Source organism: Mastigoproctus giganteus, chromosome 12, assembly GCF_048544385.1.
Source record: "Mastigoproctus giganteus isolate SK-2022 chromosome 12, ASM4854438v1, whole genome shotgun sequence".
NCBI classification, from domain to species: domain Eukaryota; kingdom Metazoa; phylum Arthropoda; class Arachnida; order Uropygi; family Thelyphonidae; genus Mastigoproctus; species Mastigoproctus giganteus.
Window position 1 is genome coordinate 130390694 of NC_143586.1, and position 240989 is coordinate 130631682.

Below are 240989 nucleotides of genomic sequence, written 5' to 3' on the forward strand. Positions count from 1 at the left end.
CTGGTGAATTTGCTTGCTTTTCTGGACGAAAACCCCCCAATTTCTGGAGGGGGAGACCTTGCTATCTACGCCTGAGATCGACTAACTCAGCCACGAAGTGAAAAAAAGCCCATAAAAGTTCTTTGCGTCATCGACAGGATTCGAACCCGGGCCATTTCCACCTGGTGTGGGGAGGATGGTGACGATACCACTGTGCTGCACGCGCAGGAAGTATGTGTGTGGCATTCAAATTATTATATTAGAGCCAACCGAAATTTCTTACATATACCCGTTTATATATTATGTCTGTAAATTGCTTGTGTTCTGTGGTCGATTTGCCTGTTTTTCTGATCGAAAAATCTCAGTTTCCGGGGATAAAAACCTTGCTATCTACGCCTGAGACCGACTAACTCAGCCACGGAGTGAAAAAAGCCCATTAAAGTTCCTCGCGTCATCGATGGGATTCGAACCCGGACCTTTTCCATCTGGTGTGGGGACGATACCACTGTGCTACTCGCGTACGTGTGTGTGGCATGTTGTATGTGTATAGTATTGTGTTGATTTCTGTTGTTTCTATGGCTTCTTGGCTGCAAGAGCACTAGTGGAACCCATCGTTCCCCGCCACCACCACCACTCGGAGGTGAGCTAGGCTGCCCATCATTTTCTGGCTGTCTCCGCCAGGGTCGCCTGAGTTTCCTGAATGGAGTCCAAACAAAAAAAAAAAAAAAAAAAGGGTGAGCAAGGGTGACAGTGACAGAATGGCGGTCAAAGCGGGGAGAAAAATGGAAAGACGAGGAAAAAAGGCGTCCTCCAGATGAGGGAGGCAGGGATGGAAAGAAGGGTTGGACACTCCTGGGCCAGGAAGCCCATCCAAGTCCAGGGAAAGTAAAAGTTTGTAGGGCAGAGAACCCTGCAAAGAGGAGAACCATTTGGCATCCCACCCCCGAAGGTGTCAGCGGCACCTGATCCACTTTATGGTATACAGGTGCATGGTCATCCTACACCTTAGAGTGTCAGTAGAACCTGACCTATCCTGACCAAAGAAATCCCACATCCGAAGGTGTCGGCGAAAAAATCCTACTCTTGTGAGGTTTTGCAGGATAGGTTGTTCCTACTCAGGCATGGAAAGGAAGTATCACCCTGAACTCTAAGGGAGTGCTAGAAAGAAGAACCTTCCTCATGTGGGGTATGCAGATGAGGTCTCCCACACAGGAGTTAGCAATGTTGAGAATCCGACACTTAGGAGAGCGCAAATTAAATCTTACTCCAGCTGGGGTTGCAATCCCGCACTTCCGAGCAACGCCAGCAAAAATCCTACCCCAGGAGAGTTTGCAAGGGTGGAGGAGATCCCGCACAGTGTTGCGTCAGCATAGAAATCTTACCTCAAATGAGGCTTGCATACCGTGAGCAGTGTTTCCCAATGGCATAATAGTGGTTGTCGACACAAAAGTCAAGGTTAGTTGTCAAGTCTGCTCGTTGTCAAGGGTTGTTGCTTCGTATGAAGAGTTCCGTTGTGAAATGAGGTCTAGAGTCTTTAAACACCCAGAAATTGGTGATATGGGTTTTCCCCGAAATGAAATGTATCTCTTCTTTGTCTTGTTCGTCTAAGTTGAATGGCTGACTGTGCGAACTCTGAAAGAGCTGCGTAGTGATGTTCATCCTAAAGGAAAACATGTTCATGATGACGGAGGAGGTCTTGAATTTTTGTCATCATCTTGAGTCGGAATTCTTCATACAGTTGGCAGGTATACATAACGTAGTCCCACGTTTCCAATTCGGCCCAGTCGCAGTTTAGGTTTTGCTGAATGCCAAGTGCTATTAGTTTGTGATTGAAGGGGCCATGACCCGTGAGAAGGAAGGTCACTTGCAGTCCCAGTGAGAACCAGGGAGAAGGCTTTGGGCTAGTGAAAGCTACTGCAGGTAAATTTTTTTTAGTTACTGCCCCCTTAGTGTTAGTATCCTAGGAATCATGCCACATGGTCTGCACGTTTTCAGCAATGCGCTTTTGTTCACTCTTGGGGTCATTATTGATGTCTAAAATAGATGTGCAAAGTTTTCTTTCGTACAGAGAGTAATTCAGTGTTAGAATAAATTTTCGCGAAGTGGTATGGAAGTAGGTAGTTTGAATAAATTAAAACAGATTTATTTATCATTAGAAATTAAAAGATCATGGCATTTAATTTTTTTATAGACAGGTGTTACGGAAGTGGGTAGTTCGAATAAATTTAAAAAGATTAGACAAATTATTAGAAGGAAAGGAACATAGTGGCACAGTACCGGGTGGTTATAAAATAAGTTTCCCTATTCAGTAGACCCTAGTGTCAAAACGGTTAGAATTAGCGCTGTGAAAATCGGTGCGTATGTCATTTAGGGTATGGGGAAGCGATTTGTAGAAGAAAAACAATTAGTTCAAATTTCCGCTACCAGTGGAAAAACGGAGCTGCACATATGCAAAAGTTGTCAATTACTTCGAGACACGTTGCTTACGCAAATGGCATCCTGTTAGATAAAAGCAGAAAGGCCAACGCCACCGTCAATAGCCATTATGGCTCTTACAAAAAAGGAACGTGCCCTTTTAGTAAAACTGTTCTACCAGAATAATAATAACGCTAATGCAGCACTACCTGAATATCGGAAACTTAAAGGTTTGCGTAAAGGGCCTTTGACGTCAGTGGGGCTTCGAAAACTAATAAAGAAATTTGAAGCGATTGACTGGGGAGTTAGGTGTAATTCCAGGCAGGGGACCAGACGACAACGTATCGGAACGGATGTAGTGGTTGAAGTGGCGGTTGCAATGGTCAGAATGCGAAACACTATCAGTCACTAGTGCCAGAGGTGTGTCAAGAGACTTTCTTCCAAAGGAATCTTCCTTTGGCTACTGTACGTAAAGTGCCTCGAATAATTTTACGCTGGTTACCGTATAAGATTCACAGTAGTGCAAGAACTAGTCTTGTGATCAGCAACAACGAATAAACTTTGCTCTACGATTTCTGGGTCGTATAGAATTTGATGATACATGGGCTCGAGAGATCTTGTGGTCTAATGAGGCACATTTCATTCTTCATGGGGCTGTAAATGCACAAAACTGCCGAATATTCTCGTCCATCTGCTGTGCATGAAAGACCACTACAAAGTCCATACGTTACAGTATGGTGTGGATTCACAGCACAGTTTATCATCGGACCATTTTTCTTTGAAGAGTCTACACCTCATGGCCCCGTAAGGTGCACGTTAACTAGTGCACCTTACGGTACTAAGAGATCACATTATTCCAGCTCTGCAAGAAAGGCAATGGTAGACTGTAGTGTTCATGCAAGATGGTCCATCTTCCTACATTGGTCGACAAGTGAAGGACCTGCTCCGTTCAACATTCGGAAATGATCGCATCATTTATAGAGACTTTCCGAAGTTCTGTCCAGCCCGATCAGCAGATCTCAATCCCCGTGATTTCTGGTATGGGGATACCTGAAAGACAGAGTTTACCGTGGCGGCATACAGACGCTTATCGATTTGAAAGTAAGCATTAAACAGCATGTAGCCAACAACCCCAATCAGATGCTACACGAAACTGTCGCACGCAGTCCTCCGTTTTCAGAATATCATCTCAAGTGAAGACAAGCACATAGAACAGTATCAGTAGATTTCTAAGTTCTGTTATTAAAATCTAATCCTAAGTTAAGTATTCCATCTCATGTTTACAGTGCCAATTTCTTCCCTGGTGGCGCAAATTTGAACTAATTTTTTTTTCTTCTACAAATCGCTTCCCCATACCCTAAATGACTTCTTTTTTTTTTAGTTGTTGGCGCATCGGCTTCTGTGGCCATAATGCACCTCCCAAAGTTTTTGCATTTTACTCTGATCCAAGCCCAAGGCGGGATTTGAACCCACAACCTTCGGGTTGCCAGGCATGCACTTTACCCACCTGGCTAGCCCGGTCTGCCATAAATGACATACCCACCGATTTTCACAGCGCTATCTCTAACCGTTTTGACACTAGGATCGCCTGAATAGGGAACTTATTTCATAACCACCCAATATTTAGGGTAAGATGCCATCGGTGGTCTCCCACATCAGTGCCATCAGTACTCTTGTGAAGTATACAGAACTCTGTAAATGCCAGAAGTGTGTGTGTGTGTGTGTGTGTGTGTGTGTGTGTGTGTGTGTGTGTGTGTGTGTGTGTGTGTGTGTGTGTGTGTGTGTGTGTGTGTGTGTGTGTGTGTGTGTGTGGCATGTTGTATGTGCATAGTATTGTGTTGGGTTCTGTTGTTTCTCTGACTGCTTGGCCGCAAGAACCCAACCTAGTGAGACCCTATGTTGCCACCACCACTGGGAGGTGAGCCCGGCTACCCATTATTCTCTCGCTGGACTCTGCCAGGGTGGCCTGAGCTTCTTGGACGAAGTCCAAGTTAAAAAAAAAAAAAAAAAAGGAAAAAAAAAAAAAGAGAAAGAAAAAAAAGAGGGAAAAAGAGAGAGAAAAAAAAAAGAAAAAGGTGAGCAAGGAGGAAGATGGAAGGACAAAGAAAGAAGGAGTCCTCCAAGTGAGAAAGCCAGGGAAAGAATGAAGGGTTGGACACTCCTGGGGTCCACCAGAGCCCAGGGACAGTAAAAGTTTGCAAGGCCGGAGTAATTCCATAAGGTATAATAATACATTATTATTTATGATATCTGTGTTTAATATTTTCCTTATCAGCTATAAATTATAATAAGGTTTGCTTTTATTTTATAAATATGTTATTTATTGAAGATTATACATGTTTTGTATTTATTCTATAAATATTTAATTTTACTGAAGTTTATATGTTTTACTTTTATATGTATATGTAATAATTATATAGCAAACTGTAAATCACAAATGTAAGGCTTAATGTTGTTATTGTGATTAATAAAATTTTAAAAAAAGGAGGCTGCAAGTCACGGTAGGTCATGGAAGGTTTAGTTGTCCTGATTGTCATCTGTCTGTAATGGGTTTGTTTGACTGTTGGCTCGTCTAATTTCAGAGACTGATTTTGCAAACTCAATAAAGGTAAGGTAACAACGCTCATCCTGCAGTAAGAGGTGCTCATTATGCTGTGGGTTTTCCTGTACTTCAGTTATTAACCTGAGTCGGGGGTTTTCGTATACAGGATAAGTGTACATAATGTGGTCCCAACTTTCTTCATCTCCACATAGAAAGGAGAAATTAAGAGAAGGAAAGGAGTAATTAAGTTTTTTTTTTTTTTGCTGATGCTATATAATTTTGTTTCCTTGCATCATTTTTATACGCCAACAGTATTTTAACAACGCCTAAAAAATACTAACAACATCCACAAATATCATAATGACCTGTGAAGATAATAACGGCTGTTCAAAGCCGCTATTATGAAGGTGTGGCAGGAATGGACCGAAGAGGATCACACAACCACACAACTCGTAGGGGCAGGAAGACCAACGCTGGTTGACAGTCGAGAAGAACGGAGTGTAGGGGTTAGGATTTTATTTATTTTTTTTATTAATTATATTTATATATCCTTTTGGTTAGTTCCCCTTTTTAAATAACTCCACACTTGCGCATCTGACTATTACCTTCTCGGAAAATTTTAGGTTCAAGGGGAAAAGTTCTTTAGATGTATTTAATGCCCCTCGGATAGGCTGGTGCTCAGAACAACAAAAAATACACAAAAGTTGTATATAAAATTTAGTTTATTGTACATATTTACATGAATACATCAAAACCAAAATGATTAAACTCAAACACATGACAAAATAATCTAATCTCATCTACTTATATATATATCATAATCAAAATTCCCCTTTCAAGAACTGATAATGTTTCTTCCTCCTTACACCTGAGCTCAAATAACTTTCAAAAATCTGTTAACATTCTCTCTCCTTTACAAATCAATTTCTTACTCCAAAATTAGATTAAACTTCTATACTCTTAATTTCTGGAGAATTTGTTATCCCCCCCCCCTTTATAACAGATTATAATTTACAACCTTCTTCAATACAGGTAATCATGCCACTGCCAATTTCTACAAATAACAACTTGAACATTTGATGGCTACCGTCGTTTTTCTTATTACCTCTGATTCCTTTCCAAAATTCAATATTTATTCATTTACTTATTACAATGATTATTAACAGGTATCACTCACTTCTAATTCTCATTCAAAATATATTTAATTGTTGCCTATCGAACAATTATAAACAAGGCATCAATTACTTCGAATAAACAAAAGACTTCTATACACTTAATAACATGCTCTGGTTATTGTCCTTCAGCATATATCCTACAATAACCTACCCTTACAACTGGGTAATTCTTATACATATCTCCGTGTTCTGTTTAAAGGTTCTACCAATTCGGCTAGCGGGGTATCTACAGTCTTTTGTGTGAATGAAAATACTTAAGAAAACTAATCAATTACTTAGTTATCTTGAAGGGCTCTGCAGCATGTCCTTCATCTTTCTCGCGGTGAACAGCAGGTCTATTCCATCTGGAACGCATCTCACAAACCCTTGCAGAGTTCGACAGGAGTCATCGGACTTGCTTCCTGGGTCTCGGGTACCTTTGCTCCTTAAAAGCGATTCATTTCATCTGTTCAGCAGGTTTGTTCTCTCTTCTGTCCGGCTCCGGATTTTATCGGCTTCAGCACCATTATCTCCTGGGCATCAGACATCTTGTTTATTAACACAGGAGTTGATTCCTTCTCATCTATTGAGAGAGATCCTACAATGAACTAACTTCTACCGTATTCTGCCTTCTCAACTATTCTAATTGCCTTTTTGCTCTTTACTGACAATACGTCGGGCTTCCTTTATTGTCCAACAATTTTAATTTTTCTCTACGGCACTTTTCTCCATCCCTTTCACTCCTTCACTCAAAAAAAAACTCTGTCTGCTACTAACATTACTGACGGATTGACTAACTGACTGACTAATACATCTTAACTTATTCTCTCCACTTACTCGACTGCCTCTCTCACTAATTCTTCTATCTTAAAACTTACCTACCCTTTCTCGACTAACTACTCCATCTTAAACTGGTCAGCACTTGCTCAACTCTGACAGACTCTCTTTCCTAAAATCTCCACTTTTTGTCTCTCCCTAACTCATCCTAACCAACTCCGACATAAAACTCAACTCTGTCTCCCGCTAAACCATTTTCATTAACACCAACAAAAACTAAACTCTGTGCCGACTAAACCATTTTCACTCACACCGACAAAAATCTCAACTTTGTGTCTACTAAATCATTTTCACTCACACCGACAAAAAACTCAACTCTGTGTGTGTCTCCAACCCCTTCACTCACTTTTTGTTCATCCCCTCCCACATCTAACACCCGAGTCCGCCACGTCTATTCTCAGTGACTCCTTCCAATCCTATACTCATCCTCGGATTTTTCTCCTTTCATTTGTTAGAAGATCCCTACTCAACCTGCCCAGTAGTATGTGTTTCAATACACCCACTTTTACTATTCTGCAGGATCTGCTGCCATACGGTGTGCCCTTTGATGTTAGCCGATTATCCAAAAAACAATACTCCCCTCTCTCTAACGTGTTGTCCCTGTAGCGTTCTAAAACCATGAAACTCACATCCAGTGACCACAGCATCTATCTTTGTAAACTTATGTGCTGGTCAAGAACCCACTTCCTGTTTACGACCCCGCATAAACCTTAATTCGTCTGTTTGCGCCAGACCCCATGCTGCTTTACAGTAGTTTTCTTCGTTTATTCCCCGCTTAAAGCGGAAGTTGAAAGCACGGACCCTGCCTTTATTTCTTAGCATAATCTTATTAGTGAAATAGACGATATTACCATCTTATCCCACTAGTGGCAAGAATCTTTAAAAAAAACTAACTTCCAAAGTCTTTATAAAAAAAAAATTATTTTTGTAAGATTCCATATCTTACAGGAGGATGGCCGTCCATTACAACAGATCCTTACTCTCCCTAAAATAACTGCCGACGGCAACCAAGGTGCACATAGATACATTTCGTAACTATATGCATCTATATGTTATTATCTTCACATGTCATTATGATATTTGTGGATGTTGTTAGTGTTTTTTAGGCTTTGTTAAAATATTGTTGGCGTATCCAAATGATGCAAGGAAACAAAATTATATAGCATCAGCAAATAACAACAACAAAAAACTTAATTGCTCCTTTCCTTCTCTTAATTGCTCATTTCTATGTGGAGATGAAGAAAGTTGGGACCACAATATGTACACTTGTCCTGTATACGAAAACCGTATTCATGTGCCCACGTTGACCAGCCATCATCAATACCTCAGCGGGTGTAGGCACCGGAGCTTTAATGGGTTTTTTTCACTCCGTGGCTGAATTAGTCGGTCTCAGGCGTAGATAGCAAGGTTCCCCCCGCCATTAACTTATTCTCTTGCTATAATTCAGGCCCACTTTACAGTTTTTCTGTTATTAAAATGTTTTAGGTGGAGATGGGCACATGCCTAGGTACCACCCCGACACAGTATACACACACACACACACACACACACGCCTCCAGAAACTTTGGGGGGGGGGGTTCGTCCAGAAAAACAGGCAAATGGATCAGAGAATACACGAAATTTACAGACACAATTACGGGTTTATGTAATCAATTACAGGGAACCCTAATATAATAATTTAATAATTTATAGACATCGGAGCACCTTTTCTGGATATGGGACAACTGGAGAGGAGTCACTTGGTCTGATGAATCAAGATTCCAGCTCCAACCAAAATCAGGCCGGAATCCGGCCGAAATCAGGCCGGCGGCAGTGCTATCATGGTTTGGGGGATGCTTTCATAGACATCAGTGGGTTCCCTCATCCCTGTTGACCACCATCATCGCCCGATCCTACATCGGCATTGTTTAGGACCAAGTTTTGCCCTACACGGTGACTGTGTATCCAGACGGCACTGAACTCTTTAAACAAGGCAACGTTTTGCAGGAATGATTCGAGGATCATATACAAATATTTCGTGTGCTCCCCAGGCCGCTAAATTCCCCCGATATCAATCCCATCGAATATTTCTGGTACGCGATAGAACGCAGCATTCGCCAGCCTATGCCAGTGCCTCGCTCCATTGTCGAACTCAGGGGTGTCCTTCTTTTTAGAATCGAGGAAACCTTCTGTGTCTTGTGGAGTTGATTCCATGCCGGATGTAAGCAGTTATCATGGAGAAAGGGGGCCCAATATGCTTATTAGGTAAGTGGCCATAATGTTTTGGTTATGAGTGCATATAATGCTGTATATAACTGTATATATATTGCGTATAATATTGTAACATGTATATAATAATTTTAATTTTATTAATGACTTTCTTAAGCACTTTTCTTAGTCAGTGTACCTATCAACGTTGTATTTTCTCATTTCTTTATTGGATGCTGCAATTGAAAATATCCAGCTGCAATTGAAAATTATAGCTGGTTGTTTAAAAGCATCTAAAGAAATCAGCTTCAAAATAGTAGAATAAATTTGCTTTCAAAATCTTACGAAATAGTTTATATTAAAAGCCAATAATCTTCATCTTAGTTAGGTTTCTTGTTGCATAGAAAATATTTCCTTTTTCCACTCCATGTGTTCTTGCTTGTAAGGCCATCTATGACCTCATATGTTTATAAATGACGTCACAAATGTTTACGTCTATCGGTAAATTCTCACTAACGTGATTCTTTACAAAGACATCGGTGTCATCACTAGTTTCGTCGCACTACTGGTGGAAAATACCATTGCCTATAAGTATCAAGTTACTAGAAAGGTTATCTTTCTTCTTTGGATAACCTACTTCCGCAAAATGCCATAATTCTATTCTGTACTCGTGAGAAAAATCTCTTTATGCAGTAAACATAAGCGTAGTCTGCACTATAAACGATTGCAGAGGAAGATCCACCTGATATTTAAGAAAGTAAATTATCGAATTTCTAGGATCTCATTTTAACCATAATTTCTTTCTGATAAAGACCGTGTTTACACTAAACCATTAATTAAATTAATATGAACACCCGGAAAATTAATTAAATAATCAATCACGAAATCTGTGGATATGAAATAGGCAGGAAACTTCTACATGAGATAGAAAAAAGTGTTAGGCAAAGATATGCTGGAGGGTTATAGTGAAAAGTGCAGTTTCAAGAGAGAGAGAGAGGTGAACATCAAAAGTCGAGTGGAAGGCCAAGAAGCATAGCAACGGGGAGAAACGGGGAGAGGCACAATATGGCCTAAGTAGCCCTTGTGCCAGAAACCACCATCAAAACAACAAGGGGGTATAGACAATAAGCTGAAATTGAAATTCCAAACCGTAAGATAAGGTCTCAAATTAGTTATTCATAACTAATACTTGAAAATGAATTTACAAATATGAGAGAAACTTGCAATAACTTAGATACAAAAAGGCGACATATTTTTTTCCATATTTGAGATGGGCTTTTCCAAGTTCTGCGGTGAATTTTATGGAGCTGCGCAAGATCTGGATATGGTACTGTATGGAATGCTTGCTCCGATTTAACCTTATCAAACATCATTTTGTAAGGCAAGCAACATTCATTTACATTCATTTCTCTATTAACAAAATTTTGCCAGGACTCTCTTTTCTCTTTTTGTATTCTTCCAACGTACTCCCTCCTTATTATTTTCATTTTCATTCCACTTCCACTTCAATCAACAACATCACTCTCAAACATTGATGAGGCAGCTTGAGCCATACAAACATCAGTAAATGGTTTCGAATGTTTAGCCAAAGTCCAAGAACTACATAAAGCAACTTCAGTCACTTTTTCTTGCTGGGAAAGACATCGTTTCATAATTTGTGTTGAAGTAGAGAGAAGCTTGATAATAAACTTGCCACTTTATTTTTACGAAGGATACTTCCTACTGGGTATTTATTATGAAAACTTGTATGGTTCAAATCATAATGACGTTTCACATTACTACTTTTCATAATACCAACTGTTTTAACACAAAGGCCGCTGTAGCCTAGTGGTCAGGCGCGCGGGTACATAAGTACACGTGCCTTGAGTGACCGGGGTTCAAGCCCGTGACTACTGAATACGGTGCTGTTTCTTGTATTCTATCTATCTTGTGAACTCCTCTGACCGTTTGGTCGTCCCGGAGTATAAACAGAATATTTATAAAATATACACACTGGATTCGCTCCTTCTTTGTTTGGAAGAGTAAAACAATATTAACTCGGGGTAAAACCCCAGACTAGGGTACCCTCTCCAACATGGCAGCTGGCAAAACAGTGGGAAAGCAGTGATTGACAAGTTGTGACTCCGCCCACTGTCCTCGTAGGTTTATATGCCTAGGGTTCCCCTCCCGCTCCCCACTTGCTACTGTTTTTAGATCGCGAACTCATTTTCCGTATTCAAAAACAACAGGATGGGGTGGGGGATAACCACTATTCTCGATGACAGAACAATCAGAAAGAAAACGCCTCCACAATAATCATCCAATCACAGAACTTGAGCGCAAATCATAGTACTGAGTAGGAGGTGCCTTCACCTGTCAATCACTTTTTTCCTCGCCATGTTCGACGAAGTCCACTCCGGTCTGTTTTCTTTGTCCTTTCCTTTTATTTGTATCCATATTGGTTGATTTTAGGCTGCAAATATGTATAATAAATAAAAAGTAAATATATTTTATAAAATATTTTTGCTCTCTATCTGCTTTAAAAAATTCAGAGTACTGTAGTTACTGCTCTGTAAAAACAAAAATAGTCCACATGTACAATAATCAGCACAAACAGGGCCGCTGCGACTCTATGTGCCGCCAGGAAGCGAAATCAAATTTTCCGCCCCAAAATATTTGGATTTAAAAAATGAAATAAGCCTTAAATAATTATTGAAAAAGAAAAGAACTACAATATATCTCATATATAATGTAATGAAACAACAAACAAAAATAACAAAATCATTCTGAAATTCTGGAAACAAACTTTAAATTCTAAATCACAGTAATCGTACTCAAATTAATAAAATAAAAGGAAAATTATAATGTTAAAACAAATTTATATTTCCTTGCTTTAAAATGTGCGACTTTTTTATTTCATTTATGTTTTCCAAAAGATCATTTTCTATTGGAATTACAGTATTGCCAAATTAGAGAGTCGTTGTTCAGATATTGTCGATCGTAAATAATTTGATTAATTTTAATTTTGAAAAACTCCGTTCACGTGAGGCAACTGAAACTGGTAAAGTTAGAAAAATTCTTAATGCAACTGCTACATTTGGAAAAGTATCAGTAAAACTCCTTTTAAATATATATTGTAAACTTCAAATGGAGCAATATTGTCTTTAATATAAATTTGAAGCATTCTAAGTTCTTCAGATAATGTTAAACCATCAAATAACCCTAGGGGCTCACATCTGGTGAGTATGGGCTTGGCACACCCGGGGTCTTGAGCTGGATATCATTATTCTTCTCTTTCTTGGTGATTTCTTTCTACTTCTCTCTCTCTCTGTCTCTCTGAGAGAGAAGAAATTAATTTTGAAATTTCATTGCGGATCGTGAATAGCTTCATCCCTACTTTCATAATCTAAATCCCGTTTGGCATACTTGCATTATATGGGGAATATCAATGCGCCTGACGTCATTCTTGCAAAACTAGGTTTAGTGTATCGTGTCACTAAGAATAGTAAGATATCTTACTACTTATACATAGATTGAGAAAACAAACTTTACTCCCTCTTGGTGCTGTGTCATTCAAGCAAAATAAATCGTTTTTTAATAGATTTTCATTTTGAACTACATAAAGAATCAATCAAAGGCTTTTGATACTGTTGCACATGGAAGACAGCTGCACAAATTGGAGCAGTGTGGCATTGGAGGCAAATTGCTGCTATGGATAAGGAGATGGTTGAGTGGCAGAAGACAGAGAGTGGTAATCAATGGACACTGCTCAACGTGGACTAATGTTATTAGTGGAGTTCCTCAGGGTTCAGTGTTGGGTCCGTTGTTGTTTTCGGTGTTTATGAATGATATTGATGATGGGATATCAAGTTTAATGTCCAAGTTTGCAGATGATACAAAGGTTGGCAGGGTTGTTAAGGACACTACTGACGCTATGCGGCTGCAACAGGATCTGGAAAAGTTGAACAGATGGGCTGAGAGGTGGCAAATGAAGTTTAACATTGACAAATGTAAAGTACTACATATGGGAAACAGTAACCCCAGAGCAACGTATCAACTCTGCGGTACTACACTGACAGTGGTGGAGAATGAAAAGGACCTGGGGGTAATTGTGCAGGCAGATATGAAGTTCTCTGAGCAGTGCAGACGACCTGCAAGAGTGAGTGTCGTTGTTAGTACGGTTGACGTTTTAGTATGCTGCATTTCATTTAATATCCTAATGTATTCATTGTGTTTTATTTAATTCAGTTGTTGTGCAGAAATTGTCAGTAAGTTTTTCCCTAACTGGATATAAATTTTAATAGATTTTGTAAATTGTTAATATTAGTTTATTACCTTTGTAATATTGTTAGGCCTAACTCAGGAATCGCTGACTGCCTCGTTTAACCCTAGTTAGTTGTTGGCGCATCGGCTTCTGTGGCTATAATACACCTCCCAAGGTTTTTGCAGTACTCTGATCCAAGCCCGAGGAGGGATTTGAGCCGCGACCTTTGGGTTGCCAGGCAGGCACTTTACTCACCTAGCCCAGTCGGCTATTTAAATTAGGGCGCTGATACTGGATGTGAACGGCTGATTTTGGCAATTTCGGCAGAAATTATAATTGTGCCACTTGATATAAATAATATTGCAAGCACTGGTGTAACTTAATACCATTATAATGACCATATGGATGTCATCCCAGGGCAAATAGCACGTGACTTAACAGCACGTAAATCCTATTGGTGGTAACTGTTCTTGTGTAGCACTTCTTAAGTTGATTCACCTACTAACTTGCAGTGGGTATCATCTGCACTCATTTTCTGAGCTCCTTCTGTGAGACTGTCTCGCCACTCGCTCATCCGGAGTGAACTCGCCAATTCGTATCTGCTCAAAATGGAGGGTAAATCGAGGAAATCGGCTGTAAACACAACCCTGCCAGTGACCGACAACCCTAAAATAGCAGAGCAACACGAAGAACATGAGGGATCTCAAACTGAACCCCTCATTAAGAACAAAAAATCAATCGGTACCAAATTTGATCGAAAAACCAGGTCAAAATCTCAAAACAGAGGGACCATGGAACCCCCCCTCTCCCAAACCGAGTACACAGATATGAGACAACCTGACCTCCCCCTTGACCCCAGCATGCCTGAGGGGACAGTTATCCAACAATCGCTACAACTCAAAGTAGCACTGGAGAACGTGCTCAAAGAGCCAACTAACAGAATTGCAACACTTCTTAGGGCAGAAATCGTCACCCTATGGAATAAGCTAGAATCGCTGCTTATCCAGACTCACCTGGAAAGCGAAAAGGCAACTGCAAAATTGGAAGCCTACACTGACTGTGGAGTAAAACAAATGCGACAGCGCGACTCCACATATGCCCAGACGCTGAGGAAGTCACCACCGGACTTTATTCCCGAATCTCAGGAACTGAGCTACGAGACAAACAATTCAGGTACCAACCTACGGACTACACTGAAGAAAACGCTATCACCCAGACCTAACTTTGTGGTACTTAAACCCCTTACCAATGAAGGTCGTATGTCCAGTGAGGAGGTCAAGAAGACCATCATGGATTCCTTGACAGATGACTTAAAGAACACTAAAATCAAGTCAATTCGCAAAACGCGAAATACAGGAGTAATTATAGAAACAGCCACAAAAGAGGATGCTGAACTGATTGTTAAGAATCCTAAATTACCATCTCTGGGACTCCTGGCCGAGCCCCCTAGACAAAAGGGCCCTTGCATACTGGTACTAGATGTGGACAAGGATCTCCTTCCAGAGGAATTGCAAAGCGAAATTTTCCACAGAAACTTGAAACAGGAACTCCCAGATGAAGAACCAACTTCTCACATAATCCCTAAATTCCAAACAAAACCCAGAGCTGGGCACACCATTAACTGGGTCTTTGAGCTATCACCCAAGGCCTGGAAGATCCTCTCCCAACAAACAAGAATTTACATCAACTGGGGCAGCCACCGCTTTAGGGAGCATGTAGCCGTCCCCAAATGTTTCAGGTGCTGCCGTTTCGGCCACACCACGCACACGTGCAGGCAAAATCTTCCCACCTGTGGCCACTGTGCCGAAATGGGGCATGAATACGCTACATGTCCCAAAAAGTCTCAACCTCCCACATGTGCCAATTGCAAGGCCCTAAAAGTGCCTGCCAACCATTCGCTCCGTGACAGCAGTTGCCCAGTTTATCTCAAAGCCAGAAGTGCTCAACAATCAAGAATAGAATATGGGGAGTAACAGACCAAACCTAAATACCCACACTGTGAAAATAGCACAACATAACGCTCAGAGGGCCAAGGCTGTTGCTGCACAACTGGTCAAAAAGGCAGATGAAGAGAACTTAGATGTGCTGCTGCTTCAGGAGCCATACACTCATAACAAGGAGGTAAAAGGCTACCCCTTAAGATTTAAAGTGGTCCAGGTTGATGGTGACACACCCTGGGCCGCGATCGTCGTTCGCAATCCCGAACTGACTGTCACCAAAATCACTGATCTGTGTACTAGCTGGGCTGTGTGCGCCCATGTAATTTCACCACTGGGGCAATTCTACTTAGTTTCGATATACTGTCGACCGGGGGAAGATATTCTTCCTGCCACCCGATATCTACAGACCATCCAGCTACAAATGCCAAATGCTAAACTCATTATAGGGGCTGATGTTAACTGCAGGTCCCCAGCCTGGCACAGCCGAACTCAAAATCACAGAGGAAATAGAAATGGCCAACGTCTTGAGGACTACTTGTCTAACAGCAACCTGGTCATTCTAAACAAACCTAACTGCCTGCCAACTTTCTCCAGTACCCTGTGGGAAGCTACAATAGATATCACCTTAGCCTCAAGCTCCATTGCTCAGCACCTTGCTTCCTGGACAGTCCGTGAGGACTGGACCACCTCTGACCACAGGGTACTAACCTTCCAACTACACCGTTCACTAGTCACACAACCAACCAACCGAACTCAACAAAGAAGATATGCCCTGAATAAGGCTGACTGGAACCTTTTTCAGGAGGAATTGACCAGTGCAGCCAGCCGCTTCAATCCTAGCGGCCTCAGCCCAGACCAGCATCAATGTGCAATTACACAGCTCATCACTAATGCTGCAAACAAGGCTATCAAAAAGAAGAGATTCACACCTGGTGCTGTCCCCTGGTGGTCACCTGAACTCCAGGCTCTTAGACGCGAAGTCATTTACCGACGAAAACGCTATCAACGTGCAAGAAGAACATGGCCTCCAGAAGAAACAGAGGCTTTACTGCAGCAATATCGAGTGACCAGGAACCAGTATACCACAACAATAAAACAGCGCAAAAGGCGCTCATGGGAAGCCCTGGTAAGCACTGAAGGGAACGCCGATCCCTGGGGGATTGTGTACAAAGTGACCACTAACAAGCTTCCCAGAGGCGAGGTCGTATCAACCACAAAATTACCGAACGGACTGTATACCAGATCGTGGCAAGATACTATCAATAATATTTTAGACGCTACATTTCAGCAGCCTGCTGACCCACACACACCGGAACAGCTACAGCTCTGCATGGAAAATGAAACATATCACACAACTGCAATTGAAGAACCCTTCACCACAACCGAGCTCAACTTAGCTGCATCTAGAATCAGAAACAAGAAGGCTCCGGGCAGAGACATGCTCGATCCAGAAATCGTCCAGAAGGCCATTGAACTTATTCCCACTACAATACTCAACCTGTTAAACCACTGTCTCCACCAAGGATTCTTCCCCACACAATGGAGGACTGCAATCCTTAGACTTATATTGAAGAATGCAACCAAACCACATGATCTGCCACAATCTTACCGGCCCATTGCACTGCTGCCAGTCTTCAGCAAACTTCTCGAAAGGATGATCTCCATAGAATAGAAGCCCACTACAATGACGCTGGTCTCTCCTCACCTAAGCAGTACGGTTTCCGGAAAGGACGCTCCACGATTGATGCACTGGAAACAATCATTGAAGCTGCTACCAACTGCAACTCCAAATACTTTCTACTAATCTCCTTTGACTTTGCTGGTGCCTTCGATTCCCTCTGGTGGCCCAGCGTCCTGGGCAGACTCCGAAGAGCGCATGTCCCAGAAAACTTATATAGATGCATCAAGACCTATCTCCAGGACCGGCGAGTTGTCGTTTCTGCTCCCCACTGCAGTGTCTCCAGACCAGTCTTCAGGGGATGCCCTCAGGGATCTGTCCTGGGGCCTCTCCTCTGGAATCTGGTGCTGGATGATTTCCTGAACACCAAACTCAACAATGTACAAACCCAGGCCTATGCAGATGACCTGGTCATGCTCTTTTCTGCCAATAACAGAACCCAACTAGAAGCAACTGCCAACCAGGCCATCTCCACCCTTCAAGCTTGGGCAGAGCATAACAACCTAAAGATCTCCCCAGAGAAAACCAATTCGATCCTACTAAAAGGCACCCTTGATTTGAGAAGACCACCCCAAATCAAGGTCAATGGTGTTACAGTAAAACTAAAAACAGAGCTTAAATATCTAGGTTTGATCTTAGACAAAAACCTTTCCTTCACTCCTCATCTAGACCAACTCAGGATTAAGATCAGGAAGTATGCTGCCCAAGTCTCAAGAGTTGCCCGGAAGGACTGGGGCTTAAAGAAGAGAACGCTGTCACTCTTCTATAAGGCAGTTTTCATCCCGGTTATCACCTATGCTTCTAGAGTCTGGTACAAGAAGGCCAATACCGTAGTAAACAGATCGCGCCTAGGAACTATCCAGCGCTCTCTTCTCCTTCTGTCCTCGCGTGCTTGTCGCACTGTCAGCACCCATGCGCTACAGGTCCTCACTGGATCTCTTCCACTGGACCTGGAGATTGTTCGTCATGGGTTGCTCTACCAAATAGCCAAAGGAAGAGCAGTTACTTGTGCAGGTTTCACCACTGACCCAGCAAATAATAGAAACGCTGAAAAGATGAGACTTAATGAACATCTAACAGACACCTGGCAAGAAAGATGGCAGACATCAACTAAAGGCGCTGTCACCAAAAGATTCCTCCCTGATGTCAGGGCCTTCTACCCCCTCACACCTGTCTGGTTTTCACCAGGACTCTATGCTACCTACCTCCTCACTGGACATGGCTCCTTCCAGAAAAAACTACATGACTTCAGAATTTCAGACTCATCCCGCTGCCACTGTGGAGAGGATCAGACGTGGGAGCACCTTGCCCACAGCTGTGAAATCTACGAGGACTTCAGGAGGATCCTAATAACAAAACTACACTTCAACTACCAAAATCAAGAACACCTCACCCTACAGAATGAAGAAACTTACCGAGCTCTGACTCAATTTGCAATGGACTTATTTACCAGGCAGAAAGCACTACCACCACCTTAGTATCCGAATCAATAGGTCATAACAACCATGACTGCCAATTGTTGCTATTCATCATTGAGCCATGAATGCTAATGCCTTGGACCAACTTGCACAAGACTTGACCAGCAGTGCAATCAAAGACAGGGTCCACACATACACTGACAAATTCCTCATCATTGATTCCTGGACAAACTTTTCTCGACCAGACGTGACACATCTCATCAAGAAGAGGCCTAGCATCGATCCCTGGACTTGACCATTAATCTTGGACTCCCGGTTTTGACCACCCCCACTGTTCGTTCTGATGGACTACTGGACCAGCCTTCAGTCTGGATGCGACAAAGACTCACCAAATGGAGTCCCAATGACGGCACCTGAACTAGACCTTACTGAACATGACCCATCCACCATAGCAGCACTCACACTGCTGGATTTCCAGCAAGTTGTCGGCTGCAACTGACTGGCCGTGCTAGCTGTACCTACCCTGAACTTGCGGGGTATATCTCTCATTTTTTTTTTTTTTTTTTTTTTTTCCGGCTTTCTTCTGTTTCCTGTCATCCGTTCTTTACTCCCCCCCCCCCTATTTTTCTCTTACAGAATGATTTTTTTTTTTTTTTTTATTTATTATTATTATTTTTTATTTTTATTTATTTTTTTTTTTTTGTGGGGAGGTGGTTTTCGTCCACCCGCCACCCCACTCTTCTCTCTGGTGAGGCGTTGGGCATGCCACACTGTCATCAGGGGCCATCTTCTCTATTGGCCCCTTTCTTCTGTTTCCTACCCTCCAGTCTTTTTGCCTTCCTCCCTTACTTTTCTCTTGCACAACGTTTTTTTTTTTTTTTTAGTTTATATATATATATATATATTTGTGTGTGGGTGTGTGTGTATATATATTTTTATATACACACACACTCATGCCCCCACAGGTCTAAATCTAAAAACATCAAAATTACTGCCCGACCTATTTGGCCCTAGAACAAGTTATCAGCGAACAACCCTACGCTCTGTTAAAATTACAACCGTTGCTCAAGAAACAGCGATCATCTCATTCTTAAATCTGGTCCTAGCCACTGAAATCCCAGGAAAGTAGGTGGCAGGACCCGCCAGAGTACTCTAGCTACAGTGGTACACCCGGTCAGCCTCCCCGTGGCATGGTGTGGTAACGTCGGGTCCCACTAGGGGCTCGGCGGCTAATAGACCGGAGGAACAAAGGGCACAACACAATATACAGCACATGACCCCCACACACTTCAAATCTCTGGCCCCGATACAATGTACACCCGCGGAGATGGGAGAAATCCCAGGAGCCGTTAGACACTAACATACCTTATACCTTATACCTTATACCTGCAAGAGTAGCTCATGGTGTCTTGTCAATGATATACAGGAATTTTTCTAGCAGGGATAAGGAGGTGATTATTCCCTTGTATAAGGCAATGGTTAGGCCACATCTTGAGTACTGTATACAGGTCTGGAGGCCTCATTTCAAGAAGGATGTAGAGCTGCTGGAACGGGTACAGAGAAGGGCAACAAGATTAGTGAATGGAACAAAGGGTTGCTCTTACGAAGAAAGGCTTAAGTTTTGCAAATTACAGAGTCTGGAGACTAGGCACCGGCGAGGTGATCTGATAGAGGTGTATAAGGCTTTGAATGGTTTGAGCATGCTCAATGCCAATGGGATTCTTCATCTTGCTCAGAATAATCACCTCAGAGGGCATAAATTCAAATTGAGGAAGGACGGATGTCGGATAGATGTGCGGAAATTTTGCCTTTGGCCAGCGGGTGGTTGGTTGGTGGAACCGACTTCCATCACTTGTTGTTGAAGTTGATAGCCTAAACAAATTTAAAGCTCAACTGGACAGGTATTTCGAACGAACGGAGGGGTGAAATGGGAGTGGTGTGTGTTTTTTTTTTTTTTGGCTGATGCTGAATAAGCTTGCTTTCTTGCATCATATGCCTCTACTAATGCTAATGCTAATGCTAAAGAACGTTATGTTAGTTTACGCCACCAATTCGGGACGGATTCGAACGAAAAACGGTGTGCCCATAATCTGATATACAAAGTATTCAAAGTATTTTATTATTTTTTTTGCGGGCTCCAGGGGTTCCCCTAATCTTATATACAATAGATATTTCGAAAATCGGCTGAAATTTAGTTTATGGTGCACCTAGACTCGCCCACACGACAGTGATTGACGGGCACTAACTCCGCCCAGTGTCACGTGATCTCCTGAACATACAGAAACATCTGTCACGAGTGCCACGCGGTGAGTGTCACCCGTGTCATGTTTCCGTATGTTCAGGTTATGAACTCGCTGTAAGAAATGTCACGTGGTGTTAATATTTGATTAGCCGATTATTTGATTTTATGGATGCGTAATTAAAACAAAAAAAGAAAAGTTGCTTGGTTTTGGAAAAGGCTGAATAATACGTATATCGGGGGTGTGGAGGCTCCTGTCCCCACACCCCCAATATACGTATTATTCAGCTCGAAAAAAAAATCCCCCTATTTGCGTATTCGATTGCTAGTGACTTACTTTTTGGTTTCTTGGTTGAGACGGGTGTCTGTTGTATTGGGTGATTTTTTACTGTGAAATATTAGTTCGAAAATGTTGGGTTGTTTAGAAAATATAATTCGATTGATGAGGTGAGTGGTTTTCTGTCTTTTTATCTGTTGACCGGCATCGGCAATTTTCAACGTAAAATCGTGTAGTCATCAGTGATTATTCGATTGCTTGTGATTTACTTTTTGCTTTTCTTTGGTTAAGTGCAGGTATCTATTTATTCCTGCAAAATATTAGTGCGAAAGTGTTGGATCGTTTAGAAAACATAATTAGATTGATAAGGTGAGTGATTTTTGTCCTTTTAGCATTTCTGTTGACGGGAATCAGCAACTTTCAGCGTTATTGCTCGTGAAATCATCCGGTCATCCGGCGTTGCAGGTAGTGTTAATTTTTATTACAAATAATATGCCAATTACTTGTTTTTTTAATGTTTGGGCAGAAAAGCAGGGGATCGGGATCCCCTATCCCCCGTTTAGTAATGTACGGGCGAGAAGAATCAGGGGTGCGAATTTTTTTAAAAAAATGCCGTGTCGCCTTTTCTTTTTCTTCATTTCAGCTCCGATTTTGTGGGGGACAGCGGGGGTTATGGGGCGGCATCCCCCACCAAAAATTAAAACAAAAAAAACAGCATTTGTGGTCACTCGCATCAGCAATTCTTCTTGTTAATGCTCGCGAAACAGTGTAGTAATGTATGGGTGAGAAGAATCAGTGATTACATTGTAAGATGTAAAATCTTACAAATATATTATTTTATAGAAAAGTGAGATTAATTTAAAGTTAAACTTATAATAAAGCAATATGGAGGAGCGAAACCCTACAAGTCAAGAATGTTACTAAGATCACTCGCAAGTGATTAAATTAGACAACGTCTATACAATGGGAGCGGTAGGCTGAAAAGCTATTAGCAATCTAAGTACACTTCGACACCCAGCTCACACAGACAAACCAAACAATAGAAACGAGTAGCAACTGCTATTAGTAGAAAGTGTTAACTCTGGAAAACAATGGCACGGCGGACCATGTGCTGTCGGGACATTTCTTTAATCGGTGACATCTGGAGAAGAGACAGGTTGTAAATACGGAACAAATGCTGGGAATTAGATTTAAGATTGGCGTCTGGCTGGCAGTGATGGCAAGTTTTATAGATCGTGGGAAATTAGTCTGCTAAAGTATAACTATAAGCGGCTGACTTCAAAGGTACAGACAGCCTGAGAAATTTTAAAAACTTCTTAAAATAAGAAGTTAGATCGAGCAATAAACAGAAAGCTTGGGAAAAGATAACACGGGCAAATAAGAAGAGAGTGGAAGTTGATAAAATGAGAAAGATTGGTTAAGACTCAGACCAAGGGCGACCCTGGCACAAAGGGGTGGTACGTAGTTGAGATGAAAAAAAGCGAGTGAACAGGGAGAGAAGAGTCAGAACCCAAAGTTGAGATTCATGTGGGTGTTTATGGAAATGAGTTAGGGGGAGACAAAGTTGAAGTTTTTTTTTGTGTTAGAAAATGTGAGAAGAGTCAGAACCACGAGTTCAGTTATGTGGGTGTTTATGGAAATGAGTTAGGAGAGACACAGTTGAAGTTTTTTCGTGTTAGAAAATGTGAGAAGAACCCAAAGTTGAGATTCATGTGGGTTTATGGAAATGAGTTAGGAGGGAGACAAAGTTGAGATTTTTGTTTGTGCTAGGGAAAATGAAATAGTCAGCAGACACAGCAGTCGAGATTTTCGTCGATATAAGTAAAAATGAGTTAGTAACATGGACAGTTGAGGGTTCTGTTGTGGTAGGAAATATGTGTCAGTTAACAGTGGAGTGTTTGGTCGTGGTGGGAAAAGAGCAGGGTAGCGCCCTGGGAAGTTTTCTTCTTGAAAGAGTTCTTAATAGGTGGAGCGGAAAAACGAGGGTAGCACCCTATGAGGTTTTCCTTGTGATAAGTTTTAATAAAGTGGAGTGGAGAAGGAGTTAGTGTGAGATGCCCTATGAGTTTTTTCTTGTGATAAGTTTTAATAAGGTGGAGAGAAAGGGAGCGAAATCCGCAGAATCAGTAGCTCGAGAGAAAGGAGCGAAAATGCGGAATTAGTAGCTCGATGAGAAGGAAGGAAGCAGCGAATGGAAAAGATAGAAGTAGCCCGAATAAGGTGGAGAAAGAACGCCAGTCCCATGCAGCCAAGAGTTCCTAAAAATTATCTGTAACAAATTCAGGTGTAGCTGATGAAGGAGATCCCCAGAAGGTACCCTGAGAGCCTAAAATGGAAGGTTGGAACCTCCCCGAGGAAAGGAAAGAAAAAAGATAGCAGTAGGTGAGATATTAATAAGTACTGTAAGTTAACAAGGACTGTTAGTGAAACAGTATAGTGATTAATTAAAAAAAAGGGGGTAGCACTAGAAGTAAAATGATAGATAAATTATCTCTGAAATAAATTATATATATACTAACAGAGATATTATGTTAAAAAAAAAAAAAAAAAGGTTATTGTAAAATGCAAGAGAAACGAAGGATGAGTAATAGATTAAATTGTTGTTCAAATGATTATAATATGTTAGAAGGGTAGTAAGGTTTATATAAGAAACTTTGAATATGTTTTAAGGATAGATAATTGAATTATGAGAATCTTTGAATGTTTTAAGATAGATAATTGTGTTTGTATTGAAGAAGAATTGTTGGTTCATCTGAAAGACTAATAACAAATAGAGGCTTTAGGAAAGTTAAGATTGGTCTTCAGTGTATTGTAACAGAAGGGTGAGAACACAGAGTATAATGATGAAAGTAGCATACTGATTGTTAATATAAGTGTTAGCTAGTTAGTTACGGCAAGAAGAATGAATCAAGTGTTTTTATATAATGATCAACTCAGATTAGCTAGTGAAGGGAAATAGGAATAAGATTAATATATGCAAGGCATTCTTGACTTAACTTTGTATGCATATTACATGTTTTTTTATTCAATTGTATATTATGTTGTATATATATATATATATATATATATATATATATATATATATATATGTAAATAAACTTTGTTCTTTATTAATTTGTGAGTTTGTTATTCCTGAACACTCAGCCTTTCCGAAGGGAATTATACATAATTGAGAAGTTCCCTTGAATCTGGAATTCTCCTGTGAAGCAAAGTCAGATGTGTACGTGGGGGTGTAAGAAATAGAGGTCTATATAGTTATAAGGGAACAACAGAACAAATAAGAAATTTTTAATAAAGCATTATTATTATACATATTCAAAATAAAATTTAAAGAAGAGTCGTCCTCGTGTCACTTGACTTTCACCGGGCGAGGAGAGGGGGAACGCAGTGAGTGGGCGGAGTCACAACCCGTCAATCATTGCTTTTCTCCTCCTCTCCTCGCCGCCATTTTGAAAGGGGTACCCGTTTCTGAATCTCTACCTTTTTTTTTTTTTATTATTAAAATAATTTATAGAAACCACAACCCTTCCCTTCACTGGCTCTCAGATACAAAAAGGATTGTCCAGGAGGTGTTTCCCCAGGCCCCAAAGAGATTGGATTAAAACAAAACAAATACAGTAATAAAAATGAAAATAAAAAAAAAAACAGTAATTTTTTCTAGATCAAAATAACGGCTGCTAACTTCAACAGCGCCCCCACCCCGATTCCCTCCCAAAGGAAAATCCTTGGTGCACGCATTTGCCCGCAACTGAGAGAAATAAAATTTGCCACCATTCAGCGAAAGTGCTTCGTTCACATATTGGGTGAGATGCTTTACGGGATAGCTTTATTGCTGCAGCCACACACAGCGCTCTGGAACTATAGTAATAACGCGACTGCATTTTTACAGAGAGAAGCGACTTTGCGTCATTCTGAAATCTCGGCCATCAGCTGGCTAAGAGGTAGCGTCACTATCTTTAGCCAATGATGAAGAAAATCTCAATGATAAGTAGCGATTTAAGCAAAATACCGTGTCTAGGAAAAGCATTTTTTGAAGGGGACGTTATGAAGGTTATTTGTATATTATATCGTGTGTTCAGGTTAATAGTAGAAAGCTAACGGACCGTTGCTCTTAAGGTTTTGTAATAACCAGGTAAGTGAACACTGTAAAATTTAGTTGGGGGGGGGAAATTATTGTTTTCATTTGTCAAAAACACAAATATATGTGTGTGTGTGTGTATATATATATATATATATATATATATATATACACACAGCTGATCGTTATGTCATTTTTGTTCATATTACGAATTACAGCAAGTTAATATTATTTACACCATCAGCTGTAACTTAATGGGAAGACCTTTTAAAGCGATTGACGTAGTGGAAAGGAACTTTTTGGAGAGAGAGTTGGGTTTTATTGTTACAATGGCTACTTGACTAAATTGTAATTTTTTACTGTTATTTGCATGAAATATGATAAACAAAAATGAAAAAAAAAAAAAAGCTGAGAGAGAAACGAACAACGTAATTTCCATCCTCACTTCCCAGGAGAAGAGGTTGTTCATTTGGTATTTCATCCTTACGTAAATCTTTATTGTGTATTAGTAATAGTGGGTTAGTAAGACATGATGATTCTTGATACCATCATGTCTTACTAATCCACTGTTACTTGATACCACTGCATGCAAAATAGTTAACCTCACTCTGCTAGCATGCCATTTTATCAGATGGCATGCTAGCAGAGCAAAGTTAACTATTTAATTTTTCAGAGGAAAAGATAGATGTCACTTCTTTCAATTTTTCTGTAATTTTTTTAAATTAAAAACAATTGTAATCCTCCTATTACCCTGCCAATATTCTCTGATTATACTTATTATCAGTTTTTGTTTCAAATACTATGAATTAAAAGGCATTAAATTTTTGTTTGGTGTTAAACAGACTATGTGAGCAAAAGTGTCTGCCTGTCTTCCAAGCAACCCCCCCATCCCCATGTGGTATCTGTGAGATTCCAGCAGCAGGTGTCAAATTTTGCTGTAATGCTTTGATTTCACCAGCTAAATGCGAGATTTCACCAGCTAAATGCGAACAGCTGTAAAAATAAAGGCATTCACGCTGTCTGCTAGCCCATAGCTTGCTAGACACCGCACATGTGTTCCAGTTTCAATTTAGAGTGTCAGTGACCTGAAATTCTAAAAAAAATGATAAAAACTTTATTATTATTATTGGTTTTTCTCGTTTATTTTCATTCTCATGTAGCTCATGGTGTCTTGTCAATGATATACAGGAATTTTTCTAGCAGGGATAAGGAGGTGATTATCCCCTTGTATAAGGAAATGGTCAGGCCACACCTTGAGTACTGTATATAGGTCTAGAGGCCTCATTTTAAGAAGGATGTAGAGCTGTTGGTATGAGTACAGGAAGGGCAACAAGATTTAGAGTGTCAGGATTTAGTGAATGGAACAAAGGGTTGCTCTTACAAAGAAAGGCTTAAGTTTTGCAAATTACAGTGTCTGGAGACTAGGCACCTGCGAGGTGATTTGATTGAGATGTATAAAGCCTTGAATGGTTTGAGCAAGCTCAATGCTGATGGGATTCTTCCTCTTGCTCAGAATAATCGCCTGACAGGGCATAAATTCAAATTGAGGACAGTTGTAGGTAGATGTGCAGAAGTTTGCCTTTAGCCAGCAGGTGGTTGATTGCTGGAACGAACTTCCATCTGTCATTGTAGAAGTTGATAGCTTAAATAGATTCAAGGCAGAACTAGACAAACACTTGGAGCGAGTGGATGGGTGAAATGAGAAGTGGGGTTTTTTTGAATGATGCTATATAAGCTTGCTTTCTTTCATCATGTGCATTTGCAATCTCAAACCAAGGGAATCTCTCCTGAGTCCAGTGATTCCCTCATAATTAATCTTAATGGTTTGATGCACCCTAATGCTGCCATCATCAAAATTACTTACTCACTCACTTCTAGTCTCAAAAGTTTTTCTATTAAATAATCTTCTGAAATTTCACTGGTGCTAATTTCATGTTTTCCAGTTGTAGTCGCACAGTTTCTCCTTGCCATGAATGGTCTAATTTCGGCAAATATCAATGTAAAGTACCTGTTTAGTTCATTCACAATATCAGCAGGGTTCTTTAAGTTGGCACACATTTATTGGGCACCATGTCTCCTACCAAGCCATTTTTTCAGGTGCCCATTGAAAAAGGGTGTAACAAATACCAAAGGTCATAATACAAGACTAAGGAAGGTGCACTAACAGTATAAACTTGTAAGGTACGTTCAAGTTATGCATATTTAAAAGCATGTTGAAGTTTGTAAGTGATAGTTTTTACCTCCTGGCTGGATACTAGCATCTAGGTGGTTCATGACTCTCATCAACCGGTGCAATACCACCACTTTGCTTATTGGAGGCTTGAAGTGGTGGAACCCATGTTTAGTTTCTAGAGCTAAGTTCCGTTCACCCCTTCCCTGTCTCTTCCATCATGCAGTATTATTGATGACTTTTGAGGTTATAATGAACATCGTGGCGAGATCCAATATTCCTTACATTTCGAGGGTACAGCTCGAAAACGGTGTTTGCAGGCCGGCTACTAGTTAGTACACCGGCCCGAACCTATTGGTAACTCTCTAGGAGGCTTCCGGATCAGCTAGTGTATAATCTTGCTACCTCTACTCTGCCAGATAGTGACTGGAGGAAGTCCGAGTAGTGTGTATTCGCGGAGCATTGTCGAGGCCACGTTATGTCAAGGATCTGGGTATATTCTTACCATGTGTACGCCATATCCAAAAATTTCATTACTTCATACAGCATGTCCCACCCACTTTTTCTTACTATTGAATACACCATGAATTGTCAAACTAATAGAGCAAGCTTATCTGCAAAAAGATCTAAACCTCCCAAGCACTTCCTAATTCATTTCACAAATATACGTGATCTCAATTCTAATCTTAACGATGTCCATTTCCACTTGCAGTCTGCCAAACCCCATGTACTTTTTCTGACAGAATCTCAGTTATCGGTTCATTCAACTACTGCTCATCTCAGATGCCCAAATTATTCGCTGTGTGATACCTTTCACCTCAAAGGTGGTACTTGTATTCTGATATTCCCTGTCAGAAACTTGGCAATTTGGAATCTTCTCTCTTTGATCTTCTCTGGCTTAAAATCTCTCTACCTCATTGTGTCAAATTCATCTCTTGTCTCTACCGTTCTCCAAACTCCGCTAATCACTTGGAGCTCTTTGACTTCCTCTCTTTGCAACTTGACTTTCTCCAGTCTAACTTTCGTAACAGCAAGGTAATTTTCCTTGGTGATTTTAATGTTCACAACTCCAGCTGGCTTCCGTTTTCTAGTCACACCGACCCAGCTGGTCAAGATGCTGAAGCTTTTGCAATTATTAATGACCTTGCACAGATTGTTCATTTACCTACAAGAATACCGGACAATCCTAATCATACAGCCAACACGCTTGATCTTTTTCTCACAAACAACCCTTCTAAGTACACTGTCGAAGTGAGAGGTCCTTTAGGCACTTCAGATCACAACTTGGTGATTGTCTCTTCTCAAATGAAGCCTTTATCTCATGGCTATTCCCAACCTCGTGTTGTTTGGCATTACAAGAATGCAAAATGGGATGACCTGCGAGATTTTTTTTCTTCTTTTCCTTGGTCGGATTACTGTTTCAAAACTTCTGATGTCAACGTTTGTTCAGATCGTGTCGGTGAAATTATTTTTGTACAAATGGAATCCTTTATTCCGCACTCCACTGTAAAATCTTGTCGTTTATCTAAACCTTGGTTTTCGAATAAATGTGCTAAGGCTGTTCAAGAGAATAACGTTGCATATCGTAATTGGCTTATTTCCAAATCTTCAGATTCATTTGCTGCCTACACCAAAGCTCGCAACAATTGTAAAGCAGTTATTAATCAGTCCAAACTAGAGTTTGAACAGGCTAAGAGTAGAAAACTTGCTTCTTGCCCTAATGGTAGATGAGCATTCTGGTCCCTTGCCAAAGCTATTGACCAAACTTTTGCACATCTCTACTGCCACCTCTGTCCAAACCAGATAGTTCTGTTGTCACTTCAGCCAAGGATAAAGCTGACCTGCTAGCATCCCATTTTTCTTCAAACTCATGTATTAATGATCTTGGTGAAACACCTCCCACCATTCCCAACACATTCCATTCAATGCCTCCTGTGGTCTTCCGTCAAAAGGATGTCAGAAGGATTTTGATGAATCTTGATGCTAAGAAAGCTCCAGATCCCGATGGTATTTCTTCACTTGTTCTCCAAACCTGTGCTCCTGAACTTACTCCTGTTCTTTGCCACCTTTTTTCACTTTCCTATTCCAAAGGTGTTTTTCCTTCTGCTTGGAAATTTGTTCATATCCAGCCAGTTCCTAAAAAGGGTGACAAATCCCTCCCATCCAATTATCTCTCATTGCAATTACTTCTACTCTTTCTAAAGTAATGGAGAAATCAATTAACCGCCAACTCTTTAACTACCTAGAAACCTTCAGTCTTATCAACGATCACCAGTATGGATTCCGTCAGTGTCGATCCACTGGTGATGTTCTGGCTTACGTTACCCATTTATGGACTAACTCAATGGAAAGGTTCAGTGAAACACAAGTAGTTACTCTTGACATCTCAAAGGCTTTCGATCGTGTTTGGCATAAAGGTCTTCTAAACAAGCTTCCATCTTATGGTTAGCCAACTGTTTTTAGTAATTGGTTATCCAGTTTTCTCTCTGATCTCTCACTGATGGTGATGGTAGATGGCTCTCTGTCTTCTAACTTCTCCACTAATGCCGGTGTCCACAAGGTTCAGTTCTTTCCCCAACTATTTTCCTCTTATATATTAATGACCTTCTTCCATTGACTGGAAATCCTATCCATAGTTTTGCCGATGATAGCACATTGCATTCCACTTTCCATTTTGGGAGACCTTGCATTGTTCAATCAGCTTCAACTTCTTGAAAATCTTCTACCAATTACTTAAATGCCGATCTTCAGGTAATTCTCCAGTGGGGCAAAGACAACTTGGTTGATTTCAACCCTTCTAAAACTCAGTCTTGTCTTATATCTCGCAAAAAGGATTCTTCTGCTCCTATGCTTATCTTTAGTGACACTCCGATTTCTAGGCAAAATGATATATCTCTTTTGGGGATTACCCTGAATTCTAATCTCTCTTGGCACAAGCACATTACAAATATTGCTTCTTCTGCATCTAAAAAACTTGGTTTTCATTTTCGCTGTCGGCGTTACTTTTCTTCCAAATAGCTGCTCACTCTGTATAAATCGCAAATCTGCCCTGCCATGGAATATTCCCACATCTGGGGGTGGTGCCCCCCAAACCTCTCTCAGGCTTCTTGATTCCATTCAGAAGAGGGCAGTTAGGTTAATTAATGATTCATCTCTAACAGTCTCTCCACTCGCTGTCTCATAGACATACTGTTTCTGCTGCATGCCTCTTCTACAGATACTTCCGTGGGCACTGTTCTTCTGAATTGACTTCTATAATTCCCGCTGTCTTTTTCAAAACAGTCCGAACACGTGCCGCCACTAGCCAACATCCATTTACTGTCCAACTTCAAACTACAGAACCAACTTTTCATCTTCCTCGTTTATTCATTCAACTGCCATCTTCTGGAACAACCTTCCTTCATATATATTTCCTGAAAATTACAGTCTACAGAAGTTCAAGTTCAACAAATATCTTCTTTCGTCTTCTCAACCTCCAACCCAAGCACGGTACTAAGTACTATAGGTTCTAATACCTCTCGTGTTTGGGGTTTACATTAAAAAAAAAAAAAAAAAAAAAATATCATGTGAAATGCACTATACAACTAGTGAGGAAAGGGAGGGTACATGAAGATTGCAGAGTAGGCAGAGGTAGTCTTATCCCCCACCTATCTTGAGATAAGAAGTCACCTCTTCAATTTACAAGACCTCTCTTTGTGCTTGTGTGCATATGATGGATAATATTGCTTGCCATTCTATTACTAGAAAGCTTGTACCAACATTATAACAATGCTTGAAACATGGGTTTTCCTCCCATAGTGTAATTTTCCTGTGTACTTGGACATCTGTATTGTGGTTTATATTTGAAGTTCTCTACACTAACTGTGCTCTGCTACTAAATGGATCGACAAAATAAGATTCAATAGACTTATAATTTCAATGCCATATGGGAAGAAACATTGTTTTTCCAAATCAAAGTTAAATGCTTTTGTTTATTGTGTAATAGTACTGTTGCGGTATCAAAAACAGTCGCATTACTTCCAGACTAATTGCAGCTCCTTTAATACTATCTAAGTTTGATAAGTTAAAACAAAATAATAAAGAAACTGAAATCAAAACTCCCTGCTGAGCAATAGATTTTCAGTGTATCCATGGTAAAATCTAAAAATGTCCCTGTTGCTTCCCTTAAAATTTCCCAATTCTTCATAAAGAAGAAAAAGCCATTTCAAATGGTCAGTTGAAGGAAGTCTTCCTAACTGGAGCTGATAACCTTTTTGAAGAATCTTGTTAGAAGTGTGAGATTATGCCACCAATACAAGACTTGCAGTTATCTGATAACAGAGTTATGAGGATAGAATTAATTTCAAGTGACACCTAAAACTCAACTTTGGAAGAATGACTTAGAATCTGTGTGAATCTCTTATCTTCTATGCAGAAGCAGAAGTGTATTGCTAAAAAAAATAGTATTGGAACACTCGTCAATTAACTACAAATAGTTACCTATGCTTTTTTCATTTGCAAAAATAAATAAGTCAAAGATTAGAATATTTGTTCAGCATTTATTTATAACTATTAAATAAAAATTTCAAAAGTAAAAAACAAAGACAAAAAATTAAAGAAAAAACAAAACAACAAAAACTCCAAAATAATATAAAAAATACTATTTAGAAGAATCATAGAAATTCCCATACAGGATCAATTATGTATTCTTGTGTGACTGCCCTGTTTGTTGGTCAACAGCAGAATCAATGAGGCTGCAACCAAGTTCGGACATAAAAATTTGGATTCTATAATAATTCTAATGTGGACTGTTTAGTTTAAAAAACAACAAACATTTAGAAAAAAGTACTGGAACGTTGTTCTGGTGCATTCCGGCCCAAATACACCACTGTGCAGAAGTAGTAGTAGTAATCAAGGCATGTGATGCAAGAAAGCAAGCTTATGTAGCTTCAGCCCAAAAAAAAAAACATTTCACACATCCATTCATTCTAAACGTTTGTCCAGTTCTTCCTTGAATTTATTTAAGCTGCTGGCTAAAGGAAAATTTCTGCACATCTATTCTATAACTATCTTTCCTCAATTTGAATTTATGCCCCCTCAGGTTCAAGTGGGATGGCTGAGCAAAGATAAAGTTCCTGCACAGTTTTTAAGCTTGAATGAGAACATAAAAGATTTTGTAATGTCTAAAAATGGACTTCAATGAACTAAGTGATTTACCAGCCATTGCACTTGGCTTTCTGTAGTAGCACCACTGGCAAAGCAAATAGTTTAAATCTGGAGCCGCAGGTAAAACACAAACAAATGATAGGCTCTGTAAAATCATTCAAAGCATAACTATTCTTGTGGATGTCATATGGAGAAGTTGACATACATTTTCTAAATATGAAAAATATTATTATTAGCCATATGGTGCAAGGAAGCCTGAAGCTTATGCTGCACTAGCCTAAGGTTACCCTGAGAGAGAGAGAGAGAGAGAGAGAGAGAGAGGAAGAAGAAGAAGAATGATGATGATGATATCCAGCTCAGGACCCTGGATGTGCCAAGCCTATACTCACAAGATGTGAGCCCCTGGGATGTGAGAATGATTTTGACATATCACAATTTGTTGGCAACCTTCAAGCACTTCTAGGGAAGTTCAAAAAGCAATTTCTACAGTTCACCACCATTTAGCCAGTGGTAGCTTTTTATAAATCATTTTATTTTCTGAATTGAGGTTCCAGAAATTGGGAGACTGTTTCAAGCAGAGGCTGAAGAACCCAAACTGGAGATTATATATATATATATATATATATATTTTTTTTTTGGTTCCACTTACCTGTGTGAATCACTGTTTTCAACCATAAAGATTATATAAAATCCAAGCACAAATCTCAACTTGATTATTTCTGAGTAGGAACATTGTCATACATTTCTCCTCTTCTTCTTGGATTTCTCCATTGTATCAACAATTATCCTCGACCTAACTTTTATTTATTTTTTTATATTTTAATTTTGCTCCCTACTCTTTTCTGTCCCCCCCCCCAGTCTCCATATTTCAATTTCCACTTTTGCATAGCCACCCTCTCATTTTCTCTATCCATGTGCTTCTAGGCCTTCCTCTCCTTTTCCTTCTAGGTGGAGGCGTCTCTGTAGCCAGGTGGGAAGGAGCAGCAGTGTGTAGCCCACGCTTCTTGATTAGACTGGGGTTCGAGCCTGTCACCACCAAATATGGAGGATGCGGAAAGGTCAGGGAATGACCACCGCATATCCCGGAGCAATATGGGCTTAGTTGCTAATGCTCCTAAAAACCAAATAACGAATAAACAAACAAACCTTCTAGGTGGTGTCCATTCCATTGCTTTTTTAGGTAGTCTCTCTTCCCCCATTCTCATAATATGTCCATACCATTCTAATCTTTTTTGTTCAATTTTGTCAATGATAAATGATATTTATTTGTACATCCTTTGCTTTTTTAATGTCTTCATTCCTAACTCTTTCTAATTTAGATCTTCGGGCTGATCTTTTCCAAAAATCCATCTCGACAGCTAGCAATTTCTTTCTTTGCCTTTCCTTTATAGTCCAAATCTCAGGTCCATATAGTAAGATACTCTGAAATATTGCATTATATATTAATCATTTGATTTTTGGGAGAAGATTATTGCTCCATAATATTGGATTCAACATTCCCAAGACCTTTCTTCCCTCATTAATTCTTCTTGTAATCTCATCTTCAGATTAACCATCTGTCTATCTGCACAATAGCTCCTAGATATTTAAACTGCTTCACATTCTTTATGTGCTCCTTTTCACTCAATATGTCCCCTGTTGAATTCATAATTCTGTCCTATTGAAATTTATTGTCAAACCCCATTCTCTATATTGTTCCACTAACTTTCTGCACATATAGTCAGCATCCTCTGCATCCCATGCAATCAGTACCTGGTCATCTGCAAACAAAAGATATGAAAGGTAGATGTTTTGATCCACACATAATCCCATTGGCCTACATCTTTGGGACCAACCTCCATAGTCACTTCTAGGTACAACCTGAATAATTTGGGGGATAAACAACACCCCTGTAGCAAGCCTTTTGATGTTTGAATTTCCTTGTATTTCTAACCCAATTTTAATGTAGCAAGTGTTATTTTTGTATATTTTTCTAATTATGTCAATCTGGTTGTCGTATTGATATTTTTTCCATGGCACTCCACAGCATTTTTCTTGGTACACTGTCATAAACTTTTTCCGAGTCAATAAACACTAATCCTATATCCTGTCTAGTAGCTTGGCATTTTTCCAGAATCTGGTTGACTGTGAATAAATGGTCAATACAGGACCATTTATGCAAGCTGTAATCCTTATTTTGCCGAAATCCTTATTAAAACACAGATTCCTCTGTAATTTGATCACTTCTTAAACACAGAAGTGATGTATCCCAGTGTCATCTCTAATGATATTTCTTCTCCTTTACATATTTTGTTAGTCTTGTGAGCAGTGAGATGATTTTCCCTCCATATTTTAGTAGCTCCATGTTCATTCCTCCAGGCAGTGCCGGCCACAAGCATGTTCAACCGGTTCTGTCGAACAGGACCCCACACTCAAGTGGTCAAAACAATATTGTTGATTAATGTATTAAATATTTTTCTTATTTAAAATTTTTGTTCAGTATAATATAAAATTATTTAATTATGTCTTATTTACTGAAAAATTAAAAAAAAATCACTATTACAAAAACACCCCACATAAGTTTTGCACAGAAGCCTAGGGCCCCATAAGTAATTTTTGAACAGGGCCCCACAAATTTTGGGGCTGGCTCTGCTTCCGGGTGCCTTTCCATTTCCCCCTTTTTTTTAAATTCTATTTCTACTTGCTCAAAACTAATCCTTACTTCTCCTGTCTGAAAAGTTTCAACTTTGTTATCTCTAAATTCCTCTGTTTTCACTCAGTAGGTCTTCATAATATTTATACCATTCTTCTAATTTTATTACATCCAGATTAGCCTTTTGTTTATGTGACTGCTGCAAGCTCTTCAGCAGCTTCCACACTGTAGCAGATATCTCACATCCTATCTTGCTGTTTACTTCTGAACAGGTTCTATCCCATGCCTCATTTTTTGCTTCATCAAATATAGTCCTGCTTTATTTTTCTCACTATAGATGCTCCAATGTTCATCACTTGTAGAGCTAAGCAATCTAAGGTATGCATCTTTATTAGGTGCCTCCGTAGCCAGGTGGGCAGGAGCAGCAGTGTGTAGCACACGCTTCTTGATTAGACCAGGGTTCGAGCCCATGACCACCAAATACGGAGAATGCGGAAAGGTCAGGGAATGACCACCGCATATCCCCGGAGCAATATGGCCTTAGTTGCTAATGCTCCTAAAAAAAAAATCAAACAACAACAGCATCTTTATTTTCCTTTATTAATTCTTTTAACTCTGAATTCATCTGGGTACTTGATATCTTTTTATCCATTCTGCCCAATACTTCTCCTGTGATCTTCGGTACTGTTGTTTTTAAGAGCTCATAAATGTCATTTGTATTCTTTCCATAACTCTCATCAAATTATTGGTTTAGTCTCCTTCTGTAGAGATCCACAGTACTCTGCTCCTTTAGAGATTCAATATTAAACCTATTATCATCGATTTGTTAATTTTTGGATTCATAATTATTTCTTTCATTTCCTTTTTGGTAGATCCACGGAAATGGCAATGCAACCTTCATCAGAAAGTGATCAGACCCGCAGTTTGCTCCTCTTTGGACTCTGTCTTTAACCTGGATTGTACTTTTCTGTTTAAATAATACAAAGTCTATCATCGTTTTTTTTTTTTTTTTTTTTTTTCAATTTCCTTGTTTCTTGTATCCATGTATATTTATGTATCTCTTGGTGTTGGAAAAAAGTATTACCAAATCTTCAGTTTGAGCTGTTCACACAATTCAATTAATCTATCTCCATTGTCACTCATTTCATTTTCTTCAAATCTTCTTACGACTTTACTATCTTCAGCCTGTCCAACTCAAGTTTAGGTCTCCCATCAAAACGATTTCTCTACAACTGTATTTATTCCATTACTTCTCTCAGTTCTTTCCAAAACTCTTCTTTACACTCTGTAGGAGTGTCATTGGTAGGCACAAACTCCACCAATCATGGTTCCTCTTCCACAGTTAATTCCACAGTTAAAATTCATTCATTCAAAAGATCCCACTTTGTCATAAAATTTCTGATTCTTTTATTAGCATTAGTAGAGGCATACGATGCAAGAAAGCAAGCTTTTGCAGCATCAGCCAAAAAAAAAAAAAAAAAAAACTTCCACTTCACCCCTCCGTTCATTCAAAATACCTGTCCAGCTGATCCTTAAATTTATTTAGGCTATCAACTTCCACAAGGGATGGAAGTCTGTTCCACCAACCAACTACCTGCTGGCTAAAGGCAAATTTCCGCACATCTATCCTACATCTGTCTTTCCTCGATTTGAATTTATACCCTCTCAGGTGATTATTCTGAGCAAGAGGAAGAATCCCATCAGCATTGAGCATGCTCAAACCATTCAACGCTTTATACACCTCTATCAGATCACCTCGCTGGTGCCTAGTCTCCAGACACTGTAATTTGCAAAACTTAAGCCTTTCTTCGTAAGAGCAACCCTTTGTTCCATTCACTAATCTTGTTGCCCTTCTCTGTACTCGTTCCAGCAGCTCTACATCCTTCTTGAAATGAGGCCTCCAGACCTGTATACAGTACTCAAGGTGTGGCCTGACCATTGCCTTATACAAGGGAATAATCACCTCCTTATCCCTGCTAGAAAAAGTCCTGTATATCATTGACAAGACCCCATGAGCTACTCTTGCAGCCCGTCTGCACTGCTCAGAGAATATGTATGAGTATGGAAACTCCAACCTTGGCTCTCCTATGTCTGTCAACACCACTCCACAGATAAACTCGGATCATTTCCTCACCATTTCCTTTCTTCTTCGTTTCTGACAAAACAATCACATCCATTCCTAATTCATTTGATTCCGATAAGACTTTTTAAACCTTCTATGTTTCAGCATCCAATATTCAAAATCCATTTTCCTTTTCCAGTTCGTCTCTGAGTTTTCTGTCTGGCTTTGTCTTTGTTAGGTCTTTTAGAATTGCTAAGTTTTTACAATGAATGGGGAGCTAGCCCATTGCATCAACCCCCAACCTATGGGCCAGGGTACCTCTCTTAGTCCGTCTCCTCACTATAGATCTGCCTGGCTTGGTGACCCTACCGGTAGCAAGCTACCTGTAGGGCCACTTATAATAACTGAGAGGAAAGCGGAGGAGAAATTGTTGAAGATAAACATAAAAAAGTCACCCAGGGTGGATGGGATCTATCCAGTTATATTAAAGGAGGCAGCAAAGGAAGTAAGCAAACCCTTAGCCATAATTATGAGAGCTTCCTTGGACTCAGGGGAGGTACCCATGGACTGGAGATGTGCAAATGTGACCCCAATTCACAAAGGAGGATCAAAAGGCAACAAGTAATTATAGACCTATTAGTTTAACTTCTGTTCTAGGGAAATTAATGGAAGCACTGGTTAAAGAAACACTGCAGGTCATCTAGACAAGACACAGTATGGTTTTGTTAAGGGGAAGCCTTGTCTGACCAATCTGATTGAATACTATGAGGTGGTCATAAAATAACTGGATGCAGGGAATAACTTTGATATTATATATTTGGATCTTAGAAAGGCTTTTGATACTGTTGCACATGGAAGACTACTGCACAAATTGGAGCAGTGTGGCATTGGAGGCAAATTGCTGCTATGGATTAAGGGATGGTTGAGTGAGAGAAGACAGAGTGGTAATCAATGGACACTGCTCTTCGTGGACTAATGTTATTAGTTGAGTCCCTCAGGGTTCAGTGTTGGGTCCATTGTTGTTTTCTGTATTTATAAATGATATTGATAATGGTATATCAGGCTTAATGTCTAAGTCTGCAGACGATACGAAGGTTGGCAGGGTTGTTAAGGACACTAATGACAGAACGCTGCTGCAACAGGGTCTAGAAAAGTTGAGCAGATGGGCTGAGAGGTGGCAAATAAAGTTTAACAGTGACAAATGTGTAAAGTACTACAAATGGAAAGCAGTAACCCCAGAGTAACATATCAACTATGTGGTACTACACTGACATTGGTAGAGAATGAAAAGAACCTGGGGGTAATTGTGCAGGCAGAGATGAAGTTTCTGAGCAATGCAACCAGTATGCAAGAGTAGCTCATGGTGTCTTGTCAATGATATACAGGAATTTTTCTAGCAGGGATAAGGAGGTGATTATCCCCTTGTATAAGGCAATGGTCTGGCCACACCTTGAGTACTGTATACAGGTCTGGAGGCCTCATTTTAAGAAGTGTGTAGAGCTGTTGGAATGAGTACAGAGAAGGGCAACAAGATCAGTGAATGGAATGAAGGGTTGCTCTTACGAAGAAAGGCTTAAGTTTTGCAGATTACAGTGTCTGGAGACTAGGCATTTTTATTTTTTTAGGAGCATTAGCAACTAAGGCCATATTGCTCCGGGGATATGCGGTGGTCATTCCCTGACCTTTCTGCTTCCTCCATATTTGGTGGTCATGGGTTCGAACCCCGGTCTAATCAAGAAGCGTGTGCTACGCAATGCTGCTCCTGCCCACCTGGCTATGGAGGTGCCCAGACTAGGCACCTGCAAGGTGATCTGATCGAGGTGTATAAAGCCTTGAATGGTTTGAGCATGCTCAATGCTGATGGGATTCTCCCTCTTACTCAGAATAATCACCTGAGAGGGCATAAATTCAAATTGAGGAAAGATAGTTTTAGTATAGATGTGCGGAAGTTTGCCTTTAGCCAGCGGGTAGTTGATTGGTGGAACAAACTTTCATCTTTTGTTGTGGTAGTTGATAGACTAAATAAATTTAAGGCTGAGCTGGACAGGTATATGGAACGAACAGAGGGGTGAAATGGGAGCAGGATTTTTTTTTTTTTTTTTTTTGGCTGATTCTGAATAAGCTTGCTTTCTTGCGTCATATGCCTCTACTAATGCTACCGCTGATATAGCTCTATAGTTCATTGAAGAACACAAGCCCACATTGAAGCACACCGACAACAAGTTGGATATACCCTTACATTTCTAAGTTTGAAAACTGGCCATGACTTCAGTCACTTCTTTCCCTCATGATCCATCCCCTCTGCCAGATTTTTGTTTCACATTTTTTATGCATACATTTTTTTTTGTTCAAATATCACGCCAACTTTTCATGTGGGTAATAAGTTTACTTATAAAACTCCATATTTTTTTATGTACGGCAAATTGTATCGTTAACTGTTTTTTATATTATTTTGTCCATATCTTTGTTTGTCCAGAAAAAAGTAACCTTTTCTACCTTAATAAATACATGTGGACATGTGTTTTTGTAAAGGGTAGCTCCTAGAATGTCAGTTCAACTCCGTCTCATATCTCTGTGAAGAACTGTATCACTACAAATTCGCCAGATATGTGAGTGACGTAGGTTTGTGTGTGTTCTGTTGTTTGTGTCTGGCCGTTTGGCTAGTCAGAAGCATCAATCACCTGGAGAGATGATTCTGGGTACTCGTCCACACCAAAGCAAGGTGGGCCAGTCCCATAGTGCTCATACTGTCTCAACTTAAGTACCTAGGCGTGGTACTGGACAACAACCTCTCGTTCCAGCTGCACCTAAAGTACATAAGAAAAAAAATCAGGAGCTATTCTGCACTGGTAGCCAGAGTTACTAGGAAAGATTGGGGACTCAAAAAAAGAGCCCTGACGCTATATTACAGGACAACGTTTCTCCCAGCAATTACTTACGCCTCAGCAATTTGGTTCCCAAAAACTGCACTGGCAGTGAATAGAAGAATTCTGGACATGATCCAAAGGACCATACTCTTAACTACGATGCGTGCGTGTAGTACAGTGAGTACTCCAGCACTACAGGTACTCGCTGGAGCGCTTCCTTTGGACCTGGAGGTTGTTCGCACAGGTCTGCTATACTTGCTATCCAGGGGAGTGGCGGCTACACATCTGGACTACACAACTGACCCAACAAACAACCTAAAAACGGAAAAAACTAGATTACAGAACCACCTGCTAAAATTATGGCAGAGAAGATGGACGGAGACCACCAAGGGTGAGATAACCAGAAGATATCTGCCTGACCTCCAGAAAATCTACCCAAAACAGCCGACCTGGTACTTCCCAGGGTACCATTTGACATCTCTAATAACAGGACACGGACCCTACAATGAGAAGCTGCACGGATTCGGACTCACAGAGCACCCAAACTGTACGTGCGGGGAGACAGAAAGCTGGAATCACATAGTGTACGAGTGCCCACAATATGAAGACCTCAGAGGGGTACTTATAACAAAAATAAGATACCTACCAAAAGGATTGGAATCCCATTTCATAGATACTGAGGATGAATATAGAGCATTATCCCAGTTCGCACAAGACCTCTTCATCAGGAGAAGGACATTAATCACCATCTACAATGACTGACATCAAGTACTACTATTGAGACACCAGCCAGCACAATGTAAAGGCTGCAACTAAAGATGAGTGACACAAGCACAAGGACGGAGCTTGCCCCATGAGTAAAGAAACTTGAAACAATAGCTGCCAATAGCCATATGGCGATCTGAAGAGGGCACTCTAGCCCCCTTCACCTTTAAACCTACTTCCTTGGGGGGAGGGGGGACATTTTCGTCCTCCTCTCCTCTCCACCCTATATCTTCTACTCTGGTGGGACATGGGCATGTCCCACTGAAAACTGGGGCTACCTACTCTATTGGCCCCATATTTCTGTCTTTCTCCCCCCAGCCTTCTGCCTCCCCCCCTCTCTATCTATACGCTAGCGAAAGCCCTACCCAAAAACTTAACATATCTAAATTACCTTACGCCCATAACTTGGCCTAGCAAAACTAAGCGATTCTACCCCTACGTCGACGCGTTTCTGTCTTTCTTTTTTTATTTTTTTTATTTATTTATTTATTTTTATTTATTTTTTTTTTAAGGTCCTAGCCGCCGAAATCTCAGGAAATTAAGTGGCAGGACCTGCCAGAGTGAAACAGACTACTGGGTTCCTGGTCTGCCTCCACGGGGCGTAAGTGGGGCAACGTTGGGCCTCAATAGGGGCCCAGCGGCTAAATGACCAGATGAACAACGGTACAAGGCATCACACATATACAAAGTCCATACACTTTTAAATCTCTGGCTTTTCCAGTCAACTGGTTCACCCACAATGTAAACTACGCGGAGATGGGGGGAACCCCTTGTGCCGTTTGACCCTAAACACACTTACACTTACACTTACACTTACTGTCTCAACTGCCTCCCCAAAGGACTTGAACATTACTTCATTTACACGGAAGAGGAGTACCGAGCGCTTTCCCAGTACACACAGGACCTCTTCACAAGGAGAAGGGTGTTAATTGCCATACATCGAGACTGATAGTACAGTAACATAAATCGCATAAGACAGAGACAACTCCTGGAAAAAAAACTGTGGAAGAATAGAAAATGAATGGAAAAGAAAGGAATGAAGAAGGGAAAAAGAAGAAGAAAAGAGAATCAACGGGGGGGGAAAAAAAAAGGACAGGGACATGCCTCATGAGTGTCCCAATCTGAATCAAGTGGACAAGAATAGAGACAACAAACTGCAGCCTAGCTCCCAAAGCCTCACGGCAGCCTGAAGCGGGCACCCTAGCCCCCTTCACCTTTAAACCCTACTCCCCCAGGGAGACAATTCTCTCTTCGCCCCCTCCTCATTTCTACTCTGGTGGGGCATGGGCATGTTACACTGAAACTTGGAGCTGTCTTCCCTATTGGCTCCATACTTCTGTCTTTCTACCCCCCCCCCAGTCTTCAGCCCCACACACCTAAATTTAAATACAACCAAAATATCTTCACCCACGTTCTGGCCCAACTCAAGCGATGTCAACCCCACGATTGACGTTGGTATATGTATGCATGTTGTGTGTACATATGTGCATGTGTGTATATATGTGCTTGTATGCATGCATACATGCATGCAATATAAATACAATATAAATTTTTATTTTGTTTTATTTTATTATTATTATTATTTATTTTATTATTATTTTTTTATTTTATTTATTTACCTTTTTATTATTATTTTATTTATCTTTTTTATTATTATTTTATTTCTTTATTTATTTACTTTTTTAGGTCCTAGCCACTGAAATCTCAGGAAATTACTTTGGCAGGACCTGCCAGAGTAACTTAAGTCTACTGGGTTCCTGGTCTGCCTCCACGGGGCGAAGGTGGGGCAATGTTGGGCCTCAGCAGGGGTCCAGCTGCTAAATGACCAGATGAACAACGGTACATGGCACTACACATATACAATATCCATACACTTTTAAATCTCTGGCATTTCCAGTGAACTGGTACACCCACAATGAAAACTACACGGATATGGGAGAAACCCCTGGTGCCGTCTGACACTAAATACACCTTACACCTTACTGTCTCAACTGAAGGCTGACCCACCTGATGTTGCCAAAAGGTGGGCCAGATTCCTCTGGGAGTGCACTCTAGAAGAGAAAAAATAAATAAATAAAAAATAAAAAAATTAAAAAGTAATAAATAAAAAATTTTTAAGCAATAAATAAAAAAAATAATAAGAAAAGGAAGAATTTGTTCCTGTGGTGTTAAAAATAAATAAATAAAAAAGGGAAAAAATTTTAAAGTAATAAATAAAAAATAATAATAAAAAAATTTATAGATTTAAATAAAATAATCTTCTGACAACCTCCACTTCAGTAGTAATTGTTTCAGAATCTCAGCAAACTACCTGTCGTTGTCTTTTAAATACTTCCTTAGCAAATTCTTGCAATATCTGAAAATTTGCTTAGGTGGAGAGATTCTCTTCTACCCTAGGATGGAAATTAAAAACACAGACCTGCATTTGCAATCGTAAATCAACATAATATGGACAGTCATAAAGTACATGCTTCCAGTTTTCTACAGCTCCACACACACTCACATAAATCTGTATCGTGCAGTCCCAGTTGGAATAGTTTTTCATTGAGGGACCCATGTCCTGTATACAGGGTGATTCAAAAAGGAATTTTCAACTTCGTAAGTGTATAGAAATTTATTCAGGAGACAATTTATTGAACTGTCATATTGTAGCAAAAAAACATCAAGTTTTACTGATGTAGTGCCATAGTACCGAATTCCGTCAATGTCAGCACCAGTGGCATGCATTTCAAAAATGGATACTTTCACATTTCATGTTGGTGGTAGGGTTAACACCCACAACTGCAAGATTTGGGCCAGCAAAATCCAGTGTGCACATCGGAACATGTTCGTGACAGCCCAAAGGTGAATGTCTTTTGTGCCCTCAGCAAAGTAAAAGTTTACAGACCCTTCTTTTTCCAGGAGACAACCATCAACGGTACATATCGTGTATCTGGATATGCTGGAAAATTTTCTCATTCCACAGTTCAACGAAGATGACCACTTTCACTTTCGGCAAAACGGAGCACTTCCTCACTACCTGACAGAGGTAAGGGAATTCCTCAATAACCATTTCCCAGGTTGGTGGATCGATCGAGCAGAGCCTTTAGAATGGCCACCTCGTTCCCCAGATTTGAAGCCTCTAGACTTTTTTCTATGGGGTTTCATTAAAGACAGTGTTTGTTCCATCCTTACTTACCAAACTCAAAACTAAAATCACCGCTGCAGTTACAGAAGTTACACCGGATATGTTACGTTGCGTTTGGGAGGAAATTGAGTTCAGATGGGATGTCTGCCGTATCACCAATGACAGTCACATTGAACAAAAATGACTGTTCTAGGTAAAACTTGATGTTTTTTGCTAAAATATCACAGTTCAATAAATTATGTCTCCTTAATAAATTTCTATACACTTATGAAGCTGTAAAGTCCTTTTTGAATCACCCTACATATGAAGTTTCCATTCCCATAGAAAACCTGTTCTTCTTGACTTATTTAGTAAATATGTAAACTTGTGGTATAAAAATTCTTGTTATGACTCCCATTGAGGAACTGTCCCATCTGGTCTCCCATAGATTAATCAGTTCATTCCAAATTTTTTTTTTCTTCTTTATCTTTGGACTGGCCTCTAAATTGAGCTGTATATTTAGATATATAGTTGATATCTCCTTTTTAATTCTGTAGCATGATCCTCAGAAAATAACATAAATCTACTGGCATAGTTCCAGCTAATACTTTCAATGCCGCAGCTGATACTGTTCTACAAGCATGATTGACAACAACTGATATGTGGGTGACAGTGGGTGTTATAGCGGTCAGGAGTAGAAACTGAATCCCATGGGAGATTGAAACCCTCCCAAAGTGGAGGGGATAACCTGACCTTTTTTCTTTAGAATCACTGGTGGACTAGTGAATAAATTGCTTATTAAGAAAAAAAAAGGCAAAGAAAGCCCACACGAGAAGCACAGCAAACTTCGAAAAAGTTTAGTGGTGAAACTACATTGCAAACATTTTTTACAATGCCAGAACTTCCAATATGACTCTGTTCGTGATTCAATTAGTGATTCTAAAGAAAAAAGGTCAGGTTAACCCCCCCCCCCCCCTCAACTTCGGGAGGGTTTCAAGCTCCTGTGGGATTCAACTTCTACTCCAGACCGATAATACCCACAGTCTGTTTACAGAGCGAGCAACAATACAAATGCCATTACGGCAAAGTACTTTTACCGGTAAATTTCATCGAACTTTTGCATGCTTCTCATGTGGGTTTTCTTTACCTTAGCCATTTTAATTTGTGGTGATCTTCTGTGAGCTAGTTGAGTTTTAAAAATAATAATTTTTTTTTTTTTTTTTTTTTTTTTACTAGGATTTATTATTAATTTGTAGACCACTGGTAGAGACTGTTAAGGATGTAGTTAGCAGTTTGCTCTATGTCTGGCCTTGATCTACTGCGAACGATGAGAGTGAGGTAATCTGCAAAAGCTCTAGTTCTACAACAGTCAAAATCTCTTTCAAGCCATTCATTTAGTATCATGTTCCATAGTAACAGGCCCAATTCTGATTTCTGAGGGCACCCGCACATAACTTGTCTTTATAGACTATGATGTTGTGACTTCATTATTATGTATCTGTCCGAGAAATAGTTCCAGTATAATGAATATAATTGATAAGGGCAATCCAGTTTCCTTAGGTGGTCAAGGACTCCCTCCCACCAGGAGGAGTCAGAGACCCCTCAAAATTCACATGTAATGCTAATTCATACTTGGCACTAGACTCTGTATATGAGAGACAAAATCAGCAAGAGCATCCACACATGATCTACCTGCAGTGAACCCATATTGTTTATCAGAAATCTTATTTTTATCTACTGACATTTGTGTTGTCCATTAAACGCCCTAATATTTTTCCCAGATTAGCCAGAAGTGCTATTGGTCGGGCATGACTTTGTATGCTTGGCCAGTTTGTTGTGCTTCCTAACCAGTTTTATCAAGACTATTTTCCATTCTTTGGAGAATATACCATTGCACAAACACTTGTTATTTAATGTTAATAAAACCTACAGAATGAATTCAAAGAACTTTAATATAAAAATATTTTCAATTGTGTCTATTCCAGGATATTTATTAGTATTGATCTTCTCTAGAACTTGTTTCAATTTGCCTGTAGTAAAGGGTTCACATTGATTTTCAGTAGTATAATCAATGTTTACTTCCAGTATAATATTGCAAATCAGCTGTAGGAAATAACCTTTTTATTATCGCATCAACAGTATGCTAAGGTTTCTTCTGTCGTATTAACAACTGAGCCAAATAGCTCAGCGGTATGCAGTTTTTCTCTTGAAATTTTATATAATAGCCCCCAAGGATAAGTGTTACTTGTCGTTACAAATTGCTTCCACATGTCACGCTTCCTATTTAGAATTTCTTTGGTGTATCTATTTTTTCAAGTATATCTATTTTTAATCTATTAATCCAGTATTCATTACGAAGTAGATCTACCTCATTTTCCGGCCAATGACTGTGCCATTGATATTTCTTCCTGACGGAATGAACTAAATTTCTTAATACCGTTAACTCGTGGTTCCACCAAGCACAATTCCTTGGAGTGACAATCTTTTTATTCGTTGATTTATATGACACCTTTAACAGAGAAGTAGATATTTTATTGACCAGATTAGCAGTAGAAATTAAATATAGTCTAGTCCAGTTAAAGATTATATAATCTGTCCTTATAGACATTTCAAATGCATTCCAGTCAGTAGTATTTATAGAAAATCTAATAAACTTTACTGGCCTAGTCTGATCATAATTACAATATATATTGTCATTAATTTCATAAGTGATAACTCTGTAGTCATTGATCATCCAATCAGCATGAATCATTGTTTGTTGTGAAATCAACATTTACTTATTGTAACATCGATATTTGATTGTTCTGTAGTACTATAATAAGTTGTATAAATAATAGGTCTGTTGACTATAAATAAATTATAACAATCTATAAATTCTTCCAGCATTATCCCTCTACCCCAGGGGTTCACATATGGTGATTATGGGCTTGGCAACCCCAGGGTCCTGAGCTGGATATCATCATTCTTCTCCTGCTTTCTTGGTGATTCCCTTCTGCTTCTGACTCTCTCTCTCTCTCTAAAAGGGGAATCTGGTATTTTTTTTTTTTTTTTTTTTTGCTTCCTTGCTCCATGGGGCTAATATATGGTGCACCATATCCTGGGTTTAATCACCATGCACAAGCACACTGTGGGTGACGAGCAGGTATGAACCAAAGTAAGCAGGGGTCAAGGTGTGCACTCACACCGCATGGAGGAATGCCACCCCTCTGTGTTACCAGGCAATACTAGGTGGTAGATGACTCTCATCAACCGGTGCAATACCACCACTTTCTTATTGGAGGCTTGAAGTGGTGGAGCCCATGTTTAGTCTCAAGAGCTAAGTTCCGGTCAACCCTTCCCCACCTCTTCCATCATTCAGTATGACTGATGACTTTTGAGGTTATGATGACCATCATGGCGAGATCCAATATTCCTTACATTTTGGGGGTACAACTCTAAAACAGTATTCGCAGGCCGGCCACTAGTTAGTAAACCGGACCAAACCTATTTAACTCTTTAGGAGGCTTTCGGATCAGCTAGTGTATAATCTTGCTACCTCTACTCTGCCTGGAAGGAGTCCAAGTAGTTTGTATGCAGGGGGCATTGTCGAGGCCACATTATTAGCATTAGTAGAGGCATATGATGCAAGAAAGCAAGCTTATTCAGCATCAGCCAAAAAAAAAAAAAAAAAAAAAAACACACACACCACTCCCATTTCACCCCTCCGTTCGTTCGAAATACCTGTCCAGTTGAGCTTTAAATTTGTTTAGGCTATCAACTTCAACAACAAGTGATGGAAGTCGGTTCCACCAACCAACCACCCGCTGGCCAAAGGCAAATTTCCACATCTATCCGACATCCGTCCTTCCTCAATTTGAATTTATGCCCTCTGAGGTGATTATTCTGAGCAAGATGAAGAATCCCATTGGCATTGAGCATGCTCAAACCATTCAAAGCCTTATACATCTCTATCAGATCACCTCGCCGGTGCCTAGTCTCCAGACTCTGTAATTTGCAAAACTTAAGCCTTTCTTCGTAAGAGCAACCCTTTGTTCCATTCACTAATCTTGTTGCCCTTCTCTGTACCCGTTCCAGCAGCTCTACATCCTTCTTGAAATGAGGCCTCCAGACCTGTATACAGTACTCAAGATGTGGCCTAAACATTGCCTTATACAAGGGAATAATCACCTCCTTATCCCTGCTAGAAAAATTCCTGTATATCATTGACAAGACACCATGAGCTACTCTTGCAGCTCGTCTGCACTGCTCAGAGAACTTCATATCTGCCTGCACAATTACCCCCAGGTCCTTTTCATTCTCCACCACTGTCAGTGTAGTACTGCAGAGTTGATACGTTGCTCTGGGGTTACTGTTTCCCATATGTAGTACTTTACATTTGTCAATGTTAAACTTCATTTGCCATCTCTCAGCCCATCTGTTCAACCTTTCCAGATCCTGTTGCAGCAGCATAGCGTCAGTAGTGTCCTTAACAACCCTGCCAACCTTTGTATCATCTGCAAACTTGGACATTAAACTTGATATCCCATCATCAATATCATTCATAAACACCGAAAACAACAACGGACCCAACACTGAACCCTGAGGAACTCCACTAATAACATTAGTCCACGTTGGGCAGTGTCCATTGATTACCACTCTCTGTCTTCTGCCACTCAACCATCCCTTTATCCATAGCAGCAATTTGCCTCCAATGCCACACTGCTCCAATTTGTGCAGCAGTCTTCCATGTGCAACAATATCAAAAGCCTTTCTAAGATCCAAATATATAATATCAAAGATATTCCCTGCATCCAGTTCTTTTGTGACTACATCATAGTATCCAATCAAATTGGTCAGGCAAGACCTGCCCTTAACAAACCCATGCTGCGTCTGAGCTATAACTGAATTCTTGTCTAGATGATCCTGCAGTGCTTCTTTAACCAGTGCTAACATTAACCAGTGCTAATTTACGTGGAACAGAAGTTAAACTAACAGGTCTATAATTACTTATGTCAGCCTTTGATCCTCCTTTGTGAATTGGGGTTACATTTGCACATCTCCAGTCTAGGGGTACCTCCCCTGATTCCAAAGAAGCTCTCATAATTATGGCTAGGGGTTTGCTTACTTCCTTTGCTGCCTCCTTTAATATAACTGGATAGATCCCATCCACCCCAGGTGCCTTTTTTATGTTTATCCTCAACAATCTCTCCTCCACTTTCCTCTCAGTTATTACAAAATCATCCAGCTCACTGCCAATGTTTACTTTACCTACATCATTCTCCTTCCTGAATAACTCCTCATGCGTGAATGTAGATGCAAAATACTCGTTTACATTGTTAGCCACCTGAGCAGGATCCTCAACTGTTGAACCATCAATATCCAGTGGACCAATCTGATTCATCCCTTTCCTTCTTGAGTTTAAATATGTAAAGAACTCTTTTCTGTTTTTCTTTGCATCCTTTGCCAAGGATTTTTCGTAGTCTGCCTTTGCCTGCCTAATCTCCTTTGTGACTTGGTTACAGACCAACTTATATCTATCATAGGCTTCCATGTCACCCATTAATTTGTATGTATGTATCCCATGCATTTTTCTTCTCTGCCACATGTCTCATTAGTTCATCTGACAACCATTTAGGCCTAAACCTTGAACAATATTTCTTAGTTGGTATGTAAAGCCTGGTAGCCTCCAAGATTAGTTCCTTGAATGCTTCCCATTTTGAGTTTGTTGTTGGTAACATCATCAGTTGGTGCCACTGTATAGAATTTAAATACTGTCTCAGACCATCATCGTCGCCTTTACGAAAACAAAAACCCTTCCCTTTACCTCTGATGGTAGTTACCTCCTTGAGTAAATCCCACTTCAACACACTGTGATCACTGCCACCTAGTGGTTCATTTATCTGCAGATTCTTAATGCATGAAGAATCACTACTGATAATCAGATCAAGAGTATTGCTCCCTCTTGTTGCCTCACGAACATGCTGATGTAGAAAACAATCATCCAATAAATCCACAAAAGCCTTGCTAGTGTGCCAGTGACCAACCCACAAATTCCAGTCAATATCTGGGAAATTAAAATCCCCCATTATAAGACTCTTTGATTTACTGACCCACTCTATTTCCCTGTACAATATCTTATTATACTCATCAGAGTCATTAGGCCTATAGCACACTCCTACTCTCAATTTTGATTTCCCTATGCTTATGTCACACCAAACTGACTCGACACTCCCCTGTCCATCGATGTCGACTGGCTTCACTTCCTTGGATTTGTGTTTCTTAATTAATAGCATAACCCCTCCTCCCCTCCTGTCCTGTCTATCCTTTCTATACACATTGTACTCCCCAAATTCCAGTTCTGCATTACTTATATCTGTGTGACACCACGTCTCTGATATCCCAACAATATCTGCCTTTGATGTTTTGAGCAATACCTCAAATTCATCAAATTTATTTACCAAACTCCTAGCATTGGTGTACACGCAGGTATACATGCACCTGTTTCTATTCTTAGCTACCCTAACACAACCCATGTGTTTACTTGTACCGCAATGACTCCCAGCAGTCTCTGAAATATTCTGCATCTTGTTTTTCAGGCTTCTGCTCATTTCAATAGAAGCAGTGCAAGAATCACTTCCACCTCTGCCAGTGGCTACTGTTAATCTATTAGTCCTTGTATCCCCCCCAACTAGCAGTTTTCTGACCCACCTAACACTGCCTCGACAGCATCAGCAAAAATTCTTGCACCCTTTCTATTTAAGTGTATCCCATCCCTGTAGAAGCAATCTCTCCTGTTAACAAGTATAGTCCAGGCTGAAAAAAATTCTACCCCTTCAGCCTTGCACAATCCCTCCAGGGCCGAATTGATCGACAACGCTCTCATCATATACTTTCATCATATTATGTTAAGGATCTGGGTATATTCTTACCATGCGTACGCCATATCCAAAAATTTCATTGCTTCATACAGCATGTCCCCCCCCCCACTTTTACTTACTATTGAATACACCATGAATTGTCAAACTAATAAAGTAAGTTTATCTGCAAAAAGATCTAAATCTCCCAAACACTTCCTCGTTCATTCCACAAATATACGTGGTCTCAATTCTAATCTCAACGGTGTCCATTTCCACTTGCAGTCTGCCAAACCCCATGTACTTTTTCTGACAGAATCTCAGTTATCGGTTCATTCAACTACTGCTCATCTCAGTTGCCCAAATTATTCGCTGTATGATTCCTTTCGCCTCAAAGTACTTGTGCATATGTCCATTCCGATATTCCCTGTCAGAGACTTGGTAATTTGGAATCTCCTCTTTTTAATCTTCTCTGGCTTAAAATCTCTCTACCTCATTGTGTCAAATTCATCTGTTGTCTCTACCATTCTCCCAACTCCACTAATCACTAGGAGCTCTTTGACTTCCTCTCTTTGCAACCTGACTTTTTCCAGTGACTTTTTAACAGTGAGGTAATTTTCCTTGTTGATTTTAGCATTCACAACTCCATCTGGCTTCCATTTTCTAGTCATACCGGCCCAGCTGGTCGAGATGCTGAGGCTTTTGCAATTACTAATGAGCTTGCACAGATTGTTCATTTAGCTGCAAGGATACCGGACAAGCCTAACCATACAGCCAACCCGCTTGATCTTTTTGAAGTAAAATGCATGGAATACATATAAATTAACATGTGGCACAGAAGCCTATGAGAGATATAAGCTACTGACATTTGTGTTGTTCATAGGACCATTAAACGCCCTAATATTGTTCCCATTTTCTACCTACACCAAAGCTTGGTCTGTAACCAAGTTACAAAGGAGGTTAGGCAGGTGAAGGCAGATTACGAGAAATCTTTGGCAAAGGATGCAAAGGAAAACAGCAAAGAGTTCTTTACTTATGTAAACTCTAGAAGGAAGGGGAAGAATCAGATTGGTCCACTTGATATCGATGGTTCAACTGTTGATGATCCTGCTTAGGTGGCTAACAAACTAAATGAATATTTTGCATCGACATTCACACAGGAGTTATTCAGTGAGGGGAATGCCAGAGGTGTATTCAACTCTGGCAGTAAGCTAGATAATCTTGTAATAACTGAGTAAAGTGGAGGTATCTTGTAATCAATGAGAGTAAAGTTTTCTCACAAACAACCGTTCTAAGTACAAATGCTAGAAAAATTCCTATATATCATTGACAATACACCATGAGCTACTCTTGCAGCCCGTCTGCACTGCTTAGAAAACTTCATATCTGCCTGCACAACCACCCCCAGGTCCCTTTCATTCTCTACCACTGTCAGTGTAGTACCACAGAGTTGATACGTTGCTCTGGGGTTGCTGTTTCCCATATGTAGTACTTTACATTTGTCAATGTTAAACTTCATTTGCCACCTCGAAGCCCATCTGCTCAACCTTTCCAAATCCTGTTGCAGCAGCATAGTGTCAGTAGTGTCCTTGACAACCCTGCCAACCTTCGTATCGTCTGCAAACTTGGACATTAAGCCTGATATACCATCATCAATATCATTTATAAATACAGAAAACAATAAAGGCCCCAATACTGAACCCTGAGGGACTCCACTAATAACATTAGTCCACAATGAGCAGTGTCCATTGATTACCACTCTCTGTCTTCTCCCCCTCAACCACCCCTTTATCCATAGCAGCAACTTGCCTCCAATGCCACACTGCTCCAATTTGTGCAGCAGTCTTCCATGTGCAACAGTATCAAAAGCCTTTCTAAGATCCAAGTATATAATATCAAAGTTATTCCCTGCATCCAGTTCTTTTGTGACTGCATCATAGTATCCAATCAAATTGGTCAGGCAAGACTTCCCCTTAACAAAACCATGCTGTGTCCTAGCTATAACTGAAGTCTTGTCTAGATGATCCTGCAGTGCTTCTTTCACCAGTGCCTCCATTAATTTTCCGGGAACAGAAGTTAAACTCACAGGTCTATAATTACTTGTGTCAGCCTTTGATCCCCCTTTGTGAATTGGGGTCACATTTGCACATCTCCAGTCAATGGGTACCTCCCCTGAGTCCAAGGAAGCTCTCATAATTATGGCTAAGGGTTTGCTTACCTCCTTTGCTGCCTCCTTTAATATAACTGGATAGATCCCATCCACCCCAGGTGCCTTTCTTGTGTTTATCTTCAACAATTTCTCCTCCACTTTGCTCTCAGTTATTACAAGATTCTCTAGCTTACTGCTAGAGTTGAATACACCTCTGGCATTCCCCTCGCTGAATAACTCCTCATGTGTGAATGTCGATGCAAAATATTCATTTAGTTTGTTAGCTACCCGAGCAGGGTCATCAACAGTTGACCCATCGATCTCAAGTGGACCAATCTGATTCATCCCCTTCCTTCTAGAGTTTACATAAGTAAAGAACTCTTTGCTGTTTTTCTTCGCATCCCTTGCCAAGGATCTCTCGTAATCTGCCTTCGCCTGCCTAACCTCCTTTGTAACTTGGTTACAGATCAACTTGTATCTATCATAGGCGTCCGTGTCACGTGTTAATTTGTATGTATCCCATGCATTTTTCTTCTCTGCCATATGCCTCATTAGTTCATCTGACAACCATTTAGGCCTAAACCTTGAACAATATTTCTTAGTTGGTATGTAAAGCCTAGTAGCTTCCACGATAAGTTAGCATTAGCATTAGCATTAGTAGAGGCATATGATGCAAGAAAGCAAGCTTATTCAGCATCAGCCAAAAAAAAAAAAAAAAAACCCTCTCCCATTTCACCCCTCCGTTCGTTCGAAATACCTGTCCAGTTGAGCTTTAAATTTGTTTAGGCTATCAACTTCAACAACAAGTGATGGAAGTCGGTTCCACCAACCAACCACCCGCTGGCCAAAGGCAAATTTCCACATCTATCCGACATCCGTCCTTCCTCAATTTGAATTTATGCCCTCTGAGGTGATTATTCTGAGAAAGATGAAGAATCCCATTGGCATTGAGCATGCTCAAACCATTCAAAGCCTTATACACCTCTATCAGATCACCTCGCCGGTGCCTAGTCTCCAGACTCTGTAATTTGCAAAACTTAAGCCTTTCTTCGTAAGAGCAACCCTTTGTTCCATTTACTAATCTTGTTGCCCTTCTCTGTACCCGTTCCAGCAGCTCTACATCCTTCTTGAAATGAGGCCTCCAGACCTGTATACAGTACTCAAGATGTGGCCTAACCATTGCCTTATACAAGGGAATAATCACCTCCTTATCCCTGCTAGAAAAATTCCTGTATATCATTGACAAGACACCATGAGCTACTCTTGCAGCTCGTCTGCACTGCTCAGAGAACTTCATATCTGCCTGCACAATTACCCCCAGGTCCTTTTCGTTCTCCACCACTGTCAGTGTAGTACCGCAGAGTTGATACATTGCTCTGGGGTTACTGTTACCCATATGTAGTACTTTACATTTGTCAATGTTAAACTTCATTTGCCACCTCTCAGCCCATCTGTTCAACCTTTCCAGATCCTGTTGCAGCAGCATAGCGTCAGTAGTGTCCTTAACGACCCTGCCAACCTTTGTATCATCTGCAAACTTAGACATTAAACTTGATATCCCATCATCAATATCATTCATAAACACCGAAAACAACAATGGACCCAACACTGAACCTTGAGGAACTCCACTAATAACATTAGTCCACGTTGAGCAGTGTCCATTGATTACCACTCTCTGTCTTCTGCCACTCAACCATCCCCTTATCCATAGCAGCAATTTGCCTCCAATGCCACACTGCTCCAATTTGTGCAGCAGTCTTCCATGTGCAACAGTATCAAAAGCCTTACTAAGATCCAAATATATAATATCAAAGTTATTCCCTGCATCCAGTTCTTTTGTGACTACATCATAGTATCCAATCAAATTGGTCAGGCAAGACCTGCCCTTAACAAAACCATGCTGCGTCCCAGCTATAACTGAATTCTTGTCTAGATGATCCTGCAGTGCTTCTTTAACCAGTGCCTCCATTAATTTACCTGGAACAGAAGTTAAACTAACAGGTCTATAATTACTTGTGTCAGCCTTTGATCCTCCTTTGTGAATTGGGGTTACATTTGCACATCTCCAGTCTATGGGTACCTCCCCTGAGTCCAAAGAAGTTCTTATAATTATGGCTAGGGGTTTGCATACTTCCTTTGCTGCCTCCTTTAATATAACTGGATAGATCCCATCCACCCCAGGTGCCTTTTTTATGTTTATCCTCAACAATCTCTCCTCCACTTTCCTCTCGGTTATTACAAAATCATCCAGCTCACTGCCAATGTTTACTTTACCTACATCATACTCCTTCCTGAATAACTCCTCATGCGTGAATGTAGATGCAAAATACTCGTTTAGATTGTTAGCCACCTGAGCAGGATCCTCAACTGTTGAACCATCAATATCCAGTGGACCAATCTGATTCATCCCTTTCCTTCTCGAGTTCAAGTATGTAAAGAACTCCTTTCTGTTTTTCTTTGCATCCTTTGCCAAGGATTTTTCGTAGTCTGCCTTTGCCTGCCTAATCTCCTTTGTGACTTGGTTACAGACCAACTTATATCTATCATAGGCTTCCATGTCACCCATTAATTTGTATGTATCCCATGCATTTTTCTTCTCTGCCACATGTCTCATTAGTCCATCTGACAACCATTTAGGCCTAAACCTTGAACAATATTTCTTAGTTGGTATGTAAAGCCTGGTAGCCACCAAGATTAGTTCCTTGAATGCTTCCCATTTTGAGTTTGCTGTTGGTAACATCATCAGTTGGTCCCACTGTATAGAATTTAAATACTGTCTCAGACCATCATAGTCGCCTTTACGAAAACAAAAGCCCTTCCCTTTACCTCTGATGGTAGATACCTCCTTGAGTAAATCCCACTTCAACACACTGTGATCACTGCCACCTAGTGGTTCATTTATCTGCAGGTTCTTAATGCATGAAGAATCACTACTGATAATCAGATCAAGAGTATTGCTCCCTCTTGTTGCCTCACGAACATGCTGATGTAGAAAACAATCATCCAATAAATCCACAAAAGCCTTGCTAGTGTGCGAGTGACCAACCCACAAATTCCAGTCAATATCTGGGAAATTAAAATCCCCCATTATAAGACTCTCTGATTTACTGGCCCACTCTATTTCCCTGTACAATATATTATTATACTCATCAGAGTCATTAGGCCTATAGCACACTCCTACTCTCAATTTTGATTTCCCTATGCTTATGTCACACCAAACTGACTCGACACTGCCCTGTCCATCGATGTCAACTGGCTTCACTTCCTTTGACTTTATGTGTTTCTTAATTAATAGCATAACCCCTCCTCCCCTCCTGTCCTGTCTATCCTTTCTATATACATTGTATTCCCCAAATTCCAGTTCCGCATTACTTATATCTGTGTGACACCACGTCTCTGATATCCCAACAATATCTGCCTTTGATGTTTTGAGCAATAACTCAAATTCATCAAATTTATTTACCAAACTTCTAGCATTGGTGTACACGCAGGTATACATGCACCTGTTTCTATTCTTAGCTACCCTAACACAACCCATGTGTTTACTTGTAACGCAATGACTACCAGCAGTCTCTGAAATATCCTGCATCTTGTTTTTCAGACTTCTGCTCATTTGAATAGAAGCAGTGCAAGAATCACTTCCACCTCTGCCAGTGGCTACTGTTAATCTATTAGTCCTTGTATCCCCCCCAACTAGCAGTTTTCCGACCCACCTAACACTGCCTCGACAGCATCAGCAAAAATTCTTGCACCCTTTCTATTTAAGTGTATCCCATCCCTGTAGAAGCAATCTCTCCTGTTAACAAAGTTCAAAGTTCTTTGAATGCTTCCCATTTTGAATTTGCTGTTGGCAATATCATCAGTTGATCCCACTGTATAGAATTTAAATACTGTCTCAGTCCATTGTAGTCGCCTTTACGAAAGCAATACCCCTTCCCTTTACCCCTAATGGTAGTTACCTCTTTGAGTAACTCCCACTTCAGCACACTGTGATCACTGCCACCAAGTGGTTCATTTATCTGCAGATTCTTAATGCATGAAGAATCACTACTGATAATCAAATCAAGAGTATTACTCCCTCTAGTTGCCTCCCGAACATGCTGATGTAGAAAACAATCATCCAATAAATCCACAAAAGCCTTGCTACTGTGTGAGTGACCAGCCCCCAAATTCCAGTCAATATCTGGGAAATTAAAATCCCCCATTATAAGACTCTCTGATTTACTGGCCCACTCTATTTCTCCGAACAGTTTCTTATTATACTCATCAGAGTCATTAGGCCTATAGCACACTCCTACTCTCAATTTTGATCTCCCAATGCTTATGTCACACCAAACTGACTCGACACTGCACTGTCCAGCGATGTCGACTGGCTTCACTTCCTTGGATTTTGTGTGTTTTTTAACTAATAGCATAACCCCTCCTCCCTTCCTATCCTGTCTATCCTTTCTGTAGACATTGTACTCCCCAAATTCCAGTTCTGCATTTCTTATATCTTTGTGACACCACGTCTCTGAAATCCCCACAATATCTGCCTTTGATGTTTTGAGCAATACCTCAAATTCATCAAATTTATTTACTAAACTCCTAGCATTGGTGTACACACAAGTATACATGCACCTGTTCTTTTTCTTAGCTACCCTAACACAACCCATGTGTTTACTTGTACCCCAATGATTCCCAGCAGTCTCTGAAATATCCTGCATCTTATTTTCCAGGCTGCGGCTCATTTCAATAGAAGCAGTGCAAGAATCACTTTCACCTCTGCCAGTGGCTACTGTTAATCTATTAGTCCTTGTATCCCCCCAATCTAGCAGTTTTCCGACCCACCTAACATTGCCTCGATAGCATCAGCAAACATTCTTGCACCCTTTCTATTTAAGTGTATCCCATCCCTGTAGAAGCAGTCTCTCCTGTTAACAAGTACAGACCAAGCAGAAAAAAATTCTACCCCTTGAGCCCTGCACAATCTTTCCAGGGCCGAATTGATTGACAGGGCTCTCATCATATACTCCCTCCTATCGTGTCTGGGCAGAATTGCAGACACTTTCAATTTCAACCCTAATTCATGGCTTTTTTTCATCAGTGACCTGTACTTGTCAAGTAATTCCGCCGGTCTCCTACTCTTAATGTCATTAGTGCCAACGTGTACAACTATATCACCTTTTGTGCCCTTGAAAGATGATATCCGCTCTACAACGTCATCAACTTTTGCCCCTGGCAGACATACCCTGGTCCTATTCCACCTATCCTTTTTACAAAGCATGTTTCCCGTTTCCCTGACAAGAGTCACCAACAACTACTAGTTCCATTAGCGTCATTAGGCCAATATGAGCATCCTGACAAACATACACATATTGAAATTCATTCACACTTTTACACCTTGTAAACATACCATCAGATACATGGACAGATATTATTTTACACTAATTAGGAAAGTACAAAATTTAACTTTTATTAAAATACCAAAATGTTTAATTAAATTGAGTTGGAATTATGATTAAGGTAATACTGTATATATGATCCAAAATATTTTCTTAATTGATGGCATGATAGCTTATCACATAATTAATATATATATATATATATATATATATATATATATATATATATTAGTTAAACCATATTCCTATTGTACAGCTTAATATGGCCACCAGCACATACCTAAATGTATGATTTAAGATGCATCTTTTTCAATGTATCTGTAACTAACCTGTCTCGAAACTGAGAGGTTTTATATCAGTTATTACATCAATGTAATGTTTGTTTTTAACCTGCAGTCTTACCATTAATAAATAATAAAATGCATTTAAATGGATGTAAATACTTTGTTTTTGTTACTTTCCCCTTTTCCTAGACAGAAGTTGTATTACAAGATAATTTTGTCATCATTTTTAAGGTATTTGAAGTAAAATGATGCATGCAAAAACAGACAGGAAATCTCCAGAAATAAGTCCAGGTTGGATTTTGACAACAGATCAGATGGAAGTTTTAAGGAAAAAACCATATTTATATAATGCAACTGCTGGGTCTGTGTTAGAGCTCCTTTTTTTACAAAGGTAAAGTTAATCTTTTTTTCTTTTTTTAACATGATATTGACAAATAAGTTTGCTGAGAATTAAACAGGTTTGTATCTTTGATGGGTGGATTTTCTTTTGTAGTGATCAAAGTACAAATTTTAATAAAGTACTCTCCATTAAGAATTATGTACATATTTTAAGAAAGCACAATTTTTTCATGTAAACCCAGTGTTTAAAAAATGCATTAAACAAAAAGTGATAAATCACAACATAAAAACATCATAAAAATTTCAGTACACAGAATTTTTTATGTTGATGTTGTTGTTAGATGTGTATTCACTTTTGTGGACAAGTGAATACACATCTTTTGCTGATCGTTTGTTCAGGGAGTAGCTTATACCAGTATTCTACAACCCCACCCTCACTCCAGTATTGGGTGCCTCTGTAGCCAGGTGGGCAGGAGCAGCAGTGCGTAGCACACGCTTCTTGATTAGACTGGGGTTCGAGCCCATGACCACCAAATATGGAAAGGTCAAGGAATGACCACCGCATATCCCCGGAGCAATATGGCCTTAGTTGCTAATGCTCCTAAAAATCAAATAACAAACAACAAACATAACACTCCAATATTCTACAATCCCACCCCACTCCAGTATTCTACAACCCCCTCCTCCAAAAGGGAAGCAATTCTGCTTCCTTTTGGAGTCATCTCCCCTCCCATATAAGATGACTAATTTTAATATAAGCAACATCTTTTGTCTGTACAACATGTGTTCACAGGCTGATTTGCATGTTGTGCAAGTGGTTAAGCCCAGAATAACTTTTGGGGAGCCCTGTTATTCTACCTGAAGTCAGCTGACTGTAGCCCTGATTGATTTAACCTTTTTATGGCACACTGGCAACTTAGAGTGCAATGCAAAGTTCAAAATTAAATATGTTAAAAGTTATTGGTAACCTACAATTATGTTAGCAAGTTAAAATTATATGATGAGCATAATCGAGGGGTCATAATCAATCTTCGATTATAGGAAATCATTTAATTATTCAAATCTCTCAATTACTAATAGTTTCATTATGTCCATCATATATACAGGGTGATTCACTACCAGTGCGACAAACTTGCAGGAGGTGTAGAGGGCACAAAGACGAATCAGAATCACATAGCATTGCAGGGTCCGAAATGCCTTCGTCATGTGGTAGAGGACGTTGAACGGGAGGTTGCGTGAACAGCGATCCCCCTGGAAGTCAGCAATGCGTCCAATCAAATGATTGGACGCATTGCAGATGGTATGAACTCATTTGGTTTGTTGACAGTATCCTCCATACAGTGAATTGGGAAATACCCAATCGTTGGCCTATCGCTTGAGTACTCGTACTCGGATTGCCTTCTGCAAGACGTAGGACATTCTCCTCATTGTCTGGTGTCCTCCTCGTTCGCTCTCGATTCATGGTACCTCTTGTGAAACAACCAGTTTCACGTAACCTTCTGTGCACACATGCGAAAATCGTATGATGAGGAGCACGCCTATGTGGGAAATGTTCCTGGTACAAGCGCCAAGCGGCGTGCCCATTACAGTCCGCAGCTCCATACGTGAGGTGCATGTCGGCAAGTTCAACGTTTGAATACTCATCCATCCTACTGCCTCGGGAACGGTTCGCAAATGCTGACTTCCAGTGGGATCAGTGCTGAAGGCAAATTTGCACACATCTTAGCCATCCTCTCTCAATTTGAATTTATTCCCTCTCATGTGTAAAGTGTAAGCAAGAAGGATTTCATCAGATCTTATGGATGCCTAGTTTCCAGACACTGCAATTATTATACAGGTTTAAAACTTGTAAAATTGAGAATTTTCACACACGTTATTCTTTTGTATTAAATCTGACTGAATGTGTGAAGTTCAGTCAGATGGTGGAAACCACTAAAACATAAATGACGTTTAAAAAACATTGATAAAATTCTGGTTTTCAATGAAAACATGTTTCATGGTTAAAATTGTGTTACGGTGCTTGCATGTAGTCTTCAGCTCAGTGTCATTGTTGTTTTGGCTGCAATGTCATATTGAAAACAGTGAAAACAGTAGCGTGTGTAGTATTTCATCCCCTGATAGGTCCAGTAGAAAAATATTTAATCCTGTGACTCAGCAGTTAGGGACTAGTTGTTGATTGTTTTTCTATCTTCCTAATAATGACTTTAGTCTTGAATGTATTTTTTTTTTTTTTCTTTTGTAATCTATTTATATTGTTTATTTTCACTTTGTGAAAGCTGAGTTGCTATGAAAGGGGAGGTGATATCATTTACATTACTCCATTGTATTCCCCAAGAATGGTTTGTCATACAGAAATGTACTGTACTGTACTGTACTTGGCCAGATGCAATGAAATGTAGCCCTGTTTTGGGCTATTCAAAAGCTACTCAAAGTCCAATGCTCACCTATATGGGAATTCCCATGGCAAAAAAATCTGGTAGAGTTTGTGGCCATGAACATTAAATTGGATAACCCAAGAGCATTTGCATTCCAGGAAGGTGTAACAACATTATTCTATTACGAAAAAATGGCTAAAACGTTATTCTAATTGATATTGTACATAATGGCAGTAAAACTGATGCTGCAGCAGGAGGAAGGGGGCAAAAAGCCATCAATTGTCACACTTTATAATTCTACAAAAGGAGAGGGGGGGGGACTGATATAGTTGCATGCTGTGTATGATATCGATCGGAATATTATACACTGGTCCATGATAATTTTTTTATTCTCTAATGAATTTAGAATATATCAATTTACAAATGACACGCAGGTGGTAATATTAGCATTAGTAGAGGCATATGATGCAAGAAAGCAAGCTTATGCAGCATCAGCCAGGAAAAAAAAAAACAAAAAACTTCCACTTCACCCCTCCGTTCGTTCGAAATACCTGTCCAGCTGAGCCTTAAATTTATTTAGGCTATCAACTTCCACAACAAGGGATGGAAGTCTGTTCCACCAACCAACTAACCCCTGGCTAAAGACAAATTTCCAGACATCTATCCTACATCTGTCTTTCCTCAATTTGAATTTATGCCCTCTCAGGTGATTATTGTGAGCAAGACGCAGAATCCCATCAGCATTGAGCATGCTCAAACCATTCAAGGCTTTATACACCTCTATCAGGTCACCTCGCCGGTGCCTAGTCTCCAGACACTGTAATTTGCAAAACTTAAGCATTCCTTCGTAAGAGCAACCCTTTGTTCCATTCACTAACCTTGTTGCCCTTCTCTGTACTCGTTCCAGCAGCTCTACATCCTTCTTGAAATGAGGCCTACAGACCTGTATACAATACTCAAGGTGTGGCCTGACCATTGCCTTATACAAGGGAATAATCACCTCCTTATCCCTGCTAGAAAAATCCCTGTATATCATTGATAAGACACCATGAGCTACTCTAGCAGCCCGTTGGCACTGCTCAGAGAACTTCATATCTGCCTGCACAATTACCCCCAGGTCCTTTTCATTCTCTACCACTGTCAGTGTAGTACCACAGAGTTCATACGTTGCTCTGGGGTTGGTGTTTCCCATATGTATTATTTTTCATTTGCCAATGTTAAACTTCATTTGCCACCTCTCAGCCCATCTGCTCAACCTTTCCAGATCCTGTTTCAACAGCATAGCATCAGTAGTGTCCTTAACAACCCTGCCAACTTTTATATATCGTCTGCAAACTTGGACATTAAGCTTGATATGCCATCATCAATATTATTTATAAATACAGAAAACAATAATGGACCCAACACTGAACCCTGAGGGACTCCACTAATAACATTAGTCCACGATGAGCAGTGTCTATTGATTACCACTCTCTGTCTTCTCCCCCTCAAACACCCTTTCATCCACAGCAGCAGCAATTTGCCTCCAGTGCCACACTGGTCCAATTTGTGCAGCAGTCTTCCATGTGCAACAGTATCAAAAGCTTTTCTAAGATCCAAGTATATAATATCAAAGTTATTCCCTGCATCCAGTTCTTTTGTGACTGCATTATAGTATCCAATCAGATTGGTCAGGCAAGACTTCTCGTTAACAAAACCATGCTGTGTCCGAACTATAACTGAAGTCTTGTCCAGATGATCCTGCAGTGCTTCCTTAACCAGTGCCTCCATTAATTTTCCTGGAACAGAAGTCAAACTAACAGGTCTTTAATTACTTGTGTCAGCCTTTGATCCTCCTTTCTAAATTGGGGTGACATTTGCACATCTCCAGTCTATGGGTACCTCCCCTGAGTCCAAGGAAGCTCTCATAATTATGGCTAAGGGTGTACTTCCTTTGCTGCCTCCTTTTAATATAACTGGATAGATCCCATCCACCCCAGTTGCCTTTCTTGTGTTTATCTTCAACAATTTCTCCTCCACTTTACTCTCAGTTATTACAAGATTATCTAACTTACTGCCAGAGTTTACTTCACCTCTGGCATTCCCCTCACTGAATAAATCCTCATGTGTGAATGTCGATGCAAAATATTCATTTAGTTTGTTAGCTACCTGAGCAGGATCATTAACAGTTGAACCATCGATATCAAGTGGACCAATCTGATTTATCCCCTTCCTTCTAGAGTTACATAAGAAAAGAACTCTTTACTGTTTTTCTTTGCATCCTTTTGTCAGAGATTTCTCGTAATCTGCCTTGGCCTACCTAACCTCCTTTGTAACTTGGTTACAGATCAACTTATATCTATCATAGGCTTCTGTGTCACATATTAATTTATATGTATCCCAAGCATTTTTCTTCTCTGTCATATGTCTCATTAGTTCATCTGACATCCATTTAGGCCTAAATCTTGAACAATATTTCTTAGTTGGTACGTAAAGCCTAGTAGCTTCCAAGATAATTTCTTTGAATGCTTCCCATTTTAAATTTGCTGTTGGTAACATCATCGGTGGGCCCCACTGTATAGAATTTAAATACTGTCTCAGACCATCGTAGTCGCCTTTATAAAAGCGATAACCCTTCCCTTTACCCCTGATGGTAGTTACCTCTTTGAGTAGCAATATGGCCTTAGTTGCTAATGCTCTTAAAAACCAAATAACAAACCTCTTTGAGTAAATCCCACTTCAGCACACTGTGATCACTGCCTAGTGGTTCCTCTATCTACAGATTCTTAATGCATGAAGAATCACTACTGATAATCAAATCAAGAGTATTACTCCCTCTAGTTGCCTCCTGAACCTGCTGATGTAGAAAACAATCATCCAATAAATCCACAAAAGCCTTGCTAGTGTGTTAGTGACCAACCTACAATATCTGGGAAATTAAAATCCCCCATTATAAGGTTCTCTGATTTACTGGCCCACTATTTCCCTGTACAGTTTCTTATTATACTCATCAGAGTCATTAGGCCTATAACACACTCCTACTCTCAATTTTGATCTCCCAGTGCTTATGTCACACCAAAATGACTCGACACTGCACTGTCCAGTGATGTCAACTGGCTTCACTTCCTTGGATTTTGTTTCTTAAATAAAAGCATAACCCCTCCTACTCCCCCCTTCCTATCCTGTCTATCCTTCCTGTAGACATTGTACTCCCCAAATTCCAGTTCTGCATTCCTTACATCTGTGTGACACCACGTCTCTGATATCCCAACAATATCCTTTGATGCTTTGAGCAATACCTCAAATTCATCAAATTTATTTACCAAATTCCTAGCATCCAAGTATACATGCACCTATTTCTATTCTTAGCTACCCTAACACAACCCATGTGTTTACTTGTACCGCAATGACTCCCGGCAGTCTCTGAAATATCCTGCATCTTGTTTTCCAGGCTTCTGCTCATTCCCATAGAAGCAGTGCAAGAATTACTTTCACCTCTGCCAGTGGCTACTGTTAATCTATTAGTCCTTGTATTCCCCCAAGCTAGCAGTTTTCCGACCCACCTAACACTGCCTCGATAGCATCAGCAAATATTGTTGCACCCTTTCTATTTAAGTGTATCCCATCCCTGTAGAAGCAGTCCCTTCTGTTAACAAGTACAGACCAGGCTGAAAAAAATTCTACCCCTGGAGCCTTGCACAATCTTTCCAGGGACGAATCGATCGACAAGGCTCTTATCATATAGTCCCTCCTATCGTGTCTAGGCAGAATTGCAGACACTTTCAAATTCAACCCTAATTTACGACTTTTTTTCAACAGTGACCTGTACTTGTTAAGTAATTCTGCCGGTCTCCTACTCTTAATATCATTAGTGCCAGCGTATACAAATATATCACCTTTTTGTGCCCTTAAAAGATGATATCTGCTCTACAAAGTCATCAACCTTTTCCCCTGGCAGATATGTAAAGAAGGTGGTTCATAAGAAAAATAATAATGATTGGAATAAAAGAAAGACACCTGAAGCAATGTAGAGTAGATTGTCGAAACAACGGCACATTGAGATTGGATGTATACTTGCAGCACAGATGTCTTTCAGTGCCGAAAAAAGAAAACGGCAAGTCACGTGATTACTGTATTTAGCATTAGCAGAAGAGCAAGAAAGTAAGCTTGTGCAGCACCAGCCAAAACAAAAACCTCCCCTTTCACCCCTCCATTTGTTCCAAATGCCTGTCCAGCTTAGCCTTAAATTTATTTAGGCTATTTATTTAACATCCACAACAAAAGATGGAAGTCTGTTCCAGCAATCAACTACCTGCTGGCTAAAGGCAAATTTTCACACATCAATACTACAACTGTATTTCCTCAATTTGACTCTATGCCACCTCAGGTTCTTAATCTGAGCAACAGGTAGAATCCCATCAGCATTCTGCTTGCTTAACCCATTCAAGGCCTTATACAACTCAATCAGATAACCTTGCATGTGCCTATTCTCCAGTTGCTGCAATTTGCAGAACTTAAGCCTTTCTTGGTAAGAGCACCCCTTTGTTCCAGGCAACAGTCTTGTTGCCCTTCTTTGCAGTCATTCTAGCAACTCTACATCTTTTCTAAAATGAGGCCTCCAGACCTGTACACAGTACTCTAGGTGTGGACTGACCATTGCTTTGTATAATGGGATAATCACCTCCTGTCCCTGCTAGCAAAATTCCTATATATCATTGACAAGACTCCATGGCCTGCCCTGGCAGCCAGTCTGCACTGCTCAGTGAACTTCATATCTGACTGCACAATTACCCCCAGGTCTTTTCCACTTCCCTGAATGTATTATCACACAGTTGGTACATTTCTCTTGGGTTACTGCTACCCATATGCAGTACTTTGCATTTGTGAATGTTAAACTTCAGTTGCCACTTCTCAGCCCATTTGCCCAACTTATCTAGATCCAGTTGGAGTAGTAGCATTACTGTCTTTACTGTCATTAACAACCCTGCCAATCTTTGTATCATCTGCAAACTTGGACATTAAGCCTGATATACCTTAATCGATATCATTGATGAATACACAAAACAACAATGGACCTAGCACCAAACCATAGGGAACTCCACTAATAACGTTCGTCCACGAAGAGCAGTGTCCATTCATTACCACTCTCTGTCATCTCCAGCTTAACCATCCCTTTATCCATTGTAGCAACTTACCCTTAATGCCATACTGCTCCAATTTGTCCAGCAGTCTTCCACATGCAACAGTATCAAAAGCTTTCCTGAAATCCAAATATATGATATCAAAATTATTTTTTGCATCCAGTTCCTTTGTGACCACATCAGAGTATCTGATTAAATTGGTCAGATAAGATCTCCCTTTAACAAACCCATGCTGTGTCTTAACTATTACTGCAGTCTTGTCTAGATGATCCTGCAATGCTTCTTTAACCAGTGACTCCATTATTTTTCCCAGCACACAAGTTAAACTAACATGTCTATAGTTATTTGTCACCTTTTGAACCCTCTTTGTGAATTGGTGATACATTTGCACCCTTCCAGTCCATGGGGACCTCCCCTGAGTCCAAGAAAGCTCTCATAATTATGACTAAGAGTTTGCTTACTTCTTTTTCTGCCTCCTTTAATATAACTGGATAGATCTTGTCCACCCCAGATGACTTTCTTATGTTTAACTTCAACAATTTGTCCTTTGCTCTCAGTTATTACAAAATCACTTAGCTCCCTGTTAGAGAGTGATAAACATCTGGCATTTCCCTCTTTGAATAACTCCTCATGTGTGAATGTAGATGCAAAATACTCATTCAATCCATCACCTACCTGAGCATGATCATCAATAATCAACCCATCTACATTAAGTGGTCCAATCTGATTCATCCCATTCCTTCTAGACTTCACATACGTATAGAACTCTCTGCTGTTTTTCTTTGCATCCTTTCTTTGCCAAAGATTTCTCGTAATCTGCCTTTGCCTGCCTAACCTCCTTTGTGACTTGATTGCAGACTATTTTATATGTGCCATAGACTTCTGTGTCACCTGATAATTTATATGCATCCCATACGTTTTTCTTCTCTACCACGTGCCTCATTTTTTCATCTGACATCCATTTAGGCCTAAACCTTGAGAAGTACTTCTTAGTTGGAACAAAAAACCTAGTAGCCTCCAAGATTAAGTCCCTGAAGGCTTATCATCAGTTGATCCCACTGTATAGAATTTAAAAACTGTTTGAGACCCCTGTATTCACCTTTACGGAAGCAAAAGCCCTTCCCTTTATCCTTGATAGTAGTTGCATCTTTAATTAAATCCCTCATCAGTACATTGAGATCACTGTCACCCAGTGGTTCCTTTATCTGCAAATTCTTAATGCATGAATCATCACCGCTGATTATCAGATCAAGAGTATTACTCCCTCTGGTTGCTTCTTGAACATGTTGCTGTAGAAAACAGTCATCCAATAAATTCACAAAAGTCTTGCTAGTGTGTGAGTGACCAACCCCCATTATAAGACATTCTGATTTACTGGCCCACTATTTCTCATTATACTCATCAGATTCATTAGGCCTATAACACACACCTACTCTCATTTTACCTTTCCCAGTGCTTATGTCACACCAAATTGACTCAACATTGCATTGTCCATCAATGTTAATTGGATGCACTTGCTTAGATTTTTTGTTTCTTAACTAACAGAATAACCCCTCTTCCCTTCATATCCTGTCTTTCTGTACACATTGTACTCCCCAAATTCCAATTCTGCACTGCTTATGTCTGTGTGACACCACATCTCTGATATCCCAACAATATATGCCTTTGATGTCTTGACCAACACTTCAAACTCATCAAATTTATTAACTATACTCCTAGCATTGGTGTACATGCAAGTATACATGCACCTGTTTCTACTCTTAGTTATGCTAACACAGCCCATGTATTTACTTGTTCCACTATGACTCCCAGCAGTCCTGGAAATCTCCAGCACCTTGCTTTCCAGGCTGCTGCTGCTCATTCTAATAGAAGCAGTGCAAGAATCACTTTTGCCTCTGCCTGCAGCCACTGTTAACCTTTTAGTCTTTGTATCCCCTAAAGCTAGCAGTTTTCTGACCCACCTAACAATCTTTCCATAGCAAATATTCTTGCACCCTTTCTATTTAAGTGTACCCCATCCCTGTAGAAGCAGTCTCTCCTGTCAACAAGCACATACCACGCTGAAAAAAAAAATTCTACCCCATGAGTCTTGCACAATCTCTCCAAGGCCGAATTGATTGACAAGGCTCTCATCATATACTCCCTCCCATTGTGTCTGAGCAGAATTACAGACACTTTCACATTCAACCTGCGCCTCCGTAGCCAGGTGGGAAGGAGCAGCAGTGCATAGCACATGCTTCTTGATTAGACCGGGGTTCGAGCCTGTCACCACCAAATATGGAGGATGTGGAAAGGTCAGGGAATAACCACCGCATATCCCGGAGCAATATGGCCTTAGTTGCTAATGCTCCTTAAAAACCAAATAACTAACTAACTAACCACATTCAACCCTAACTTGCGACTTTTTTTCAACATTGACCTGTACTCATTGAGTAAATCTGCAGATCTCTTACTCCTAATGTCATTAGTTCCAGCATGTAGAACAATATCACCCTTTGTGCCCTTAAAAGATGATATCTGCTCTACAATGCATCAACTTTTACCCCTGCAGGCATAGCCTGGCCCTGTTCCACCTAACCTTCTTGAATAATTTGCAAAATTGCAAAATAATTTGATTATGTTCGCCATTTTGAAAGTGAATTCTGTACTGATATCACAGATTATACCACTGTTTTACATTTATTTTAAATTAAAAACCCCTCACTATGACTCCTAAATTTAATAAACCTCATACAGAGAACGAAAGAAGAACAACATTAAAGCTTAGTGACAAACTTGATATAATCCAAACTATTACATTAGGGTCACCAAGAAAGTTAATTCATATACTCCTGTGTACTTTGTTTGTAAATTGTGTGTGTTCTCTGGTTGATTTGCCTGTTTTGCTGGACAAAAAATCCCAGAAACTGGGGTAAAAATCCTTTCTATCTAAGCCTACTAACTCAGCCACAGAGTGAAAAATGCCTATAAAAGTTCCTTGCTTCATCACCGGGGTTTGAACCCGGGCCTTTTGCATCTGGTGTGTGGATACCACTGTGCTACTTGCATAGCCTAAACTTGATGTAATAAAAAAAATAGAACGGGGATAAGCAGAAGTGTATTAATGGCAGAATATAACATTGGATCGTCAACATGTTTATATTTTTTTATGTGCAGTTAAAAAAATTGCATTCTTAATCTCTCTATTTCTTATTTGGCCTCATTATTTCTGTATTAAATATATTAGAAATTAAACTTGCTAGATAATGAAAAAATTGAAATAATGGCACCTTGAATCCTTGAAGGTGCCGTTATTTTGAAAGTCTACTGTATTATAATTATTTTTTGTATTTTCAGCCATTCAGAATTTTCTTGTGATGTGAATGTCACAAGAACCTTGGAAAAAAGGGATATGAATGATTTCATGTTACTGTCTCATGTTTATAATATTTGTTACATATAAAGACAAAATTAATAACAATTTATAATTAAGTATGAATATTGTTCTCCACCGGAGGAACAGTAATAGTAATAATGAAATTGCAGGTACAAACAAGGTAGTAAGTAACCTTTAACAGAAACTACAGGTACAATTTTAAGGTAAACTAAATGAATAGAATAAATTAAATAAAATAAGGTAGAGTTTCAAGTCTGAGGGACTCTTCATCAGCTTGAATGTAAACGTTAGTATGAAACAAAGAATGGCCAGGCATGGTGATGTAAGGCAAAGAAAGCATGACATGAGTGCAAGCAACAATAGAGATAATCACTTGTTAGAACTAGGTGCTTGTAGTTGCAAATGCTGGGCATGCACATGAAGTGCATGCCAAAATTTATCACACTGCAGGATAACCACCTCCATGATTGGATGTATGTGCATGCATTTGTTGCAATTAAAAGTACTATGACAACTGGATATATGGAGTGATTCGAACAATACTCATTGATGGTTATTGTGCAAGTGGTCGATTTCGATATCGGGCCATGTTGAGAAGACCAGTTGGCAGATCCACTGGCTCTCTCAAGCTCTGAGATCTGGTCTAGGAGCCTCCTGGCGGATTCCCCAATGCAGCAACTACCACAGTCACAGCAGGCAATGTGATACACCAAGCCGCTGCATAGCAGGGAGGGTATAGGCCTTTTTACCCTCGAAAGAAGGGATTGCAGTTTTTTACTGGGAAGCTGTAAGCGTTTTATCCAGTGAGCCTGCAGAATCTTAGAGAGGTGTTGTGGGATGCCAGGATAATAAGGGGTAAAGGCGATCGAGATCATGTCATCATTGTGGAAAGTTCATGGGTTCGCAGATCGCATTTTTCCAGGGCACAGGCAGGGTAGCCACGGTTAGATAGATCTGTTTTTACTTTCGAAACTTCATATCTGTCGTCCATGGAGCTGAAATAGGTCCAGGCACAGGTGAATAGGGCATGCACGGTAGTGAGAAGCTGGTTGAGGGTGTGTGCCGATTTATAGGTTGGTGAATTGGCCAGTACACATTGGCTTATGACAGACTGAGGTTCTTAAATGTGGGCCCACACATCGCAGTAGAACATCCAGAAAGGAGAGGGCATTGTCCGACTCTAGTTTGATAGTGAACTGGACGAGGGACAACAGGGAGTTGAGATACCGCGAAAACTGGGTTTCTGAGCCCCGGGGGGATGACTACAAAGACATCATCAGAAGGCGATGGGAACCGGTAAGCTTAAGAATGCATGGCCCTCCAGTTCTTCCACAGCAATATTCTCCGTGATCGAGCTGACAGGGGTACCCATGGCCATGCCTTGAATCTGCCTAAAGAGGAAGTCACCAAACATAACTACACCGCCAGTCAAACATAAGCTGAGAGCAGTGCAAATGTCCTCTGCAGATAGTGAGGTCCTAACTAGTTGTCTAAAAGTTGTCTTGCACATGCGATGGCTTGTTGAACAGGAACTGATGTGAACAAAGAGAACATCAAAGGAAACCATAACTTGGTCTTCAGAGATGGTGAGGTTAGAAACAAGGCGCAAGAATTTCCCACTGTTTGAGACAGTACGGTTTGTGTTACCCACGAGGGGTGTTAGTAATCCAGAGACAAATTTGGATAGTTCATATGTTGGCAAATTGCAACAAGAGACAACTGGTTGTAAGGAGATGCCTGGTTTATATATTTTCAGCAGTCCATAAAACTGGAGAAGTTGACTTCCAGTTGTGTGCAAATTCCAATGTGTGGTTTTTGAAATCTTCTTAGATTTGAACCAGCTGTGGACCAAACTGTTGACGCTGGCCTCCCACCGCTCCAAGATCTTGATGGGGAAAGTCATGTACCAGTTCCTAAATGCCGATGTCATGTAGAAGGGATAGGACTTTATCCTGGTACTTGGATCGATCTAGAATTACAGCGCGATGTCCCTTGTCAGCCAGCAGAATGACAGTGGTGTCATCCCTCCTAAGCGAACTGAGAGTGGTAAGCTGGCAGTAATTGAGGTTAGAAGCAACTGAAGAACACGTTGCAAGATTGGTGTGGCCTTGCAGCAAATTTTGTTTGCAGTTTCTTCAGGTAGGTGGGTTAAAGATGCCTCTATTCCCGTGGCGAGTTGTGTGATGACTTCGAGGTAATACCACAAACTTCATTGCGAGGGTGAGAAGTTCCACTTGTTCCCTGAATAAGTGTTTGCTGCTTAGATTCAGAATGAAGCAAGAGTGATCGACCGCAGGGTCTGTGTGTGTGTGTGTGTGTGTGTGTGTGTGTGTGTGTGTGTGTGTGTGTGTGTGTGTGTGTGTGTGTGTGTGTGTGTGTGTGTGTGTGTGTGTGGGCATCTCAAAGTAAGCTGTTGAACTTATCTTGTTGGCGTGAACAATATAAGTTAGGCTTGCAGACCACCTGACAACAAAGTCTGGATGAGGCTAGAAAAGGTTGAAGAAGAAACCAAATCTTTAAGCTCAAGGGTGTGTATGGCCTTCTTGATGGAGGCTCTCTGGAGATCTTGCTGTAAGCAGCTAATCCAAATCTGCAGGGTCTTTAAGCCAAAGCTGAGGCAGGCACACTCCATATGGTTATGAGAGAAGGGTGACTTGTAGAGAAAACCTTTAGGAATAATGTTGTGAGACTTGCAAAGGTGGGCAAAGTGAAGGTGCTGTCTGTATCGGGCTATGGAGATGAAAGATTTCTGTAATTTCACAGTAATGTCACATGCATGGGAGCCATAAGCAGTGCAGTATGTAAAATAATTTAAAATTATTTTTTAGGTGATATGGTGATTATAAAACATTTTTAGTAAATAGTGGCTTAATTTGTTGCTTTAATATTATGCAATTAATGCCTCCCAAAAATTTGGCAGAGGGTGGGTTGAAAATTAAAGAAGATACTTGTTGACATCAGACTTGAATTTCTGTAGGTTAGTAATTTCAGGTAAGTAGGAAAGATAATTTCAGGAAATATGTGTGAAGAGAGGTTATTACAAAAAATGGAAGTTGAAGGAATAAATGAGGAACAGAGGCAGACTGCATCAAAAATTCTTACCAGGAAAAACTTGTAGCAGCCTCATACGAGTGTTTATGGTCATATTGTTTATGTTCAAAATCACACCGGCCTCCAGCCCACCAGGGTTTCTTCCAGTAAGTCTTGTGGCAGTCTGCGTCTGATGAGGAAGAAGAAAAGTTGGTTCTGTGAGTTTGAGGATGGCAGTAAAAGGATGCTGGCTGGTTGGAGTATGTGTTCGGACAAGTTTGAAGAGAAGCAGAATTATAGAAGCCAATTTAGATAAACTGGGCCCATGGAAGTATCTATAGAAAAGACAGCAGCAGAAACAGAACACCTATGAGACAGAGAATGGAGAGACTTTGTAAGAGATGGGAGCAGCAATGCGTAGCACACGCTTCTTGATTAGACCAGGGTTCGAGCCCGTCACGACCAAATACGGAGGATGCAGAAAGGTCAGGGAATGACCACTGCATATTCCCGGAGCAATATGGCCTTAGTTGCTAATGCTCCTAAAAAAAAAACCAAATAACAATGTAAGAGATGGGTCATTAATTAACTTAACTGCCCTCTTTAGTATGGAGTCTAGAAGCTTGAGAGAGAGATTATGGGGGATACTGCCCAAGATGTGTGAATAATATTCCATGGTAGGGCGGATTTGAGATTTGTACTGAGTGAGTAGCCATTTAGAAGGAAAGATGTCAAGAGCAAGAGAGAAAACTCAGTTTTCTAAAAGCAGAGAAAACAATATTTATGATGTGCTTGTGCCAAGAGAGATTAGAAGTCAGGATAATCCCTAATAGAGATATATGGTCTTGTCTAGAATCTAATGTTGTTGAAGATAAGTATAGGAGCAGAAGGATCCTTTTTTGTGAGATATAAGATAGGACTGAGTTTTACAAGGATTGAAATTAACTAAGTTATCTTTGCCCCGCTGGAGAACTGCATGGAGATCAGCATTTAAGGAGTAGAAGTTAAAGCTGTTTGTGCAGGGCAAGGTTTCTCGAACTGGAAAGTGAAATGCAATATGCAGATTTCTAGTCAATGGAAGAAGGCCAATGATATACAGAGGAAAAGGGGGGGAGAACTGAACCTTGGGGAACACTGGCATTAGTGGAGAGGTTAGAAGATAGAGCCATCTGCCATCACCCCTACTGGATACCCAATTACAAAAAGCATTTCAAATGTCAAGGGCAACTACTTGGTTTCACCAAACTTTACGATTAAATTTGTTAACAGATGTGTAACATAAGCCAGTATATCATCATTGGATCGATACTAACAGAATCCACATTGGAGGTCCTTGATTGGGCTGGAAGGTTTGTTTAGGAGTTGTAAGTTAATTTTTTTTTCTCCGTTACTTTAGTATTGGTATTGGCAAATGAAGCAAGAAAGCAAGCTTATAGAGCATCACACACAAAATAAAGTATTCGCTTCCACTACAAGAGATGGAAGTTTTTTCAACAACCACAAACCACCTACTGACTGAGGGGAACTTTCACAGAAATATACTACAACCATTGTTCCTTAACTTGAATTTATGTCCCCTCATGTGAGTAGTCTGAGCAAGAGGAAGAATCCCATCAGCATCGAGCTTGCTCAATCCATTCAAAGCTTAAACACCACAATATATTTTGTCACAGGTGCCTAGTCTCCAGATGGAGCAATTTACAAAACTGAAGCTCTTTCTTGGTAAGAGCACCCTTTTGTTTCCTTCACCAATTTCATTGCACTTTTGCACACACATTGCAGCAGAACTACATTTTTCCAAAAATGAGGCCTCCATACCTGTATACAGTACTCGAGATGTAACCTAACCTTGGCCTAACAAAGTTCCTGTATTTCACTAACAAAACACCATGAGCTATCCTGATAGCCTGTCTGCATTGCTTAGAGAACTTTATATTTGACTGCACAATTAACCCCACATCTTTTTCATTTTCCACTATGCTGAGTGTAGTATCACACAGTTGGTATGTTAATCTGCGATTGCTGCTACCCATATGAAGTAATCTTGCATTTGTCAATATTAAATCTAAAATGCTATTTCTCAGCCCATTTTAATTTTTTTAGATTTTATTGTTATTAACCACCCTGCCAACCTTTGTATCATATTCGAACTTAGACGTTGTCTCATATACTTTCATCAGTATCATTCATAAATAATGAAGACAACAATGGGCCCAGCACTGAACCCTGGGGATTCCAATAGTAAAATGGTCAATGAATAGCAGTGCCCACTGATAACTGCTCACAGTCTTCTCTCAACCAACCATCTCTCTATCCATAACAGCAACTTTCCCGTAATGCCACTTTGCTGCAGTTTGTTCAGAAGTCTTTTATGTGCAACTGTATCAAAAGCCTTCCTGAAATCCAAGTAAATGATATCGAAATTATATTCTGCATCCAGTCCTTTTGTTACTGCATCATAGTATCAAATCAGATTAATCAGACAAATCCGACCCTTAACATTCACACTGTGACTGCATTATGATTGCATTTCTGTCTTAGATGGTCCTGCATTTATTTCTTTAAACAGTTGGCTCCATTATTTTTCCTGGAACAGAGATTAAGCTAACAGGTCTGTAATTGCTTATGTCACTTTTTGATCCCCCTTATGAATTTGGGATACCTTTGCACATCTCCAGTCCATAGGGACCTTCCCTGAATCCAAGGATAGTCTCATAATTATGGCTAGTTTGTTTATTGCTGCCTCCCTTAATTATAATTAGATAGCTCCCATCCACCCCATATGCTTTTTCATGTTAAGCTGAGGTGGCAACAGAGCCTTCAGGTTTTAGAAGAGTTGGAAGTTAGAGATGGCCAAAAGCATATTCTTCAACTTTAGAAAGAGTAGAAGTAAGTGAAATGGGACAATAATGACCTGGAGCTTTCTTGACATCAAGATTGTGCAAAATGCTCCTGACATTGTTTTTTGATGGAAGATTTCATTAGCATTAGTAAAGGCACATGATGAAAGAAAGCAAGCTTATGTAGCATCAGCCAAAAAAAACCACCCTTCTCATTTCACCGATTCACCCATCCACTCGCTCCAAATGTTTGTCTAGTTCTGCCTTGAATCTATTTAAGCTATCAACTTCTACAATGACAGATGGAAGTTTGTTCCAGCAATCAACCACCTGCTAGCTAAAGGCAAACTTCCGCACATCTATTCTACAACTGTCTTTCCTCAATTTGAATTTATGTCCTCTCAGGTGATTATTCTGAGCAAGAGGAAGAATCTCATCAGCATTGAGCATGCTGAAACCATTCAAAGCTTTATACACCTCAATCAGATCACCTTGCAGGTGCCTAGTCTCCAGACACTGTAATTTGCAAAACTTAAGCCTTTCTTCGTAAGCACAACCCATCAACCCATTGTGCCATTCACTAATCTTGTTGCCCTTCTCTGTACACATTCCAGCAGCTCTACATTGTTCTTAAAATGAGTCTTCCAGACCTGTATTCAGTACTCAAGGTGTGGCCTAACCATTGCCTTATACAAGGGGATAATCACCTCCTTATTCCTACTAGAAAAATCCCTGTATATCATTGACAAGATACCATGATTTACTCTTGCAGACTGCCTGCACTGCTCAGAAAACTTCATATCTGCCTGCACAATTACCCCCAGGTCCTTTTCATTCTCTACCACTGTCAGTGTAGTACCACAGAGTTGATACGTTGCTCTGGGGTTGCTTTTTCCCATGTGTAGTACTTTACATTTGTCAATGCTAAACTTCAGTTGCCACCTCTCAGCCCATCTGCTCAACTTTTCTAGATCCTGTTGCAGCAGCAGCATAGTGTGATTAAAAAGCCTGCCGACCTTTGTATATATCTGAAAACTTGGACATTAAGCCTGATATGTCATCATCAATATCATTTATAAATACAGAAAACAACAATGGACCCAACACTGAACTCTGAGGGATTCCACTAATAACATTAGTCCACGAAAAGCAGTGTCCATTGATTACCAATCTCTGTCTTTTACACTCAACTATCCCTTTAACCATAGCAGCAATTTGCCTCCAATGCCACACTGCTCCAATTTGTGCAGCAGTCTTTCATGTGCAACAGTATCAAAAGCCTTTCTAAGATCCAAATATATGATATCAAAATTATTCTTTGCATCTAGTTTCTTTGTGACCATATCATAGTATCCAATCAAATTGGTCAGACAAGACTTCCCCTTAACAAACCCATGCTGTGTCCAAGCTATAACTGAATTCTTGTCTAGATGATCTTGCAATGCTTCTTTAACCAGTGCCTCCATTACTTTCCCTGGAACAGAAGTTAAACTAACAAATCTGTAATTACTTGTGTCACCCTTTGATCCTCCTTTGTGAATTGGTGTCACATTTGCACATCTCCAGTCTATGGGTACCTCCCCTGAGTCCAAGGAAGCCCTCATAATTATGGCTAAGTGTTTGCTTACTTCCTTTGCTGCCTCCTTTAATATACAGCAGGCCCCCGTTATAACGCGGTTTGCTTTGCACTGATTCGCTATAACGCTGTTCTTATATTATAACCCGTATCTGACTATAACGCTCTTTTACAGATTACATTTTTGACATATTAACGAAATCGTTTCATTTGATGGAGTCTATAGCTTGAAAATGAATAGCAAAACAGCAGTAAAACGTTTCCCACGCCGACTTGAAATTTTCCCATGCTCAGTGAAATTTTCCCATGCTCAGTGAAATTTTCTCGCACGCTAATTTAGTTTCAGTACAGTGACTTGTTACGAAGTTCCGAGATCAACATTTTAAAAAATGATCAAGTATATTGCTTGTAATATTTGCGTTATATGCATTTATCCGAAGTCTAGTCATCACTCAGTATAGCATTAGACATCGTGCATAATGGAAAGTTTACTTGAACATTGTATCATAATTAATTCAACCAACGCAGTTACATTTTTGAAGAGCTAATAATGACTGATAGGAATGAAAAAGCAACAACGTCTGGGTGCAGTACGAAGACTATAAATGTAAGAAAAAGACTGAATTTGAAAATTAAATTAGACGTTTTGAAGCGAATCGATTCCGGTCAACGACAAACGGATGTGTGCCATAATTTAGGACTTGCAACTTTAACTGTAAGAACAATTATAAAAAAATAAAGAATTAATTTTAGCAGAGGAAAAGATAGCTGTTCCACTGCAAGCAACTAGGACTAGGCCGGCTATTAGGATTGAAATGGAAAGACTTTAATTTTATTGAAGATAATATTCCAATGCAGAATTCAGTTAAGTTAAATATTAAAAAAAGAGAGAGAGAAAGAGATTAGCCAATATGATGATCTGAAGAAAACTCGCCTAAAAAAAAAAAAAAAAAAAAAAGTGTAACCATTTAAAACTGGTAAGGGCTGGTTGAATAGATTTAAAATCCAGGGAGAAGCCGCAAGTGCAGATCAAGGAGCCGAAACTTTCAAAAAAGAACTTGTTAAAATTATTGAAGAGGGGTATTATGTGTTATACTTCTCAACAAGTTTTTAACATAGCTGAAGCAGGACTTTTGTGGAAACGAATGCCTAAAAGAAGTTTCATATTGAAAGAAGAAAAAAACATGCCAGGTTTCAAAGCGGCGAAGGATCGGTTGACTTTATTGTTGGTTGTAACGCTGCAGGGGATTTAAAATTAATACCCCTTTTAGTTTATTTGGAAGAGGGCCAAAGTTCAACTCAAAATCCACACATTTTTCATGATTAAATTCATCAATTAAATTAAATTCATTATTTTAATTGGAATTTTAAATTTACTTTTGATACGCAAGTAGTTACCACATAATTATACGTATGCAATGCAGAATATTTTATATGTGCAAATATTTGAATATTAAATATTTTGACCGACATTTGTGCATCTTTTCATTAGGAAATATCCTATGGCACCGACCGCAGCTCATAAATACATATGTTACCTTATGGGAAAGCGGCGCTCGCTTAGCGCGGATTCACTTAGCGCTGTTTTTCCGGAAAGAATGATCAGCGTTGTCACCTGTAACTGGATAGATCCCATCGGCCCTAGGTGCCTTTCTTGTGTTTATCTTCAACAATTTCTCCTCCACTTTACTCTCAGTTATTACAAGATTATCTAGCTTACTGCCAGAGTTGAATACACCTCTGGCATTCCCCTCACTGAATAAATCCTCATGTGTGAATGTCAATGCAAAATATTCATTTAGTTTGTTAGCTACCTGAGCAGGATCATTAACAGTTGAACCATCGATATCAAGTGGACCAATTTGATTTATCCCCTCCTTTCTAGAGTTTACATAAGTAAAGAACTCTTTGCTGTTTTTCTTTGCATCTTTTGCAAAGGATTTCTCGTAATCTGCCTTGGCTTCCTAACTTCCTGTGTCACTTGTTTACAGACCAGCTTATATCTCTCTAGGCACCTCCGTAGCCAGGTGAGCAGGAGCAGCAGTGTGTAGCACATGCTGCTCCTGCTCACCTGGCTACGGAGGTGCCTTGATTAGACCGGGGTTCGAGCCCATGACCAACAAATACGGAGGATGTGGAAAGGTCAGGGAATGACCACCACATATCCCCGGAGCAATATGGCCTTAGTTGCTAATGCTCATAAAAACCAAATAAAACAACATAACAACAGCTTATATCTATCATAGGCTTTCGTGTCACCTGTTAATTTATGTATCCCATGCATTTTTCTTCTCTGCCACGTCTCATTAGTTCATCTGACATCCATTTAGGCCTAAACCTTGAACAATATTTCTTTGTTGGTATGAAAAGCCTAGTTTCTTCCAAGATTAATTCTTTGAATGTTTCCGATTTAGAATTTGCTGCTGGTAACATCCTCAGTTGGTCCCACTGTATAGAATTTAAATACTGTCTCAGACCACTGTAGTCACCTTTATGAAAGCAAAAACCTTTTCCTTTACCCCTGATAGTAGTTACCTCTTTGAGTAAATCCCACTTCAGCACACTGTGATCACTGCCACCTAATGGTTCCTTTACATGCAGATTCTTAATGCATGAAGAATCACTACTGATAATCAAATCAAGACCAGAGGAAGCATTGAATGGAGTGTAATGGGAATGGTAGGAGGCATTTTATGAAGATCATCAAGAGAAGAGTTAGAATAAAAGTAGAGTGCTAGCAGGTTGTCTTTATCTTTAGCTGAGATAGCAACAGAGCCATCCAGTTTTAAAAAAGGTTTGAGTAGAAATAAGCAAAAGTTGTAGCCAAGAGCATTGGTGAGACCATAATACTCATCCACAGTGTGGACAAGAAGCAAATTTTCTATTCTTAGAAAACTTGCTTCTTCTCACTCTCAGTGAGAAACACTGATATCAGAAGATTTAAAACAGTAATACAATCTATGAAAAGAAAAATAGAATTCTCATACATCATCCCCTTTTAAAATCCAGTTTGGACTGATTAATGACTGCTTTACAATTGTTCCGAGCTTTGGTGTAGGCAGAAAATGAACTTAGAGATTTGGACAACTGCAATATGCAACATTGTTATCTTGAAAAGCCTTAGGACATTTATTGGAAAACCAAGGTTTAGATAAAGGATGAGATTTTGAGACGGGGTATGCAATAGTAGTAGTGGTGGCAAATGGTTCAAGAAAGCAAACTTATAGCATCAGCCAAAGAGAAAACAAAAAAACAACCACACACTTCACCCATTGAAACCCGTCAAGAATTTGTAGTTCTTCCTTGAATCTGTTCAAATCATCCACTTTCACAACATCAGATGGAAGCCTGCCCCAAAAATCAACACCTGCTGGATAAATGTAGACTTCTGCGTATCTATCCTCCAACCATCCTTCCTCGACTTTAATTATGCCCAATCATGTTTGTAGTCTCAGCAAGAGGAAGAATGCCATTAACCCAAGGCCTTGAACACCTCAATCAGATCTCCACACAGGTGCCTAAGTTCTGCAAATTTCAGCATCTGGAGACACTGAAATTTGCAGAACTGATGCATTTCTAGGTAAGTGCACCCTTTTGATCCCTTCACCAATCCGGTTACCCTTCTCTGCACCCATCACAGCAGATCTACAACCTTCCTGAAGTGAGGCCTCCAGACCTGTGTATAGTACTCAAGAGGCAACCTACCCATGGCCTTGCATAGAGGGATAATTACCGCCTTATCCTTGCTTCAACTGCCATTTCATAGCCTAATTTGTTTGATAATTTTTTGCTGCAGTAGCTCACCATGATTGCAGTGATTATTCATGTATTAAGAAATTGCAGATAAAGGAACCACTGGGTGATAGTGATCACAATGTATTGATATGGGAATTACTTAAAGATGTAACTACTATCATGGCTAAAAAGGAAGGACTTTTGCTTTCGTAAAGGTGACTACAGGAATATCAGACAGTTTTTAAATTCTATACAGTGGGATCAACTGATGATGTTACCAATGTTAAATTCTAAATGGAAAGCCCTCAGGAACTTAATTTTAGAGGCTACTAGGCTTTTCATTCCAACTAAGAAATACTGTTCAAGGTTTAGGCCTAAATGGATGTTAGATGAATTAATGAGGCTAGTGGCAGAGAAGAAGAATGTATGGGATGCATATAAAGTATCAGGCGACACAGAAGCCTATGGCAGGTATAAACTAGTCTGTAATCAAGTCACAAAGGAGGTTAGACAGGCAAAGGCAGATTATGAGAAATCTTTGGCAAAGGATGCAAAGAAAAACAGGAAAGAGTTATTTACTTATGTAAATTCTAGAAGGAAAAGGAAGAATCAGTTTGGACCACTTAACATAGATGGGTTGACTATTGATGATCAGCTCTGGTAGCTGATAAAATGAATAAGTATTTTGCATCTACATTCACACATGAGGAGTTATTCAAGGAGGGGAATGCCAGAAGTTTATCAAGCTATAACAGGGAGCTAAGTGATTTTATAATAACTGAGAGCAAAGTGGAGGAGAAATTGTTGAAGTTAAACATAAGAAAGGCACCCGGAGCTGACGGAATCTATCCAGTTATTAGCATTAGCATTAGTAGAGGCATATGATGCAAGAAAGCAAGCTTATTCAGCATCAGCCAAAAAAAAAAACAACCACTACTCCCATTTCACCCCTCCGTTCGTTCGAAATACCTGTCCAGCTGAGCCTTAAATTTGTTTAGGCTATCAACTTCAACAACAAGCGATGGGAGTCTATTCCACAAACCAACTGCCCGCTGGCTAAAGGCAAATTTCCGCACATCTATCCGACATCCGTCCTTCCTCAATTTGAATTTATGCCCTCTCAGGTGATTATTCTGAGCAAGAGGAAGAATCCCATCGGCATTGAGCATGCTCAAGCCATTCAAAGCCTTATACACCTCTATCAGATCACCTCGCCGATGCCTAGTCTCCAGGCTCTGTAATTTGCAAAACTTAAGCCTTTCTTCGTAAGAGCAACCCTTTGTTCCATTCACTAATCTTGTTGCCCTTCTCTGTACTTTTCCAGCAGCTCTACATCCTTCTTGAAATGAGGCCTCCAGACCTGTATACAGTACTCAAGGTGTGGCCTGACCAATGCCTTATACAAGGGAATAATCACATCTCTGTCCCTGCTAGAAAAATTCCTGTATATCATTGACAAGACACCATGAGCTACTCTTGCAGCTCGTCTGCACTGCTCAGAGAACTTCATATCTGCCTGCACAATTACCCCCAGGTCCTTTTCATTCTCCACCACTGTCAGTGTAGTACTGCAGAGTTGATACGTTGCTCTGGGGTTACTGTTTCCCATATGTAGTACTTTACATTTGTCAATGTTAAACTTCATTTGCCATCTCTCAGCCCATCTGTTCAACCTTTCCAGATCCTGTTGCAGCAGCATAGCATCAGTAGTGTCCTTAACAACCCTGCCAACCTTTGTATCATCTGCAAACTTGGACATTAAACTTGATATCCCATCATCAATATCATTCATAAACACCGAAAACAACAACGGACCCAACACTGAACCCTGAGGAACTCCACTAATAACATTAGTCCACGTTGAGCAGTGTCCATTGATTACCACTCTCTGTCTTCTGCCACTCAACCATCCCTTTATCCATAGCAGCAATTTGCCTCCAATGCCACACTTCTCCAATTTGTGCAGCAGTCTTCCATGCGCAACAGTATCAAAAGCCTTTCTAAGATCCAAATATATAATATCAAAGTTATTCCCTGCATCCAGTTCTTTTGTGACTACATCATAGTATCCAATCAAATTGGTCAGACAAGACCTGCCCTTAACAAAACCATGCTGTGTCTGAGCTATAACTGAATTCTTGTCCAGATGATCCTGCGGTGCTTCTTTAACCAGTGCCTCCATTAATTTTCCTGGAACCGAAGTTAAACTAACAGGTCTATAATTACTTGTGTCAGCCTTTGATCCTCCTTTGTGAATTGGGATTACATTTGCACATCTCCAGTCCATGGGTACCTCCCCTGAGTCCAAAGAAGCTCTCATAATTATGGCTAGGGGTTTGCTTACTTCCTTTGCTGCCTCCTTTAATATAACTGGATAGATCCCATCCACCCCGGGTGCCTTTTTTATGTTTATCCTCAACAATTTCTCCTCCACTTTCCTCTCAGTTATTAGAAAATCATCTAGCTCACTGCCAATGTTTACTTCACCTACAACATTCCCCTTCCTGAATAACTCCTCATGTGTGAATGTAGATGCAAAATACTCGTTTAGATTGTTAGCCACCTGAGCTGGATCCTCAACTGTTGAACCATCAACATCCAGTGGACCAATCTGATTCATCCCTTTCCTTCTTGAGTTTAAATAGGTAAAGAACTCTTTTCTGTTTTTCTTTGCATCCTTTGCCAAGGATTTCTCATAATCTGCCTTTGCCTGCCTAATCTCCTTTGTGACTTGGTTACAGACCAACTTATATCTATCATAGGCTTCCATGTCACCCATTAATTTGTATGTATCCCATGCATTTTTCTTCTCTGCCATATGTCTCATTAGTTCATCTGACAACCATTTAGGCCTGAACCTTGAACAATATTTCTTGGTTGGTATGTAAAGCCTCGTAGCTTCCAAGATTAGTTCCTTGAATGCTTCCCATTTTGAATTTGCTGTTGGTAACATCATCAGTTGGTCCCACTGTATAGAATTTAAATACTGTCTCAGACCATCATAGTCGCCTTTACGAAAGCAAAAACCCTTCCCTTTACCTCTGATGGTAGTTACCTCCTTGAGTAAATCCCACTTCAGCACACTATGATCACTGCCACCCAGTGGTTCCTTTATCTGCAGATTCCTAATGCATGAAGAATCACTACTAATAATCAGATCAAGAGTATTACTCCCTCTAGTTGCCTCCCGAACATGCTGGTGTAGAAAACAATCATCCAATAAATCCACAAAAGCCTTGCTAGTGTGTGAGTGACCAACCCACAAATTCCAGTCAATATCTGGGAAATTAAAATCCCCCATTATAAGACTCTCTGATTTACTGGCCCATTCTATTTCCCTGTACAGTATCTTATTATACTCATATTAGGCCTATAGCACACTCCTACTCTCAATTTTGATTTACCTATGCTTATGTCACACCAAACTGACTCGACACTGCCCTGTCCATCAATGTCGACTGGCTTCACTTCCTTGGATTTTATGTGTTTTTTAACTAATAGCATAACCCCCTCCTCCCCTCCTGTCCTGTCTATCCTTTCTATACACATTGTACTCCCCAAATTCCAGTTCTGCATTCCTTATATCTGTGTGACACCACGTCTCTGATATCCCAACAATATCTGCCTTTGATGTTTTGAGCAATACCTCAAATTCATCAAATTTATTTACTGAACTCCTAGCATTGGTGTACACGCAAGTATACATTCACCTGTTTCTATTCTTAGCTACCCTAACACAACCCATGTGTTATATTAAAGGAGGCAGCAAAGGAAGTAAGCAAACCCTTAGCTAATAATTATGAGAGCTTCTTTGGACTCAGGGGAGGTACCCATAGACTGGAGACATGCAAATGTATCACCAATTCACAAAGTCGGGTTTAAAAGGTGGCACAAGTAACTATAGACCTGTTAGTTTAACTTGTGTTCCGGGAAAAATAATGGAAGCACTGGTTAAAAAAACATTGCAGGATCATCTAGACAAGACTGCAGTAATAGTTAAGACACAGCTTGGGTTTGTTAAAGGGAGGTCTTGTCTGACCAATTTGATTGGATACTATGATAGGGTCACAAAGGAACTGAATTCCAAAAATAATTTTGATATCATATACTTGGATTTCAGGAAAGATTTTGATACTGTTACACACGGAAGACTGCTGTACAAATTGGATATGGCATTAAGGGTAAGTTACTACAATGGATAAAGGGATGGTTGAGTGGGAGACAACAGCGAGTGGTAATCAATAGACCTCTTCGTGGTCATATGTTATTAGTGGAGTTCCCCAAGGGTTCAGTTTTGGGCCTATTGTTTTGTATATCAGTGATATTGACGAAGGTATATCAGGTTTAATGTCCAAGTTTGCAGATGATACAAAGGTTGGCAGGGTTGATGACAGTAATGTCAGTATGCTATTCCATCTGGATCTAGATAAGTTGGGAAAATGGGCTGAGAAGTGGCAACTGGAGTTTAACATTGTCAAATGCAAAGTACTGCATATGGGTAGCAATAACCGTAGAGAAACATACCAACTGGGTGGTACTACCCTCAGGGAAATGGAAAGTCAAAAAGACCTGGGGGTAATTGTGCAGTCAAATATGAAGTTTGCTAAGCAGTGCAGACGGGCTGTCAGGGCAGGTCATGGAGTCTTGTCAATGATATATAGGAATTTTGCTGGCAGGGACAGGGAGGTGGTTATCCCGTTATACAAGGCAATGGTCAGTCCACACCTAGAGTACTGTGTACAGGTTTGGAGGCCTCATTTTAGGAAGGATGTAGTGTTTCTAGAACAAGTACAAAGAAGGGCAACAGGATTTGTGAGGGGAACAAAAGATTTGTGAGGGGAACAAGAACTTGAGGGGGCATAGATTCAAACTGAGTAAAGACAGTTGTAGAATAGATGTGCAGACATTTGCCTTTAGCCAGCAGGTAGTTGATTGGTGGAACAGACTTCCATCTTTTTTGTGGAAGTTGATAGCCTAAATAAATTTAAGGCTGAGCTGGACAGGCATTTGGAACATCTGGAGTAGTGAAATGGGAGGTGTGTGTGGTAAACACAGAGATTGTGGTAATCTGTTAACCTTTCTTTCATCAAATAAATATTTAATTTGTATGTTCCTCTGACTGAAAACTCAAACTGCTTGAAAGAATCTTATTTTTAATCAGCTGAAGACATTTCTAGGAAACACAGTACTGTCAGCAGGATGAGTGTATGTAGTCAGGAGAGTATTTCAAATTGGATCTCAAACTATGGTTTAGTGACAGAATTTTATTTTTTTTTTTACAGTATTAATCAAGTTAATCGCCAAATTTCATGTATGAAGTAATCAAGCAACGTATAATTAATCTACATATGATCAAGCAACGTATAAGTATAGTGATGCTTTTTTTGTAAAAAAAATAGGTACCGGTACTCGTTCTTTGCTATCAGGAAAAATTGAAAATTCAAAGGATATGAAAAGTACTCTAAAAAATTTTTTTTTTCTGATATTGTTACTTTAGTAGTAATGTTTTTAGAATAAGAACAACAAATTAAGTATATTAACACAGTTTATTAAGCATAAATTTATTATTCAAGTATATAAAAAAAATAAGTAAAATGTAAAATGTTTACTTATGTTAAAAAATAATAACATAAGTAAAAACAATTTCATAATAAAGTTTTTGTAGAATATTCCAGATTTTTAAGTTCTCATCTGACACCCTATGCCAGGGGTGGGCAACCTTTTTTGAGTGAAGAGCCATTTTTGATCTAATTAAAAAAAAAGGAGGGAGAGAGAGAATCTGAAGAGCCGCACGAGAGTTTTTTAAGAAATGGAATAGTGGGAAGGTGTTTATTAAAAAATATGTATTTTTTGAAATATTATTTATTAATACTGAAAAAAACATAACAAACATCCAATTAGGTACAAATTAATGTGACTTGTGCTGATGAACTTCTTGAACGAGTCTCTCCACATCATGCGAGTATGTCGTAATTAAACATGCTCACATTGGTCACACGATGGTTTCTTGATTTATTTTTAATATAGTTCATGTTCAGAAATATTTGCTCGCAGAAATACGTCGGATCAAAAACTGAGAAGTCCAAACGCAAATATTTTTAAATTTATATATGGGTCTGGTAAGCTACTCTACGCATTGAACACAATTTGGTCTGCATTTTAAACTCATCTATTGCCATCCATTTGTGTAGAATTGCAAGGGCAGCCTTTTGCCTCTCTAAATCCTCAATTTCAGTTTTAAGGCATTTTAGTCTTGCACTCCACATGTCCTTGATTTTTAAGTCCTCTAACTCCATTTCAAATTGTGCTTCATGTGAGCTGTAAAGTTAAAGAACCGCAGTTACGTGTTAAAAGAGCTGCTTGCAGCTTGTGAGCCACAGGTTGTTGCCGACTTCTTTTCTTCCTCTTTGTGTGTCGGTTGCTGAATGACATTTCTGAAGCAGCCATGAATCGATATATTTTGCTGGATCGAAGCGGGTCAGCGGTGGGCCTACAATTTTAAGAAACAGTAGTGAAGAAACTGTTTTTGTTATCAACGAAGTGCTGGTTGGGCTGGTGATCAGATTCATTTGCGAAAAATCTCGTTCACATTCACTTGATGAAACTGGTATGTAACCTAATTGACAATTTTCTAAATTCACTTTCACCAAATGCCAACAATTCATGTTTAGAAGGATTAATACATTCGTTGTCCTCGTTTTCCATCTCTCATAATCAGTATTGTCACTAGTTCTTAAATTTGAATTTTTTCTTTTCTTTTGGATAGTTTTTTTTTTTTTTTTTTTTTTTGAAACTGTCCAAAATGTCAGTGTCCTTCGGATATTCAGGTACTGTGACCATGTGAACGGAGATAGGGAAAATTTACGGAAAATGTAGATAACGCACTTCCGCTAAACAACAGATGATTATTTGTCAGGGTAAAAGAAAATCACTTTTCTAATTCTCGAACGGGTTGCTTACAGTTGATTCACAGAGGTGTTCAACCTACGGCCCACAAGGAAAGTGAACTAAAACAGCATTTTAAATTTTGTTAGTTATCAAAAAAATTCTCATTAAATGTAAATGTTCAGTAAATGTAATTGTGTATTGTACTTAATAAAATTTTCGAATATTTTCAATTTTACTTTTACATGCAACAAGATATGGAAAATGTAACACACTAAAGAAATCTAACTGAATTTTTTTGAATATGGCCACTGTACGGGAAAAGGTTGAACACCACTGCAGTAGAAGGCGGGCCAGAGCCCATTGAGAATACACCTTGATCTGCTCACTCTTGACTAGCGGACTCCTCTGTATGTGGGACAGGTGGTCAGATAGGTTTTACCAGGTACCACTAAGTTGTAGAATGCATTAGTTCTCTTAATTCGTGCAGCAGGACTACTTGCCTAAATTGCCTGAAAGCCAGAAATGGGGGCACCTCCGTAGCCAAGTGGGAAGGAGCAGCAGTGCGTAGCTCACGCTTCTTGATTAGACCGGGATTCGAGCCCATCACCACCAAATACGGAGGATGCGGAAAGGTCAGGGAATGACCACCGCATATCCCGGAGCAATATGGCCTTAGTTGCTAATGCTCCTAAAAACCAAATAACAACAACAGCCAGAAATGCGAACAGTGCGTACCAAGTAGTAAATTCTCTCCTAATCTGTTCGCTATATGAAAATTTTCTTTGCTCAACAGAAAGTATTTTAAATGTAACTTCCAAGGGAAAGTCAAAATAATTCACTATAAAAGGACTTTGTTAGAAAGAGGGCCGACTGAGTAATTTAGAATTATAAAAATGGTTATACGACTGAGTAATTTAGAATTATAAAAATGGTTATACAGTTTTATATAGAAATATCTTAACAATAGACAGTGAAAAATGCAAATTTAGTTAAATAATTTTAAGCTTATTTGAATAGTAGGTAAACATGTGAAAAAAATTTCCAGAATATTACAAATTTCAAAGTATACTGCATCCAAATGTCACACGTCACTGTTAATAAAGGTGCCGGTACGCCGTACTGTTGCGTACCATCACAAAAAAAGCACTGAGTATAGTATTCAACTCTTTTTCATCTTTAACATAACTACATAATTTCATCTTCTACACAATTTAAAAGTTATATTCCTTGGTTTCTCGATGCTGATGCCTTCTGCTTCTATTCGATTGAACTCTGTATACTTTGGCAGTTTATTTCATAAATCCAGCAACATTGAAAAGTACCAGCTGCAGAGGAGACAGATTGTTTCAGCTGGCTTTGATGTGCACTCAATTAGTGCTTCTAAAAATAATTGCTTTCAATCTCAATATAGTGTAACATAAATTGACTAGATTTTCAATCCTGCATATTTTTACCCTTCACATAAAAATTTTAGATAATCATATTTTTGATTATTTTAGATATTGTAAATGAACAGGCACTACTTTTAACATTATTACATTATTTTCTTTATTTTAGGTTCTGGATTTGGCTTGCTCAGTTTATTCCATTACAAATAGCTCCATGTCTTTTAACGTGCTGTGGACTTGTTATCAATGTTGCTTGTAGTTTAACAGTGTTATGTTATAGTTCAGATGCAAGAACAGAGGTAAGGAAAAATGACTACCTAATTATATTCTTATAAAAAAATAACAGATGTATAAGAAATTGCTATTAAGCATAAAGCTACATACATAATAAAATTGTAAAATACAATCTGCAAATTTTAACATCAATAATCTTCAAGACTATGGTAAAAATAAAAGCACTAATCAGGTTACAGAACTAAATGCATCAAAGTATATAAAACATTAGATTATTCTTGACAAGATGGTTTTGCCTGATATCCGAGATAACTAAAAAATCAAATTGATACAGTGACCAAGGAACTGAATGCAAAAAAATAATTTTCATATCATATAATTGGATTTCAGGAAAGCCTTTAATACTGTTGCACATAAAAGACTGTACAAACTGGAGAAATGGGGCATTAGGGGCAAGTTACTGCTATGGATAAAGGGATGATTGAGTGGGAGAAGACAGAGTGGTTATCAATGGGCACTGCTCTTCGTGGACTAATGTTATTATTGGAGTTCCCAGGATTCAGTGCTCGGTCCATTGTTGGTTTTTATATTTATTAATGATATTGATAAAGGTGTATGACTAATGCTTAATGTATAAGTCTGCAGATGATACAAACGTTGGCAGGGTAGTTAAAGACAGTAAGCAGGGCAGGTTACTGCAACAAGATCTATAGAATTAGGCATATGGCAGAGAAGAAACATGCATGGGATACATACAAATTAACACATGACACAGAAGCCTATGATAGATACAAGTTGATCTGTAACCAAGTTACAAAGGAGGTTAGGCAGGCAAAGGCAGATTACAAGAAATCTTTGGCAAGGGATGCAAAGAAAAACAGCAAAGAGTTCTTTACTTATGTGAACTCTAGAAGGAAGGGGATGAATCAGATTGGCCCACTTGATATCGATGGGTCAACTGTTGATGATCCTGCTCAGATAGCTAACAAACTAAATGAATATTTTGCATCGACATTCACACATGAGGAGTTATTTAGCGAGGGGAAAGCCAGAGGTGTATTCAACTCTAGCAGTAAGATAGAGAATCTTTTACTTTCCAATTGAAATTTGGAAAGTAAAAATCCCACATGATAAGACATTTGTGTTTACTGACATTCAATACCAGACTGACTCAGTATTACACTGGCAACTTGTCTACTGGTTATATTTCTTTGGAGTCTGTATGCTCTGAACTAAAAATATCATTCTCCTTCTCCTCTTCTGTCATGTCTGTCTTTTCTGTACATATTATAATTATCATACACAAACTCTATACATGTCATGTCTAATTTGCCTGCTGCTGGGTTAACTAGCACTGCAAGTTAAAATTAAGAATTAGTTTTAAGAGCTGTAATGGTATAGATTAGCTTATTTTGTCTTTAGCTAACTATTTACAATTAAAACCTTCAGTCTGCAAATTACGGCAATTCAATCAGTCCTCCTTGCAGGTGCAAGGAGGACTGATTGAAGTGTTTAAGACTAAATGGATTGAGTAAACTAAATACCACGAGCGTCCTTACTCTTTCTTGGACTCGCATAAGAGGACATAACCTTAAATTGAAAATGGGTGGATGCAGTATAAATGCGCTAAAATCTGCTTTCAGCTAGAGAGTGGTCAGTTGTTATAACAAACTTTCATATGTGTTGTGGAGGTGCATAATTTGAACAAATTTTAAAAAGAATTAGACAAATCAGTAAAGGGGATGAAGAGAAGAGGTGAGTAGGAATTCTTTTTAGCTAATGTATAAGTTTGCTTCCTTGCATCATTTGCCACTATTAATGCTACAATACTTATAACTTATTATACATATTATTCTTATTGCAACTAATTTTTTTACTGGCACTTTATTAGTAAGACTTCCTATGTTGTAGAATATTATTTCACAGACCAGACGTATCTGGATAAATCATTAATCCTAGTTAGAAATATAGTTATGGCTGGAAATAAGACTGCTAAGAAGGGAAGAAATGATAAGACAGTGATGCCAAATGCTCTGTTTTGTAAAGAGGGCCAAATGATGCAAAGAAATGAACTTTATCTGCATCAGCCAAAAGTAAAGAAATAAATTAATAATACTAATTAAAATAAAACAGAATCTTCATACCATTCCCACGAGTTCTGTGTATTGTATCTTATATAGACTGCCACTGGAATGTTAATTCAGCTCTGCTAAGGCACTCTGCAAAAAGACCAGAAGTGATTGTAGTGCTCTGCTTGTTCAGTGTATGTTGTTTCTGGCCATTTTGCTACCAGGAAGCAGCAAATACCAGGAATGCTACTTCCTATACCCTTCCATTGCACAAGCAGGCAGCCACAATTAATATACTGTTCTAACAACTAGATAGGACAATAAGATTCAGCACCCATGAGAAGAGAGAAAAAAAGACCTATCTCTTTTGTGCCAATAAAAAATATATACATATTATATATAAAATAAATCCCTCCTCAAAAGGTCAGCCATTCACCTCTCACACACACAATTATTACTCACTCTAGGTTAATCAAAAATATAAGAAATATAGAAAAGCAGAAAATGGGACAAAAGCAATAAAATATGAATAGAAAGGATACAACCCACCAAGACAACAGTCTAATGACAGTAAAATCCTGTACCAGTTAATGTTAGCAGCGAGGACAGTCAGAAACATTTTTGGATAATAGATAACATTCTGATGTTAATACATAGGCCAGGATACAGTTGAACTGGAATAGAAGTACTGAATATCTTCGTCTGTCAAAGAAAGAAGCTAAGATGTAGTCAAATTAGAGGCAGTGATGCTGACAAATTTGTCTTCATCTATGAAAAATCTTCTTGTAAAGATTTAAAAAGCTGAAAAGATTGGCTAGCAGAATGAGAGTGCTCATTACCAGAATTTTAATTGAATTATGCTTGAGACGTTGAGGCAAGGTCCTGGTACAATGAACAAGAATATACAATATTGTGCTGCCAATTTTCTCCCTCCACGGGTGTAAGCATCAGTATTAGTAAGATTGAAACTGTAGAACTTCACAATGAGAGATCTGTGTCTGGTTAGAAATATATGATGAAGATGATGGGAGACAAACCACTTTTGGTTAGCTGTGCACATAGTAACATTACATTTATTACAATGTCTTGTGTTGATGTTGGTATAAAATGTCTTGTAATAGTTCCTTTTGAATTAGTGGACCATCTAGTTGCCAGCAGTCATGGAGTTCTTCCCATTTTTCCTTGATTTGCTTAGCCTTTTCAGTGGGGTCAATAGCGATGTCCAAATAAGTTAATGGAATTCCCTTTCTAATAGAATAGCAAAAGCTTTTAAAGATAAGGTGAAGGAAGTGTACCCCTATTATTGCTTATAGTGTTGAAGTAAAGACTGCCCAGCAAGTGCAGTGCACAGCCAGTAAAAAAGATCTCTGCACTATATTTAACTTGGACTGAAGAGTTAAGGCTGGCTTGCTAAACAAGATGAATGATTGCAGTATCATACAGAAGCCATAGATCATTATTTCTCAATCCCTAGTTGTGCTTAGACAAACAAAATAACAAAGCCACTAATTTCTTAACTTTTGAAGAAAGATTTTTATGTGTTGCATGAAATTGAGATGACTGTTTAAATAGACCCCTAGATATTTGTGCTTGGATACCAGGGTCAAAGACTTTCCCTGAAATTTTATGACTAGGGTTTTTTTTTTTTTTTTTTTTTTGTGGTGGATACAGTTAATTTATTGAGGGTGGTCTAAAAGCTTAGATAAGATGATATTGCCTTTAGTCTCAAGAGCTGCTCTGGAGTTACCATGGACAACAGTGGAAAGGTCTTCTGACATCTGGGAGTTGGATAGATCTCATGAAGAGAGAGAGAGAGAGCAAGAAAGAGAGCCAGTCATCTAGAACAAGGTTCCAAACCAGTGATCTGAAAATTGAACCCTGAGGACATCTTCAAAAGACAGATCTTGTGACATGTTGATTCCTCTACAGGAACTGAACAGCCTGAAAAATAGCTTTTAAAATGAAGGTAAAGTAGATTGGTAAGTCTAAGACAACTAATGACACTTCCCCAACCATGAACTGTCAAAGGCAACCTCAAAGTCAACGAATAGAAACAAGATGTATTTGAATATCAATTCATCAATGATCCTTCTCGTTTCAAATAAGGTCCCTTCACACCTTCTACCAGCCTTAAATCCAAACTGTAATTCTGAAGTTAAATTTGTTTCTGCCAAAAGAGGATTGATTTTATAAACCATCAAGCATTCAAGAATGTCTCTAACTCTGTATGACTTAGGATCATGATTTGGTTTACTTGGCTTAGAATAATTTTTTATAGGGCAGTTTCCACTGAATTAGAAAAATACCTTTGTCAAAACAATGGTAATCAATGGACACTGCTCATCGTGGACTAATGTTATTAGTGGAGTCCCTCAGGGCTCAGTGTTGGGTCCATTATTGTTTTCTGTATTTATAAATGATATTGATGATGGTATATCAAGCTTAATGTCCAAGTTTGCAGATGATACAAAGGTTGGCAGGGTTGTCAAGGACACTACTGACACTATGCTGCTGCAACAGGATCTGGAAAGGTTGAGCAGATGGGCTGAGAGGTGGCAAATGAAGTTTAACATTGACAAATGTAAAGTACTACACATGGGAAAAAGCAACCCCAGAGCAACGTATCAACTCTGTGGTACTACACTGACAGTGGTAGAGAATGAAAGCGACTTGGGGGTGATTGTGCAGGCAGATATGAAGTTCTCTGAGCAGTGCAGACGGGCTGCAAGAGTAGCTCATGGAGTATTGTCAATGATATACAGGAATTTTTCCAGCAGGGATAAGGAGGTGATTATTCCATTGTATAAGGCAATGGTCAGGCCACACCTAGAGTACTGTATACAGGTCTGGAGGCCTCATTTCAAGAAGGATGTAGAGCTGCTGGAACGAGTACAGAGAAGGGCAACAAGATTAGTGAATGGAACAAAGGGGTGCTCTTACGAAGAAAGGCTTAAGTTTTGCAAATTACAGTGTCTGGAGACTAGGCACCAGCGAGGTGATCTGATAGAGGTGTATAAAGCCTTGAATGGTTTAAGCATGCTCAATGCTGATGGGATTCTTCCTCTAGCTCAGAAAAATCACCTGAGAGGGCATAAATTCAAATTGAGGAAAGACAGATGTAGGATTGACGTGCGGAAATTTGCCTTTAGCCAGCGGGTGGTTGGTTGGTGGAACAGACTGCCATCCCTTGTGGTGGAGGTTGATAGCCTAAATAAGTTTAAGGCTCAGCTGGACAGGTATTTTGAACGAACAGAGGGGTGAAGTGGAAGTGGGGTTTTTTTTTTTTTTTGGCTGATGCTGCATAAGCTTGCTTTCTTGCATCAAATGCCTCTACTAATGCTAATGCTAAAAACACTTATTGAAAAAGAAAAGGTCATAAAGAGTGAAACACTTAATGAAGTTGCATTGAAGTTCAAGGTCTAGACCAGGCCATTTGTCTTTTTTCATGGCTGCAACAACAAAGATCAGTACTTTCATTCAGTTCAGTTCAGTAAAGGTTGAAAATGGATTAGAAGAAATAAAATCATCATATTTTCTAATTACAGGATGAAGAGGAGTCACAACTGACATCATATTGAGGAAAAATCCTATCTATGATCTTGATTAACTGTTTCCAATTGAACGAATCAACTTAGTTGATTGTAACTGTGAAAAATCTAATTGTGACTGATTTTATAAAAAAAAAAAAAAAAAAAGTCTTAGAATTGCTTGAGTAATTTAAATGTATTGTTACATATAGTTTGATGTATATTGTTTCATGAGTTTTTGTATTCCTGATGCAATCTTGAAAATTCTTAGAAAGAATAGTTATCATTACTATGTGCCTTTTGCACAAACTTTTTGCCTAAGAGCTATCAGTTCATTTGACCACCTAGACGAAATTTTCTTTTTATTTGTTGATTTTGATATGATATGCTTTCTATATTATTTGTTGTACATATAAAGCTAAAGCTTCAGGATTAAAATAATTAAAAGCCCATGTGTCATTGGAAGGAAGATCATTTACTGTAGATTCATCAGAATCTTTCCAGTGAGTGTTATGAAAGGAATATCATATCAAACCCTTAGTAGCGTAATAGTAGTTTTCATAGTTTCTTCAAAAATTACCTTTTTTTCCTTGTGAAAAATACTGAACTATATAAAATAACTTCAGTATACACAAAAAAATATGAAACTGTGAACCAAGTATACAGCTTTTATAGCACTCTCTAGACAGTGTAATTGATGCTAAGCAAAATCTCAACCATAATGCAAAAGCCCATGTGTACTATCTAAGTGTCCTCTATCAAACAGTTGTTCATTATTACTTTTACAGCACACATTTATTGATTGCAAATGAATGGACACAAAGTTGCATCAAAGCACAAAAATTGTGGTTTGTTTTGACAAGTTTGCATTCCAGCAGCAAATGTGTTAAGTTGTATGATGTTTAATTTAGATATTAGTACATACAGATCTGGAAGAATAGATCTAGGTGGGAATTGTGCATGTTCATATGATTTCCAGAGTTCAGCACAGTTTACATTTCAGATCATATGGCAAGTATCTTTTTTTTTTATCTCTTGCAATTTGCAAGAAGGTGGATCATTTCTTTTTGGACATTCAGTAAATGTAGCGAGTTGTATAGCCACAAGTTGGTACCTCTTGTTTACATGATTTTAATGTATCCAAATGTCAAACAGCAAAAACACTTCGTTACCACCACCATAAAAGACTTAATTTTGTGTAAAGAATACCCCAAAATACTCTGTCTAATGATGTAATTACAGAATATATTCATATATTCTGAAAGGCTTAATACTCAGTTAGATGAGTTTCTTGACTTAAATTTGGTTTGAAAATGAAATGTGATCTCCTTGCTTATATCATCACTTTAGAATTTGAAGTCTTAAATTTTTAAAATAAAAATTATCTAGAATCTCAGTCTTTACTAGTCTCATTTTCCACATCAATTAATAAAATTGTTGGATTTAATCCTTTAGGAGTTTTTTTCCATTATTCCTGCATCTATGACTTAGCTGAAGTGATGAAATTTATATCATCTTTAGAGTTGGTCTCCAAGATGATGCCCTTATTTTTGATCATCTCAGACCTTTTATTTTAACTTAACTCTTTTTTAAGTATATTTACAACCTTTTCTTTAACCTTGACTACAGTAAAGTCAGAAGAATCAGATGATTAAGTTCTTCTGGTTTCTTAATATTGGAGATTTCTGTAGAGTAAATAGTAACCCAGAAGGAAAGCAGCAGTAGATGCAGATATCCCTGAAGCTAATTGCATAGTAGATGGGATAGGCAAGTCCTTAACCACAGAGTTGTATGAGCAAGAAGCGGGAGTGGGAGGAGATGATTTAAGTTTCTTATTTTCTGTTAACAGTCTGTTAACTAATTATTCAAGTTTTCACCATAATTTCAGTATGTCCTTAATTAGCTGTCTTGGTTATCTTGCTGTTTTCATTAAATAGGTATCCATTTTCTTTTCATAGAAGAGTAATGGCTTCCTGCATTGGCAAATCTGTAAGTGTGATATTTCCCCTATTGGATAGCTTTGTCTGGTTTTAGTATTTGATGAAAAAGTAGGAAGACTAGACAAAGTTTCATTATTTTGTGAGTATTCTAAATTTAATCTTTTAATTCCTTTTGTTAGAAGTTTTTGTACTAGAAGTTAATAATGCACAATAAGTATTTCAGCATGTTGTTAGCTCTACACATTAAGTAGCCTCAATTTGCTATGAAGTTCTCTTAACCTATTATTTCCCAAGGAATGCCTTATATGGAGGAAATTCCTCTCCACCATATGTATTAGCCATATTTAAGTAGCTTTATATACCATCAAGAAAGACAACACCAAAATAAGAGCACAGAAAAAACAGAAGATTGCCAGTAATCCCAGTAGAAAATAAAAAAGGATAAGGACTTTAATAATTTATATAATACATAGATGGCCTAAAGCCAAATTGTTGTTTTTTTACCTAAGCAGTTTAGAGTGAGAAAAGAGGGCACATTAAAATTTGGTCACAGGGATTTAATATTAGTAGTGACAAATGATGTAAGAAAGCTGGTTACACAGCATCAACCAAAAAAAAAAAAAAAAAAAACACTTCCCAATTCACCTATCCACTTCCTCCAATAGTTGGTCTACTTCTTCATTGAATTTATTAAGCTATCAACTTCCAAAAATACAGATCACAGTTTGTTCCGGCATTCAACCACCTACTGGCTAAAGCCAAACTTCTATATATCTGTTCTGCAACCGTCCTTCCTCATTTTGATTTTGTGCCCCCTCATATGCATTTGAGCAAGAGGAAGAATTCCATCAGCATTAGCTTGCTCGACCAGTCAAAGTCTTGAACACCTCAATCAGATTACCTCACAGGTGCCTAATCTCCAGATACTGCACTTTGCAGAACTGTAGCCCTTTCTTGGTAAGAGCACCCTTTTTTCCACTCACCAATCTCATTTCCATTCTCTGCATGCATTCCAGCAGCTCTACATCCTTCCTAAAGTGAGGCCTCCAGACCTGTATGCAGTACTCAAGATGTGGCCATTGCCTTATACAATGGGATAATGACCTTCTTATCCATACTAGAAAAATTCCTGTATATCATTGACAAAACCCTATGAGCTGCTCAAAGAACTTCATATCTGACTGCACAATTACTTCCAGGTCTGTTTTATTCTCCACTACCCCGAATGTAGTACCACACAATTGGTAGGTTAGTCTGGGGTTAGTGCTACCCATATGCAGTACTTTGCATTTGTAATGTTAAACTTCAATTACCATTTCTGAGGCCGTCTGCCTAATTTTTCTAGATCCTGTTGCAGTAGTTCACTGTCATTAACCACCCTGCCAACCTTTGTATCATCATCTTCCAACTTGGACATTAAGCCTGATATGCCTTCATCAATATCGTTGATAAATACAGAAAACAACAGTGGGTCCAACACTGAACCCTGGGGGGCTCCAAAAATAACATGGTCAATGAAGAGCAGTGTCCACTGATAACCACTCACTGTCTTCTTGCACTCAACTATCCTTTTATCCATAGCAGCAACTTACCCTTAATGCCACACTGCTCTAATTTGTACAGCAGTCTTTTATGTGAAACAGTATCAAAAGCTTTCCTAAAATCCAAGTATATGATATCGAAATAATTTTTTTTTTTCATTTATTTCCTTTGTGACCACATCATAATAACCAATCAAATTGGCCAAACAAGATTTCCCCTTAACACACCCATGCTGTCTCTGAAGTATAATTGCAGCCTTGTCTAGATGATCCTGCATCTCGACAAGATGCAGGATAAGGATTGCTTCCTTAACCAATGGCTCCATTATTTTCCCTGGAGCAGAAGTTAAACTAACAGGTCTGTAATTACTCATGTCACCCTTTGATCCCCTTTGTGAACTGGGGACACATTTGCACATCTCTAGTTCGTGTGGACTTACCCCAAATCCAAGGATGTTCTCATAATTATGGCTAAAGGTTTTTTTACTTCCTCTGCTGCTTCCTTTAATATAACTGGATAGATCCCATCCACCCCCAGGTGCCTTTCTTATGTTTCAATTCAATTTCTCCTCCACTCTGCTCTCAATTATTACAAAATCATTTAGCTCCCTGTAACATTTGATAAAATTCTGGCATCCAGAATACAAATTACTCATTCAGTTTGTCAGCTACCTGAGCAGGATCATCAACATTGATAACCAGTGAACCACTCTGATCCATCCCCTTCCTTCTAGAGTTTACATAAGTAAATGTCTTTGCTGTTTTTCTTTGCATCCTTTGCCAAAGATTTCTCATCTGCCTTTGCATGCCTAATCTCCTTTGTAACTTGATTACAGAGTAGCTTATATCTGCCATAGGCGTCTGTGTCTCCTGATAATTTATATGCATCTCATACATTTTTCTTCTCTGCCACAAGTCTCATTATTCATCTGATATCCATTTAGGCTTATACCTTGAACAGTATTTCTTAGTTTGTATGAAAAACCTAGTAGCTTCCAAGATTAATTCCTTGAATGCTTCCCATTTAGAATTTGCTGTTAGTAACATTATCAGTTTGTCCCACTGTATAGAATTTAAAAATTGTCTGAGACCACTGTGCTCACCTTTTACATGATTGTCTGAGACCACTGTGCTCACCTTCCCTTTACCCCGATTGGAGTTAAATTTTTAAGGAAATCCCACATCAGTACTCTGTGATCACTGCCACCAATTGGTTCCTTTCTCTGTAGATTCTTAATCACTGCTGATAATCAGATCAAAGTATTACTCCCTCAGGTTGCCTCTCAAACATGCTTCTGTAGAAAACAATCAGCCAGTAGATCCACAAATCTTGCTAGTGTGCGAGTGACCAACTCAAAAGTTCCAGTCATTATCTATGAAGTTAAAATCTTCCATTATAATACGTCCTGATTTAATGGCCCACTCACTTTGCTTATTAGAGGCTTGAAGTGGTGAAACCCATGTTTAATCTCTAGAGCAAAGTTTCCGGCATCCCCCTCCCTCCATACTTCTCCCTCAATCCATGCACGGTACTAAGTACTATATGTTTTGATACCTTTCGTGTTTGGGGATTTCATAAAAAAAAATTAAAAATTTTTTCTCTTTACAGTTGTTCATTGTACTCCTACACCTCTACTCTCATTTTTGCTTTACCAGTTCTTATATCACACAAAACTGACTCAACATTTCATGGCCATCCATATCAACTAGATGCACTGCCTTAAATTTTATGTGCTTCTTAACTAAGAGCATAACCCCTCCCCTGCCCCTATCCTGTCTGTTCTTTCTGTAGGAAAATCACCAATATGGCCACTTTCCTGATCGGTCATGATACCTTCCACTCCAGAAAAATCATTTTATTATGTCTTAACTCGCCTTCCTTACCTGCAAAGTTGTGCTCAAATTGAAGAAACACTGCAGCAGATTCCACTGGTGACAAACTTTTCTGATTTTTTTTTTTCAGTATTTTTTTTTCTGCAAGATCTGGACGTTATTTGATTCAATGTCTTTTTGTCAGTGGTCAGGCCATGCCGCCATTGACAAGAAATTGAATAGTGTGATACACGAACATTTCTGGATCACTGAAACTATATCTTGCAACCCATACTGTGCATGGGAATCCCTTTCTGAGTAACTTTGGATACTGAACTCATTCCAACCATTGAAATAATTGCAACTGTCTCTGCTACCATTTGACATGCACCTTTCATTGCATATATTTAACAAGGTGAAGGTGCAACTCTCTGCATATACTTGAGGACTTTTCCAACTACACAGCAATGGATCCAACTGTTAAAATCTTGACAAATTTCTCTAATTTCAGCTAGTAAGTGGATATGGCAACTCTGGAATAAACCCAGATCTTTGCTAGCTGTTTTCACCATTCTATGACGTCAAAACATCTTTTGGAAGTTGAACCAACCTCCAAGAAAAATTTTTGCTACGTCACCCTCTATTCACAAAGATAGCCCGTACGCACTGCATCCGATTCTCAGGAGCTTTTGATTGGATTTGCATGTGAGATCATGCATTCTACTCCATTTTCTAGGAGCTATTGAACTGTGATAACTATTCTTCAGAAATCTGGAAATTTCCCAATAGTCTGATGACCACCAACATGTCTGATGAAGAGCTGGATTGGGTTGAAAATCAGCTTGCCGTCTCTACCCCAAAGACGAGGAACAACCAGGGCCACAAGAGGCCCAAGGAGAACCCGATGATAGATTTTGCTCTTTTTCTTGCTAGCTGGGGTTAGGTCCCAGCTAGCAAGAAAAAGAGCAAAAGGATTTCCAAGTGAATCAAAGCTGGAACAACCAACAAGAATACAAATAATTCGGGAGTACAAGTGCCAGCGCAAACACAGTGAGCAAAATTGACTTAACAGAGTCCCAGGAACAGCAGAATGCTCCAATTGAGAGCTCTCCAATCCCTCACCCAACCCCATTGGAGGGTCCTGGCCCTCTGCTGCAAACTAGAGTCCCTGATGGCAAATGCTAACCACATTACTACTGCATTGCACAAAGATATAATTCAGATCTCGTCCAGGATTGAGTATCTCCTTATTACCATAGATATGGAGAACGAGAAAGCCACAGCCAAGTTAGATGCCTACTTGGAAGAAAATGGAAATTAAATGGTACACCGCCCATATTCTTATGCTCAAGCACTGAAGAACTCCTCCAACCTATTGAAACCAGCATCCACCACTACAGATATAGCTCCAAGAAAGAAGTCCCTAATAAAACTACCAAACATAGTAACATAGAACCCACTGAACAGGAAAGCATAAAGACCACTGAGGAGATGAAGAACAAAGTAATAGCAAACCTGGCCACACACCTCAAGACTAGGATCAAGTCAATTAGAAATACAAAGAACAAAGTCTTCATTGAAACGGACACTAGACAAGAGGTGGACAACTAATGAGATATGTGGCAGAGAAGAAAAATGTATGGGATACATATAAATTAACAGGTGACACAGAAGCCTATGATACATATAAGCTGGTCTGTAACAAAGTCACAAAGGAGTGTAGGCAGGCAAAGGCAGATTACAAGAAATCAACAGATGCAAAGAAAAACAGCAAAGAGTTCTTTAATTATGTAAACTATAGAAGGAAACAGATGAATCAGATTTGGTCCACTTGATATCGATGGTTCAACTGTTGATGATCTTGCTCAGTTAGCTAACAAACTAAATGAGTATTTTGCATCTACATTCACACATGAGGAGTTATTCAGGGAGGGGAATGCCAGAGGTGTATTAAACTCTGGCAGTAAGCTAGATGATTTTGTAATAACTGAGAGCAAAGTGAAGGAGAAATTGTTGAAGATAAACATAAGGAAGGCACCTGGGTTGGATGGGATCTATCCAGTTATATTAAAGGAGGCAGCAAAGGAAGTAAGCAAACCCTTAGCCATAATTATGAGAGCATCCTTGGGCTCAGGGGAGGTACCCATGGACTGGAGATGTCCAAATGTGACCCCAATTCACAAAGGAGGAAAAAGGGGGACACAAATAATTATAGACATTTTAGTTTAACTTCTGTTCCAGGGAGGCACTGGTTAAAGAAGCACTGCAGGATCATCCAGACAAGACTTCAGCTATAGCTCGTACACAGCATGGGTTTGTTAAGGGGAATGTCTTGTCTGACCAATTTGATTGGATACTATGATATGGTCACAAAGGAACTAGATGCAAAGAATAATTTTTATATCATATATTTGGATCTTAGAAAGACTTTTGATACTGTTGCACACAAAAGACTGCTGAACAAATTGCAGCAGTGTGGCATTGGAGGCAAATTGCTACTATGGATAAAGGGATGGTTGAGTGGGAGAAGCTAGAGCAGTAATCAATGAACACTGCTCTTTGTGGGCTAATGTTATTAGTGGAGTCCCCCAGGGTAGAGTGTTGGGTCCATTGTTATTTTCTGTATTTACTGATGATGGTATATCAGGCTTAATGTCTAAGTTTTCAGACAATACAAAGGTTGGCAGGGTTGTTAATGACACAAATGACAGAACGCTACTGCAACAGGATCTAGAAAAGTTGAGCAGATGGGCTGAGAGGTGGCAATTGAAGTTTAACACTGACAAATGTAAAATGACATATGGGAAGCAGTAACCCCAGAGTAACATATCAACTGTGTGGTACAAAGTTGATGGTAGTAGAGAATGAAAAGGACCTGGGAATAATTGTGCACTCAGATATGAAGTTTTCTGAGCAGTGCAGATGGTCTGCAAGAATAGCTCATTGTGTCTTTTCAGTGATATACAGGAACTATTCTAGCAGGGATAAGGATGTGGTTATCCCCTTGTATAAGGCAATGGTCAGGCCTTATTTTAAGAAGGATGTAGAGCTGTGGAATGAATACAGAGAAGGGCAACAAGATTAGTGAATGGAACAAAGGGTTTCTGTTAAGAAGAAAGGCTTAAGTTTTGCAAATTACAGTGTCTGGAGACTAGGTACCTGTGAGGTGATCTGATTGAGGTGTATAGGGCCTTGAATGGTTTGAGCATGCTCAAACCATTCAAGGCCCTATACACCTCAATCTGATGAGATTCTTCCTCTTGCTCAAAATAATTGCCTGAGAGGGCATAAATCAAATTGAGGAAAGATAGTTGTAGGATAGATGTGTGGAAATTTGCCTTTAGCCAGCGGGTGGTTGATTGCTGGAACAAACTTCCAACTGTCATTGTAGAAGTTGATAGCTTAAATAGATTCAAGGTAGAACTAGACAAACATTTGGAGCGAGTGGATGGGTGAAATGAGAAGATATATATATATATATATATTTTTTTTTGGCTGATGCTGTATAAGCTTGCTTTATTGCATCATATGCCTATGCTAAAACAATAAATAACCCAGCCATCCCAATGCTTGGCCTGACTGCTGAACATCCGAAAAGGAAAGGCCCATCGATAATCATCTTCAACGCTGACAAGGAACTAACCCCTACTCAGCTAGCACAGGAGATTTATCACAGAAACATCCAGAAAGCCCACCTGGACACTGACCCAGAGGACCTAATCAGACCCAAGTATCACACCAAGTCCAAATCTGGAACAACAGTAAACTGGGTCGTGGAGCTTCCCCTCCCCCCCAGCCTGGCAAACCATCAACTAACAAGACCAGATTTATATCAACTGGGTTAGCCATCGCTTCCACAAACATGTGGTCTTTCCTAAAAGTTTAAAATTTTGAAAAATTTGGCCGTACAACACACACTTGCACTCAGCCTGATACAACCTGTGGGCACTGTGTCCAAAGAGGGCATGATTACAACACCTGCTCAAACAAGAACTCAGAACCCATCTGTGCAAATTGCAAGGGGAAAAAATGCCGGATAACCATTCAGATTCCATCAGCAACAACAAATATTCTATTTATCTAAAGGCGAAGCGTGTCCTCCAAACTAAAACCGATTATGGGTTCTCTCCATAAAAGGGATCCAACAGCTTAAATTCATGCAAATCAGTAAGCAGCGTGCCAGAGCAGTTGTTGATCAGGTTTGAGTTAAGGCCATAGAGGAAAACACCAACATCATCGTCGTCCAAGAGCCCTATATGCATGCAAAACAAGTATGGGCCTGTCCCCTCACCTATAAAATAATACAATCTGACGACACCCCTTGGGCAGCTGTACTCATAAAAAAAACCAGAGATCATAGCAACCAAACTCATCTCTGTACTACTTGAGCAGTATGTGTCCACCTCATTGGCCCTCTGAGATCCCTCTTTTGTGGTCTCCCTCTACTTCAGGCTGGGGAAGGACATCCTTCCAGCGGTAAATTACCTCAACATGCTTTATCTTCTTCCCAATGAAAGGATAATTATAGGTGCAGATGTAAACTGCCGCTGATTTGCCTGGTTTAGAAGCACAATTGATCATAGTAGTACCAGGAACAGCCAGTGCTTAGAGGAGTTTCTTACAAACTCCAGCTACACCATCCTCAACCAGCCAAACCAACTCTCCACTTTCTGTAATATGTATACATATTATAGAAATTTTGGAAGGTAAATGCTGATGTCATCCTGGCAAACCACCAGATGACTGGGCAGATATCCTGTTGGTGTGTTCAGGATTCCTGGACGACCTCAGACCACCGAGCCATTAGCTGAAGGTTATGGCTCGGTGGTCTGAGTAAAACTCCAATTAGGGAAATATATGACAAGCCAAAGTAGCAGAATCATGGTCGCAATCAGGACACAGATTGAGGACTTCTGGACCAGACTAGAAAGACTTGTATGGACCTACATATAACGAATGAAATTTTACAAACTAAATTATACTGTAAAGAGGTAAAAGAGCAGACAAACAATGAAATGCCTCAGCACCCCTGCTCTTAGAAGCACTGAAGACCCCTATCAATAAGGCCCAGGCTAAACCAACAAAAGGACACAAAGGCACCTAACCTCGTCTCAGACCTGTGGATGAAGGTACTCATTCCTCTAGTGAGAAAATCAAGAAGGTTGTAATTAAAAACGTGAAGAATGATATGAAAACACTAAAAATAAAAGGCATACGTAAAACAAGGATCCCAGGTATAATTATTGAGACAGCCAGTAAAGCTCACCTGGGCCATATAAAGGTAGAAATGCCAAGAAAAAAGGGTCCCTCTATAATAATATTTGATTAAAGAAAAATCTGACTAAACAAGACCTCACAGGTGAGGTAATTGAAAGAAATTTACAAGAGGCCTAGGAAAATCTGTCTTCTGAATTTGTTCCCAAATAACACACAAAATCAAGTTCTGTCCACTACTGTCTATTACCCAATTCCATACGGCAAATTGGGTAGTAGAACTATCTCCAAGAGTGTGGGACTGCTCAAGCAACAGGATAGAATCTATGTTGGATGGGGAAGTCACAGATTCAAAGAACATGTGCCTGTACCAAAGTGTTTCAGATGCCTAAAATTTGGCCACTTCACATACATGTAATCAAAAGCGAAGCACATGCAGTCAATGTGAAATGATAGGGCATGATTATAATAATTGCCACAACAAGAACCCTCAACCGAAGTGTGCCAACTGTAACTATATCAAAGCCAGGAAATATATGCAATCTAGAACAGATTATGATTAGACACCCTAATCTAGATGGGGGGGAGGCCATGCTTTAAAATTCTTGCAACTGAGTGCAAGTTGGCTTGAGTTGTGGCAGACCAGCTCAGGCTCATTTCTGAAGAGGAAAGCATAGATGTTATGCTACTCCAAGAGCCATATACTCACATGGGTAGGTGCAGCGATACCCTATAACCCTTGGAGTAGTTGAATCCTCTACAGTTACCTCATGGGTTACCATCACAGTGAGAAATTCAACCCTCACTTTAACTGACATAAGGCCCAGCTTTGTACTCCTTATGCATTATGCACTCAGATTACTAATACTTTATTATTATTATTATCAGCCATATGGTACAAGGAAGTCTGAGGCTTATGCTGCACCAGCCAAAAAAAAAAAAAAAAAAAAAATTCCCGAGTTACCCTGAGAGAGAGAGAGAGAGAAAGAAAGAAAGTAGAAAGGAATCACCAAGAAAAAGAAGAATGATGATCTCCAGCTAGGCTCCATACATGTTATTTCTATGTAATGCAGACCAGGTCCAGTACAGTCTACCACTAACCTTCTATCAGGTGGTAAAATAGTTTGGACACAGGCTATGTGGTACAGCCATATTGAGGATAGACAATGGCCAAATCTTGGAGGATTACACAGTTACCTCACCATTCTTTGTGCTGAATCAGCCTAACAATTTACCCACCATCATCAATGGCAGAAACCACTATTGATATTACATTGCCCAGACGTTAGGTTGCATACAAGTTTACCATGGCAGGTATGTGAGGCATGAACCACCTCTGACCACATGGCTGTCACCTTTTTCCTGGTGCATCAAGTGGATACTCCCCATCCACATAGACATAGATAGATAGGCCACAAAAAGCCAAATGGAATCTGTTTGCTGAGGCTTTAGAGGTAACCTATCGGGATGTGACACCAGATAGTCTTGAACCACTTAACCCCAAATCAACAGGTTGAAAATATCACAAAAGCCACCCTAAATGCATGTAATGCATCGATGAAAAAGAGAATACCTAAAAGGAACTACGTGCCTTAGTCACGCCAGGAATTGCAGGATCTGAGAAATAGGGTCCACAGGGCCTGAAAAACCTTTCACCGTGCCGTGCTTCCTGGCCACAGGCAGAGAAGCCCTTAGAAATGAATATACCAAGTTAAGAAGAAAGCTCTTTCATGAAAAAATTTGGTATCCACTGCACGAAATACAGATCCTTGGGGTGTGGTATATAGGATTGTGACCAGTAAACTACCCAGAGGGAAAATTATACATACTACCATTGTCCCTGATGGTAATCAAACACACTTGAGAAACATCTATAAATAATATTCTAGATACACTATTCCTAACTAATAACCAGCCTGTCTCAGAATCCCAGTAACAGATCCTAACAGAAAACACATCATACAGCACAGATCAGATAGAACCACCTTTCATACAGGAGGAATTGCAAATGGCTTTGTAGTAGTGCCTCAAAGACAATAAATGTCCAGGGCATAACCTTATAGAGGTGTGTGTGCACTGAGAAAGTTTGCCACACAGTTTCCTGATCACATACTTGCACTCGTGAACACATTTAAACATGGGACAATTGGGACAATTTCCAAATACCCGGAAGCTAGTGAGTCTAAAACATCTACTAAAGAGTCCTGAAAAACCTCCAATGGAACCAAGGCCATATAGACCTATTGCCCTCCTCCCAGTCATGAGAAAACTATTAGAAAGAGACTTGCTAGTAAGATTTGCTAATTATTACAATCATGAATCTGACAGGCGATTTGGATTTAAAGTGGGGTCTTGCACTTAAGATGGAATGACGTACCTAAGAAGTGCTGTACATTCTGCTCAGCATTTGACAAACTATGGTGACCAAGCATCATAGGGTTCCTATACCATGCTAATCACTCTCAAAACCTGTACATAATGACTAAATAATAGTCATTATGGTAAGGACTAGGTACTGAGAAATCTCCTGGTATTAATTAGAGGATGTCCACAGGGATCCATTCTTGGACCCTTCTTCTGGTCTATCATGCTTGACAAATTTCTATCAATGGACATAGGACTAGTAGACAGCATTTCCTGTGCAGATGATGTCATCCCAGTCTTAGTAGCAGGGCTTGCCTGAAAACACAGGCAAACTATACCCTAAATAAGCTTCAGTGTTGGGCTCATACCTACGAACTGTGTATTTCAAGTGAAAAGGCTAAGTCAATGTTTCCGCAAGGTTCCTTACAAAGATGCCCCAGCATAAAGATAAATGATACAATAGTTACTGAACTAAAATATTTGGGTGTCATCCTTGACACTAAACTAACTTTCTATCCGTACTTAGTGCATCTGGCAAAAAAAAAAAAAAAAAGGTCAGAAACTATGCCCACATGATAGCCAGAATAACCAGAACAGACTGGAGACTGATAAAGAGAACACTAGCATTGATTTACAAAGCAGTCTTCCTTTCAGTGATATGTTATAGTGCAAGTGTTTGGTACCTGCACCAAACACCTGCAAATTCTAAAAAACATTAATAAACTGGATTCAATCCAGCAAACCATTTTACTCCTTACCACCAAGGCATGTTGTACTGTAGGTACTCCTGTCTTACAAGTTCTGGCAGGCATCCTACCAGTGGATCTTAAAGTGATTAGGTGTGGTATGGTCTACCTTCATAAGAAAGGTACAATCACAACTATCCTTGATATCTTGATACCAAAGAGATATCAAGAAAGACAGAAAGCATATCAGGGCTTTGTAGTAGTTCCCCTGTGTAACAAAGAAATACCAAATAACTAGGTGATTTTTACCAGAGGCAAAAATTACTAGCCCAAAAGCTCCACCGTGGTTTTCCCCAGGTGTTTATGCGACATTCTTCCTTACAAGGCATGGATCCTTCAAGGATAAACTGGCCTCCCTGGGAATTACTGATGATCATATCTGTAACTGCAGCTAAAATGAAACATGGGAGCACGTTACATATATCACTGCCCAGACTATGAGGATCACAGGTGTCGTCTAATTTCTAAAATCCACGACCTGCAAAATGGTCAAAAGCATCTCTTTGTTACACAGGGGCACTACTACAAAGCCCTGACTGAATATGCATAGGTGGTGTTCACAACACGCTGATTGACTATTAATAGGACCCAAAGAGTCCAGGACTCTGCTGGGGACCCAATTAATACATTCCTGTCTAAACATACAGATTTGACCACCACATCTGACACTACCTGGTTTGACTGCAAATACCTAATGGTGTAGGACGCTGATGCTACTACAGCATGGGATTATCTCAGGGTAGCTCTCCTAGATGGTGCCTCAGTGCACCAACAATGCTGACACTCAGTGTGGTCTGGGATGAATTCAGGACAACTCAGCTGCTAGAGCAATCCTGGCTAAACACAGGATTTCACAACCCTAAAGGCGTGAATTTCTGACACCATTAGGTGTGGGATGCTGATGGTGTCACAGTGCAGGTTAACTGCCTGGACTCACAGGCATGAAACTGATGGCTGTTGCCTCAGAGGTGTGGACCCCAAGGGAAGTCAGATCTAGAGGAACCCTGTATAAATAAAGGACTAATCAAAGACATGTTTCAGGTCACTGTGTCTCCCACCTGACTGGTATGAATAGCAAGTGCCACTGACTATCTGGGAAAGGAGTAGTGGAGATCAGCTTCTTACATCAGCCTTGGGTGAATCTTATAATAGCCACCAGGATTATGCTGGCATGCATAATCCTGGTAGCATAATCCTGATTATGCTGCCTTGCATAACCCTATTTTTGTGTATACATCTACCACGATAGGGGTCCAGCAGTATATTTTGCAAACCATGGGCAGGAGCCACGGCCATGACCAGATGCATGACAACTCTCCTGTTGGCCATGCATCTAGTCTTTCAGGTTTTCACAGACATTCCCTCAGATATACCAAACAAGCTGTACTTGCTACCTGGGAGTCTAAAACGCTGATGGAACTGATATTTGGGTGACACTCAAGTCAAGTGAACCCAATTTCAGCGAAGTATGGATGGTCTGTGACAGTCAATTCCTCTGCTTTCACCTTCATGATGGTGGGACTGTTAGTAATCTTGGGTATAACCTCCATGCACAGGTACACTGTGGGTGACCACCCAGGTATGAACCAACATAAGCAGGGGTCGAGGTGTGGTGCCCACACCACATGGAGGAATGCCACCCCTCTGTGTTACCAGACAATACTAGATGGTAGATGACTCCCATCAACCGGTGCAATACCACCACTTTGCTTATTGGAGGCTTGAAGTGGTGGAACCCATGTTTAGTCTCTAGAGCTTAGTTCGGGTCAACCCTTCCCCATCTCTTCCATCATGCAGTATGACTGATGACTTTTGAGGTTATGATGAACATCATGGCGAGATCCAATCTTCCTTACATTTCGAGGATACAGCTCTAAAACGGTGTTCACAGGCCGGCCACTAGTTAGTACACCAGACCGAACCTATTGGTAACTCTTTAGGAGGCTTCCGGATCAGATAGTGTATAATCTTGCTGCGTCTACTCTTCTACTACTGTATGCGAGGGGAATTGTCGAGGCCACGTTATGTCAAGGATCTGGGTATATTCTTACCATGTGTATGCCATATCCAAAAATTCCATTGCTTCATACAGCATGTCCCTCCCCCACTTTCGCTTACCTACTGAATATACCATGATTAGTCAAACTAATAGAGCAAGCTTATCTGCAAAAAAGATCTAAACCTCCCAATCACTTCCTAGTTCATTTCACAAATATTTGTGGTCTCAATTCTAATCTCAACGATGCATTTCCACTTGCAGTCTGCCAAACCCCATGTACTTTTTCTGACAGAATCTCAGTTATCAGTTGATTCAAATACTGCTCATCTCAGTTGCCCAAATTATTCACTGTATGATTCCTTTTGCCTCAAAGGTGGTACTTGTGTATATGTCCATTCCGATATTCCCTGTCAGAGACTTTGTAATTTGGAATCTCCTCTTTTCGATCTTCTCTGGCTTAAAATCTCTCCACCTCATTGTGTCAAATTCATCTCTTGTCTTTACCGTTCTCCCAACTCCACTAATCACTTGGAGCTCTTTGACTTCCTCTCTTTGCAACTTGACTTTCTCCAGTCCAACTTTCCTAACAGCAAGGTAATTTTCCTTGGTGATTTTAATGTTCACAACTCCAGCTGGCTTCCATTTTCGAGTCACACTGACCCAGCTGGTCGAGATGCTGAAGCTTTTGCAATTTCTAATGACCTTGTAAAGATTGTTCATTTACCTACAAGAATACCAGAAAATCCTAACCATACAGCCAACACGCTTGATCTTTTTCTGACAAACAACCCTTCTAAGTACTCGGTCAAAGTGAGTGGTCCGTTAGGCACCTCAGATCACAACTTGGTGATTGTCTCTTCTCCAGTGCAGCCCTTTATCTCATGGCTATTCCCAACCTCATATTGTTTGGCATACAAGAATGCAAAATAGGATGACCTGCGAGATTTCTTTTCTTCTTTTCCTTGGTCGGATTACCGTTTCAAAACTTCTGATGTCAACGTTTGCTCAGATCAGATCGAGTCAGTGAAATTATTCTTGTATGAATGGAATCCTTTATTCCACACTCTACTTCAAAATCTCGTCCTTTATCTAAACCTTGGTTTTCCAATAAATGTGCTAAGGCTATCCAAGAGAAGAACATTGCATATTGTAATTGGCTTGTTTCCAATTCTTCAGTTTCATTTTCTGCCTACACCAAAGCTTGCAACAATTGTAAAGCAGTTATTAATCAGTCCAAACTAGAGTTTGAACAGGCTAAGAGTAGAAAACTTGCTTCTTGCCTTAATGGTAGCCGAGCATTCTGGTCTCTTGCCAAAGCTATTGCCGCAACTTTTGCCCATCTCTGCTCCCACCTCTGTCCAAACCAGATGGTTCTGTTGTCACTTCATCCAAGGATAAAGCTGACCTGCTAGCATCCCATTTTTCTTCCAACTCACGTATTAATGATCTTGGTAAAACACCTCCCACCATTCCCAACATGCTCCATTCAATGCCTCCTGCCTTCCGTCAAAAGGATGTCAGAAGGAGTTTGACGAATCTTGATGCTAAGAAAGCTCCAGGTCCCGATGGTATTTCTCCACTTGTTCTCAAAACCTGTGCTCCTGAACTTACTCCTATTCTTTGCCGCCTTTTTTCACTTTCTTATTCCAAAGGTGTTTTTCCTTCTGCTTGGAAATTTGCTCATATCCAGCCAGTTCCTAAAAAGGGTGACAAATCCCTCCCATTCAATTATTGTCCCATTGCAATTACTTCTACTCTTTCTAAAGTAATGGAGAAATCAATTAACCGCCAACTCTTAAACTACATAGAAACCTTCCATCTGATCAACAATCGCCAGTATGAATTCTGTCAGTGTCAATCCACTGGTGATATTCTGGCTTATGTTACCCATTTATGGACTAATTCAATGGAAAGGTTCGATGAAACACAAGTAGTTGCTCTTGACAACTCAAAGGCTTCCGATCATGTTTGGCATAAAGGTCTTCTAAACAAGCTTCCATCTTATGGTTTGCCAATTGTTTTTAGTAATTGGTTATCCAGTTTTCTCTCTGATCGCCCACTGGAGATGATGGTAGATGGCGCTCTATCTTCTAACCTCTCCAGTAATGCTGGTATCCCACAAGGTTCATTTCTTTACCCCACTCTTTTCCTCTTGTATATTAATGACCTTCTTCTGACTGGAAATCCTATCTATAGTTTTGTCGATCATAGGACATTGCATTCCACTTTTCGGTTTGAAAAACCTCACTCTGCTGAACAGCTTCAACTTCTCGAATATCCGCTACCAATTCCTTAAATGCTGTTCTTCAGGTAATTCTCCATTGGGGCAAAGAAAACTTAGTTGATTTCAATCCTTCTAAAACCCAGTCTTGTCTTATATCTCGCAAAAAGGATTCTTCGGTTGTTGTTGTTATTTGGCTTTTAGGAGCATTAGTAACTAAGGCCATATTGCTCCGGGGATATGCGGTGGACATTCCGACCTTTCCGCATCCTCCGTATTTGGTGGTTACGGGCTCGAACCCCGGTCTAATCAAGAAACGTGTGCTACGCACTGCTGCTCCTGCCCACCTGGCTACGGAGACACCTGATTCTTCTGCTCCTATGCTTATCTTTGGTGACACTCCAATTTCTAGGCAAAATGATATATCTCTTTGGGGATTACCATGACTTCTAATATCTCTCTCTCTCTCTCTCTCTCTCTTGGCACAAACATATTACAAATATTGCTTCCTCTGCATCTAAAAAACTTGGTTTTCTCTTTCACTCTCGGTGTTACTTTTCTTCCAAACAGCTGTTCACTCTGTAAAAATCACGAATCCACCCTACCGTGGAATATTTTTCCCACATCTGGAGCGGTGTCCCCAAAACCTCTCTCAGACTCATAGATTCCATTCAGAAGAGGGCAGTTAGGTTAATTAATGACTGCTCTCTAACAGAGTCTCTCCACTCTCTGTCTCATAGGCGTACTGTTTCTGCTGCATGCCTTTTCTACAGATACTTCCACGGGCACTGTTATTCTGAATTTTCAAAACAGTCTGAACACATGCCACCACCAGCCAACATCCATTTACTGACCAACTTTTCATCTTCCTCGTTTATTCATTCAACTGCCATTTTCTGGAACAACCTTCCTTTATACGTATTTCCTGAAAATTACAGTCTACAGAAGTTCAAGTCTAATGTCAATAAATATCTTTTTTCATCTTCTCAACCTCCAACCCAAGCACGATACTAAGTATTATAGGTTCTAATACCTCTCGTGTTTGGGGGTTTCATAAAAAAAAAAAAAAAAAAAATCTCCATAACCAGGATGTTAGTTTTCCGTGTGTCTGGAATGCTGCAGACATCTTCCATCTTGATGTGGGATCTTGGCGCACATCTGGCAACCTCGTGGTTTTTACCCATAATCACCCAGTACACTCCTCCCCACTCTATTCCCATTTCTCTCTGGGTGGATGTTTCCACCTGCATCCACCTCATATTATTCCCTTCTTTTGTCCTCCCCTTCACTACTTTAGGGATCCCTTTTCCTATAACTTTTCTTCCCCTCCTCTCCCTAGGTGGAACTCTTTCCGTTTCCTAAATGTGATTGATTTATTGTAAACTCTACTGACCTGGTTGTTGTGCAGGAGTATAAACAAGAACATTAGGCCACATCTTGAATACTTCATACAGGTCTGGAAGTCTTGTTTTAGGAAGGTTGCAAATCTGTTGGAATGAATTCAGAAGAGAAATGAGTGAGGGGGAACAGAAGGGTGCTCTTAACAAAAAAGGCTTCAGTTCTGCAAATTGCAGCATCTAGAGACTAGGCACCTGTGAGGCAGGATGGTTGCAGGATAGATGCATGGAAGAATATCTTCAGCTAATGGGTAGTTGATTGTTGGAACAGTCTTCCATCTGTTATTGGAAGTGAGTAGTGTGAATAAATTCAAGGAAGAACTGGACAAACTATTAATTACATAGGGGGATGGACAAGTGATATATAAGAAGGTTTTTTTTTTTCTGATATTGTATAAGCTTGCTTGCTTTCTCTCATTTGCTACTACTAATATGAATAATATCAGACATTATATCTTATGAAGTTCATATTTGGGAGGAGGGAAGTAGAAAACATGAAATGGCTTAGGGCAGAATCAAATTGTTTACTTTTAAAATTGGAGAAATTGTGATTGTCTTAGTTTGTTTTTTTTTTTTAGCTGATGGAAACTAAGCTTGATTTCTTTCACTGTTTGGTCTGACTAATGCTAATTAGTCAGACCAAATATGGTACTCTGTACAGCTGCAGTCATTATCAATGAAATTACTAATAACTTTCCTCCTAAGGTGGAAGGTTATCAGTGGTAAACTGGAACTTAAAATATAAACAATGAGTAAATGATTTCCTTTGGATTTAGAAATTCTTTTATGATTAATCCTTTGTTAATGCAGAATTATGCATTTAATGAAAGATTAAATCAGTACTAAGTCCATTCATAAAAACATCATGCAACTTTTCCCACTGGCTATATATACTGCCACTGCACAGAAATATATTTTATTGCCATGAACCCATACTCTTTTGTGAAGGGCGTTATTGCAAAGCAATAACAATTTTAGCTAAAGCTTCTGCAGGATTGCATACTGAGTTTTTGCTTATGGATTTTGTTGTCATTGTTAATTATATATTATTTTGGTTTTTTTCATTGGATGTGAAAACATCTAACTGCTCAGAACAGTTTTTCACAAAGTGGTGGATGTGTGGAAATTTCTTCCATCCAACAGATAGTTAATTGTTGGAATTATTTCTGTCTGGTGTTGTGGAAGTGGGTAGTCTGAATAAATTCAAGGGAGAACTAGACAAACTATTAGAGAGGATGAAATATTATGCCACTGTTTTATATTAATCCCACGGGTAATGTGGGATTAATAATCTTGCTTGCTTTTTTGCATTATTTGCCACTACTAATACTAAGTGACCCTGGGGGAGGAATTCTCTTTTTCACTATAATAAATTTATTCTACAATAAAATTATAATATATAATAGATATATTACATTCTTTGCTTTTTTTTTTTTATTTTCTGTTTTTTTCACTTTCCAGACAGTTTTCTTGTGTACAATAGTTTCTTTGTAATTAATATTTGAAACATTTAGCTTTTCAGATCATTCAATTCCTTTCAAATAAATTTTCAAATTTTATTTAAATAATATAGAAAGACATAAAAGTAATGAAATAAAGTATTAAAAAATTTATAAGTAATGTCAAATTTTTTTACTTGACTCTGTCTAATTTCATTAATATTCATCTAAAACAGTTTACTTTTTTACAATTTTAGGCACCATCATGGACTTTCTTCTTATGTGCTGTTGGATTGTTTCTTTACCAGACATTAGATGCTCTAGATGGAAAGCAAGCTATTAAAGTACAAAATACACAAATTGAAGAGGTATATGATCATGGTTGTGATGCCATTTCCACAGGTTTGCATTTATTTCTAAATAATAGTTTTTATTTATTTTCTTATCATCCTTATTAAGAATTAATTGCAGAGGAGCTAACAGGCATTATAATAAACGTAGCAATAATCATCTTTAAATAACAGTACACATAAATGTGTTGTGTGTATATATTGTGTATGTATTGTGTATTGTGTGTATAGTAATATGGAAGAAATTATATGCCAAATGTTTTGTAGCCTCCCCCCCCCAGCATTAGTGACTTAATACAAACAAAGAAATTTACTTATGTTGTTAGAATAATCTCCAAAAAAACAAGTGAACAAAGTTTGTCTTTATTTATTTAGATATATGATATATAATAATATATCTGTTAGTAAAATAATAAGAGGAGTTTACCTCAATATAGTACGTAGAACACTTCCATATGATACCCTCCAGAAATTAAAATGGAAAAACCGAAAAAATCGACAACTTACTGGTACATTAGAGTAAAATATAAATAATTAAATAATCAATTTAACACAATTCAAATCAATTTAAAACAATTAAAAATCAAATTAATGCAATTAAAAGAATCTAACGAAAATATTCAAAACAATTTTCCTTCCTGAAGCTGACAACGCTTCAAGAAGGAAAATATTTAAATATTTAAAATATTTTCATTCCTGTGATCACGACACACGGTTGAAAAGCATCGTCAGCTTCAGGAAGGAAAATCGTTTTGAATATTTTCGTTAGATTCTTTTAATTGCATTAATTTGATTTTTAATTGTTTTAAATTGGTTATTTAATTATTTATATTTTACTCTAATGTACCGGTAAGTTGTCGATTTTTTTCGGTTTTTCCGTTTTAATTTCTGGAGGGTATCATACGGAAGTGTTCTCCATACTATATTGAGGTAAACTCCTCTTATTATTTTACTAATATTATTATCAACGTAGAACATATTGAGTAATACAGCTCTGATTCATACTATCTAATAATATATCTGAAAAATATTACTGGAAAAATGTGCACCTTCAGTTATTTTTTATAATCTTAAAATATTATAATAATTATAATCTTATTGTATATTCACCCATACAATAAGTTTATTATTGTATGTGTGGATTTGTAGTCTTTTACAAATTGTGTATTGTAAAATCATTATTTATTAACTGGTGGGAAATAACCATGACAATAAGCTGAGAAAAACGATCAGAATTTTTAGAGATTAATTGATATAATTTGCTTTGGCACCTCCTAGATGCAACCTTAACATCAGTTTAGTCTTGTTTGTTCAGTGTTAGAAAAGGGACGCTCAGTTTAAATAGATATGAAAAGTTTATGTTTATATTAGTGTTATATAGTTAGACATCATTATCATATAAAGTTATTAGAGGAGTCCCTCAGGGTTCAGTGTTGGGTTCATTGTTGTTTTCTGTATTTATAAATGATATTGATGATGGTATATCAAGCTTAATTTCCAAGTTTGCAGGCAATACAGAGGTTGGCAAGGTTGTTAAGGACACTACTGACGCTATGCTGCTGCAACAGGATCTGGAAAGGTTGGGCAGATGGGCTCAGAGGTGGTAAATGAAGTTTAACATTGACAAATGTAAAGTACTACACACGGGGAAACAGTAATCCCAGAGCAACTTATCAACTCTGTGGTACTACACTTACAGTGGTAGAGAATGAAAAGGACCTGGGGGTAATTGTGCAGGCAGATATGAAGTTTTCTGAGCAGTGCAGACGGGCTGCAAGAGTAGCTCATGGTGTCTTGTCAATGATATACAGGAATTTTTCTAGCAGGGATAATGAGGTGATTATTCCCTTGTATAAGGCAATGGTCAGGCCACACCTTGAGTACTGTATACAGGTCTGGAGGCCTCATTTCAAGAGTGATGTAGAGCTGCTGGAACGAGTACAGAGAAGGGCAACAAGATTAGTGAATGGAACCAGGGTTGCTCTTACAAAGAAAGGCTTAAGGTTTGCAAATTACAGTGTCTGGAGACTAGGCACCGGTGAGGTGATCTGATAGAGGTGTATAAAGCCTTGAATGGTTTGAACATGCTCAGTGCTGATGGAATTGTTCCTCTTGCTCAGAATAATCACCTGAGAGGGCATAAATTCAAATTGAGGAAAGACAGATGTAGGATAGATGTGCGGAAACTTGCCTTCAGCCAGATGGTAGTTGGTTGGTGGAACAGACTTCCATCCCTTGTTGTGGAAGTTGATAGTCTAAATAAATAAGGCTCAGCTTTTTTTTTTTTTTTTTTTTTTTTTTGGCTGATGCTGCATAGCATAAGCTTTCTTTCTTACATCATATGCCTCTACTAATGCTAATTTTTGTTTGGGCTCAAGGTGCTGAATAAGCTGTACTTTGAACATGTGCATAAATATGGACATATGTAATTGATAATTAAACTGGCAATATGATTTATCTCCACTGATCTATCAGCATTTTGCAGTCAATTTTTGTGTGTAGATTTTGAAAATTATTCTTAAAATTTCACATCTCTTCACAATTTCTATATACTGGTTTTTGTGTTTACACATAATATGTATATCTTACTATAATTTAGGGAAACAGTTATGCCACTTGTATTGCCTGCAAATAATATATATGCATGTGCTCATATATGGCAGTAATGTTGGGAAGAGGGAACATTTTTAAACTTGTGTGTCTGTCTCCCACCTCTAAGTAATGGAAAGACAGTTGTGGTGCGAGTACATATGTGTACAGTTCATCTGCATATCTATTTCATATTGTTTGTTTCTTCTGTGTTTTGCTTATCATTGTGTTGTTAATTTTTAAGCAGAAAAAAGAAGTGTCTGAATCACCCTGATAATGTCTGCTATATGAGTGGATGGTTGACAGCAAAAACCCAGAAACTTCTTAGGTCAACTGCTTTCAAGATGGTTGCTGAACAATAAGAGGTTTAATCTCACAAAATGCTGGACTGAAAGAGTTCTGTGATTTAATGACCACTACAGATTAGAACAGTCTAGTAGACCAGTTTTGTGTAGTTTAACAGTTAATGCGGGGAGAATGGCATTATATATGTGTGGATTATTAGATATTGTATATACAGTCATCAGTGGTGCTCCCTGTTAATTGGACTCATTTTTTGCATAAAATTTTGTTGATTTCAGTATCTTTCTGTTTTAAATTTCTGGTAAAGTCACTGTTTGTGTTGTTCTGATCAAGCAGGTGATTAAGATTTTTTTCTTATTGAGTACTCAAGCAATTTGTAAGGCCTTGTAAATTGATATTGAGAAGAAATTTTGGAAGGAAGTATCTCAGGGCATATCAGTACTCATGTATAATTAATATTTTTCATTAATTTTCATTAATATTGCGTTTTATAAATTTAACATCAATAAAGGAAGTAGATTGCACAGTACTTGCATAATGCTATAGTTCTAATGCAAAAAGTAATTCTGACCTCGTAAACTTAGGTTTCACTAGACTTTTTTGATACTGTTTCGTATGAAAGACTGCTATACAAAATGGTGCAGTGTGGCATTAGCAACAAATTACTGCTAGGGATGAATGGATGGTTGAATGGATGGAGAGAGTAGTTTTTAATGGCCATTTCTCTTCATGGACTAATATTATTAGTGGAGTTCTTCACAGTTTGGTGTTGGACCATTTACTGTTTTCAGTATTTTTTTAACAGTATTGAGGAACTCATATCAAGGCCAATGTCTAAATGTTGCAATTATTCAAAGGTTGGCTAGGTGGTTAATGACAGGAATCAAAGTATGCTACTCCACAAGAATAAAATTAGTTGAAGTTTAATGTTGCTAAATGCAAGGGTACTATGTATGTCTAGACAGTAAATCCCAAAATTACATATAATTGGATGATACCACACTCAGCAGAGCTTGAAAATATCTAGGAGCAATTCTATAATCTGACATGTAATGATAATGAAGTCCTCTGAGCATTGCAGACAGGCTTCTAGAACAGCTTAAGGGATTCTATAAAATAGATGAATTTTTTTTTCAGCAGGAACAAAAGAGATTATCATATTATATAAGGTGGTGGTTAGGCTGCATCTTGAGTACTGCACATAGATTGTAAACCTCATTTTAGTAAGGATATGGATCTAATGGAAGAGATGCAGAGAAGAGCAACAAGATTATTCAGGGGCACAAAATGGTACTTTTACCAAGAAAGATAAATCATCTAAAGCAGGAAGAAAACAAAAAAAAAAAAAACAGACATCTCAAGGTCACTCATTTAGCTTCTTACTTTGTACTGACATCATTATGGAAGAAAAAACTGGATGATATTGAGGTGACTGTTCTATTTTTGTTTCTTCCTACCAGTGTTCTGTGAATTAACATTGGAAACTAGATACTTGCAAGAAGATGCAATGAAATGTTTTAAGGTTTTCAAATGAGAAGAATAAATCAAATGTTTATAGCAGCTGTAGAATCAGTCTCTGATGCTCATATTCTACAGTCTTATCTCAATTTCATCTCATATTAGCTCAGTGAAAACATTGTCTTTAAATACAAGTGTAAGCTATGTTGGTTTTTTCCCAGACATTGGCTTAAACCTTAATACTGTTAAATTATCACATTGATCAGAGTTTTTGATTGCTTCAAGGATCTTGGTGTTACCTTACATCAGCTTCTCGGTTTCATTAAATGCACTACCTCCGCTTTCAATAGTGAGGCTGCTATTGTGGCCCTTTTCAAGCAACTAACTCTTACCTGTCACTGACTGTTGTGCCATTATTTGGTCTCTATCCCAGAAATACCTTTTGGACTTACTCAGAGGATTCAAATCAAATTTGTTTCCTTTGTTTCAAGAAACACAAGTTCCAATGCAGAGATTACAACACTATGCAACCAGTTTCATTTAATTCCTCTTAATTTACGACATAAATTATAAACAAGACTGAATTTTAATTCACAATTTTTTGACCCTCCTGTTCCTAAAACACATTTATCAGCACATTCCTTGAGAAAATTCCCATTATCAATACACATTATCCTCGCATCTTGTTAGAATGAATCATTCAGCTATGAATCCAGTATTTCACAATGTGAAACTAGCTAATCTTCACAGGACTGATATTTTTGTTTCAAAAATTTGTTCAGGAAGCTGACTATGTTAAAATAACTTTTTTTTTTTTTTTTTTTTTTTTTTTTTTTTAACCTTAACCAAGGGTATTTATCCTCTCAGTCTTTAGGTTATTATTCATATGTCACTACATGATGTTCAGAGCTGTAAATAGTTTCATATTATTGATTATTGTACTTTCATGTTAATCCTTATTTTGTATTCTTCATTCAAATAAATAAACTCTTTACTTTTTCTTATATGACATATGAAAATGGGAACAAATTTAATTTGTAAAAAGATAGTTGTAAGATGGATGTGTGAATCAGCCAGAGAGAAAGAGAGAGAGGGAAAGAGCCAAATTGATTATTAGAATAGACCTCTATCTGGTGTTGTGGAAGTGGGTAGTTTGAATAAATTTAAAGGAATAGACAAATTATTAGAAAATAAAGGCAAATGAAGTTAGTATTGTGTTTGCATGTTGCTGATACTGTATAAGCTTGCTTCCTTAGATAATTTTGCCACTAATAATATAATTTTATTAACTAAAATTATGCCTCAGACTACAGCAGGATTCTCAGAGCAGGATGTCTTGACTCAGGAGGGAAGGGATTCCTGAAGGCAGTTCTGCAAATTACAGCCAGCAGGATGTTATGCTGATCAGATTAGACAAAAAGCATAAGAGAATGTGAAATGGATGTATGTATAAGAGAACCATACTGTTATTATGGCATAGGCATAGCTGTCAGATGTTAATCTTAGTCATATAATCAATATGTGATGACTAAGATTAATTCACCATGCACTACATTTGCTATATGTATAAATATTATGCCACTGTTTTGTATTATGTTATTTCCTTATATGTCAATACAGTTAGGAAATAAAATGTTATGTACATTACATGGAGGAGGCTCTGGACACATGGCTCCGACGAATATTATAATAGCTTCAGATGCAAATGCTAAGTTGGAAATGTAGTATGTTAGAGAAACCAATAATAAATGAGAGTTAATGGAGGAATTTATTGGTACCTATCAGTTATATATTTTAAATCAATCTGATAGTTATTATGTTTGTAATGTTCATTAGGAATTGAATATCAATCTTCCTCTGGCATCTTCTTCTATAGTTAATGGAGTTAGAAAGTGGAGAGTGTGAAATTCATCAGCCACTAGTGACCATCACTGTATAATTTTTAACATAAAAATTGGTGGGTCTACAGTGTATAGTGACTTGATTTATACTCTGTCAAAACAGAAAACTAGGATACATTTGACCATTATATTGTGCAGTATTTTACTGAGGACGAAACGTTCCACTTTGAGGGACTGAATCCAAATATGGTTGACTGAAATTCTGTTTTGATGATAATGTTTTAATAAATGCTTGTACATATTCTACGAAAAGAAATTGGGAACAATTTTGTGCCCATGGCTCCTCAACCTATAGCTGGGAATCTGTGTAGAACTCTAAACAGAGGTCAGATGTATATTCCTTTTTAACATTGTGGAATGTGAAATGTAATCATTTGTATTCATCATCATCATCATCAGCCATTTTCAATCCACTGCAGGATGAAGGCCTCTCCAGCAACTTTCCAGTTCCTTCTGTTTTGAGCACTGGCCAACCATTTACTACCCAAAAACTCATGAATTTCATCTATCCATCTCCAACTTTGTCTTCCAGGTTTTCTTCTAGCTCCTCTTGGATACCATTCTGTTATTTTCTTAGTCCATCTGTCATCATGTCTTCGAGCTATGTGTCCTGCCCAAGACCATTTTAGTTCTTTAGTTTTGATAAGAATGTCCTTTACTTGAGTTTGCTGCCTAATCCATGTGTTTCTCTTCTTATCTAACAGTCTGATTCCCAATATAATTCATTCCAGTCTTCGCTGTGTAGTTCTCACTTCTCTTCCATTCTTTTGGTGAGTGCCCAAGTTTCACTTCCATAAGTCATGGTGGGGAGTATACATTGATTCATTATTTTACGTTTCAGACAAACTGGGATATTGCTCTTCAGTATGTGACTATATTTCCTGAATGCTATCCATCCAAAATTTATTCTTCTCTTGACTTCCAGCCATTTATCATTATTACAGCTAATAACTTGTCCCAGATAAGTATATGACTCCACCTTTTCAATTACTGCTCCTTCAATCATTATTTCCCTTTCCGTGGCATACTTGTTCATCATTACTTTTGTTTTAGCCATATTCATCTTTAGTCCAAAATCCTTACTAACTGTGCATAACTGATTAAGATTTTCCTCTAATTCTTTGGGATCGTAAATGGTTTAGGTACTCTCCGTTCACATTGACTCCTTTCTGCGACCAGTCTAATCTTCTGAAAGCTTCCTCAAGGGCAGCAGTAAACAGCTTCGGAGATATTGTGTCTCCTTGTCGAACTCCTCTCCCGATTTTAAATTTGCTACTGTCTTTGTCTAGTCTAATAAAGGAGGTAGCACTCTCATATATTTTCTTCAAAATCATAATATATGGGGTATCTATGCCTTGTCTTTCCAGTGCCCGAAACATTGCCTTATGCTGTATGGAGTCAAATGCCTTTTCATAATCCACAAATGACAGGCATAATGGTGTTTTATATTCATTTGCTTTCTCCATTAGCTGTGATATTACATGAAGGTGATCCATAGTTGAGAATCCTGTCCTAAAGCCAGCTTGCTCTTTCGGTTGATTCTCATCAAGTATTCTTTCTAATCTGTTAGTAATGACCCTTGTGAACAAATTGTAGATGTGGGATAACAAGCTAATTGGTCTATAATTTCCAATTTCTGATTTATCTCCTTTCTTATGCAGCAAAACTATGATTGCATTATTCCACTGCTTAGGCGTCACACCTTTTCTAATGCACTTTGTGAAGAGCCTTGCCAGTTTTTGTGTTATGTCTCTTCCTCCCAATTTTAACAACTCTACAGTAACTTCATCTTCCCCCAGGGCTTTCCGATTCTTCATTTTCTTCAATGCATGTTCTACCTCATCAGGAAGAATATCGGGTATGTCGTATGTGTTGCTACTTTGCAATCCATCTTCCCCACTGCTGGTATCATTCCCTCGCTCCTTGTATAATTCTCTATAGTAGTCTTCTGCTATTTGAATTATGCTTTCTCTGCTGTTTATAAGTACACCATCGCTATTCTTCAGTTTCAGTATCATTTGTCTCTGTATTACTGCTCATGGCTGCTGATTTAAATCCTTTGTTTTCCCTTAATGCTTGTTCTACTTTTCTTGTGTTAAATCTTCTTATGTCCTCTCTGAGTCTCTTTCTAATGGCTTTGCATAACTCAGTATACTCAATTTTCTCCCTGTCAGTGTTTTTCTTGCTCTTCATTTGTCGTCTTCGGTTCATCATGACAAGTGTTTCTTGACTAATTTTTTCTTCTTTGGATTTCTGTTTCCCTATAGGTTTCTTGGGCTTTATCACTTTCAGAAAGTTGTAATATTCCTCGTTGATATCTTGGTCCTGAGCAGTCTGCAGAAGCTCAAACTTGTTTTTAAGTTCCAGTACATACTGCTTTTTCTCCTCCTCTGTTATCTCAAAGACCTTTGTATTATTTACTCGAGTCAGTTTTTTTCTTTCCTACATCTATATCAAGTGTACATCTTACCATTCTGTGATCACTTCCAACATTTACCTTATTCAGGACGGTAACATCATTCACAATATATCTTCTGTTAGTGAGGATGAAGTCGATTTCATTAGTTGTTAATCCATTTGGACTCTTCCATGTCCACTTTCTGTTCACCCTTTTCTTGAAAAAAGTGTTCATTACTGACAGTCCTTGAGATTCTGCAAATTCCAGAAGTCTTTCACTTCTTATTTCTTTCACCAATTCCAAAATTTCCTATAGTTCCTCTTTCTGCGCTGTTTTGCCTTTTTCCAACCTTAGCATTGAAGTCCCCCAAATAATAGTGTAGTGGGTTTTCTGCTCAGCTAGAAGACTCTCAATTTCAGTGTACATTTCTTCAACCTCTTCATCATCATGGCTCGATGTTGGTGCATAAATCATTATAATCTTTAGCTTGTACCTCTTAGAAATCTTGAGTATTAGCCTTGACACCCTTGGTGATGTACTTTTGAATTCCAAAATGTTGTTTTTAAAATCTTTATGGACCAGAAACCCAACTCCACCTTCACTCCTTTCACTGTTTCCATTGGTGTACAGCAGATTTCCACTTGATAAACTTATAAGTGATTCATTTCTTCTTCTTGTTTCAGCCAAACCGATGATATTCCAATTCACATTTTCTAATTCCTTTTCCAGCTCTAATATCCTGTCTTCACCGATGAGTGATCTTACATTATAACAGGCCAAGTTCAGTTTCCGTGCATGGCAGGCTGGTCGTACCCAGAGATTCTTAGCACCCTCTGCTTCCACTCTGATCCTCTCGCTGCCGTAAGAGGGAGAGTGAAAGCTGCTGGGGAGTGAGGGCCATTTGTATTGTTGTGCTCTCATGCTGGAGGGTTTGGTCTTTTCCTCTTCACGCTGACTAGGCGTCTTGAAGAGAACCACTCTACACGTTCGTTGCCACCTAAGTGACATAACAGGGCTTACCAATGAGAAGGTGTGCATGAGTGGATTTTAGGGAGGCAGGCCAACCGGACTTCTCCTAAATCTTCTGTAATAGAGAGATATTGGATCCATCAGTGTTTTAGGCTGAGTGTCTGATAACACACAAGATACCTGTTCCCCTCTAAGCCCCATTTCTATTACATACAAGTAACTGCAAAGCCCTGCTCTCATTCATGTAACATAACTAAGTTTTATCTGACAGCGAAAAATTTTGGATAATGAATTAAACATTGTGAATATTGATCAGTTATGAAACTGTAGTCCTCTTTAACCATGGTAGCAACCTCTTAACTTTGAAAAATCAGTGATTTTATAACTTTATCATATTTTCATTACAATTAGATCTTAATGAAAGGTTTATTTAATCTTAAAAAATTTTGTTATTTTATTGTAAGAATTAAAAAAATTAAAGATACACATTATCTATTACAAGTCACAAATCTTCATTTCGATATTACTTCTTATTCTGTGTAATATCAAAACATCTAAAAGTAGTAGATTTTTAACATTTTTTTAATTTATTATTGCAGTTTTTGTAATTTCTGCTGTGTCTGTTGCCCTCCAACTTGGGAATTGCCCATTGCTTATGTTTGTGATGTTTCTGGCTTCAATGGTAGCATTTTTTTCAACACACTGGCAGGACCATGTTACACATGTTATGGTGTTTGGCAGGTAAGGATCCTCTACTTTATTGGTCTAAATTGTTTATAAAAAATCTCCAAGTGATTCATTTTGAATTTTTAAAACTTACTTATTAGAAGGTGAAATGGTTTCTGAAAATTTTGTTTTTTATATGATTGAAGATTTCAGTGAAGGGAAACACATTTCACCATAATAGTGTAAAAACCGACACAGTTGCAGTTATCGGTATTATCGCAAATGCAGTAAGATTGAGTTTACTACCCGTTTATAATTAGATGCACTAACAGAAAAGCCCAATAAACTGAAAAGTGCAAATTGTTTTTATTGTTTTGTGGTCTTGACCTCCAGAAACCAGCTTTAGAAAAAATTGATTCAAATTTCAAAATTGAAAAAAAAATTGAAAAATTTTGAAATTTGAATCACCCGCATTCAAAATTGATTCTTATAATGGGAACGTATGATAACGATGAAAGGGAAGTTCAATTTCCATTATAAATATGGCCTTTTCGAGAGATAAATAGCTTAGTAATATAGCAAAATTTTCAACTTCCAAGGACTTGGAATGAATTACAAAAAAAGAATAAATAAATAAAACAATGTGTTATTGGGTTCACATTACGATATTGTCACGATACCTCCACTTATTCCTATGGGATGCAAAATATGTTTCCATGATTTTTTTAAGTTTGCACTGGCCAGCAAAAACTTACGTAAAGCTGAATTTCCGTAAGTCGGGGAGTTCCTGTACGTATATTATAATAGAAAACTAACTAAAAAAAAAAAAAAAATTGAATTAACTTGCATGGAACATAACAGAAAGTTAATTTTATATTGATATATTAAAAGGGCCATTCCAAAAATAATGACTCCAGATTTTTTTCACATTCATGTAATGTTGCATAAAAAAACATAATAAGGTAATGAAAATTTAAATGTTACTGCCAATATCCTGCAGGTTCAGCACTGTGTGCAAGGTGGCAAGACTACATTAGTCTGTGGAAATGGAGGATGACATTGACATGCATATGAAGCAATAGTGTGTTATTGAGTTCCTGAATGTGAATGTGTCAGTTAATGTGAGTACAATTTGGCAGTGGGTTAGGAATGCCAGTGATGGTGGGTGGTGGTTTGAAGAGCACACCAAGATCAGTCCGTCCTCACACTGCAGCAACAGCAGAAAATGAAGAGAGAAGATAAACTGATTTGAGACAGCTGATGCATTAGAACCCAAGTAACACATGCAACAATGATTCAGACTATGATGCATTCAAAATAATTCTAGACAATACAGAATGCAGGAAATTGTGTGCCAAGTGAGTTCCATAAATGCTAGTGCTAGATCACAAGGAGCAGAGAGAATGATCAACAGGATCAGACAGAAAGACGGATGGCTGTCATCAGCAACACTTCACCTATGACAGTGCTCTCATTTTGGCTATCAAAAAAGTGGTTCTTAGAGGCTAACAGCAACTTTTTCAAAAGGAAGATGTAGGCTGTGATTCAGTGGAGAAAATGTATACAAAGTGGCAGTAAATTATATGGAAAAATAAAGTAGTTACAGACTTGAAGTACTTAGCACACAGTTTAAATTGGTATACCTACAGTAGTATCCAAGAAAAAAAATTTGGAGGCATTACTTTTTGAAAAGCCCTCATAAAAAAATTCCCTTAATGTAAAAAGATTACCATCCCATAAAATTTTTACTTAAAAAAAATATATTATTTTTCAGAGTTGATGTCTCAGAAGCACAGTTTATCATGATGTTAGTTCATTTTCTTACAGCAGTGTTTGACCAGCATTTCTGGAGGACAGATGTAAGATTAAGATTGTTTTGATAAGTATTTTTTTAATTGTCTTCTGTTTACATAAAAATACTAGATATGAGTGGTGTCCAGAAACTAAGATACATCAGAGTAAGATGTCAACCAAGATATGATAATCTGTATAAAGTATATGCATATCACCCAAGTTTGAGCATTTTCCATACAGATGGACTGGTACATGGTTACATAGATACTAGATGCAAAGAAACTGTGGTTGAAACACCACTGCCAGTTCATCTTCATCATTTGCAAAATTCTTCTGTAATGCTGTTTCACTGACCCAAAGAGGTGATAGTCTGAGAGGACCTGGCTGAATTTATGTATTCAGAGCCCCAAGATCTCCCACTAATACTGCTTTAATCAATGTTGGGTCTACATGGCTGTGTATAGCATCCCATTATTATGGAGCAAGATTACACATTTTTGCAGCAGCAATCCTAGTGTCCTTCAACAGATCACATCCTTAAGTTTATCCACAGAAATGCCATTACGGCCAGGATTAATTGTCTTTCTTTTCAAAAGAAAATCTGCAAGCAGCTACCTGTATTCCAAAACACTGTGCCCACAATTTTTTTACATATATCACTCCTGAAGCAGAAGTAATCAAGGCCTTGGAAAGCTTCAGGTTGAATGTGGTCTTGCTTGAAAATATAATACAGCTGAAACTCTAAAATCCAGCAATTTATTTTCCATCCATTTTAAGAAAATGGGCATATCAGTCAAATTTATTTATGGATTGGCTATTTGCCAAAGCAGATTGCATAAAGTGCGGATATCATCTCAGAGCTCTAATAACTTGGAAAGATAATTTATGTAGTCTAATTGCTATTCATGAACAACAGAAGTTTTACAAAGGCTGATCGATAAATAATGATCATAATTTTTTTTCTTTCACAAGATACATTTATTAATCATCCATATTTTGTTGGTCCTTTTCAAAGTACCTTTTGAAAAGGATCCCCATTTGATGAACTGCACTTACTCTAGCATTCTTCCATTCTTCAAAAGCATTAGCAGAGGCATATTATGCAAGAGCGCAAGCTTATGCAGCATCAGCCAAAAAAAAAAAAAAAAACAGCTCCCATTTCACCCCTCTGTTCATTCCAAATACCTGTCCAGCTCAGCCTTAAATTTATTTAGGCTATAAACTTCCACAACAAAAGATGATGGAAGTCTGTTCCACCAATCAACTACCCGCTGGCTAAAAGCAAACTTCCGCACATCTATCCTACAACTGTCTTTCCTCAATTAGAATTTATGCCCTCTCAGGTGATTATTCTGAGCAAGAGGAAGAATCCCATCAGCATTGAGCATGCTCAAACCATTCAAGACTTTCTACACCTCAATCAGAGGCGCCTCCGTAGCCAGGTGGGAAGGAGCAGCAGTGCGTAGCACACGCTTCTTGATTAGACCGGGGTTCGAGCCCGTCACCACCAAATACGGAGGATGCGGAAAGGTCAGGGAATGACCACCGCATATCTTGGAGCAAATGGCCTTAGTTGCTGATGCTCCTGAAAACCAAATAACAATAACCTCAATCAGATCACCTCGCAGGTGCCTAGTCTCCAGACACTGTAATCTGCAAAACTTAAGCCTTTCTTCATAAGAGCAACCCTTCATTCCATTCACTAATCTTGTTGCCCTTCTCTGTAGTCGTTCCAACAGCTCTACATTCATTCTTAAAACAAAGCCTCCAGACCTGTATACACTACTCAAGGTGTGGCCTGACCATTGCCTTATACAAGGAGATAATCACCTCCTTATCCCTGCTAGAAAAATTCCTGTAAATCATTGACAAGACACCATGAGCTACTCTTGCAGACCATCTGCACTGCTCAGAAAACTTCATATCTGCCTGCACAATTACCTCCAGGTCCTTTTCATTCTCTACCACTGTCAGTGTAGTACCACAGAGTTGATGCATTACTTGGGATTAATGCTTCCCATATGTAGTACTTCACATTTGTCAATGTTAAACTTCATTTGTCACCTCTCAGCCCATCTGTTCAACTTTTCTAGATCCTGTTGCAGCAGCATACTGTCATTAGTGTCCTTAACAACCCTGTCACCCGTAGTATCATCTGTAAACTTGGACATTAAGCTTGATATACCATCATCAGTATCATTTATAAATACAGAAAACAACAATGGACCCAACACTGAACCCTGAGGGACTCCACTAATAACATTAGTCCACGATGAGCAGTGTCCATTGATTACCACTCTCTGTCTTCTCCCACTCAACCATCCCTTTATCCATAGCAGCAATTTGCCTCCAATGCCACACTGCTCCAAATTGTGCAGCAGTCTTCCATGTGCAACAGTATCAAAAGCCTTTCCAAGATCCAAATATATGATATCAAAGTTATTCCCTGCATCCAAGTTCCTTTGTGACCACATCATAGTATCCAATCAAATTGGTCAGACAAGACTTCCCCTTAACAAACCCATACTGTGTACGAGCTATAGAATTCTTGTCTAGATGATCCTGCAGTGCTTCTTTAACCAGTGCCTCCATTAATTTTCTTGGAACAGAAATTAAACTAAAATGTCTATAATTACTTGTGTCAGCCTTTCATCCTCCTTTGTGAATTGGGGTCACATTTGCACATCTCCAGTCCATGGGTACCTTCCCCGAGTCCAAGGAAGCTCTCACAATTATGGCTAAGGGTTTGCTGCCTCCTTTAATATAACTGGATAGATCCTATCCAGTGGAAGCCATTTTTAAATGTGTTTCAGAATTGCCTCTGATGTCATTATGACTTCTGATTACAGGAAGCATTTTTCTTCCAGCTCTTACTTTAACTTTGGAAATAAAAAAATTTCAGGGTGCAAGTTCAGATGAGAAACACATTTGACATTAATGCTGGGTAAGCACTCGATGATAGTATGAGCAATGTGAGGGCTCTCATAGTCATGAGTGCTAACCAGCACAATGATAAAGCTGTCTCATCTGCCATTATCACCCTGTGCAGAACCTCACCACTTCAGTAACCATCTGTTGCAGCTCCTGACAAACCTTCATTCAAGCTTGCTGTAGCTCAGGTGTGAATAGCCTTAGAACCCAGTGTGTCATATGCAAATGGTCTTGGAAAATACCATGCATGCTTCCTACTGATATGCCCAATATCTCCCATTTGTCTTACTGGCATACATTGATCTGCTCTCACAATTACAGAAGCGTGTTTGTGGTTTCTGTGGTGACAGCTGTGGTTGGAGCTCCAGACTACCGATGTTTGTGATTGAATCATGTCCTTCTTTTAACTACCTGCAAGCTCTGCTATATTGAAGAATAGATTCACCAGAAGCCTCTTTTAACATTTCATATGTTTCAGCTGATGTGTTTTTGAGATGGAAACAGAATTCGAGAGCAGCATTCTATTCCTTGCATGTCACGGCCATTGTTATGTAAGTAGAACTGAACAGGCATAAACTGGACAGACCGCCAAGGTCCCACTGTGTGCATCAACTGTGCAGTTGCTATATGATGCAGCTTCATTTGGTCTTAAATTGTGCAGCTCAGCTAGAAATATCAATCAGTTTTATTATTATTAGCCATATGATGCAAGGAAGCCTGAGGCTTATGCTGCACCAGCCAAAAAAAAATTCCTGAGTTACCCTGAGAGAGAGAGGAGGAGGGGGGAGAGTCAGAAGTAGAAAGGAATCACCAAGAAAGAGAAGAATGATGATATCCAGCTCAGGATCCTGCGTTTGCCAAGCCCATACTCATCAGATGTGAGTCCCTGATGGTTGATAATGAAAAATTATGATCATTCTTTTTGGAACAACCCTCTTAATTGTTATTTGTAAAAAACATTGACGTAGTGACTTTCCATCTATTCATGTTTGCCCATATGCCACCTAAAAGAAAATTAACTAGCCCAATGGATTTGTAACCTTTAAAAAAAAACATATACACAGGTCCTTATCTATTGTGGGAAAGGTTATGCTGACAAAGATGCTTGACATTGGGACCTTCGTGAAAAAACTGTGCAACTTTTTTGCTCTTTTCCTTTTGCATTTCCTTCCAATAATGTGCCACAGTATGGGACATTATAGAAGGGGATAATTTTTATTGTACAGTCAATCCTCGTATAACACGTGTTTACATTACACGAATTCGATCATACACGATTTATAAATAGGGGAACGATATCTTATATAACACGAACCGAATTCGCTTATGCACGATTCGCCTTTGTGTTTACAAGAAATGGCAGTCGAACGCAGAATCACCCCAACCGAACGCAACACGATAGGAATGAAGAGAAGATTCTGAAAATGTATTTATGTTTCTTATATCAGTGAAGGGGAAACACATTTCACCATAATAACGTAAAAACCAACACAATTCCAGCTATCGGTATAATAGCAAATGCAATTAGATCGAGTTTACTACCAGTTTATAACAGATTCCACTAGCAGAGATGCAACTGGAAATTGTTTTTATTGTTTTATGGTAGTAACCCCTAGAAATGTGCTTTAGTAAAATGTGAGGTGTTAATAGTGTATCTCTGCCTTTACGGTGTTGTTTATTCAGTTGCTACACACACACAGCTTTGTTTATGTGTATCAAGCGTACCTCCTCGTTTTGTAATTTTGCTTTATTCCCTAAAAATGAGTAAAATACTTAAAAGGTGTGAAAAGGAAGCATCCTGGTGAAGACACTACAGATTCAGAGAGAAAAAGAAGAGCAATATCGATAAACAGAGGCGGACTGGGTCAAAAATTCTTACCCGGGAAAATTTATAGTGGCCTCATACTATGGTTTATGGCCAAAATCACACCGGCCTCCGGCCCACCGGGGTTTCCCCGGTAAGGCTTATGGTCAGTCTGCCTCTGTCGACAGAAAAAATATGAAATTGTGAAACGCTTTGAGCGAAATGAAAGACCATGTGATATTGCACATGCTACAGGCCTAAATGAGGCAATGCCGAGAATTACAAAGAATGCAGAGAAAATAAAAACAACTTTCATAGCAGGAACAACTCAAAGTGTAATTAAAATCCATTAAATTAAGGCACAAGAATTGGAGATGGAACCGCTGTCATCTGTTTGGATAGAAAATCAAACAAAAAACAGTTTGCTTATGATAGAAGCAAAAGTATTAGCAATATTTTATTACGTAATAGTCGTAATAAAATACGTAACTATTTTATTATGATTATTTATTGTGTTTGGTAATGTTTTGGTTACAAATGTGTGTTCAGTCTTGGGTGGTCGGCACCTAACCCTATTTTTCCCATAGGGCCTGTTGTTCATATTGCACAATTTTGCATTGCACAAGGGTTTCTAGGAACACAGCTATCGTGCTTTAAGAGATAACTATTGTGATACAAGTAAACACATCGGTTGTGTTAGGGTAGCTAAGAATAGAAACAGGTGCATGTATACTTGCGTGTACACCAATGCTAGGAGTTTAGTAAATAAATTTGATGAATTTGAGGTATTGCTCAAAACATCAAAGGCAGATATTGTTGGGATATCAGAGACGTGGTGTCACACAGATATAAGGAATGCAGAACTGGAATTTGGGGAGGAGGGGTTATGCTATTAGTTAAAAAACACATAAAATCCAAGGAAGTGAAGCCAGTCAACATTGATGGACAGGGCAGTGTCGAGTCAGTTTGGTGTGACATAAGCATAGGTAAATCAAAATTGAGAGTAGGAGTGTGCTATAGGCCTAATGACTCTGATGAGTATAATAAGATACTGTACAGGGAAATAGAATGGGCCAGTAAATCAGAGAGTCTTATAATGGGGGATTTTAATTTCCCAGATATTGACTGGAATTTGTGGGTTGGTCACTCACACACTAGCAGGGCTTTTGTGGATTTATTGGATGATTGTTTTCTACACCAGCATGTTCGGGAGGCAACTAGAGGGAGTAATACTCTTGATCTGATTATCAGTAGTGATTCTTCATGCATTAGGAATCTGCAGATAAAGGAACCACTGGGTGGCAGTGATCACAGTGTGCTGAAGTGGGATTTACTCAAGGAGGTAACTACCATCAGAGGTAAAGGGAAGGGTTTTTGCTTTCGTAAAGGCGACTATGATGGTCTGAGACAGTATTTAAATTCTATACAGTGGGACCAACTGATGATGTTACCAATAGTAAATGCAAAATGGGAAGCATTCAAGGAACTAATCTTGGAAGCTACGAGGCTTTACATACCAACCAAGAAATATTGTTCAAGGTTCAGGCCTAAATGGTTGTCAGATGAACTAATGAGACATATGGCAGAGAAGAAAAATGCATGGGATACATACAAATTAATGGGTGACATGGAAGCCTATGATAGATATAAGTTGGTCTGTAACCAAGTCACAAAGGAGATTAGGCAGGCAAAGGCAGATTATGAGAAATCCTTGGCAAAGGATGCAAAGAAAAACAGAAAAGAGTTCTTTACCTATTTAAACTCAAGAAGGAAAGGGATGAATCAGATTGGTCCACTGGATGTTGATGGTTCAACAGTTGAGGATCCAGCTCAGGTGGCTAACAATCTAAACGAGTATTTTGCATCTACATTCACACATGAGGAGTTATTCAGGAAGGGGAATGTCGTAGGTGAAGTAAACATTTGGCAGTGAGCTAGATTATTTTCTAATAACTGAGAGGAAAGTGGAGGAGAAATTGTTGAGGATAAACATAAAAAAGGCACCCGGGGTGGATGGGATCTATCCAGTTATATTGAAGGAGGCAGCAACGGAAGTAAGCAAACCCCTAGCCATAATTATGAGAGCTTCTTTGGACTCAGGGGAGGTACCCATGGACTGGAGATGTGCAAATGTAACCCCAATTCACAAAGGAGGATCAAAGGCTGAAACAAGTAATTATAGACTTGTTAGTTTAACTTCGGTTCCAGGAAAATTAATGGAGGCACTGGTTAAAGAAGCAGGATCATCTGGACAAGAATTCAGTTATAGCTCAGACACAGCATGGTTTTGTTAAGGGCAGGTCTTGTCTGACCAATTTGATTGGATACTATGATGTAGTCACAAAAGAACTGGATGCAGGGAATAACTTTGATATTATATATTTGGATCTTAGAAAGGCTTTTGATACTGTTGCGCATGGAAGACTGCTGCACAAATTGGAGAAGTGTGGCATTGGAGGCAAATTGCTGCTATGGATAAAGGGATGGTTGAGTGGCAGAAGACAGAGAGTGGTATTCAATGGACACTGCTCAATGTGGACTAATGTTATTAGTGGAGTTCCTCAGGGTTCAGTGTTGGGTCCATTGTTGTTTTCTGTATTTATAAATGATATTGATGATGGTGTATCAGGCTTAATGTCCAAGTTTGCAGACGATACCAAGGTTGGCAGGGTTGTTAAGGACACTTCTGATACTATGCTGCTGCAACAGGATCTGGAAAGGTTGAGCAGATGGGCTGAGAGGTGGCAAATGAAGTTTAACATTGACAAATGTAAAGTACTACATATGGGAAACAGTAACCCCAGATCAACGTATCAACTCTGTGGTACTAACCTGACAGTGGTAGAGAATGAAAAGGACCTGGGGGTAATTGTGCAGGCAGATATGAAGTTCTCTGAGCAGTGCAGACGAGCTGCAAGAGTAGCTCATGGTGTCTTGTCAATGATATACAGGAATTTTTCTAGCAGGGACAGGGATGTGATTATTCCCTTGTATAAGGCATTGGTCAGGCCACACCTTGAGTACTGTATACAGAAGAAAGGCTCAAGTTTTGCAAATTACAGAGCCTGGAGACTAGGCATCGGCGAGGTGATCTGATAGAGGTGTATAAAGCTTTGAATGGCTTGAGCATGCTCAATGCCGATGGGATTCTTCCTCTTGCTCAGAATAATCACCTGAGAGGGCATAAATTCAAATTGAGGAAGGACGGATGTCGGATAGATGTGCGGAAATTTGCCTTTAGCCAGCGGGCAGTTGGTTTGTGGAATAGACTCCCATCGCTTGTTGTTGAAGTTGATAGCCTAAATAAATTTAAGGCTCAGCTGGACAGGTATTTCGAACGAACGGAGGGGTGAAATGGGAGGAGTGGTTGTTTTTTTTTTTTTTTTTTTTTTTTTTTGGCTGATGCTGAATAAGCTTGCTTTCTTGCATCATATGCCTCTACTAATGCTAACGCTAATGCTAACTACAATTTAAACCACTATTATTCTGAAATAATTATCTTTATAAAGGGCATCATGTTCCACAACCTATACAGGCCCAGAACATGATGAATGATACTTTACAACATGTAACGTTTTATATTTATACATATTCTCCTTGCACTACATACTACCTTTTTCTCAAAAAAGTGGTGCACTTGTCTGGCACTATATACAGTAAGTTGCAGTATAAAAAAGTAATATTTTTGGGGCTTTTTTTTATGAATATGATGACACGCAAAATCCAGAAAATTCCTTGATCCAGCAAAAATCAGGGCTCAAGGTTTGGGGGGGGGAGGTCAGCTGTATGTGGTTAACAGGGCAAGTTTATGGTCAATTTGTGTGGTGTGCTAGTTTTTTAAAGTAAAAACTAGATGATTCACTGTTTTTCTATCATCCTTACCATATTTGTACTAACATGATATACGCGCCTCCGTAGCCAGGTGGGAAGGAGCAGCAGTGTGTAGCACACGCTTCTTGATTAGACCAGGGTTCGAGCCCGTCACCACCAAATATGGAGGGTGCGGAAAGGTCAGGGAATGACCACTGCATATCCCGGACCAATATGGCCTTAGTTGCTAATGCTCCTAAAAACCAAATAAACAAACAACAAAGAACTAATGTAATATACCCAATTATATTTTTTAATATGTGATGAAATTATACTTTAATTAGATGCATCTATAATAATTTTCTTCTATGCTTGCTTGTACCTTACTTTATGGACACCATTTGTCAGCTATAACTATTATGTATGATTCTTTTGATTCATATTTCAACATATACCATATGTTGAATTCCTATTTCAACATATACAATATATAGAATTACTAAAAGACATCCTTACAATTTTTAAAATTTTATTGTAGAGCTACAACATGATGATGATTGAAAAGTTACTACCTTTAAGAGATAACTACAATTTAAACCACTATTATTCTGAAATAATTATCTTTATAAAGGGCATCACGTTCCACAACCTATACAGGCCCAGAAATGATGAATGATATCATAGATCTCTCTCTCTCTCTCTCTCTCTCTCTCTCTCTCTGATTGACCAGTTAGGGGGATCAATCACTCTCTTATAACATCATCTCCCTTCTTTTACTTGTATGGACATCCCAACCACCAAGAGTAGTTGTTGCATGTGACCAAGGATCTGGTATAGATTCTGGAATGCAATTCTCATTATAAAGGAAATTACTGGAGTAACAGTAATTTAAACTGTAGTTATCTCTTCATGGAAATAACATACTCTTTAAAAGTCATGATTAGGGAAATTATTGCCTATTTTTAAAATGTTGCTGCTGTACCAGCACAAAATCACATAGCATATTTATTCAAATTATTCATTAGAAGACTGGATACCATTTAACGTACTGTGGCATGTGTTTTTTTATAGATAAGTAATGGCTGAACAATTAAGTATCAGCAAGAGTGCAAAGATTGTAGCCAGACTTGAAGTGTAGAAGCCATAACAGCTGTTCAGAGATAGTGTCAAACTGAATATAACACTGAATCCTAAAACCATTAAACAATGCTACTGGAAACTGATAACAATGGGATCTGTGACTAATAGAAAGTGCAGTGGAAGGCCATCCACTTTTGGGTCAAACCCTGAGTGTCAAGTGATTTTTCTTTGATATATAGTACCCTTAACTGTACTGAGAACCATACCCATTGGAATCATTCAGGTAATCTAAATCTTATCTCTAAATTCAGGTCTCTAAATACACAGAATTTAAAGTGACACATGACATTAAGGTCTATAAAGAAAATCCATCTTTTATTTTATTATTTTTACCATTACTAAACCTACTAAAGCTGCTTAGTCACTTAGAGGCACTGCTCTTGCCTCCACAGAGTAGGATCAGTGACCTGAAAAAGGAAATCTGCTCTTGAACTGAAAAGAGCAAAAATGGATAGCACAAAACAGCCTGCTAAAGGGCATAAAATACAGGAACCATTGGCAGGTAGTAATTACAGTCACTGGTTGTAAGATGAAGAAAGATGTTGCATGCAGTTAAAGGTTAAGGCATGGGTTTTAATTTCAGAAGAGGGGACTTTTACACTTTAAGATGCTATATGACATCAATTAATTGGGTGGATTGCAAAGTGAGGGCAAATACACTTAAATTATGGAATACTTTTAAAGCAAAACTCACAGAAGCCATGAATACATGCATACCATTGAGAAAATATTGCAGGAGGAGGATGCCAAAATGGTTTTTTGATTTTTGATTTGGTAGTTGTTGGCGCATCGGCTTCTGTGGCCATATTGCACCTCCCAAGGTTTTTTGCAGTACTTTGATCCAAGCCCGAGGCGGGAATCGAACCCGCGACCTTTGGGTTGCCGGGCAGGTACTTTACCCACTCGGCTAGCCCAGTCGGCACCAAAATGGATGAATGCGGAGTTGGCCAGTCAAATAGAGCAGCAAAAGGTAGCATGGGATAGTTCCTAACATTGTTTGCCGCATAATGGCCTTTAGCTGCCACTGCACAGTAAAACCTACAACAACAACATGGGATAGTTACAGAGCAATAAAAAGTATTAAAGCCTACAACAGCTACAAGTTGATTTGTAATAGTACCACAGATAAGGTTAGAGTCCAAGGCTGCATATGAGAAAGCACTGCCTAAGAGAGCAAAGAATGGGGACAAGGAAGTTTTAATGTATGCGAATACAAGGGGGTAAAAAAGTGAATCAGATTGGACCCTTGTGCACTGGGTGTGCCAAAGTCTTGCCAACCCAGCTGATGTTGAAGTTGAGTTGAACAGTTACTTTGCATCTGTCTTTATGAAGAAAGATCCTTCATGCTGAGAACAGGCTGTGTTGGTTGATTGGTTGGTTTTGATTTTATTGGCGCATTAGCAACTAAGGCTATAATGCGCCAAGACCAGGTCATATATAAAAAATTTTAAACTTTCAGTGACCTAATGAGTTAGGTCACTATGTCAAAATATATAACAAATGTATAAAAGATAAATCAATAGAAAATCACAATAAAATGTAAATTTTATATACGAGCAAAAACGTTTATTGATTTTAAAAAGCTAAAAACAACAGACCCATGGTCATTGTCAGATAAAATCTGACTGAGTGTATAAGGCTCAGCCGGATGACTAAAAACGGTAAAATATAAATCACGTTCATGTCTAAAACGTGGACACACGGTTAAAATGTGATGAATAGTTAAAATAGTGCCGTAGTTCTTGGACATAGGACAGTCATCTGCCCTCAGCAGAAAAGCATGTGTAAGATGACTGTGTCCTATGCGGAGACGAGCTAAAACAACTTCCTCTTTGCTGTTCCTGCACAGACTAGACTGCCAGTGTCGGATTACAGGCTTTATCTGATAGAGCTTGTTTGTGACTTGCTCATGCCAAGATTGTTGCCATTGGGAATGTAATTTATCTTGTATTAGCTGCCTGTAGTCTGTATAGGGGACTAACAGGCAATAAGTGTTGTGGGGTTCTGGTGATCTAGCCGCAGCATCTGCCAGTTCATTTCCCCCGATCCCAATGTGGCTTGGGATCCAGCAGAAACCGATATCAAATGAACATTCAAACAGGGAATGTAATGTCTGCTGAATCCGGGTCACAATCGGATGAGGATTACACCTCATCCCCGATAAAGCCTGCAGTGTACTTGAAGAGTCAGTGTACACCATACATCTTTGGTGCTTACGGGTTTTAATGTGGTCCAAGGCTAGCTCTATAGCATACAACTCAGCTGTATATATGCTGCATTCATGGGGAATCTTCCCAGATATAGTACTATCTGGAAAGACAGCAGCAGATCCTACAGACAACTCTGACTTCGAGCCATCGGTTAAACACAGGCAAAAAATCAGAGTAATCGGATCGGTGGGCAGCATAGAGTTGTTGGTAGACAGAGGATGGAGTTATGGACTTACCCCAACTTTTAATGGAGAAGTCACATGATGGTAAGCGAGCATACCAGGGTGGAAGTAGATGCCTTGGTGACCGGGCAATATTGTCTACTGTGATATTGAGCTCTCTGAGATGCTCTTGGACACGGATGCCAAAGGATCGGTTAGCAGTCTGACGGGTTTTATAAAGCGTTTCCCATCGTGACTCAAAAACGCAAGTCCACGTTGGGTTGTCTGGCAGGGATTGTAGTTTAAAGGTATATTTTAGTGACAATTGCTTTCGTCGGAGCGATAGTGGTGGTTCACCGGCTTCGACGTATAAACTCTGGACAGGAGATGTTCTAAATACTCCAGTAGCTGTACGGATGGCTTGATGGTGGAGTGGATCTAGCCACCGTAGTATGCTATTTCTAGCCGATGCGTACACTTGGGACCCATAGTCTAATTTTGAACGAACAAACAGAGTAAAGTGCACCGGTCTGCCCCCCATTTATTTGAGGAGATGGCACAAAGGAGATTCAATCCCCTCATGCACATATTTGTTCGCAGTTGACAGATATGTGGTAAAAATGTCAACTTCTTATTGAATGTGAGACCCAAGAATTTTGTCTCTGGTACTACTAGAATGATGTGTTGTCAGAGTTTGAGTTCTGGTTCAGGGTGAAGGTTCCGTTTGCGACAAAAGTGTACGCAGATGAGGTGTACAGCCTGAAACCATTAGCCATTGCCCAAGTTTTGACATGGCCAATGGCACGCTGCAATTGTCGTTCAATAACCCTCATGTTGCATGACTGACAGAAGATGGTAAAATCATCGACGTAGCCCAGTGGTCAGGAGCGAGAGTGCATAGCACGCTTTCCTTGAGTGGACCGGGGTTCAAGCCCCGGACTACTAAATACGATAAATATTTGTATTGAGGATTTATTGTAAACTCTACTGACTTGGTTGTCGTGCCGGAGTATAAACAGAAAATTAAAAAGAGGGTGCTATTTACAGTTGGAGGAAGTTGTTCAGTAATAGAATTAACTTTGATAGCGAAAAGCATAACAACACTGACCCTTGGGGGACTCCTTCCTCTTGACAAAAAGATTGAGAGAGAACAGAGCCGACACGAACTTGGAATGACCGGTTCAATAAGAAATTTTTAATGAAGAGGGCTAGATGACCCCTCAGACCCAGATCATAGATATCCTTTAAGATTCCAAATCTCCAAGCAGTGTCATACACTTTTTCAATATCAAAGAAAATTGACACCAGGTGTTCGCGTTTAAGGAAAGCATCTCGGATAGATGTTTCCAGTCTTATAAGATGGTCAAGTGTTGACCTGTTCCTTCGGAAACCACATTGAACTTTGGAAAGGAGGTCATTTGCTTCTAAATACCACATGAGATGGACATTCATCATCGTTTCCAAGATCTTGCACAAGCAGCTTGTCAGAGCAATTGGACAGTAATTATTCGGAAATTTTGGATTTTTTCCTGGCTTTGGAAAGGCAAGCATGATTGCCTTATGCCAGGAGTCCGGAAATTCATCTTCAGTATAAACTCTGTTGTAAAAACAGAGCAACTGATCCAGAGATTCAAATGAAAGATGTTTAATTATCTCATAATGGATGTCATCTGGCCCTACAGCCCTTGCCTGAGATAGTGATAGTGCCGCTTTCATTTCCCATTCTATGAAGGGTTGATTGTATTCTTCACAGTTCTTTGATTGCAATTTCAAATGTGGCATTTCGTTTGAGGGCCAGAAACTCGGGGTGGTAAGATGTTTTGGCAGACACTTTAGCAAATGTTTCCCCAAGAGTGTTTGCAATTGCAGTTTGGTCTGCAATTGCACATCCGTTATGCTCCAGGATTGAGGAAGGGTGTGATGTGTATTTCCCCTTCATTTTCTGGACCTTATCCCAGACAAGCTTAGATGATGAAGCCTGGTTGATAGATGTGAATTTGATTCAAGATTCCTTCTGACTCGGACGTCTTATGTAATGTGCTTTAGCACATGCGCATTTGAATGTTATTAAATTATCTGTGGTGAGGTACTAGCGAAAAATACCCCACGCCTTGTTTTGAGACTTTCTTGCTGCGATGCAATAGAATTCCACCATGGTTTTGGAAATGGTGGAAACCGAGACGAAGTCTTTCGAATTGCAATTGCCGCTGCTTGGACAACAGTGTCTGTAATGTACTTTACCGCATCATTAATCGGTTCCTTGCTGACTGTGTTGATATCAAATGATGCTAGATCTTTGAAAGCATTCCAGTTAGCGTGACTGATCGTCCACCGTGGCATCCTAGATGGGTGGCATGGTCTCCCTTTGCAAAGGGTGGATATCACGGGGAAGTGGTCACTGCCATAAATGTTGTCTTCAACCTCCCATGTACACACAGGAAGGAGAGAGGGCAAGCATATAGAGAGATCATTCGCGGTAAAAGTTCGGGTAGGCATGTGGCAAAAAGTGATAAGTCCAACATTTGGCAGGGCCGGGTCATTGTTTTCAAGCATGTGCTCTATAGTCCAACCCCTTCCATTGATGTCGGCACTACCCCACAGAGTATTGTGTCCATTAAAATCCCCTAGTAACAAAAAAGGGGGTGGCAATTGTCTAATGAGATCATCATGGTCTGCCTGGGGGATGTCGTTCCCAGGTGGCAAATAGATGGAACAAACAGTTAAGAGAAACCCTACAGTAACTTGAACTGCTACAGCCTCTAAGTTGGTGGTAAGTGGTGTAGCTTGAAATGGGGTGTGGTTACCCACAAAGATGGCGACTCCTCCGTGGGCAGGTCCATCCGCTTCTCTGTCTTTTTGAATTACTAAAAAGTTACACAAGTACGGGTCCTCATTTGCCTTTAAATACGTCTCCTGTAAGCAAAAGCAAGTAGGCTCATGCTTACTCGGGAGCGCCTTGATGTCGTCACTATTTCGACGGAATCCACGACAATTCCATTGTAGAAATTTAAACTTACCCATTATTTGGGTTTGTTGGGTCCATCAGGTGGTTTCCGAAGGGCTGAGAGCTTCATTTTCTCAGTCCTGGCTTTATCTTTCTTTGGAAACACAGGTCGTTGACCTGTGTCCATATCTTCTTCTGCAAAGATTTCCAGGACTGGGTCATCCGATACCTCCTTATCCTCGACATCCATTGTTTGTTGTATTGCAGGTGACTCTTCCGATATTTGCATCTTTTCTTTACCACTTGGTTTTGGTAGTGGTGGAGCATTAGGAGGTACGGAAATAGGAGTGGCAGCTGACTGCTTTTTGGGTGGGCTTTTGGGAACGCAATAAATAGCGTGCAGTCGGAGTTAAATGACTCTTTTGGTGGTACAGTTATCTCAGTTTGTGTACCGATGGTGCACTTTGCAGAAACCTTCTGGGCGTATGAAAGTTTCCCGCTATTTATTGGTTGAACGCGTTTTCTGGCCTCCTGATAGGATATGTTCAGCTCTGTTTTTATTTTTTGAATTTCTTTCTCGTCCTTCCACTTCTGGCATGCTCTAGAATAGGCAGGGTGCTCTCCTTGGCAATTTATACAAATTGACTTGGAAGCTGAACATTCCTTGCTCTCGTGGTCTTTCGTACCACATCGAGCGCAAGCAGGATTACCATGATAAGCTGTTTGTGAATGGCTGTATTTCTGACATCTAAAACACCTCAGTGGGTTTGGGATGTAAAGCCTCACTGGGCAGTTTAAGTAGCCTGCCTTGATGGAACTTGGAGACCGTGGGGGTGTTAAGTGTTAGGATGAGAACTCGGGTAGGGATGAGATTCCCATCCTTCCGCATTGATATTCTCTTGACAGCTGTTACTCCTTGGTCTTTTAGTTCAGAGCAGATCTCTTCTTCAGAGACATGAAAAAGATCTCACTCTGAAATGACACCTCATGAAGAGTTCATGATCGGTATTCCCCCTATGGATGTCGCGTTCAGGATTCTTTCTGCTTGTTTGGCGCTTGAAGCTTCGACTAAAAGATCGCCAGAACGCAGCCGTTTTACTGATTTTGGTGATCCTGCCAACCCTTCTAATCCTTTCTGAATGAAGACTGGTGACATCTTCCCAATTGACTGCGCTCCAGTAGAATGGAGAATGAGGAAAAGTGGTATTATAGATGGTGTTTTATCCTCAGTTCTGGCTCTTTTGGCAGAATTGGTGTCATTCTTATCTGATTGATTAGGTAGGGGCCTTGTTGGGGCCCCAGAAGAAATTTAATTTAAATTACTCATGGGAGTAAAATAAAAATTTCCGATGCCCTAAGTACCTCACCCACCACGGAGCCCTACGAGGGGACGTCCAGTCGTGAACTAGCAGGTACTGCATACACGAATGGGAAGGCAAGTTAGCTTAGAGGCACCATACCCACGTTTCCAATAAGCCTTGATCCCGTCCCAGGACCAAAGGGAGGGAGACTTATTGGAACGCAGTTGACCCTAGCAGTAAGAACCACCCGCCGACTGATCCCAGTCAGGCCGGTCCGGGACCACCCGTCTTGTCGAAGCAGGGGCCAAAGTGGTGTATTAAGGCTGGGCTCCTCAACCACCAGGATCCCCCTTTCCGAATTCCATGGGTCGCGGCACACGGCTGCACATGCTGGATTCCAAAGATGTAACCCTAGAACCAAGGTATGGACGTTAGATCCCAGTGATGCTAATCTGGAAGCCCAGCAGCATCACTGGGAGGTCCCCTCACCACGTACAGGTGCCCACGTCGAGGGGCACAGGCTGTGTGAGAGGCTGAGTCCTATGAAATTAGTGATTTCGAAATTACAGATGACTGCTTATGAGAAAAACTTTTGAATATAAAGGCAAATAAGGCTCCTGGAGTTGACGATGACATATATCCAGTAATTTTGAAGGAGGCTGCTAAGGAGTGTATTGAACCATTGAAGTTAATTATGAGTGCATCTTTGGACTTGGGAGAGATTGGAGAAGTGCCAACATATCACCAATACATAAAGACAGTTCTAAGAGCGAAGTTGGTCTGACTTTAGTGGTAGGAAAAATCTTATAGGCAATGATTAAGAGTGCAATCCAGGGACATTTAGATAGATATGGCATTCTGAATAACACACAACATGGTTTTGTTAAGGGAAAATCATGTTTAACTAAGTAATTTCCAGTAATTTCCCTATTTCCAGCTCGTTAGCTGGAAATAGGGAGCAATTTCGACATAGTTTGTGTTTTAGCAAGGCCTTTGACTCAACATTTGTATATATTTGTATACAAATATGGATACATTTGTATGTATCCATACTGTATAAGCTGGAACATGTTAGGATTACTGGGTGGTTGCAGAGCAGAAGGCAAAAGGTTGTGATTAATGGATATTCTTCAGATTGGTGTAAAGTCAGAAGTGGGGTTTCCCCAAAGATTGATTTAGTGTCAAAATTTGCAGATGACAAAGATTGGTAGAATAACTAATTTTATTTACTTATTTATTTCGTATGATGTGATCAATACACGAAGGAACCAGTTTTTTCTTGCTTCCTTCGTGTATCGTGGCCGGGATATCCAACCAACCGGTTGGTTCGGCACCATCGTGATATCCAGCCCTAGGCGGGAATCGAACCTGCGACCTTTGGGTTGCTAGGCAGGCACTTTACCTACCCGGCTAGCCCGGTCAGCAGAATAACTAATGATCAGTACCAAGCAGTGTTCCTTCAGGATGACTTGAACAGGCTGCAAGAATCATCAGAAAAGTGGCAATTATGTTTTAATGAAGCAAAATGCAAGGCCTTATCGGGGAATTGCAATCCCAAAATAAATTATACACTTGGTGGGGTTAAATTAAAACAGCAGAGGAAGAAAGGAGATCTGGGAGTTATAATACAGGCAGATATGAAGTTTTCTGAGCTGAGCAGTATAAACAGGCCACCAGGAAAGGCTGTGGTGTCCTCTCAATGATTTATCAAACATTATTCAGTATAGATATGGAGGTCATAGTCCCACTGTATAAAGCAACTTTAAGACCGTATTTGGAATACTGTATTGAAGTATGAAGACATGTGAAAAGAGACAATGAGCTTCTTTGAAAGGGTCCAAAGATGGGCAACTTGCTGGTTGATATGTTGTTTAATGGCACAAGGGCTACTAAGGCCATATTGTGCCTTGGGCAACTTGCATGGTGAAATCAGCAAACTGGTGACCATGTGAGGAAAGACTCTGATTACGTGAGCTTACAGAGCTTTGCAACCAGGCACCTCAGAGGTGACTTGATTGAGGTTTATAAGGCTCTGAGAGGGATTAGTAAAATAATGAAGGTGGAATTTTTACTGGTATAGAGAATTCCAGAACTCTGGGCATATATTCAAATTGCAGGGGAAGAGCTTTAGACTAAATTGTAGGAAGTTTTCTTTTAGCTACCAAGTCATTGATTCATGCTGGAATAGGTTGCTTTCATTGGCAGTTAAGTGACAGTATGAATAAATTCATAGGTCCAGCTGGATAGTTGGACAGTTACCTGTGTGAGGAGGGAAACAAGTAATTTTTATTTTCTTATCTACTCATTGTGGGGTGGTGTTTTTTTTTTTTTTTTTTTTTTCTTTTGGACCATTGCAGCAAAAGCCTGTGGCTTCCTTGCACTATATGGCTATTACTATTTCTAAGTGTTAAAAGTAGGACAGCTCCTGGAATACAAGTTCAACTTATCAAGTTCTCTTGTGAAAAATACAATCACTGTAAACCAATGTGTGCAAGTGTGGTTCGTGTAATAAGTGTGGGTTCTGTTGTAAGTGTCGTTGTGCCCGCCTCAGCCAAGGAGATACCCTAATATGTTCAATTCACTGGAAACCTTCTTCCTAGTGCCTGCCCCCAAACTCGTGGAGTCAGATAATTTCAACTACACATACAGCCCTGTTGTATGTGTTGTTATTACTGCTACCCTGTTGTTGTTGAAACCTCCAACAACAACAGGGTAGCAGTAATAAATCCTGTACCGAGTGGTTCAAATCCAGGGCACTGGAAAAAAATAATAAAATAATAATTATTAATAAATGTAAACAGAATAGAATATGCTCAGAAGTCTCGACCTTGCCACAGAAACAAAGATTGGAATCAGATTAAGTTGAGTCAATTTCACATTTAGAGAGACATGCCCTATAAGAAGAAAATAAGCATATAGATTTGGTGAAAATCATTTTGATGTACTTTTATTGACAAAATTAACATCACTGATAAAAAATTTAGTGACTTAGGAGAAGTTCAGTCTAATGTTGCTGCCACTTTGACATAAGGATATTGAAGAACTTGATTTTTTTCCCCCTTTTTTTGGATCATTAGCTTGATCGATTTGAATGCTGTCAAAGCTGTGGAATATTCTTTTTAATGAAATAGCAAAATTCTTGAAAAACTAAGTCGAGGAGGCACAGAACCACATAATACTTGTAAGGCAAAAAGTTGAGACAGTTCTACAAGGTTTTGATAAAAGTGAAAGAAAACTACATTGTAATATACATAATTTACTCTTCAAAGTGGACAGCCTTGTCTAAGTAAACCAGGCTGCAGCTGCATATGTAAAGAGTGGTTAATGATTTTTGACTAAGCGCTAGTCATAGTGAATGATTCTGGTTATTATACCAGTAAATTCTTCAAATTTATCTTGTAAAAAGGATAAATGAGGATAGAACATCAGAGGTTATCAATAATTAATCTAAAGATATTTGTCTTTAGTTACATAAGGAATACTGGAACCATTAAGTTTAATTAAGAGAGGTATGTTAGCGGAGGTTTTTAAATGCCATCATAAAAGTTGTGTGTTGAAAGTTTTAGCCCATTCTGATAAGTCCTGTAGGATGTTATTAGCTTGAATTTCTATCTGAGCCCTTGAGTTAGCATAGCAAAAAAGGACAAGATTGTCTACATGTGCCACTGATTGATAATCATCACATTGTTTAAGCAGCCACTGATTTAAAACCAAATTACAGATCAGTGGACCAAGAATGGAACCTTGTGGGTAACTACAATTAACATGTCTATAAGCAGCCTGGAAGTTGAAAGCAACATAGATGTGACCGAACTTTCCATGCACAACTCCATATATTGTATGTGTGTGTGTGTGTGTGTGTGTGTGTGTGTGTGTGTGTGTGTGTGTGTGTGTGTGTTATTCCTCACTCACTGTCTGCATCATACAGTGAACTGTTCACTGGTTGTTCCCCTTTGTACTCTGTAGAGAAACAATATGGGTACATTTGTATGTATCCATATTGTTCCTGCTTCAGGAAGAGTATCCAAACCTATAGTTACACATCAGCCAAAGAGCTATATTATTTGTTTTTTGGATATGGTCATTTGCTTCATACATATGTCAATTTAGCATTAGCATTAGTAGAGGCATACGATGCAAGAAGCAAGCTTATTCAGCATCAGCCCAAAAAAAAAAAAAAAAAAAAAACCCTCTCCCATTTCACCCCTCCGTTCGTTCGAAATACCTGTCCAGTTGAGCTTTAAATTTGTTTAGGCTATCAACTTCAACAACAAGTGATGGAAGTCGGTTCCACCAACCAACCACCCGCTGGCCAAAGGCAAATTTCCGCACATCTATCCGACATCCGTCCTTCCTCAATTTGAATTTATGCCCTCTGAGGTGATTATTCTGAGAAAGATGAAGAATCCCATTGGCATTGAGCATGCTCAAACCATTCAAGGCCTTATACACCTCTATCAGATCACCTCGCCGGTGCCTAGTCTCCAGACTCTGTAATTTGCAAAACTTAAGCCTTTCTTCGTAAGAGCAACCCTTTGTTCCATTTACTAATCTTGTTGCCCTTCTCTGTACCCGTTCCAGCAGCTCTATATCCTTCTTGAAATGAGGCCTCCAGACCTGTATACAGTACTCAAGATGTGGCCTAACCATTGCCTTATACAAGGGAATAATCACCTCCTTATCCCTGCTAGAAAAATTCCTGTATATCATTGACAAGACACCATGAGCTACTCTTGCAGCTCGTCTGCACTGCTCAGAGAACTTCATATCTCCCTGCACAATTACCCCCAGGTCCTTTTCATTCTCCACCACTGTCAGTGTGGTACCGCAGAGTTGATACGTTGCTCTGGGGTTACTGTTTCCCATATGCAGTACTTTACATTTGTCAATGTTAAACTTCATTTGCCACCTCTCAGCCCATCTGTTCAACCTTTCCAGATCCTGTTGCAGCAGCATAGCGTCAGTAGTGTCCTTGACGACCCTGCCAACCTTTGTATCATCTGCAAACTTGGACATTAAACTTGATATCCCATCATCAATATCATTCATAAACACCGAAAACAACAACGGACCCAACACTGAACCTTGAGGAACTCCACTAATAACATTAGTCCACGTTGAGCAGTGTCCATTGATTACCACTCTCTGTCTTCTGCCACTCAACCATCCCCTTATCCATAGCAGCAATTTGCCTCCAATGCCACACTGCTCCAATTTGTGCAGCAGTCTTCCATGTGCAACAGTATCAAAAGCCTTTCTAAGATCCAAATATATAATATCAAAGTTATTCCCTGCATCCAGTTCTTTTGTGACTACATCATAGTATCCAATCAAATTGGTCAGACAAGACCTGCCCTTAACAAAACCATGCTGCGTCTGAGCTATAACTGAATTCTTGTCTAGATGATCCTGCAGTGCTTCTTTAACCAGTGCCTCCATTAATTTACCTGGAACAGAAGTTAAACTAACAGGTCTATAATTACTTGTGTCAGCCTTTGATCCTCCTTTGTGAATTGGGGTTACATTTGCACATCTCCAGTCTATGGGTACCTCCCCTGAGTCCAAAGAAGCTCTCATAATTATGGCTAGGGGTTTGCATACTTCCTTTGCTGCCTCCTTTAATATAACTGGATAGATCCCATCCACCCCAGGTGCCTTTTTTATGTTTATCCTCAACAATCTCTCCTCCACTTTCCTCTCAGTTATTACAAAATCATCCAGCTCACTGCCAATGTTTACTTTACCTACATCATTCTCCTTCCTGAATAACTCCTCATGCGTGAATGTAGATGCAAAATACTCGTTTAGATTGTTAGCCACCTGAGCAGGATCCTCAACTGTTGAACCATCAATATCCAGTGGACCAATCTGATTCATCCCTTTCCTTCTCGAGTTCAAGTATGTAAAGAACTCTTTTCTGTTTTTCTTTGCATCCTTTGCCAAGAATTTTTCGTAGTCTGCCTTTGCCTGCCTAATCTCCTTTGTAACTTGGTTACAGACCAACTTATATCTATCATAGGCTTCCATGTCACCCATTAATTTATATGTATCCCATGCATTTTTCTTCTCTGCCACATGTCTCATTAGTTCATCTGACAACCATTTAGGCCTAAACCTTGAACAATATTTCTTAGTTGGTATGTAAAGCCTGGTAGCCTCCAAGATTAGTTCCTTGAATGCTTCCCATTTTGAGTTTGCTGTTGGTAACATCATCAGTTGGTCCCACTGTATAGAATTTAAATACTGTCTCAGACCATCATAGTCGCCTTTATGAAAACAAAAACCCTTCCCTTTACCTCTGATGGTAGTTACCTCCTTGAGTAAATCCCACTTCAACACACTGTGATCACTGCCACCTAGTGGTTCATTTATCTGCAGGTTCTTAATGCATGAAGAGTCACTACTGATCATCAGATCAAGAGTATTGCTCCCTCTTGTTGCCTCACGAACATGCTGGTGTAGAAAACAATCATCCAATAAATCCACAAAAGCCTTGCTAGTGTGCGAGTGACCAACCCACAAATTCCAGTCAATATCTGGGAAATTAAAATCCCCCATTATAAGACTCTCTGATTTACTGGCCCACTCTATTTCCCTGTACAATATCTTATTATACTCATCAGAGTCATTAGGCCTATAGCACACTCCTACTCTCAATTTTGATTTCCCTATGCTTATGTCACACCAAACTGATTCGGCACTGCCCTGTCCATCGATGTCGACTGGCTTCACTTCCTTGGACTTTGTGTTTCTTAATTAATAGCATAACCCCTCCTCCCCTCCTGTCCTGTCTATCCTTTCTATACACATTGTATTCCCCAAATTCCAGTTCCGCATTACTTATATCTGTGTGACACCACGTCTCTGATATCCCAACAATATCTGCCTTTGATGTTTTGAGCAATACCTCAAATTCATCAAATTTATTTACCAAACTCCTAGCATTGGTGTACACGCAGGTATACATGCACCTGTTTCTATTCTTAGCTACCCTAACACAACCCATGTGTTTACTTGTAACGCAATGACTACCAGCAGTCTCTGAAATATCCTGCATCTTGTTTTTCAGACTTCTGCTCATTTGAATAGAAGCAGTGCAAGAATCACTTCCACCTCTGCCAGTGGCTACTGTTAATCTATTAGTCCTTGTATCCCCCCCAACTAGCAGTTTTCCGACCCACCTAACACTGCCTCGACAGCATCAGCAAAAATTCTTGCACCCTTTCTATTTAAGTGTATCCCATCCCTGTAGAAGCAATCTCTCCTGTTAACAAGTACAGTCCAGGCTGAAAAAAATTCTACCCCTTGAGCCTTGCACAATCCCTCCAGGGCCGAATTGATCGACAAGGCTCTTTAATTAATTATTTAAAGTTATTTAATTATTTAGTTATAAAATTATTTAATTTATTTAAAGCTCTTTATTTCATTTAACCCCAGGGGCTGACATCTAGTGACTATGGGCTTGGCAGACCCAGAGGCCTGATTGGATATCATCATTCTTCTCTTTCGTGGTGATTCCCTTCTCTCTCTCTCTCTCTCTCTCTCTCTCTCTCTCTCTCTCTCTCTCAGGGTAACTCAGAAATTTTGTTTTGGCTGGTGCAGCATAAGCCTCAGGCTTCTTTGCACCATATGGCTAATAATAATAATAATCTTAAAATACATCTTTCTCTCTCTAAGCTTATTAAGTCAAATAAGCTGTAGCATTCAACAAATTGCATGGTTCTGTCTGTCAGGGCCACTGTGACCCTATTTGCCTCCCCAAAATATTTGGATTAAAATTTAAATAAGGCGTAAATCATTATTATTAATTTATTAAAAAGAAAAGAATTACAACATCTCACATATAATATAATGAAACAATAAACAAAAATAACAAAATCCTTCTGAAATTCTGGGAATAAACTTTAAATTCTAAATCACAGAAATTTTACCCACAATAATAGAATAAAAGGAAAATTATAATGGTAAAATTATACAAATTTATGTTTATGATGTGTGAATTTATTAATTAATTCATTTATGTTTATTTGTTCCAAATGATCATTTTCTATGGAAATGATTGCCAAATTATTATTATTAGCCATAAGGTGCAAAGAAACCTGAGGCTTATGCTGCACCAGCCAAAAAAAAAGAATTCTGAGTTACCCATAGAGAGAGAGACAGTAGAAAGGAATCACATATGATGATATTCAGCTCAGGACCCTGGGTGTGCTAAGCCCATACTCACCAGATGTGAGCCTCTGGTACTATTAGAGATTCGTTGTGCAGACATCATCGATCGTAAATAATTTTTGTTTTGAAACGGAGTTTTAATTTTGAAAAACTCCGTTCACCCGAGACAACTGAAACTGGTAAAGTTTCAGTGGTAAAGCTGCATTAAGAAAAATTCTTAATGCAACTGCTACGTTTGGAAAATTATCTGTAAAATCGATTTTAAAAAATATATTGCAAAACTTCAAATGGAATAATATTGTCTTTAATAAAAATTTGAAGTATTCTAAGTTCTTCAGATAATGCTAAACCATCAAATCAGACTCATTACGATCAATGTCTCAACTTAATATGTAAATCTTTGCAATGATCTAATAAATCATCATCTGACCATTTTTTTTAATTCAGAAATATTAAAAAATTTTAAATATTTCTACATGTTCTTTCATATTTCTAAACCTTTCAGTTAACAAGAAAATTGTTGTGCCCATAATTTAAAAGAAAAAAATAATTTTGATATTTTGTTGCGAATCCTGAATAGGATTTGCAACACGTTTTTCAACCTTTTCCTTACAGTGCTTATTTCTGGAAACGAAGCTTCAATGCCAATGATAGTAGCCATATTATTAGCCGAATCAAAAAAATTTTGGATTGCTTCCTCTATTCTATTTTCTTGAAAATATTCATGATATTTTGTAGACATTACATTCAAGAGCTTCATATATATCAGAATCCTTTTTTTTTTTTTTTTTTTTTTTTGGAGGATTTTACTTACCGGATTAATATCATGTCAAATTATAATTGAACAAAGAAACTTATAAGATGTCATTTTTAAGGCTATTGATTTAGTATGATTCCTTGCAGCCATATCTTTATTTTTGTCTTCAGTGATTATATCAAAATCATAGCAAAATATGTAGCGTCTCTAGTCATTTCTAGTATTTATCTTGTAATATTAGTAGTATCGGAATAGGGTATGAACAAAAATTGCGGGGATGGTACCCAGGAGGAAGTGGGTCGCAACAATATGAGCCAATTTTGCGGGGACAGAGGCAGGTCCCTTGCATTTTGCAGATCCTGTGAAATCATCTAATAACATACTGGTGAGACAAATCAGTGGGTTGCATGTGGTGTTAATTTTTGCTAGCTGCATTTTTTTAAAAAAATGCCGTTTCTTTCTCTTCATTTTGTGCTCTGACATACTGTGATCTCACGTGACATCTCCCAGTAACATGCAGGTGAGGAGGAGAGAGAGAAAGCAATGAGTAGGAGGTGCCTTTACGTCCTATCACTGCCTTCTTCCTCTTTCTCTCCGAAGTACAGGGTTGTACATGGAGTATAACTCTGGGAAAGATAAATATGAAACACGTATCCAGATAATAAGAAAATTAACATAAATCTGCAATTTCATATACTGTATTTATTTCAAAAGAATTATTTACCTGCTGTGTTGAATATTGGTAAACATTTAACCAAATCAGATGATCAGCGTGACTTCTAGGCATGTGGGACTGGCTGTTGGATAGGTTTTATGAGTACCAAGTTGCAGAATGGTAATCCCTTTTGGCTCTTAATTCGTGCTTAGTAGCAGCACTAATTGTCTCAATTGCCTGAAATCCAGAGGTGTGAACTGTTAATGCGTTCCCAATTAATTGCCCCCAGGGGCTCACATCTGGTGAGTATGGGCTTGGCACACCCAAGCCCATACTCACCCAATTCCCTTCTACTTTTGACTCTCTCTCTCTCTCTCTCTCTCTCTCAGGGTAACTCGAAAGCGCCTCCGTAGCCAGGTGGGAAGGAGCAGCAGTGCGTAGCACACGCTTCTTGATTAGACCGGGGTTCGAGCCCGTCACCACCAAATACGGAGGATGCGGAAAGGTCAGGGAATGACCACTGCATATCCCGGAGCAATATGGCCTTAGTTGCTAATGCTCCTAAAAAACCAAATAACAAACAGGGTAACTCGTGGAATTTTTTTTTTTTTTGGCTGGTGCAACATAAGTCTCAGGCTTCCTTGCACCATGTAGCTAATAATAATAATGTCTCTCGTAATCCGTTCGTTATATGGATATTTTCTTCGTTCTACGGAAACTATTTTAAATGTAATTATAAAGGAGTATTCAAAAAATATCGCTAACTAGAAAATTTCACTATAAAAATGTTCGTTAAACAGAGGTCCAACTTGTATATGTCAAACATTTTTTGGCACCCTCCTGAACTGTCGCCCGTAAGCAACGCTTACCTCGCCTACCCACTTGTGGCAGCCCTGCTGTTTGTGAGAAATTTTCCATGGTTGTGAAAAAAGGGACTGGAGAATTCCATTTCAAAAAATTCAGCTGCCTTGATACCTTTTGTGATGCCAATTATCTAGTCATGATAATTGGCAGCACAGATTCTCCCACTGCCTTGATCTTTTGATTCAAGGTTAAAAAAATGTTTTTTAAAAATACCCACATTATTATTGATCTATTTATGGAAATTGTTATAAATGGAACACTTCTCATCTATGCAATTATTATTATTTTAATGTCCGTCGTCATGTTTTCTATCATGTGGAATCATAATGTTGCATTTGTTACATTCTGTGTAATTCTTGTTGAAGAACCCCCATCTAGCCTGGAAGCCACATAGTGAAGTCAACAAACTTCTATTTTCTAAAATCGTTAAAAAATATGTAATCTAAAAGAATTTTCCGTGCTTGACTGTAAAAGCATACCTTTTATTCTTTATAATAAAAAGTTAATAATATTTATTATATTTTTCAGACTGAGTATTATTATTAGTAGTAGTAGCTCTTGCAGTTAATATGAATTATTTATACTTTATCTCAGAATAGAACCATTTGAAAAGAAAAAAATACATTTTTAATTAAATTTATATTAAGTTAAAGAAATATATTTGAGTAGGTTGTGGTTTTTTTTTTCTCGATATTTTTATTATTTCTGAAATAGCATTATCTCATTTCAAGTATAAGCTGTTCTAGAAGTTTGATGTGTGCAGATTACTTCGGGATTGGAGTCTGATCGAAGTGACTTTAGGGAATATTTCTCTAATTTATACAGAGTTGGTCTGTGGCTTTAGGCATAATCTTTCTATAAAATGAATTTAACGAAATTTGCAGAGAATACAGTTACTTGAGGCTGAGTTAAAACATCTGAAACAAGCTGACATGGAATTTAAGTCAGTGATTACTGAAGAACAACTTTCTCATGCAAACAGAAAAACATCCATTACTATCTCAGCAAACCATAATATTACTTCACATGATTTTGAGTTGTTACTCATTTGCTTAGGATAGTATATGACAAAAAATAATGTAGATAATTTAACAGTGAAAAAATTTAAGTGCACAATGTCTCTTTGTACTTAAATGTAGTGTTTCAAGTAGCAGTCATACATAATTTATAATTTTTTTTTTTTTTCCTAAAGATTGGAATAAGAGGATTAGAATTTCGATACATTCTATGTATTCTGACATTGTTATCAATAGTGAAATCAGTGGTTGCCAATATTGGATATATTTGTGGAGGGAGAACTCCTTTAGATGATTATGTCAAGATACTCAGGAAAAAGGTGAGCCTGTGCAAATCAGTATTATTTGAAAGTTGTTTAACATTTAGTCTTTTCAATTTTGAAGATTCCTTTCAGAATTCAGATAATTTTCTTTTGTTAAAAACAAGTGATAACTATTTTTAACTAATTTTTCACTAAATTGGATTGAATTGCTTTAATGAAGCAATTCAATCCAGTTATTATCCACAACTAGAAACAAGTTGGTAGGTAGAAATAAAAGTAATCCCTCCCACCCAAGATATCCTTGGATACTCTCAAATGGAAGGAAAACTGGAACAGAGAAGAATATGATTTACACCTTATTATTGGTGGAATATAATACAAGAAAGCAAGCAAGCTTATAATGGTTTTTTTAAGCTTGCTTGCTTTCCTCCCTACAATCATCCTTCCTCAATTTGAATTAATGTCCCCTCATGTATGTAGTCTGAGCACTGAGCATGCTCAATCCATTCAAAGCCATAAACACCTCAATCAGATCACCACACAGGTGCCTAGTCTCCAGATATTGCAATTTTCAGAACTGAAGCCAGTCTTGGTAAGCCCACCCTTTCATTCTCCTCACGAATCTCACTGCTGTTCTCTGCACCCATTCCAGCAGATCTACATCCTTCCTAAAATGAGGCCTCCAGAACTGTATGCAATATTCAAGATGCAGCCTAACCATGGGATAATCACTTCCTTATTCCCACTAGCAAAGTTCCTGTATATCATAGACAAAACCCTATGAGCTGTTCTGGCAGCCTGTCTGTATTGCTCAGAGAACTTCATATCTGACTGCACAATTACTCCCAAGTCTTTTTCATTTTCCACTACCCTGAGTGCAGTACCACACATTTGATACATTAGTATGGAATTGCTACTAGCCATATGCAGTACCGTGCAGTTGTCAATTTTAAACTTCAACTGTCACATCTCAGCCTATCTGTCTAATTTTTTTTTTAGATCTTGTTGTAGTAGCTTACCCTAATTACTGTCATTAACCACCCTTCCAACCTTGTATCAACTGCAAACTTGACATTAAGCCTGATATAACTTACAATATCATTAATAAATATATAAAACAACAATGGGCCCAGCAACGAACCCTGGGGGACTCCACTAATAACATTAGTCCAGTCCAATGGTTGGGCCACACCTTTAGTACTGCATACAGGTCTTGAAGCCTAATTTTAAGAAGGATGGTGACCTGTTGATGCAGGTGCAGAGAAAAGCAACAAGATTAGTTTGGTACATAAGAGTTTTCTTACCAAGAAACAATTCTGTAAATTGTAGTGTCTGAAAATAATGGAGAACTGATTAAAGTATTGAAGAACTGATTGAACTGATTTATGCTAATGGAGCAAATCAAATTTTGATGTAATTTTTCCTCTTTCATGGATGGCCCACACATACGCATGTGCACACATACACCCACACACAAGGAGACAATAAATCTAAACTGGAAAAAAACAAGCCGCATGATGGATGCACCAAACTTTATTTGAGGAAGAGATTGATTGTTGGAACAAGCTTTCATCTGGTTTTGTGGAAGTAAATAAATATTTTTTAACCTTTTTCTTTGCTGGTGCTATAAAAGCTTGCTTCTTTGCGTAGTTTTCCAATATTAATACCAATAATATATCAAACTGCCATTACCTTATGATCAATTTTGTATGATTGTATTGATTTTCACAACTAGTATGTAGATATTTATTGCACAGTACTAGCAGACATTTAAATTTTAAAAATTTTTACTTGGTCCAGTTACCTATTGATGAAAGATACTGAAATTATAGTGTCTTAAAACAGATTACTATTAGCAGTGGCAAATGATGCAAGAAAGCAAACTTATAAAGCATCAGCCAAAAAAAAAAAACTTCCCACATCATCTGTTCATCCCTCCAATAATTTGTTTAGTTTTTCCTTTAATTTATTCAAACTACCCACTTCTACAACAACAAATGAAGTCTTTTGGGAGAGATGGGGGTGCAAGGTATAAAAGTTTCTGAACCTGTGGGTTTACAATTACATTAGCCATGCTGACAATTTTATACCATAAGTAGGCACATTAGGATGTGATAGATCATCAAAATCATAGGGCTGAGAGGCATTTCTCAGCCTTATTCCCAATCATCATTATAAATCCAATAATCACAAAATATCTTTTATATAAAAACTCGTAAATTTAGTGTGAGTTATATATATATATATATATATATATATATATATATATATATATATATATATATGTTACAATAAACATACACTGAGTTAGCTTTGCATTAGCAGCATCCTCTTGTGTAGAAATGGGCTGGTCTGCTAGTGAAAACTCAGTCGGGAACTGCTGCTATAAGATTGACAGGGTAGTTTGCACATGTGGTGATCATTTTTTTTTTTGAATGATCAGCTGTGCAGCAGTCCACATGAGTATTGTTTGTCTCAACTCATAACACAATCACCCATACAACTTAAGAATAGAAAGACCAATATCCACATGGATTATGCACTGGACATCAGCTCACATAGGCTATGGCAGTTGAAAGTCATTGTGGGTATCCATGCTCACTGTGAGACACAAAAAACTGCACCGTGCATGGGTACTTCAGTATCTATCATGTTGATGGGTATATCTGCATTTGGAGAAAACAACATGAGGCTATGGCATCTGGATGTGCTGTTGGTGTTTGCCAGGCTGGAGGTGGTGTTATGATTTGAGGACTGTTTTTGTGGCATGCCCTGGATCCTCTGATCACCATTAGGCAACAGCTAAATGGGAAGAAACTCCACTGTCAATCAACAAGATGTACCATACCACAAGGCATAGCAGGTTGCTAACTAGTTTCAGTAACATGACAATGATTTCTCCATCCTCTCATGACCATCCAAAACTCAACTGATCTCAACACCCAATTGAGCATATTTAGGACCTACGGGAAAGGACATTCAATGCTACAGCCATCCACCTGACAATATGTGGACATTACTGGATACATGTGCAATGTATGGGAAGGAAATTCCTTGCCAAGAAATGTACAGGCTGTATTACAGGAAAAACTCATCATATAACTATAATATTAAATAAATAGCATTAAATGAATAAATACTCAGATGACATGAATAAAATACTCACAGTACATTGGAAGGTGCTGTGAGTTGTAGCTTGTTCGGACCATCTGGTTGATGAATGGTAAAAAGTTTTTTCAGTGGGACAGGGATTTCTGAGAGGCCACTATGTGTTGTTGTTGGATTAATACGTCAGGAATGTTAAAAGAAGAGTGGTATCTGTTCCTTAATTCAGACATCACCTTCAATGTTTAGACAGATGTTCCATTGCTTCAATAATCTGTATACTTCTCCAGAAAATTTCTTACTGCTGACAGAACTATTTTTTGACAGCTATTTTGACCAGTTTATTATATCTAAATCAAAATGAGATATTTTGATTATTTTTTTCCTTCTTCTAACAGGATCAAAAGCAATACTGAGTTAATGTTTTTGTCATTATGTTCTTCAAAATCTAACAGCAAAATACCAAAAGTTTACAGAAATTTTCCTGCAGAAATCTGGAATCAGCTTTTTTCTCTCTCTCTCTCTCTCTCTCTCTCTCTCTCTCTCTCTCTCTCAGGTGCCTCCGTAGCCAGGTGGGAAGGAGCAGCAGTGCGTAGCACACGCTTCTTGATTAGACCGGGGTTCGAGCCCGTAACCACCAAATACGGAGGATGCGGAAAGGTCAGGAAATGACCACTGCATATCCCGGAGCAATATGGCCTTAGTTGCTAATGCTCCTAAAAACCAAACAACAAACAAACTCTCTCTCTCTCTCTCTCTCTCTCTCTCTCTCTCTCTCTCTCTCTCTCTCTCTCTCGGAGATAGAGAATGCTTGCACTGAATACTCTTCTTTCTTTACCACTCTATGACAGCAGTTTTGGAGCATTGCCTTGAGATGCAGTTAACATTCTGTTATGAATTTCTTGTGGTTCTTAACCTTGCCAGTTAAAAATTGAAATGGTGCATGCTGATCCATTTTTTATACATACAAAAAAAAAAAAAAAAAAAATGTATTTTAATTCTTTCATTAGCAAATTCCCTGAACATGTATGGTCATGTGCACGTGATAATGGCAACTGGCTCTGTGGGACAAGTTTCTTAGTGAAAATTATGCTTTATAAAAATAAACACTCTGTACATTACTTCTTTTAAATATTAATGTGTTCTTATTTTGATTTGGTTATCCAGCATTAGAGAATTGTTTTTCAAAATCAAATCAGAATGTTAAAAAAAAATTCAATGCAAAAAAAAAAAACATGAAAAAAAGAAAAGCTTGTTGCTATATTTTTTAATGCAGTAATATCCTTCAAATCTACTTATGTGGTTTAGTTTGATCAACTTATAGATCAGAATTCCACAGAATTCTGGCTTTTACTAATATTAGATTACTGCCACTAACAGTAGGAGTTTCTCTTCTGATTTTGAAATGTTTTTTTTACTGCCCTCTGTTATAAAGTCTGTGTACAATTACTTGTAAACACAGATAAGATATGGCAATCTAGAAAGATCATGCAAATGGAAACTGCAAAGTCAACATAAAATGCATATTAAATTTGAAGGAGTTTGTTTATGCATGGGTAATGAACACACATCATTTATACTACCAAGGTAGTTTTTGAATGCATTGTTTTAATTATATCTCATAATGTGAATACCTTTGCAATGAGTTGCCATGGTATTGCACTACCTCGCATTTTGGCCTCTCTTCGGTGGGTGGATAGGTATCCTGTGGTTGCAATAGTGACAGATGGGCTGAGAGGTGGCAAATGAAGTTTAACATTGACAAATGTAAAGTACTACATATGGGAAACAGTAACCCCAGAGCAACGTATCAACTCTGTTGTACTACACTGACAGTGGTAGAGAATGAAAAGCACCTGGGGGTAATTGTGCAGGCAGATATGAAGTTTTCAGAGCAGTGCAGATGGGCTGCAAGAGTAGCTCATGGTGTCTTGTCAATGATATACAGGAATTTTTCTAGCAGGGATAAGGAGGTGATTATTCCCTTGTATAAGGCAATGGTCAGGCCACACCTTGAGTACTGTATACATGTCTGGAGGCCTCATTTCAAAAAGGATGTAGAGCTGCTGGAACGAGTACAGAGAAGGGCAACAAGACTAGTGAATGGAACAAAGGGTTGCTCTTACGAAGAAAGGCTTAAGTTTTGCAAATTACAGTGTCTGGAGACTAGGCACTAGCGAGGTGATCTGATAGAGGTGTATAAAGCCTTGAATGGTTTGAGCATGCTCAATGCTGATGGGATCCTTCTCTTGCTCAGAATAATCACCTGAGAGGGCATAAATTCAAATTGAGGAAAGACAGATGTAGGATATATGTGAGGAAATTTTTCCTTTAGTCAGCAGGTAGTTGGTTGGTGGAACAGACTTCCACCCCTTGTTGTGGAAGTTGATAGCATAAATAAATTTAAGGCTCAGCTGGACAGGTATTTTGAATGAACGGAGGGGTGAAATGGGAGTGTTTTTTTTTTTTTTTTGGCTGATACTGCATAAGCTTGCTTTCTTGCATCATATGCCTCTACTAATGCTAATGCTAACAACCCAGTTATGAAGTATAACTGCACAATATGAGAGATGCCTAATGGTGTGCCTGGTTTAATCTAAAAGATATTTCTTGGCCTGTATGAAGGAGTTTGTTTTTGCATGGGTAATGCACATACATTTCTACTACCAAGGTAGTTTGAATGCAAGAGGGACCAAAAAGCCTTGAAACAGTGCCGTCTTAAGGGCAATATCCGCCGAGAATAAGTAACAGTAGTCTTCTCCATAGGTGAAGCATTACTTATTCGAGGTAGTGGCCATGGCAACTCATTGTGAAGGTATTCACAATATGAGATATAATTAAAACAATGCATTCAAACTAGTTTTCACTGAATTTATTCAAACTATCTAGCTCTCTACAACACCAGGTGGAAGTTTGTTCCAACAATTGAATGGTGCATGTGTGTGTAGAAATTTGTCTTAAGCAAGGGTGGCTTAAGACAAATTTTACACATCTACCCTACAAACATCCATCCTTAGTTTGGATTTATGTCCTTTCATATGCATAGTCTGAGCAAGAAAAGATTCAATCACAGTGAGCTTACACAATCCAATCAAAATCTTAAACACTTAGATTTGATCTCCTCTGAGAACTGAGGTCTTTCCTGGAAGAGTACTCTTTTTGTTCCTCTCACTAATCTCATTGTTCTCCTCTGCAAATGTCTGTAAAGGTATTCATAACTTATATAAAATGGTTCTCTTAATTGTCAACTGATGCCCATTTGATAGTTGATAAAAAAGTTATTGGAAAGAGAGAATTTCTGTTAAAAGTGATGACCATGTGAATAGTATTCCTTCATTATTTTAACTTTCAGTATGCATCTCAATAAATGTTAAAATTGTGAAGTATTTCATAAAAAAAAATTAACTTTCTTGGGATGGCAGGAAATTCTTCTGTTAAATATAATTCTATTAATTAAGTTAAAGTAATCAAGAAAAATCTGCTTTGTTTAAAATTGTTTCCCCTCCCCACAAAAAGACATATCAAAACCCCTGGAATATCACTTAATTGCTTTAAGAATGCCTAATTCTTTAGGAATACAGTTAAAGTTGTGTAAAAACCTCCACTTTAACCATCATAAGTATAGCATCGCAAATTACACAGTTTAAAATAAAAGTATTACTAACCTTTTCAAGCTTTGTACACCAATGCACTTGCTGTTATGACTTTTATTTTGATACATCTGCTTGACAGCTAAATATGTGCATAAAAATCTTAAAGTAAAAGAAGATAGAGATATATAAAATATTTTTGTGCCAATTTTGATGAAAATAGATATTAGTTAAGAGATTAGTAGATTAATAGATTAGTTAAGAAAAATGCAGCAAAGATAAATATTTTAAGTATTCATCAGAAAATTGCCTTGTAAATATAACAGGCAATGAATGATTTGAAAATTCAGTGATTCTGAAATATTCAAAAATTACATTAAATTTGAGGTATGGTGCTCAATACATTCTACATTGATATCAATATTTGTAGAAGGATAAGAGAAATTTACCTCAATATGATACATAGAACACTTCCATATGATATTCTCCAGAAATTTAGCACCATAGCTCTGTTATATACCATTAAATTTGAGGACAAAGTAGAGAGAGGTAGGAATGTCACATGATTTGTAGACAAACCGTCAGTATTTGAAAATTTTAAGTATGAGAAGAAAATGCTGAAATCGTCAGTTTTCAATGAAATTGTGCACCTGGTTCAGCAACTAATACAGGCTATAAAATTAAATTTTAGAAGCAAACAGTTCTACATTTTAAACAAAAGTGTGACAATAGCATACAAGTTATTGACCCACAATTATTGAGGTCCATACATTTATTTTGAGAAGCTTTTTTGTTGGAAATCACAACTCAAACCATTAAAAAATGCTTCCAAATTATATAGCTTTTCATTTTTCACTTGACCCTGCTGAGGAACATATTCCAGGAACTTTTATAGACTTTTTGGTTGCTTAACAGATTATGTTTGGAACATATAAAAGTATGTACCTGCTTGTAAAGTAAACACTATAAGCAATGGTCGAAGAGAACCTAATTAGTTTTATTTCTAATGTTACAGTTATTTTCCTAATTTAATATTGAAAAAAAAAAAGATTAATTTCTTTTGTCACTTACCAGTGGCTCATGTATAATGTGAATTATGAACTGGAACAATTAATAACAGTACTTCTTCCTGCACAGGGGACACAAATCTGGAATCCAGTTGTACCACTTGCCATACTGACACTTTTTACAACCATGGTATACTTATCTGGAATCTTCATTCTTAGCCCAAATGTGTTTATATTAGCATTTGGATTTGCATTTGCCAAAATAACTATGAAGTTAGTGGTGAGTATGTATGAAATTTTATACTCTATATTTTACGGCCAATTTTATATCATTATTGGTATATAAAGCTTGGAAGTTTTTGTATTAATATGCAAGTATAAATCTGCATATATGATAGCAGTGTTAGGTGGGTTGGAAAACTGTTAACTTGGGGGGACATGCAAGGACTAATAGATTAACAGTAGCCGCTGGCAGAGGTGAAATTGATTCTTGCACTGCTTCTATTGGAATGAGCAGCAGCCTGAAAAACAAGATGCAGGGTATTTCAGAGACTGCTGGGAGTCATTGCAGTACAAGTAAACACATGGGTTGTGTTAGGATAGCTAAGAATAGGAATAGGTGCATGTATACTTGGGTATACACCAATGCTAGGGGTTTGGTAAATAAATTTGATGACTTTGAGGTGTTAGTCAAAACATCAAAGGCAGATATTGTTGGGATATCAGAGATGTGGTGTCAGGTGCCTCCGTAGCCAGGTAGGAAGGAGCAGCAGTGCGTAGCACACGCTTCTTGATTAGACCGGGGTTCGAGCCCGTCACCACCAAATACGGAGGATGCGGAAAGGTCAGGGAATGACCACCGCATATCCCGGAGCAATATGGCCCTAGTTGCTAATGCTCCTAAAAACCACATAACAACAACAACAGATGTGGTGTCACACAGATATAAGGAATGCAGAACTGGAATTTGGGGAGTACTATGTGTACAGGAAGGACAGACTAGATAGGAAGGGAGGAGGGGTTATACTATTAGTTAAGAAACAAAATCCATGGAAGTGCAGCCAGTCGATCACTGGACAGTGCAGTGTCGAGTCAGTTTGATGTGACGTAATCATTGGGAGATCAAAATTGAGAGTAGGAGTGTGTTATAGGCCTAATGACTCTGATGAGTATAATAAAAAACTGTACAGGGAAATCAAGTGGGCCAGTAAATCAGAGTCTTATAATGGGGGATTTTCATTTCACAGATATTGACTGGAATTTATGGGTTAGTCACACTAGCAAAGCTTTTGTGGATTTATTGGATGATTGTTTTCTACATCAGCATGTTCGGGAGGCAACTAGAAAGAGTAATACTCTTGATCTGATTATCAGTAGTGATTCTTCGTGCATTAAGAATCTGCAGATAAAGGAACCACTAGGTGGCAGTGATCACAGTGTGCTGAAGTGGAATTTACTCAAAGAGATAACTACTATCAAGGGTAAAGGGAAGGGTTTTTGCTTTCGTAAAGACGACTACGGAGGTCTGAGACAGTATTTAAATTCTATATGGTGGGACCAACCGATGATGTTACCAACAGCAAATTCAAAATGAGAGGCATTCAAAGAATTAATCTTGGAAGCTACTAGGCTTCCAACTAAGGCATACCAACTAAGAAATATTGTTCAAGGTTTAGGCCTAAATGTATGTCAGATGAACTAATGAGACATGTGGCAGAGAAGAAATAGAAATTAATGGGTGCCTATGATAGATATAAGCTGGTCTGTAACCAAGTCACAAAGGAGATTAGGCAGGCAAAGGCAGATTATGAGAAATCTTTGGCAAAGGATGCAAAGAAAAACAGCAACGACTGCTTTACCTATGTAAACTCTAGAACATACAAGTTAATGCAAGCGCATATATTAGTATGCAGCTAAACTCTGAATTAGCACAAATATGCAAAGGCGGCATCATTTAAATTACATATCATATTGTGAATACCTTGCACAACGAGTTACCATGATATTGAACTACTTCAAATAAGTACGGCTTCACCAAAGAAGACTGTTGTTACTTATTCTCAGCAGATACCACCACCCAGACTGCACCGTTTCAGGGCTATATGGCCCTTCTTTGGTGGGTGGGTTGGTACCCTAGTGATGCAATGATGGCAAAACAGTTATGAAGTATAACTCTACAATATTAGAGATGCCTGATAGTGTATAATATAAATTAAGACGGAAATGTGTTAAGGGCTTTTGCTTCAGGCTGCGAGACTAGACATAACTTAAATGATGCCACCTTTGCATATTTGTGCTAATTCAGAGTTTAGCTATGTACTAATATGATGTGTTTGCACGAACTTGTACATTGTCTAAATCTCTCGCAGTCTGAGGCTAAAGCCCTTAACACATTTCAGTAAACTCTAGAAGGAAAGGGATGAATCAGATTGGTCCACTGGATATTAATAGTTCAACTCTTGATGATTCTGCTCAGGTGGCTAACACACTAAATGAGTATTTTGCATCTACATTCACACATGAGGAGTTATTCAGGGAGGGGAATGCCAGAGGTGAATTAAACTCTGCCAGTGAGCTAGATGATTTTGTAATAACTGAGAGGAAAGTGGAGGAGAAATCATTGAAGATAAACATAAAAAGGCACCCAAGGGGGGATGAGATCTATCCAGTTATATTAAAGGAGGCAGCAAAGGAAGTAAGCAAACCATTAGCCATAATTATGAGAGCTTCCTTGGACTCAGAGGAAGTACCCATGGACTGGATTTGTGCAAATGTGACCCCAATTCACAAAGGAAGATCAAAGGCCGACACAAGTAATTATAGACATGTTAGTTTAACTTCTGTTCCAGGGAAATTAATGGAGGTGCTGGTTAAAGAAGCACTGCAGGATCATCTAGACAAGACTTCAGTTATAGCTCGGGACACAGCATGGTTTTGTTAAGGGGAAAGTCTTGCCTGACCAATTTGATTGGATACTATGATGTGGTCACAAAGGAACTGGATGCAGGGAATAACTTTGATATCATATATTTGGATCTTAGAAAGGCTTTTGATACTGTTACACATGGAAGACTGCTGCACAAATTGGTGCAGTGTGGCATTGGAGGCAAATTGCTGCTATGGATAAAGGGATGGTTGAGTGGGAGAAGACAGAATGGTAAACAATGGACACTGCTCTTTGTGGACTAATATTATTAGTGGAGTCCCTCAGGGTTTCAGTGTTGGGTCCATTGTTTTCTGTATTTATAAATGATATTGATGATGATATATCAGGCTTAATGTCCAAGTTTGCAGATGATACGAAGGTTGGCAGGGTTTTTAAGGACACTATTGACAGTATGCTGCTGCTACAACAGGATCTAGAAAAGTTGAACAGATGGGCTGAGAGGTGGCAAATGAAGTTTAACATTGACAAATATAAAGTACTACATATGGGAAGCAGTAACCCCAGAGTAACGTATCAACTCTGTGGTACTACACTGACAGTGGTAGAGAATGAAAAGGACCTGAGGGTAATTGTGCATGCAGATATGAAGTTTTCTGAGCAATACAGACAGTCTGCAAAAGTAGCTCATGGTGTCTTGTCAATGATATACAGAAATTTTTCTAGCAAGGATAAGGAGGTGATTATCCCCTTGTATAAGGCAATGGTCAGGCCACACCTTGTACTGTATACAGGTCTGGATGTCTCATTTTAAGAAGGATGTAGAGCTGTTGGAACAAGTACAGAGAAGGGCAACAAGATTACTGAATGGACCGAAGGGTTGCTCTTACGAAGAAAGGCTTATGTTTTGCAGATTAAAGTGTCTGGAGTTAGTCTCCAGACACTGCGAGGTGATCTGATTGAGGTGTATAAAGCCTTGTATGGTTTGAGCATGCTCAATGCTGATGGGATTCTTCCTCTTGCTCAGAATAATCACCTGAGAGGGCATAAATTCAAATTGAGGAAAGACAGTTTTAGGATAGATGTGTGGAAGTTTGCCTTTAGCCAGCGGGTAGTTGATTGGAGGAACAGACTTCCATCTTTTGTTGTGGAAGTTGATAGCCTAATAAATTTAAGGTTGGGCTGTATAGGTATTTGGAACGAACGGAGGGGTGAAATGGGAACAGGTTTTTTTTTTTTTTTTTTTTTTTTGCTGATGCTGCATAAGCTTGCTTTCTTGCATCATATACCTCTGCTAATGATTGTCAGTTCACATGGAAGTTCAGTTGAGGTAGGAAAATACAGTATAAAAAGTATTGAAGACTATACAGGGTGATTCACAAAGATATGGCCTAATTTCAGGAGCTGATTTCTGGCCCAATTTTGATTTAAAAAGTGCATATAAACAAGGGCCTGATTACAAACTATTACAGAGCTGTGGGTGTTTGAATCTTAAAAAGAAAAAAAATTATGAGCTCCATCATGTTGGAAGTACATTCAACATCATGTAGCCAAAGGTGCATAGTCTATAATACCACACCATACAGTAACACTGAATTGGTGTTGAAAATTATTCTTCCACAATGGCATGGAGATTCATTTCTGACCAAATTTATTCTGTTAGATTAGTAGTGGCAAGGAAGCAAGCTTATACAGAATCAACAATAAAAAAAACCTCCTTCCACATTACCTGTCCATCCACTCCAATAAGTTTATCTAGTTCTTCCTTAAATTTATTCAAACTACCAACATTCACAACACCAAATGGAAGTTTGTTCCAACAATCAACTACCTGCCAGTATAAAGCATATTTCTGCATATCTGTCCTGCAACCATTCTTCCTCAAGTTTGAATTTATGCCACCTTGTGTGTAGTAAAAGCTTTAAACACCTCAGTCAATCAGATCTCACAAGTACCTAATCTCCATATTCTGCACTCAGGGCTGGCCACAAGCATGTTCAACGAGTTCTTTCAAACAGGACCCCATGCTTAAATGGTCTAAATCATAATATCATCCACATCTTTTCCACATTTCTATCACCGAGCCTACCTCTGTCTTTCCTACATTATCATCACTCCAAGAGCACTTGCATGAGTCAACTTGAAAATTGCTAGAAGTAGAGTGCATACTTCATTCTCAGTATGTATGTTTCATTTGATATCGAACATAGAACGTTATTTAAAAATGTAATTTTTATGTTATACTCACTTTGAATAATATCTGTATTGTTTGTGTGATGTGTGTAATTATTTTTATGAGATGACTGCAATTGTTAAAAATATTGTTGATTAATGTATTAAATATTATTGATATTTAAAATTTTTGTTTGGTATAATATGAAATTATTAATTATTTCTTAATTACTGTAAAATTTAAAAAAATAAAAAATTAAGAAATCATTATTACAAAAATCACCCCGTATAAGTTTTGCACAGGACCCCAGGGCCCACAAGTAATTCTTGAACAGGGCCCACAAATTTTGGGGCTGGCCCTGGCAGCACATTGCAGAACTGAAATTTTTCCTGGTAAGAGCATCCTTTTGTTTCTCGCACTAATATTCCTCTTCCCTTCTCTGCACCCATTGTTACAGATCAACATAATTCCTAAAATGAGCCTTCCAGAACTGTGCAGAGGTGGCCTAACCATTGCTGGAAAAATTCCTGAATATCATTGAAAAAACCTCATGAGCTGCCCTGACAGCCTGTCTGCACTGCACAAAACTTCATATAGGATTGCACTGCTACCTTCAGATCTTTTTCATTTTCCTCTACTCTGATTGTTGGTAGTAGTAACTTGCATTTGTCAGTGTTAAATTTTAATTGCCACTTAGTCCACTGCCTAATTTTTCTAGATCATGTTGCAGTAGCATACACTGATTACTGCATTAACCACCCTGCCAACCTTTAATATCATCTTCAAATTTAGGTATTAAGCCTGATGTAGTAGTATGGCATGTGATGCAAGAAAGCAAGCATATGAGCTTATGCAGCATCAGCCAAAAAAAAAAAATTTACAAAACAATCCCCTCTAAATATTTGTCCAGTTACTCCTTAAATTTATTTAACCTATCAACTTCCACGACGACAGATGGAAGTTTCTTCCAGCAATCAACCACCTGCTGGCTAATGGCAAATTTCCGCACATCTATTCTACATCTGTCCTTCCTCAGTTTCAATTTATGCCCCCTTAGGTTCGTAATCTGAACAAGTGGAAGAATCCTATCAGAATTCAGCATGCTCAACCCATTCAAGGCCTTATACACCTCAATCAGATCACCTCGCAGTTGCCTCCAGCTGCTGCAATTTTCAGAACTTAAGCCTCTTGTTGCCCTTCTCTGTACATGCTCAAGCAAATCTACATCCTTCCTAAAATGAGGCCTCCAGACCTGCAGGCAGTACTCAAGGCATGGCCTGACCATTGCCTTATACAGAGGGACAATCACCTCCTTTTCCCTGCTAAGAAAATTCCTGTATATCATTGACAACACGCCATGACCTACCCTGGCAGCCTGTCGGCATTGCTCAGAAAACTTCATATCTGACTGCACAATTACTCCCAGGTCTTTTTCATTTTCTACCTCCTTACCACACAGTTGGTACGTTTCTCTGGGGTTACTTCTACCCATAAGCAGTACTTTGCATTTTTCAATGTTAAACTTCAGTTGCCACTTCTCAACCCATCTAGAACGTTTTGAAATAAAACACCTCTTTGTGTAATCTGTGCAACAGATATTGGGTTTTTTTTTGTTTTTTTTTCTTTTATGAAAATCACAAACACGAGAGTTATTAGTACCTATAGTACTTAGTATTGTGCATGGGTTGAAGGTTGAGAAATTGATAGAAGATACTTGTTGCCATTAGACTTGAATTTCTGTAGGTTGTAATTTTCACGAAATAAGTATAAAGGAAGACTGTTCCAGAAAACAGAAGTTGAATGAATAAATGAGGAAGAAGAAAAGTTGGTTCTGTGAGTTTGAAGTTGGGCAATAAAAGGATGTTGACTGGTTGCAGCACGTGATCAGAATGCTTTGGAAGAGAGAGTGGAAATTATACAAGTCGATACAAAAGAACAGTGCCCATGGAAGTATATATAGAAAAGGCATGCAGCAGAAACTGTCTATGAGACAGAGAGTGGAGAGACTCTGTTAGAGATGAGTCATTAATTAACTTAACTGCCCTCTTTTGAATGGAATCTAGAAGCCTGAGAGAGAGAGAGAGAGAGAGAGAGAGAGAGAGGGGGGGTTTGGGGGCACTACCCCAGATGTGGGACCAATATACCATGGTAGGGTGGATTTGTGATTTGTACAGAGTAAGCAGCTGTTTGGAAAGAAAGTAACACTGAGAGCAAAAAAGAAAACTCAGTTTTTCAGATGCAGAGGAAGCAATATTTGTAATGTGCTTGTGTCAAGAGAGATTAGAAGTCAGGATAATAGAGATATATGATCTTGCCTAGAAATCAGAGCATCACAAAAGATAAGCATAGGAACGGAAGAATCCTTTTTGCGAGATATAAGACAGGACTGACTTCGACTAAGTTATCTTTGCCCCACTGGGGAATTAACTGAAGATCAGCATTTAAAGAATTTGTAGTAGACATTCAAGAAGTTGAAGATGTTTATGCAGAGCAAGGTTTCTCAAACTGGAAGGTAGAATGTAATGTGCTATCATCAGCAAAACAATGGAAGGTCATTAACAGACAAGAGAAAAAGAGCAGGAGAAAGAACTGAACTTTGGGGAACATACCAGCATTAGTGTAGAAGACAGAGAGCCATCTACAATCACCCTACAGTGAGTGGTCAGAGAGAAAACTGGATACCCAATTACAAAAAAAACAGTTGGAAAATCATAAGATAGAAGCTTATTCAGAAGACTGTTAAGCCAAGAATGATCAACAGTCTTTGAAATGTCAAGAGCAACTGCTTGAGTTTCACCAAACTTTTCCATTGAATTTGCCCATAGATGGTAACATAAGCCAGAATATCACCAGTGGATCAACACTGATGGAATCCATACTGGTGATCAAATGGAAGATTTATAGATAGTTTAAGAGTTGGCACTTAATTGATTTCTCCATTATTTTAGAAAGAGGAGAAGTAAGTGCAATGGGACGATAATTGGATGGGAGGGATTTGTCATCCTTTTTAGGAACTGGCTGGATATGAGCAAATTTCCAAGCAAAAGGAAAAGCACCTTTGGAATAAGAAAGTGAAAAAAAGGCGACACACAAAAGGAATAAGTTCAGAAGCACAGGTTTGGAGAACAAGTGGAGAAATACCATAAGGAGAGCTTTCTTAGCATCAAGATTGATCAAAATCCTTCTGACATCTTTTTGACAGAAGGCCACAGGAGGTGTTGTGCAGTGTCATCAATACACAAGTTGGAAGAAATATAGGATACTAGCAGGTCAGCTTAATTGGGCAAAAGTTACAGCCAACAGTTTTGGCAAGAGACCAGAATGCTTGACCAACACTTGAAAAAGAAGAAAGTTTTCTACTCTTTGCCTGTTCGAAATCTAATTTTGACTGATTAATAACTGCTTTACAATTGTTACAAGCTTTGATGTATGCAGAAAAGGAACCTGGAACAGCCTTAGCACATTTATTGGAAAATGAATGTTTAGATAAAGGACGAGATGTTAAAGCGAAGTGCGGAATAAAAGATTTCATCCCTATAAGAAAAATTTCACTGACACAATCTGAGCAAATGCTGACATGGAGATTTGAAACAGTAATCCGACCAAGATAAAAAAAAAAAAAAAAAAGAAAAGAAATCTTGCAGATCATCCCATTTTGTATGCTTGTAATACTAAACAACATGAGGTTGAGATTGACCGTGAGAGAAAGACTTTATTGAAGAAACGACCTTCACCAAGTTGGGATCTGAGGTGCCAAGAGGACCACTCACTTCAACCATGTACTTAGAAGAGTTATGAGAAAAAAATCAATAATTGGCTGGATTGTTAGGATTGTCTGGTATTCTGGTAGGTAGATGAACAATCTGTGAGAGATCGTTAGTAATTGCAAAAGCCTCAGAATCTAGACCAACTAGGTCCGTATGATGAGGAAACGGGAGCCAGCTGGGTTGTGAACATTAAAATCACCAAGGAAAATTACCTCACTGTTAGGAAAGTTGGATTGGTAAAAGTCAAGTTTCAAAGAGAGGAAGTCACAGTTGAGAGAATGATCATTTTGACAGAATGTGGTAGAGAGATTTTAAGCCAGAGAAGATTGAAAAGAGGAGATTCCAAATTACTAAGTCTCTGACAGGGAATATCAGAATGGACATATGCACCTTTGAAGCGAAAGGTATCATACAGCAAATAATTTGGGCAACTGAGATGAGCAGTGGTTGAATCAACCAGTAACTGGGATTCTGTCAGAAAAAGTATGTGGGGTTTGGCAGAGTGTAAGCGGAAATGGATATCACAGAGTTTAGAACTTCAAACCACATATTTGTGAAATGAATAAGGAAGTTTTTGGGAGGTTAAGATCTTTTCGCAGATAAGTTTTTTCTATTAATTTCACAATTTGTGGTGTGTTCAGAAGTAAGAAACGGTGGCAAGGACATGCTATATGAAGTAATGAAATTTTTGGATATGGCATACACATGGTAAGAATATACCCAGCTCCATGACATAATGTGGCCTAGACAATGCCCCCACCATACACACTACTTAGACTCCCTCCAGTCACTATCTGGCAGAGTAGAGGCAGCTAGATTATACACTAGCTGCTCCAGAAGCCTCCTAGAGAGTTACCAATAGGTTTGGTCCAGTGGACTATCTAACAGCCAACCTGCGAACATCATTGTAGAGCTATATCTTTGAAATATAAGGAAGATTGGATCTTGCCATGATGTCCATCATAACCTCGAAAGGCATTAGTCATACTGCATGATGGAACAGATTGGGGGGGGTTGTCAGAGCTTTGCTCTGAAGACTAAACATGGGTTCCACCACTTCAAGCCTTCAATAAGCAGAATGGTGGTATTGCACCGATTGATGGGAGTCATCTACCACCTAGTATTGCCTGGTAACACAGAGGAACTCCACACCTCAACCCTGCTTACATTGGTTTTCACCTGGTAGTCACCTCCAGTCTTCTATGTGCTATTTCGGGACTTGCACAAGGGGGTTGTACCTAGGGTTACTAACAGTCCCACCATCATAAAAGTGCAAGCAGAGGATCTAGCAGTCACAGGTCAACCAACTTCACCAAAATTAGGTCCACTTGACTTGAGTGTCACTCGAATATCAGTAACATCAGCATTTGTACTCCCAGTAGCAAACACAGCTTGGCATACCTGACAAATATCTGTGACAGTCTCAAGGAAACCAAAGCATTGTTTGTAAATTTTCATATTTTTGACACTTAAATTATATAAGACACCAAAAACTCTGTGGTTTAAGCGTGTTACAAAGTGATCGATCTTATTTTGGCATTATTCACACAATTTCCCTGTGACATTATACTGGGTTGACAATTTGTCACTCATTGAAAGATGTCTAGATTCAAATTCTATCATGATTCTGGCATGTTGTGCTGTTGCATTGTCATCCAAATAAGTTGCCATCACCTTTGGGATAAAAGTGTAACATTGCAAGGGGCAGTAGATCTGATACAAAAAATCTCTGGGATAACAGCTTAATAGCTCCTCTGCTGCTCTTCCTAAACACATTTCTTCCAGTCTTACCTTTTTATATTGCTCTGCTGTGTGGATTAGTAAGTACACATTGTCTATTTTTTTTAACATAGTTATATGCAGTAATAAAGGGGGAAAAAATATTTTACCAAACTGCAAGATCATCTTCAGTCATGGCTGTGATTATCCAATTTTATGTGGAAGGAATACAATTTCCAGCTGTGCATTATCCCAAGTTTTAAGCATAGACAACATGAAAATAAACCTATGTACACGTACACACACACACACACACACACACACACACACACACACACACACACACACAGTAAAGGTCATATATACTGTCATGGTGCACTATGATCAGAATAGTCAATGTATTAAAATCCCTTACTGAAACTTGCTACACATTATTATGTTGTCTGTATGAAAAGATTATAATTAAAATAGGTTTCACCAAAAATTTAGTTCTGAATTATTCATTGATTTCATATGCTACAATTTTTTTCTTTCAGATGACAAATGTTATTTCTGCAGATATGGATCTCTGGGATAGCAGCTTAATAGCTCCTCTGCTGCTCTTCCTAAACACATTTCTTCCAGTCTTACCTTTTTATACTGCTCTGCTGTGTGGATTAGTAAGTACACATTGTCTATTTTTTTTAACATAGTTATATGCAGTAATAAAGGGGAAAAAAATATTTTCACCCCATAGTGTATAAACTGCTACCATTGATATCCAGACACCCCTCCATTGATAGTTGGTCAAGTCCTACCTAAGCACCATGTGTCAACCACAGCCACACACACACACTGGCCAAAAAATACAAACCGCTATTCGGTTTGGTTTTGGTTTTTTTGGCACACAAGCAGCTAAGGCTATAATGCACCACTTGGATTTTATAAGATATTTTTATGCATTTTGGTCTAATTGTAGCCATTCTTCCAGCAAAATCACATAGCTGTAACAGAGTTGAAGGAAGAAGACTTGGTTGCCAAATAGCTCTTCCAGCATATCCCACATTCTTAACAGGATTGAGATCAGGTGCATGTGGGGACCATGGAAGATGGTAAAAATCCATGTCATGTTCTCCAAACCACTCTTGCATGATTCTGGCACGTGCTGTTGCATTGTCATCCATAAAGTTGCCATCACCTTTGGGATAAAAGTGTAACATTGCAGGGGGGACAGTAGATCTGATACAACATTCATGCACTCCTTGGATGACATTCGACTTTCCACTAGTATCAACAGACCCAGTCTGTGCCAACAAAACATTCCCCAGACCACCTCAAGATGCTCAGGTTGTCCTAACGAGAAGGGTCCATCACTTCATGAGGTTGTTACAACAATATGCCTACTATGAGTGCAAAACAAAAAGTGTATTATGATTCATCTGACCATATGACTTTCTTCCATTGTTCCACTGTCTGATTATGATGTTCTCAGCACCACTGCAAGAAGATTTTTCTGTTTTTGTCTGAAAAAATTGGCAGCTGAATAGGCAGGCGACAAGGCAGTTCTGGATTTTGTTGAATTCAGATGTTATTTGCTGCACACTGGATGTACTCTCTTTCCATACAGCCCTCCTCAGAGTAGGGCAGCTTTGCTCTTTAAGTGTTGTTTTTAACCTCTGAGATGGATGATTGAGAAACCAGTTATATCTCTCATTTCTTGAATCACAGCTCCTCCTAAACTTGCAATAAGATCTTTTTCAAAGTCTGATAGATCATGCGTTTTCCGCACTCTGGCTTCAGATTACTGCAGTTGAACAGCCTGTGCAGTCTTTATTATTCACAAAGTATCACGTTATCACCATGTCACAGTTTTCTTTGCATGCATCTATTTGCATTTATTCATATTTATTTGCATTTCTTCTGCCTGTAACTGTCTTAATACAAAGGTTTGTATTTTTTGACCAGCATATGTATAAATATGCTCTTAAACCTTCAAGGACAGAGTAGTAAGATTGTGAATGCAAGATGCCACATGATATCTAAAAGAAGGTTGCAGAAGATACAGGAATATCACTAGGTCATGATTAGTGATGTGCAAAACAATTGTTTCAGCACCAGTAGGAGATCTGCATGGACTGATGCTGAAACCTTCATGAAATTACCTGGAAAACCTCCAAAGCTGACAAAACTTGACAGGAGAGCCCTATAAAGAATCGTCTGTATGGAATGCAGGTCAATGATTGGGACACATGTAGGCACCAGTACAGTGCACAGGATACTACACGATATAGGTTACCATGACTGTGCAACTGTCCACAAGCCACTAATTGCACCAACTAATGCCAAACACAATCTATCTTGGTGTAAGGACCGTCATTCTTGGGCCTTAGTCCAATGAAAAGCTGTGCTTCGGAGTGCAAGTCATGATGTGTTTGGGTGTGGTGGATGAGCAGAGAATTCTACCTGCCAGACTATCATTCCAACAATGAAGTTTGAAAGAGGCAACGTGAGGGTCTGGAGCTGTTTTTCATGGTTTTGCTGGGGACCACTGGTTGTTTTGAACAAAACCCTGAATTCTGGGGGGGGGGTCTGTCTAGATATCCTGTACAATAATGCATTGCCTACATTGTTGTAACACTTCAGGGAAGTGTCTATACCTATATCAGCAGGACAGTTCTCTATGTCATATTGCGACAAACTGGTTTGAGGACTTTCTGCCCAGAGCTCTGACCTCAAGCTGATAGTGCCTCTGGGATGAACTAGATCATCAGGCACATGTAAGGAGAGATTTCAAAAACAGCTGAAATCGTTTTCCCTTTGAATGGTAGAAAATATCAGAGGGTATTTATAAAAAAAAACTAGTAGAGAGACACTAGAGGCTGCCATAAAAGTTAAAGGTTTCAGCACATATTATTAGTTTTCCTGTAAATAAAGATTATATATATAGATATGCAGTTGTCTGCATATCTATATATAATCATATTTATATATTATATAATCGATAATAGGGCTGTGAGCGTGTTTAAATAATATAAATCTTTATTGCCAGAGATATACATACAAATAGTGAAGCACATATATGTAGACACAATTCCCTTCCCTGCCAGGAATAGTCAAGAGATTGATATAATGGATAAATTACTGGTAAGGAGAAAGCTGACATTGAGATATCCTTCCCATCAGGAGTTAACAAGGTTAGTATATAATTAACATTATATAATATCATTTTATTCCCATCCAAAAAAGTAAGGACAATAGTCCGATGTGGCCAAGTCAGAGGGGTTTAAATAATAAAACAGGTGAATGTGGTTAACAAAGGAATAAAAATGTAACAAGCTCAATAAAGCCGGAGATAAGTCTGCAAAATTAAAAGTTTGATATGAGTGAATATAAAATATTTTTCTGTACACCTTGTTGTAAATCCAGATATCAGATTAAAGGAAATGGCTAGCTTGGAGTTATTGATGAAGGAAGAATCAAATCTGTTTATTCTGGAAAATTTAGATTGAAGAGTTAGAGTAGCTCTGGTAATTGGGATTCACTGCTTAAGAAAATCCTAGGTGTAGGGAAGTCACTATGGCCAGTGATTAGAATTACAAAACATTGAATCACTTTGTACTGCTGCAAACAGTAGCAAGCACTATTCCAATTTTTTGGTACAGCTGACGTGAAAAAGGCACAGCAGAATGTCCAAGCTTGGCATTTAACCATCTGATGAGAAAATATTCAGCTGATATGGCAGGCTGAAGGGTGGATTTCAAAATAAGGTTAATGATGCACAAAGGAAATGAGGTAGGATATAGATAGAAAAATATTTCCATATAGTGTATGGAAATATTATGAACAAGATCAAGGTCGCACTTGATAAACCAAAATGTAGTTAGAATGGTAGACCAAAGCTTTCTGCAAAACCCCTAAGAATTTAATCTAGTTTAGATGGATAATTAATTTAGATTGGATTCTAACTTATAGGAAAAAGGAGATTGTTGAAGGAACAAACTGTAGATACTTGATCTGCAGGGGGCTTGACATGAAAACTGAAAGTTCAGTGTAATCCAGGAAGTCATCAATCAGTTGTTGAGCCCTACACAAATTGAAAAGGCTGACATTGCTGGAAGGGGCTGGAAAAGAAAGGAAAATGTAATAGTAATAGAGGCATATGATGCAAGAAAGCAAGCATATGAGCTTATGTAACATCAGCCAAAAAAAAAAAAAAAAAATTCACACAACCATTCCATCTAAAAGTTTCTCCAGTTCCTCCTTGAATTTATTTAAGCTACGACAGATGGAAGTTTGTTCCAGCAATCAACCACCTGCTGGCTAAAGGCAAATTTCCGCACATCTATTCTACAGCTGTCTTTCCTCAATTTGAATTTATGCCCCCTTAGGTACGTAATCTGAGCAAGCGGAAGAATCCCATCAGAATTCAGCATGCTCAACCCATTCAAGGCCTTATACACCTCAATCAGATCACCTCACAGGTGCCTAGTTTCCAGCCACTGCAACTTGCAGAACTTAAACCTCTCTTGGTAAGAGAACCCCTTTGTTCCTCTCACCAATCTTGTTGCCCTTCTCTATACACACTCAAGCAAATCTACCTCCTTCCCAAAATGAGGCCTCCAGACCTGTGCGCAGTACTCAAGGCATGGCTTGGCCTGACCATTGCCTTATACAGAGGGACAATCACCTCCTTTTCCCTACTAGCAAAATAGCAAAATTCCTGTATATCATTGACAAAACTCCATGACCTGCTCTGGCAACCTGTCTGCATTGCTCAGAAAACTTCATGTCTGACTGCACAATTACTCCCAGTTTTTTTCATTTTCTACCACCCTAAGTGTAGTACCACACAGTTGGTACATTCCTCTGGTGTAACATCTACCCATGTGCAGTACTTTGCATTTGTCAATGTTAAACTTCAGTTGTCACTTCTCGGCCCATCTGCCCAAATTTTCTAGATCCTGTTGCAGTAGCACACTGCCATTACTGTCATCAACCCTGCAAACCTTTGTATCATCTGCAAACTTTGACACTAAGCCTGTTATACCTTCATCAATATCATTGATAAATATACAAAAAAACAGTGGGCCCAACGCCGAATCCTGTGGGACTCCACTAATAACATTAGTCCACAAAGTGCAGCATCCATTGATTACCACTCTGTCTTCTCCCACTCAACCACAATTTTATCCAATGTAGCAACTTACCCTTAATACCATTCTGTTCTAATTTGTATAGTAGTCTTCCATGTGCAACAGTATCAAAAGCTTTCCTCAAATCCAAGTATATGCTATCAGAATTATTTTTTGCATCCAGTTCCTTTGTGACCATGTCACAGTATCGAATCAAATTGGTCAGACAAGACTTCCACATAACAAACCATGCATTGTCTGAATTATTGCTGCAGTCTTGTCTAGATGATCCTGAAATGCATCTTTAACCATCAGTGACTCCATTAATTTACCCAGAACAAAAGTTAAACTAACTGGTCTGTAATTACTTATATCACCCTTCGATCCCCCTTTGTGAATTGGAGATACATTTGCACATCTCCAGTCCATGGGTACTTCCCATGAGTCCTAGGATGCTCTCGTAATTATGGCTAAGAGTTTGCTTAGTTCCTTTGCTGCTTCCTTTAATATAACTGGATAGATCCCATCCACCCCATGAGCCTTTCTTATGTTTAACTTCAACAATTTGTCCTCCACTTTGCTCTCAGTTTTTTACAAAATCATTAAGCACCCTGTTACAGTTTGATAAACTTCTAGCATTTTCTTCCCTTAATAACTCCTCATATGAGAATGTAGATGCAAAATACTCATTCAGTTTGTTAGCTGTTGGAGCAGGATCATGAACAGTCAAACCATCGATATCAAATGGATCAATCTGATTCATATCCTTCCTTTTAGAGTTTATATAAGTAAAGAAGTCCTTGCTGTTTTTCTTAGCATCCTTTGCCAAAGATTTCTCATAATCTGCCTTTGCTTGCCTAATCTCCTTGGTGACTCAATTACAGACTGGCTTATATCTATCATAGGCTTCTGTGTCACCTGTTAATTTATATGTATCCCATGCATTTTTATTCTCTGCCACATGGTATGAAAAGCCTAGTAGCTTCCAAGATAAATTCTTTGAATGCTTCCCATTTTGAATTTGCTGTTGGTAACATCATCAGTTGGTCCCACTCTATAGAGTTTAAATACTGTCTCAGACCGGTGTAGTCACCTTTATGAAAGCAAAAAAAAACTTTCCCTTTACCATTGTCGACCAACATCAATTGGATGCACTTCCTTATATTTTGTGTGTTTCTTAACTAACAGCATAATCCCTCCTCCGTACCTGTCCTGTCCTGTCTATTGTTTCTATATACGTTGTACTCCCCAAATTCCAATTCTGCACTGCTTATGTCTGTGTGACACCACGTCTCTGATACCCCAATGATAACTGCCTTTGATGTCTTGACTAGCACTTCAAGCTCATCGAATTTATTAACTATACTCCTAGCATTGGTATACATGCACCTGTTTCTACTGTTAGTTACCCTAACACAGCCCACGTATTTACTTGTTCCGCTATGACTCCCAGCAGTTCTGGCAATCCCCATTGCCTTGCTTTCCAGGCTGATGCTCATTTCAATAGAAGCAGTGCAAGGATCACTTTCACCTCTACCAGCGGCTACTTTTAATTTATTCATCCGTGTATCCCCCCCCCCCAAGCTAGCAGTTTTCCAACCCACATAACTCTGCCTCAATAGCATCATCAAATATCCTTGCACCCTTTCTATTTAAGGGCATCCCATCCATGTAGAAGCAGTCTCTCCTGTTAACAAGCAAAGACCAGGCTGAGAAAAATTCTACCCCTTGAGCCTTGCACAATCTTAACAGGGCCAAATTGATTGACAAGGCTCTCATCATATACTCCCTCCTATCATGTCTGGGTAGAATTCCAGAAACTTTCAAATTCAACCCTAACTCACAGCTTTTTTTCAGCATTGACCTGTACTTGTTAATTATTCCGCCCGTCTCCTACTCTTAATATTATTAGTGCCAACGTGTACAACAATATCACCCTTTGTGCCCTTAAAAAATGATATCTGCTCTATAGCATCATCAACCTTTGCCCCTGGCAGACATACGCTGGTCCTGTTCCACTTATCAAATGTCCTGTTGAAGCCAGCAGGCTGGTCTAAGTGGACGAGCACACGTTTATCATAACTAAAATGGCAACACATTGTGTTATTAAACTTCATAGACTGAAAGGTTTGGTTTGTTTGGTTTTTTTTAGGAGCATTAGCAACTAAGACCATATTGCTCCAGGATATGCGGTGGTCATTCCCTGACCTTTCCGCATCCTCCGTATTTGGTGGTGATGGGCTCGAATCCCGGTCTAATCAGATCTAATCAAGAAGCGTGTGCTACGCACTGCTGCTCTTTCCCATCTGGCTACAGAGGTGCCAGACTGAAAGGAAGTTAATATGAATATGACCACATCTTATACATAGCGAATATAATCTTTTAAGGGCACAAAAGGTGATATAGTTGTACACGTTGGCACTAATGATATTAAGAGTAGGAGACCGGCAGAATTACTTAACAAGTACAGGTCACTGTTGAACAAAAGCCGAGAATTAGGGTTGAATTTGAAAGTGTCTGCAATTCTGCCCAGACACGATAGGAGGGAGTATATGATGAGAGCCTTGTCGATCAATTCGGCCCTGGAAAGATTGTGCAGGGCTCAAGGGGTAGAATTTTTTTCAGCCTGGACTGTACTTGTTAACAGGAGAGATTGCTTCTACAGGAATGGGATACATTTAAATACAAAGGGTGCAAGAATATTTGCTGATGCTATCGAGGCAGTGTTAAGTGGGTCGGAAAACTGCTAGCTTGGGGGGAACAAAGACCAATAGATTGACAGTAGCCACTGGCAGAGGTGAAAAAGATTCTTGCACTGCTTCTATTAGAATGAGCAGAAGCCTGAAAAACAAGATGCATGATATTTCAGAGACTGCTGGGAGCCATTGCGGTACAAGTAAACACATGGGTTGTGTTAGGGTAGCTAAGAATAGAAACAGGTGCAGGTATACTTGCGTGTACACCAATGCTAGGAGTTTAGTAAATAAATTTGATGAATTTGAGGTATTGCTCAAAACATCAAAGGCAGATATTGTTGGGATATCAGAGACGTGGTGTCACACAGATATAAGGGATGCAGAACTGCAATTTGGGGAGTACAACATCTACAGAAAGGATAGACAGGATAGGAAGGGGGGAGGGGTTATGCTATTAGTTAAGAAACACATAAAAACCAAGGAAGTGAAGCCAGTAGACATCGCTGGACAGTGCAGTGTTGAGTCAGTTTGGTGTGACATAAGCATTGGGAGATCAAAATTGAGAGTAGGAGTGTGCTATAGGCCTAATGACTCTGATGAGTATAATAAGAAACTGTACAGGGAAATAGTGGGCCAGTAAATCAGAGAGTCTTATAATGGGAAATTTTAATTTCCCAGATATTGACTGGAATTTGGGGGCTGGTCACTCACACACTAGCAGGGCTTTTGTGGATTTATTGGATGATTGTTTTCTACATCAGCATGTTCGGGAGGCAACTAGAGGGAGTAATACTCTTGATTTGATTATCAGTAATGATTCTTCATGCATTAAGAATCTGCAGATAAATGAACCACTAGGTGGCAGTGATCACAGTGTGCTGAAGTGGGATTTACTCAAAGAGGTAACTACCATTAGGGGTAAAGGGAAGGGTTATTGCTTCCGAAAAGGCGACTATGATGGACTGAGACAGTATTTAAATTCTATACAGTGGGACCAACTGATGATGTTACCAACAGCAAATTCAAAATGGGAAGCATTCAAAGAACTTATCTTGGAAGCTACTAGGCTTTACATACCAACTAAGAAATATTGTTCAAGGTTTAGGCCAAAATGGATGTCAGATGAACTAATGAGGCATTGTTGTTGTTGTTGTTTGGGGTTTAATGGCGCAAGAGCAACTTCGGCTATATTGCGCCTGTTCAAGTTTTGTTATTTCCTGTTATATTGTTACTGATTTAACATATTAGATATGATTAGTTAAGTTTATTAAACTGAGGTATGAAAAGAGTTCACTGACGTTTGCATTTTCTCCCATAATGAGTTGAAGGCTTAATGGCTCATTTGAATGCGATTTGAAAGCTGATTGGCGGGCAATTTGGTATCGTGGACATTCTATGATGATGTGCTTCACCGTTAGTGTGGTCAGACACTGAGGGCATTGTGGAGGATCGTCTTTCATTAGCAGGTAAGAGTGTGTTAAATATGTGTGTCCGATGCGAAGCCGGGCGAGGATAACCTCTTCGTGTCTGTTTGACCGGAAACTTGATTTCCAGGATTTCTGCTGTTGTTTGATTTGGTATAATTTATTGTTTGTTTGAGATTTCCAGATCTGCGTCCATATATTTTCAGTGGCTTTTCGTTGATGTTTTTAAAGTCATTGAGCGGTATTTTAAGCAAGTGAGAATTTTTGTTAGACGGATGTTTTGCAGCATCAGCCGCAAGTTCATTGCCGAGTATTCCAGAATTTCCAGGAATCCAAGTGAATCTAACTCTTTGGTTGGTTTTCGTAAGGTGTGATAAGGAGGAAAGAATTTTTCTTACATACGGATGAGATGGATGATCTTCTGTCTGTAAAGCATATATTGCACTTAACGAGTCTGTGAAAATGATACTTTTTACGGGAAGTTTTGGCAATGTGATCTAGGGCGAGACTTATTGCAAACAGTTCAGCACTAAAAATACTGCACTCTATGGGAAGAGACTGTGAGATTATGCTGTTTGGCAATACAACAGCAGCACCAACGTGTGTGGCCGTCTTGGATCCATCAGTGTACAGATGAGAATAGTCAGAGAATTGTGTTACATAAGAGGAATGTAGCTGTTTTATATTTTGACTTGGGATATTGTTCTGTTTCCATTTTATGAGGACCATGTCACAGTCAACTGAACTGATTTCCCAAGGTGGAAGGGCTGTGGGGGTATCTTGGTAGATTTTATCCATACTTAAGTTCAATTGCGAGAGTATTTCTTTTAGTCGGATGCCTGCAGGTTTGCATATATTAGGTTTGTTCATATATACGTTTTCCCATTTCGGTTTATAAAGATATTGCCATGTTGGATGTCCAGGAAGGCTTAGAACTTTCGCAGCATAGTTCATGAGAAGAACTTGTCTACGAAGACTGAGTGGGAGTTCATGGATCTCTGTGTATAGACTATACACAGGTGAGGTACGGAAGGCTCCTGAAACAACACGTAGTGCATTGTGATGAATTGGATCTAACCAGTTCAACACACTTTTCCTAGCTGAGGAGTAAATGGGAGAACCATAATCTAATTTAGATCTTATCATTGCACGATAAACGTGCAAAAGTGAGTAACGATCAGCTCCCCATGTCATGGCTGATACAGCTCGTAGAATGTTTAATTTCTTTAAGCACATTGTACGTAGATATTTTATCTGTTCTAGGAAATTTAATTTTTGATCCATGATTAGTCCTAGTAGCCGGATGCTCTGTTTGAGTGGAATTTGTTGATTGCTTATCCTTAGTTCTGGATCAGGATGCATCTTTCGTTTTCTGCAGAAGTGTATTGCCACTGTCTTTTGTACTGAGATTCGATATCCATTATAGGTGGACCAGGACTCTATTTTGTTAATAGCACATTGGAGCTGCCTCTCGATTGTCCGCATATTCTGTGAGTGACATGATATTGTGAGGTCGTCGGCATATAGGTAGGTTTCAACTGTTGCTGGAATAACTTCTGTTACAGGGTTTATTTTGATAGCGAAAAGGGTTGCACTGAGGACTGAGCCTTGGGGGACCCCCTGTTCTTGATTGTATATTAGAGACAGAATATGATGATAACGGACTTGAAAAGTTCTTTTAGTCATGAAATTCTGAAGGAACTTTGGTAGATGGCCTCGAAGACCTAATTTGTACAATTCATGAAGGATACCATATTTCCACGTAGTATCGAACGGCTTTTCAATATCAAGGCATATCATCACAAGGTGTTCGTTTCGGAGAAAGGCATTGCGAATATTTGATTCAGCTTTTGTCATTATGTCTATTGTTGATCTATTTTTCCGAAAACCATATTGACTAGGACTCAGGTTATGGAAGTCAAGAAACCATGTTAACCGATCATTCACCATTTTTTCTAAAATTTTACCTAGACAGCTAGTGAGCGCGATGGGATGATAATTATATGGATTTGAATGGTCCTTCCCAGGTTTTGGAAAGGCCAGTACGAACAAATGGTGCCAAGAGTCTGGATATGTATCCTCAAGGTATATCCTATTATATAGCAGTAACAGCAGGCATAAAAAATTTTTAGGGAGGTGTTTAATCATTTGATAGTGGATTCCATCCGGACCTGCTGCGCTTTCTTTAGATTTGGCTAGGGCTTTATGCAATTCATTTATAGTGAAGGATTGATTGTATGAAATCTCACGAGCTGCATGGAAATTAATTTTGTATTTTTCGATTTGAGCTTTATATGTTTGAAAGATTGGTCTGTATGACGTTGTTGCTGACAATTCCTCAAATGTTTCTCCTAGCAGATTTGCAATTTTTTCTGGTTCAGTTATGTCATGACCTTTCCAGCTTATGATCGGTTTAGGGACGGTTATGTATTTGCCTGAAATTTGTCTAATTTTATTCCATGTTATTCTGCTGTCCGTATTTCTATTAATTTTGCTTGCAAAGGATATCCAGGATTCTTTCTGAGATTTCCGGCGTATATAGCGTGCTTTTGCTCTGGCTTTCTTATATTTTATGAGATTGGTGGTGGTGGGATACTTTCTGAATTGATTCCAAGCCTTATTTTTTTCTTTCTTTGCTTCCAGACATTCTTCATTCCACCACTGCTTGTAATGTTTATGAGACTGGTTAGCTGTCTTTGGTATTGCAATGTTTGCTGCAGAAATTATTTGATTTGTGGTATGAGTAACAGCATTATTGATATCAGTATGTCTTATGATTTTCTCATCTAAAGAAGCAGCATATTGGTATTTTTCCCAGTTTGCTTTGCAGAATTTCCATTTTATACCTCTTATAGGTTGCTGTACATCATTTGCTAGTAGGTGACAAACAACTGGGTAATGATCACTGCTATAAGGATCATCGGAAACAGACCAGTCAAGGAGAGGAAAGAGAGCTGGGGAACAGATGGTGAGATCAATTGCAGAGGTAGTCCCTGTTGGTAAGTGGACATGGGTGTGGATACCTGTGTTTAAGAGTGTTAGGTTCCTATTATTTATAAGTTTTTCAATCATCTGTCCTCTTTTGTCTGTATGAAGTGATCCCCAGATGATATGATGCCCATTAAGGTCCTCCATCAAACAAAAAGGAGATGGTAATTGTTCAATTAAATCCTCAAATTCTTGCAGTGTATATGCATGATTAGGTGGAAGGTAGAGCGAAATCATAGTCAGGTTAATTCCAGTCACGATGCATACTGCGACTGCTTCAAGGGGTGTTTGTAGCTGAATATGCTTGGATGGAACATTAGAGTCAACAAGAATGGCGACTCCTCCATGACCTGTATTGGTTTTTCGATCTTGCATATATACATTGTAGTTCATGATTGAAATACTTATGTGCGGAGTTAGGTTTGTTTCTTGCAAACAGATGCTTGCAGGAGCATATACGGAAATTAGATCTTTGATATCGCTTAGATTACTTCGAATGCCACGACAATTCCATTGTAGAAGTGTACGCATTATTTGGGTTTAGTACTTGATTCAGATGACTTACGATGAGTTGCTTGTTTTAATCGATCTGTTTTGATTTTTTCTTTTCTGGGGAAGCTTGGTCGGCCACCACTGTCCATGTCATCATTTGCGTAAAATTCCAGAACTGGTTCTTCTTCTTTCTCCTTTTCATCAATTTCCATAGTGTCAGTATTTTTTTGTGTTTTTTCAACAGGTTTGGTGGAATTTGTACTGCTTGTTGGTGTTGGATCTTTAGCATCTGGTGGGATTACAATGGGTGTATTGATTGCCTGAACAACTTTTTGTTTTGTTTGTAAAAGAATGTTACGTGCCCAATCTGCTATTGAGATGTTAGGCGGGATTGTGATGTCGGTCTGTATTGCAATTACCTTTGTTTTCTGCACTGTAGTTGCTGCTGTTGCTGCTGCTGCTGCATATGATCTCACTGCTGGAAATAGTGGTATCTGCTTTTTTGGCTTCTTGATATGTTACCTTATGTTCAGTTTTATATTTTTGAACTTGCTTTTCTCTTTTCCATATATTACCGTCTCTGGAATAGGCAGGGTGGTCTCCTTTGCAGTTTGGGCAGAGAGGTGACTGTGTATTGCATTCTTTACAGGTATGTTCTTTTGAGCCACGAGTGGCACAAATAGCTTGTCCTGTGCATACTGTTTGGGAATGGCCATACCTGGCAATTCAGGTACCCGGCTTTGACTGATGATGGTAGAGTTGGAGTACTGAAAGTAAGTATGATGGTGCGGGTTGGAACGAGGTTTCCATCCTTTTTAATAAGGATTCTTTTGGCATGTGTGACATTCTGGCTATTGTAGCTCTTGTACGATTTCTTCTTCAGAGCTATTTAGGAGGTCCCATTCCACGATAACCCCTTTAGATGAATTTAAAGTGGCATGTGGAGTGACTTTGATGGGAAACCCTCCAAAAGTTTTGGTTTCAAGAAGAAGCTCAGAATGTCGATGATTTGTCGTTTCTATCAGAAGGTCGCCTGATTTCAAGCGGCGAACCATTTTCGGTGGACCAGCTATATGTTCTAGACACCTCTGTATAACAAAGGGAGAAAGTTTACTAACTGGTTTGTCTGATAGGGAATGAACAATTAGAAAGAGTGGCGAGATGGTTTGGGTCACATCTTTCTTTTGTCTTTTGGCAGTAGATGGATTAGGATCATCTTGCTGCCGATTGTGATCAGTTTGATCCATAATTCCAGGAGAAGCCTGGTTTGTCAAGTCCATTGTTGCTCCTTTTAGCCCTGAAAGGATTATTTTTCCTTTCAGGTTTCCGGCCCCACCACGGGGAGGCAGGAGCAGTGCCACCTAGTGACCAAGCGGCTGGCGGATTAGTTTGTTAGTGAGAAAATGGATAAATATCCTAAAAAAGAAAGGTGATTTTCCTTCCTGGGTTCTACTTAAAATCTGCTAAGTGAAGAACCACTTACAATGAACTGAGAATAAGAGCGGCTAGAAATGAAAGAGAACAAAATCACTTGGAAGGATCACTTTAGAATTCGCTTAAGAAAATCGCTTGGTCCCTATCGCTTGGGGCCCTAATGAGGCATATGGCAGAGAAGAAAAATGCATGGGATACTTACAAATTAACACATGACACAGAAGCCTATGATAGATACAAGTTGATATGCAACCAAGTTACAAAGGAGGTTAGGCAGGCGAAGGCAGATTACGAGAAATCCTTGGCAAGGGATGCCAAGAAAAACAGCAAAGAGTTCTTTACTTATGTAAACTCTAGAAGGAAGGGGATGAATCAGATTGGTCCACTTGATATTGATGGGTCAACTATTGATGATCCTGCTCAGGTAGCTAACAAACTAAATGAATATTTTGCATCGACATTCACACATGAGGAGTTATTCAGCAAGGGGAATGCCAGAGGTGTATGCAACTCTAGCAGTAAGCTACAGAATCTTGAAATAACTGAGAGTAAAGTGGAGGAGAAATTGTTGAAGATAAACACAAGAAAGGCACCCGGGGTGGATGGGATCTATCCAGTTATATTAAAGGAGGCAGCAAACCCTCAGCCATAATTATGAGAGCTTCCTTGGACTCAGGGGAGGTACCCATAGACTGGAAATGTGCAAATGTGACCCCAATTCACAAAGGAGGATCAAAGGCTGACACAAGTAATTATAGACCTGTGAGCTTAACTTCTGTTCCAGGAAAATTAATGGAGGCACTGGTTAAAGAAGCACTGCAGGATCATTTAGACAAGACTTCAGTTATAGCTCGGACACAGCATGGTTTTGTTAAGGGGAAGTCTTGCCTGACCAATTTGATTGGATACTATGATGCAGTCACAAAAGAACTGGATGCAGGGAATAGCTTTGATATTATATACTTGGATCTTAGAAAGGCTTTTGATACTGTTGCACATGGAAGACTGCTACACAAATTGGAGCAGTGTGACATTGGAGGCAAATTGCTACTATGGATAAAGGGGTGGTTGAGGGGGAGAAGACAGAGAGTGGTAATCAATGGACACTGCTCATCATGGACTAATGTTATTAGTGGAGTCCCTCAGGGCTCAGTGTTGGGTCCATTATTGCTTTCTGTATTTATAAATGATATTGATGATGGTATATCAAGCTTAATGTCCAAGTTTGCAGACGATACAAAGGTTGGTAGGGTTGTCAAGGACACTACTGACACTATGCTGCTGCAACAGGATCTGGAAAAGTTGAGCAGATGGGCTGAGAGGTGGCAAATGAAGTTTAACATTGACAAATGTAAAGTACTACACATGGGAAACAGCAACCCTAGAGCAATGTATCAACTCTGTGGTACTACACTGACAGTGGTAGAGAATGAAAGGGACCTGGGGGTGGTTGTGCAGGCAGATATGAAGTTCTCTGAGCAGTGCAGACGGGCTGCAAGAGTAGCTCATGGAGTATTGTCAATGATATACAGGAATTTTTCCAGCAGGGATAAGGAGGTGATTATTCCCTTGTATAAGGCAATGGTCAGGCCACACCTAGAGTACTGTATACAGGTCTGGAGGCCTCATTTCAAGAAGGATGTAGAGCTGCTGGAACGAGTACAGAGAAGGGCAACAAGATTAGTGAATGGAACAAAGGGGTGCTCTTATGAAGAAAGGCTTAAGTTTTGCAAATTACAGTGTCTGGAGACTAGGCACCAGCGAGGTAATCTGATAGAGGTGTATAAAGCCTTGAATGGTTTGAGCATGCTCGATGCTGATGGGATTCTTCCTCTAGCTTAGAATAATCACCTGAGAGGACATAAATTCAAATTGAGGAAAGACAGATGTAGGATAGACGTGCGGAAATTTGCCTTTAGCCAGCGGGTGGTTGGTTGGTGGAACAGACTTCCATCCCTTGTCGTGGAGGTTGATAGCCTAAATAAGTTTAAGGCTCAGCTGGACAGGTATTTTGAACGAACAGAGGGGTGAAGTGGAAGTGGTTTTTTTTTTTTTTTTTTTTTTGGCTGATGCTGCATAAGCTTGCTTTCTTGCATCAAATGCCTCTACTAATGCTAATGCTAATAAAAGATGAGTAGAGTATCCCATATGGCTTCAGTAGAGTTAGCAATTTGTGGTAAATCGCTATTAGCTATGGAACACAATTCAACTGACCTGAAGGTGCAATACATACAAATGAGCTAGAATAAAAGGATAAAAATGCTATATTTCAACATTAGCTAGAATGGAGTTAGTTAGGAAAATTGAAACAATAATGAATGACAGATCGACTCTGTTAACAATTATCCATTCATAGTTGTCACTACATAATAACTTAGTCAGTGAGTCATTGAGAATTAGTATAATCCAAAAAAATGCTGTAGACATAAAATATGTCTATACTTTTTCCTAGCAGGCTTTTCAATATACCCTTAACAGATAATGTTGTATTAACAGCATTAGTAAGTTTGCAGGGATCATTTAGTTACAATGTTTTGAATTTGACTAAATTTGTAGAACTGACTCTATTGAAGCATAAGAACAATGTTGTTCTTATACTTCAAAGATTTTCTGGTGATACTTCTTATTCATAGCATATTTATGAGGTCCACATTGAGTGACTGTGCAGCCTTCAGTATTTTCCCAGGAACAGATCTTTCTATTAGTAGCTAGGGAAGGAGTTGCTCAAAGGGCACAGAGGGAATCTGATCTGTGGGACTCTCCTCACTGGAGACATAAATTTGTTAAGAATAAGAAGTATCACCAGAAAATCCTAGAACACAGCACTGTTCTTATCCTTTAATAGAGTCAGTTCTATAAATTTAGTCAAATTCTAAATTCCAATTCTTGATCTGTGAGATAGCATTTGCACTATCCCACAGATCAGGAGTTGAAATATGTCCTATGGGTACACTTAAAGGGGTACTGAGTCTTTTCTCAAAGTTTGAGCTATGGAACCTTGGGATTTCTAAGGTCTGCACCAGGGCTGTAGTAATTCTGAATAGAGCACATCATATTACAAGCTTCCCACTTGAACAGCCAGTGTTCTGAAACATACAGTGGTTCAAGTGCAGTGGAGGTTACTGAAGCCCACATCTGTGCTACACATAAGAATGCTGAGAAGATAGCTGCTGTGATGTACTTCCTATAATAATAATATCTCTGACACAGAGAAGATGAGGGACAGCTAGATGATTATGAAAGCTCAGTTTACTCACACTGATTTTGGAGTCATTTTTGACTCCAAAATCAGTGTGAGTAAACACATTAAGGATCCAATCCAAGTGTCATTGTGCAGCAATGGAATCATGGTCAATGCTACTTTTGAGGTGGGGGTAGGTGATAGCAATTTCAGCATGGCTTGGAATACATCAAGAATTGTAGTTGAGGTTGGTAGTAATTGAGCAATAATTGAGCAGAGGTTGGTAGTAGTAAAATGATTTTGTATTGCATAGTGGATTTGTGAAGGCCTCTCTGGGAGAAGCTGTTTAGCGAGAATAGGTAGTCAGATTTTCTCAAGAAACTTGAGCAAGCCTGAGGCACGTGAAATGGGCTGGTAGTGATTGATTTGTGATGGAGACTGAATCTTAGGTATGAGTTACACGTTGTACACCTTCTATTGCTACTGAGTAAGGAAATTCTGGTGAAGAACTGCATTCAAGATGTTACAAGTCCTAAGATGACTGACTTAGGCATCTGGTTAAAAACTATCACCCCCATCAGTTACAGAAGTAGCAGTTGGAGATAGCATGTTAATAATTTAATTAGATGGTGACTAAAAGTGAGTGACATTGATATCACGTGTTTTCTGGATCGACAGTCTCATAATCAGATAAAGCCATTGGGTAAGAGTGATATGAGGGGAGAGCTGATTTGACTTGGTGTACAGCCATTTCCTCTTTGAAGAGTCACCTGAAAGTTATTTTTAATTGCACAGGCCTTAATTCTGTTGAATTCAACTCTGTCTCTGGAGTATGCAAATATGATTCTAAACAGCCCAGTAGTTTTCTATATCTTGTCGAGATTTGCGATTGGAGCTAGTAGTAGGGAAAAGAGACCACCACACTTTTGTTCTTTCAGTGATTTGTGCAGTTTTGGGTGCAGCAGATGCAGAGAATTTTATGACCAATGACATTGGCCTTTTATCAGAACTGAAGCTTTCTTCTGGCTTAATATCCAGTAGTGTGGGCTGTAAAAAAAGAACAAAAGTGCTGTCTTCTTGTAGTTAATTATCTCACCTTTAATGGGTGAAGCACCTGGATGAGCATTTTCTACATGTGAGAGCTGCAGTGGCAGATTGAAGTCTCCAAAAATAAGATACTCAGCAGAGGTGTGCATATTATTAATTATCCAATGTACTTCCTGGAACGGCCGTCGTAGCCAGGTGGGCAGGAGTGCAGTAGCACACGCTCTTTGAGTAGACCGGGGTTCGAGCCCCTGACTGCCGAATACAGTCAATCTGCCCACCCACACTGGATCAGCATGGCAGATTATGGTCCATTTCCCTCAACATGAATTGTTGAGGAGGCTTCCATCCTGCAGTGGGTTGATAATGGCTGCACTTTACTTTTACTTTGTACTTCCTGGATAACAGCCTGATCTGAGACTAGAGGAATGTAGCAACAGATATCATTCACAGTCAATGTTGTTTTTTTCTTTTTGCATCTGTAACATGCTGCTGTAGAAAAGTTATCAAATAAATCTAGAAAAGTTTTGTTATTGTGTGAGTGAATATGCCACAAGTTCCAGTTAAAATCTCCCATTATAAGACATTCTGATGAACAAACAGTACAGACAAACAAAAAAAAAAACAGTTAATTACATACAATAAACATGAATTTTATCTGCCATCTGCTTGTTCTAATGTCCTCCCGTCAATGACTTACAGTAGCATAAACTAATACAGATTGTGAGGAAGGTTCCTTCTCCACAATCTCTATAAGTATTGTATAGCCAGGGTAATATATTCTCCTGGGCGACAGTAGAGAGAGACCACATAGAACTTGCCAAAAGAGCTTATTTGTGGACACACACAACCCACGCCATACAAAGAAAGATGTGAGATTTTTGTCACAGTGAGGTGGAGATTCCATACCACAACAGTGGCCCAGGGAGTCTCTCCAAAAATCTAAACAATCTAGAAAGTCAACGGGTAACCCCTCACCTCCTTAGCATGGGCATATAGGGTTCTTGAATCAGTAGGATGTCAATATTGTCCTCTTCAATTTTCTTAGTTAATTGGCCAGTAATAGCTCTGGCCCTTTGTGTGTTGAGTTGAAGTAGTTTGATCCTGCTGGCATTATATTGTTTATTTTGTGTCCCCCCCCCCATAATTGATTCTTATTTGGAATGCCCTCTTAGCTTTCTGATAGGTTGGACACATCACAAATCGAGTGAGAGTAGGCTATCTTTGGGTTTTTGCAATTGGCACATATAGGGTCAGACTTTATTGGGACATGCATTGTGGCTATGTCCTTTTTCTGAACAGTGCCCATATGTCTGCGTACAGGTGTGGGTTGTGTGCCCGAACCTACAACATTTTGGCATTACAATGTACTCTCTGTATCAGTGACAACTCCACTTGATATAGACTCTGTTTTGCTGTGCTAGCTCCCACCAAGCAGGTGGCACGAGCTCCATGATCCAGTTCACCATATGGTGAACTGGGTCGTTCTGGATCACCACATGGTGATCTGGATATGATCGAACTGGATCACCACATGGTGAACTCAAAAACAGTTGCCTGTTTTTGAGCCTGATTGGTATTTGGGGAAGACTAAGTCGCATGAGTCCATGTCAGGTAGATCTTTCTGTACATTTTGAGTGTATAGTTCCTCTGCAATTTAGGGGGTTCCAAGTCCTTGGGGACATCCAAAAATCAAGATGGAAGGCCCTTTGTTCAGCCTGAAGCCCTAGAGTAGGGATCTTGGCATCGTTCAGAATCGTGTTTGCCTCTTCCCCTGTCTGTCTCGATGATCATGCCAGTATTTCAGGTTTTCCGAATTGATTTTATCCTTGTAGTCTTAAAATCATCTGTCAGTGAGGTTATTACAGTATTTTTTATTTCCCCGCTTGTCTTTGGTGCATCAGATGTGGCTGGTTTCAAAATGACCAAATGAGACTTCTGTATTAGCATTTTCTTCTTTGGCTGGTTCCTGCTGGTGATGGGTTTGTCACTGTTGGGTTTCCTCAGCACATCCGTGTACGGGGGGGGGGGGGCTGTGGTATTTGTTTCCCCCACAGTCCATAAAAGCCTCTAACCTAGCGGCTGTCTTTTCGCACTCTAGGTGAGTTCCGTATAGGATTGTCTCCATCTTGCTCCAATGTCTCCGCGGAGTGTGGTAGTGATTCTGCTGATGGGCTTTCTAATTGAGGTTTCCAATTGGGTCCTGAAGATTAGGATCTGCTGTGGGACAGTCCCTTTTGTAAGAGTGGGATCCAAGGCCTGGGTTGGTTCCAATTGCTTGGTCACGTCTTCAGGGTTTTCGGTTTGAGGGAAGCATTTGGTTCACTTTTGACTGTTTGGTCTAGAGTCCTCTGCTCATCTTGTAGGTCAATGGTAAGTAGTTTGCTGTTCATTTTCATCAGGGTGACGACAGTCAGACACTTATCTGGGTGTTCTCCGATTTCACTATGTGACTTTTATCCATTTATCCTGTAGCTTTTTTAGTTAGATTTCGGATAACCAAATATTTTCGGATTATCGGGATGAATCCTATGTCTTCTTGAAGGGGAACACAGAAGTGGACAGCACCAGCCAGAAATTCGTGGGATATTTTGGGCCTTAACTGTAGAGTGGCGATGCCATTGACCAATGTCCGCTCACCCTCTGGATCACGTGACCAAAGCAGAAATCCACAACCTGGTCTAATGGCTTTAAAATATTGGCTAATTTGTGGAGTTTCCCTCCAGGAGTTATCTTAATGAAGCAATGGCTGCTATACCAAGCTTATATATTGTAACATTACCTAGAAATTCACTGCTAGAAAAAGAAGCCAGCAATAGTCAAAAAAAAGTTAAAATATATTAATACCGCTGAGTAAAAATTTATATTTTGCAAATATGAGCAAGTTCATTTCCTTTGAAACCAAACATTGTTTAATAAAGGATAATAACTTTTGAAATTTCTCAATATTTTCCAAGTTTTTTTAACTGTCTTATATCTATTCAGCCAGGAATAATGGCTGCAATGTTATGAGAGTTTGGCGAATTATAAAAATGCTAACGTCTCTTGAAAAACGCTCAACAAAAATGCACAAAATTTTCACACCAGACTCACCTGGACATCCGCTGTCAGACGATATTTCCGTTATTCGAATTTCTTTGTTGATTTTCTGTAATCATTAACCAATATAGCATGAGCAGTTAATTACCCCACATATCACAAAGCACACTATTACCCTTGCCTAGCAAAAGTATAAAGTATTTCAAGTATTTGTGTATTGTATGGCAGTCTCCGGGGTTCCCCCTATAAGCCGCTTGATACATCTGACAAGACATAGTGCCAATGCCGGCAAGTGTTGTATGTGTAGGTATGTACAGTGTGTGGTTGAATGTTGAGTGCTGGCACCTGCCATTTTGCAGCCAGGGGACAGAGGACACAGTCCCCCTGTGTTTTAGACTCTTACTTGAATACCTTGGGGCTCCCAGGCTTGCCTGATAGCCCCAAGGTATAGAAGGAAATGGGATTTAGAGGGACTAGTATGGAACGAATTATATTGGGAATCAGACTGTTAGATAAGAAGAGAAACACATGGATTAGGCAGCAAACTCAAGTAAAGGACATTCTTATCAAAACTAAAGAACTAAAATGGTCTTGGGCAGGACACATAGCTCGAAGACATGATGACAGATGGACTAAGAAAATAACAGAATGGTATCCAAGAGGAGCTAGAAGAAAACCTGGAAGACAAAGGCGGAGATGGATAGATGAAATTCATGAGTTTTTGGGTAGTAAATGGATGGCCAGTGCTCAAAACAGAAGGAACTGGAAAGTTGCTGGAGAGGCCTTCATCCTGCAGTGGATTGAAAATGGCTGATGATGATGATGTATGGGAAATGGAGGGGGAAGGAAAAAGTGGACAGAAAGCAAGGGGAAGAAAGAAATAACATCCCCCTGAGTAAGAAGAGAGAAGTACGAAAAAGTTTTCATGAAAAGAAACATATAGTGGATCAATTTTAACACAACCTTAAACACCTAAAAACCTTAACACTAAAACTATGTTTTATGGTGCAGAGCTAGCAACATAGCTATTTACATATATATAATTATTCTAGTCTGCCAACTGCAGCCAGAATCAGAGAAATTCTTTTATCTCAATTTTAGACCACAAGAATTACAACACAAACTCTTGTAAACATAAAACATAGCTTAGAAGTATGAATCCAAGCAAATCCAATGACATGGGCATTCAATCCACACAGATGCTTTGAACACAAAGCATCCATACATTTGATATAATTTGCCTATCAGCAGAACAAACCATTATATTAGGCCAGAAGTTATACTTTACAGATGACCAATTGTCTAAAAGCTCCATAGACCAACAAAACCTCAACGTCGATTATAAAACCCAACCTTCTACGGTAAACACTCCAGGTGCAGCCCAAGCACCCAGAATGAAGCAGAAGACATTGACAGTTTATTTACAAGTCGAAATTAGACATCATCAACATTAGTCTGTCTACCATTATCCAACAATCCACGAGGCAAAGATGTCCAACCAGCAAAATATTCATTAATTTACAATTCCCTAAGTTACAGTTTTTTTTTAAACGTCCTCAACCTGAACGACCATCAGTCAGTCTAACATTCACAATATCCCATTTAGCCATGACAAAACAGCTGTCACATCATTATCCGACTGCAAACAATTTACCGGTATTCAATCAATGATGTTCAGTTGACAGAAAAGTTAGACAACATTCAATACAATTCATTTCTATTGTCCTATAAAATATCCAGTTCTTATCACTTTACCAAATCACTGCTAACATCAATAATCGGTGGAACAGTCTCACTAGGAGCCTTCGACTCTACAGTCTCCAGCTCAGATACAAACATAAAGTTCTGCAATTTAACAATTCTATAATTTAAAGAACATTTATGACCAATTCACAAGACCAGTGGTGCTTCAATGGAGCAACAAACACTAGCTCAAAAACTCCCATTCTGACTCAATTTGTCAGGTAATTCAGAAAAACTCCAAATCTCCAAGAATTTTCCTTGCAATTTTCAAAAAGTATAATGCCTTGGATTATAAGGACTTCTGTACATATTTACATTTACTACATCTTTTGATGTAGTAAAACACATAAACTGAACACTATTCAGCATTAAATTTACTTACTATAAGTTAACCATTTGCATCTAATTCATTATCATAAATTCGCTTTCTTTGTCTAAACAATTTATCTGCGAAATCTGAAAAAGCATAAAAATTTTCCTTGCAACTAAGAAACTGGGGAAATTCATCCTCGTACACATTTGTGAGGAGTTGGAGACTATTTCGTAAATCTAAATACAAATAATATTCAAATATTGAATGGACAATAGTCTGCTGAGCCCCACATTTACATAAGGGCATGGCAGCCAACCCAAACTTGCATTGCTTAGAGTTAAGGCTACCATGACCAGTCAGTAAAAAAGACACATTCATACTTGGGTTAAACCAAGCAATTTGCTGTTTAGTATACTCCACCACATTTGGGATAAATTTATTAGTTACTCTACCTTGATCAGCAGTTGACCAGACCATTTTCCAGTCATTTATAAACTCTGATCTTATTCTAAGATTGTCCTCCTTCACTGGTGTGTCCAAATGAATAGAGAAATTCCTGACTCTAGCCAGCAAGGCTTTCTGCTTGAAATACTGAAGGTAGTGATATATCACTTCATAATTTATTGGTAGCTTTCCATTTACAACTTGCAGGGCTAAAATGGAGACAGTTCTACAATTTCTAGATATAATATGTAGAAAAAAGCATTGTGCTTGTATTATATATTTTTTGACTGGACAATTTGTGATACGATAGCCCCACGCACCTGCAGCAATAACATATTATTGGAATAAAGATACATTTGTAATAAAGCTTAAAAGTAGCAGACTTAAAACCCCAGACTCATTTTGATTAATTATTTTCCCTGTAAGTGCCTTAATTTTTTGAAGCAAATATTTAGCATGAATAATGAAACTGATTTGGTCATCCATCATAATCCCTAAATATTTATAAGATCTTACAATCTGAATAGCATTGTCATTGAGTCTAATATTTTGTGGTCTGTTCAAGTTTAAATAGCTCTTCAAAATTTGTAGCTTATGAGTTTTGGACCAACAATTTAAATCACTTAGTATGTCATTAGCTCTCATTTCTAACTCAGATCTAGATTCTCCAAACACTAAGACCACACGGTCATCAGCATATGCTATTTTCAGGACCTTCTCATTCTCAACAGTGAGCCATCATCAAGGACCACGTTCCAACAAATTGGACCAAGTACAGATCCTTGAGGGCAGCCCCTAGTAACAGGTTTTACATACAAAGCAATAGTCCAATGAGACCAAAAGATGTCTATCATTAAAGTAGTCAGAAGTAAGCCTATAGATAGGAGCAGAGACCCCCAGCCTCCCAGAACCTTGCCAGGACACACTGCCACCATAAGGCATCAGAGGCCCTTTTGAAGTCCATGAAGAGGCCAAGGACATACTTTGATTCCATAGATGAAACAAAATCGATCACGTGTCTGATAGCATCAACCATGCATTTACCCTTGCTAAAACTATACTGGGATTGTACCTGCAAATTTTTATCTTGATAATACATTAAAAATCTGCATATGATTGACTTCTCTAACACCTTGCCCAACGTAGGCAAGAGGGCAATTGGCCGATGCATCATTGGAAGACCTATTCGAATGCTTAAGCAATATTTTGAGATTGACCCATTTCCAAATACTAGGGAAAGAACCATCCCTTAAACAAAAATTAAGTAAGTTTAAAATAAGCTGTGAACACACGTGCCAAATTCTTTTCAAAATCCAAACCTCGAGAAGATCCAATCTGGTGCATTTCCCATCCCGCAATGAATCAATAGCCCGTGCAGTTTCCTCATAAGTAAAAGGCTCTTCAACTGCTAGACCAGAATAAGTCAAGTGTTCAGTCCTCATATCCATTTGTTGTGTAGTTTCTGGAACAGTGCTATCCTTATAGATGATACTATCCAATATAGTGTTAATAGAATCTGCCCAGGAAAGGGTTTTCCTTCTATCAATCATTAACATTGATAAAAATACCTCACTGGGGTGAATTTTTTAGCTACTATTTTGTAAGCCATGCCCCAGGGTTCGCTGTTTAATGTCTGCTCAACCATTTGCTCCCAAGCCGATTTTTTGTCTCTATATATTGTGTTAAAATATAGATATCTGGCAGACTTGTAGAGTTCGGCCAAACTGTCCACTTCGTCGGCAGGTCTATTACTTCACTTAGCCCTTTGGAAATTTCTCCTGGCATTCTTAAGACTTCTTCTCAAGTTTGAAAGGTTTAAGGACCACCAAGGCATATAATTCCTGTTTCTTTTCTTCTTTTTAAACGATGCATCGCATACTTTCCTTATAAGATTTTGGTCTTCTTCCGCCTGGGACTGTGCCAGCAACACGGTGAGACTATTTAAAATCTCAGGTGTTATTTTCTCTCTCAGGTTCCTATCAAATTTTTCCCATGTTGTGCCCTGGGTATTATACATGGGGAAATCATATGATGATCCAAAAACAAGGGAATTAGTATCGTATTGATGTTAAAAGTTATAACATTATGATCGCTTGACAGCCAGTAGTATGTACCCTCCAATCACTAATGTGTCTACCAAATGCAATGTACGATTGTCCATTAGCTGTAACAAAGGTTGGCGGGTGTCCTGCCATATTCCAAAGAGTCAGATTCTTGGTCAGAATAAATTCCTCTAACAGATCACCTTTTGGGTTAGAAACTGGGCTGTTCCACATTCTGGAAGAAACGTTAGCATCCATACACATTATCACCCTCCTTCCAGCAAGTCTATGAAGAGCATTCTCCAAATAGTTTATGAAAGGTTCAATGGGTTGGTGATACTGGCTACGTTGAAAGCAAGTTGAAATAAAATAAATCTGCCCGAAAGCCCCTTCAAGGCAAGCACATGCCGAATGAGTTGAGCAAAGTCCCACAATTTTAGTTACAGTGATGGTAAAAGTATAGTTAGAATTTCCAGTCAAGAGAAGGTTATTGATATACAAGAGAAAAAGATTTAAAGAAAGAAGTATACCTTGGGGAACACCAGCACTAGCGGAGAAGTTAGAAGACACAAAGCTATCTACCATCACTGCCAGTGAGCGGTCACAGAGAAAACTTGGATACCCAGTTACAAAAAATTTGGTAATCCATAAGATAGAATTTTACATTTAGAAGAGCTTTATGCCAAACACAATCAAAAGCCTTTGAAATGTCAAGAGCAACTGCTTGAGTTTCACCAATCTATTCCATTGAATTTGTTCATAGATACATAATATAAGCCAGTATACAAGATGTGGCTATTAAATAACAAGACTGTAACAATAAAGTAAATAAAATGAAATATTTCATACCTTTACAAGTTATTCCCTTCAAAATAATCTTGGGCTTGCACGTGTGCACGCCTGCACACACACACACATTCTATATGTTTCTTTCAAAGCACAAATAATTTCTGTAAGTCATGTTCTTAAGCCCTTTTAATACTTCAATTGTATTTTTCTGAATGTTTTCAATGGACTGAAAATGGGTTCCTATTTATTATTTTTCCTAATCTGAAAAAGTGTACTTTTCAGTTTGCAAAAGAGAAAAAAAAGTCACAAGGACCTCTGGTGGGTAGGGTGGATGGAACACAAAGATTTGTTTTTTTTTTTGGCCAGAAAGTGCTTTATGTGCATGTTGGATGGAACATCCAACACAATGCCAACCCCCTCAAGACAATGCTGGAAGTGGTGCATCCAAGTATCCTTCCCCAATTCAGGTCTCTTCCTTTGAATTTTTGCATGCAGCTTTTTCAAAACTTCAATGTAGTATGTTTTATTAACGGTCTGATTTGGTGGGATGAAACCATAATAATTCCTTTAATATCGATGTAAACAGGAAGCATGGTTTTCATTTTTGATTTTAACATTCTTGCTTTTTTTTTGGTGGGGGGGTGTTTTCCTGTTTTTTTAGTTTCTGGGTTGTTCAGGTACAGCTAAATTTCATTGCAACAAATTCCAGTACTGGAATCCAGTAAGTCTGGATCTTCTCCAGTTTTTCTAAAACATCTTCACAAACTTCGATTCTTCTAATTCTTTGATCTTCGTTAAAAATTTTTGCTACCATCTTAGTACATGCTTTTGTCATCCTTAAATTTTTGTTAAAATTTGTCTGTTTCTTTGTACACATTGAGTCCTAATGCAACCTTTCTTATGCTTAAATGATGAGATCACTTCTAATCACTTCAACACCTTACCCAGTTCACGTTTTCATGGATACCAGCCAGCCTGGTTATGTCTTCCACATTCTCTTCCTTCTAAAAAATCTTTTAAGCTAGTCAAACATGCAAGCACATGACATAATGATATTAAGAGTAGGAGACCAGCAGAAGTACTTAACAAGTACAAGTCAATGCTGAAAAAAGCCATGAGTTACGGTTGAATTTGAGAGTGTCTGCAGTTCTGCCCAGACATAATAGGAGGGAGTATATGATGAGAGCCTTGTTGATCAATTCGACCCTGGAGAGATTGTGCAAGGCTCAAGGAGTAGAATTTTTCTCAGCCTGGTTTGTGCTTGTTAACAGAAGAGACTGCTTCTACAGGGATGGGATACACTTAAATAGAAAGGATGCTATCAAGGCAGAGTTAAGTGGGTCGGAAAATTGCTAGCTTGGGGGGGGGGATACAAGGACTAATAGATTAACAGTAGCCGCTGGCAGGGGTGAAAGTGATTCTTGCACTGCTTCTACTGAAATGCAATTGAGCACCAGCCTAGAAAGCAAGGCAATGGGGATTTCCAGGACTGCTTGTATTTACATGTATTTACTTGTTCATAGTGGAACAAGTAAATACATGGGCTGTGTTAGGATAACTAAGAGTAGAAACAGGTGCATGTATACTTGCATGTACACCAATGCTAGAAGTATAGTTAATAAATTCGATGAGCTTGAAGTGCTAGTAAAGACATCAAAGGCAGATATTGTTGGGATATCAGAGATGTGGTGTCGCACACAGACATAAGCAGTGCAGAATTGGAATTTGGAGAGTACAATGTGTACAGAAAGGATTGAGAGGACAGGAAGGGAGAGGAGAGGTTATGCTATCAGTTAAGAAATACAAAATCTAAGGAAGTGCATCCAATTGATGTTGGTGGTAAAATGCAATGTTTAGTCTGTTTGGTTAACATAAGCACTGGGAAAGGAAAAATGAGAGTAGGTGTGTGTTATAGGACTAATGAATCTGATGAGTATAATGAGCAATTGTGCAGAGAAATAGTGGGCCAGTAAATCAGAGTGTCTTGTAATGGGGGATTTTAATTTCCAGAGATTGACTGGAATTGGTGGGTTAGTCACTCACACATGAGCAAGGCTTTTGTGGATTTATTGGATGATTGTTTTCTACAGCAGCATGTTTGGGAGGCAACTAGGTGCAGTAATACTCTTGATCTGATTATCAGTAGTGATTCTTCATGCATTAAGAATCTGCAGATAAAGGAACCACTAGGTTGCAGTGATCACAGTATGATGAAGTGGGATTTACTCAAAGACGTAACTACCATCAAGGGTAAAGGGAAGAGTTTTTGTTTTTGTAAAGGTGACTACGGTGGTCTGAGACAGTATTTAAATTCTATACAGTGGGATCAAATGATGATGTTACCGACAGCAAATTCAAAATGGGAAGCATTGAAAGAATTAATCTTGGAAGCTACTAGGCTTTTCATACCAACTAAGGAATATTGTTCAAAATACAGACCTAAATAGAGATCAGATGAACTAATGAGACATATGGCAGAGAAGAAAAATGCATGGGATACATATAAATTAATGGGTGACATGGAAGCCTACGATAGATATAAGCTGGTCTGTAACCAAGTCACAAAGTAAGTTAGGCAGGCAAAGGCAGATTACAAGAAATCTTTGGCAAAGGATGCAAAGAGTTCTTTACTTATGTAAACTCTAGAAGGAAGGGTATCAATCAGTTTGGTTCAACTGTTGATTATCCTGCTCAGGTAGCAAACAAACTAAATGAATATTTTGCATCTACATTCACACAGGAGTTATTCAGGGAGAGGAATGCCAGAGGTGTATTAAACTCTGGCAGTAAGCTAGATAATCTTGTAATAACTGAGAGTAAATTGGAGGAGAAATTGTTGAAGATAAACATAAGAAAGGCACCTGGGGTGGATGGAATCTATCCAGTTATATTAAATGAGATGGCAAAGGAAGTAAGCAAACCCTTAGCCATAATTATGAGGGCTTCCTGGACTCAGGGAAGGTACCCATGGACTGGAGATGTGCAGATGTGATCTCAATTCACAAAGGAGGATCAAAGGGAGACACAGGTAATTAGAGACCTGTTAGTTTAACTTCTGTTCCAGGAAAATTAATGGAGGCACTGGTTAAAGAAGCATTGCCGGATCAACTAGACAAGACTTCAGTTATAGTTCGGACACAGCATGGGTTTGTTAAGAGGAAGTCTTGTCTCACCAATTTGATTGGATACTATGATATAGTCACAAAGGAACTGGATGAAGAATAATTTTGATATCATATATTTGAGGCTTTTGATACTGTTGCACACAGAAGACTGCTGCACAAATTAGAGCAGTGTGGTATTGGAGGCAAATTGCTGCTATAGATAAAGGGATGGTTGAGTGGGAGAAGACAGTGGTAATCAACGGACACTGCCCTTCGTGGACTAATGTTATTAGTGCAGTCCCTCAGAGTTCAGTGTTGGGTCCATTGTTGTTTTCTGTATTTATAAATGATATTGATGATTGTATATCAGACTAAATGTCCAAGTTTGCAGACAATACGAAGGTTGGCAGGGTTAATGACAATATGCTGCTGCAACAGGATCTAGAAAAGTTGAGCAAATGGACTGAGAGGTAGCAACTGAAGTTTAACACTGACAAATGTCATATGGGAAGCAGTAACCCCAGAGTAACATATCAACTCTGGTGGTAGAGAATGAAAAGGATCTAGGGGTAATTGTGCATGCAGATATGAAATTTTCTGATCAGTGCAGACAGTCCACAAGAGTTGCTCATCGTATCTTGTCAATGATTTACAGGAATTTTTCTAGCAGGGATAAGGAGGTGATTATCCCCTTGTAGAAGGCAATGGTCAGGCCACACCTTGAGTACTGTATACAGGACTGGAGGCTTCATTTTAAGAAAGATGTAAAGTTGTTGGAACGAGTACAAAGAGGGGCAGCAAGATTAGTGAATGACACTAATCTTGTTGCCCTTCTTTAAGGGTTGCTATTACGAAGAAATGCTTAAGTTTTGCAAATTACAGGCAGTTCTCGCTTTAAGAGTTCCCGCGTTTACACGATTTTTTTTTTTTCCCCTCAAGTATCAACAAAATCGAAAATATGAACATTAATTGCAAAAAATGAATGTTAAACTTTCATAAATACCACATGTATAGCTATACAATACAGTGTACCCCACTTTACGATATTAATCAGTTCCAGAGGCACCATCGTATTGTTAAAATATCATAATGTGAACCCAATAACACATTGTTTTTTGGTAATTCGTTTCAAGATCTCAGAAGTTGAAAATTTCACTGTATAACTAAACTATTTATCTCTCTAAAATGTCATTTTTAAGTTCACGAGCGTGACCTTAAGGCCATATAAAAAGGTCGTGAGTGTGGTTTGTAAATTGTATTAATTACCAATTCAAATCATTAAAATGCACTACACTTTCATCGTTATAAGTATCAATTTTAAACGCCTTTGTGATATTTTTCTAAAGCACATTTCTGGAGGTCACGACCATAAAACAATATGCACTTTCCGGTTTATTGGGCTTTTCTGTTACTACAAGCAATTATAAACAGGTAGTAAACTCGATCTTGCATTTGCAAAAATATACCAATAGCTGGAATTGTGTGGTTTTTTTACGTTATAATGGTGAAATGTGTTTCACCTTTACTGAAATCTTCAATTGTATAAAAAACGAATAAATTTTCAGAATCTTCCCTTCATTCCTTTTTTTTTTTAAGCTTCGTAAACTTGTTACTCCACGCAAATCGTGTTAGTTGCAATTTGTGTGTGCTGTTAAAAAATGCTTATGCATGCAATCGTGAAATTTATAATTAAAATTAATGGAATCAAATGCCTCTTGAAGCATTTCTGAAGGAGATGACTCCTTGTGTGCCAAGCCAATTATGAGTGATCAACAAATGTGCATTTAGTCGATGATAATGAAGAATAAACATTCTTTAACATTTGTAAGTCGTAAATAATTTCTTTTATAATTTGCTTGATTTTACATGCTACGTTTTCATTTCTTTCGATAAATCAATCATTGTTTAAACAAACTAATTAGCTAGCTAATTTCATTGTTGAGAACGTAACCCCTATTTTTAATCTTGTCTATGGGTTTTTTAAAAAAATTCTTGCTCCTAGCGCGCACTAGGAACAAATTAACTCAAAGTCGAGAACTATCCGTACAGTGTCTGGAGATTAGGCACCTGCAAGGTGATCTGATTGAAGTGTATAAAACCTTGAATGGTTTAAGCATGCTTAATGCTGATGGGATTCTCCCTCTTGCTCAGAATAATCACCTGAGAGGGCATAAATTCAAATTGAGGAAAGACGGTTGTAGGATAGATGTGCGGAAGTTTGCCTTTAGCCAGCTGGTGGTTGATTGCTGGAACAAACTTCCATCTGTCGTAGTAGTTGATAGCTTAAATAGATTCAAGGCAGAACTTGACAAACATTTGGAGTGAGTGGATGGGTGAAATAAGGGGTTTTTTTTAGCTGATGCTATATAAGATTGCTTTCTTGTATCATGTGCCTTTGCTAATTATTTGAATATTTGGATAAATAATATCCTCCACATAAATTTGTCATAACTCAACTTTTAGTTTTGTTAAAAATTTGAGGTTGATTCTGTGTTCGATTCTTTTGTCTATAATTTTTCCAGCAAACTGCAAAAACACAAGCTAATGAAAACCCACCTCACTGCAAAGCTGATGAGTGTGTTGGAACATGACTTGGCAGACAACTAGGGAAATGTTCAAGGTCAACTGATGTGCCTCTGTTTCATGGGTGGCACTTCGTGTGTGGTGGCTGCTGAATGCAGTCTCATTTAATAGCCACACCTCATAATACCAATGGACAAACACCGATTGAATCCATATTTGCAATCATCGATCACATGAAAGGTTACTCCATTACTTTAGAAAGCATAGAAGTAAGTACAATGGGATGATAATTGGATGGGAGGAATTTTTCACCCTTATTAATAACTGGCTGGATTTAAGCAAATTTACAAGCAAAAAAAAACTCCAGTGGAATAAGAAAGCATAAAAATGCTACACAAAACAGAAGTAAGCTCAGGACAATAGGTTGTGGGAGCAAGAGGAGAAATAACTTCAGGACCTCAAGCTTTCTTGGCATAGAGATTGTTCAAAATTCTTCTGATGAAGACCACAAGAGGCATTGAGTGGAGTGTACTGAGAATAGTGGGAGATGTTAGAAGAAAAGCAGGATATTAACAAATCTGCTTTACCTGCAGCTGAGGTGTCACCAGAACTGTGATGCTTTAACAGAAGTGAAGTAGAGATGAGAAAACGTGCCAAATAGCTTTAGCAAGAAACAAGAATACTTGACTACCATTTGGACAAGAAGCAAGTTTTCTACTCTTAGCCTATTCAAAGTCTTAAGTTTGAACTGATTATTAACTGCTTTACAATTGTTGCAAGCTCTGGTGGAGGTTGAAATGAACCTGTAGATTTTAATGCAAGCCAATTGAACATGTAACAATCTTATCCTGAACCGCTTTAGCACATTTATTGGAAAACCAAAGTTTAGATAAAGGATGGGATTTTAAGGTGGAGTGCAAAATAAAGGATTTCATTCCTGCAAGAATAATTTCACTGTAATCAAATGATTTAAAATAGTAATGCAATCAAGGAAGAGAAGAATAGAAATCTTGCAGATCATCCTATTTTCCATTCTTGTAATGCCAAACAACATGAGGCCAAGAATGGTGACGAGAGAGAGAGAGAGTCTCCATAGGAGAAGAGACCCTCACCAAGTCGTGATCTAAAGTGTCTAGAGGACCACTCACCTTAACTGTGTACTGGAAAGAGTTGTTTACAAGAAAAGAACAAGAGTGTTTGTTGACTGTGTGGTTAGGATTGTCTGGTATTCTGGTAGGTAAGTGAACTATCTGTGTAAGGTCATTAGTAATTCGAGGGTTTAGTGTCAAACAACGATAACTACAAAATCATTTTGAAGTAAATGTCATTTGCCATTTCCTTGGTTTACCAGAAATGTACTTATAGCCCAAGCTGACTTGTAAAGTAATTTAGAGATACAAAAATATCTATGATATGATATGCATTGTTATTTGTATAAGGTAAAACTAAAATAGTCTCAAAACAAAAATGCAATTTTGTAGTTAACATTGTTTGACACTAAATCCTCCAAAAACCTCAGCAAATGCTGTCTAGTCACAGACCCAACAACTAACTGGGTCAGTGTGACTAGAAAACTGAAGCAGGCTGAAGTTGTGAACATTAAAATCCCCGAGGTAAATTATCTCACCGTTGTGAAAGTTGGACTGAAGAAAACTGAGCTTCAAAGAAAAGAAGTCAGAGTTCCAAGTGATCAGTGGAACTGGGAGATCAAAAGAGCCAGCAGATGAATTTGACAGAATGGGGTAGAGAGATTTTAAGTCAGAGAAGATTGAAAAGAGGCGATTCCAAGTTACTAAGTGTCTAATAGAGAATATCAGAATGGATATATGCATAAGTACCTCTTAAGCCAAAGGAATCTTACCTCAAAAATAATTAGGATAAATGAGATGAGCAGTGGTTGAATCAACCTATAATTGGGACTTGGTAAATTGTAATGGAAGAGGACATCATTGAGACTGGAACTCAGACCATATATTTGTAAAATGAACAAGAGAGTATATTTTGGAGAAACTGATATGTTTGTTCTATTAATTCGCCTATTAATGACGTATTCAGAAGTAAAGAAAATGTGGGGGTGGACATGTATGTAATAATGAAATTTTTAGATATGGCACATGCACTGCAAAAATATATATACCCAGCTCATTGACATTAGTGGCCTCGACAATGCCCCTGCATATACACTTATACACTACTTAGACTCCCTCCGGTCACTATTTGGCAGGGTAGAGGAAGCAATATTATACATTAGCTGGATCCAGATGCCTCCTAGAGAGTTACCATTAGGTTCTCTGGCTCAATGCTAGATAGTCCACTGGACTATCTAGCATTGAGCCAGATTGCCAGAATGAGGTTGCTAGATAATCCAGTGGACTATCTAACAACCAGCCTGTGAACACCATTTTAGAGCTGCCCTCAATGTCAAGAACTTTGGATCTCACCATGATTTAGTAGTAATGGCAAACGATGCAAGAAAGCACGCTTGTCAACAAAAAAAAAAAAACCTACACAGTTCACCTCCATACATACCCTCCAAGAATGTCTAGTTCTTCCTTGAATTTATTCAACCCATCCACTTCCACAACAACAGATGGAAGCCTGTTCCAACCAACAACCACCCACACTTGGCTGAAGGCAAACTTCCTTCCTCAACAATTTCTGCCCCCTCATGTGAATAGTCTCGGCAAGTGGAAGAATGCCATTAACATTCAGCTTACTCGTTCAAGCCTTTAAACACCTCCATCAGATCTCTCTAGTGTCCATCAGGTGCCTGGTGTCCAGACCCTGCAATTTGCAGAACTGAAGGTAAGAGCACGCTTTTGTTCCCTTCTCTGCACCCATTCCAGCAGATCTACATCCTTAATAAGCCTCCAGACCTGTATACAGAACTCAAGATGTGGCCTAACCATGGTCTTATACTAAGGCATAATCACCTCCTTATCCTTGCTAGCGAAGTTTCTGTATCTGTTTCTGACAAAACCCCGTTAGCTGTCCTGGCTGCATTGCTAATAAAATTATGTCGGACAGCACAATTACCCCCAGGTCTCTTTCATTCTCCACTACCTGAGTGTAATACCACACAGTTCATGAATTATTCAAGGGATACAGCTACCCATATGCAGTACCTTTCATTTGTTAATGTCTTCAACTGCCATTTTTCAGCCTATCGATTCAGTTTTCGTAGATCTTGTTGCAGTAACTCACCCTCATGCCTGCTGTTAACCACATTAACCTTTGTATCATCTGCGAAATTAGATATTAAGCCTGATATATCTTCATCAATATCATTGATAAATATTGAAAACAACAATAGGCCCAGCACTGATCCCTGGGGAATTCCACTAATAACATTAGTCCATGAAGAGCAGTGCCCATTGATAACCTCTGTCTACCTTCTTCCACTTAACCATCCCTTTATCCATAACAGTAATTTGCCCTTAATGCCACACTGCTCCAGTGTGGCATTAGGGGCAAGTGTACAGCAGTTTTTGGCCAAAGAAAAGAAAGCCAACACAAGAACCATGGGAAACTTTTACCAGCCAAAACTCGTTTCCTGCTACCGCCATTTCTCCCTGCATTCTCGATTAACAAATAGTGCATGTTATCGGTAGTGGCAGTAGAAGTCAATAACAATGTATTGATTAGTTTTTTTCTCATTATTAAAAGCGGATTATTTGGAGTTCATGAGTGGGCTGAAATTTACTTATTAGTACACCCTCCAGACTGCCTCAGCGTATTTATCTCCCCCTTCCAGCTGTTTTAAAATAGGAAAACACTTCTATAGATGGTGCGTGTTATCGGTAGTGGCTTTCCTATCTGGTTAAAACAGCAGGAGGAGGAGGAATAAACACCCTAAGACTGAGGCAGTCTGGAGAGTGTACCCGTAAGTAAATTTCAGCCGCTAAGGCATTACACTCATGAACTCCAATAATCTGCTTTTAATAATGAGAAAAAACTAATCAATACATCATATACTTTGGAGGCCTCCATAGCTGTGTGGTTGGCAGAGTGAATGAAATAGCACATGCTCTGAGTAGACCGGGATTCAAGCCTGTGACTGCTAAATGCAGCCCATCTGTCAACCCACACGGGACCAGCTTGGCAAATTATAGTCAATTTCCCTCAACATGATTTGTTGAGGAGGCCTCTCCATCCTGCAGTGGATTGATAATAGCTGCAGAATTATTTTATTTTTTTTATCATATACTTTTGCCACTGGAAGACATACTCTGTTCATATTTCACCTACCCTTTTTGCACCAACTTTTCAAAAAACAAGCTTATTTTGAAATTGTCTAAGAAGTGGTAAGTAAATGTTGCAAGAAAGCATGCTTTCATCATCAGGAAAACAAAAAGCCAACACTTTCCATTTTGCCTGTCTCTTCCCTCTAACACTGTCTAGTTCTTTCTTAAATTTATTAAAACTACCTGCCTCCACAACACCAGGTGGGAGTACGTTCCAACAATCACCCACCTTTTGGCTGAAGCCAAATTTCCACACACACTACCTGCAACCCTTCCGTTCTTTTGAAGAGGGATGGTTGCAGGTAGGGTGTGCCAAATTTGCCTCCTCAGTTTGAATTTATGCCCACGTGTATAGCCTGATCAAGGGAAAGGATCCCATCAAGCTTTGAAAATCAGAATAAAAGCTGTGGTTAGTATCAATTATCTGATCTGAGTATGCAAAAGCAAAAATTGAATTAATTCTTTGGAATTCTAATCTATTAAGTCAATGTTTCCCAAAATGGGGTCTATAGACCAGTTCCAGAGGGACCACGAAGTGCGTTCAGAAAGTATCAAGTACTATGTATTTATTTTCATAAAAATATACTGATAGAATCACGAGTTTCGTTATAGATAGAACATTACTTATTTTCAATAACATTAGTATGTATACAAGTCGCTTCCGTAACAGAGCATGTTCAAATCCCCACCACTAGTGAGCATTTACACTTATGCACATATGAATCATTGATGCTGTGAACTAATAAAAAAACAGCTTACAGACTGAAGCGAACCTTTGGCACAGCACATTATTTAAAAGTGTTGACATTTTATGGCCCTGCGCATTATTTAATGCACCCTCTCAAGTATTTCTTAATACTTTTATATGGAATAAGTTAAACATAGAACCTGATTTGAGAATACACATTAGTACCACTGAGCAAAATATTTTAGAATTGGTTTCTTAAAAAAAAAAAAAACAGCATGATCCTTGTCATTAATTCAGTTTATACAAAAAATACATAAATATGAAACTATTTAGTTGAAGTGTTAATTGTATTTTTATATATGTTATTTATTTTTTTTTCTTTTAATTTATACATATTTCACATTATTAGTTCTGTTTTTTTATGGTGCATGGGTTAGTTCTATGTATAGGCAAATTGATGATAAATAATAAAAAAAAGTTCAATTGTTTCACACATACACCATTGAATTTTCTTTATGGGGAAAACCCAGTGTTTACACACACAGGTGTGGGGGTCCACAATTTTTTTTTTTTTTTTTTTGAAGGGGTCTGTAGATCTCAGTAGTTTGGGAGCTGCTGTATTAAGCACTGAAACAATGTGATATATTATTAGATATAGATGATATTACTGCATCAAAAAAAGCAACAATTCACTTTTTATTTATTGTTATTATTTTTTTTAAATTCTGATTTGATGTTTAGTAATTTCATTCTAGTGAATAACAGTTAAGTCAAAATAAACAAATGAATATTTTATTAGTAAGGGGTGAATAATGTTAGTTTTTACAAAAAGCTTGAATTTCACAAAAACTCGTTCCACAGAGTTAGTTATTTAGTTTTTAGAAGCATTAGCAACTAAGGCAATATTGCTCCAGGATATGCAGTGGTTATTCCCTGACCTTTCCGCATCCTGTGTATTTGGTGGCGACTGGCTCGAACCCTGGTCTAATCAAGAAGCGTGTGCTACGCACTGCTGCTCCTTCCCACCTGGCTATGGAGGCACCTCATTCCACAGAGGAACACTACTATAGAGCTTCACTAACTTTGGCTCATTTGAAAAATTCAATGTCACAGGCCCACACACACATATGTTCCAAGAACAGTAAAAAAAAAACTCTGGCTCAAAATTCTCAGTTATGAATGAGACTAATTTAAGTTTACATAAATATTTTTTTTTACTAACAATGTTGACCTGTTCTAAAGTTATTTTATTTTCTCAGGTTTACAATATGATGGATTTTGCCCGTTACTTCACATATGCTAGCTGGGACATGAGAGAAGCCCTTGACCTTTATATCTTTGCTATAAAGTATCCTCCTGGTCATCCACATTGTCGAAATGGAAATCATGGTTTTTACTTAAATGGACTAAACAATAGTGAATTTAGAGTCAATTTATCTGGTACATGTATGAAAGCAGAGACCAGAAGCAAGAAGATAGATTGAGCATCTATAAGAAATATGACATCTCATCAAATAAAGCTGAATGAAACATTATGATACCTATGCACAGTGGTAGTATGGGTTTCATGAAATAATGGATTCGAAGGAAGGAAGACTCCAGAAACATTTTCATCCTGTCCATTATAAATAATGTATAGTTTTTAAGTTATTTTGTAGAATTCAACTTGGAATTTCTAGTGCTTTATTGATAGATGATTGTTAGTAGCAGTTGTAATTTTAAATAAAGACCAGTAATTTTATATCTTTTATTTTAATGAATAACTGTTGGCTGGCTCCTTTGGGGTTTTTTAACATATCACACCTGGAGTATACTTGCTTATATGGTCTTTATTGTGTATATCTATACAAATATGTATTTGTGGGCCAGTTGCAGTTTTGTAGGCTGAAAATCCCAAAATAATTCATTTGGGAAATAGTACTCCTTCCACAGATTTTAGCAGAAAGAATGTAAAGTAAAAACTAAGTGCACTTAGTTTTTACTTGTTTGTGCTAAACTTAAATACTGGGAGTATCACAGATATTAAAAGAGAAGCTTGAACAATTGGTTTAGTCTTATTTTAATGCAGGTACATTGAAATAGTTTTAGAAAATACCACTTCTGTGATTACCACCTGGTAACAATATTGTCCTTCCTGTGATAGAGCTCTTGGGCTTAGGCTCTTTTAGAATGACTACATTTGACCATGAGTTGACCTAAATTAAGTAACTGCACCCAGTAGGCAATTCCATTATTCATTAAAAAATCTGAGCTATGATTTAATACAATTGTTCATTGCTCAACATATCACCAGTTCAGGCTGACTAATTGTGGAACCAAATAATTCTAAACCATTCAGAACAGTGCCCCTTAAGTTTAATGAACAACATATTTGCCTACCGGATAATATTATTCAATTAAAACTAAAGTTCGTTACTTTAGCCTGACTCACAGACAAATGTATTTTTTTTGTCTTGTGAATGAAAATGTATTTTCATTCTCTTTGCAATTGAGTGAATCAGATATATAAACCACTGTTCATCAATTATTATTATTGTGAAGATAGTGTTTAATGCTGTCTCTGTCAAGAAAGAATTTCGTTAAAAAATTTCCGTTAAATGCATGAAATATACAAAATCTTCAAAGTTTTACTAGAAAGTAGCAATCCATTAAAAAAATGTTGTAATCACTACCAATGGTGTATTGCTCTGACATATTGTAAACATGGATTTATTGCATGATGGTTTATTACCAAAATTTTTTTTTTTTTTTTTCCTACCACTGCATTGTACATAAGGAAACATGCTTGTTATAAAAATTGCAACAGAAAAACTCTGTAAGAGCCTCAACAGCATAATGGTTGTATAAATTGCTTTTACACAATGAAGAAACTGAATATGATTATTCCCTTTTACATATGGAAGTGAGAAGCACTTAACTATAAAATTTAAGTTAATGATAATTGTCTGTGTGCTATTTATCTCTTATCTGGGTACAACTACAATAGTATATAAAAGAAAATACTTTAGGCCAAAGTATCATTCCAATTTTTGAAGAATATCAAGAATATGAATAATAGTCATATTCAATATTGTGCTTGTCCTATATAATACTTGATTTGAATTGATTTTAGTTTTAATGGCACTTCGGCAACTTAGGTTATGTGCCAAGTCAAGAACTGAATATGCTTAAATTTAGGGCAACACAAAAATAGGTTGCAATGTCAATAAATATATAAAAACGAAAGGTACCTAATTATCTAAAAACAAGTTAAGAATAATGGTGTATATGGTAAATAATATAAAGCATTTATATAAATTTATAGCATGTGAAAAACAGGAGATTTTCAGGACATTGTTTTTGTCAGATAAAATCCGACTGACTGACTGAGCAGCCAGTTGGATACGGCTCAGTCAAAAGGCTAAAAGCTTTAAAACATAAATGGTATGCATTGATAAAGTTGGGACATTCGATAAAGACGTTTTGCATTTAAAACTGTCCTGTGCGAAGCCCAAGGTAGTAACAACATCCTCTTTACAATTCCTGTGCAAAATAGATTGCCAGTGTTGAGTTACATCATGTAATTTGTTCGTAGTCTGCCCATACCATGAACACTACCATTGGGAGACCTATTTCATTCATATTACTTGCTGGTAGTCTGTATAACAGACAAACGGGAAAGTTATTCAGGATCACAGCTGATTTGCCTGAATTGTCAGCCAAATCACTTCTCTTCATCCAATGTAGCTGGGGGGGGGGGGTCCAGCAAACGCAAGTATCAAAATTGGATTCCAAAAAATAATATAGCAGCCACTGCTGGACCCTAGATTGGGTGAGATTTTACCCCATTATTATAATAAGGCCTGCAATGAACTCAGAGAATTGGTATATATAAAGTTTTTGGTTTGCATGTGATCCAAGGCTAACTCAACTGTGTGCAACCTTTCGGTGAATATGTTACATTCGGGGGGGGGGGGGGGAGAGAGATCTGCTCAAATATTGTAGTGGCTAGTATCTGGGAGGACAGCTGCAGATCCTGCAGTCACTTCTAACCATCTGTGGAGACTGACGAGAAATCAGAATGTTCAGCTTGGTGTGCTGACTAAAGTCCTTTCAAAACAACCGGGGAAAGTGGCCTTTCCCCAGTTGATAAAAGAGAAGTTGCAGACCAGAACACAAACATGCCAAGTATGGAAGGGATTGCCTTGGTGATGGGGCAACCTTGTCTACTTTGATATCTAAATCTCTGAGTAGTCCTTGGATACAAATACCAAATGGCAGTCTGGCAAAGATTGAACAGATTTTCCCAGAGTGGGTCAAAAAACAGGGTGGTCTGGTAGGGATTTCAGTTTGAAAGTGTACTGTAGAGACAACTGTTACCAACAAAAGCAATAGTGATGGTTGATTTTCTTCAACATAGAGGCTCCAGACAGATTTTGAAATGTTCCAGTAGCAATGCAAATTGCCTGATGATGGATGGGATCTAGCAAGAATATGTTGAATCTACCAAATGCATATACCCGGGACCCATAATTTAGCTTGTACAAGTGCATGATAGAGGTATAGTAAAGTGCATCAGACAGCAAACCAAAAATTAGATGAGACTGTAAGGGGAATACTTAAACCTCTGATGCACTTTGCACATAGTTGACAAATATGCTGTAGAAAGGTCAACTTTCTATTAAATACAAGCCTCAAACATCTAATCTCAGCTACTATTTGTAATAACATTTTGTCCAAGCATCAATGCTGGTTCAGGATGAAGATTACGCTTCAAACAGTTTTTTGCAGCTAGGAGTTTATCTTGTTGCAGGACTGAGAAAATATGCTGAAATCAACAACATAGAGGACACTGTTATTGTTATGGGGGGTTTGATGGCGCATAAGCTACTTTGGCTATAATGTGCTTAGAAAGGACACTGTAGAGCTGGAGGAAGTTATTCTGTAATGGAATTCACTTTAATGACAAAAAAGTGAAACACCTAAAACTGATCCCTGGGGTATGCCCTCTTCTTGGCAAAAGGACCAAGAGAAGGTGGATCCTACACAAACTTGGAAAGAATAACAGGATAAAAAGTGCTTAATAAAAACAAGATGACTGATGTTATAACTTAAAGCTATATAGTCAATCAAATCGCCAAGTTATCAAAGAACAGGGACACCAGATGTTCTCATTTTAGAAAGCAACTCTGATTAACATTTTCTACTTAATTAAATTGTCAAAAGTATATCTATTCTCCTCTCCAGAATGCTGCACTGCACTCGGGAGAGGAGATTCTATTCTTAAAGCCAATTAAGAGAATTAAGTATATTTGAATTAGATTTTATAACTTTTACAAACCTATCTCAAGACACAGACATGCAAAAGGATAACATTTCTTTTTTTGGCTTGTGTAAAGAATATCTGCAATAAAACATTAACTATGAAATTCCTTCTAATGTTCTTTAAGAAGCTGATAAGAATAAAAGTGCAAGTCAAGGGAGGTCAGCCAGTCTGAGTCTCTTCAACGGTTGAAACAGTTTCAAGTTTCCACAAATGGATCCAAATAATCATTTATAGAACATCCTTCCTTTCAAGAGATAATAATAAATTAAAAAACAAAAAAAATAAACGCATTAGTTCAATAATCTGGTTTTCTTCTGTGTGTGTGTGTTATCTAGGGAGTGCAAGACTTTTAAGCTTCCTTGTGTGTGATCAAATATAACTGCAAATTAAATGGAGAAACAGATTACACTGCCATCACAGCCTTCAATAATAGCATTTTTCCTTGTAGCATATGTACTTAATATCATACTAAAGTACATACTGATTATAAATATTCACAATATTATAAAATTAACAGTAACCACTTCCTCTGCATCAAGAAACAGCAATCAGTGATCAAACAAAATACCAACACAAGTTAAAGCTCCACAACAAACTTCTTGTTTTTCTTTCCAAAATATTCAAGTGATCAAGTGGCAAGAAACAAATTGTAGTGTAAAACTCTCACACAGAAACTTCATAGCTTACAACTTTCTTTCCATATGTAATTCCAAATAAACAGTAACTGTTTATTTCCAAACCTACTTAGGTAAAACATTATATTTAGGTAGGTATACAGAGTTACAGTCATTAATTTTGAACCAACAATTATAACACACAATTGATATTTTCTAGCAACACCCAGGAGCAAACAAGGCTAATTAATCCTTTTTTGAAGTATGAAAATTTCATAAAAAATTAATAGCATACTAAAATGTAAAATACTGCCACTAATGATTAGTTTGGCACTCCTAATGAATCATATACTGGTGTTCTAAGTTAAGTTGCAACCTTTTTTTTTTTTTTGTTTTGTCATGAATTTTGCATTCTGAAGTAATTTACAATGTCATAATTACACTCTTAGTTCTGGAACATGCAAATTAAGTGAGCTGTAGAATTGCATGCTACAACTGCATCATTCCTAATGCAAGTTTAGATAGCCAGAGCTTTAACCATATCAAAAACAGTAATTTCAAGGTTAAGGATGAATGAGTAAAAGCATCTACAATTACCATCTGGTCCTAATTGGTAATGAGCATAATGGAATGGTCAATAATTATTTCATTAACTGAAATAATCAAATATGCAAATCATTCAATTATGAAATAAAAAAGAGAAAGAGCATAAGACATCGCAGAACTTCAGTTTTATAACATTAGTTTGAATCCCTCCACTTACATTTTCTTTTTATAATTTTTGTATTCAATTTTATAATCGAATGATTTGCATGATCACCTTGAAATACTATAATTGATTATAACCATCTTTAGTTCTAAGAGCAACTTAAATCTGCTTGCAGAAATTATGATAAATGTATAATGTGCTTGTACCCAATATGATGACTGTTGAAAACAAAGCCACCCCTACTAAACTCTTGAAACAACCATGTCAACCTATCACTTGATAGGCCTGAAAATTAATATGCATAACGGCATTCATTTAAAATAAATTGTGGCATTCTCTTCCTGTGGAGGGGTACTTTTTATTTATAGTGTATAATGCTATACCAAGGAATTCATGAATTGCCTCTACAATTTGAAATGGGAGCATTTTGTGAAAACTTTTTTTTGCTCGTTGAAATGTATTCATGGAGTTTCTTAATCTTGCAATATACAAGTTCATGTTTAGTGGAATGAGCGCAAATGTATTTCATGAGATATTTATAATTACTGGAGGGTCATAACAGAAAAGGTTTTCTGTATAATTAACCTTGTGAAATTGCCCAGAGTACTGCCTTTTTTATACAAAGTTTTTTATTCTAGCGAAGGTCAAAGAATACTTCATGCTTAACTCTCTAGCAGATGCACTGTAATGTATACTGTTAATATACTGTAGTATATTAACAGTATATACTACATGTAGTTTGTTTGTTTGTTATTTGGTTTTTAGGAGCATTAGCAACTAAGGCCATATTGCTCCGGAGATTTGCGGTGGTCATTCCCTGACCTTTCCGCATCCTCTGTATTTGGTGGTCACGGGTACGAACCCCCAGTCTAATCAAGAAGCGTGTGCTACTCACTGCTGCTCCTGCTCACCTGGCTATGGAGGTGCCACTACATGTAGTATAGTATTTGGTTTTTTAATATACTGTAGTATATTAACCAAAATAAAATATTTATTGGAATTATACACATGAATTTTAGTATTCCTTCAGTACTGTGTTCAACTTTGATCTGCATCAGTAATTATTTTTCAATTGAAGAGTAGCCTTTTTTTTTTTTTTTTGATAAGATTGCTGTTACTAGAGATATTTTTGTCTTATTAACTAGTATAGTATAGTGTTATGATAATAAAGAATAAAATATATAAAATACAATGTGCACCATTTTAAGCTATTTCCCTTTTTCGTTTCTTTTTTTTTCCCTCCCTCCTACAAAATATGCAGAATATGCCAACACTTGCAAGGGTGATTTTTTTTTGGCTGCACTAGAGGATTAAATATTAGTATTAGCCAAATATAAGGAAGTCATATAAAAGCATTAAAAGCCACTGGCTTTTGATGCTTTTAAATGTCAGATCAAAAAAATTGTTTTGATAAAAAAAAAAAAAAGTTTATTTAAGATCCTTAAAATTCAGAATAAACTTAAACCTTACCTTGCCCCAAAAGTTCATCCAAATTTTTTTTTCTATTTCTTCACAGAGATCCCCAATGCACAAATTTCTCTAGCTCTTAAGAGAATGACTACATGGAGAATAGTTTGCAAATAAACAAACTGAAGTGGTTAACCACATTCTTTGAACTACCTTGATTATTCCAAGTGACTTCAGTTTCTCATAACCTTTCGAGCCACTTAACCATAACTTTGATTCCATCATCCTTTGATGTAGTACTGCAACACTATTTTTTTAATTACATAACTCTTATGTTTATATCTAGCTGGATTACATACAGTGCAAGTTGTGAATGACAATCTAACTTCAGAGGTGATCACTGCACTTCAAAATAACAGGGCATAATCTTTCACTTCAAAGGTGATACTTGTGAATATGTCCATTCTGATATTCCCTGTCAGAGACTTAGTAATTTGGAATCTCCTCTTTTCGATCTTCTCTGACTTAAAATCTCTACCACATTCTGTCAAAATTCGTCTCTTGCCTCTATCATTCTCCCAACTCCACTAATCACTTGGAACTCTGACTTCCCTTTCTTTGAAACTTGACATTCCCCAGTCCAACTTTCCTAACAGTGAGATAATTTTCCTTGGTGATTTTAATGTTCACAACTCCAGATGGCTTCCATTTTCTAGTCACAGGGACTGAGGATTTTGCAATTACTAATGACCTCACACAGATTGTTCATTTACCTACCAGAATACCAGACAATCCTAACCATACAGCCAACACATTTGATCTTCTTTTTCTCACAAACAACCCTTGGTGATGGTCTTCTCTCCAATCGAGCCTTTCTCTTATAAAGTAAAGTGCAGCCATTATCAACCCACTGCAGGATGGAAGTCTCCTCAACAATTCATGCTGAGGGAAATGGACCATAATCTGCCACGCTGGTCCAGTGCGGGTTGGCAGATCGACCGTATTCAGCAGTCAGGGGCTTGAACCCCGGTCTACTCAAAGAGCGTGTGCTACTGCACTCCCGCTCCTGCCCACTCGGCTACGGAGGCCTATAGCCATTCCCAACCCGTTGTTGTTTGGCATTATAAGAATGCAAAATGGAATGATTTGCAAGATTTCTTTTCCTTGGTCAGATTACTGTTTCAAAACTTCTGATGCCAACATTTGTTTAGATCATGTCAGTGAAATTATTCTTGTAGGGATGGTTGTTGTTATTTGGTTTTTAGGAGCATTAGCAACTAAGGCCATATTGCTCTGTGTAGGGATGGAATCCTCTATTCCACACTCCACCTTAAAAGATCATCTTTTATCTAAACCTTGATATTCCAATAAATGTGCTAAGGCTGTTCAAGAGAAGAATGTTGCTTATTGTAAGTGGCTTGTTTCCAAATCTTCAGTTTTGTTTTGATTTTTTTTGCCTACACCAAAGCTCACAACAATCATAAAGCAGTTATTAATCAGTCCAAACTAGATTTCACACAGGCTAAGAGTAGAAAACATGATTCTTATCCAAATGGTAGATTAACATTCTGATCTCTTGCCAAATCTTATTGCTGTAACTTTTGTCCATCTCTGTTCCCACCTCTGTCAAAACAAGATGATTCCATTGCCACTTCATCCAAGGATAAAGCTGACCTGCAAGCATATTTTTCTTCCAACTGATTAATTTTCTTGGTAGACCACCTCCCACCATTCCCAGTACGCTCCATTCAATAGCTCGCCTGGCCCCTCGTCAAAAGGAAGTCAGAAGGATTTTGACGAATCTTGATGCTAACAAAGTTCCAAGTTCTGGTGGTATTTCTCCACTTGTTCTCAAAACCTGTGCTCCTGAACTTACTCCTGTTCTGTGTCATATTTTTTTTTCACTTTTCACTTTCTTATTCCAAATGTGTTTTTCCTTCTGCTTTGAAATTTTCTCATATCCAGCCAGTTCCTAAAAAGGGTGACAAATCCCTCCTATCAATTATTGTCCTATTGCAATTACTTCTACTCTTTCTAAAGTAATGGAGAAATCAATTAAAACAGCCAACTCTATATAGAAACCTTCAATCTGATCAACAATTGCCAGCATGGATTCCACTAGTGTCGATCCACTAGTGATATTCTGGCTTATGTTACCCATCTATGGACATTATGGGAAAGTTTGATGTAACTCAAACAGTTGCTCTTGACGTTTCAGAAGCTTTTGATAGTGTTTGGCATAAAGGTCTTCTAAATAAGCTTCCATCTTATGTTTTGCCAACTACTTTTTGTAATTGGGTATCAAGTTTTTTCTCTGACTGCTCACTGTGCGTGATGGCTCTCTGTCTTCTAACTTCTGCACTAATTCGCATTATTAGCATTAGTACAGGCATACGTTTCAAGAAAGCAAGCTTTTGCAGGATAGGCAAAAAAAAAAAAAAAGCTGAGCCTTGAATTTATTTAAGCTATCAACTTCCACAAGGGATGGAAGTCTGTTCCACCAACCAACTACCTGCTGGCTAAAGGCAAATTTTCGCACATCTATCCTACAAGTGTCTTTCCTCAATTTGAATTTATGCCCTCTCAAGTGATTATTTTGAGCAAGAGGAAGAATCCTATCAGCATTGAGCATGCTCAAACCATTTGCAAATTAGCAAAGTTAGTTAAAGCATTAGTTAAAAGCATTAGCAAAGTTAGTTAAAAGAGTTAGCAAAGGCATTTGATGCAAGAAAGCAAGCTTATATAGTATCAATCAATCAAAAAAAAAAAAAAAAAACACTAATTTCACCCATCCACTCGCTCCAAATGTTTGTCAAGTTCTGCCTTGAATCTATTTAAGCTATCAACTTATACAATGGCAGATGGAAGTTTGTTCCGCCAATCAACCACCCGCTGGCTAAAGACAAACTTCCGCACATCTATCCTACAACTGCCTTTCCTCAATTTGAATTTATGCCCACTCAGGCGATTATTCTGAGCAAGAGGAAGAATCCAGTCAGCATTGAGCATGCTCAAACCATTCAAGGCTTTATACACCTCAATCAGATCACCTCGCAGGTGCCTAGTCTCCAGACACTGTAATTTGTAAAAATTAAGCCTTTCTTCGTAAGAGCAACCCTTTGTTCCATTCACTAATCTTGTTGCCCTTCTCTGTACTCATTCCAGCAGCTCTACATCCTTCTTGAAATGAGGCCTCCAGACCTGTATACAGTACTCAAGGTGTGGCCTGACCATTGCCTTATACAAGGGAATAATCACCTCCTTCTCCCTGCTAGAAAAATTCCTGTATATCATTGACAAGACACCATGAGCTACTCTTGCAGCCAATCTGCACTGCTCAGAAAACTTCATATCTGCCTGCACAATTACCCCTAGGTCCTTTTAGTTTTCTACCACTGTCAGTGTAGTACCACAGAGTTGATACCTTGCTCTGGGGTTACTGTTTCCCATATGTAGTACTTTACATTTGTCAATGTTAAACTTCATTTGCCACCTCTCAGCCCATCTGCTCAACCTTTCCAGGTCCTGTTGCAGCAGTATACTGTCAGTAGTGTCCTTAACAACCCTGCCAACCTTTGTATCGTCTGCAAACTTGGACATTAAGCTTGATATACCATCATCAATATCATTTATAAATACAGAAAACAACAATGGACCCAACACTGAACCCTGAGGGACTCCACTAATAACATTAGTCCACGATGAGCAGTAACCATTGTCTACCCCTCAACCATCCCTTTATCCATAGCAGCAATTTGCCTCCAATGCCACACTGCTCCAATTTGTGCAGCAGTCTTCCATGTGCAACAGTATCAAAAGCCTTTCTAAGATCCAAATATATAATATCAAAGTTATTCCCTGCATCCAGTTCTTTTGTGACTGTGTCATAGTATCCAATCAAATTGGTCAGGCAAGACTTTCCCTTAACAAAACCATGCTGTGTCCAAGCTATAATTGAAATCTTGTCTAGATGATCCTGCAGTGCTTCTTTAACCAGTGCCTCCATTAATTTTCCTGGAACAGAAATTAAACTCAAAGGTCTATAATTACTTGTGTCAGCCTTTGATCCTCCTTTGTGAATTGGGGTCACATTTGCACATTTCTGGTTTATGGATACCTCCCCTGAGTCTAAAGAAGCTCTCATAATTATGGCTAAGGGTTTGCTTACTTCCTTTGCTGCCTCCTTTAATATAACTGGATAGATCCCATCCACCCCGGGTGCCTTTTTTATGTTTATCCGCAACAATTTCTCCTCCACTTTCCTCAGTTATTACAAAATCGTCTAGCTCACCGCCAGAGTTTACTTCACCTCTCACATTCCCCTTCCTGAATAACTCCTCATGGGTGAATGTAGATGCAAAATACTCATTTAGTTTGTTAGCCACCTGAGCAGGATCATCAACAGTTGAACCATCAATATCCAGTGGACCAATCTGATTCATCCCTTTCCTTCTAGAGTTTACATAGGTAAAGATCTCTTTTCTATTTTTCTTTGCATCCTTTGCCAAGGATTTCACCTTGGCAAAGGATAACCCCTCGAATTCATCAAATTTATTCACCAAACTCCTAGCATTGGTGTATACGAAAGTGTACATGCACCTGTTCCTATTCTTAGCTACCCTAACACAACCCATGTGTTTCCTTGTACCGCAATGACTCCCAGCAGTCTCTGAAATCCCCTGCATCTTGTTTTCCAGGCTGCTATTCATTCCAATAGAAGCTGTGCAAGAATCACTTTCACTTCTGCCAACAGCTACTGTTAATCTATTAGTCATTGTATCCCCCCAAGCTAGCAGTTTCCGACCCACCTGACACTGCCTTGATAGCATCAGCAAATATTCTTGCACCTTTTCTATTTAAGTGTATCCCATCCCTGTAGAAGCAGTCTCTCCTATCAACAAGTACAGACTAATCTGAAAAAATTCTACCCCTTGAGCCTTGCACAATCTTTCCAGGGCCGAAGTGATCGACAAGGCTCTCATCATATACTCCCTCCTATCGTGTCTGGGCAGAATTGCAGACACTTTCAAATTCAGAGGGCAACTGCCCCCCCCCCTCAGTTCTCCCCTGAGCCACAGCACTCCCATTAACTTGAGCCTTTTGCTTTGCTGCTCTCGTCTGAGTCATGATTTCAATTCAATTTCAGTACAAAATTATAACCCTAAACTTATATCCCAATGCAGTTATAACACTACATATGTATATTTATTTATTTTTTTTTTTCAGTATTAAGTATTATCTCTAAGTTTCATTATATAACTTCCGTATCAAGTTATGCATTAATTAATAATGTTGCATTTGTAAAATTTAAGTCATTACATATATTTAGTTTAAAAAGTACAATTTAATTGACAATAAAGTTTAACAAGATTAATAAATTTTACTGATTAACTGATAATATTATATATTATACTAAGCTAATGCTGTCTAGTACGGGATATAACGTATTGTGTAACAATGGCTGCAAGTTACAAATGGTAAATCTACGGACACTAAATATTAATTAAATCCCAAAATCTCGCTATCTAAATTCAGACTAAACCAAGGATCTTGACGAGGTCTACAAGCTACTTATAGAAAATAATTTAATATAACAATTAAGTCAATAAAGCGGTAAATAAAGCTAAAACTTCACGTTCACCGGAGCTGCAAAAACTTGTAAAATACATGGATTGGATACCCTTACCGATACTAAGTTGTTGTTATTTGGTTTTTAGGAGCATTAACAACTAAGGCCATATTGCTCCGGGGATATGCGGTGGTCATTCTCTGACCTTTCCACATCCTCCGTATTTGGTGGTCACGGGCTCGAACCCCGGTCTAATCAAGAAGCGTGTGCTATGCACCTGCTCCTGCCCACCTGGCTACGGAGGCGCCGCCAATACTAAGTAATAACCTACAAAATCTCTATCGGAGTTAAAAATTAAACTAAGTATCATACTAGGAATATAAAGCTACTTCTAAAAAATAAATTAATATGACAATTTAAGTCAATAAAACAGCAAAAATATAAAAAATATAAAAATAATGCTTGTTTTCCCCAAGGTTCAAGTTCTTTCACCCATTCTTTTCCTCTTGTATGTTAATAACCTTCTTCTATTGACCAGAAATCCTAGCCACAGTTCAGTTTTACTGATGATAGTGCATTGCATTCCAGCTTCCAGTTTTAGAAACCTTGCCCTGCTCAAACAGCTTAAACTTCTCAAATATCCACTACCAATTCCTTAAATACTGATCTCCAGATAATTCTCCAGTGGGGAAAAGATAACTTAGTCGATTTCAATCCTTCTAAAAGTCAGTCCTGTCATATCTTGCAAAAACGATTCTTCTGCTCCATGCTTATCTACAATGACACACCGATTTCTATGCAAGACCATATATCTCTATTGGGGATTACCCTGACTTCTAATCTCTCGTGGCATAAGCACATTGCAAATGTTGCTTCCTCTGCATCTAAAAAACTGGGTTTTCTTTCACTCTGTGTTACTTTTCTTCCAAATGGCTGTTTACTCTGTACAAATTGCAAATTCTTCTCCCATGGAATATTTTTCCCACATCTGGGAACAATATTCCAAAACCTCTCTCAGGCTCCTAGATTCCATTCAAAAGAGGGCAGTTAGGTTAATAATGACTCATATCTAACAGTCTCTCCACTGTATATCTCATAGATGTTCTGTTTCCACTACATGCGTTTTCTATATACAGCAAGCCCTCGTTATAACACTGTTCAATTTACGCCGATTCGCTATAGCGCTGTTCTTATATATTATAACCCATATATGACTATAATGCTGTCACAAATCACAATAACGCTCTTTTACAGATTGCATTTTTGGCATAATTAATGAAATCGTTTCATTTGATGGAGTCGATAGCTTGAAAATGAATAGCAAAGCAGCATTAAAGCTTTTCCCACACCGACTTGAGAAATTCTCACACGCTAATTTAACTACAGTACAGCAGTTAAATTAGCTTGTTACGACTTGTTACATAGTTCCCAAAACAACATTTTAAAAAATGAAGTATACGCTTGTAATATTTGCATTTATCCGAAGTCTAGTCATCACTCATTACAGTATTAGACATCGTGCATAACAGATAGTTTACTCGAACATTGTATCATAATTAATGCAACCAATGCAATTACATTGTCGAAGAGTTAATAATGGCAGATAAGAAAGAAAAAGAAATGTCTGTGATGCAGTATGAAGACTACAAATATAAGAAAAAGGCTGAATTTGAAAATTAAATTAGAAGTTTTGAAGCGAATCGATTCTGGTCAACAACAAGCGAATGTGTGCCATAATTTAGGACTGGCAAGTTCAACTGTAAGAACAATTATAAAAAATAAAGAATTAATTTTAGCAGCAGGAAAGACAGCTGTTCCACTTCAGGAAACTAAGGCTAGGCTGACTATTAGGATTGAAATGGAGAGTAACTAATTTTACTGAAGATGCAGAATTCAGTTAAGTTAAATATTATAAAAAAAAAAGAAGAAGAAAGATTAGCCTATATGATGATCTGAAGAAAACTCATCTAAAAAAAAAAAAATAAATAAAAATGTGTAACCATTTAAAACTAGTAAGGGCTGGTTGAACAGATTTAAAATCGAGGAAGAAGCCGCAAGTGCAGATGAAGGAGCCGAAACTTTCAAAAAAAGAACTTGAAATTATTGAAGAGGGGTAATTATGTGTTTTCAACAAGTTAACATAGATGAAGCAGGACCTTTTTGGAAATGAATGCCTAAAAGAAGTTTCATATTGAAACAAGTAAAAAACATGCCAGGTTTCAAAGCAGCGAAGAATCGGTTGACTTTATTGTTGGGTGGTAACGCTGCGGGAGATTTAAAATTAAAATCCCTTTTAATTTACCAGGAAGAGGACCAAAGTACAACCCAAAATCAACACATTTTTCATGATTAAATTAAATCAATTAAAATCAATTTAGATCAATTAAATTCATGATTTTAATACGTAAGTAGTTACCGCATAATTATATACATATGTAATGCAGAATACAGTAAACCCCCGCTATTCGCGGGGGTTACGTTCCTGAGAAATGTCGCGAATACCGAAAACGCGAATACTGAGTTATGGCTCCCATAGTAATAAAGGGGTTCCGTTCCAAAGTATGAAATATATAAGAAAAACTAGTCTAAAATTTTGCCTATGTATGTATTATATATATATACCTTCATAATATGACTTGTACATAGACAGTACATAGTGAAATGCAAGCATATGGCATCAAAATGAAAATAAGAAACAATTTAATATTAAATGTAATATTTATTAGAAATTTCAAACAAATCTTTCAAACCAGCGCCTTTGCTAGCAAAAAAACTTATCCCGCCGGTGCTATCACCAGTTTCGCTAAAGTGTTGATAAAGGAGTTTTGCCTTTTCACGAATGATGAGTGAACTTAAGGGAATTTTATTTTGAGTTCGGTCTTCTATCCACAGATTTAAAGCTTTTTCCATTTTTTCTAATTTAACATCACGGGTTACAGAGCAAATTTTTGAAGCAATTAGCGCGTTTTCACGGACACTACGGCAGATTTTTTCTTCCGATTTCTTGATTGATCGTACTGTTGACTCATTGATTTTATAATGTTTTGCCACTGAGGAGACACTTTAACCATTAGAAATTTTGTCTAATAACTCAATTTTATTCGCTAATGTCATGTCATCACCTTCTTTGATCTTTTCACATTTCTCTTTTTATTCGTAGCCATATTTTTGTAGGGGTTAGAAAGAACTTGTCCACAATAAAGTCACTTTCTTCCGTTAACACACTCGAAAAAGTCTGTTTTACACTGCAAAACGGTAGATTCATCATTTTTGTAAGCATATCAATTTATAAATTGATAAATTTATTCAATTTATAAACATATAAATTAAAAGCAAACGACGAAACCTTCCATGACAAATGCATAACACATACTGAACAAGGATTAGCGAGAAACATCCACGCTCGCGATTTTGTCACCCCTCTCCCCCCACCCACTGAGCGCTGTTTTGACCAGGAAAGATAATTTTAGCCACGCCCATGTTTTTTATGGCGGAAAATATTTACGGCACTTTAAAATTCACATTTTTTTAGGTTTCATTTTATATTAAATCGGCGATCGCGAATACGCGAAACCGCGAATACAGATACCGCGAATAGCGGGGGTTTACTGTATTTTATATGTACAAATATTTGAATATTAAATATTTTGACTGACAATTGTGCATCTTTTCACTACCATTTATTATTTATTAGGAAATATCCTCTGGCACCACTGCAACTAACAAATACATATGTTACCTTATGGGAATGCAGCGCTCGCTTAGTGCTGATTCACTCAGCGCTCTGTTTTTCCGGAACAAATTATCAGCATTAAGCAGGGGTCACATGTATACTTCCATGGGCACTGTTCTTCTGAATTAGCTTCTACAATTCCCTGCTCTCTCTTCAATCAACACGTGCCACAATCAATCAACATTCTTTTACTGTCCAACTTCAAACTTACAGAACCAACTTTTCTTCTTTTTCATTTAACTTCCATTTTCTGGAACAACCTTCCTTTGTACATATTTCCTGAAAATTACAATCTACAGAAATTCAAGTCTAATGTCAACATCTTCTTTTTTCTTCTCAAGCTCCAACCCATGCACAATACTAAGTATTGGGGCAGACGATATAATGATTAGTTTTTCCTCATTATTAAAAGCAGATTATTGGAGTTCATGAGTTTTCCTTTTTTTTTTTTTTTTAAAAGCGATTTCTTTCTGATTTCTTTGTTTTTAAGGTTGTTTCCTAACCTAACCTTAAAGGATAGGTTAGGTAAAAATTAAAGATTTCTTTATTTTTCATTATATTTCATAACCTATCCTTAAATGTTAGGTTAACGAAATATAGGAAAAGGTTTCCTTATATTTCCTAACCTTAAACTTACTATCACAGAGGTATCCTACCCTCTCTGATAGTACCTCACCTATCACAGAACCCTACGAGAGGATACTCAGTCATGAACAAGCAGTACTGCACACAAGAATGGGAAGCCAAGTGAACTTAGGGCATCATAGGGCATTTCCAAGAACAAAGGGAAGGAGACTAATTGGAATACAGTTGACCCTAGTACTAAGAACCACCCACCAACTGATTCCAGTCAGACTAATCCAGGACACTGATTTGATCTTGTCAAATCAGGGTGGGTCTAAGCGATGTATTATGGTTGAACCTCCTCCCTCATGATCTCCTTTCTGAGTTTCCTGGTGCATGGCCACACATGCTGAATTCCAATGGTGCAATCCTGGAACCATTGTATAAGTGCTGGATCGCAGTAATTCTAATCTTGAAGGCCCAGCAGCATTACTCGAGATCCCCTCACTATGTACAGGTGCTCATGTCAAGGGGAAGAGAGAGAGAGAGCTATAGTGAAATTTAGGAATAAGATTTGGAAGTCCAAGAAGAAATATGTTTTTCTATAAATTTGTATTTTAAGCAAAAATCTTCCCCTTAAAAAAGGTCAAAATAAGTTATTTTAAGTGTTTGAAATTGAAAAACTATTATATAACTGTTTCCATATATTTTAACATACAACTACCTTATAAGAATGCTCTATAATTAGAATGGTGTAAATTGTACCATTATCTACTACACTAACTTTGGCACATGACTGAAACTGTCTATGGTTTAAAAGAAATTCAAATGCAGCACAAAGTTACCTAAATATAGAGGTAACTTTTTAGCAATTAATTTTTTTTTACTATCTTGTAAGTTGAAAAAAAATATATATATTACATAGTCCCTTACCACCATTGGAGACGCTTAAAATAATTTTTACTAGTTTCTCGTCTGTAAAAATGCCTGTGATAAAATTTATGAAATAGAAAAAATCCTGGAAGGCTAGTTTTCTAGATCAAATATACCCCAGATTAGAGTGCTAAAAGTAATGTTTATTTCAACTTTGTGAGATGTTCTGTCACCACTACACAAATTTCATTTCTAAGTGCATCAAATTCATTAGGTTTATTAATCTAAATAAAATACTTCATCAAAAGCATTTTCCAGCTATCAGAACATCACCAGAGGTGCCAATCAAACAGAAGCACATCTTCCCAGTTTCAAAGGTTGTTTCAAAGTTCTACCATCAGAACTTAAATAAATTTTACTTTAACTTTATTTAATTTATTTTATACATAATTTTTAGATTTGCTACATTTACAACAGCTGCTCAGTGCTGCCTATCGACTTCTATACACTAGATATGACACAACGATGTCATATCTAGTGTATAGACTAGATATGACACAATGATGTGTCATATCCAGTCAACGGCTCTGTGATAACTGATTATGTTAAATGATATTGTGATAACTGAAAAGGCAGTGGAAGAGAAATTGCTGAAGATTAGAGTAAATAAGGCACCTGGGGTTGATGGGATCTATCCAATTATACTAAAAGAAGAAGCAAAAAAGATAAAGAAAACCCTCACAGGTTTGCTTTATCTGCTTTTTAAGCATAACTATGAGCGCATCCTTGGACTGGTAAACACTTAAAGATCTCAAGGTTTGATAAACCTTGAAGAATGAAACTTGAATGTGAAGCAGAAACTACACTTCAACTGGGATCTCATACATAAAAGTTTAAGATTACTACCTCCCCCCCCCCCCAAAAAAAAGGATTGAAAATGACTTGATGGGCATGAAACAGAGGTTACACGAGCAGTGGACAGAACCAGGAGCTCAGGAAGGCAAAATGGTGGGGGGGCATTACGCAAAATCCATATTCTTCTACAGATTTGAAGACATCCTTCAATAATTCAGATACCATTTACTCTGAGAAATCCCAATAAACTTGCCTTATTAGTCATGCAGGCAGAACATAATCCTCAAAAGCTGTTTGAAGCATGGCACATCATATATTAATAGAAAAATCAATAAATTCAATAATTGTCTGCTCTTTGTACAAGGAACGGATGGACGGAGGACATACTTGCTACTCATGAATGATAAACCATACCTCTACATGAATGATAAACCATACCTCTACATGACTGATGGAACATTCACAATAGCATAAATGCTAATTAAAGATTAGTCTTGAGCAATCTGCAATACTTCCTCCTGTGTTCTTGGGAATACTATATTACTGTTCAGGTTGCTGACACACTGAATTAATATTTTGCATCTCAGAGATGGGAATACCAGAAGTACACCAAGTTATAATTGGAAGCTAAATGATTTTGTGATAACTGAAAAGAAAGTGAAATTCAAACTAAAAGATAAATAAGCCACCTGGACTAATGGATCTATCCAATTATATTAAAAGGAGCAGCAAAAGAGGTAAACAAACCTTTGATCATATTTATGAGAGCATCCTTGGACCGAGGCCTGCATACATTGGATCTATCCAATTATACAGACCTACCCTTAATCCAAGGGTAGGTCTGTGCTCCAGAAACCCTCATAACAATAACAAATGGAGATGTGTACATATCTCCTATTCACAAAGGGGATCAAAGAAAACAGTGGGTAATTACAGACATGTAAGCTGAACTTCTATTCCCGGAAAAATAATGTCAGAGCTTAAAGCAGTAAAGGAGGTTCATCTTGACAGGAATGCAGTTACACAGAAATAACAGCATGGATTTATTAAAGAGAAATCTTGTCTGACCAATATGATCAGTTACTATGATGCAGTTATAAAAGAACTGAATGCAAAAAATTATTTTGACATCATATACATAGATTTCAGTAAAGCTTTTAACATGTTCCCCATGTGAACAATTAGTACTGCTGTACCAATTAAAGCAGTGTTGCATTAGGAGGCAAAGTTACTACTTAAAGAGATGGTTGAATGGGAGAAGACTGGTTACACTACTCTGCATCCTGAAAAAAATTTCACTGATGTTTTCTCAGAAAAGGGTACTTGTTTGTTTCCATCACATCAGGTTTCTTCAAAAATCGCAAAAGAAAATTCGATTTTTTATTAATTTTGGCAGAATTTGTGCACTGAAATTATAGCAAAATACTACTTTTTACCAGACTTTTTATTTAAATACATGTTGAAAACACTATTAAAAAGGACAGTGTGGTAAATTTCACTAAACACTCACCTATCTTTTTAAAAACTGATCTACAATGGGTCAAATTTTCGTTTCTTTGATTTTCTTGCAGATCCCTCTACTTTACAATCCCTCTTCAGTGTCCAGCAATAGTCAGCCATCATGTTGACATGACACCTCCCCTGGTACCACAACCCATGTCTTTAATGTGCTCATGAAATCTCTCACTCTGTTTTTCATTAACACTTACTAGATTTTCTGGGAAGTAGTTGATGTGGGAGTGTAAAAAATGTACCTGATAATCAATGCTGCAGCCCAGCTTCTTAAAGTTTGCCAACATATTTTCAACTACATTCTTGTAATCTGGATCCTTATTGTTCCCTAAGAAGTTCTCAACAACAGACCTGAAGCTAATTTACACCAGTTTTCTTTTATTCATATTTTCCTCAAAATCTTAGTACCTGATCAGTTTGCAAATTTGAGATCCAACAAAAATTTTAGTTTCTCATTTTAGCTTCTCTTGGATGATCGATGGGAATTTAATATAAAGGTAGTTGAAGCAGAGACCTTCCTGAGGTAAAGCTTTTATAAAATGTTTCATCAAACCCAGTTTGATGTGCAAGGGTGGAGAGAGGCCAGTGGGGTATAGCAGTGGTTTATGAACTACATTCTTTCATTCAGCCAACAAACTGCCCCTCTTTGGCCAGACTTTGATATCCAGGTGTTTACTCCCTGCCCAACCATCCCATTCACACAAAAAGCAAGTCATTTTTGTGCCAGATTGCTATCCAAGTAACATGCCTATCACTTTAAAGTCAGCAAAGACCAACCAACCATTTGCTTAATATTTGCCAACAACTTCAAGTTCTCATAGGTTTCTTTCAAATGCACTAAGTGAACTACTGGAATTAACCCATATTTATTTCCATTGTGGAGCAACACACCTTTGAGACTCCTCTTTGATGAATCAATAAAGTCTTCACTGTGTAGGATTGTAATTAATTCCTAAATAGTTTAAGCCATTAATAACACTGCAAAAAATCATAGAATAGTTTTCATTCTGTGTCTGTACTATGAGAAAAACATCCCCTATGCTAGAAGATTTTTTTTGACCTAAGTCTAGAACCAAGAAGTTCTACAGATTCCTTTGGTAAATTTAAATCTCTTACCAGCTGATTGAATTAATGCCGTTAAAACAGTTGAGGGCTGGACTCAATGTCTCCAGGCAGCCTTCAGTTTCAACTTCAAAAGCTTCACTTTCAGCACTCACTGCTGTTCCATTCTCCAATATAAGTGGAGAGCATGGAATCAGCAGGTTATCTCATGTGGAACTGGTCTAATGGCAGATGAAATATTTGGATGCACAATTCCCTGCTTACTCTTTGCATGTGTCCCTCTACATTAGCTAAGCAAAAGTAAGTCATCACAGTGGTTTGTAGGCTTCTGTAAAATCATAGAAATTGCAAATGGTAACTTTTTTACTATTTTTCCACAATCTCAATGCTTCAACCAACAATTTCAACACAGGTTTGGCAAACTTTGTGGAGCCCACTGTTTATCTTGGTCTAAAATAAACAATCTCTAAGGGATCCTCTTACCAAGAGAGGCTTAAGTTCCGCAAATTGCAGTGGCTGGAGACTAGGCACCTGCACGGTGATCTGATTGAGATGTATAAGCTTGAATGGGTTGAGCACGCTGAATTCTGATGGGATCCTTCCACTTGTTCAGATTACAAACCTAAGGGGGCATAAATTCAAATTAAGAAAAGACATGTAGAATAGATGTGCGGAAATTTGCCTTTAGCCAGCGGGTGGTTAATTGCTGGAACAAACTTCCATCTGTTGTTGTGGAAGTTGATAGGTTAAATAAATTTAAGGAGGAACTGGACAGGCATTTGGAGGGAATGGTGTAATTTTTTTTTTTTTTTTTGGCTGATGCTGCATAAGCTCATACACTTGCTTTCTTGCATCACATGCCACTACTACTACTACAATACACATATTTTACAAATTCTGTAATATCTTGTCTTTGCTTGAGGACTACAAAACTTCCACAAATATAACATAAGTTCGGATTGTTCATACACTTGTGTGAAGACATTTTACTCACTTTTCAGCACAAGTTTGACATGATAACATCAAAAATAAACTGAGCTCAAACTGATAAAGCACTGCTGCATGGAGCTCTCAAGGTCAAGAAACAAATGACTGAAGGCAATACTGTCAACATATGAAGATTTAGTTTACAAATTCCCAGAATTTACTGCTAACTTAACACATTCAATAATACAACTCATGACATCAACTTAAGTGATTTATAAAAAACAGTATGTGATAGGAAAAAAAAAACATTTCTGAAATCAGCATTGAAAACAGAGTTAAAAACAGCTATTAGTTACTAACATAAAAAACTATGCAAAGTGGTGTTATCAAGGCACTGCTCTTCTTAGATTACTGTTATTGGTGAATGTCTTCAGGGTTCAGTACTGAGCCCACAGTTGTTTTAATATGTATTAATAATATTGATAAAGACATTAGGCTTAATGACTAAGTTTGTAGATGATAAAATAGGTTATCTGTCAATTACAGAGACAATGGTGGTTGGTTATTTAGTGTTTAATAGCAACAGTAGCAATTAAGGCCACAATACACTAAGTTGAGACAAAAAAAGCACATAAAAAAATATATTTGGTAATCTCTAAACGGGTTACCATGCCAAAATAAGGAAACGTATATCAAAAACATAAAAAGGATAAATTCACATACGCATCATAAATTAATGGACTGTAAAAAGTCAGATATACTGTCTCTATCATCTAAAATCTGGCTGAGTGTAAATAGTTCAGCCAGATTAATGAAATCTGTAAAATGTGAACATTGTATAATGGCAAAAATACCATTATACAATGGCATTTTTGGCATTCCTAAAAATATGAATAATGGTTAAAATAGTTTCGGTTCTGACATATAGGTGGGTCATCTGCGCTCAGCAGATGAGTGTCAGATGAGCGAGACCTATGTGGAGCCAAGCAATACAGAGGCAATAACATCATGAACATCCCAGAAAGTTCATGAGATATTGTCTTTGTACTGGTTTCTTGTTGGTCATTTTATAATTGTGACTTACAATGCAAACAGTCTTTATTAATTTATTAAAAGGGGATGGCAGCATTTTGGCTTGTACTTCTAGGCTGTATCAGCAATATGAGTTAAAGGAGTTGCTTACCACCTGCACATTTATTTTCTTTCAAAATAAAGATTTAATGATTAGTTTATTAATGAGAGAGAGAATACCATCTCATATCATATGCATTAGCATTAGTAGAGGCATATGATGCAAGAAATCAAGCTTATGCAGCATCAGCCAAAAAAAATTAAAGCAAAATAAATAAATAAAAAATAACCACTTCCACTTCACCCCTCTGTTCGTTCGAAATACCTGTCCAGCTGAGCCTTATTTAGGCTATCAACTTCCAAGACAAGGGATGGAAGTCTGTTCCACCTACCAACCACCCGCTGGCTAAAGGCAAATTTCCACACATCTATCCTACATCTGTCTTTCCTCAATTTGAATTTATGCCCTCTCAGGTGATTATTCTGAGCAAGACGAAGAATCCCATCAGCATTGAGCATGCTCAAACCATTCAAGGCTTTGTACACCTCTATCAGATCACCTCGCTGCTGCCTAGTCTCCAGACACTGTAATTCGCAAAACTTAAGCCTTTCTTCGTAAGAGCACCCGTTTGTTCCATTCACTAATCTTGTTGCCCTTCTCTGTACTCGTTCCAGCAGCTCTACATCCTTCTTGAAATGAGGTCTCCAGGCCTGTATACAGTACTCTAGGTGTGGCCTGACCATTGCCTTATACAATAAAATAATCACCTCCTTATCCCTGCTAGAAAAATTCCTATATATCATTGACAATACACCATGAGCTACTCTTGCAGCCCGTCTGCACTGCTTAGAAAACTTCATATCTGCCTGCACAACCACCCCCAGGTCCCTTTCATTCTCTACCACTGTCAGTGTAGTACCACAGAGTTGATACGTTGCTCTGGGGTTGCTGTTTCCCATATGTAGTACTTTACATTTGTCAATGTTAAACTTCATTTGCCACCTCTCAGCCCATCTGCTCAACCTTTCCAGATCATGTTGCAGTAGCATAGTGTCAGTAGTGTCCTTGACAACCCTGGCAACCTTCGTATCGTCTGCAAACTTGGACATTAAGCTTGATATACCATCATCAATATCATTTATAAATACAGAAAACAATAATGGACCCAATACTGAACCCTGAGGGACCACACTAATAACATTAGTCCACGATGAGCAGTGTCCATTGATTACCACTCTGTCTTCTCCCCCTCAACCACCCCTTTATCCATAGCAGCAATTTGCCTCCAATGCCACACTGCTCCAATTTGTGCAGCAGTCTTCCATGTGCAACAGTATCAAAAGCCTTTCTAAGATCCAAGTATATAATATCAAAGTTATTCCCTGCATCCAGTTCTTTTGTGACTGCATCACAGTATCCAATCAAATTGGTCAGGCAAGACTTCCCCTTAACAAAACAATGCTGTGTCTGAGTTTTAACTGAAGTCTTGTCTAGATGATCCTGCAGTGCTTCTTTAACCAGTGCCTCCATTAATTTTCCGGGAACAGAAGTTAAACTCACAGGTCTTTAATTACTTGTGTCAGCCTTTGATCCTCCTTTGTGAATTGGGGTCACATTTGCACATCTCCAGTCCATGGGTACCTCCCCTGAGTCCAAGGAAGCTCTCATAATTATGGCTAAGGGTTTGCTTACTTCCATTGCTGCCTCCTTTAATATAACTGGATAGATTCCATCCACCCCAGGTGCCTTTCTTGTGTTTATCTTCAACAATTTCTCCTCCACTTTACTCTCAGTTATTACAAGATTCTCTAGCTTACTGCCAGAGTTGAATACACCTCTTTCATTCCCCTCGCTGAATAATTCCTCATGTGTGAATGTCGATGCAAAATATTCATTTAGTTTGTTAGCTACCTGAGCAGGATCATCAACAGTTGACCCATCGATATCAAGTGGACCAATCTGATTCATCCCCTTCCTTCTAGAGTTTACATAAGTAAAGAACTCTTTGCTGTTTTTCTTCGCATACTTTGCCAAGGATTTCTCGTAATCTGCCTTCGCCTGCCTAACCTCCTTTGTAACTTGGTTACAGATCAACTTGTATCTATCATAGGCTTCTGTGTCACGTGTTAATTTGTATGTATCCCATGCATTTTTCTTCTCTGCCATATGTCTCATTAGTTCATCTGACATCCATTTAGGCCTAAACCTTGAACAATATTTCTTAGTTGGTATGTAAAGCCTAGTAGCTTCCAAGATAAGTTCTTTGAATGTTTCCCATTTTGAATTTGTTGTTGGTAACATCATCAGTTGATCCCACTGTATAGATTTTAAATACTGTCTCAGTCCACCGTAGTCGCCTTTACGAAAGCAATACCCCTTCCCTTTACCCCTAATGGTAGTTACCTCTTTGAGTAAATCCCACTTCAGAACACTGTGATCACTGCCACCTAGTGGTTCATTTATCTGCAGATTCTTAATGCATGAAGAATCACTACTGATAATCAAATCAAGAGTATTACTACCTCTAGTTGCCTCCCGAACATGCTAATGTAGAAAACAATCATCCAATAAATCCACAAAAGCCTTGCTAGTGTGTGAGTGACCAACCCACAAATTCCAGTCAATATCTGGGAAATTAAAATCCCCCATAATAAGACTCTCTGATTTACTGGCCCACTCTATTTCTCTGTACAGTTTCTTATTATACTCATCAGAGTCATTAGGCCTATAGCACACTCCTACTCTCAATTTTGATCTCCCAATGCTTATGTCACACCAAACTGACTCGACACTGCACTGTCCAGCGATGTCGACTGGCTTCACTTCCTTGGATTTTGTGTGTTTCTTAACTAATAGCCCTCCTCCCTTCCTATCCTGTCTATCCTTTCTGTAGACATTGTACTCCCCAAATTCCAGTTCTGCATTCCTTATATCTGTGTGACACCACGTCTCTGAAATCCCAACAATATCTGCCTTTGATGTTTTGAGCAATACCTCAAATTCATCAAATTTATTTACTAGACTCCTGGCATTGGTGTACATGCAAGTATACATGCACCTGCTCTTCCTCTTAGCCACCCTAACACAACCCATGTGTTTACTTGTACCCCAATGATTCCCAGCAGTCTCTGAAATATCCTGCATCTTATTTTCCAGGCTGCTGCTCATTCCAATAGAAGCAGTGCAAGAATCACTTTCTCCTCTGCCAGTGGCTATTGTTAATCTATTAGTCCTTGTATCCCCCCAATCTAGCAGTTTTCCGACCCTCCTAACACTGCCTCGATAGCATCATCAAACATTCTTGCACCCTTTCTATTTAAGTGTATCCCATCCCTGTAGAAGCAGTCTCTCCTGTTAACAAGTACAGACCAGGCTGAAAAAAATCCTACCCCTTGAGCCCTGCACAATCTTTCCAGGGCCGAATTGATCGACAGGGCTCTCATCATATACTCCCTCCTATCGTGTCTGGGCAGAATTGCAGACACTTTCAAATTCAACCCTAATTCACGGCTTTTTTTCATCAGTGACCTGTACTTGTTAAGTAATTCCGCCGGTCTCCTACTCTTAATATCATTAGTGCCAACGTGTACAACTATTGTGATGCATTGTGATGTAAATAAAATCTTTAATAAAATCTAACTGAAGAATTATGGCAAGCTATTCCCAGGTGTTTATTATGGCCATATTTGTTAATGAAAATAAGAAATTTGCAGAATTTTTAAAAATTCCATCTAATTAGATTGACAACTATGTATTTCTAAAAGATATCCCTGTGCCTTCCTTGTACTATTTCTTATTGCTACAATAAATCATTTGTCATAAATCACTAATACTTATATATTAATAATAAATATAAAATAATTAATAAATGATATTATAATAATATTGCAATATATAATGTGGTAAATAATTGAATATATTAATATAATAAATCAATAAACCATTAAAGTAACTCTCCTACATTCATTCCTTTGATTTTGGAATGCCTACTATTCTGCTATCATATTGACCTAGTTTTGCTACTTAAGCTATGGTACCTGTTACACTACCTGGTACCTGTTAGGGGCTTAGAGGGGAACAGGTATCCTGTGTGTTATCAGACACTCAGCCTAAAGCACTGATGGATCCAATATCTCTCTATTACAGAAGATTTAGGAGAAGTCCGGTTGGCCTGCCTCCCTAAAATCCACTCATGCACACCTTCTCGATGGTAAGCCCTGTTACGTCACTTAGGTGGCAACGAACATATAGAGTTGTTCTCTTCAAGATGCCTGGTCAGCGTGAAGAGGAAAAGACCAAACCCTCCAGCAATGAGAGCACAACAATACAAATGGCCCTCAGTCCCCAGCGGCTTTCACTCTCCCTCTTACGGCAGCGAGAGGATCAGAGTTGAAGAAGAGGGTGCTAAGAATCTCTGGGTACGACCAGGCTGCCATGCACGGAAATTGAACTTGGCCTGTTATAACGTACGATCACTCATCGGTGAAGACAGGATATTAGAGCTGGAAAAGGAATTAGAAAATGTGAATTGGAATATTATCGGTTTGGCTGAAACAAGAAGAAATGAATCACTTATAAGTTTATCAAGTGGAAATCTGCTGTACACCAATGGAAACAGCGAAAGGAGTGAAGGTGGAGTTGGGTTTCTGGTCCATAAAGATTTTAAAAACAACATTTTGGAATTCAAAAGTACATCACCAAGGGTGTCAAGACTAATACTCAAGATTTCTAAGAGGTACAAGCTAAAGATTATAATGATTTATGCACCAACATCGAGCCATGATGATGAAGAGGTTGAAGAAATGTACACTGAAATTGAGAGTCTTCTAGATGAGCAGAAAACCCACTACACTATTATTATGGGGGACTTCAATGCTAAGGTTGGAAAAGGGCAAAACAGCGCAGAAAGAGGAACTATAGGAAATTTTGGAATTCGTGAAAGAAATAAAAGAGGTGAAAGACTTGTGGAATTTGCAGAATCTCAAGGAATGTCAGTAATGAACACTTTTTTCAAGAAAAGGGTGAACAGAAAGTGGACATGGAAGAGTCCAAATGGATTAACAACTAATGAAATCGACTTCATCCTCACTAACAGAAGATATATTGTGACTGATGTTACCGTCCTGAATAAGGTAAATGTTGGAAGTGATCACAGAATGGCAAGATGTACACTTGATATAGATGTAGGAAAGGAAATGAAAAAACTGACTCGAGTAAATAATACAAAGGTCTT

General features: G+C 38.6%; 1 protein-coding gene across 2 annotated transcripts; it reads left to right on the plus strand.

Moving 5' to 3' along the window:
• Positions 1 to 24687: 24687 nt before the first annotated feature.
• On the plus strand, positions 24688 to 213304 carry LOC150077428 (choline/ethanolaminephosphotransferase 1-like). Of its 2 annotated transcripts, none has more exons than XM_090386011.1 (10): positions 24688 to 25041; positions 58574 to 58775; positions 89221 to 89350; positions 115812 to 115956; positions 126122 to 126263; positions 127963 to 128047; positions 155924 to 156067; positions 163843 to 163992; positions 174792 to 174914; positions 212814 to 213304. In XM_090386011.1, the coding sequence occupies exons 2-10, from the start codon at positions 58630 to 58632 to the stop codon at positions 213036 to 213038; spliced, it is 1290 nt and encodes a 429-aa protein (XP_090242137.1). In that variant the 5' UTR covers positions 24688 to 25041; positions 58574 to 58629; the 3' UTR covers positions 213039 to 213304. The 2 variants fall into 2 exon arrangements, with proteins under 2 accessions (XP_090242137.1, XP_090242136.1); XM_090386010.1 differs by having other exon boundaries at positions 58616 to 58775.
• Positions 213305 to 240989: the final 27685 nt, after the last annotated feature.

Coding starts and splice junctions, on each gene's coding strand:
- LOC150077428 (XM_090386011.1), top strand. CDS start 58,630: ATGATGCATGCAAAAACAGACAGGAAATCTCCAGAAATAAGTCCAGGT. Junction 89,351..115,811: donor GTTCAGATGCAAGAACAGAG/GTAAGGAAAAAT, acceptor TTACAATTTTAG/GCACCATCATGGACTTTCTT. Junction 174,915..212,813: donor CTGCTCTGCTGTGTGGATTA/GTAAGTACACAT, acceptor TTATTTTCTCAG/GTTTACAATATGATGGATTT.